Source organism: Lycorma delicatula, chromosome 6 (genome assembly GCF_047948215.1).
Source record: "Lycorma delicatula isolate Av1 chromosome 6, ASM4794821v1, whole genome shotgun sequence".
NCBI classification, from domain to species: Eukaryota; Metazoa; Arthropoda; class Insecta; order Hemiptera; family Fulgoridae; genus Lycorma; species Lycorma delicatula.
In genome coordinates, this window is record NC_134460.1 from 35,873,742 (window position 1) to 36,162,099 (window position 288,358).

A 288,358-nucleotide genomic window follows, 5' to 3' on the forward strand; every position below is an offset into this window, starting at 1 on the left:
TTCAATAGGCATCCTCAAGGAGGGTGAAGTTGTAAATTAAAGATATTCATTGATTAATCCTTTTACTTCACTGTGTAGGTCTTTTGGCCCCGGGAGTCCCCGAGGAACTCTTGAGATGGCTTCGGAGTTCGCCTGGGCCTACCTGGGTCTTGAGGGTCCAGGTTCTAGCTAGACAGGCCGACTAGTATCTCTCTCTCTCTCTCTCTCTCTCTCTCTCTCTCTCTCTCTCTCTCTCTCTCTCTCTCTCTCTCTCTCTCTCTCTCTCTCTCTCTCTCTCTCTCTCTCTCTCTCTGTGTGTGTGTGTGTGTGTGTGTGTGTGTGTGTGTGTGTGTGTGTGTGTGTGTGTGTGTGTGTGTGTGCAAGCGCGCGCATGTAATGTAAAAATGTTAATGTAATGCTACATAAAAATTATGGTTATATTACACGTTCATATGAAATATATATTCATTAATAATATTCGAATAATAGATATACGTTAATAAATATGTTAAGTTTAGTTGTTTTGAGAATAAAGGTTGGTCGATATGCAGTAAAATAAATAATTAATTTTACTTCGTTTTATTTTTCGAAAAAATAAAAATAATAAAATTAAATTTTCAGTTAAAAAAGGTAAAACGTTAAAATGAAAATAAAAATAAATATTTTAAACCATATCACTTGTATTTTTATATTTGTTTAAATTTTATTTTACTTTTATATATTACTGTAATATCTTTAAGAAAAAGATATATATATATATATATATATATGTATGAACAAGATGGTCCCTAGTGTGAGAATAAACATGTCTAAATCATAAATGGAAATGGGGTTGGTTGGAAGAAAAGGTTGATTAGATGTTAAAATGATATGCACTATAAAAAACAATATTATTTGTTATGAAGATTATATCTCAGTGCCCTATGGAGCTAAATTTAGAGGCGTTTATGTAGTATACAACAGAAAATTTTAAAAAGCACTACGTATTTTTACTCTAATGATTCTCTGTAAAATAGCAAAAAAGTCAAAGACCAAAAAAAAAGGTCATTACTTTTATATTTTTTTAATAATTATATATAAATACATATATGCATAAGATTAATTCAATTTTTTTCTAAAAATAATAATAAACTAATTTTCTAGATATATAAATGAATGTTTGATTGTTTGTTTGTTTGTTCCTATACCAGTCATCCAATTGCGATGTAACTTTGGTGAGTGTGCGCACGCCCGCGATGGTTTCTGAATTAGTTTGGACCCGCTAGGTAGCGCTGGGGTCGAGATATTTTGAAAAATTATATTTTTGGTCCGTTATGGCTCATATTAAGAATATATATCAGTTATATGAAAAGAAAAGTTTTTACAAAAACTATACCCGCTAGGTGGCGCCGGTGTCGAGATATTTACGAAACAACAAATATACAAACTTACTTTCTTCTTCCATATATAAAAGGCAACGATCGTATGTGTGTTCACTATAGACTAAAAAAACTTCTTGACCGATTTACACGCGGGTTTTTGCAAAATGGTCCGCGTTGTCCGGAGGAGGTTTAAAGCTACTGAAATCCTTGATCTGAGCAGTAGAAAGAAAGTTAGGGATATTTTGAACCGACTACTGTGTTTAAAGAGTAGTTTGAATTAAACCCGATAGATAGTTCTGTTTCGAAAATTAGATTTATTTACATTCTGACTTTTATAAAGTGAAAGGTTAAAATTTGTGAAGTTCCGTAATGTTCAGTTTTTATCAAACTTTCAGTTGTGCTTGTTTAATGATTATATACTTATATATATATATATATAAGTATATACTCAAATAAATTATATATGTATAAGTTATATACACTCAAATCTAGCAATAGCGAAGCATTGCCAGGGCTGCTAGTTTTCTATATAAATTTATTAAAATTCAAAAAAGAATATTTATTAATAAGAGCATGTTAATTCAAAAAAACATATTTTTAACCGAGTTTAAAAAAAGGGTATGATTTTGGCCGGGGTATAATTTTTTTTATAAATCCTTATTTATTTGTTTGTTAAATATTTCCTACAAATATGACGTATGTTCAATATTTATTTGATCTTTAAGTAACATTAGGATTACGCCCAATTAATTTACAATAGATGAATTTTGTAATGTATGAAAAATACCAACCCTGAACGAGATTCGAACCCAAAACCTTCCGGATGAAAGTGATGACGCTACCATTCCACCACGGAAATCAGGTGGAGTGGCAGACCAAATGGATTGATTTCAATGACTTTTTTTCAATTTAGAAAAAAATATGTACGTTTTTTGACGTAACAAACAAAAAAATTATTTTCTACGTAAACGATTTGGAGTCTTCGTTTTTATTTAACGTTTGGAATATATAAAACAAATTATTAGGGATGTAGGATGAAGGGCGTATACCGAAATGAAACGACTAGCACTACATAGGAAATCTTGGGTAGCTGCATCAAACCAGTGAAATGACTGAAGAAAAAAAATACAATACAATTGCTGACTTGGGATTAGCAACTTTAAAGATAAAATTTTGCGTTTGATTTTTGTATTTGTATCAGACAAGAAGATAGAAACAGACCGACAACTATTCCGACTATTTTGGAGAAAATTTTTAGACCAGAACCTAAATCGATTAACGTTTACTTTAAATCTGACGCTACCTTTGCTTAAAAACAGTTTTTACCAGGGTTAATATTCACAGTTTTTTAAGCTTGTTTAAAAACTCAGTTTTCTAGGACATCAGGAAGTGTCTTTTTCCAATTCATATGATGTCAATAAAAATTAATATTTATAAATATTGAATATTTTAAAAGGTATATTTATTATAAAATATTAATCTGCATTTATAATACTATTTTACAGTATGAATGTTGCAATTACTTAATAAAATGCAATAACATTGTATGTGAATAAATTCATATAAATTATTACATATTATAAAATAAACTTTGGAACATCGGATTTGTTATTACATCATCTTTCTTTAGATTATGACGGGTAATCAATTCTTAGTTTAAAATCCTTAAAAAAAAAGATAATGAAATGTTACTAAGTAAAAGGTGTTTAAAAGAAAAAAGACTAATAATCTTTATATATGATATGACCTACTGAAACTTCCTTATTAGCTTATAGTTTGGTTTTTATTATTAAAAAAAGAAAAATAAACTTCTTAAATCATGTTTAAATTAATTTACATGCAACCGGTTCGATCAATCAAATTATATTTTCTTTTGTTAAAAAATATTTCTTTCATATAAAATATTGGTTGTATTCAAATTAAGTAGCAAAATTTATTAACTAAAATCTCTAGTAAATATATTACTATATTAATCATTCAGTTTTACTCAATGCTTTTGACGTTTTAAAAGAAAATACGCGTAATTATTTATTAAAGTAGCTTATAAATTTTATTGTGCTTGTTTTATGGTAAGCTAATAAATTGTTATTTTTTATTATAGTTTTGTTCATTTAAAAACATCAAGCTTTTTCTGTAACTATGATTTAAAATTAATTTAAGGAATGATTTATAATAAATATTATTTATATTTAAAATTATAATAAATTTTTGTTAAAGTTTAACTTTTTTCTATAATAACAGTCAGGGTGTATTTAGTCCTTGAAAATAAATATCTAGGCTCTATTTTTGCTTTCTTTTTCAAAAAAATATTTAAATTTGATAAAAAAAGTGTTCGGGGAAGCCGAATTATGCAAAGTTATGAAATTCTGGCTAGCGTTGTCGACAAACTACTACTTAGAAGAAAAATTAAGTTGAACATCAAAAAACGAGGATGTAAATATACCAACAAACAATGATGAAAACAAGAAATAAATATTAAAAATTAAAAAACACAACTGCCAAAAATAAAATTGCTCTTTAATATAGAATAATTACTAATACAGGATAATTAAATAGTATACGAGTGACAATTTTGTTCATAATATAATTTTTTTTTTCAAATTTTTTAAATTTATTTAAACATATATATAGGGTGTCCCATATAAAATGCAACCCAACCTTATATTGGTAGGTATTGAAATAATAAAAAGGCATGGGTAAATGTAAATGTAATTTTTATTATTACCATCCATTACCTTATATTTAGAGTAAATGTTGGAAGTGGCCGCCATCTTCTTGAATACAAGCTTCAATTCTTTTTACAGCGTTTCTTACAACTGTTTTCAAAGTTTGTGACTGGATATTTAATACTGCTTGTTCAATATTGACTTTCAATTGTTCAAGTGTTCGTGGTTTATTGCTGTAGGCTTTTTATTTGAGGTAACCGCGTAGAAAAAATTCCGCCGCAGTCAAATCTGGAGATCTTGGTGGCCACAAGCCTCGACCGATAACACGATTACCAAAGAATTCCTCGACGAAATCAGAAGTTGAACCTGCGTAGTGCGATGTCGCACCGTCATGTTGTAGCCAGCAGTGTCTGTCTTCCTTTTCCAAGAGTGCGATGAACTGAAATAAAATATCCTGATATCGTTCTGCATTAATGGTGTAGTCGAAAAAAGTTGGACCGATTATTTTTTCCGCGATATCGCGCACCACACGCTCAACGTCTGCGGGTGTAATTGTTTTTCGTGATAAACGTGAGGATTTTCAGCACTCCAAATTCTACTGTTTTGGCTGTTTACGTAGCCGTCCAAATGAAACCGTGCATCATCTGTGAAAAATAACGAATCCATAACATTAATTCCCTCACGCAGAAATCGACGGAACCGTTGACAATATTGTAGCCGTTTTTCTTTGTCGGGCTCAAGAAGTCGATGAACCGTTTGAATGCGATACGGTCGTAATTGTAATTTTTTGGTCGCTCGATGAACAGTTGATTTAGACAAATTAATTTTAGCAGACAAACGTCTGATCAATTTATTTGGCGAGGCGAGTAATCGGTCTTTGATTTCAGTATCTGTATTTAACACTGACGCAGATCTTTTGTGTTCCTTGTTATTAACAGAACCGGTCTCTCTAAATTTTGCGACTGACCTTAATACTGATGTTTTGTTAGGAGCTGGTTTATCTGGGTACTTATGGTGAAACAAATCTTGCACTGCAACCGCTGATTTCGTACTGAAGTACGACTCAACAATGAAAACACGTTCATCTAGCGAAAACACCATCTTGTCTCTAACAATACACTGAACGTTATGATTGCATTGTTGTTACTATCGGTAGTGTTCTACTGCGTCGCCGCGATGTTCAGATATTGGACAAGTCCATTTCAGTAACGAGTAGGGGAGTAAGCTTGACTTTTGAAATTTCATGGATGAGTGATTGATGGGTTGCGTTTATATGGGACACCCTATATATATAGCCTATGACGCTCCCGGTAATGTAAGGATTCCAACGCGGGGTCATACATCTAAATCGGTTCAGTCGTTGAGCTGCTACAGTAGAACAAACATACATACATACATACACCCTAAATACATTACACATCTTTCTGAGCAGTCGTTTAAAAAAAAAAATTGAAATTATTCTACACATTTAGTAGGTCGCTAAACAGTTTTGAGGCACAGTACCCGTTTGTGGCACGGAGATTCGGTCTTATGCTTTAGGGTGACCGAATAGGGTGGTGGTGGGAGAAATTCTAGACAAACCAATATAATTTTAGTAAAATTTTGGGATACGGAATCCATCTAACCCGTCATTTCCCCCTTCCCTATGATTAATTGTAACAGAAATTAATTGGTATCAAAGAACTATACTTAAAAGAAATCGCACATAGTTTCATAAAACTTGATTAATCCACTCTGAAGATGTCAAAGATATTGTTTTGCGTGATATCTTCCCCACTGTTATTATAACAAATTAATAAATTCGGATGGGTCTAGATAAAGCGCTGTATTATTATTGGTGCTGTACAGTATCATCACTTAACTTACTTAACCTTTATTCTTTTCAAAGAAATACTCTTTTAAATTATTCTATTTATGCTCTAATTTCAATTGGATTATAATACGGACTGAACTGTTACTTTTAAAACACGTTTTATATAATAAATTAATACAGTATAGGAAATAATAAGGCATTTTTATTAAACAATTTGTGTGCAAATTACAACTATTAAATAAAAACAAAACGTATTCACAAAGCCAGTTTTATTACAGTTCAAGATGACTCGATCGTAGAATACTATTTTTATAGTCTAAGGATTGCAAGCTGCAATCCGGTTCGGATAGGGTAAATTTTGTAATATAATAAATGATTATTGCAGCCGATTCTGCTGCAATAAATGTCAAATCTATAGCTATCAAAATAAAGCGAAAATACAAGTTATGGGAGTTGATACTAAGCACATTAACTCCTAGTTTAATGCCAATAGTAAAATTGTGAAATACGGTGGCTGAATCGGCAGAACTTCTTCATCAGGAGCAGCATTTGGATTAGCAGGTAACTTATTAGATGATAAGATTTTAAATTTTAAAAGGTTTAAGTATAAGATAGATTGGGCTCCTATTAGAAACAATGTTCCCAAATGTGAATGTAAGAAGACGTACTAAGGAATAAATTGATCAATGATAAACGACCAACCCAATTTTTACAAAACTTGCGTAAACGAAATTTAAACTAAATTTTTTATTTTAAAATGAAAATTTTAATGTGGAGTACGTCCACTTTATAATTAAAAACTTTAATGTGGACATCACATTACTTACTTGTGCGCCTATTAAATTACATATACACATTTTTAAAAGTGAGAAGTACATAAACTTTTATTTCATTAATAACTTCTGATATTTTTTCATTTTTTTTTTATTGTTACTATTAAATTATTATTTATCGTAATTTTTTTTTACAATCAGGTTAATAATTATTAATAAATCAATACATTTAAATTAAAAAAAAAAAAGTTAAAAAAAGCAGATGAAGTATGATTCAAACCGATGTGCCTTCCCCTAAGATTCAAATATTTCATTAATTAAACTTTTATTTGGCTATAACTTTGTTTTATGTATCATAAGTACCACTTATGATACATTATTGAAAATCTCTCGATGAGAACTTATTAATGCAGTTAAGAAAAAGACTTGGGCATTTTTGGACACTTTTGGTTCAGTCGATTGGAATCAAAAGGGTAGGTGCACAACTACATGTTACAACAGTCCTAAATCCAAAATTTCAACATCCTACGGCTAATCGTTTTTGAGTTATGAGAGATACATACGTACGTACAGACGTCACAACGAAACTAGTTAAAATGGATTCATGGTTGGTCTAAATGGATATTTCCATTTAAATCTGAAAAACGGAATTTTTCGCGATCACAATACTTCCTTTACTTCGTACAAGGAAATAAAAATACATAGCTTTCTACAATGTAAATTCTGGAGTTGTATTTGAATAAACAATTTGTGAAATAAGAATAAAAGAATAAGTATATTATGCAACGAGCCTGTAATAATAGCCATTGATGAGTGAATGCGAAGTAAGTTACTTCCCAAGAGTACATTAATGGCCATTATTGGAAGTCGCATACCGTATTTTTTCTACGAATGAGAAAATATTAGAATTATTAATTTAAATCAACGATAGAATATATTCTTGGAATATGTTTTTTTTTTTAAACATTCATTTAACAATACATTTCTGTGGCAGTAGGGTATTAGTCATAATTTTTTCCTTTCCTTTAATATCAATCGATGTTAAAGACATTTCTTCTTTAGGATACGACATAATTTGCAAAAGGATAAACAGTGTAACATACACTACCTACTGGTGTACTTTCAGGTTAATCTTTGGTTGCTAATTACTAAATCGAATTAAAATCAAAGTAAATAATAATTTTTTTTTTTAATGGAACCGACATCAAAATACGCTAAAAATTAACAAATAATTTAGTCCAAATACTTAATTAATTACTTGAGAATCGGCACCTGCTTCTAAAAAATTAATTTCTAGGTATATTATAAATTTTTTCTGTAATACTATATAGGTATACTTTAAAAAAAATTATTACCGATTTTAAATCAGTCGAATTCATATTTATGTGCTTTGATTGCTTCTCCGTTTGCGATTTTTACCGTTTAAACGGTTTAAACGGTTAATTAGTTTATCGGTTTAAACCGATTCGATACTGTGCCTATCGGAGGTATGATTTTTTTTGTCTTCGAAACCCCATTTTTTCCACCTCGTGGGCTAATAGTTGGTGATATCAAAAACCTTTACTTAGATACATTTTAGGCCCTTATCCAAAGAATAGTAGGAACTTTAAACGAATTCGATATTTTATTTAATAAAAAATGTATAACGATATTTTGTTGTTTTTTTCGAAAAAGCCCCCCATTTCCACCCCCATGGTCCGATTTTTCCCACTAACGATCTTGATCGATATTTTGGGTCATTATATTTTATGTATCAATCGGTTCTCGTTTTTGGTGATATAATGCAGCTGCCACCAGTCAAAGGACATAATGTTTTGTTCAACCTCCTTCGTGTGAAACAGAAATACATTTGTGGCATAAGTTTTCATTTTATGAACTAAAAATAAACATGAAACAAAGAAATGGCATGGAGTTCATTGATTTATTAAATAACTTGCGTTTTGGCGAAGTTACAATTGGCCAATTGGAAACGGTTTGCAAAAGGAGAGTACCTTTAACAGACGAATTTGCAAATGGAAATGCTGTAAGAATATTTCCAACTATTAAATTAGTCGATGAATATAATTGTAGTATGACTGATATGATATCAAAAGATAGTTCGTTTTATTAACGTTATTGATGAATCACAAGAAGCTCGTTCCAACATAAGGGAAAACCCCCCACGGGAATGTTATTCCGTAGATGTCAATAACTGTGATCGCCTGTTGTATAATGTACAATTGGCAAAAGGTTCAAGAGTTATGTTATCGCATAATTTATCGATTTCTGATGGTTTAGTTAAATGCGCTATGGGAATTTAAAAAAAATTCAAATGGCCTGCCCTACGAAGGGACCAACTTGAAAGAGGTGAGTTACCGAAAGCTGTGTAATATAATGCGATTTCGAAACAATAGGTAAAAAATAGAAAGATGAGGGTGGTTGTGTACCTATTACACCAGTAAGTACATTCGTTTCTCCGAATGGCGAAAACGTCAAACGTCCCTTTTTTTGTCAATTTTCATACCGATATTTGTGTTTAACAAATTTTTTCAACATCATGATACCGCTAAAAAAAAAGCAGCTGTGTCGATTATAACAAGATCTATATGAATGAGATTAATTGAAAAAATGTTATGCGCGAACAAACATAAAAATAATTTACAGATCGAATATATAACCTTCTTTTTTGAAGCCAGTTAAAAAACAGCTGATACATTAAACAATACCCGCTTCTGATTGGTCAGTGGTTGAAAATAGTAGGCTTTTGATCGGTTAAACACCTGTAACATCCGGGTTCGCTGGAATAACGCAGCTGCAACTTGCATCATATTGAGGGTCATTATGAAACAAATTTTCATTATGATGCAGGTGCTTTTTTGTTTTGTTTTTTTTTTTAATCTCCGGGACCACCGTTAAGTATTGCTTTAGAGAATGATATGAATGATTTTTAGGATCTGTGAAAATGCCATGACTGACCGGAATTCGAACCCGGGACCTCAACCTTTCATCCGGAGGTCCCGGGTACGAATCCCGGTCAGGAATGGCATTTTCACACACGCTAAAAATCATTCATTTCATCCTCTGAAGCAATACCTAACGTGCTCCCGGAGGTTAAACAAAAAAAAAAACACCTGTATCATAATGAAAATATATTTTATAATGACCCTCAATATGATACAAGTTCCAGCCGCGTAATTCAAACGTTATAATACAACCGCAGAAAAAATAAACTTTGAAACAATTTCCATTTGAAAAACTTTTCGAAATTTAAACCAAGAATTCTATTTGGATTATCAGGTAAGAATCTAAAGAGATACCGGATAATCAAGAAGTTGTTTACGAAATAAAAGAATTGATATTAAAATTTATTAAATAATATAATACCGTAAACAAACTACTGTTGTTTAATATGGAGGATAGTTATTGCTAAATAAATTTGAAATAAAAAATGATTATTTAATGCTAGTGTGTACTCTAGGTCGACGGCCGGAATTTTGTTTGAGACACAGAAACCAGCGTGAATGCGTTTCACGTTCAGCCCAATTAGACTGGAGCAATGCCGAGAAGAAACATGTGTCACAGATTCGGCCCGGATTGCACTATCCCATGTATTAAATCTACCGCGATGGTTGTTTTTACCCTAATCTAACTGCCTGCCATGGATGCCCTCGTCTTTCTAAATTACAATGTAAGATGTGTTTAGCAGTACGTGACTGTAACGTAATACATTGACTCGATGCGTGCTCCAAAAACTTAGAAATGTTGCAACTTATTTGTTAAACTACTTTTTTTTTTCATAGAAAATCACACGATGAAATTTTAAAATTATAAAACCTAGTAATTTTTGTCTACAGTGTACTATTACATAATTTTTCTTTAACTATTAATATTATTTTTCAATGCTGTTGCTTTAAATGCTGTTATTCTATTTAATAGCCAAAATTTTACACAAAAGTTTTCCCATCTTCTGTGAAGTGTAAAAATAATTTTTTTTGGTCGAGTCGGTAGACATTTGATTGGTTTAATATAATGTACAATCTATTTAATAGTAAATAATCTACATTTACTACAATTATATCATCAATTATTTGTTTTATTTAAACCAGTTTTTATCTTTCTATACAGTTTTCACAATGTGCATATCTGTTACCAAATTAGTTAAACCTGTTGTTTTAATGAATGGCTCCGTAATTTTACCACAAATTTCCTCTCTTCTCATATTTCTTCATAGAATATTTTTATTTTCTATTTTGTCAATTCACCTAATTTTCAACATCCTTCTTTCCCTATTCTCCAGGTGCTAAAATCAATCAAAATATTTTTACATATATCTCTTTAATCCAAAGATTTATATTCAGTTAAAATAGAATTCTTTTCTATATATGTGACAGTCTGCTTTGGATGTCTATCGTACTCTTCACCCATTGATTGTAATTTTATCTAAATAAAAATGAATGAAGCGAATAAAACTAAAAGAACTCTTTAAAGTAAATCCTTTACAAAAAGAGGATTAACTTATTTAGAAAATAATTTCTTAGTTTGGAGGGAATCTTTTGATAAATCTTGTAAAACTTCTCGACTAAGAATTGTCTTACATCTATATTAAAGTTTATAAGGATTTCCTTAGTATGATTCACTCAAATATTTCTAAATTGTTTATCGATAAATAGCTTTTATTTTTAAATAATTTGATTTTTATTATTATTCTTGAAGTGTTCCTTTAGCATTTACATCACCATGAGCAGTTCTGAAACAGTAAACACAATTTTTTTTAAAATTCTAAGGAGCTCAACAACAACTGAATACCTTTGTGAAAATATTGAAGTCGCATGCTGTAGTTTTGATTCTTTCTTTAACATTTCAAATCACCGCATTAAAAGAAGCAGCTTAAAGATAATTTTTTTTAAAGATAATACAGTCAACAAACAAGCATAATTATTAACTCAAAAATCTATTAAGTAGTATGAAGATAGAATTGAAGATGTAAAGTGCTCAAAAAGCTACTAACAACAAGATAATTCTGAATTGGGAGGTAGAAGAATTTCTAAATCTTCTTCAAGAATATTAAGGCAACATGTTAAGATAATTTTACATAATGTTGAATGATATACTCAAAAGTCTTTAGTAACACCACTTGGAAAACCAGTGTTGCTAATGTATATATATATATATATTATCTCCATTTTCTTAACCACTAAAAGAACACTACTGTTGGTCCTTGCATCTCTTCCATAAAAGTTTCATTTAAAAACCCCACAGATTCCTTTCCAAATCTACGGAGTGGCGCACGAAATGATCCAACATTTGGTTTTGTTAAGAAAAATATATTTTTGAATCACAATACAGAAATATAAAATACAGCATGCTTACTATATACCTGGAGATTATGTTCTGCATGTCGCATGTTCAATATGACCACCACCATCACGTCTAGCAACTTCTTCAACGCGAACTCCTATGTTGTTAATAACTCGACGACACATATCCTCGGTTATCTCGATGCACGCCTCAATGATCAGCACTCCCAGTTCCATCACTGTTCAAGGATGTTTAGGGAAAATCTTTTCTTTTAGAAATCCCAAAGAAAATAATCACACTGATTCAAATCAGGACTGTTCAGGGGTCAGTTCTGTTCATACAAAAAAGGAAATCGGTTTGAAATGACACTTGCATTAAAAGTTTCATGCAGAAAGTCTAAAATAACATTAGTTGTGTCCGGTCTAGCTCCATCCTGCATGAACCACTCATTTTCTAACTTGAAACATTTTTGCAAGAAGCTGAGGAATAAAATTATTACGCAGCGTGTTTAGATATCGTTCATTGTCTGTACAAAAAGAATGGCCCTATTACCCCGTTACTTGAGATAGCGGTCCGTACTGTAATATTTGGATGTGATGCATCTTTTCATGAAGTGCATGTGGATTTTTGGAAGCCTAAAAACATATATTTTTTTTATTAACGACCCCGTCTAGGTGAAAATGTGCCTCATCTGAAAACCTTTTCTTCCTTTTTGCTGTTTATCCTCCAGGAATTACATACAGGTATTACTTTAGAGGATGATATGTATGAGTGTAAATGAAGTGTAGTCTTGTACAGTCTCAGTACGACTATTTTTGAGATGTGTGGTGAATTGAAACCCAAACACCAAAGAACACCGATATCCACGATCTAGTATTCAAATCCGTATAAAATTAACTGCCTTTACTCGGACTTGAACACTGGAACTCTCGACTTCAAAATCACCTGATTTGGGAAGACACGTTCACTACTAGACCAACCTGGTGGGTTATTATCTGGAAACCTAACATTATTCAACAATACGTCTTGTTTCACAGCCCGTTCATCGAATGCCATTTTTTGATGTTTCTTGTCAATCGTTAATTTAGGCAACACTGTTATTTTGAACGGATACAAATGCACATCAGTTTTTAAAATTCGCTGCACAGAAATCCGAAGTTATGCTGCTGTTTTTTTGTTGATTTACCCGGGTGTCTCAGCAACACTCCTCTGACAACTTCCACATTCTGTGGAGAACAATAATCGGCAGGCCGTTTGCGCTTACTCTCAAATACTGAACCATCACTATTAAATTTTTCATAAAGTCTATGTATTGTTTTAAATGAAGGTAACCACCGTGCTTGAAAATGTGCTCGAAACCGTCTTTGTGTAAGCACAACACTTTTCATTTCATTAAAAGCAACATTCTTTATGCGCTTTTCAACAATCAGTCTTTCTTTATCGCACTCATAAAGAAAATAAACTATTATTCATGAACTGCTGTCATCTCTTCTGCCAACATAAAACACATTAATAATTATTAACCTAAACAATTATTGCCAAATTAAATGTTGTATCATTTTGTGTGCCACCGTGTAGGTAGTTCTTTATAGTGGATATAATTCACAGCTTTCTGTTCTATTTTTTTTTTCATCAATGTTCACAAACTTGAGCATTTATAATCAAAATTACAATTTCAAGTCAGCTACTACAATCCTACCTTGGCATTTAACAAGCCTTACTTTTTTCTAATAAGGAAGGTCTATTTTTTATTCACTAATTACTAGCCGTTGGCAAAGCATTTTAAGTAACATATTCCAGGACAATTACATGATCGATAGATGATCTACCTTAGCGGAAACCTCATTGATTGTGGAGAGGGAGCAATTAGGGCATTTCTCTCAATGTACCACAATAGACAATGGTTCACCATTCATTCTATCAACTTGCACTGGATATTGGTCAAGTAGATAGGACGATGACTTGAGAGGCATGATTTATCTTTACCAGGTTGCAGTACGAGAATCACCAATGCTTCTGACCAAGAATCTGAAAAAATCTAGTCAGAAAATATTTTATTGTAAACAGACAAAAGATGTTGTAATGCAGTATCCAGAGGATGAGATAACATACTGACCCTGATATTATCATTTCCGGGGAAAGTGTCACAGGAATTATTCAAGGCATAACTTAGCTCATCATAAGAAAAAGGAAGGTTTAATTCATTTTGCAAGTCACCAATAAATAATAAATGGTATACTTTCTACTTGCAACTTATACCTCATAAGCTCAGTACAATATATTATTGTAAGAGAAACTGACATAAACGTATTTCGAAACGTGTTTGCGGTATCAATTGGCGTGGTGACGAGGATGCCGTTTTCTTCTAGTCCAATCAGTTGCAGAGATTTCCCTGATCTATATGTAGCCCAAACCTTTCTTCATACAACAGATAATGGAGTTATCCCAGAAATGGTATCAACATAATTCAACCACGACTTTCGTTTAGGACACCAAAATCTCAATGGCATACAGCTCTCGCATTCCATGTGAGATGTTGGTAATTCAATGCATAATCGGTGCAGCAGGAACCTTATTTGATGTTGTCCCGACTGAACTGCTTTTAGGTAAATCACTATCTGCCTTTTTGCAGAAGTTACCTTCTTGCCAGTACTCAATGCTGCAATAGCAGCCATGAGGGACTTTTCTTGGTCTGATAAAGCTTCTACCATTTTGATCAGTACTTTGCATAATGCGTATTAGTTCTCTTTTTGTACATTGTTTGAAAGAACCTGAACAAAACTAATACCAGGTTGTACAGGATTCCTCATACTGAGGGATTTTCTGTGTTCCGGATGAGCCACAGGGAAGGACATTTTCTGCTCAGTACAGATCTTCAATATAGCCTTTTCTTCTTTAAAAAGGGGGAATTTCTGAGACCTTGCAAAGTGTGGACCTTTACAATTAATACATTTTTCTAATTCAGCGCACGTGCTATTATCATGTCCCATATGGTTGGTTGCAAAGCGCACAAACTTGTTCCATTATGCAACTAATTTTGTTGTGACCAAAACCCTGACACTGGAAGCAGCATCTGGGGTTTGGTATACATGATCGCACACACATAGAAAGGTAACCAACTTTTATTTTTTCAGGAAGAATCAAGATTGAAAAGCTAAAACTAGAAAGGTACACCAACACCATTCTCCTTTCTCATAATTCTCTGCAGATATGTCACTGAGTGCAGTGACAACTCTTTTGTAACTTCAGATAACCCAACAGCCAAGTCACAGCAAAAAATCACTCCCTTGTTGATGTTTAGTGACTTATGGGGCTCTATTATCACTCCATCTTCCCCAATGTACTTAAGGGTTAGCAGTTTCCAACATTGTTCACTATTGACTACAACAAGCAGGGCAACACTAACAACTTTTTAACAAATTTCAGAGATCCACAGGTTGCTAAGACAATCTTATTTATCAGAAAGGGAGAATCTTTACCAAAGGATTATCATCACAATAAACTTTATACAAGAAAATTTAGCCTCCTCCATAACATTTCTTGATTCTTCACCACCAGCTAAATCTTCGCCTGGAAGGTCAGTCAAAGACTCTTAAAACTCCCAGGTTTGTTGGTTACTCAAGTGGACTAACAACCACCAAAGGATTATTTGATTGGGACTGACATACTGTTCCTGTGAGTACCAGCAATATAACAAATCATTCCAACAAAACATGTGTATACTGCAGCTAGAGCTTCATACAACTCGGCTCACCCTGGTGCCTAGAGGACATTGTTTAAAACTCACTATGTAGAGGCATCCACCCATCAGCACAAAAGTTTTCACCTTGAGTTACAGTTGTGTTTCATAAGTTGTTGCAATGCCATCGAGTGTAAGTATAAAAAGAGAAAGTGTAAGATGTTGTGTTGCTGTGCAAAGGTAAATGTTGTAATCTGTGTAGTGATTTTGGTACAGTGTGGGTATATAATGTAAAATATTGAGCAGTTCAATGTGTAGTGGGGAAAAAGCTGCAGAAGCTATGGCCAAGGGTCTTGAAGAATAGGAATTTGAAAAAGTGTTGCAGTTATTTAAAATAAATTTAAATTGAATGACTTAGGGCTTACGAGAAAGGTGCTGTTGTTGCCTTTTTTAATAAATTGCCAGACTATTTAAAAAATCTTCCCACCAATTTATTTAAAATACTATTAAAATATTTTCTTTTATAGAAACAGTATTACTCTGTTAATTAATTTTAAAATAATACCTATTAAAACAATTTAAAACCCTGAATTTTCTGCTTCTCATTCAATGAGTCATAAATATATTTTCAATGTAATTTTCATTAATCTATCTGAATTTTAAATAATTTATAGTTATTTTTTATATTCATTATCTTCACATATTAACCTTAATGTTATTTCATATGCTTATATTTGAAATAATTAACATTGATTTTAATCATATCTATTTTTTATTTTATATTTAATTGTGTGTTTTGATGCTGTTTAGATCAAGGTTTTACCATGGTTTCTCTTGATCCAGGCAGGCAGATGCTGAGGCAATTCCATTTTTTACTCATAAAACAGGTTATCTACTCATTTCTCATATAATCTGTATTATGTATTATTATGTACCAATCAAAGTAAAAGATTTATTTATTTACATGTCTCTGTATTAGACTAATACAAATTAATGTACTCTTTTCCAGTATGAAACAATGAGTAATATACACAGTGCTTCAAGTTGGCATGAAATTTGTGTTAATTACTCGTACGTATAATCTACTGAAATATGAATAAAGTAAAATTGTATTTAATTAACGTATTTTAAGCATTTTAATTTAATTTTGAAAAGAAGTATACAAGTAATACATAAACTTTTTTGTTTGTAATAAATAATAACTGTTGTTGAAAAATTTTTTTCTTACTTGTACTCAGAAGATGTAATCGGAGTAAAAATTTTTTCTTGTCTGTCCTTAACATAGTTTTTTCTTTTTTTTTTTGCAGAATGACTAAGTGTCTTTTTTGTTGTCATGTGTTTTAGCTGTTAACAAGTAGCCAACTGGCATGATATCAGATAATTCAACTACTTCAGAACACGTGCTTTATTTTATTTTTTTTCTAGATAATGCTACCTGTTTTTCATAGTAACTTGAAACATAAATATGAAAGTGAATATGAATGAGTAAGTATTATACACACATGTGTTGTGCGCGCTTGCGCGTGTGTGTGTGTGTATGTGTGTGTGTGTAGGGTGTAAGAGAGAGAGAGAGAATTAGCAAGTGCATGCATGCTTGTGTGTGTAAAAAAAATATATATATATATAAATAAAAAGAAACATTTAATTTACAAGTTAAACAAAGATGCAGTAAAACCAGGGTTACTTTCTTCCTTTTTTAGTTCTTTTTGTAATTAATATTACTTAAAACTCATTTGCAGAATAATATATGAAAACTAAACGAATTTTTTTTTAATTTTATCTTAAATAGATTGGTTAGAAAATATTTTAAATGGTTCAGTGATTGATTTAAAATTAAAATAAAAGCTTTCATCTGTACAATTTTTTACACAATTGAAAATTTCTGTTTTAAGCCCAAAAATATGAGGCGTTTTGTAATAATTTCAAATTATTTTCTTTTATGTAAATGTTGCTCTTATTCCTTCTGTATGATCTTAGATGTGTTTACTTTTTCTATAAGTAAAAATTTTACATATTGAACAGTTTAATGTAAAAACCAACTTAACTAATAATAAACTAGTCCTACAAAAAATTTGTCTGCATAAATATTTTTATTTTGTATTTTATGGGCTTGTAATTGCACTTCTCAGGATTTTTAAAAATTCTAAATTAATCAGAAGTACCCACTTCAAATTCCCAAAATGTAATGTGATTTAATAAGATCACGATGAATTGTTGAATTTAATTTGTTTTTCTTCAGTCTAATAATTTTTTTTTTTTATTACAAAAGATTATTTTAGCATGCGTGAATGACTGTACCATATTAATCACTGACTTATTTATTTATCATACAATAAATATTTGTCAACAGAAATTTGAAATATTTGCAGTTAATTATTTTCATCTATAAAGAACTTCATTGATAAAGAAGCTGTTCAATAAATTATTTTGCATATGTTAAAAAAAAATGTTGTACTTTAAATCTATTCCTGATGAGTCATAGACAGCTAACCAGTTATCTACGTTTAAGAAGTTAATTAAATAGTTGTTATCAAATCCTACCTTCATCTCAGCATATTTCTTGGAACTGAATATTATCAGTGAAATATAATCAAGTTTTTAATAATAATCACTTTTTGTAGATAATACTTGTACAACATTGATAGGATCAAAGGTAATATAAATGCATTTAATAAAAATACTTTTATAAATACACATGACGCCTCTGTGTAGTTTTTAGTTATTAATTACTTAAAATAAATCCTAACATGTAAGCATTAAAATTAAATTTAGGAAACAAAAAACACAATTTTATATCATGATATGTAGTAACACTATAGAACAGCCATCAGTTATTGAGTTTGTAGGAGTAATGATTGATTATAAACTCTCTCATAATGACCACAGAGACTACATTCACTAAAGAATAAGCATAAATATTTTTATTCTAAAATTAATATTTTGTTTTGAGAACGTGAAATTAATGAAAACAGTACATCATGAATTGATAACTTCACACACACAGTATTCAGTAATATTTCTGGGATCACCATCTAAATAAAGTTTACTGGCTAAAGAAGCCATTATAAATATATATTGTAAGATAAGGATAGTATGAAACTTACTGGTAATATTTTAAACGTATTCCGCTAATAATTATTTATTTATTTATAAAGCAATAATTAATTGTAGTGACAGATTTAAAAGAAATTTATTCATTCATAATTTCTTTTTTTATTTATCTACATAGCAACAACATGCTGATGTCCAATAACAGTTACTGATGGGATGATAATGAATTTTGTAGTGAGTGAAAAATGGCTTGTGTCACTAGGACTCAAATCCAAACCTCTAGATGAAAAGCAAAGTTACTACCACTCTCCCATGGAGATGAGCAACATAAGGTATGGAATAAGTAGATTTATGGATGTTTATCACATTATTTGAATAAGAACTACTTAATACAAAGATCAAATTTGAAGAAGAAAATTACTTTGTCTTAGTATTATATCTGAATTATTTTTGTTTGTTAGGCACTATACCTGTAACATTTGTAAGTGGTATAACATAGCATTATTGCAGAAAGTATGTGCACTCGAGTTTGAAGCTTTACAAAAATAACACCATCCATCAGGTTTTGGAACAAACTGAATCGCCTTTTAGATTATTTTACGCTGAATTTAATGATTTTTTAAAAATATTTACTAATCTTAAAAAAATTAAGCTACACATTATTTAAAACAAAATATTTAATTACAAAAGTTAAATTTTTTTTAAATGAAATTATTTGAAATGGGTAGAAGAATTTCTTCATTTTTTTATAATATTTTATGCTGTATTTGATGATTTTTTTTTATCTTTTACTAGTTTATTAAGGTAAACTATCTTAGCGAGAACAAAAATGGTAATTTTCTGAGTTTTTATTGCATACTTAAATTTGATTGTTTGTTATTAAAAAACCAAAGGACTGATCACATTCAAATGTTTAAACAAGCTAACATTTGAACGATAATGCTACCTTATCATAAAAAATTTCACATTGGATTCTTTGAACAATTTTTGAGCTGTTGTATGCTTTGTAAAACTATATTATCTATGAATCTAAGGTTATTTTCATTTTCATTTTACATTAATGAATATGATATTCCATAAACATGTAAAAATAGTACAGTCATTTCTAAACAAATTGCTCATTTCAGGTTTTCTAAGGAAATGAGAAATATTTTACATCCCCCACTGATTTTTTAACTGAATATAAAATGATACACCAAGACGTCAAGTCTACCAAAGTGTAGGTGATATTTCATCCAAGTGATATCTTCCCTTTATTCTGTTCACCAAAGAGACTGTATAATGATCATTATTATGTTTACAGAAAGCAAATCCAACTGGTGTTCATTGTACATTAGATGCTTTATATTTATCAAACCAATAACAAAAATGAGACAGATGTATAAAGCTACACATTATTTATAATATTAAAAAATTCTTAAATAAAAGTTACATTTTTCTTTTAATTGAAATTATTAGAAATGGATAAAAGAATTTCTTGATTCTCATAACAGATTGTTTTAGACATTTTTTTTTAGATTAATTTTAATTCCTTATATTTACAAGTGTAGTCTCCAGTGGAGAGAATTTTCAAAAAAGTTATGTATTTTTCTTATTGCTTCTAATGCCTGGTTATGTTAAGAAAGAGGTGTTACAAACAGAATTCTGCTGCCTATAATATGAACAGTTTTATTATCAAAAACTTGTGTTTTAACATTTCATTTATCAATTCCAAATGTAATTAAAGTGGAATATAACCATAATTGTTTAGTGTAAATCAGTCAGTGGTGGCTCGTAGCTAAAATTAGTGAGGGGCTGCTCCAGAACATTCTTTTCTAGGCCTGAGAAAAGAACTTAGAAAAAATGAATCAAATAGAACTGCTGGAAGCAGGATAATAATCTAATTCTACACTTTATTACATTCAAGAATATGGTACACATATTCAGTTTAAACGAATAAATAATAAAATCTCAATACAGATAATATTTTTTATTATTATTAGATAATAACTTAATAAAATGTCTGTTTAAAAACACTATAGTCCAATGTGCTTAATTTAAATTTCTATCCACACAGAAACAAATACATAATTAGTTTTTACTAATTACCTTCTCTTCCGCCCTTCCAGTATGTTTTTGGACAGATTTGACAATCAAAGAGCCCTTTCATATTGAAAGAACAAATATAACACATTATTGCACAACTGAGCTACCATAAAATCTGTTAAATAGGTTCAGTATCCATTGGTGATTCAAAATTTGAATCTATTCTCTATCACCCATTGCTAGCAGACTTGGCATCTTGCAATTTCCACTTTTTCTGCAATTAAAGAGCTATGTTAAAGGTATTCATGATTCTTTGTTGTTGGTTGATGAACTGAAGGACGTAGTGAGGTTGTAAATCAAGGAAAGACTGCCAGCATTCTTCATTAATGAAACAAGAAAACTGGTTCACTGTTGAAAGACATGTATAGGTGTAAATGTGACTGAAAAAATAAACGTAAGTTTATGTGCTGGATAAAATAAACTTTTATCCAATATTTATACCATTGGACTAAATCTTTTCATCTGCAAATTATAAGTGACTGTGCATTACATTATTAAGAATGTGGTCAAAAATTGAACTGAACTTGATTGTGTGTCTATTCACTTTCTTTATCTGGAGTTTATATATTTTATAATTTTCAATTATGTTAAATGTGTTCTCCTTTATAGTATGAATATAAAATATCAGGGTTTATGATTTATGTTTGTGAGGTGTTTGATAAAAGTTAATTCTATGTTGTTATGTAAGGTTTTAAATTAAAATAATATAAATAAAAATAATTTTTTTATTCTGATTTGTATATAATAATATTTTTGTAGATCACATTATGAATGGGTAGGTACTCATAAATATAAAAAGGAAATACTACCTTAGAATTTAACTAGATGGTTCAAGGGAAACCACAATAAAACCTTGATCAGAGCAGTATCATAAAATACACAATTAATTACAATGTAATAGGTGTGTTGAAGTTACGTATAAATAGATGTGTTATATGTTAATTACTTAAAATACTTGCATAAGCATATGAAATGATGTTAGGTAAATACAAGAAGAAATTAATTATAAAAAATAATTACAAAATAATACACAATTCAAAAGTTATTAATGAAAATTATTTTACCACATATTTATGTATTCATTAAAAAGATTCAGAAAATTCAGGGCTTTTTTAAATTTTTTAATTAGTATTACTCAAAAATTTAATTCACTAATATTGTTTCTGTAAAAGAAAACTTTTTAATTGTATTTTAAATAAACTGGTTTATGAAAATGGCAACTGAAGCATGATACTAACAGTAAAAGTATTGTATTGAGTTACATAAAAACAGTTCTATTTCCGTTTTGGCTTTCAGCTGTTTAATACATCTTCATTTAAAACCGCATCTTGTTTGATCAATGTAGAAAATTAAACACTACTTGTTGAACAGTTCACTTTATTTATTTCAGAAGCATTTTTAATAAATTACTGAACCACTTAAAAAATCATTACCAATCTATTTAAGATACAATTAAAAGATTTTTGTTACTAAACAATATTACCCTGATTGAACTTTTAAATAATACTATTAAAATATAACCTGCATCTCATTCAATGTATATATATATAAATATGTTCTAAAGTAATTTTTAATGATGCATTCTGAATTTGAATTATTTTTTACTCATTTTTTGTATTTAGTAACTTAATGAATTTACCTTTAATTTATTTTATGTATTTATATATATATATATATATATATATATATATATATATATTATATATATATATATATATATATATATATATATATATATATATTAAATATTATAAACTTTAGTAAGATCTATTTCTTATCTTAGAGTAATTATTTTAAAATGTAATCCAAAAAAAAGCAACCCATTTTAAGGAAAAATAATGTGCTAAATTTAATGTAATTAGTCATAAATATTATAATTATTTTAAATTGTAATCCAAAAAAAAGCAACCCATTTTAAGGAAAAATAATGTGCTAAATTTAATGTAATTAGTCATAAATATTATAATTATTTGTGTAAAACAATATTGAAATCAAATTTTTTTATAACAAATGTTGAAAGTGTTCACCATTTTCATCAATCCAGGCTTTTACCCTCTTTTTCATATTCCATGTAACATTTCATAGTACATCTCTTCCAATTTCTCATAATTCTTGAGCTATGTTGGCTTTCAGTTTTTTAGTGGTGTCGATTATTTCTGAATCCACTATCTTTTAGGTATCCCCAGAGAAAAAAATCTGCAGGAAAAAGATCAGGTGACCTAGCTGGTAAAAAATCAGTCAATATTACTCTCACCAAAGAAATTTCCCAAAAGGTCCATTCTTGATCTTGCTGAGAGAGATGTGTCCCCATCTTGTTGAAATCACAAACCTCTCCATTTAATTCTAAATTTGCAATAAATTGTGTTAAAATTTCTTAGTGGAGGTCTACATAAAGAATTTCTGAGAATATGGGACCAGTTATTCTTGCCTAGAAATTGCACACCACACACTAATTTTCTGCAGGTGTAGAAGTCATGAATGGATGATGTGAGGATTGTTGAAGCTCCAGTAGCAATCATTCTGACTATTAATATAAACACTCAAATGAAACCAAGTCTCATCTGTAAATAAATATATTATCCATCACATTAATGCTCTCCCAAAAAACTGATTAAGCCATCAACAGTAGTAGAGCCTAGCAGCATAATCAACTGTGTGTAATTCATGTAATACATAAATTCAGTATGGCTTTAAGTTAAGCAGCCAGGTTAGCTTTAAAGGCACTATACAAAGATATTCTTTTTGTTGCTCAATTGTTGGTAATGATTTGTTAGGTGAGTTTAAAAAGCTTAACCTAACATCTTCCAATGTTTCATCATTAAGTACTGAACATTTCTGACGATGTCCCAGATTGCAAACAGAACCAGTCTCTCTATATCTCTTTATCAAACAATGAATAGAAGATGTATTCAGTTCATTCTTGCCTGGGAACTGCAATTGTAAAGCTTCTTGACACAAAACAAAAAAATTTGTTTATTTAACAATTTTCCATGATAAAAATAATTTCTTCCCTGTTCAAAACCATTTCTTCACAATAAAAAACACAGATAACCAAAAATAACTAGCTAACTGTTAAAAAAAAAATAGAAAATTTTATCAGCTGAATAAAAATAGATAGATAGTGCTATCAACCTCTTCATTTGAAATTATTGCATTAACTTTTATAAAAAGTATTTTGCATGGGTTGCACTCTAAAACAAACACCAGTATAAATAATAGTGTGTTTTGTGATGCTGTCTTATCAAGGTTTTTCTACAGTTTCCCATGATCCAGTTAAATAAATGCAGTTCCTTTGTTTTATCAGTTTGTTTTATCATTATTATGTAATAATAATGATAAAATGATAAAATTTTATTCTGATCAGGACATTATTATGTAATAATTATTATGTAATAATAATGTCCTGATCAGAATAAAAGAATTATTTATTTATTTGTTTTATTTATAAGGTAACTGTGTTTTATGTGTAACAATTATTTTTATTTTGTTTATTGTTCTTAAGGCCATATTGTGTCAACATTTTTTTTAGATTTGTTGGTTTTTTTTTCTTAATAATTATCTTTGTTTTTTTATTTATGTGTATTTTGTGTTGGGTTGTGTCAGTGTGTATCATTTGTGTATGCTGGGTATTTTATACTGTTGAGTTCTTCTATGTGGTTTTCAAGTGACATGGATGGATTGAGTAATCTTTGAATCATGCTTCTGAAGCAAATAGTTTGTATAATTTGGAGTATTTGAGGTGTGAAGAATAGTGTGTCATTGTTAGTTATATCTTTATATATGTTTTTGTTGGTTGCTTATTATGATAATGAGGGCAAGAAAATTTATTTTTTTATTGTCTTCACTTCTATTATAAGACAATAAATAAAATAAACAGTAAAATAGAGCTTAAAAATTTATTGAAAATTTAATCTCTGTTATACTTTATTTCTAAATGTCAATGCAAAATGTATGTTAATTCCAGTCAGGTTTGGTATCTTTCATATTACAAGATTCATCTCATCATAAAAATAGGATGACTGTAAGTGAGCATTATATTCTTGATGCTATGAATAAATAAATAATTTTTGCATTATCTTTGTTGCTTTAATGCATCATTAACATCTTTGCAAGTATGTTATTTTGTGAGAATGTTTGTTTTTACAGAGTATATGTGATTGTTCTATCTACTGCAGAAAACAAAACTAAAGTTTTTAGTGATAAAAAAAGGTTTGTTTGAACCACTTGGTGGTTGTCTTTTTGTTATTTCTTGATCAAAGATTTGTTTGGTTAATCTCTTTTCATGCATTCTTATCAGTTGTCTATAGAAGCTAAGTCTGCATTTCATAATCATGTCTGATAGTTTGTCCACCTGGCAGTAAAGATTATCGTTTTTTTGTAGTTTCCAACTATCTTCTCTTTTATTGGTTATTGTATTTTCCTTTCTATGTTTTCAAGGTTTGTTTATTTCTTCCTGGTGTAAGGTGAACATTAAATTGTATATAGTGCCTCAGATCTTACCACTTTTGTGTAATGTTTGAGTTTCCTCATCCTTGAGGTTCTTTTATTGTCATATATATTCTTGATCGTTTCATTAGCTTTTGTGAGTTTTGTGATCCTAGTTTTGTTGCTTTCTTTATCTAGCCCATTGAGCTGTATTATTTCAACATAATACTTGAAGCTCTCTGCTTTCTTGATTTTATTGTATATTGTGCTAAGGTGTTGGGGTGCATATTTAATATTTGTTGAAGTTTATTTTTTTTTAAGATATTCATAACCTCTTTTTCAGCCATTTCTCTCAATGTGTTGATCTGTTCATCTTCTTCAGCTGATCTTTGGCTAGGATTGCAAGAAGATTATCTGAAAATGCCGAGTAATCTATAGAGAGGCCTTTTTCTTCAGTCTATTTTTACTTTTTTAATTCTCTTTTCTTTGTATTTTCACCATTCCCTAATTACATTTTCTAGTCCTGCATTAAAAAAAAAGAGTAGTAACCCATCTCTTTGTCTGGATTATGAATGCTTCGGGCAGTTCCCCTTTGAACTTTATTTTGGATTTTCTCTTTGTTAATGTTTGCTTTGCAAGATTTTTAGTTTGTTGTATACTCCAAATTCTGTAAGCCTGTTGAAAAGAGTATGTTGATTCATACTGAATCATATGCTTTCTTGAAGTCTACAAAAGTTAACACAATAATTTCATTTGATTGTTTGTGACATCAGAGGATTGTTTTCAGATTAAGCATCTGTTTTCCATGTGATCTACCTTTTATAAAGGTAGATCACAAATATTGACTGTTACTCATACATTTTTTGTGTAAGTCCTGATACGGATCAATATCTTTGTGTAAGTTACAGTAAATACTGAACTCTGATTAGGTTGTTCAGATCCTCTGAACAACCTAATGTTGTTATGGTTGCATTTCAATTAACCTCACATCTTAGGAACGGTCAACCTGAGACTGTAAAAGACTTCACTTCATTTACATTCATACATATCATCCTCATTCATCCTCTGAAGTATTATCTTAGGTGGTTCCAAAGGTTAAACAGAGAAGAAAATAAAGAAAGAAGTAAATAAGATTGAATAAAATAAAATTTTACTAATTATACTGATATTTTATTCCTTATTACAAGCAAATACTTCATATTAACGACAAATTTTGAAGTTACTGAATGTTAAGAATTAGGTTACCACCAACACGTCTACACAACAATGGTAGTGTAGTATAATGGTATATAGAATAATATGACTTCAGCTGTTTGAAAAAAAAATAAAAACAATCTTGTTATGATACTGTAGAGGTAAGTTCAAATGTCTATTCAAGTTTTTAACTGTTTATTACAAGAATAAATACATCTTGTGTATTAATTTTTTTTATTTATTTTTTTTTAATCCTTATTACTACTTACACAAGTCAGACAGCTCTGCTCTAGAATTTAAGGATCACTTACTTTCTCATTCATTCATAATTACATACTTTACTGGAAAATGTTTAAAGTTTAGCCACATAAAACTGTGGATGATAATATTAATTTACAAATACTTTGACTCTCTATTGTTTATTAATTAGCTAGGATTATAAAATAATGTTTCCATTTTCCTGACATAATCTAAACACTGTGCCTATGTATACAAAAAAACTAGCTTTTCTAGTCATCAGTAGCTGGCCTTGGCATAATCACTTGGTTCTAGGGTCATCTTGTTTTTTTTCTTTTAATAAATATGTTAGTTTTTTTATTATATTTCATTTGTGTTGAAGAAGTATTATGAATATCCCTTAACTGGCTAGAATACATAGCAAACCAAGACAGTCATGGGTCGTACCCAAAAAGTAGAACCTTTTTGCTGTCCCAAAAGTTTTCTTATTTTCCCTGAAAGTAAAGTAAATTTTTAAAAATGGTTCAAATATTGCATAATTTCTTTATTTCTTAATTGAAGAAACTAGGGGATGAGTGTCTTAATGCAAAGGAGTTAAAGCCATTTTGATACCATTAAATGTTTTACTGCCTCTCAAAATCAAAGTAATGTAGAAAATAATGATTCAAATATTGTAGTTCCTCATTTTTGTTGATGTTAAAATAAATTAGGTTCTTTTTAGTTAGATTAGATATCTTGGGGAGGGACAACAATAGTTGGCCTATTTGGTAAAAAAAAAGAATAGCTTCAATTACTCAATATTTTGGTTTTTTCTACTTTAATTGATGTAGTTTGTGAATGGGATTCTAATAATCAGTAAACAGATTTAATTTTCTTCCTAAGAGTCAGAGATCTTCAAGAGAGATTGGTTGAGTTCGGTATGGAAAATGATATGGTAGTGTAGTAATAGTAACATGTAGTGTGCATATTAGTATTAGTAGCATAGTAGCATGATACGGTAGTAAATGACATGTTCATATTATAAAAATATAAGAACTGTATGAAAAATGCAGAAGCTTGCCCAGGTGCAGATATAAACTCTGGTCACAACTTAGTAGTAGCAGAAAGCAACTTGAAATTCAAGAAAATGAGGGTTGGTCACAAACAAAGTGCCTATGATTAGGAAAACTAAGAAAAAGAGATAGTCAAAGAGATGCAAAATAGCGCACTGGAAAAAATGAAAACAGGAGGCGGAGCCAGATAGTATGAATTGATCATTGGTTAAACATGAAAAACAGTACAAAGGAAGCAGCTGAGGAAATAACAGGAATTACGAACAAAGAAAGAATATGGAAGGAATGGCTCAGTGAAGAAATGATAGAGAAAATGAATGAAAGGAGAAAATCGAAAAATGTTCAGACAGAGGAAGGTAAAAGGAACTATAGAAAGCTTAATAATGAATTAAGAAGAAAGACTGAGATGACAAGACAGAAGTGATTACAGGAAAATTGTGTTGTGATAGAAAAACGAGAAAAAGAAAAGAGGTACGATCTAATTTACAAAAAAGCTGCAGAAATGGTATTAAAAAAAATTGAAAAAGTTGTACAGTATATCAGATCGAGTCAAAGAACAAGAGCATAGTAACTGAGAGGAATGAAGTGAAAAAGATATGGGAAGAGTACATCACGGATTTATATGTAATGAATGATTAGCCAAGGAGAGTAGATCTAGGAATAGAAGAAGAGAACAAAGTTCATGAAGGTCACAAGGGTTATAATATATTAAAATATGAAGTAAGTACAGCATGAAAGCAATGACTAATGGAAAAGCTGGAGGATGTGATGAATTCCTGATTGAGTTGTTTAAAGCTCTTGGAGAGAATGGAGAAATTCTATTGTTGTTGTCCAATAAAATATGTGATGAGGGTAGATGGCCTATAGACTTTCTGGATAAAATAACAGTGCCACACCAAAGAAATTGAATGCTAGAAAGTGTGAAGAATACCGGTCTATTAGCTAATTTCACATGCAGCAAAAGTCTTACTAAGAATTCTGAACAGTAGGTTGTACAATAGATTGGATAAAAATATTGCAGAAGAACAATATGGCTTTAGCAGGGAAGTTGAAACTAGAAATGCCATAGGACTGCTTCAAATTATTCGTGAAAGACATATACAAAAAAGAAAAAGAGTATATGTTGCATTTGTAGACATTGAGAAAGCTTTTGATAGATTAAGTGGGATTTTTTTTTTGTCTTCAGTCATTTGATTGGTTTGATGCAGCTCTCCAAGATTCCCTATCTAGTGCTAGTCGTTTCATTTCAGTATACCCTCTACATCCTACATCCCTAACAATTTGTTTTACATATTCCAAACGTGGCCTGCCTACACAATTTTTTCCTTCTAACTGTCCTTCCAATATTAAAGCGACTATTCCATGATGCCTTAGTATGTGGCCTATAAATCTGTCTCTTCTTTTAACTATATTTATCCAAATGCTTCTTTCTTCATCTATTTGCCGCAATACCTCTTCATTTGTCACTTTATCCACCCATCTGATTTTTAACATTCTCCTATAGCACCACATTTCAAAAGCTTCTAATATTTTCTTCTCGGATACTCCGATTGTCCAAGTTTCACTTCCATATAAAGCAACACTACAAACATATACTTTCAAAAATCTTTTCCTGACATTTAAATTAATTTTTTATGTAAACAAATTATATTTCTTACTGAAGGCTCGTTTCGCTTGTGCTATTCGGCATTTTATATCGCTCCTGCTTCGTCCATCTTTAGTAATTCTACTTCCCAAATAACAAAATTCTTCTACCTCCATAATCTTTTCTCCTTCTATTTTCACATTCAGTGGTCCATCTTTGTTATTTCTTCTGCATTTCATTACTTTTGTTTTGTTCTTGTTTATTTTCATGCGATAGTTCTTGCGTAGGACTTGATCTATGCCGTTCATTTTTCTTCTAAATCCTTTTTACTCTCGGCTAGAATTACTATATCATCAGCAAATCGTAGCATCTTTATCTTTTCACCTTGTACTGTTACTCCGAATCTAAATTGTTCTTTAACATCATTAACTGCTAGTTCCATGTAAAGATTAAATCTTTGTCAGACTCTCTTTCTTATTACGGTTTCTTTCTTATGTTCTTCAATTGTTACTGTTGCTGTTTGGTTCCTGTACATGTTGTTGCAATTGTTCTTCTATCTCTGTATTTGAACCCTAATTTATTTAAAACGCTGAACATTTTATTCCAGTCTACGTTATCGAATGCCTTTTCTAGGTCTATAAATGCCAAGTATGTTGGTTTTGTTTTTCTTTAATCTTCCTTCTACTATTAATCTGAGGGCTAAAATTGCTTCCCTTGTCCCTATACTTTTCCTGAAACCAAATTGGTCTTCTCCTAACACTTCTTCCACTCTCCTCAAAATTCTTCTGTATAGAATTCTAGTTAAGATTTTTGATGGATGACTAGTTAAACTAGTTGTTCTGTATTCTTCACATTTATCTGTCCCTGCTTTCTTTGGTATCATGACTATAACACTTTTTTTGAAGTCTGACGGAAATTCCCCTTTTTCATAAATATTACACACCAGTTTGTATAATCTATCAATTGCTTCCTCACTTACACTGCGCAGTAATTCTACAGGTATTCCGTCTATTCCAGGAGCCTTTCTGCCATTTAAATCTTTTAATGCTCTCTTAAATTCAGATCTCAGTATTGTTTCTCCCATTTCATCCTCCTCAACTTCCTCTTCTTCCTCTATAACACCATTTTCTAATTCATTTCCTCCATATAACTCTTCAATATATTCCACCCATCTATCGACTTTACCTTTCGTATTACATATTGGTGTACCATCCTTGTTTAACACATTATTAGATTTTAATTTATGTACCCCAAAATTTTCCTTAACTTTCCTGTATGTTCCGTCTATTTTACCAATGTTCATTTCTCTTTTCACTTCTGTTTATAGCATTTCTTAATTGCCGATAGTTCCTTTTACTTTCTTCATCACTATCATTCTTATATTTTCTACGTTCATCCATCAGTTGCAATATATCGTCTGAAACTCAAGGTTTTCTGCCAGCTCTCTTTATTCCGCCTAAGTTTGCTTCTGCTGATTTAAGAATTTTCTTTTTAACATTCTCCCATTCTTCTTCTACATTTTCTACCTTATCTTTTTTACTCATACCTCTTGCGATGTCCTCCTCAAGAATCTACTTTACCTCCTCTTCCTCAAGCTTCTCTAAATTCCACCGATTCATCTGACACCTTTTCTTCAGGTTTTTAAACCCCAATCTACATTTCATTATCACCAAATTATGGTCGCTATCAATGTCTGCTCCAGGGTAAGCTTTGCAGTCAACGAGTTGATTTCTAAATCTTTGCTTAACCATGATATAATCTATCTGATATCTTGCAGTATCGCCTGGCTTTTTCCATGTGTATATTCTTCTATTATGATTTTTAAATTGGGTGTTGGCAATTACTAAATTATACTTCATGTAAAACTCTATAAGTCGGTCCCCTCTTTCATTCCTTTTGCCCAGCCCATATTCACCCACTATATTTCCTTCCTTGCCTTTTCCAATGCTTGCATTCCAATCTCCAACTATTATTAAATTTTCATCTCCTTTTACGTGTTTAATTGCTTCATCAATCTCTTCGTATACACACTCTACCTCATCATTATCATGGGCGCTTGTAGGCATATAAACGTTAACAATCGTTGTCGGTTTAGGTTTTGATTTTATCCTTATTACAATGATTCTATCGCTATGCGTTTTGAAATACTCTTTTCTCTTCCCTGTCTTCTTGTTCATTATGAAACCTACTCCTGCCTGCCCATTATTTGAAGCTGAGTTAATTATTCTAAAATCACCTGACCAAAAGTCGCCTTCCTCTTTCCACCGAACCTCACTAATTCCTACTACATCCACATTTATCCTATCCATTTCCCTTTTTAAATTTTCTAGCCTACCAACCTTTTTTAAACTTCTAACATTCCACGCTCCGACTCGTAGAATGTTATTTTTTAATTTTCTGGTGACCCCTTCCTTAGTAGTCCCCACCCGGAGATCCGAACGGGGGACTAGCTTACCTCCGGAATATTTGACTAAGGAAGGCGCCTTCATCATTGCTATATGAAAATGCAGAGAGCCACATTTTCTTGAAAAAAAGCAGGTGTAGTTTTCCATTGCTTTCAGCTGCGCAGTACTCAGAGGACTGAGTGATGTTGATATGACCGTTTAAGTCATTCTGACTCACGCCCTTAACAACTACTGAAAGAGCTGCTGCCCTCTTTTAGGAATCATTCCTTAATCTGGCTCTCAACAGATACCTCTCCAATATGGTTGCACCTTCGGTCCAGCTATTCTGTATCCCTGAGCACTCAAGCCCCCTCACCAACGGCAAGGTCTCATGATTCATAGAGGAGGTAAGTGGGATCAATTAATGATAATTTTGAAAAAGAAAGGAATTGATTGGAAAGGTAGGAGTCTTATGAAGGAGTTGTACATGAACCAGAAAATAAAAGTAAGTATATGAAGTGAGACAACACAACAGGTAGGAATAGAAAGGGGAGTGCGACAAGGATACTGTACCTACATTATTCAATATTTATCTAGAAGGAATCATCAACAATGTTTTGAAGGGTAATACAGGTGTGGCAATAGGTGGTAGAAGAATAGAATGTAAACAATTTGATGATGACATGGTGGTGCTGGCAGAAAGTTAATAATGAATTAAGAAGAAAGACTGAGATGACAAGACAAAAGTGATTACAGGAAAAGCGTGTTGTGATAGAAAAACAAGAAAAAGAAAGGAGGTACGATCTAATTTACAAAAAAGCTGCAGAAATGGTATTAAAAAAAATGGAAAAAGTTGTACAGTATATCAGATAACGAGTACGTTATCTGTATCAGAGTACGTTATAACAAGTATCAGATATCAGATGTACGAGTCAAAGAACAAGGGCATAGTAACTGAAAGGAATGAAGTGAAAAAGACATGGGAAGAGTACATCACGGGCATAAGATGTAAGAAGAATGATGTAAGAACGTGATGTACTCTTCCCATATATTTTTCACTTAAGGATCTAAATAAGGCTTGCGAGAATCTAGAGGTGAAAATTAACAATAAGAAAACAAAATGTATGGTAAGGTGGCAAAGATGAAAATGTAATAATTGGGACTGAGGTACTAGAGCAGGTGGTGAAATTTAAATACTTGGGTAGCCTCATAATGGGAGATCATAACAGTACCACAGAAATCAGGAGGATAGCAATGGGTAAGGAGACATTTAATAGGGAAAGGAGTTTGCTATTTGGGAAATTAAATTTAGATCTGAAGAAGAAATTGGCAAGGTGTTGTATTTGGAGCGTTATGCTTTATAGTACAGAAACATGGACTTTAAGAAAGGAAGACAAATGGCAAATTGAGGTGTTTGAGATGTGGGTGTGGTGTAAAATGGTTAAGTCTGTTGGCAGGATAGTGTAGAATGAGGAGATGTTGAGAAGACCAGGAGAGGAAAGGAATATGTTAAATTCCATTTTAAGCAGGAAAAGGAACTGGCTAGGACACAGTATGAGAAGAACGTGCTTACTAATAGATGCAGTTAAAAGATTGGTGAATGGAAAGAGAGGAAGGGGAAGAAGAAGATTTCAGTTGAATGATGGAGTTGTGGAAAGAGGAAAGTATACAGAAACAGAAACACTTGCACAGACATTAATTACACTTACATACTTACACTTATACATTCTATTAATTTCACTTCTTATTCCCTTACATTCAATGAATATATATACTTATTGTTCTTATTTACTGAAAAAAAATTAGTTTCGGAAAATAAATTTGAGAATTTCATACATCCTTAATGGATTTCAATTGAATGACCTTTTTTTATTTCTGAACATTTTCTTTTACTACCTGTTAGCTTACTTTCTTCCTACTGTACTATATTAGCATCTTTGTGCTTCTTCCTCCTCTTCCTTCCACCTTTTCCCTCTACAATAAGAATTTCTACATAGTCCCAGCAAAGATGTGTTCCTCTTCCTTATCTTCTTCGTCAAACTCTTCTTTCTCCTTTTCTTGTCATTAATTTATAATTTTTTCTGTTTTTTTTTTATTCTTCTCTACAACCATATTTCAAAACTATCTTATAGTTTCTTTCCCATTTTGAGTAGTTGATACAATTTCATATGATAATATTCTCCCACAAAGTATTTAATTAGTTCACCAGGATCCTTCTTGCCATCAATTATCCTTTTACATTTGTGAAAAAACCCTCATATAAATCCATAGGTTTTGTTTTACCTGTCTTACACAGCTTGCATTCCAACTGATCAAACTTTCCAAATGCATAAATGACTTGACATAGCTTTCTTTTTTATACTACTTCCAGTACATAAATTACAATATATTAAACAAATATAACAATAGATATATTTTAAGAATAGATAATACTCATATTTTTAAATAAAATGAAATAATTAAACTCACTTTAATTTTAATATATAAATATTATATATTTTAAATAGTATATATATATATATATATATATATATATATATATATATATATATATATACTCGTTATTAATTTATATACGAGTATATATACTTTAAAATATATATAAAATAAATTTATTGCATACTACTGTTTTAGTTTTTACTTTAATAAATAAATTTTTGTGATTTACATAATATGGATTATTTTAAGTAATTAATTCATTGGTCATACGAGACATGTGAGAAGAGTTGATTGGTAACACTGCAAGTGATTTGGCAACGCCATGTCTACCGGTCTGCTAGACTGGTTTGTTCATCCCTTCCACATGCTCCATACGAGTTTCAACTCTGTTTTAGCTAACACATTATTTTTGACAGCGCCATCAGTGAAGTTGTGTGTTACGATAATGGAACATCGGAATGTAGAGCAAGGTTGTGCAATTAAGTTTTGTGTTCAACTTGAAGAATCCGCGAGTGTGACGTTTGAAAAGTTGAAACAGGCCTATGGGGAACATTGCTTATCAAGAGCACAAGTTTTCCGCTGGCACAAATCATTTTTGGAAGGCCGAGAACACGTTGAATATCAACCTCGCACAGGGAGACCTTCAACTACAAAATCTGACGAAAACGTTGAGCGTGTCAGGGTTCTTGTGAGATCAGACCGTCGTTTAGCAATAAGGATGAGTGACCAGTTAATTTTAAACACTTTCACCGTACATCAAATTTTGACAGACGATTTGGACATGTGAAATTGGTGCCGAAAAACCTCACTACGGAACAGAAGGACAATCGAAAAAACGTGTGCATTGATATTGAGAGGATTGACAATGACCAAGAATTCTTCAATTGTGTGATCACAGGTTCTTCAGGTTCTGTTCCATTACAGAAATATCCTGATGTAATCTTTCTCCATGTTCATCACTGACAACTGCACAATTAGGAGGGAAAAAGTCCAGATGTGAGTGAGAAAATGGATTTTCAGGGACATGTTCCATATGAGTTGATGGTATTTTTGCAGAAGTACTGTCACCAACCGATTGTAATTTTCATCTTTTTTGTTGCCTAAAAATCCATGAATGACTCCCTTTAAGGCTTCCCAAGCTTCCTCTTCTTTTCCCTCCAAAATTCGGTCAAATGCAGGATCCTTTACAAGTTGTCGATCCTGAATATTTGAGTAAGTACTGGATATTTGAGACGGTCCTGAAACAAAGCAGCAAAGGGAACAGTGGCACACTCTGTCATCTCCTCGACCAAAAAAATGTCGAATGAGCAAATCAAAGATCAAATCCATGCTGATTTGCATTTTTGACAGTATGGGTATCGTGCATAAAGAATTTGTTCCTCCAGGACAAACTGTCAACCAAGTTTTTACAAAGGTATCCTTGAAAGGTTCAGGAAAAAAGTGATTCACGTGAGACCAGACATTGCAGACAAGTGGATCCTTCATCATGACAATGCCCCGTGTCACACAACCATTTCCATCAGGGAATTTTTGACTTCAAAATGCATTCCTACAGTTCCTCAACCTCCCTATTCACCTGATTTGAGTCCTTGTGACTGTTTCCTTTTCCCGAAATTGAAACATGTCTTAAAAGGACGTCATTTTGGAACTCTGGAGAACATTTAAAAGACTAACAGACCAGTTAAAAGCCCTACCAGTTGAAGCCTTCCAGCGCTGCTACCAGGAGTGGAAACAACGACTCCGCTGGTGTATAGCTGCCCAAGGGAACTACTTTGAAGGGGATAATATTGTTTGAAAAAAATAAAAACTTTGGTAAGTAAAAAGTCAGTTTCATTACTTCTCTCACACACCTCGTATGTGTACGATTTGAATTTAGTCATATTTTTTACACTATTAGAGTAAGTAATTAGTGTAATTTTATATATAAGTTACGTAAAAAATTTTAATTTATATTTTTAAAATTGTTTATATTATTTCCTGCAATAAATAACACAAAGTTTAATTTTTATTTCAATAAAAAGTGAACGAATGTAAAATTGAGTAAGCATTATTTGGAGATAGCTGTAGTTAAGAAAAAAACATTTTTCAAGTTATAGTTGATGACAAACTTTGATTTATATCAGTTATATGAATAACATTACACTGCAGTCTACTGATAGATAAATTTGACAAATTAGCTAACAGGCGAGATAGTAACTATAACTTAATATGTGAACTCCCATTTGAACTCATTTTCCAATTTAACAATGCGATCAGAATGAACCTTATTTATCCTTTAGCATGGATTATGATTAACCAATCACCTTGTATCAGCACATTTGTTCCTGCACTACTATCATCCAACCACTAACCACCTACCTCCCATTAACCGCTCCCTCCTCCCTTTAACCACCCACCATCCCCTACCATTTGCTTACTATATGTCCACCAGTCATCCATCTGCCCACCATCCACACACACAAATTGAAATAAAATCAGTCATCATAAATATGCAATACCTAAATGTTATAAAATGATTTAAATTTAATTTAACTCAAATGAAATACTTTGATAACCTTTATTTGTATAAAGTGGTCATTCATTTTATGACTCACTAGAGGAGGAGGGAGTGTAATAATACCAGTGCCCAACAAAGAACTTTTTTTTTAATGTTTTCTTCACTTCATGAGTCAAATCTTACTAATTTTGGGTTGATAAAAATGAATATGACAAAGAAAAATTTTTATTAGCTCTGGTTTCTATGATATATAATAGGTGGAAGTATTTTGTTTTAACGGATTAAGAGGAAACAATACATTTTATTTACATATACTATCAACATAGAAAGTCCGTTTGACATTTTTTTAATGACAGTTACATTCTAAGAGTACTTAATTGATGGAAGAATACGTAGCAGTTGGTTGGGTCTGAAGAGAATCATGTGATGGCTTCATGAGATCATTATCTGTTGCTGTTGTGAAGTAATACAGCTTTCAAACTTAACTTGGAGGAGTCTATGAATAGCCTCCAATCAGTTGGATCATGATTCAAATTCCATCAGCCATTAATGTCACAGCAAACAACAAGATTGTTTTTCTTCTCAAAAAAGAAAACAGATTCCTATGACACTGTCTGTATTGTGAGACACTGACATCATGTTGGAGAAAATTCCATTGCTGTAATCTTAACCCTAGAAGTTCTGCCTTTTCCTTCAAGGTCTCACTCAATTTCGTTTGACTCTGTGCGGTTTATCATCTTTTTCGTCAAAATCAAAGTCATGTGATGTGGAAGGCTTGTTGGGTTCTTCTTCTTCCATACTGTCTTCATTTTCTACTTGAAGGCTCATAATTTTGGGGTGGAGTAGAAACTAATAAACTATCTGAAAGTGGAATAGGTGAAATAGCAGATGGAAGATTAGAGTATTGAACTGTTCCTCTTTTCTTCATTGACAATCCTGCCTTTATTGATGTAATCAAGCAGAAATAACAGTTATCTGTATGGTTTGTAGGCTCCTGCCAAACCATAGGCACAGCAGAAGCCATAGATTGTTTTTTTTATTTTTCAGCCATTCTCGTAGTATAACTGAACAAGAGTTGGAACATATATGTGGAGTCCATGACTTATCCTGGTCCCCTACCTTCATACCAAAATAATGCTGATAGGCATTCTTCACAAGAGGTGTCACAATTGTGTTTCTATGACAAAAATGTTATTTCACTACAAATATAACAAAAATTATTCACTGAATTTACACATTTCCACGGCATTTTGATTTAACAAATTTTTCACTTTAAAAGCACTCGAAAACCAGAAATTCTGCATTAATTACAAAACAAACAATATGAAACTCATAGTCGCAGCAACAGTAATAATGTTTATAACCTAAAAACAGCTGGAGAACATTTTGTTTATCATTTAACAGGTGTGTTGACTCCAAAAACAAAATTACCCCCAAACTAAAAATGTAGATCAGGTAAAAAAATGACGGCATTATATCTCTAAACCAAGTGCTAATCGGTCATTTTTATGGTAATTTTTGAATTCAGCAGATATAAATATATAAGAATAAGCTATTTTTGAGCCTAAAACAATTTCATTGTGGGCAGTGTAATTAACCTAATCTCTCACTCCATTTTAAAATAACGGCTATGTAAATTTTTTAATTTTTAATATTTTTGCAGCCGTTGGTATATTTAAGTGTTTCATTATTACAAAACATGAGATGTGGACCCATGGACCTCACAACAGAAGGTTTAGTGTGTGCTTTGGTTAGCAGAGTTTCAATCAGTTACACGTGTACGAACTGAATGGAATATCAATCCTCCTAGATTCAGGTCTATTCATCAGTGGAATATGACTTTGAGAGATTGGAATCTTGGTTTCACAAAATTTTAATCATCCAAGAGTTTCAGTTAGTAACGAAACTGTGGATCGTATACGTAATGCATTCACTGCCAGTCCTGAAATGTCAGTAATTAGGTGGGCAGATTACAAACTGCAAATTCCTTCTTCCACTGTTCATAAGCAGCTCCATTTGAGAGCATACAACTCCTTCATCGAATTAAACCAAATGATCACCATCAATAATATCAGTTTGCTGCAGAGGTAATGCACTGTGTCGAAAACAATCCTAATTATCTTCATAAATTGTTATTTACTGATAAGCCAACCTTTCATATGTGCAGGAAAGTTAAGACACAATTATCAAATTTGGGTACTGAAAATCTCTGTACAGTAATCTAAAATGAAAAGGACACACCAAAAATCAATGTCTGGTTAGGACTGCACAAAAATGTTGTCATCTAATCATTTTTTTTCATGGAACCCTCTACATGACACATGTATCTAGACATGGTTGAGAACTTTACTGTTCCTCAGATTCTAGCAGGGTTCAATTTCCAGCAAGATGGTGCTCCACCACACTTTCAGCAAGATGTTACCATATTCTTGAATTACACTTTCCCTGGATGTTGGGTCAGAAGGTCCAGAGCATGCCAACCTAACTTTAGATATCATTCCTATGGACTTTTTTGCTTGGGGATCTATTAAAAGTTTTGTATCAAAAGAAAGTTCAAGATTTTGATAATTTAAAACTGAGAATTGTTGGTCTAACAATGCCACAGATGCTCCTAAAAACAGTGCACACATTGAATTTGACTAATCTACATAAAACTTGGTGAATTGCTGAGTGTATTAAAAGAAAAATATTAAAAATATAAGCTGTAATTTTTAAATTCCTTTAACCTGTACATTCTGTATATTATCATCTCTTGCAGCTTTCTAAAAATAAATTCAGAACAAGATAAAAAATGGGCTTTCAGGTTCATTTTTTGGTACGTTATGTATGAGTCATTACCAATATTTAGAGATTAAAAATAACTTAACCATGTGTTCATATGTATGAATGTGTAATGTTCGGTTAAAAAAACAATAATCCATTATTCTTAAATTAAAATCCATCTCTACTAAACCAGAGTTGTATTCATGTAACTCAACCTAACCTTTGGCTTACAAAAAAGGCCTTATTTTATTGCCACTTTTAATAAATTACTGAAGCATTTAAAAAATCTTTCAATAATTTATTTAAAATACAAGTTTTCTTTTATAGAAACAATATTAATCTGTTAATAATTATTTTGTATTTTCTATATTGGGTTCATTAGTGCATAAACATGTGATCAAATAATTTTTAATTAATGCCGTCTGAATTGTGAATAATTTTGTAATTATTATTTTATTTAGTATCTTTACTAATTTACCTAACATTATTTCATGTGTTTATATTTTAAATAATTAACATAAACTTTAATCTTAATTATTTATTATTTTATTAATAATTATATATTTTGTAATGCTACTCTGATCAAGGTTTTCACTTGTTTCAGCTTGTAAAATTCTGGGGCAGTTCCATTTTTGATCCACGGAGTAGCATATTTTCCCATTCATGATGTGATATATATAATTTATTATTATGAACCAATCAGAATAAAAAATGCATTTATCTCTAAATTTACTTATATTCTGTCATTAATAATTCTATTTCTTTTTTTAATAATATTATTTACTAGCAGACCCAACAATGCTTCGCTATTGTTATATGTATATATATATATATATATATATAGAGAGAGAGAGAGAGAGAGAGAGAGAGTGAGAGAGAAAGAGATAGTTAAAATGAACACAAATTGAATTGATAAAAAAATTAAACACAAATTTTACCTTTCACTTATTCTCCTTCCCCTTTTCCCTTTCACCCTCGCCATCATCCCTCTCCCAGTTTCCTTTTTACCCTTTCCCATTTTCCCCTTTTCTCTTTCCTCCTTTTCCCCGTTTTCCATTTTTCCCTTTTGCCTCCGCCTAAATCGGTCCATTAGTTTTTTGGTCACACATACGAACATGTCTTTTATTTTATTTCTATGTAAGTAACATGTATTCTGAATATGAGGCAAATTGGACCATAAATACAATTTTTCGAAATATCTCGACGCCAGCGCCAACTAGCGGGTCCAAACTAATTCAGAAACCTTCTCTGGCATGCGTCCAACCATTCCCCAAAGTTTCCTCACTATCGAATGAATGGTTTAGGAAGGCATAAGAGACATACAGACAGACAAACTTTCATTTTTATATATATAGATATAATTTCTTTTAACTCGAACAATTGCCTTTCTTAATTTTTTTTAATCACATTGAATAAATAAATATCTCATCTTGCTAATAAAACTTATATCTTAATTTACTTAAATCCAGATTAATTTTATGAAAGTAACAATATTAAAAAAAAAATAAGTCTAATCATTTATAAATTATGTTTATGAATTTATTTCATCTATTGTTTATACCCTTGACTAAAAAAAGAGGTTTTTTAGTTCACTAAAAAACCTATTTTATTTCACTTAAACCTGTTTTTAAAAATATTACCAGAATTTTTATTTTTCAATATTCACCAATAATTCCACTCACCTGGATTTTTATTAGCTTATTTACTAACTTCCGCTTCAATTTTAGCTACCCTTAATAATCATTGAGGTGTAAATTGAGATTAGACAATTGTCTGTGATTTCAAACATTACAAAGGAAATGAACTGAATAGTTTTTTATCAGCTATTCTAGTTTGGTCCTAATTCAACATAATAGAAATTGAACTGTTAATTAAATCTTTAAATTTAGTGACGTTTAATGTAATTTGTATGATGTTTAACAGAATCATTATTTCTGTCATTAATAATAATAATTAATTTTTTTTTATTGCCAATGATCCTTTTCAACAAACATTTAAGTTAGAAACCTTAAATAGTTATTATGAAGCATAATTGTTTTTATCAGAATAAAACAATAATAAAAGTATTCATATTTCTGTATCTTTTATTATACTAATATTAAGTATCCATTTTATTTAAAAATAATCTATTTCAATTATAATGTATGTAATAACTTTCCCTTTCTTGTGTGTAATTCTACAATAGTGTATTGGTACAATATTATAATTATAAAACATATTGTAAATAAATTATTGAGATTATATTCTGTTTTAGTAGAAGCATTGGATCTTAGTTTGGATATATATATATATATATCTTTGAATGGCTGCATCCTTACTTTATATATATATATATATATATTACATTGTAGTTTAAAAGTCAGGGTATAGACAAGTGCTAGACAGTGCTATAAACAAAATTTCAACTTAGAAAGTTTCATTTCACTGACATTTAAAGGTTACATCAGCAAAATTAAGTAATTTCCAAACCTTAAACTATTTTTTCCTTTTTTAATAATAACCTGTTATTGTCTAATCATATGTTTAATCATTCAATACATTTTATTTGGTCACTAATTGACATACAACTAATTTTTATCTCAGCAGTTCATTTGTGAACCAGAGTATGTGTGATGATTTACTACCATTTTTGTGGCAACATATTTTATTAGTTATTTATACATTTTTAATCATTATCTCTTTGACTAATGAATTCATTGCTTTATTAATCAACACACAATTAATATACCTGATCATAATAATGTGGTAATCTCATCAATAAAATAATATTTGTATGAGTTAACATTGCAGTTTTATCTTAAAAGATCAGTCAGATTATTTAAATTATTTGACATACTGTTGGAGCCACACATTATGTTAACTAAGTCACTGGAATTTTGGTCAGAAGATTCTTTAACTCAACAAAAAACACTTTATAAAAAACTTTGTTTGAAGTGTGACTATATGTAGAAATTTGGACAATGCTGAAAGAGACTGAGTGACTGAAGGCAGAACTGAGCGACTTAAAAATGTACTGTTGGCACCAAGCCCTATGAATACATTTGTAGTAAGGTAACAAATGATGAAGTCCTGAGGAAAATAAATGAAAACCGCATTTGGCAGAGATTGATCGGTTGGGTTGGTCATTTAATTTGTTATTTGTCTTTATGATATTCCTCATCGCTTGAAGAAAAGATAGTTAGAGAACGATCAAGAATAGTATTCTTGCAGCATTATTGGGGAACATCCATATTAAAAACTTAAGTAGCTGGAGATAACAACCCATGTAAGGTTAAAAATATTTAAAATGTTAAATATGTAAAGTATTATGTAATTAGTATGCATTATGTACCCACCGGGTTGGTCTAGTGGTTAACGCGTCTTCCCAAATCAGCTGATTTGGAAGTCGAGAGTTACAGCGTTCAAGTCCTAGTAAAGCCAGTTATTTTTACATGGGTTTGAATACTAGAACGTGGATACCGGTGTTCTTTGGTGGTTGGGTTTCAATTAATCACACATCTCAGGAATGGTCGAACTGAGAATGTAACAAGACTACACTTCATTTACACTCATACATATCATCCTCATTCATCCTCTGAAGAATTATCTAAACGGTAGTTACCGGAGGCTAAACAGGGAAAAAAAGTATGCATTATGTAATTACATAAAAAATTATGTAAAGTATGTAATGCTCTCCGAAAATATTTAAAATATTAAAGTTTCCACTATTGCTCCCCAAGTATCCTTGTACATACCTCTGGGGGTACACACACACACACACACACACACACACACACATATATATATATCCTATGTTGATAACCACCATATGATGAAGGTATTCTGTATCTAATAAAGTACCATACTCTAAACATGAAACAGCGAATTCTACAATGGAACTATTAAACATTCAGTACTGTTTAAACTGAAGATTAATCATATTTTATTCAACTTCATTTTAAACAAATAAGTTATCTGAAAAAGAAACACGACTGTGCAATAAATTCCATTAGTTATTGTTCACACATTTTATTACAATTTTAAAGCAACGCATAATGTAATTATAAGTTTTATTTAATTAAATTGTTGTACCAATCAGTTTTATTTATGTTCCGTAAGTTTGTAATATTTTGAAAAAAATCGTTGTTTCATCATAAAAATTAAATCCAGCCGTGTTTTACTCGTGGATGTTTACTGACGTGTTTTGGTAGGGTTACGTATAATTGTCCTGTAGACTGCTGCCATCTCGTATCAACTTTCATCTTTATCGCGCATGCGGCACAAAAAGAAAGCACATTGTAGAAGCAGATTAACTGAAATTGAGAAGTAATCCGTTAGTCACAGCTGTTCGAGCTTGTCATAGTGTTGTACGTTGTCGTGTTGTTTCCAGTGATTTACCTTTATTTGTTTTTAATTTGTGTTTTGGGATTCTGATTGGTGAGTATTAATAATTGATGGATGTTATGTAATTTAACATATCACCCTATGCTTCTTCAAAACTTGTTTGGTTAGATTGATTGTGTATGAAGATTGTTTAATTTTATTTTCCCAATACAGCATAGTACTTGAATATTGAATTTCAAGTAAGATGTTATTAACTACGAAACTGTAGAAAATAATAATGGTAATTTATAATCGACATAAACTAACTTCAGATATTTTAATTTTGTTTAGTAAAGAGCATATTTTCGTTATCTTCCAAGAAGCAAGGTAAACTTTAGGTAGAAAAAGTTTTTTTACAAATTATTTTTATGATGCAGTGAATCTCATAAAAAAGTATTATTTTCGAATGTTAAAAACTGTTAGATGCTGTATTAACAGTTTTTATGGTTTTATTTGGTGTATGTCTTACAAAATTCATTGTCATAAAACAGTTTAATTACTTTTGTTTACTATTTTAAAAGATTGTTAAATGTTGGTGATAAAGTCTGTACCTTAAATTAAATAATTATTGAAAATAGTTACAAATAGAAATGTCATTTCTGTAAGTACATAAGTTATGAATAAAATGGTTCAATATTTAACGTAATAATTACATTAATTTACAATTAACATTTGTGGTATAAGTATGTCATATACCTAGTATAACTACTTTACTATAATATACTTACAGAAGATCTTTTCAAGACACCAATCTCTTGCTCTATATATTATCAGATAGATTATTAGTTTAATATTATGTTTGTATACTAAATGTACATATTATAAGAACAACAGAGAGTACATGTACTGTTTGACTGCACAATTTGCTTTTGTAACCATTTAAAGATGAATGTCACGTGGATTATTGCTGGAGAAGTGGCTGGGTTAAAAAGAGTTTCTGAATTCATATTTCCAGATATTTAAAAATTGATTTGTATTATTTTTTAAAAGTGTAAACATCATTTATCTTTCATACTATGAGTTGTATATGAAAAAAATGTAATTATTGATCCTTGTTTATATCATAAATATACATTTTTTAAATCTCTGAAAGCTGTTCCAAAAAGGTATTTATTATGTTGAATTAAAAGTGTTATTGAACATGGTTCAGAATATTTGTTCAAACCTTGACTTTTATTGAAAATTGCTGGTAATTTAACTGCTTGTTATTCAATGAGTGTTTGTTTATTTTAGTGAATTTTATTGTTTTTTATTTGACACTGATTTATTATCAGTTGTTTAACTTTTTTGTAGTTGTTTAATTTGATTTATGTTATTGGTTAACTGATTGTTGTGCCTTTAGCAAAGTTTGTGTATGGTTCTATTAAATTTTGATCAGATAAAGTGCATATTAATTTTAAATTGATGTATCCAAAATTTTTCAGCAGACTTGGTTTTATACTGTATTATATTTTGTGAAACAGTTGTCATTTCAGGAAAATATTGTTTTAAAACCTGCATTAAGATTATTTTTTCATTCACATTTGTTTACTGTTATAATTTAAGAAACATTAACTTTTTTTCCCACTGTTGTGCAATAAAATGTAATCATAAAAAAATGTGGATAATATTTTTTTATTTTCATTTCATTAAACTTATAAAACCACTTCAACCAGTTTTGTAAAATATCAGATAATAGTTTTAATATACCCTAATGTTCAAGTTTACATAAAATAATACAATAGTTACAATACAACTTCTTTCTAGCACAAAATATAGATTACATTATGAATATAATTGTTGATATCTGTAAAGAGTAGATGCATCAGTATTTAAGATACAGCAGCATTTCTTTTGTTCATAGTTCAATTTTTGAGCATCTTATTGGATATCTTTTCATGGTCAAATTTATTTGGTTGATTGATTTGCTGAAATTGAGATTAAACCTATATTGTATCACCCTGAAGGTTGTAATCGATCACTAAGCTTGTCATCATTTATCAAATATTTATTATACCTATACATACTATCTGAAATATGACTGCATCTTAAGACTATGTTAAAAAGAAGAAGTTATAAAATTATTAAAACATTGCAATAAAAGTATATAAAAATGGTTGTTAGATCTTTGCTTGGTGCTAGAAAAAATAAAATCATTTAATATTTCAAGGGTTCATATTTATTAATTAATCTTTGTTTAAAAACATATATATATTTGAAGTATATACATGTAGAATCATTTAATATTTCATTATACATTATACATAGCAAACAATTTGTTTGCAAATATACGTTTCAGTAATAATTCACTTGCATTAAATGAACAAAAAGATCGTTTATCATCTTATTTCAGCTTGTGAGAAAACCTTATGTTTTAATTTCTATCTTTAATAAATTATCCAAATATGTAAAACATTTCTGACCAATTTCTAAAGTTAAAGATTACTTTTATAGAAACAATATTATTCTGTTTACAAGATTTTGAATAGAGTTACCTTATAAATTTTAATGATATTTAACATTCTAAGAATAAATTTATGGAGATAAAGAACATTATGACATTAAAATTGTTTATGACCGTGTGTTGCATGTGGATTGGTTAAAAGTACGGCCCTGTCTTATTTCCTGACATGGTCTTCTTGTATACATACAAATTTTGACTTTGAGGGGGAGCTCGCTTTTAAATTCTAATGATATTCAATATTTTGAAGAAAGAAAAAATCTGTTGAAATGTGACATGACAATAAAATTATATACCTAATAATTAATGGGATGTACATTTCAGTACATTAGAAAATCATGAACAGCTATTACAGTTTTATTTTAATCACTTATTGTTCAAATGTGATTAACTGATTTCTTTTATATTTTTTGTATTGTGATTTTTTTACGGAAAAGTCAATTTAGTTTAAAACTTTTTGAAAAAGTGATGAGTGTGCTTTCAGTTTCGTGAATATTTAAAAGTAGAAATTGTAATAGATTTAATTTATCTTAAGAATTTTTTAAAAATACTCTTTATTTTATTGCTCTATTGATGGAGAACAGTGTACAAAATTTACATGCAGTTTATTCACCTCTTCTTGCTGTATTTCTGAAGTAAGTTTGCTGCATATTATACAATTCTTTTTTATATGCTGTCTGTAACTTCTTTAACAAAACTTTAGAACTCTGTGATATAGCTTAAATAAAATTCAATTCTCCGCAATTAATTTCAAAATCAAGTAGCTGCTGATTTGTTTTTAAAGCTATTTAAATGCTGCTACCATCTAATTGCATATGATAATAAAATATGCATAATTACAATAATATTTTTTTTAAAGTTTTTATTTTATTGGGTTGTACTAATTTTTATATAAAGTTGAAAAGACAAGTCGCCCAAGAACACCATTTACGAAAAGTTCATCAGTAAATTATCATTACAAAAATATCATCACTAGATTGATATAATTAGCAGAAATAATTTGAAATACAAAAATAAATTAAAAAATTATATAAATATTTAAAAAAAAATAAATAAATAAAAGAGTATTGTTTTAGATGATCCTAATCAAGAGTAAAAAGTTAGTTCATGTGTAACCTAATTATTATCAACCCCCACATCAGCCATGTGGGATAAATATTATTATGAAGGCCAGTTTTATTTTTAAATGGGTATACCTTGTGAAATATTATGTTAGAATTTAGAATAATTAAATAAGTAGTAATAAAGGGTATTTATAAACAAAACATAGATATTATTAAAGTTAATTATGATAATTATTTGTTTGCAAAATTTAATGTTTATAATAAGTTTTTATTCTATTTTGTTCAATATTTATCTTTTAATTGTTTTTATAATTAATTTACTTGTTAATTTCATTATTTATACTGGTGACAAAACCCATGTCGAGTTGTTAAATTTTATTTTTTAAACAAATTTTCTATTTATATTTTTTTACTGAATTTTATTAGTAATTTTGTTCAACATTACTCATTTTTGTAATTTTTTTCTAACATTCTTGTTGATAAGTTAGTGCTTTTCTAGATTGTATTATTTTTAAATTCGATATCTGTCAAAGAAAAGCAGTTTGTGTGATATTTCTTATCAGATATAATATAATTTTTATTTCAATTTATTGTGTTAATTTTATGTAAACTTATTATGCTCGATAATGCTATTTGAATAGTAAGGAAAACAGCTGTTTATTTTACTTACACCTGAATAAACATTTCATTCATAACATAAAACATTTTCATTTAATTTTTGTCTCGCATATAACTTATATTGCCTTTATTGTAATTGTTGGTAGCGTCATTAGTATATTTAAATTGTCTCTGATATAACAGTTGTTTTATTACATTTCTGTTGATGTTTTTATCTTACTAACCTATTTAAAATACTTAAACGATGGCAGTAAATGCATATTTAAACATTATTCTCTACCAATAGAACTGATTTTGATTATTTTTTTCTTTTAGAAAAGGATCCTATTGTAAGATAATCATGTGGAAGAGTAGTTAATTGAAAAAAATTAAATTGTCTAAAAAATAATTGAGGTTATTTTTAATCTGTTTTTTTCTGTCGTTATTCACGCAATAATAATTACTTGGATTGTAGTATTAGATGTTTTTATTTAATTACGTATGGTTTGACATAACTGTCATACTCAAAATCATACAGAAATCCAGGAAAATTGTTCAGAAAAATAAATACAAAAAATAATTCATGTTTCCAGTACTCAGCCTTATTTTGTTTCTTCAGTAGATTTATATATATTTTTTCCATAATTTTTATTAAAATTGTAATTCTCCTAATTCATTTCTTGCAAACAGCGTTTTTAAAATGTACAACATTTCTTCATTAATATATCCATATTTTTTATTAAGATTAAATAAAATGTAAAGGCAAATAAGCAGTGATTTCGATTGTTGCAGAATCATTATCTGTAGATACTGAGGAAATTAAAAAAAATTAAGTATAAAAAATAAACAATACTTATGAAACTATGAATTAAGTATTTGTAATTGTGTCTAAAGAGTTAATGTAATAATACAAAGAACAGTTTTTGCTTTATTTAATCCTTATTGAAAGTATAAACTTAGCTTAAAAAGTCTAAACTAAACCTTTAACTCTTAAAGCTTACCATTAAACCTTTAACTCTTGCCTATCAAGACCTAATCAAAGTTCTTTATTATATAGAGTTGGATAAGATAAAAATTTATTACAAGAAAGGTTCGACTTCGTACATGGGATTTGTTCTTTCTTTCTTTATTTTTCCTGTTTAGCCTCCGGTAACTACCGTTCAGATAATACTTCAGAGGATGAATGAGGATGATATGCATGAGTGTAAATGAAGTATAGTCTTGTACATTCTCAGTTCGACCATTCCTGAGATGTGTGGTTAATTGAAACCCAACCACCAAAGAACACCGGTATCCACGATCTAGTATTCAAATCCGTGTAAAAATAACTGACTTTACTAGGACTTGAACGCTGAAACTCTCGACTTCCAAATCAGCTGATTTGGGAAGACGCGTTCACCACTAGACCAACCCGGTGGGTTCGTACATGGCATTTACCTTAAATGAATCAAACGCTTATCATCTTTGATGAACAAAATTGAGGAAGTACATTCAGCCTGACTGCTGTAGGGGAAGACCAACCGCCTTGTGACGATTCCGGTCGCCACACCACCCCCTCCGTTGCTGTAGGCACTGTGGAACTGCAGCACCCCATATTTTCACTTGATACTATCAATAATATTTAATATAATAAGTCCTTTTTTGTTTAATTCTTTCTTTATAGTTGTTCAATATATAATCCTTAAGCTTAATGTCAGTAGCGATCCCCCAGAGTATGAAAAGATACAAAAATCATTGTATGGAAAATCAGTGCGTTTTACAGTTATAGTGGCGTGGTGTTTGGTTGTTGTGTGAATGCGCACATAGGAAGCTGCACGAGAGGCCGCGAAGAAGAGGGAGTACTGTCGCTCCCGCAGTGCCGACCCTGGCGTGCTGGTGGAAGGTAGTTTTTTTTTTTTAGCCGCGTGTGTTGTGCTTAAAAATTATGTACCATATTCTTGAATGCGATAAAGTGTAGAATTAGATTATCTTGCTTCCAGCTAATCTCTTTGTTTAATTTTTTTCGGTCCTTTTATTTTACAGAAAATTTTAACCGTGGCCTTGAAAAGGCCCAGAAAAAGATTTTCTAGAGCAGCACCCCCATTAAGTTTAGCTACGAGTCACCACTGCTTACAGCCCTCAATTATCAAATTAACCGATTCGCGGAAGCGCGATCCCTGCATCTTTCTCTATCACCGGTGATTTCTTTACACGAAAACTCTTCCTATATCTAACTTCAATTAGACTATGTATTCAGGTAATTGCTTGATTGAGTCTTTAAACACCAAAAATGCTATCCTCATACCAACAAAACAAGTTTTGACCGCAACAACCACAATTTCACCTTACAATTCAATTTACTAAAGTCCTTTTGATTTACTTAAAAATCAAGAAACTGATTCACAATTTAATAAGCCTCTTAATGAAAACTACCCTATATCTCTCTCTGCTCTTGTGCGCTTTCGTATACCAAATGATACGTTTAGTTGACACTGTTGTTTAAATGGATAATATTGTAATTCACGATCAGCCGTGGGAAAAGGAGATGAAATGATTATATGTGATATCGCATTTTGTTTAACGTTTCCATGTGTATTTATTTTTATCATTAACACTTATTACGTCATTCTTTTTAATTCCTATGTATTAATCGATCAATTTTCGACAATTAATTGTGATATTACTGATTAAAATGTTCTGATTCATACAGAAGTCTTTTCCTTTACATTTAAATCTCCTTATTCAATATTTTTATACTTTGTTATTATATTGTAGCTATCATATAGGCTGTGGCTGATGTTATACAGACTTCATCCTTTTTTTTTAATAACATTTAGTCAGCTATTGAATTTCGTTGAAACCGGACGTGTAATGTTTACGTATTAATTATTAATTTGAAGGCTGTGTGATTTGCATACCGTACAGGAAGTATCGCGTATATTGTTATTTAAAAATTATTTAATCCATTTATGCCGTATATTTAGTTTTATTTTTAATTTATTTTTACCCGAAATTAGTTCAGTCAACAGAAGTGCCCATAAAAAAGAAAAGCCGATTAAGAGTGGGGAAAGGTTAACTGTAATTAATGTTTATGATTATTTCTTAAAAACATAACCTGAGGACTATTAATTATATAGTTGAGAAAACTTGTGAAGCTATTAAATTAGCCGGCCTACTGTGTTTAGAATTCTAAATGAGCGAAAAACGAACGATCACGCCGCGAAAAACAAGGAAACATTTTTAAAAATCTAGTCGTAAACTTAAATACACAATGACTTTGTAATGTGTGCCGTAAGAAGAACATTTCAAAATTATTTCATGGAAAACCAACCCCCAACCATTTCACAGGTTCTAGTGGTAGTAAATAATGACAGTAATATTCCTAACTTCAGTTTAAAAACTTTCTGTCGATTAGTGTAAGATGTCGGGATTTGTTTTCAAAAAAATAAATCGAAAATCTGTGAGGATTGAATGTAATTTGGACATAATTTGCAGGTGGCATTCGTATTTAAGAGTCATTAAAAATTATACGGAAGAGGGAAGAAGAATAGCATATTTGGATGAAACTTGGGTGCATGTAAATCATACTTGCAATAAAATACGGCAAAAGTCACGATTAAAACACCAAAAGATGCTTTATTAGCAGGATTATGGTTTGGACTGAAGACTTTTTCCAAAGGACCTCGATTTGTTGTCGCCAATGACGGAGGAGAGAAATGATTTCTTAAAGTCTCTGATTTAATTTTCCTGGCCAAAATTTCAAATACTGATTATCATGACGAAATGCAAAGCTCACATTTTTAAAAAAGGATGAGAGATAACATTATAGTAGTACTTCCCGAAGGAAGCGTTATCGTTATGGATTACGCCCAATACCACTCAAGGAAGAAAGAAAATATCCCCACTACTGCTTCAAAGAAGGATTACTAGTACATTATGGAGTGGCTTACATCAGAGGAATCGGTTATCCACAAGACACTTTAAAAAAAATAACTTCTTATTAAAGTAAACAAAGTTAAACATAAATTTCAATTTCGTGTCATTGACGAAATAGCCCAGGAGAAGAAAATGATCATTCTGTTTACTACCATATCACTGCGAGCTTAATCCTATTGACTTCGTATGGAGTCAGATTGAAAGGTTTGTGACTAAATTCAACAACGTTTAAAATAAATGATGTATGAGCACTAATAATCAGGGAATTTCCTACAGTAAGTGTTTCACAATGGAATAATTATTGCGATCACAAGAAGAAAGTGGAAAATGAAATGTGGCAAGCAGACGACCCGCAAGATGATGTATAGAACTTATAATAATTCACTTTAATGACGAAGTATCTGAAAGTCACGATGATGGTAATACAAACAGCGAGTGCTTAGGCATTATGCCATTACAATAAAAATTTAATGGGTGGTAAATATTTAGGATAATTAAGGTAACATTTCTACTGTAAGTTTATTCCGTAAATGTATAAAAGTGTTCATAATGTTTGTGTGCTAATGGATTATAAATGCGCGGAAAGTGATAAAAGATTCACTATCTTGTATTAATACGATCAATACCCGGAAGGATTTTTTTTTAAAATTGATTAATTAATCTAGTAGAAAAAAGGATCAGGTAAATCTGCACTCTGTGAAATCTTATATTAATCTAAGCTTGTACAAATTATTTGGCGATATTTCTCTTATTTTATCAGATAACTGAAATTTGTTTACCATTTCAAATTGCCGTTTATTATGTGTTATAAAAAAAAAATGTTGTTGAAATTATATCGATAACTTAGCCGCTGGTATGATGAACTGCCGATAACTAAATAAAATGCTTTTATTGTGAATAATAATTACAAACTCCGGTAAGAAAGTCATGGTGTGCTACTCCGTACTCAACTAAACATGTCACTGAGCTTAATTACTGTTTAATGTTATGACAAATTTTTTACAAAAAAATTGTATTAAATATTTTTTGCCTCTTAGAATATTTTTTGACTATTATTTCTGTATTATTTCCTTAGAATTTACTGGTGATTGTTTAACAATCACAATAACTACCCTAGCATTAGATTTTAAGTAAATGGTTTTTGAGCATTTTTTTATTTCCCAGTTAAAAAAAGAAAAATGAATTTAAAGGAAAAAGAATTTAAATGAACTATTCTTAAAGAGTAACCATTAGTGAGTTTTCACATCTTTTTTTCAAAACAGTTTACTTTAAATTGGTTCATTTTATTTTTTAAATTTGATGTATTTTTTTGAAAAATTTATTTTAAATATTCTTTTAAAAATTTACAGTCCTTTTAATAATTTATTGAAATAATGATTATTGTATAATTACACAGGTCAAAAAAAAAATTTGGAACTGAGGTAAATGTAGGTGAATGTATTTTTTATGCTGAATCTTAAAATGAAATCAGTTTTTCTTCATTAGCCTCAGATTTTTTTATTATGACCCTTTAAAATGTGGAGAAACTATTTAATAAAATACAAAGATAATAATAATACAATTAAAATTAAAATACCTAATTTTATTTTGCAGTCATTTTTGTTTTTTTAAATTTCTTTTTTCTTATTTTCCTTATGTGTTCAGTAAAGTCTTCTCTGTTTATCATCCAGCAATAGTCAGTCACTCATTATACGAGAGTTTATCTCTAAAGTAAAGACCGTTTCATTGTAAAAAATTTATTCTGAAAACTTTATAAATATTTTTTATTTCTTTTAAACTATATACCTTGTACTACTTGTCTATATAATCGCCAAATGAATTAAGACATTTATCGTAGCAATAACCAGCTTCAATATACCCTCGTCGTGTTCTTCTGCCGCCAGTCCATTTAGCCACTGATTAACAGTATTTTTAAGTTCATCGTCACCCACGAATTGTTTACTACTTAAAAGTTCTTTCAATCTCCCAAACAATTAGTAATCAGAAGGAGCTAAGCCGGACTGTGTGGTGGGTGATCGTAAATTTCCCATCCAATTTTTTCCAGTAAATCACGTGTCGGACCAGCAGCACGTCGCCGATTTTGAATGGCGCACCTAACTTACGTAGAGTTTCGCAGTAGGCTTCTGCATTTATACTCGTTCCGCGTGGCATGAAATCAATCAGCAGTATGCCAAACCGATTCCAAAAGACTGGCCATCACTTTGCGTCTAAATGGTTGTTGCTTGACCTTTATCGCTCTGGTTGGTGATTGAGAATGACACCATTCACTTGACTGTCGTTTTCTCTCTAGCCTGTCATACGAAATCTCGCCGGTAACAATTGAATTAAGGAAGTCATCACCTTTTTCTGTTTAGCGCATCAATAATTCCAAAGGAGATGCCATTCGGATTTTTTTGTGATGTTCCGTTAAGACGTGCGGACCCAAGGTGCACAAACGTTTCTGAAGCCTAAATGGTCATGAACAATGTGACCGATAACGGCTCTTGAAACATCAGGAAAAAGAAGGGCCAGATCGGAAATTGTTAAGTGACTATCTTTTCTGATTTGAGCATCGACGCGTTTCAACAAGTCCTCGGTGATTCCCCGAACGTTCTTCTTCATGCACATTAATTCTGTTACTTCTAAACCTTTCACATCATTTTCGGACGTTTCTTTCATTCATTACTTTACCACCGTACACAGTAACCAACTACGTATGAATTGCAGCCGGCTTGATGGTTTAAAAAACGTATGACTCCACGTATTTTACAGTCAGGCGGCAACATCTATTTTCTTGTTCATTTTATAACATAATAATTCTCACGTAATCAAAGATACTACAACACGGCAACTTACATAACATAACACAATGCAGTGTGTACATTACTAGCGTGCCATGAACGACACAGATTTTCCAACCTTAAGGAGAGAAATTTCCCAGCGGTCTTTATTTTAGAGATATCCGTCGTAGATTCATCCCACCTGCTTTGATAACGTTCTTTAATCTGCAGTATATCTTTGTGGAACCTCTCTCCTTGTTCGTCGCGGATTAGCACCCAAGTTTAAAGAGAAAAGTCCAATGAGAATGTAAAAATTGAATTTTCAATGACATTCTGCAGCCTAAATTTTTGTAGTTCACTAAGAGTTCATTTATAAGGTGATCATGGTTTTTAGCTTTTTTGTGTTCAAGAAACCAGTAACGACATCTTTGTATGATTTGCATGCTATTAGTTCTTTAGAATTCAGTTTGCTGTCAGATATATTTTCATGAATTAATTTTCTAATCTGTGGTCCGATGAATATTCCCTCTTTTAATTTGGCTTCACTTAATTGTGAAAAAACCTCAGCTAAGTATTTAAAGCAGTTGCTTTTTCAATATTCTTCATGAGGCCTAGCTTTATGTGTAGAGGTGATAAAATAATACGATTGCTTCTACAAGGGGAATATTGACATTTTCGTTTCCTGGGGTAAACTGATTTCTTCTTGGCCCAAAAAAGAAACTGCTTAGTGTTTATCTGTAGCCCGACTATCCCATAAACACAAGAAATACATTTTGTAAAGCCACTCTGGAGACCGAGAAGAAGCCGTGTTGCTTTCAGGTTGGCAATGATTCGTCATGAGTGTTCATTATACTTAATATCTTTATCTTAGTATTTAATATACTTAATTAAAATTTTTGACATATTTTCATATGTTTCTTTCATTCCTACAGCATGTGCTACCAGTATAGAAGAGAACTTATGTGAGTTATTTAACAACTTTGCCTAAAATAATAAACTTAAAGGGAAAAATATTTTTTTTTTAATTTTTAATCCAGCATGAGTCTATAAATAAATGATGATCATGAATAACATATTCAATACCCAGTTCAGATATTAGCCCCCTAGCGTCATGGCAGGAACAAATTAAATCATCTTTTCTAAAGTATTTCAGTAAATTTTTGTTTAAATTTCTATATACTGAAATTTTAGTATCCTTGTTTAATAAATTCCATTCTTTAAGACATGAATCTAAGAATTCTGCATGTTGCTTTGACAAATACAAGTCACAAATGAGGTCGCCCAGTTCTGCTTGTGTGATGAGATGAGGTTCACTATTTGATTTTTCTGGAATGTAATCTTTCTTAAAGTTTTGAACTCTTTGGCTGAGCCTTCTGGCGAATCAGAAATTTCTTTCCAAGAAGTTGGAGTAATTGGTAAATCAACACCATAAAGTACTGGCTTGATAGCTGAATGAACATTTGAGTATGCAATAATGCTTTTATTGTTTGAACTGAAAATAGTAACATTTGTTCAGCAAAAATAGCAGTCATCATAATGGTTAGTGGGCTCTTGCCGAATCATAGGTACGCCAAATGCTCTTTTTTCCCTTTTAACCACTGCGTTAGTTTAACATAGCAATTTATGCATGCTACGTTTGGAGCCCAGGATCTATCTTGGTCTCCCAAGGGAAGTCAAAATAATGTTTGTAAGCAGTTTTCAGCAGATTCGATACTGGTTTTTGTTGAATTTTTGTGGTGAATTCTCCACAAACATAAAAAAATATTTGGAGAATTTTTACAAGCCTATTTTTTATTGATTGTAAAATTCAAAATGTTTTAATGAATGAAAGTAAACTGAAATATTACAGAAATACTTACCTGATTATAAAAATAATTAAGTTTTAATTTATACAAACTGTTGTGTAATATTTATGAAAAAGGGGAATTTCCGTCAGACTTCAAAAAAAGTGTTATAGTCATGATACCAAAGAAAGCAGTGGCAGATAAATGTGAAGAATACAGAACAATTAGTTTAACTAGTCATGCATCAAAAATCTTAACTAGAATTCTATACAGAAGAATTGAGAGGAGAGTGGAAGAAGTGTTAGGAGAAGACCAATTTGGTTTCAGGAAAAGTATAGGGACAAGAGAAGCAATTTTAGGCCTCAGATTAATAGTAGAAGGAAGATTAAAGAAAAACAAACCAACATATTTTGCGTTTATAGACCTAGAAAAGGCATTCAATAACGTAGACTGGAATAAAATGTTCAGCATTTTAATGCTGAACATTTCAACCCTAAAATTAGGGTTCAAATACAGAGATAGAAGAACAATTGCTAACATGTACAGGAACCAAACAGCAACAGTAACAATTGAAGAACATAAGAAAGAAGCCGTAATAAGAAAGGGAGTCCGACAAGGATGTTCCCTATCTCTGTTACTTTTTGATCTTTACATGGAACTAGCAGTTAATGATGTTAAAGAACAATTTAGATTCGGAGTAACAGTACAAGGTGAAAAGATAAAGATGCTACGATTTGCTGATGATATAGTAATTCTAGCCGAGAGTAAAAAGGATTTACAAGAAACAATGAACGGCATAGATGAAGTCCTACGCAAGAATTATCGCATGAAAATAAACAAGAACAAAACAAAAGTAATGAAATGTAGTAGAAATAACAAAGATGGACCACTGAATGTGAAAATAGGAGGAGAAAAGATTATGGAGGTAGAAGAATTTTGTTATTTGGGAAGTAGAATTACTAAAGATGGACGAAGCAGGAGCGATATAAAATGCCGAATAGCACAAGCGAAACGAGCCTTCAGTAAGAAATATAATTTGTTTACATAAAAAATTAATTTAAATGTCAGGAAAAGATTTTTGAAAGTATATGTTTGTAGTGTTGCTTTATATGGAAGTGAAACTTGGACAATCGGAGTATCCGAGAAGAAAATATTAGAAGCTTTTGAAATGTGGTGCTATAGGAGAATGTTAAAAATCAGATGGGTGGATAAAGTGACAAATGAAGAGGTATTGCGGCAAATAGATGAAGAAAGAAGCATTTGGAAAAATATAGTTAAAAGAAGAGACAGACTTATAGGCCACATACTAAGGCATCCTGGAATAGTCGCTTTAATATTGTAAGGACAGGTAGAAGGAATTAATTGTGTAGGCATGCCACGTTTGGAATATGTAAAACAAATTGTTAGGGATGTAGGATGTAGAGGGTATACTGAAATGAAACGACTAGCACTAGAAAGGGAATCTTGGAGAGCTGCATCAAACCAGTCAAATGACTGAAGACAAAAAAAAAAAAATTTATGAATTCTTAATTACTTAAAATACTTCATAAAATTGTTTCGCCATGTAGTGCAATAAAACACAGCTTGAAACACGCGCAACTTAACAAGTTTTAATGTTCAGTAAAATAATTCTTTATAATATGTATATGATAAACCCACTACTACAACTAAAGAACACTGCAAGTCATAACATGAGCTGAACTCATTCTGAAGAAAATTTTATTGCGTTGAATTACTCATTACTTGACTCACTGGCTTGACATGAAATGACATCATTCGACTGTTAATGTATCAAAAAGGTCTACAGCATGCATCACAATATAAATCAGATGTGAATAAGCAAACATACAGATATACTAACTTATTTGTTATGATGGAACAAATAAATTTAAGAGGTTGTAACTTAAGAATGTTATGTGATGGGTTGATTTTTAATACATATTCAGATTCAGCATATAAATACTACATAGAACATCGACTCACTTTTCAGTTCCAAATTTTATGTTGACCAGTGTTTTCATCTCAAGTTAAAGGTAATTGGCATTACTTATGTCAGTGACCATTTGAGGTGTTCTTGGTGGTAGATAGTACTTATGAAAGTTCTTAGACTAATTTTTATGTGAAATCAGTGTTGTATACAAATTTTATTATATGAAAATTTCCATAAATAGTAATATAAAAATTTTGAGGGTTATTTTAAACTCCATCAACTACTTTTGTTAAAGAAAATTCAACGTTTCATATAAAGCAGAAATATAAAGTAGTTTTTTTGAAAAAGCCGTGGGACCATCTAGCAGTATGATCAAGCTAAAGTAATGACAGTTTTATAATGATAATAATTTGCTAGAAAACATGAATATCATGTATGTGGTATCAATCATCATTTTCATAATATTTGCAGTTCCCAGCTGTTAGTTGCATATACTTGATACATAAGTACTCCATTTTCTTATCCTGTCACCGTCCCTGTTCCACATCTTCCTTCCCTTTTTGTTTTTGTGCGTCTATCTTAAGGCCTTCCATTCTATTAATTTTTCAGTCATCTATCTCTAGGCCTTTCTTTGGCTCACCTTCTCTCTTTTACATTTCAATTTATGTGTCTTGTCATCGTCCATTCTCTTTAAATGTTTTCATTTCATCCTCCATCTCTGTTTATCCATCATTGGCTTTCATTGCTTAAACCGTGGTTCCAACAGGCAAGAAAAGTCAGGAAATGTAAACTTAGTCGGAAAAAGTGTGGAATTTTTAGACATGAGCAATTGCATAAAGTTTCAGAGGTGGCTTTTTCATTAACACATTTCTTATTGTGGAGAATTTACAAGAAGAGAGAATAATTTATCAAAAAAATGGTTTTTATGCAATTTTAAATGCTCAGGGCAAGGAGAATGTTTTCATTACAAAAAAAATGCTCACTGCAGTGAGAAGCTCTAGAAGATGATATGAAGAATGTCTTTTAGAAAAAATAAAAAACTTCTATCAAGAAGAATAGAGTAGAGTCCTGAAAAGGAAAATGCAAGCAGAAATTAAAAAAACTGTTGGAAGAAAGGAAAAAGTTGAGAGAGGATGATTAATATAAAGAGAGAGAAAATTTGAAAACTAGAGAACGTGTACACAAATTAAGAGCACAAGAATTACATCAAACCAAAGAGCGATTAAAAGACTGGCAACAAAACACAAATAAACAAAATGATGATCTACTCCAACTTATTGAGAATATTGTCCGACAATATCAGAGGAGTAATGAACTAAAAAATAAGAATTATCGTAGAAATAATAATTTTTTATAAAATCTGTATTATACTGTTATACTTCTTTCAATAAATTCTTGATTTTCTGGATACATCTTGGTTTATTATCTGGAACCAATGAAAATAAGTACCACTTATATCGTTGAAAAGCTCTTAATGAGGGCTTATTACTGCAGTTAAGAAGTCCAAAATCCAAAAAGAATTGCATTTTTGACTTTTTTTTGGATACTTTTGGTTCAGTCGATTGCAATAAAATGGGGAGGCACACAACTAGATATTACAACAGTCCTAAATACAAAATTTCAACAGTTCATCTCTTTTTTTTTTTTAATTTTACTAGTTATTAATAATTATTAACCCGTGATTGTAGAAAAAAAATTACAATAAATAATTATTCAATAATAATAAAAAAAATCAGACATTGTTAGTGAAATAAAATTGTATATACTTTTAGAAATGTGTGGGCTACATGTAATTTAATAGGCATTATTACGTAAGTGTATATAATAATTGATGTGGTGAAACATCTGATTATTTAATTTTAATTGAAAATTATAATTTAGAATCGTATTATTTTAAGATTTTCTTTTTTTTTAATTTTATTTAATTATTCTGGAATTTTTGTTTAATTTTATGTACATTAAAATTACCTACAGAGTGACTGAAAAGTAGACCCCCACAAGAACAACATGTACACTGAGGCATACTTGCCCGATCTTTAATAAATTGCAAAAAATTCTTATCTTTTTTAGTTCATTACTACTATGATATTGTCGTACAATAGTCTCCCTAAGTTGGAGTTTATCATCATTTTGTTTATTTATGTTTTGTTGCCATTTAATCGCTCTTTGGTTTGATTAATTCTTCTGATCTTAATTTGTGTACACGTTCTCTAGTTTTCAAATTTTCTCTCTTTATATTCATCATCCTCTCTTAATCTTTTTATTGTTTCCTTGGTCTTAACGTTTTCTTCCTCTTAATATTTATCATCTTCTCTTAATCTTTTTATTTTTTTCTTATTTGCAACATTTTCTTCCTGTTTATTTTTTTTTGTATTCCAAAATTTTCTTCCTTTTTTTAATTTAAATATATTAATTTATTATTATTATCTTTGAATTGTAAAAAAAATTACAATAAATATTAATTCAATAATAACAATAAAAAATCAGAAGTTATTAGTGAAATAACATTTTATGTACTTTTAAAAATGTGTATATGTAATTTAATAGGCGCACAAGGAAGTTATGTGGAGTCCACATCAGATTTTTTTAGTTTATAAAATGGTATTACATAAATGTAAGTGTCATGTTATCCAATATTGCCATTTTACTATAAGGTGCACTATTTTCATTTCTTTCAATTCAGATGAAACACGCTCTCTAAGTGTGTTTACTTTTCTCTTTAAGTTAAAGTGACAGATACTTCAAAAATGAGATTCTTTGGATGTATTGTTTGATGTGTGCTTTAAAGTTTCAACGCAGTTAAAGCACATGTGTATTTGAACAAAGGTAGTAGTACTGATGGCAGAATTGCTAAAAATGTTGCAAGAAAGATTTTGTTTAAAATTTAGATTTGTGAACAACTGGATCTTCAGAAAGTGATGGAGAGACCAGTTTAATATTATTAAATACAAAGGGAGATATGTTGAATGAATTTTGAAATAAATTTGTAAATAGAAAAAACTGAAAAACTGTTTACAAAATATTAAATTCTAAAATAAACGTGCATTTCAACTGCTGAACAGTTGTCAATAAATTTAAAAAAAAGAAATCTAAATATAAAAAAATATAATATATAAAACAAAATGGCAAGTAGAACAATTAATTAAATATTATTAATAATGTGGAAACATCCAGTATTTAACGTTATACGTTATCAATTGTTGGTTATAAGATTAAACAATGTCTGTCTAAAGTCGAAAGGAAGAAGTCAGCTTAAAAACAGTTCCGTAAGGGTTCCAAGAACCGTTCTTTAAGTGTTCCAAAAATGGGTTTAGGTTTAGTCAAACTATACGAAATATTTCGGGTAATTTTTTAAGTTGAAACTACTATTCAGTACAATTAAATATGAAACCTAGTATCGTTTAATTGTCTACCACGACTAAGTTGTCAGGTATCAATGCGAACATTGAAATTAAAAAAAATTTGTTTAATTAAAATTTTTTTTTTACAGTTTTCTTTTTTAGTGTTATTTTCGGTCGCTTCGTGGGAGTAGGAGGTGAAAATGAATTTTCTACGTTTTGATATATGAATAGTACGAAAATACCATTCATTAAAATTTGGGTTTAATTTATATATACATATACTGTGTGTCCCACGAAGTGGTATACGCTTTTGATTTAGTATAGCTCGCCTATTCCCCCACTGATCTAGTGAAACTTTACAGACTTTTAACTAAGGTTCAAAATTCTTTTTATTCTTTACAAAATAGCTGGTAAAAATGATTAAAAATTGATGATGTATTGTTGAACAGCTGTTCAAATTGAATAAGCAAGTTAATACTTGGTGATAAACATGAATAATTATCTAACAGTTTTTAATTATTCTAGTTTTAATTATCATCTGTTTTTAATAATTTTTACCAACTATTTTGTAATGAATAAAATGTAGTTTATCTGAAATTGATATTTTTATTTGAAAACCGCCATTTTGTTTCTATAAATCGTAGAAGGTTGACATTTTCACAGAACATTTTTAAAATTTTCTTCAAAAGGTCTGTAAAATTTCAATAGAATCAGTGGGGGGAATGGGTTAATGATACTAAATCAAAAGCTATACCACTTTTTGGGTCGTTGTATATAAAACTTTGTGGCTTGAAAATCTCTAAAACTACTTGATAAGTTTCATTTAAATTTAGATTTGATATAGAAGTGTATTTGAAGTTGTGCATGTGAACATTTGATAAATATTTATCGAGTCGTTCTTAAGTTACGCTCTATGTAAGGTCTAAAAACTTTGAGCAGGGTAAGTTGAAAGCGTGGTTCGTTATGATGCTGTAAATTAGAACGTGGAAAAAATAACGAAATGAGTTAGTCTTTCTGCGCAAGGTTTTTTTTTTACTGTCGTTTTTGAAATCTTATTTTATGATGAATTTGCAATTTAAGCCACAACTGTGTTTTTTTTTTTTTTTTTTTTATGAACGCAGTAGAAATTTTTTCTTTGTAGTTTTCATGAGTATTGGTTATTTATTTATTAATTTTTTTATTTGTCAGTTTTTAATTTACTTTTTTTTAAATCTATTTGTTCTAAACCCTGTATCTATTGATTAATTTTAATCGTAAGTGTGTTAAATGTTAGATTTTATTTGTTTATCAGTTTTATAATGTTTTCTTTTATGAGTTAAAATTAAACATTTACAAAACTAGTATCTTGTAATTTATTTTACTAGTTTTATTTTATGCAGTTGCACAACCCATGATATGATGTTGCAGTCTTTGTTGTTTAATTTCATTGATATTTGAAAACCAGCTTATTAAGTGTCATTTTGAGCATATCTGTGTTTAATTTTTAATTTATATTCTTCTCCTTTCAGTGAACCTATTTTCCAAGATACTCATGTTTAAGGGATGCAGTTCACCCACCATCTTACCCAGGACTCAAAATTTTAGGTTGCCATAATAACGCTAAACCGCATTACTGGTGTTTTTGTTTTCAGAATTTTGTCTAAACCACTAAATATAAAAATTAAGTTCTCACCTTGTATCGTTTATTTTTAGATTCATCCGAGTAAATATTTTGTTGTTGAACAAACAAGACGCTTTTTTGTTTGCTGTTTGTATATACTAACAAATTATTCTTAGTTGTCCCGTGTAGGGTTATTGTTTGTACACGTAATTGTAGTTTTGTGTTTCTCTTGTTAAGTTGTTGACCCACACACCAGGGAGTCTGCATCCACCTACCATCCTTTCTTGTTAACGTAAGTAATCAATATTTTGTAATACTTCTTTGAATTGATCGGTTTGCTTATACTGTTTTATGCCTTCAAACATATTTTACATCTAAAATTCATAAATATATATATTATATTTATGATTTTTGTTTATGATACATGAATTCTTCTCTTTCCTGATATTTTTCAAGGTTTAAAGTATTTCCGTACAAAATAATTCATATTTGTAGATTTATATTTTCTTATATTGAACAATATTTTGATTTAAAGCTGAGAAGAATAGTTTTAAAAAACTCAGCTACTAAATTTAAATGTGTGCATATTTATGCATGGGATTTTTTCTAAGTTTGGGAGTTCAAATAATTAATGCGATACCTTTTGTTTAATTAATTCTGAAATAATTAAAATGATGAAATGACATTGGAATATTTTTTTCTGAGAAAATTGATGTAAATATAATCAATAAAAAACATATGAATCTCAAAAATTTGATTTAATTTAAAACAACGCAACAAAATGTAATAGAAAAAAATTGCACTTTTAAACAGAATAAAAACTATTTAATAAACTTGTTTCGAAATATTTTTTGCCATTATGAACAAGATTTTTGTTTATTTAATGGTAAGTTAACAAAGATAAAATAAAGAAAATAAAAAAGCGTTTTTTCGTTTTCAAGTTTTTCAGCTTTGCGAGACTATTACTATTTCTACCGACGTCAAGTTTTTAGGTTTATTTTTTGATAGCCGTCTTACTTGGGTCAAACATTTAAAAGAATTAAAAACAAAATGTTCCAAACTTCTAGATATGATGCGAGTCCTTACTAACACCAACTGGGGAGCCGATAGGTCATGTATGATCCGTTTCTACTATTCCTTTGTTCGCTCCCGTTTAGATTATGGTTGTATCGCCTACTCTTCAGCTCGTCAAACCGTGCTTAAAATGCTGGATAGTGTACATCATGCTTTCCTTCGGCTTGGCACAGGCCCGTTTAGATCAAGTCCTGTCGCAAGCTTACTTGTTGACTGTGGTGAACCATCACTTTGGGATAGACGAGACCAGCTTTTATTATCTTATTTTGCTCGTCTCAGAGGACAGCCAAATCACCCGGCTCTTGACTCAGTCTTTAGAAATCCTAATCTAGGAAAGTACGAGGACCATCCACGTCGTACTGGACCTGTAGGTGTCCGTACCCGGCGTCTGCTGCAGCATATAAATGTTGACACACCGTCATTCTTTCCTACATATCCTTGCTCATATCCCCCATGGAGAATAAACCTTATAAATTTTAATTTTGACCGTACGACATACAATAAACAATCAACACTACTTATTGTCTTCCAGCAAATGTTTCAGTATGTTCTCTCCAAGATGAAACCACACGCGGTTGTATACACTGATGGATCGAAACAAAACGACAGTTGGCTGTGCATTTGTTGTCAATGAAAGAACTTATATGTTTGGTCTACCCGGTATTACAAGTGTGTTTACCGCTGAACTATACGCTATAAATAAGGCTCTAAACATCATTAACCTAAATATAGAAAAATTCTTATTTGCAGTGACTCGTGTAGTGCTCTCCAATCCTTAAAAAACTTTTATTCCAAACATCCTATCGTCATTGAAATTTACAACGCAATCGCTGAGTTGAATAATCGCAACACAGAAGTAAGTTTTTGCTGGGTCCCTAGCCACGTAGGGATTCTAGGTAATGAACATGCAGATTCCGCTGCCAAAGAAGCATGTAACCAGCCTCCTTTCACCGCCCGAGTTGCTACTTCTGATTTCATTAACTATGTAAAACAATCACTAAGAGCAAGGTGACTGGACGGCTACCGTTGATAATAAACTCCGACAGATTAAAGATTCTGTGTTACCATGGGACTCCTCATACAGAAAAACTCGGCGTGAGGAAGTAGTCCTTTGTCGATTGCGGATAGGACACACGAGGATCACACACGATTACCTGATGACAAGAGGACAAGCACCCCTATGCGCACGATGCAACTGCTCCATGACTGTGCACCATATACTCGTGGATTGCATATGTTATGCGGCGTTGCGTCGTAAATTTAATCTACCCAAAAACATCCGTGGTGTCTTGTCCAATGATAATGAAATTTTAACCCAGTTGTTTTTATTTCTGCGTAGTGCTGGGTTAATGCAAAAAATTTAATATCATTGCGTATATTTTTTAATGCTGGAAGAGTTTTTAATAAGTTTCTTTTTTTCTGAGTTTTTGATTTTTTTATCCGATTAGGAGCCTTTTACACTCCTTATCGGAATTTATTAAATTTTATATAGTTATTTTTTTTATATTTTAAAGACTGTGATATTAGTTGTAAGATTTTAGTAATGTTAGTTTTATGTTTTATTTCACCTTTTTAATTTTTATTTTTAACCTAGTTTTAATTATATAATTTGTGTTAGTTTTAAGTTTTACTTAATTTTGTTATTTTAGTTTTTAACCTAGTTTTAAGTTTTATATTAGACCCTTTATGGTTTTTAGTTATCCAAGAATTTTACACCCATCTTGGACTTTGTAAAATTATATTTACTCTTGATTTTATATTAGTTTTTACCTGTGGTATTAGTTGTAAATTTTATTCATCTTTTAGAATAGTTTTAAATCCTTTTATTTTTTATTTAAAAAAAAAGATTCCGGGCGATGATAACGCGGAAGCGTTTTTCGCCTTCAAAAAAAAAAAAAAAAAAAATCAATTTTCTCAGAAACTACTAAAATTCTGGGATATATTTTATTCATTTTTTCAGGTCAAAAAATAAATAAAAATTACGGAATTTCACTTTTAATTTTGTTTCCAAGAACTTCAGTATGAATTTACTTACTTTTGGAGCAAAATCAGGAGTGTAATGTTTGGTTAGCCATAATCCGAAAACAAAATATTTCTGGACGTATTATTATAGGAATCTTTTTGCTTATATTAATATTTAAAATCTGCTCAACAGAGAAATTTTGAATTTTCCTGTTAATCTTTGAACATTTGTTTATTAAATAAATATTTTTTCTAAAATATTTAAAACAATACGTATTTAAAAACTTTTCATGTAAAACGAAGCTTTTTCCGGTCAGAGATAAGCCGTGTGCTAAAAAAGTCCATTTCGGCACGGCGGAAGGCGGAGGTAGATTTCGCTGGTGCTAAAATAGGGGATAAAAAAGATTTCCACCTTAAAGTAAAGAAAAATTTCAAATTTACCCAATACGACAAAGGTTGCGTGTGAAAAACTTTTCTCGTGTTTAGCATACGTCAAGCCCCATCTTCTTTCTATTCCGGCAAAATTTTGGTCCTCTCTTGCCGTAAACTTTGGTCATGTCAAAAATTGTTTCAGATAAAGGTTTTAGGAAATGTTTAGAGGACTAACGACCATTTTAATTGAATCTTAGTCATTAAAACTACTTTTTAAAGTGCACTTAAGAAATATTATAGAAATTTTAAAGTGTGTGTGTGTTAATTAGAAATTATATATATATGGACACTTGTGTCACGAACGTGGGAAATGTAGGGATTGGCACGATTTAAAAAAGTGAGATATTTCTATTGGCATGCAAAGAAATGTTATCGACAAATCATATTAAAGTCTTGAGTTTGATTTACGGCGGCAATGGTCTGTATTTTAATGGAGAGGAACAACTTTTTTATATCTCATATAATGAAACGTGTACAAAAAAAAAGTATTCTTTATTACAGCGAAACTGTATGAAATACAATTGTGTATCCCTTACATCGCAGATGTCGTGTTCGAAGAAAGTTTTTGAAGCCTTCAAAGTATGAAATTTCCGAAACGTTACGCTTAATATGCACTTTATGTTGCATGCTTTGGACCCAAGGGAGGTCCTGCTTCTTGCCTGGATTGTTTTTGTGTTTGTTACTTATCTGTTAATGATACAATCTCCATCTTAGGCTACCGGTATATAATATGAGTGGTCGCAAAGCGGATCTGGACTATGCTGTACTGTCATGCCTAGCCCAAGTAATATTTTGTACGCCGGTTGATCGCAATGTAGAAATGATCTTGTCTGAAGTACCGGGTGATTCAAAAAGGATTTCACAGATTTAGAAACATATAAAAATTTATTGAGATAACTTAAAGATTCGCTTGTGATCTCATTTAATTTCATAGAAAAACACATCAAGTTTGTCACCAAACATTCACTTTGGTTCGATATAGGTTCCATTTATAATGAATGATACATCCCTCCTGAAGTCGATTTCATTCCAGACTGCAGCCAACAAGTCGGGCGTTACCTATGTAGCTACGGCGTTAATTCGAAGTCTTAGCTTAACAGGATTAGCAGGCAAAGTCGGTGCATAAACCCGGTCTTTAATGAAACCCCAAATCTGGGGAGCGAGGTGGCTATGCAGTTGGACCTTCACGACCAACCCGAAAATTGACCTTTCACAAACTGTGAGTCACTGTGGCGTGACCCGCTTTGTCGGACCGTGTGGGAGTTCCTTGATGCGGTTTCGTTGTTCAACCGGCATCAGTAGTTTATTAAGGGAAAGACTCCTACCGTGCTGCTGTAGGAGTCTCCCTTCGAGGAATGGTTGGCCATCGAACAATAAACCCAAGCGCTATAAACGATGGACAGGTACTTGCTGGCATTCAGCGACCTAGGCGTTGCAGCAAATTGCTGTCCTTAGATTTAAGTTGACGCGATAAATTTTATATTTGTGATAGTCATATACTATAATATAGACGGAGTGCGCCTACCCAATTTAGTTTAATACATGACAAGTGAACGCCTGAACACAAAAAACTAATCGTTTATTTACCAAACATATACCGTTCACGTTATTAGGTTAGCTCTAGGATCTAAATAGGATATTGGTCGCTTAAACTGTTTGAGGCATAGTATTCCGTGGCATGGACATTCGCTCGTATGCTGTAGGGCTACCGAATGGGGTGGCGGCGGGCGAAATGCCAATAAACTAGTTATCGTACCAATGTCGTCCTGACAAGTAACTTCTGACGTGTTCTTTGATACTCGGTAGTGAAAAGCGATTAAAAATGTTAATGTAGTTATGAAAAGACATAAAAACAGTTACAGCGTATCACGATCGCAATTTATCGTTCTGATATCGGGTCTATCTTATTAATTCACTCGTGTAGCAGATGATGTTCTGCTGTGCTTATTTTGTAGTTTATTATTTTATTTAATTTTAAAAGTACGAATCAAAAAGATTACTAGACGCTCTTGAACATCATATCATATTAATTATATTTTTCTGATATAATATATTTTTTATTTATTTAATTTATGTTTTACTGTTAAAGGTTTTTGTGGTCGGTTGAAACTGATCTCGAACACACATTCACAAGCACAAGTGTGTGCAACTGTAGTTATGTACGTTCTGTATATATCAGTTTTCATATTATTTGTATTACGTATTATTGTTTACTGTTCTTTAATCAACAACATTAACCGGTTAAGTTTCATGAAACAATATGTTTATCCTCAAGGCACATAATGATGTATTTACATAAATTTTTATATTTTACGAAAAATTTCATCGATTTCAGTTAAATTAATACGTTTTGTTTATCTATGTTTATGTAAGTACAAATTACTTTTAGTGCATTCATCACAGATTTCATGTTCTGATCCGAATCCTTGGGAATTGAAACTTTTCTCGGGGCTGTGAATTAAGTTCATGCACTTTTTTTAAGAAATTGCTTTTATAAGACTACTTTTCAGTTTGAACCTCTCTCTGTTAAAAAAATTAAACATTGTAGTAGGGTAGTTATTTTCAAGCCGTGGTTTCTGTCTCAAGAAGGATCATTTTGATGAATATTTCATCAAGAAACTTGAAGATTATTAGCAATTTTCTTTGTAAATCTTTCATTCAAAAACAAACAAAAAAATCATCAAAAGTTCGAACTAAATGATGGGCTATCCTTTTCGGAGCCGTAACTATATCTCCGAACTTACTGAAATTTGGTAAAATGTTTACTTGAACCTTCTTTCTAAAAGCTATTAGTGGTAGATAATGAAATTTGGTAATTTCCCTTACTCCTTAGTTCAATTCAATGCGATTTAAGTGTTTAGAGCTTTAAAGTTTTCGACATTTTAAAGTACGAGTAGAAGTACGTATAAACAGTAGTGTAAGAAATAGGAGAAATACAATTATCTGGCGATCTTGAGCTGGGAGAAAGTAATTTAAAAAGAAAATCGTATAATTATTTACTCCTTAAAAAAAAAGGAGTCGAACAACTGTAACCGGGTGTAAGCCTGACATTACTGGTGAGAAAACAAATAAACTAATCGTTCTGAAATTTTTTTCTGTTATTAGTAAGGAAATTAGTGAATAAATGTAGATCGAAAGCAATGTAACTTTAAAATTTATCACTGGAAGAAAGGTTAAATTATGAATATTAGAAAAGTTTAGTTTTATCGTTTTCAACTTTTTTGTTTCTTTATTCATATAATTATAATCTAAAGCTTTTATTAAAACTAGTCAATGAATCTAATCTAAAATTTATGAAAAATGTTTACTTTTTTATGAGATCTTTTGATAGAAACATATTTTTATTTAACAAAACATAGTTTTAATAGTTTTCGACGCTAGTCATATTTTTTTTAAAATATTATAACAAATTAGAATATATTTATGAAAATTTATTTCAGTTAAAAGCTCATCAAGTCAATTTCTCTCATTAAGATGTTATGATTATGATGTTTATTTTATGAGATGATTGATTTTTATACTTTTATCATTAATATAATATATACTCATTCAAATAAAGTATCGTGATGAACATGTACGTATTTAATTTATCTATATATATATATATATAAATGTTAAGTTCGTTTGTGTACGGCTTCAAAAACTTAAAATGTTCTGCACCTATTGAGCTCAAATTTTAGCACGATATATAACCCGCATCAAAGATTGTTTTCATCTATTTTTAATAAATCTATCTATCTATTTTTAATTTGGAAATGTAGAGTTACAACATTGGTGATCTTCAGTCATATGTCCAATCAAACATTCCCAAATTAAAGCGTGAACAGAAGGGCATTTATGATCGCATAATGCAAATGATAAATGACGGAGTTGGGGGGGACCTTCTTCTTGGATGCGCCAGGAAGAACTGGGAAAACATTCCTCATTAGATTGATTCTAGCAACGGTTCAATCAAAAAATGACAATTATCCTGTTGCGGAATATTAATCGGCCAAAACTCTGCAACGGCACGCGACTTGCAGTTAAGAAATTGATGAATAACGTAGTGAAAGCAACGATTTTAACGAGGCCTTTCAAAGGTGAAGATGTCCTCATTTCTCGAATACCCATAATCCCGACCGATACACCATTTTAATTTAAAAGATTGCAATTCCCAATTCGATTGGCATTTACAATCACAATCAATAAAGCTCAAGGTCAATCTTTAGAATTGTGTGGTTTAGATTTAGATGCGGATTGCTTCTCACATCGGCAACTGTATGTTGCGTGTTCCCGAGTCGGCAAACCAGATAGCCTTTATATCTACGCAGACAGTGGAAAAAGAAAAAAAAAATTGTATATCCACATATGCAAAATTAAACTTCTATGAAACGTATGCTTTGTTTTGTTTCTCATTTCTCATCCATGCAACCACAATGTGCCACAGCGAAGCGTGGCGCGTAGAGCTAGTTATTTATGAATGATTTTTTGGTATAAAATATTTTTCCTACTCTACATTTAAAATAATACAGTGTTTCTACTACAGTCACAAATTAAAAATAAAAGTATTTTATTTTTAAAAAAAATATTTTAATGTGTTCAATATTCACAGTTTCTTCACTAAAACGGTTCACAGTAGAAAGGGGTGTATTACTTATTTTTGCACTATCTGCCTAAACTTCCTTGTAATTTTAGCATGTAAAGTCTACGCAGAATGATTTACGTAGTGTTACTTGTGCTTTCCGAGCTCGTTCTACGAGCTAAAATAATGAAAAATGTTCATATAAACGTGGGTCGGAAACGCTCCGTTAGCGAGTTACGACGGCTAACGAAAGATTTCACTCTGATTCCTGGGCAAAGAGTAAAATAAAACCGTACTGATATTCCATGAACCCAAATTAAAGAGTAAACCTGATGGTTTCTTACGGTTTTTGACCTGACTGATTGAATAAAACAGTTCCAGAACCGTATCTCTAGTAGTTTTCATAATATTCGGCTTAAACAGGAAAATTTGTTATCTAAAAACACTTTTTTTTACGTTTATAACAACAACTTTGTTAAATGACTAATAAATTCGTAAGATTTATTGTCAAAACTTGTAGAGAACTTAATTCTGAGAAAATCGATGTAAAATATCCCAATAAAAAACAAATACGAATTCAAGAAATTTGATTTTATTGCCTGCACTTACTGTACGAAAACTTGTAAATGTTATAAACTACAGAAAATGAAGTTAACGTATACAATTGATATAATTTAAGTTTACAGTAAATTTTCAAAAATCTATCCTACTTCAATTTGACTGCACGCTTTCATATTTATAGCGTTGCTCTCCGTAATTCTGCACGACTTTCCTTAATTTGTGGGGCGGAATCTGTAATACGAGCAACTAACTCTTGCGTATGAATTATTCTCTTTACACAATATTTTTCATTCAGTCCCGCACGCAAAAATCAAATCGTGTTAGATCAGATGATTTTGGTGGCCAGAAGTTTGGCCCGCCGCGGCCAATCCATCGCTCTGAATTGTCTTCATTTAAGTATGCTGACCCGACACGTGAGAATTTGGGAGGCGTGCCATCGTGCTGAAAGTACATGTGGTACTTTTATCGTGCGTTACTTTCCACAAGTACATGCGGTGGCTGATGTTCCACTAGCATCAAGATACCGATCTTGATGCTAGTAGACCATCTAATAACAGCGGCAATTGTTCCTCAAGTGATTCCTATTAAATGTCGGAATATATTGTTTAAGATGCACGGCGTACACACACAACTTAATTAAAAATATTTATCATTCTATTTAAATGTAATATTTTTTTATTTTATTTAATTCAATGATTCTAACTAAAGCGCGCACCCATACCGTATTTAATTTACACGAATGTGGCGGTACGATCGCCACTAACTAAACAAATATAATTTCACAACTTACATAGAATAAATTTCGCTTGTACGGTCTGCAGACTGGAGTAGCTGCGAGGCTTAACGCACAGGAACCGAGTCTCGACCGGGCGTAATTAAGCTTGAGATTCGGCCAGACCTAGTTACTTTTTTACACTTTAAATATTATTCATTTATTTAATTCTACCGCTCACCCGTGACGTCACAACATAGCAGATGACTACAACAGCATTTTTGAGTGGGGTTGCGATTTTAAAAAATATTGTTATTTTTTAATTGTTAACAAATACGCCTAAGAAAATATGACCTTAGTTAGGCGAAATCTCGAAATACTGAGGGTGACCTTGCTCTACAGCCTGATCCCCTTGACATTTTAAGTTGAAAATTTAATGGCACCAATGCCCCGTATATAGAAGTAATCTGAAAAAGTTTGGTTAAAAATCGGTCCAGTAGTTCTAGAGATATAAGGTGATTTAGAGGCCAACAGCGAACACACACGTACATACAAACATAAACATCCGTAAAATTTCTATCTGGGTTTTTGGGTTTCTTAGATGTTAAAACGTCAAGATCCGGTGAAAACCGCGTATGCCCAAATTGGGCAGATTACAATATTCTCCTTCTATAGTTATAGCTCTGCTGCAGCGCTATCTAGACGGGAAAATAATAATCTTATTCTCTATCGTGTTTATAAAATTATATATTATTAAAGATCGTGTGTGTTACCCTTAATATAAATGACTGAGATATGTAGTAATAATGATAATAATAATAATAACAATAAAAAATTACAATAATGTAACTGTACTCCTTGATTGAAGTATTTTTCCTTGATGTGCCGGTAACCACAAATTACTGCGACCGTACATTTGTTGTTATTTATCGGCAACCGCACTAAGATTTAACCATTCATTACTTCCAGTGTTGTTTGTATGTACAGTTAAATTAAAGTTATTTATAAAAGCATTTTTCTAGCGTTTCCAGTTTGTATATGTGCTAGTTGAACTGTGCTACCTTCATCCGGTTGTTAGACGTTATATATTTTTCTCATCAAGAGAACTCTAAATTAAAATTCCCAAAGTTTTTTTTTTTTGTTGTTACGGAAATGATTCCAAATTGTTCTTTATTTAATTCGTGTCCGTTTCAATTCTTTCTCTAAAATTCATCCACACGAGTAAATTGAAAAACAACTATCTTTACAATGTAGTAATAAGAAAAAATTGTCGGTATTAAAATAATAATTACTATTACATTTTTTCTTCTAGGATCATTCTGTAGCTTTTCTTAGCTACATTCTTTTATCGCATAACGAGTTCGGAACCACTCAGTTGTCAAAAGTTATTGTACTGGTACTTTTACATTTTTGTTAATCTTAGTGTAGCGTTCAGTCAACGCCCTGCCCCATATTTGACGTTAAGCCTTATCTGGCCCTTCTTTTTGTTTAAAGATAACCATTAATAACAAATAAACAAGAAGAAGAGCGGATAAGGCATGACTTCAAATATAGGTAGGGGCGTTACCCAAACGCTATATAAAGATTAACAGAAATTTAAAATTACCAGAACAATAAGTTTTGACAATGGAGTGGTTCCGAAACGCGTCAACATGTGATAAAAGAATTAAGCTAAGAAAGGTAGCAGTCAACAGTAGTCACAGTAGTAATAAGGAACTTCAATTTGAAATTATTTCTTTTTTATTTGTTCACAAATTCTATTGAGTTTGATTTTGCCTAGAATTGTTTGCTAATTTATATCTTGAATGTGTAAATAAAAAGAAATTCTATTATTTTTTGTTTTTAAATGAGTTGATTTTAAGAGAAACGAATCCCAAAATTCGTTTCGTTGACGAAGGTTTTTCGTCAAGAGGGCTAGTAAATATTTCAAGTGAAGAAAAAATAGAATTGCGCAGATTTCAATCCGATATATTATCTTCAGTTAGATTTAGTTAATTTTTAAAGTTTCGTTAAAATAATTTACTTGGTTCATTGGAATTCCCTACAAATTGAGAGACAGAGGTAATGGACTCAAGTTAAAAAATTTTTTTTTTAAATCCAAAGATAACATGAAAAAATTTAGCAATTTATAGACCTAATTTTAATCATGTATATATTACATAGATACATATACTCGCTGTTAGTAAAATATGGAAATTGTTAAATCATTTTTAATAGTTACGCTGAGAAAAATGAAATTTAATAAATCCTTCAGGTTTGATTCGATAAATTTTTCGTTACGAGACCATCACAACCTCAACTCCTCTCATATACCACAGCTCAAACATTTTAAAAGTAAAAGGTAGGATTGTGAAACGTCATTTTAAAGGGTATTGAAAAACAAAAATTTGATGTAAAAGACTTGTTTCTTTTTCCTGTTTAGCCTCCGGAAACTACTGTTCAGATAATATATCAGAGGATGAATGAGGATGGTATGTATGAGTGTAAATGAAGTGTAGTCTTGTACATTCTCAGTTCGACCATTTCTGAGGTGTGGTTAATTGAAATCCAACCACCAAAGAACACCGGTATCCACGTTCTATTATTCAAATCCGTGTAAAAATAACTGGCTTTACTCGGACTTGAACGCTGGAATTCTCGACTTCCAAATCAGCTGATTTGGGAAGACGCGTTTCACCACTATACTAACCCGGTGGGTTTTGATGTAAAAAACTGGGTTATGACTAACTTAACCAAAATGGCGGCCATTTAATATTTTTCACATAGGTTCAATAGCGGCTAATGGTTCATCCATACGAAGATATAGAAAGAACATTTTTTTTATGTTATAAATTTGGAAACCATGCGTATTATCTCTTGCTGAACGTTGATTAGTTATTGTTTCAGTTATAGAACTAAATAAAATATAAATATTATTCTGTATTTTTCACAAGCTCCAGTAAAAAAAGGTAGGTGGTGTGTAATCGGGAATCCTGAAGGGTCATATACCTTTTGAAAGTAGACTATTAAAAAACAAATTGTTTGTGCTATTGTATATGCTGTGGCACTGTCTCTTGGATAACAGTATCATCTACCTTCAGTTTATAAAACACCAATCAATTTTAGATTTAATGACATTGTAGAACTTTTATGTATTGGTAAAAAAAGACTGTTTAATAATTCGCTTGTACAAGATGGCACGACAAACAGCATTTGTTTTTTTTTTCTATGTAAAGTTGATTCTTGAATCATTTATGAATTTAAAGTAACTTCATTTAAAAATAGACAAAAATGGATAAAATCGTTGCGTTATGCAACGTTACATAAACGTAACATGGCAGATCGCGTGCATAGAATTCCCATTAATGATAGTAACATTTCCGTTGTCGATAAAGCAAAATTTCTGGGTGTTTTATTAGATAAATTTTCTTGGGATGATGACATCGATTTCGTTTACAACAAAAGCATACCGTACTGTTTTGTTTTAAAAGTCCTATAATTAAATGCGTTTATTTATTTTTCTTATTTTTATTCCTGATGAAATATAATATCATTTCTGGCGGATACTGATGCATGTCAATATAATCTGTATATAGGACATTAATACATTTAATTTTGATATCCAATCGATCGGTCAAGGTGGAAGGGAAATAAGATTTTCATGGGTACTGTATCTCAAAATTTTATTCAAAGGATAGGTACTTTTTTTACATAATTTGACAGAGTATTAATTTCACATAACGGAGTATTATTTAATTTCACATAATTTTTTTCATGGAGGCCGGTGCCTCCGTGGTAGTGTCTCAGTCTTTCTGGAGGTCCTGGGTTCGAATCCCGGTCAGGCATGGCATTTTTCATGCGCGCGCGCACACACACACACACACATATATTCACATCTCCTTCGCACAAGCTTTAAGCTTATGTGGCGATATCAAGCAAAAAAATACCTCTTAGGTAGCTAAGATACTTTTTAATTCAAATCCCTCCATAAAGGGGTGGAGGCAAAATATCCTTTTATGTTTTGAGTCGTTTTTGGACTCCAAACTTACATTCTTGTACCGATTGTGATAAGATGGTTTCATTTGATTATTATGTCACTGTGATTTTGTTTCGGCCGATTTCATTCACCTAATTTGTTTCCTTCTTTTTGTCATTATGTTCTGCTTGGTATCATAAGACTAGATAAACCGTTTTTATGAAACTTTGAACTAAGACTTCTGAATACGGGTCAATGATGCCATTTAATTTTGGTTACAACCAATTAAACTTAACTTTATGTTAACTTTTTAGTCGCATTATTTAAATATTACTTTGAATATTAAACTTGACTTTATTTAAATTGTAAAACTTAACACAAATATTTACATAACTTGCCGGTGAGCCAAGGCTTTTTTGAAAATTATTCGAGGAAAAAATTAAATAAAAGTTGAGACAACTTTTGGAAGTAAGTTTTTTTTCTATTAAGAGTAATAGAATTTTTGCACTAAAAACTGCTAAACATCTTTCAGGTAGTTTTTATGTATAGGTTTACAAAAATTGTAAAATTAAAACTTAGCTTTAATATGTGAAAATATATAGATTTTAACAAATTTTGGTGGCCATATTAGATCGTAACAGAATAACAATTTATTTGAGTAATATTAACTGCTTTTGCAATTTAATATTTTTTATCTATGAATTTGAAACGTAATATTTCGGCTTCATAGTAACGGTAACAGAACAAGGCGAAAAGATAAAGATGCTACGATTTGCTGATGATATAGTAATTCTAGCCGAGAATAAAAAGGATTTAGAAGAAACAATGAACGGCATAGATCAAGTCCTACGCAAGAACTATCGCCTGAAAATAAACAAGAACAGAACAAAAGTAATGAAATGTAGTAGAAATAACAAAGATGTACCACTGAATGTGAAAATAGGAGGAGAAAAGATTATGGAGGTAGAAGAATTTTGTTATTTGGGAAGTAGAATTACTAAAGATGGACGAAGCAGGAGCGATATAAAATGCCGAATAGCACAGGCGTAACGAGCCTTCAGCCAGAATTATAATTTGTTTACATCAAAAATTAATTTAAATGTCAGGAAAAGATTTTTGAAAGTATATGTTTGGAGTGTCGCTTTATATGTAAGTGAAACTTGGACGATCGGAGTATCTGAGAAGAAAAGGTTAGAAGCTTTTGAAATGCGGTGCTATAGGAGAAGGTTAAAAATCAGATGGGTGGATAAGGTGACAAATGAAGAGGTGTTGCGGCAAATAGATGAAGAAAGAAGCATTTGGAAAAATATAGCTAAACGAAGAGACAAACTTATAGGCCACATACTAAGGCATCCTGGAATAGTCGCTTTAATATTGGAAGGACAGGTAGAAGGAAAAAATTGTGTAGGCAGGCCACGTTTGGAATATGTAAAACAAATTGTTAGGGATGTAGGATGTAGAGGGTATACTGAAATGAAACGAGTAGCACTAGATAGGGAATCTTGGAGAGCTGCATCAAACCAGTCAAATGACTGAAGACAAAAAAAAAAGTAACGGTAAAAATTGTTTGTTTTCTTATTTTATTTCGCTATCGGTTTTCCATTAACCTATTTAATGTTGCATGCAGTCACTGAAATTTCTTTAAAAAAAAAGTACGAGTAAAAGCTTAAGTAAGATACCCTTTTTTTAACTAATTTCCTTTGTGAACGCATAAAAAATACTAAAAATATATTGTCAAAACGAAATAAAGTTTTTTTTTCTAATTTTTAAAAATAACGATTTCTATATGATGGTGAGGAAGGGTAATAAAGTTAGGCAATAGTTAAAAGGACGTAAGAGTCCCATTAAGTCGAGTTAGGTTTTGAAGTAGTCATAAAAGGAGTAGTTATGTAGGTTTTTGTAGAAAATTTTATAAGTGAAATGGTTTCACATAGGTTAACGGGATAGCCGGCCTCCGTGGCGCGAGTGGTAGCGTCTCGGCCTTTCACCCGGAGGGTCCCGGGTTCGAATCCCGGTCAGGCATGGCATTTTTCACACACGCTACAAATCATTCATCTCTCATCCTCTGTACAGTAATGCTTAACTGCGGCCCCGGAGGTTAAAAAAAAAAAAGAAAAAAGTTAACGTGATAAGATTAGCGTTAAAAAATGACTACTCTTGTTTTTTTTCCTTATTGTGAGGATAGTAAATTATTTAGCTTTAATCTGCGTTGATATAAAACGACTATTGTAAGTGCAATATTTTAAATTAAATACTTTACTCATTTATTTATCTACTTAATTACTTATTTTACTCAATTATTTACCTTTTTACTTATCTACTATTTATTTACTTCTATAAATATTAACAAGATAATAAATATTGTTAAATATTAACGAATAACAATTGTTCCAGCAATTTTAATCGATCGCATTTTTAATTACAGTTGAAATGTTTAATTTACTCTTATTTATTTTTTCGGTCGTTAATTTTTTTTATGCGTAAATTGAGTAGTATTTCCCGTCGCGGTTTCGCTCGCGCTATATGCGTATAGAACTTCAAACATTGAAAATAGTTTTTAGTAATTATGTAACAGCTCTTGCACTCAGATTTATTGCTATTCACAACTTATAATATAATTTTCAATGGTTGAATTCGATTCTAAGCCGAGCGTATACGTTTCTCTTCAAATCATTGAGAACACTCTGTCGAAAATTCATGTTGTTTTCCATCATAAATTCTATTAACTTCATAAACTTCTCTTTATTCTTCCTCCTTATTCTCTTTTATCCTTATTCTCTTTATTGTTTTCACCTGTTTGTTTTTTGTTTGCGTAATTTTCTTGCTATTAGCTGTTTTTTGTTCATCTGTTTTTCTGTTGCATTACTTCCATCCTTTTCTTCTTCCAAACCCTACCTGATAATTTTCTTTCGACCTCTTTCTTATGTATACATTTTTTATGTTTCTTTATTCGGTGCTTTCTTCGTACAAGAAACTTTTGATTAATAATTTATTTGTAAATATTAATACAAGGATACTCGGTAAAAACAAAACCGAATTAAAATGTAAATTAATTACTTATTTTAATAGGCTCATTAAATTAAAGAATAGATGTTTGAGAAGTATACGCATTAACTATGGGAGTTGTTGTATATTTTTCCTATTAGTTAGAAGTTTTAACAACTCGCTTCAAGTAACTGTAAAAATTGAGGACATCTTACTTAATTTTACCTGAAATCTCATTATCATTCAAATCTTAATCGGAGACTTAATTTCACATACTTTTTTCCAATTAAACAATTCGTTGTAGTAGATTTTTTATTTAAAATATTTTATCCGTTTTAGTAATTTATTTAGTAGATTTTTTATAATATTTAACCGTCTCGTGTACAAAAAATAAGGCGGTGATGTGAAAGATATATCAACCATTATTGAACAGTAGTGACCTAATTTAATACGATCGACCGTATCGCTTTTCTAAAGTACATATGGTGACATAACTTAAACGGTTATCGGTGACCTGATCTGAGACACGTAAGTATTTCCTTCCGAAATTCTGGTGTTATTTAACTCTGTAAGCAACGCTCTCAGTCTGACTGTTCTAAATCATTGTACCCGTTTTCTTTTTGTATTTTAGGACGGATTAGAAAGCCCGGCTCAACCGATAGACAACTTAAGATGTTAGTGGTTTATTGTGCGGCCATCCAATAGGAAACAAAACTACTTGGTCTGTTTACAAGAAACACATCAAGGGTACATTAAATTTTCAGATCCGAGTATCCTCAATGGACGGTTTTTAACAGGATCTGACCTAAATACAGAACTGAAAACGGGTTAAAAGTGATTTGGAAAGAAGGGGCTGCGGTGAGAATGGATGATATTCTCTCTAGAAATTATACTTCTAGGCGGACAATTCATTTCCAAAAAATGTTCTCTCCAGATAACAGGCGTCTATTTCGCTGGAAATCTTTCGTTAGATCGGTACATTTTAATCCAAACGGGAGAATAGCATATTACTGTTTAAAGATTTCATGTGCAAGTTAAAAATATATACCGCAACATTATTGTTTTCCCTCCAAAAATTAAGGAGATATCAGAAAACATATAAGGATTCTTAAAATACTCTTTACCTTTCCATTTAACTCCTTGGAGATATATGAAGTATCAAAATAAGTTGTAAGCTTGTTTGCAAGACCGTCTCTGGAAGTCGAATCCAATTTGTATAATGCTTTCCAGTAAACTTTATCGTTTTTTTTTGTATGGCAAATTTATTTTTATATCCGCTCATTAAATTTATTTATTTTTCATCACTTTTATTAAATGTACAATATTGTTTGTTTTATAACTTATTTGTTGATATAGATGTGTTTATTTTATCGGGAACATTATCTTTTATTAGGAAAGGACAAAATGAATGTTGGCATTAAAATGACTGCAGTATTTTACTGCTATTTAGGTGAGGTTGATAATAAATTATTTATTATCAACCTCGTGCATAATAAATTTATCTTTATTGACTCGTAAATTATGTAAAGCAATATAAAATTTACTGCATGTACATGTAAAATTTATGCTCGATTGAATCAGAGTTATTTATGAAGAAAAGTTCTGAAAAATATTATCAATTAATTTATCACTTAATTTATCTCAGAGGTGAAACTTTACCCGTATATTCACACAAGAGTATATTCAATTTTTAAGTCGTTCCTCTGAAATATGATTTATTTATTCGATTTATCCTCATCCACCCCTACAGTACGGTGTATTTTTACCGATGGGGTTCTGTCAGCGGAACTCCTCGGGATCGATTAGGCATTGCTATTGATCGAGATCAAAATTAGGATTATACCTGTGTAATACTCTGTGCGCGCGCGTCTATATATTTGTTAAATGCTGTAATCCAAAAACTGCAGGTGATCTAAGCAACTCTGACACCCGAAACTGGTGTAGCCGTTTGCAGGATAACAAATCTTTCATACCAGGTTTTTAATAAAATGGGTGCAATAGAAGTCCGATAATCCGGCACGTTCGGGACCGGCTCTGTGCCGGACTACCAAAAATTCCGGTCTATCGGGCGGTAATTATAAGAACAATTAGGTTAATAATTAAACTACAAATACAGAATGCAAATACATACAACAAAGTTTATTTTACATTTCATATAATGTATGTACACGTACTGTAAAACATATTTCACTTAGATTTAAAAAAGTCACGAATGTCTTTTTGTTTTCTTGACTTTTGGCGTTTAGTATAACATTTATTTCTAATAATATGGAAATCAATAATTTCTGAAGCACTGTAGCTAGTACTAGCCTCAGCAAAAGAGATAAAATTATTTAGTGATTCTGCAGCTTCTGCCCAGCTGTTTTTTCCTTATCTTCCGTTTCGGCATCTGAGTCACTTTCTAAATCTTGGCCAAATTTCTTTGCCTTTTCAACAATCATTGGCCCTGTTACCGGCTTTCCTTCAGAACGTACTGCACTAAACCATTTGAACAATGCACTATCTAGCTGTTCCAGTTTTGGTTTTTTTAATGTTTGTCTAGAAGCCAATTTTTCAGTTGTTACCGAGTGAGAAGCAAACTTCATTAGTTCATCTTTTTGTTTTTTAATGTCATAAATAGTTGATGAGCCAATATTAAACTCATTCATTAAAAAATGTCTATTCTCGCCTTTTTCAAGCCGTTTGATGATTTCTAGTTTCCGATTGAGAGTCAGTGTTACGTGTTTTTGTTTCTCTCCTTTTGAACTCGAAGGCTTAGGTTTTGAAAACATGGTCACTGTACAGTTAGAACGAAAATACTTTTTTTATAAACAGTTTCAAAAGTTACGTTTACTGCGATGTGAAAGGACACAAAACAACAACGCACAAAAAAATGGCGAAGACGCTTTGTGATTGATTAACGGAGCTGCACTGCACCTGAATTTGTTGTGACAGCTGAGACTAGCCGGCCGCTACTTGTTTCCGAACAATACCGAGCGCTTCCGGATGATCCCGAACTACCCCGAAAACTTCCGAATAGCTCTCGAGCGTTTTTATTTGCTTTAAAGACACACTTTTGGAGAAAACCAAAATTTTTACAATTTTCCGGAGCGATGCCGGACTATCGGGCATTCCGGACTGTTGGATGCCGGACTAATGGACTTCTACTGTACTGACTTGGTTTCCCGTTCCTTTCTTCACCCCGCTAAATATACGGTTGCATATAAGCATTTCAAGCCTTCCTACTCCCCTTCCGACCGGAACTCGTATATATTCAACTTCACAAGCGCACCTTCACCTTTATTCACTACTTGGATTGTCTGTATATTGAACAATATTACTCTCAAAAAAGCAATTCTATGTAGTTCTTATTATACCTCCGGTGATTTAAATGTGCTACAGCCGTAAGAGAGACCGGGACATTGTTAACACCCACAAATAATTGTATCCTTTTTATGGTAAAAAACTCTGCACTTATGGAACAAATCTGATGTAGACATCACATGACTTCCTTGTATGCCTATTAAATTACATATACACATTTTTAAAAGTACATCAAATTTTATTTTACTAATAACTTCTGATATTTTTTCGTAATTTTTTTTAAATTATCATTATTGCATCATTATGTATAGTAAAACTATTTTTACAATCAGAGGTTAATAATTATTTAGAAATCAGTTTATTTAAATTTAAAAAAAAAAGTTTAAAAGGAGATGGTCTGATTCAAACCGAGTGCCTTTCCCTTATAAGATCCAAATATTTCATTAATTAAAATTTCATTTGGCTATAACTCTGGAACCAGTGAAAATAAATACCACTTATGATACATCGTTGAAATGCTCTCAAGGAGGGCTTATTACTACAGTTAAGAAAAAGTCCAAAATCCAAATGTTTTGTGAGTTTTGGGCTTTTTTGGACACTTTTGGTTCAGTCGATTGCATTCAAAAGGGGAGGTGCACAACTAGATATTAGAACAGTCCTAAATCCAAAATTTCAACATCCTACGGCTAATCGTTTTTGAGTTATGGGAGATACGTTCAGACGTCACGCTGAAACTAGTCAAAACGGGTATTTCCGTTGATATCTGAAAACCGAAATAATTCGCGATCACAATACTTCCTTTATTTTGTACAAGGAAGTAAAAATTATACATACGTAATCAGTTTAAGTGATAACCACAGTTAAATTTTATTTAAACAATTTTTTTTTCAATAATATAATTATTTGGTTAATGTATTTCCAAGATATATATACTTGCGATTTATTCATAACTGACATAAAATATGTGTTTCTTGTTCCAGCATTATCGATTAAATCAATATGAATAAAAAAGTTTTATATGAAGGTACTCTGTCTGAATGTGCCAGGAAAGAACTAGGAAAATCACTGAAAAACCTTGAGCAGAGCAGCATTACGAACTACAAAATTGTAAATGAAAGCAAGAAGTAGTTTTATCAATATTAATAATGTTATAATTATATGGAATAATAGTGATTCAAGTATGTCAAGATAACAAATAAATAAATCTGTAATAATAAAATAACAAATTTTTAAGCCGTTAATTAATTAAATTATTTCAATCGTTAATCAGTAAATGACACTATTAATAGCTTCACTTATTTACTTTAATATTATTTCAATTGTTTATATTTTTAATTATTAATATGGATTTTTACCTCAACTATTTTTATATTATGATTGTTTATTTTGTAATGCTGTTCTGATAAACGTTTTCCCACGCTTTATTCTTTATCCATCATGGCAAATGCTGGGAAGATCCTTTTTTTATTTTTGCTGTAGCACAGTATTTAATCCTGACATGAAATATATGTATATTATTTTGTATGTACTGAATAAATGATTTATTTGTATAAGTAGTTAAATACACGTTAAATGAGATAACGAAAATTTCAGGTACATCGAAACAGTATGATTTTAAAGACTCAGAAACAAGTACTATTGTTTGTACACAAACAAATAAATCGATTTAATTTAGATTAAACCGGTCGTTTAGATAGTTAAATAATTTTTTAATAGTAGAAACTGAAGCATAATTAAGTCGTTTGTTGCTGGCCAAAATATTGTTGTGATGTGTATTCATTTTAGGTGTCATAATTTAGTGGGTATAGGTGATTTAATGCGACACACAGGTTGTTCCTGAAAATAAGATGATCGATTTCGCATGTATAATCAGCATCATATGCCAAAATTATTAAGAAAAATACGGATTAAAGTGGTTTCCCCAGTGACTTTCCAACGAGTTGGATATATTAATATACTAAGCGCACCGAAATATATGTGATATTCGATCCCACAAGTAACACTTGATTCTGCTCATTCGAAGGATGTTTAAGAACATCGTTACTTTTATTGATCGCTTTAGGACTATGAATGATTGAAACAAATTGTAAAGTGTTTCTTATTGCGTGAATATATTTATAAAGTTAGGTTAATGATTTTATTTATTGAAATCGACAGAAAAGTCTTTTATTTACATTTTGACGACGATTTCAATTTTTTTTATTTACTTTTTTCTTTTTGACATGATGTAATTGAATTAATTCGGCTTTGTAAAAGAAACTGTGTAAGATAAAGAGTGGTGTAAGAAGTACCCGTAATGAATTAATTTTTTATATTTATTGTTTGTATTGAGAATTTTAAACTTTTCTTTATTTATTACTGGTGATGCTGTAAATTTGTGTTCATATTTAGTACTAACTGCTTGTGACTTATCATTTTAAAATTTTTACTTTCGATGGAAATTGTATGACAAAAATAAATAAATAATTATCATAAAAAAAATAACTTTAATTGATAATTCTTACCTCATGTGCTTTGCATTTATCAGAACTATAAGAAAGACGGATAGAGATAATATTAACAAATTAATATTTTCTGTTCTGTTGTTTTGTGAGCGAAATATTACTTTTTGTAAGTTTGCCCTCTGGTATAAATAGTTTTGTTCCTATTTATTCGTAGAAAATGTATTTTAGGGAAGGTTTTAGAAGACAAAATATTTATTTTTTTCAAACAACAATATTATCCCCTTCAAAGTAGTTCCCTTGAGCAGCTATACACCGGCGGAGTCGTTGTTCCCACTCCTGGTAGCAGCGCTGGAAGGCACAATTTCGCACAAACCTTTCGCATGTCAAAATTTGATGTACGGTAAAAGTATTTAAATTTAACTGTTCACTCATCATCATCCTTATTGTTAAACGACGGTCTGATCTCACAAGAACCCTCACACGCTAAACGTTTTTGTCAGATTTTGAAGTTGAAGGTCTCCCTGAGCGAGGCTGATCTTCAACTTGTTCTCGGCCTTCCAAAAATAATTTGTTCCAGCGGAAAACTTTGTGCTCCAGATAATCAATATTTCCCATAGGCCTGTTTCAACTTTTCAAAACTCACACTCGCGGATTCTCCAAGTTCAACACAAAACTTATTGCACAACGTTGTTCTAAATTCCGATGCTCCAGTTTCGTAACAACAAAAACACAACTTCACTGATGGCGCTGTCAAAAGTAATATGTTGCTGAACGGAGTTGAAACTCGTACTGAGCATGTGGAAGGGATGAACAAACCGATCTAGCACAGACCGATAGACAACATTGCCAGATCGCTCGCAGTGTTACCAATCTCATTACTTTTCTCACACACCTCGTATGTCGCATAACTCAAAAACGACTAGCCGTAGGATGTTGAAATTTTGGATTTAGGACTGTTGTAACATCTAATTTTTCGCCTCCCCTTTTGATTGCAATCGACTGAACCAAAATTGTCGAAAAAAAGCCCAAAATGCAAAAAATTGGATTTTAGACTGCAATAATAAGCCCTCATTGAGAGCTTTTAAACGATATGTCATAAGTGGTACTTATTTTCATTGGTTCCAGAGTTATAAAATTATTAAATTCCTTTCAAATAAAGTTTTAATTAATGAAATATTTAGATCTTATAAGGGGAAGGCACAAGTCCGAATCAGACTTCATTTCCTTTTTTAACTTTTTTTAATCAAGCGTTGTTTGGTCAAACTGGAGCCAAATTTTTTTCTCAATTTTTTTTAAGGAAAAAATGTAATTTGATCAGGGAGTGAAATCGGATACAAATTTTTTTACTGGACATTTTCGTCTTTTTCGTAATTTACATTGTAATTATTGCATTAATATTTAAAAACAAATGGAGATCTTTCAAGTACCAAACAGAGAAAGTTATGAAAGAGTTTCCCGGATTTTTTTTTTAATTGATCGTTTATATTTTGTTTACCTATCCAAATTTTGAATAAAAATTAAAATAAACGTGTAAAATAAATTTAAAAAAACCCCAAAAATAGAAAATTATAGTTTTTTAATATTTAGATTTTTTTTAAATTTAACGCCAAGTAAGTTGCGTTGTTTTGAATTTAACGTCGACTTCAAAAAGTTGAAATTTCAAGATTAATTAAAAAAGTTACTTTACTTTACTGTTTTATTATTTATTTATTTTTTGTTTATTTTATTTATCGGTTTAACAAATAGTTTTAGATTATTTTATGACAAATATTTTTTCTAAATATAAATTCAATAAATTCATTGATAAAAACATTCTCACGATATAAAAATTTTTTATAAAGATAATGATATTAAATTTTATGGAAATTCCGTGAAAGTATTGCAGATTGATCCGTATATTTTATTGATATTTCGTTGCTTTGTCTTTTTCTTGGTTGTAATCCAATTTTATCTTTTTTCGTGGGAATCATGTTTAAGATTGTAGTAATAAGCATGAGCTCTACGTCGGTCTGCACTGCTGGCAACAATCAGGCGTTGCCAGCTGCAACATAGTTATATAGATAATAAAGTATATATTTCAATTAACCGGCTGTTTGCTCTTTTATCAGGTCTGACGGTTATGCACTGAACTAGCCAGATGTAGACGGGAGTGATACTGGTCTGGGTGTTGGAAGGGACAACCTAGCTGCAACAACCCGAGACGGCTGAATTAGGCTACTACAAGAAATTAGGTGAACGAACTCCGTACTGTACAGACGCACTATTACCACCACCTTTGTTGAATTTTTTTTAGGTAAGTTACAATTTATTTTAGTCGAAGTATTAATCTGGTCTAAAATTTAAGAAAATTTGCACCTTTCAACAAATAAATAGTTTTTTTTAAAGTAGCGCCATTATCAAGTTTTAAAATATTTTAAAAAATTAAAGTACGTATGTTTTGTTTTTGTTGTGTTACACTGTCTATGATTTTATTTAAATTTTGTTACTTGTTTCTGTTAATGACGTTCCATAAAAATATTATATGGTATTCTGTTTATATTTAATCAAATCATTATTTTATGATTCAATATTCGCTAAGAATGTATTTTACAAAATTAAAAAAAAAAATTAATAAAACATTTTGAAATTTTAGTTTTTACTTTCTCAGTTATAACTCTGTTGTAGCTGCAACAGCATAGTTAAAGAGAAAATATAGCGATCGACAAAAAGTTTGGATGTCGGGGTTTCCGCATACCTTTTAAAACGCCCTTTTTCAAAAAAAAAAAAAAAAATAGAAATTTCTGGAAGATGTATGTTTTACTTGCATGTTTGTTTGCCTTACTTTGATAACATCTCTGGAGTGGCTCAATATAAATTTTTCGAAAATTGTTCAGAAAGATTTGTATATATAAAACATTAAAAGAATTACATTTTGAATAAGATTAAATAAGGGGGAGGAATAGTTTTCACCATTTTGAATTTCTATAGTGGTTGTAAAAAATTTTATTTTGGTTAAATGAAAGTACTGCTTATGTTATTTGAAATTCCACAGTCGATCTGCTTTAGGAGTTGTGGATATTCAATATTATTTTCAAACAGTTTTCCTCATATCTCGAAGAACCGTTTCTTAAAATACTTGAAAATATGGAACAAAGATTTGGTTGTATACATACAGGATTTAAGTATGGAAACAGGTTTATACTGCATTTCTGAGAGGTATTTGGAGGCAGAAAGAAGTGGAATTCTATATAGTTAAAAGAAATCTGCAGTACGATGGGTTTTTAATTTTTGTTCGCCATATTGAATCAAACTTATTTTTTTTAAATAGGAAGGTGGACATTATTATTATTATACACCTGTTTCAATCTTTTATAAGATGTAGCCTCTTTTAGTCTAGTTCGATAAGTAGGTTTTCAACAGTTCTCTTCATGCCTGTCTGTCCTGCGGCGTCTTCTGCCAGTTGGTTCCAGCCCAGCCACCCTTCTAATGCCTCTGTCCCATCGGTCTGGTGACCTGCCTCTTGGCCTTTGTCGCTCTCTTGGACTCCACTCAAGGACCGCCTTTGTCCACCTTCCATCAAATCTTCTCGCGATCTGCCCTGATCATTGCCATTTCAGAGCTTTCACTGTTTCCATTATGTCATGCACTCTCGTTATGGCTCTTACGTCTTCCGCTCTTTTCCGGTCCCACCTTGTATAGCCTAGTATTGACCTTTCCACGGCTCTATGTGCTGTCCGAAGCTTTCCTTTCACGAACTCATATAAAGTCCAGGTCTCGGATCAGTAGATGGATACTGTAAGAACACAATGTTCAAACACGGTCTTTTTCAAGATTATTGGCATGTTAGATTTGAACACTGTTGAATGTCCTCCAAATGATTTCCAGCCCATCCCCATTCTCCGGAAAATTTTAGGTCTGATGTCCCCTTTGGTGTTTATTAGCTGACCCAGGTAGACGTATTCTTCCAAATTCTCTAGGATTTTGTCGTCAAGTACTCTCTCCTGCAGCAGCCCATCTTTTGTCTTGGTCAAATTCACTCTCAGACCAACTTCTCCACATTTTTCTGCAAGATCCTCGATAAGCGATTGCAGTTTATCAATATCGTTAGCCAAAAGTACAACATCATCTGCAAACCGCAAGTTATTCAGTCTCCGTCCAGAAAAAAAGGGTGCGCGGCTTACTTGAAATATAGCCTTTAACCAAAATAATTTACCTAAAGTAAACGTTTTCTTAGAAGTACCTAAATTCAATTACATAATTATAATTACATTAGACTTTCGTTTGTCAATACTGGATGCCACTTATACAGAATACGTCATTAATTATTAACATCCTGTTCATATTATCGATATGAACGAAGTTACAGTATTTTCTGTAAAACTGATTCATTCTGTATAGGCTGCATCCGGTTCTAATGACACTACAGCTACAATATCAGTTACCCATCGTCGTCTTTTCTATTCGCCATAATCATTCTACTGTTTTTGTAAGTGGACGGTTGTGTATTTTATGTGTTTCGTTGATCTTGTAAACTTTAATACGGTGATTTATTTTAATTACGGCATTAAAATAAGTAAAAAGGGACAGCGTCTACGATCTTTTACAGTAAATGAAAAACTGCGCGTTATAGAAGAGCTTGAAATAATTGGAAATCGGGCGGCAGGATGAAAGTTTGACGTAGATGAAACCTGCATTAGAGACTGGCTTAAAAAGAAACAACTTCTGGTGAAAGACACTGGTAATAAAAGGGCTTTTCGTGGCCTAAAACCAATATACACAGACATAGAAAAAATATTCTATGTTTTTGTTATGGATAAAGAAATGCGGTTGTGCTGTCACGACAGAAATGTGTTATAACAGTTATTAACACAACACAGCAATCAGGTTGGAATGACGAAACCTTAATTTTAGATTGGATCAGGTGTGTATGGCAAAAGCGATCAGGAGATTTACTTAATAAAAAAAATACCGGTATGCTAGTAATAGATAGTTATAGGGTGCATACTACTGATAAAGTGATTGACATTTTAAAACAGGGTATAACGGATTAAGTAATAATTCCAGGCGGATTGACATCTCTATTGCAACCACTAGATATCTGCATTAATAAACCGTTCAAATTTGCATTAAAACAACTGTACCGTAAATGGATGGCTGATGAAAATTTCTTTCTCACGCCTACAGGAAGAATCAAACGCCCAGATATTAACCGGATTTGTGTTTGGATAAAAGATGCTTGGGAAGGTATTTCCACGTAATTAGCAAGTAAAAGTTTTAAAAAATGCGGAATATCTAATGAACTTGATGGTAGTGAAGACTATATCACCTTTGGCAGAGCGACGTGGAGACTACCGGTAACCATTCTACAGACATTGACAGTGACATTGACATTGACAGTGGATTAATTAAAAATAAAATCCCATATTTAAAAGTGTATTGAAATGATTCTTTTCATCATGATACTTTCTTTTCGTTTTACTAGCCTACCGATTCTGAATTAAACTAGTACCTACGGTAATTATTATTAATGTAATATTAATATTGTAATTTTAATGAACGAATTAAATACTTTACTTTCTGAATACATTTTTGTATTTATGTATTTTTTTATCATATCATTTGCACTTTACCATACCTGTATATACTCGATTTTTTTTTTAGATTTTCTATCCGGAAAATCGAGGTGCGGGGCTTATTTGGGCGGGGATACTCGAATAAATACGGTATTTACTTTAAATATTATAATATTTATTTATTTTTTTTAAATAAATGTTTTCGGTCGTAAATTACTAATGAATTATACTTTGAAAACACACCCTTTTACAATAGATATTCAAAATGCTTCCCCTCTACAGCTTGGCAGTCTGCTAACCTCGAGTAACACGTCTTATAGCTTGTACCATATCTGTTGTTACACGAGCAGATTCGTCAATTATTATTCTTTTCAATTCGCCAATGTTTGCAGATTTTGTATTGTAAACATTATGTTTCAGTCACTCCCAAAAAAAGTAATCCTGAAGAGCAGGTCTGGAGACCTGGCAGGCCATACGGCTCCTCTAAGACCCGTAGAGGCTCCTCTACGGGTCTTAGAGGAGCCGTACGTAGAATGAGCGATTTCGAAATCGTTGATTTAAAATTTACTGTTTCCGTAGATAATAATGGGGTGTTCCCCCATCTTGCTGAAAGTATAAGTTATTTAATTCTTATCCAACATTTTTCCAGATATTTGGTAAAATCCTATTTGCTAACAAATTGCAGTAAACATTTCCTGAACGATTGTCATTTAAATAAAAGGCCCTACAATGTATTGACCAACGATTCCCGCCCAAACATTCATTTTCTGAGGATGTTGTGTATCCAACATCCAATATCGACTCTTGCTTATTCACAAGGCCATTTTATATGACAGTCGCTTCTTCATCAGTAAACATTATTGAATTAAAAAATTTTTCACTGCGTCTAATTTTGCATTTTAACATCACGATACTCAACAAGCAGTCAAAATCGTCTTCCGAAAGTTCTTGCACAGGTGTAGCTTTTACGAGTGAATTTTATTTATTTTAAGAAATTTTTGAACTGAAAAATAACTGATGTCGTGTTGGACAACAGTTCGGAATCGATGAATGAGGGTCTTCAAAAACGTTCTGCAATACATCTAATGACTTTGCATCTGTTATGACAGTTTTTGGTCTACCAAGTACGAGGATGATTCTTTATCGTACCGGTTTCATCAAATCATTGTACTCTTGGTCACAGTCGATTTACTTATTAGTTCTATGTTTGGAAATCTATGATTAAGTAAATCACATACCTTTTGTTAAGACCGAACTCTGTCATCATACCCATTCATCATCAATAGGGTTTTTCGGTTTCACTTAAAGAAGGCATGTTATTTGAAGATTTAATAAAACTAAATAAACGAACAAGGAAATTAATAATAAAAATTTTATCAAAAAACAAATTTGAACCGGTCTAAAACTTAAATTATACTATCAGAATCACCGCCTTTTAAAAATCGGTGATACTCTGTACTGGAACAATTAAGAGGGTAAATGGACAACTTGTTAGAATATCCAACAAGTGGGATATCCATTTTTATTGCCGATGTCGGCAATAAAAATGGATGTTTCAACAACTTCTCCATTTACCCTGATTGTCACTTCGTAATGCCGCACGAGACTCCATGATGTGACCGGGTGGTAGTGCGGGGTTTGTCCCCGGCTCCTGCGCGTACCCGATTGAGGTTACGTTCCCCTTGTTAGGTGACCTAATCTGGTCGACTTATTTGGCTGTAGGTCTGAATTTCTATGTCGCGTAAAACATAATTTTGATTGGTATGAGTGTAGCACTGATTTAACTTACAACTCGTTCGCTTTCTGAGGCATTCACAGTCATGAACGGAGTGTCAAATTTGAACTAGACACGAGGTCCTTTAAATGAGTTAAAAATATGAAAAGTTTGTCAATATCCTACGATTCCTTGCTGAGAGCTTGAGTTTTGAAATTGTTTAATGTAATTATTTTCAAAATTTGAAAATAGTAATTTTGTATTGGTTTAATTTGGTTCGTATCCCACTTCTAATAATTCAAATTTGTATCTAAATCAATGATTCCCAAACTTTTTCAATTCTCGGCCGTCCGTGGTGAATCCAGATTTTCTCAAACCACTCTATGTCAAATTCTAACCAGTAATCTTTGTGAAATAGCCAATAATTTTATGTAAGTATTAGATAAAACTAAATATAACAAAAAAAAAAAATAATAATTGAACAAATTCAACTAATTATAATAATTAATGGGATGGATAAGCCTCTTAATCGCCTCACATTTTCTCAAATAGTGGAGTTAAACTGGACACAACCACCCTGATTTCCTTCTCCAAATTGTTTTTCGTAACATATTTAGATTTTATCACAACAATAGCTGAAAACCCAGCTTTGCAAAGATAAGAAGTTGCAAATGGAATTAAAATTCTTTGAGTTTTACTACTTATGAGTGGTTATTCATCTTTTACTGAAATCCAAAATTCAAAATTTAGTTGTTAAATTTTATTTTCGTTTGCTAAATGGATGCAGATTTATTGATATTATAATATAGAAAATATTTTTCAAAGCAGACATCTGTATGATGTTCTTAAAAATGGATTTCATACATCGAGATAAATTAACTTAATTGGAGGTAAAAGATATTTGCGACAAGGGGAAACATTCCTTGCTCAGTCTAGGTTTTCCAGAATTTGTTTTTTTCCCATATCTAACCTTTTTTTTATAAAAGAAGCTAAAATCTGCTCATTCAACTTTTAAAAGGTGCATTTTGCTTCCCTGTAAGGATAGATTCCCAGCATTTAACTTTTCTATAATCTAAATCATATAAATATGCTAGCTTTACCAAAAGAAAATGTTCATTTGCAAAGTTTTTGGTGTACCTGTCACCCTGTTTTAGAAAAATATAAATTTTCTCATCGCAATTCAAATGTACAGATAGTACTTAACTACAGATAGCCATCTCGAAATGCCATAGTACAACAAAGACATGTGTTCGGTTCCCGTATCCTCACATAGTGTTTGAAGGTTGTGTTTTTGTAGTTTATTACATTCTCTACATATTCTAAGATCTGGTTCAATGATTTGTCTACAGGGGGCTTTGCTTCGAATAAAAACCTGCAATCCTCCGTACCGGCCGGACATACGAGGGTGTGAGAAAAGTAATGAGACTGACTTTTTACTTACCAAAATTTTTATTTTTTTTCAATCAACAGTATTATCTCCTTCAAAGTAGTTCCCTTGGGCAGCTATAGACCGGCGGAGTCGTTGTTCCCACTCCTGGTAGCAGCGCTGGAAGGCTTCAACTGGTAGGGCTTTTAACTGGTCTGTCAGTCTTTTGAATGTTCTCCAGAGTTCCAAAATGACGTCCTGTTAAGACATGTTTCAATTTCGGGAAAAGGAAAAAGTCACAAAGACCAAATCAGGTGAATAGTAGGGGGGTGTAGGAACCGTAGGAATGCGTTTTGAGATCAAAAATTCCCTGATGGAAATGGCCGTGTGACACGAGGCATTGTCATGATGAAGCATCCACTTGTCTGCAATGTCTGGTCTCATGCGAATCACTCTTTTCCTGAGCCTTTCAAGGACACCTTTGTAAAATACTTGGTTGACAGTTTGCCCTGGAGGAACAAATTCTTTATGGACGATACACCTACTGTCAAAAAAGCAAATCAGCACGGTTTTGATCTTTGATTTGCTCATTCGACATTTTTTCGGTCGAGGAGATGATGCAGTGTGCCACTTTTTGCTTTGTCGCTTTGTTTCAGGATCGTACTCAAATATCCAGGATTGATCACCTGTGATCACACGATTGAAGAATTCTTGGTCATTGTCAATCCTCTCAAGAAGATTAACGCGCAACTCGACTGTCCTTCAGTTCCGTTGTGAGGTTTTTCGGCACCAATTTTGCACAAACCTTTCGCATGTCAAAATCGTCTGTCAAAATTTGATGTACGGTGAATGTGTTTAAATTTAACTGTTCACTCATCATCCTTATTGTTAAACGACGGTGTGATCTCACAAGAACCCTCACACGCTCAATGTTTTCGTCAGATTTTGAAGTTGAAGGTCTCCCTGAGCGAGGTTGATGTTCAACATGTTCTCGGCCTTCCAAAAATGATTTGTGCCGGCGGAAAACTTGTGCTCTTGATAAGTAATGTTCCCCATAGTCCTGTTTCAACTTTTAAAAGGTCACACTCGCGGATTCTTCAAGTTTAACACAAAACTTGATTGCACAACGTTGCTCTAAATTCCGATGCATGCTTTATTTTCGTAACATACAACAAAAACACAACTTCACTGATGGCGCTGTCAAAAATAATGTGTTGGCTGAACGGAGTACTGAGCATGTGGAAGGGATGAACAAACCGGCAGACACAGCGTTGCCAGATCGCTTGCAGTGTTACCAATCTCATTACTTTTCTCACACACCTCGTAGAACGAGCACTGTCAGTACAGTCATCGATGCACTAAGTCCACTCCACTTAGTTATTTGTTCCTTTAAGAATTGTTTTATTATAACTATTTCTCCCAATAAAAATATTTATTTATATTTTGAACTTGATTTTTTCGTTGTGATGTGCTGTTATGATGCGAGTAGGTTAATAAACTAACGCCTGAATTAAAATACAGTCCTGAAGTCTGAACCATAACGTTTTGGATGGGGACTCGTACGTGGGTTGTTTTCGTCTTTAGTGAAGTACTGAAGTTGCGTTACGGTTTGATTTGGCAGATCGGTATATGTATTGATTGATTATAATCTGATAATATCAATGACGGCAAAAAAATCGAAGAATCACAATTGCTAGTTCTTTATCTTATTATTTAAATCTTTACTTACAAAAATAATTATACTCAAGTACTGATGTTAGTCTGAATGGAGTTGCATATAAGTATATATACAATCTGTCAATTCAGTAGAGGAAGTAATATGTAGAGTTACGTGTAATTTTCAATAAAAATGTCTGCATCGTATTTTTATTATAAAATTGATGTTAATTTTACGTTAATATAAATACAAATAATTTACCTTTGGAATACTCATAAATGGCTTTTAAGGTTACATCTCATTAAGGGAAAAAATTGGTTCAATGTAGAGATTAGTTATTGGATTTATTTATTTTTAAAGAATGTGTATTTTTCAGAACTTATGTCTACAGTCAATCCCATGCGAGTAGAGTTAAGTTGTCTTTTTCAGGGATTATGAGTGTCACCTAGATGCATTTTACCTAATAAATACATTAATAATTATAATAATTTAATTTTTAAACGTGGTTTTAATTACATTGAAGGTGTATGTGTGTGAGCGTACGCGTAAAATTAAGTAGGATAATAACGTAATCCCTATAAAAAAACAGTGTTCGTTGAATATTGTAATTTGTTACTATTTTGTTATTAGATTATTAGATAAATAAAAAGTAAACGTCGAAAAGAATAGTGTTTGCTATATAGTAAGAAATAGGGTGATGTTAATTGACCTTGTCATAAAGTAGAAGGGAAATCCTTGAATCGAGACACTGACGGAAACGTTGATTAGTTCATCTTTAGACAGGCTGTAATATTATGCAATCAGTTTATTGTCGGATAAATAATTGAAATAAAAATGGATTATTTACACTTTTATTAAAAATATAAACCTTTTTCTTATAGTAAATTACAATAAATTTCTACGGTTTTCAGCAGTTTCTTGTTTGTATAAAAAATGGGAAACTTTCATTTTTTTTGACAGGATTTGTTGGTTTTTAATTAAAAATGATGGTAATTATGAAAACATTAATTATTGAATTGTGTTTGTCCGTTCGTTCTTCCGCGCATCCGTGCTGGCTACGAGAAAATCGTTGTTTTCCAAAAGTACAGGATCGAGAAAGCTGCAGTTTATTAGTCAGTTCCCTTCACTCTCAAAAGCATACTTTATTATCCGTGCTTTTGTACTATTTTCAAAATATCCGCCTACCGCAATATAAAGCCTAGTAACATTTGAGAGGAATTCTTGACTGACAGGGTATCCTTTACCTCACTAACAATTTTTTTTTTTAAAGAGGTGGAGGAACCCCATTTACGGGCGCCCTAGGCAGTGTCGGGCTCGCTAACAGGTTCCGCAAGGTGTTATTAAGTGCGTACGTACACCTGCGCACTACCGACTAACCTCCACCCTTGGCTCCACACCCTTCCTAGAACAACTTAAGGAAGCATTTCATCAAGAAGGGGGGCGTGATACGCCCTCACACACGGTCATACACCAATCATACACAAAGCAAGAAAAACAAAAATCACACATATCACGCCACAAGCACATCAAACAGTCGCAACAGATCAACAGTTAAGCGGGTCAGATCAACTCCTCTAACAATTAAGTGGGGTGGGATCCTTTACTCCACTATAGGGTAGTTTCTACGTAAATATATGTTGTTGTTTTTTTCTTCAGATTAAGGCAATGAACTTATGCAATGCTTATTTTAATAAGAAAAAGAAAATAATTTTTATTTTCTTTCATTTAAATCTTAAGAATATATCTTCGTGTATTATTATTAAGTACTTTGTCTTGAAACTATTTCGAGTCGTCTTAGATTATTTTTTATACATTACTATATTCTTTGAACATGGGCATTCGTTATTTTTAAGTACAAATGTTTTGGGGATATCAGAATACATTTATCCAAGTTACCGCTGATGATTTATGTTGATCAGCCCAAATATACGCTGCAAAAACTTTGTTTTTTCGTAGTATTCGATAACAAATTCAGGTTTCCTTAAGAGAAACCTCCAACTTTGAGGCGTGTGAAAGTACCTAATTGAACTATAAACCGTTTCGGTCGTGCGTTTACTTTGTACGCGTAAAAAAAGCCATATTTACAGTTAGGTTTATCAAAGAAGTTTCTCAATACGTTTAGACAATTATCGATAATCAAAAGTAGTTTTTTAATGAGTTTTACAGTTTCAAAATTCTTTCAAAAGCAGACGTAAGCGCAAACCACCTAGTTCTCCTATAGCCTAGCAATTTCTAATGATCTGTGTCAACTTCTTTACGAAACTCTTTCAAAGATTTCACGCGAAAACTATAAATATAAAAATGCGAATATATTTTCACAAAAACGTATTCAAAGTCTACAGGTAGTCAGTTTGCGGCAGTCTTAATCGCGTTGTGATTAATGTGAGCTCTATATCCTATTCCTATCAATGTTCTCTTTAGTTAAATAAAAATAAGTTTAGTTTTGCATAAATATTGTTGACGCCTCGTCTTTTCGATTCGCCAAAATTGCAGTTAGTATTATCTCCATAAAAAGCCACGATTTTTGAAATTAAATTATTTTCTGTCAATGCTTTCATTAGATAATTTACCGTAACGTCTGATGTTTCGCTCGGTCGTTCTTGAAATTTTACAAGTTTGACTTGTTTGCCTTCGTACGGTAAAAAGAAGCGATCTAAAACAGGAAATATTTTCTTGGATCCGTGGTTTGAAGCTTCAGTTAATATAGTAATTCTGTTGCATTCGCCGAAGCGCTCTTTTAATTGTAAGTATTGTTCTCTTGTTCATCATTAGGTTGTTCTCTTTCTCAAAACGGGAGATTTCAGCGTCCCGAAGCTGTGTTTCGGGAACAACAGGAGGACAGGCTGTTGTTCCCGGGGACTGTCCGTTCAAAACGGGACTTATATTCACTTTAATCACGTCAAACCAAACGTTCACCGAAAATCGTTTCTGGAAATTTGATTTGACTACAGCAAGTGGGGTTTCTTCGAACCATCGATCTGAATTCTCTGGCGTATTAGTAATTGGTTTGTTAGTATTATTGGTATTTCTGTTAAAAACAGAATTTTGGAATTAACTTACAAGTACAATCGTTAAGTCCAGGCGCCTTCGGTCGCAGCAACTTCCAGATCTTTTGAAGTTGGTGAATCCCTTTTTTTTTAAAGATTAAGCACGAAAGAACTCGAAACGGCAGCAAGATTGGAATTTTTATAGTTTTCTAATATCAAATTTTGCTCAATATCGCTAGCACCTCCACGGGATACATTAAATTCTGTACGACACTTTTCACATCTGACGTCCGATGGAGTACTTCTTTGTTTTATAAACCGGTATTTAGTTTGTAAGTTAACTTTAAAACAATACCTAAACTTAAGTTTAGGCATTGTTGAAATGAAGTGTTCGCGTTCAAGAAATTTAAATTGATACACGTATAATATTACAATACAAGAAATGCCGTTTACTCTCAATCACTGTTGATTATTATAACTAACCTCAAAATTTGACAAATTGTGCGGTCATCTAGGCGCTACCGTCGGATTTTATTTTAAATTTGTTACTATAGGTCGTTCTCTTTCTGAAAACGGGGTATTTCAGCGTTCCGAAGCTGTGTTTCGGGAACAACAGGAGGACAGGCTACCTAAAAAAAAGGGTCTGTCCCGTTCAAAACGGAATGTGTGGATACTTAAATCACGTCAAACCAAAAATCACCGAAAAATCGTTTCTGGAAATTTGATTCAATTATACATCAAGTGGGTTTTCTTCAAATTATGGATGTGAATTCTCTGTGTTGTTTATGTTATTACGGGTAAAGTACCTTCGTCCGAAAATAGTATGAACGGAATTAAGTGGCAATTATCGTTAACCCATTGACAAAACTGGAGTCGTCTGGCACGGTCACCATTCTGGAGGTGTTGAACTTTCTGAACATGTTAAGGACGCAGTCCATAAGCATGTAGTGTCCTCCATAATAAACTTTGTGAATTGTGTAGAAATTCTCCGCGTGCTCGTTGTAAGAGTCAGCTTTACCACCTGAAGAATGTTTTCCCTTCATCACGACGTACCTGTTAGCGCTCAGATGAAACATTAGCGCTGGGAAGTGTACTGTACCTAATTTTTCAAAGGTATAAAATAGAAAGTTTGTTTTTCTTTAAAGGTTATTTTTTTGGGTTCGTAGTTATTTTCTTCGTCATTTTACTAAAAAAACTGCTATTTTTAATTTTTACAAATTCATAACATTTTTCTGTTGAGTTATATTTTTAATAATAAAAGTTGTTTTCTTTTTTCATAGACTTTATTCCATTAATTTCGTCAGAATTAAATTCTCTGCTAAGCTTTGATAATAAAATTTACGCATTCATTATTCATTTAACAAATTTATTGTACTTCAAACCAAAAAAAAAATGTTTAGAGTCACCGAATTTTCTGTTTGACGTTGGATATCATGAAAACTACAGGGAATACAGTTCTGGGACCTGTTTTATTTAAAGTTTGAGGTCGAAATACATAACAAACAATCAAGCTTCACCTTTGTATAACGCCTTAAAAATTTCAGTGTGACCTCATTTCACCGGAGGAACTGAAATCGGGGCGAAATATTTCGCTACTGTCGTTTGCGGGAATATTTAAAGCTCTAGAATCAGTTCCTAAATTATTTCCCTTTCCTCCTGAATCACTCTGAATGTATGTATCTTTCTTTCTTTTTCCTGTTAAGCCTCCGGGAATTACCGTTCAGGTATTACTTCAGAGGATAAATGAGGATGATATATATGAGTGTAAATAAAGTGTAGTCTTGTACATTCTCAGTTCGACCATTCCTGAGATGTGTGATTAATTGAAACCCGACCACGAAAGAACACCGGTATCCACAATCTAGTATTCAAATCCGTATAAAAGTAACTGCCTTTACTAGGACTTTGTATGCTGTAACTCTCGACTTCAAAATCAATCAGCTGATTTGGGAAGACGCGTTTACCACTAGACCAACCCGGTTGGTTAAGAATGTATTTATCTTTTCTTTTTCCTGTTTAGCCTCCGGTAACTACCGTTTAGATAATTCTTCAGAGGATGAATGAGGATGATATGTATGAGTGTAAATGAACTGTAGTCTTGTACATTCTCAGTTCGACCATTCCTGAGATGTGTGGTTAATTGAAACCCAACCACCAAAGAACACCGGCATCCACGATCTAGTATTCAAATCCGTGTAAAAATAACTGACTTTACTAGGACATGAACGCTGTAACTCTCGACTTCTAAATCAATCAGCTGATTTGGGAAGACGCGTTAACCACTAGACCAACCCGGTAGGTTGAGAATGTATTTATCTAATTACTATTTAATTTTGTTTTACGGTGGATTTTATTTATGTTGCCATTCCATTACGTATGGGTAAACAGTTACGTAACGGGTCCGCCTATGGTAAATGTCTACTTTTTTTGTGCGCGGAAGGTCGGTTTACAATTCAAGGCCAACCCGGTCAAATAGTATTTTAAACGCCATATGCTACTCGACTATTTCCACCAACCGCAATTCCACCCTAGTCTGGCTATATATAAATATGTAACAAACTACTATTTATTAGCTCACTAAAAAATGATGGAGTGCAGTCGCTGTAATGTTAAATCTTGATTCGACAAAGCAAAAATAATAGTAGATATCTCGAAATTTCCATTATATCGAATGAATTATAATCGATCATCAAAGCGTGTTTATTTATTTCCGATCACGAAACAAATTTACAGCATCAAGGTATATATGTTATTAGAAAACGCGTTATGTGTATTTTTACTACAAATATATATAAAGCAGACAATTAAAAAGTTATGACCAAATTAAAAATAAACCATACGTTGTTAGAATTTTTTTATCTGTAAATGACAAAAAAAAAATTATTATTCTTTCAATTACAGATTACGAAAAAAATAAACATTAATTGATTGAATAAGAGATTTTTTCATCAGTTCATCATATAATACATTTAAAAATGTTTTACATCCTGTTTTATATAGGCTTACTTGAAGTCTTTTAAACACATTAAAGTAGGGTGGTAATGAGCATTTAAAATACTGGTGGTAATAAGTTTATTTTGAGGGATACTTCTGAAGAAAAAAGGTGAATCTTAGCTTCAACCGTTCTACAACGGCTACAATAAATAACTAAGTCCTTTATTCAGATGAGAGAGAAAATAATTGTACATTATATTCTGCATACAACACATTAAGAAAGGCAGTATTTACTACATAAGTATCTTCCTGCACCCGATGAACTTTTGTTCATTATCCTTAATATATGTATAGCAAGCATATATTACGAGGGTGCACTCAAAATATTTCTGAGACCGGTATACTAAAAGGATGTTAACATTTTTTAATTACAAGTTAACCTGTTATTAAAAATTATGTCTGATAGAAATAATTTAAAATAAACAACGAAAGAAATTAAATACAATAGAAGTTTAAAGGTTGTTGCATTCTTTTACTCCTATACTAATGAAGTTACATTAACAGATAAACAACATAAGCAAATACTTCCGTATTTGCAGGTCAATGTACAGTTTACACAAGGTGTACTTCCGCCAACCAGGCGTATGCAAAACCTTAACCTTATTGAAATAGTTTTTTTTATTTAACATTCGATTTTAACAAAGCCTTTTTTTACACGGTTGTAATTCAAAAATAAATGTGTTTAAAGTATGAATCAATTTAGATACTTATTTCCTTAATATTTTGCGTAATTCTTGTTATTTTTACTTAGTAGGTGAAAGACTCTTTAGGTGTACTTGTAGAAGCTAGCTAAATGGTAGCTTCCGAGCTAAGATTGATCTAATAGTTTTAAGTCGATCATTAATAACAAGATAATTTTTTAAATAAAGGACGTAACAATTTAAATATTTTTTGATCGAAAAATCAAATCCTAAAATTAATCCAAAGTTATTTTATTTACGTTAACTAGCTGTGAATACGTGAGTTTGTCGGTTTTCATTTACAAATTATAATATGTAGTACTACAATTATAAAATTAAAAGATTAATTAATTTTTTTAATGGAATGATAATTATGGATGCATGGGTGAAAAGTAAGTAAAATTTTCTTATTGAAAAAAAAATTTTTTATTGTTTCCCTGATTGTGAATCTCGTTGGCCGATCTCGATTTCTTCTGACCTAATGTTCGCGAATTTTAAAATGTGATATAATAGTTTCTAATTGTTATAGATTAATTAACGTAGATTAAGTAAAAACAAATTGTTTCAGAAGAAAATGTTAAAATTTTACGATTATTTAAAAAATATAACGTTCATATTGTTTCGCTTAAAGTGGTTCTTGGACGTCGATCACGACTCTTCAGAAATAATATTTGTGCATTTTTAAATGCCATGTAAAAGTCTGTAATTATTATCCATTAATTAACGTAATTTAACTAAAAACAAATAAATATAGAAGAAAATTTTGGAATTTAATGATTATTTAAAAATATATAATATTTTTATGGTTTTCCTTAATGTGGATCACGAGATCCAAGAAATGGAGATAAGAATACGAATTCTTATCTCCATTTCTTCGCGCTAATAAATGTGAATTTTAAAATGTGTTGTAAACATTTTCGATAATAATAAAGATATTAGCGTAATTTACTTAAAAACTTATTTTTATAGAAAACGTGCAAACCTAAAAAAAAAAATTGTTTTTTAATACCGAATTTTCTGTTTTACGTCGGATATCTTAAAAACTACTGGAGTTAACGTTCTGGAACCTATTTTATGGCATTTCCCAGCTCAAATTAATAAGTTACCACCAACTTTACTCCTTAATTTGGGCCCCAAAAATTACAGAAGGGCATCTTTTTATTAGAAGACCTGAAATCCGGCCGAAATCTTTCGCTAGCCGTAACTCGAAAACAAAACGTTCCCAGATCTATTTTTATATGAAAATTTCTCGTTATTTTCACCAATAGTAGAACATGTCCTAAAAGATTTTCCGTTTCTTTGTAGGACACACTCTTTATTATTAAACGATTTTGTTTTGTAGAAACAAAACTATCGATGGATTTTTAAATAATACTAAATAAACGTATTTTAATCTAAATTTTCTGTTACCTGTACATAATAAATCATTAACAACTTATTAATGAGGGTGAATATTAGCGTTTGAAAAAGCTTAAAATTTTAAGCGAAACTTTTTTACTTTGTATTGTGCAAATCGTATTTATTACCTTACGCATAAAATAACAATTTTAATAATAATATTATCTGATGTTTGTATATGTCTATTTGTGTAATTAAATTTTTCTCGTTATTTTTTCTGTTCTGTTCACAATCGCCTTCTGTAAACAATTATTATTATTGTATGTATGTTGTAGTTGGATAGACAAGATTACAATAGCTGTTTAAAAATAGCCCTGAACGGGTAGCGAACATTTGTTAGTATAAGAACAATGAATATAATAGTAGATAAAATCAGATTTTACGAAAGTAATCATTTAACGTCAGTAATGTAAAATGAATAGGCAGGAAGCAATTTTCATCAGACTTAGTTCGTGGTTTTTGTATTATTTAACTTCGCGAATTCTGATAATTAATCAAAAATGACTATCTATTCATCCGGGGAATGTTTGTTACGTTTGTATTTTTAATGTAATACAGAAAAAAATAATAAAACTCTCAAACAGTACAATAGTTTATTATTTTTTTTTATTTACATATATTTAATTCTTCTTAGTTTGCCAACCTTTTATTGGATTGACTGAAGCAAGGCTCTGTTTTAAGTCGATATTTTGGCATTGCGTCTGTTTGTGTGTTGTTGTAAGTCGATTACTGCCAAATAAATTTTTTGATTTTTATTAAAAAATTTTCTGTAAAATTGCTTGCTGTTATTAGGCAAAAAAAAATTGCATATTTAATGATTTTTATTAAAATTTTCCGTTTCAAAGTGGCATTAATTGCAGTTAGTTGCAGCTCTTATAATTTGATAGATACTGCATAACAAGTTGTATGATAACATTTTGTAATCGATCTCCAATTTAGATAATTAAACTTCCTATAAAACATTTTAAAGCAGTCATTCTCTATTTCTGATAGTGATTTCTTATTTTAAGGAAAACGAGCTACCTTTCCTTCCAGTTAAAAACGATGGACATCGTGTAGTACTAAGTTTAATTATAACGACTGGGGTGTAAATCTAAAATACTTTAACGGTCTAGTTGTTTGGTTACTAACTTTTTAGACGAGGGAAGCGGTGGAAGAGAATTGTCGACAAGCCAAAATGATGAACAGAGTGAACGCGAGATTTTTCTTCCAATCCTGACGCGATGTTGGTAGCTACTGTATACCCTTTTTTGGTCAGAATCGCTTTGCTTTGCAACTTTTATGAAACGTTTTTTCTAGCTTTAAACACCGTGCTGTGATCCAGATGGTACTAATATTTGGGTACTGATCTCCTGACGGGTGACAATTCTCTAACGTTTATCTGGATGGTCTTTCGAATTCCGGCCAGGATTTCAGATTAATCACGTGCAATAAAAATTATTTTTGATTTTCGTCAAAAAATAAAAAAATGAGAGATTTAATCCTGTTCATTTATGTAGTAAAATAATATATTTTCGTAAATATTAGGGTATAGGTCATTAGTTAAAAATGGTGCTTCCATTTTGACGATCCCTCAAAGGGAGAAACAGGATAAATTCAGAAAATTCCCTAATTCCTATTAGTTTTTTTAATATTTCCAATAGAAATTCAAAGTTAATCTCCAGTTACGAAATTTTAAATTCTATGAAAATTTAAGAATTCCCTGGATAAAGAGGTTTTATTTTTAGTGTTAATGCTGAAAATCATCATGGAGAAATCAATCACCTCATTGACTAATGAGGTATTAAATCTGTATTTTAAATATATTTGAAAATTCCCGCCGTGTCACTAATTGTCCAACTTTCCAAATAGCTGGAAAGTTGAAATTTGGCATACGTTTCCCTAAAAGTGTTTTTAGGGAAAGTAGACAAGGATTAATTTTGATGAACTAATTATAAGGGGGAAGTAGTAAAAAGAATTTCTAAGATTAAAGATTCAGTATTTACCCACTAGTTAAAAGGGTAATTTCAGTTAAGTATATAAATAAAGAATGTTTGTCTACTTATTCCCTTGTAAGGAAATTTTACGTCATTTATCTGCTGATCTCTTGTCATCTTTATTCTCTGAATGCTTAAAATTAATTACTAGTTTATGAGAATGATGTTCTCAATTCACTACTAACTAAATATAAATATTGTAGTAGCCAAATTGTGGTATTTATTTATTTAATTTTTAGGGTATTTTAAATTATGGAAAGTAGATAGTATTCTACTAAGTACACACATTATTTCTCCCCCTCTTCCAAAGGATCGATGAAAGTAATTTGAAAAAACTAACGGTGTAAATAAATATCTTTGTTAGAATTATAATATTGGAACGTGTTGAAAGTAGTAAGATTAAAGTAACGAAATGAATACTGCGTTTTGGAAAGTCAGTGACTCGTCGTTCGCAGTCGTACGATGCGTTTGAACTCCTCATTTCTTTTCCCACTCCAACCTTTTTTATTGTGATATCACTTTCACTCGTTTATTTTTTTATTTAATAGCTAAATTAACATTTTTCGGTTATCGATTTAAAATTTATATTAAATGTTTGTACTTAAGATTCAGAATGTAATTTTTAAAACCTTTATTAGTGTTATTATTATTATTATTATATTGATATATTTTTACTCCGCCTTACCAGCCTAATTACAGTTAACACTTCAACTACTAAATTAGAAATGGTCAGGTAGACCATTCCTTGAACAATACCGTTAATTGAATCGCCAAGACTTAGTAAAACGGTAATAAAGGAAGGAATTCAAATCCATTTTTGTTAGATCAATCTATATCTTGCAGCATCACAAAATAGCAGATGGTATTAACCGACCGGATATACGTGCGCGTGTAGATAAATATACTTATAAAAGGTGTTGTCCTAGTAGATGTTTGCAGAACTTCAAGGGCATAAAAATTAATTCAAAGCATAAAAAAAAGAGAAAAAAACATTCCCTATCTCGCTTCATTTTTCATCTGCTCGTAGTCATTCCTGTTTTTTTTTTTCAATAAAATTTTATAACTTGGGAAGGTTTGAGATATTTTAATGAAATTTAGTGTACATGTACCCACATTATCGTTTGCAAAATAATTAGATTTGAAAATTTTGTCGTGGAAATTTTAAAATTTTAGTCGTTTAATTTTTTTTAATCGTTATTGTTCCGTAAATAATACTTTCACCGAATTACGTTTTATTACATAAAATATTAAGCGTTTTATTGTGAACAAAAGATACACATTATTTGTTAAAATCGGTCAACAAACAGTCGATACGTGGTAGAAATTGAAACTAATCCATTTTACGCTTACAGAAAGATAATGCAGTCAGAAGACTTCGTGCGTGTTTTCACTTTCTTCACCGATTGAATAATAGATTATTAATAATAAAGTATCTCGATCCGTTCTTAAAACCAAATTGTTAGTGAAAAAACACAAAACCGCATACAGATGGAAATTAAAGCTAGGTACGGTGTTTGCCCGTATAAACGTGTTTTATTTTGATGCAGTGAATCAGTCCTTCAAGTTTTTCAAACTTCCAAAAAACTAATACGCATGTGATTGTTAGAGAGCTGGTTTAATCTTCTGTAGTATTATCTTGATGTAGCATCAAGAGTTGTGCACTGTACGTAGGCAGATTATGTTATCAAATTTTACCCAAGCTAGGTTTGTCTGGCGTAAACGAGAAATTTATTAGACTTAAATGTATAGGTAATGAATTTTTATTTACTTTATGTATGTATATAAACTTTATCCAATCGTAGTAATTGATTATAAGATTTAATGTTTCTGATTTAATTGTTTCTGGTAACAAATTTCTTAATTATTTTTATAATTATGAATTATACACAAATAATAATAAATACATCGCTTTGTTGTCTGGAACATCCATGAACAACCAAATTCATATATATATATATATATATATATATATATACTAGCCGGTCAGGGCTCGCTTCGCTCACCAACCGTCTAGCTAGGGGGCTCCGCCCCCTTGACTCTCGACTCGTTCGTTATTCTCATGGTTGTGAGAATGTTAAATATTTTACAGATATTCATTGTAGACAGTAGTGTCTAATTCAGTCAGTCGTTCAGTGCAATTAAATAATTAGCACGTGTTGTAAACATAACAGATATTGAGTCGTAATAAATATATATTTATATACACGGATTTCTGAAGACGGATATTTTAAACTGTGAATGTTTTTGTTCATATTCATAAAACTATTTATATTGCAGCGTATATTTATTTATTTATTTTTTTTTTGTGAAAATTATGTTTCAAGATTTGAGGTTATATTTATGTAAGTATTATTATGTATGAGTAAAGTTATATTTTTTAATGACACAGCAAATAGCACTTATCAGATAAATTCTTGATTTTACATAAAATAAATTTAAATTTACCAAAAACAAAATTTTTCATGAAATACACTGTTATAAAATAAAACTATTTGTATCATATCTTTTATACCATAAGCCGTTGATAACCCTCGTGCCTATTCAGTCGTCATCCGAAGAATTAATGGAACTGAACTAATCGAAATATACTCGATAAACTTTATTTTATGGATTACGAATACTTCAATACTTTTAAACGGTATAAAATAAATATTATTTATTCAAACTTTTATTCATGGTATTTAATGTCGCCTATCGATCGTTTAACTCAGTTTAAATTTGTTTGAATACGTAAAAAATTATTTTTTTTTCACGCCAAAAAAGTATAACTTCTTATGTGCGTACATAATTACATACGAGCTTTTTTTTTACCTTTCTTCTCCCCTTTTAAGATCGATTTTCAGAAATCTAAAAATATCTTTTAGATGTTTACAAGAAAATTATACGCACCAAAAATCAAGTTGATACCTTCATTTGTTAATAAGAAATAAAAAAAAGAAAAAAAAAGTAAATTTCATTTTTACTCTAATTTTACCCTTTAAACACGGAATTTCAAAAACTATTTTCTTAGTATGCAGTTACACCGTAAGAACATGTATACAAATTTTCATCAATTTATCTTCAGTAGTTTTTGCTGGGCGTTGATGAATAAGTCAGTCAGGACAAGTTGTTTTATAGGTAAAAAAGATATACATATATATATATATATATATATAAAGGACTTTAAAGGTACTTTCTCATCTCCAAGAATTATATTCAACACACGCGCGCGCGCGCACTTTATATATAAAAAGTGCGCGCGCGCATGTGTGTGTTGAATATAATTCTTGAAGATGAGAAAGTACCTTTCAAGTCAGTGTAAAAATTTTTGGTGTTATTATTATTAGCAAAGAGAATGACAATTTCTCGTTGCAGTAATTATCCATCAATTACTATTGAACCTTATTAATTGGATTTAAACTCTTTAGTTTGAATTATTTACTATGATAAGAAATATTTTATTAAGATAAAAAAAGATGTAATTTTGTTAATAAATGGCACTTGGCGTCGGGTTTGATATTGTGGAATAATCCAAAATGATATTCATAGTTTTTCTTTAACATTTATTTTTATTTATAAAGCGGGTAGAAATATTAGTTTTTTGTAAGTAATATTTATTTAATTATTTTATTTTTTTTATTAAGTATTTAACAATTTAAATAATTATTTAGTTTTATATTGTAATCGAGTTATTTTTAAAACGGTTTTTGACGATGTCTTATTTTTCGTACTGTTTCAGTGACCATTCAGAATTACTTTTTTATTTATATTTAATAAACAAACAAATATAATTTATCCAGAAATCAAAATTGGAATAAAAGATACTTCATGAGACTTGTTCAAGGTCTTTAACTGTACACAGCAGCATAACGGAAATAATGTGCACCGAAATAACGCGCTCGCTACCTGTTTGATCGGTCGGTCGATCTGTTCTGAATATAGATTCGTCTGTATAAACCTTTTTTTTTATACTAAGAAATTCTTTCCATAAATAATCAACTATTCTGACCGTATTTGTAAAAATTATTACTTAACGAAGTGAATTTAAAGAAATTCCAATAAAAGTTTATGTTAATCTGAAACGAAGTTCCAGAAATTTAGAAAATTCTGAGTTAATTGACAGAATGAACACGAATAAGTGTTATAACGTGTCATAATTGATTATTACAATAAGTTTACTTTCTTGACCAAATATACTCGTACATTGGAAATGAGTAATTCGTTTTTACCAGAAGTAGAATAAAATTTTAATGGAATATGTTAAAATATATTATATATTTGTTAGTATAAATGCATAATAACTGTATAAAATAGAAATAAAAAGTTTATTTTAGTGTCTTTTTAAAAAAAAAAAACCGGACATGTAAGTTTTATGGCATTATTTTATAATTATTCTTGGTAAAATAGTTTTTTCGTGTTCGGGTTTGATATTGTTAATATTAGTTGCTAATTTATGAAACTCTGATTTAGATTAAGCTAAAGATTTCAGCCTAAGTTTTCGCAGGGTTCAAGATTCATTCATAGTTAAAATAGATTCGTTTACATATCTAAGCTGATATTTTCGAATTACAGTTTGGTTGGGACAGTACCTAAACTTGACCGTTATGTTGTCATTTATCTTCAAGTTATAGAATACATCAAACATTATTATTGAATAGCATTTTCTAATCTATACGATCGTCAGTCTCTTCAATTGTGAGGTGTGCTCGTCAAAAAATTCTCCCGGCTTAAATTTATGTACAGTTCCTTGAAGTGTGCAGAAAAGGTGTGATAAACTAGGTAAATATGGTAAAATGATGACGTCGGTTATTTGACGAAGGAGAAGACTTACTTACTGAAGCAAAATCTGGACACCCCGTCTTTCATCACCTATATTTTTTGGGTCCCGAAAGGCATTCTTTTGATTTAATATATGCGTCTAACAGAAAAAAAGTCGACGTAATTGGTGCTGTAAGACCTTAAAATTGTCAGACCGTTTTGAAAATTGTTGGCAAACCTGCTTACTAAAAACGTTATTTGCCTTACGATAACGCGCATCCTCATTTTGGCATCCTCTAAAAAACTGCAAAACAGTTTCTATGGGAGGCATTGGATCGTCTTCTCTACAGTGCGGAACTGACGCCATCTGATTTTCATCTTTTCTGTAAAAGACATTTTGAGCCGAAAATTTATGTTTGATCACTATCAAACTGTACCGATTGGTTCAAGGAACAGGCAGCAGAATTCTTCAAGGAAGGGAAAGTCAAGCACGTCTCAAGAAAGCTTAATTTATGTTTAATTATGGTTTACAACATATTTTCAGTTTAAAAAGTTTATAATTATTATTACTATGAAAAAATTGCTTTTACGGACCCTTGTTGGTTTTTAAAATATACGAAAAACACATTTTTTTTAATGTAAAAGAAATATATTTGTTACATCTTGTTTCTGGAATAAAAGATAATTAATGTAGAGAGTTCTAAATTACATTAGGTATACTGTATCGGCGGTTATTGTTTCATGTTATTGTGCTAATTAATGACCTTGTTACATAAACGTTTTTCTTTGTGCAGTTTTTGTTTCTGGATAAACTACATTGAATTCTTTTTTTAAAGACGCATGCAGACTACATCAAATAGTTACATACGGAGATAAGCATTAATTCTTTGCTTTGCATTACTTATCTTTCTTTTCTCATTTCTGTGATAGGCGTAAAATATAGAGCTTAAAGAAGCACAGCCAGAGTCGTTTTCTCTGAACGGAGTGATGTTCGTACATTGATTATGCAAATGGTTCCTTTACTCAACATAGTAGTTTGGCTTAATATCACCTGAATTTCGGTAAGATTCATAAGCTGATATAAAAAACGTAGCATATTGTGCACGGTGAAAAACACTGGTGTAATTTCAAAAGGAAAATGCCGGTTAATTTTACTTTTCCTAATAAAATCCTTGTTATTCCTAGAAGGACGCTTGTTATTCACTTGAAGTCTTATTTTAGGTCGCTTACGATCGTTTTATTGCGTTACTAGAATGTATTTAAATTATATTTGTCGCAACGTATGTAAATTTCTTTATTATATCTGTCGCTGTAGCGAATGTTCGGTTGTGCTGTATGAATAAACAACAAATCGATATGAATCGTGTACTTATGCATTTGTGACCTAAAAATATACTTAAGTCGGTAATTATTTATGAATTATCGATTTATTGTACTTCATGGTAATATAGTTAAATTAACGTATTTAATTTAACGGAAAGAATCAGAAATAGAAGTAGGTAACAAAAATATTCGAGTATTGCTTGTTCCTTATTTATTTACCGTAACGGTAACAAACGGTATTATCGTGTAATATTAAAAATTTTCTTTTGTCTTCTCAGTACTAAATAAATGGAAGTTCTTTGATGCGGTTGGACAATTTAAAATTTGAAAGTCAAATTATGTACGATCTTTTGCCGCCTCACTGCCGCCAACGAACATACAGTACGTTGATTCGCTGTGCTTGACGACTATGACCTGATTCGATTCTGTCGACGCTGCACCGATCTTTTATTTCACGTCTCCTCCATTTTATGAGAATATATTTTTGATAATTTTATTATGAAATACAGTTATGTCGTCCTCTTCATTTTAGTGCGCATAATAATATGCGCTAAAACAATCGTGGTACAAGAAGTACCAGTACGTTTTTATTTTTTGACAGTAATGATAATTCATTATAAAGGCACAGCCCCGTAGTGATCGGAATTAAGATAACTTGTCCTGAACACAGCCTGCATTTTGGTTTGTTTTTCATGCCGGTATGTACGAGCAAATACGTTCAGTGATGAAAATAACAGGAAGTGACCTCAATCCGAGTATTATTCTGTAACATGAGATTATTTTCACAAATAATCCCCTACAACTGTTTTTAAAATTAGGTACTTAATAGATAAGTTGTACAATATTTTTGAAAGTAGAAAAAAGTGTCAGTAGTATGAGTAAAAAAAATTAATTATTAAACGGTATGCTGTTCCCGGTAAAGCGTTAAGTGTCATATTGATTATTGATGCCCTTGAAAAATCGGCATTCATGGCAGAGGAGGACTAGCGATGATTTAACAGTTTTTGTCTGAAAAGAGCTCGTTTTTATCTGTGAGCTTGACAACAGTGACAGCTGAGTCGATTCAGAGGTCTTTCAATCTCGGAGTTGTTAAAAGTTTTGAATAATTATTAGCCGGGCTGAATCGGACTGTTCGGATTAAAGGTGTGGTTCTGAAAAATAACCACTTTGCTCTGTAGCAACCGGCCGAAGTCGGGAGCCTCATTCGATTTTTTTTTTTTTTTGTTATTGTTATCGGTGTTGCGGAGAAATACCATTTATATACCCCTCACAACTATGGCAGTGTCGGACTCGCACTGGTTCGGCTAGATGTTTTTATAAGATCCTATGTGTGCCCGAACCCTACCGAATAAAACTCCTATTTCACCATTCCTCCCCGCCCAGGGTCGGATCAGCAGTTAAGCATAGCTCAACCCTGGGGGTGCATTTGAACTCGGGGGGGTCAAGAAACCCCGTTCTTCATCACCATCGCCCATTCAATCATCATCAAAGAAACAATGCAAACTACTTCAGAGCGGGTGAAGTAAAACTGTTTGGAATGCGAGACTGTATGTATATTTTTTTTTACTTCGTCTTTTTTTTCCTTGAAATCTTACTTGAAAATATTTTGAATATTAACATAACTTCATTAAGTAAATCATCACGCTTTCAAAATATAGTATTAAATTTCGATGACGACAGCCTCAAAAAAAATTTCAGTTTGTTTTCAACACCGTGCAATTTTTTGTGTAAAAGTCTTTCTATTTAAGTTATCTGGAAATAATTTACTATAGAGCCACCAGAAAAATGTAGCTTTTAAAATAAAACATAATCATTGAATGTGAAATTTGGTCGTGAATAAAACTTGAACATATTTACTCGTATGTACTTAAAAACACGTTTTGATCAACTTTTTTTTTTGTTTGTTAAAAAATTTAATTTCGGACCTTGATTCTGCCGCTAAAAATATGCTGAGTATTTTTTGCGTTTAATTTCTTTCAAGAATATTAATAAAAATGTAAAAATTATGCTCATAAATTGGTTGGAACATTTATTTTAATGTATTTAACAACAAATTATGAGCCTTCCTTTTTTTTAGTAAAAAATGAATCACGTTTCCTTGCTTACGTTGTATTCTATCAAAATCTTAAAAAATTAATTTATACGATGTTTTTTTTTTATTATTATTATTAAACGGTTCAATTTTTTACTATATTTGTGATCATAGGTGTGTCTCGCATCACTCGTATTTCATTTATACACACATCGTATATTTAATAAGCTCCTGTTTTTTTGTTTTTTTTTATTTTTTAGTAAAAATTGATATTTTTCTGAAACGACACACGAATAAAAAGGTGCAGATTTCTTGATTATCTAACTGTTCATATACATCCTATACTAATTTATTTATTTTTAATTCGGCTCTAATAAAAACAAAAATTATTTAAATCAGCCTTTTTTGCCCAGTTACATTAATTAATATTACATATAATTGAAAGTAAAGAATAAATAACAAAAGTGAATATAAATAATATGGATGAATAGGGATTAAAATTATAACTATAACATTGCAGAAGGAGAAAATGTATTAATGTACATAAGAAGAGAGAAAAACGAAAAGAAGACAGGTATCTGTAGCATAAAACAATTGATCAGTACTTAAGATTTATATTTGACAATGCAACAAAACATACAAGTATTACTTACATCCAAGTATTACTTAAATGCTGAGGAGAACGATGCGACAACATTTTATTTTAGTGGTTACAATCAACATTAATCCTAGATGGTTCTAATTCAGTAATTATTTTATTTAAATTTTTAATGCTAAGTTAAGTGAAAAATTTTACTTGTCTTATTATAATACCGCATGAAAATAAACAAGAACAAAACAAAAGTAATGAAACGTAGTAGAAATAACGAAGATGAACCACTGAAAGTGAAAATAGGAAGAGAAAAGATTATGGAGGTAGAAGATCTTTGTTATTTGGGAAGTAGAATTACTAAAGATGTAGGAAGCAGGAACGATATAAAATGCCGAATAGCACGGGCGAAACGAACTTTCAGTCAGAAATATAATTTGTTTTCATCAAAAATTAATTTAAACGTCAGGAAAAAATTTTTGAAAGTATATGTTTGGAGTGTCGCTTTATATGGAAATGAAACTTGGACGATCGGAGTATCTGAGAAGAAAAGATGCAGAAAGAAGTATTTGGAAAAATATTGCTAAAAGAATAGACAGCTATATATCGAAGTAAAACTTGGACGACCGAAGTACTTGAGAAGAAAAGATTAGAAGCGTTTGAAATATGGTGCTATACGAGAATGTTAAAAATCAGATGGGTGGATAACGTGACAAATGAATAGGTGTTGCGGCAAATAGATGAAGAAAGAAGCTTTTGGAAAAATATAATTAAAAGAAGAGACATACTTATAGGCCACATATTAAGGCATCCTGGAATAGTCCCTTTAATATCAGAGGATCAGGTAGAAGGAAAAAATTGTCCAGGCAGGCAACGTTTGGAATATGTAAAACAAATTGTTAGGGATCTAGGATGTAGGGGTATCCGAAATGGAACAACTAGCACTAGATAGGGAATATTGGAGAGCTGCATTAAACCAGTCAAATGACTAAAGACAAAAAAAAATTATAATACATATTTGTGTGATTTTGTAAACTGGATGTATTTAAAAAAAAAAAATATAGAAATACAAGTGTCATTAATATTACCACAAACAAATCGGTCTAAAAAAATTACTATGGCCAGTTAACGCCTGCTCACAAATGTTTGATTTTGAAAGATATTTGAAATTGTACTGCGATAAGTGTAGATGAAACTTTATGTTATGAAAAAATTCTAAATTGTACTCTTATTATTGATTTGACTTTGAAGTCAAAGTAATACCTGCTCCGTAAAACAGTTTCAAATTCACAGCAGGGATCATTAAGGAAAAATAAAAAGTCTTTGATCATTAGCTTTAAACAAATTTATGCAGATTTTCTTAATGAGACCTGACGTCGCATTAACTTTTTTCTCATTATGCGATTAGTAAAACTCAAAGCGAGATTTTAATAATCTCGGAATTACGCACTATATAAGAACATCTCAACTGTTAATGCATACTCTTATCAAACTCCACAGTGTTGTTTTTCCAAAGAATGAAATTAATGAACTATTGAAAATATTTATAATTCGTTCTTTATCGAATGTAACATAAAATCATTAGTCTATTTTAAATAGTAGAATATCTTCAAAGTTGCATATGAATAAAATAATTTTAATCATCTTCCTACATTAAAATATATATACAGTGTTTATACAGTATGAAAACTTTTCCACGGTTAAATATAAAACAATTAAATTTGGCAGGTTTATCTTGAAACGACTTATTTTTCAGTATAAATAACCACATCTGTAGCCCCTTGGAGGGGAGTTCAATTCAAAAATTTTAAACGGAATGTTTAGGGTTGTTGTATAGTATTTTAAAGCGAGAAACACCAAAAGCCTAAAATTTAGCAGATGTTTCTACCTCAAAACGATCTATTTTCCGATTTGAAACCACTTCAAGTAGTGGTTTCAAAGTATCTATGAAAGTATCTATAAAAAACTATTAAATGACCGCCATTTTGATTAGTGTTGCCTTAGTTCGATGTTTTTATGTCAAACGTTTTTATTTTCAATGCCCTTACGACCTTACTTTTATTTCCATGTAAAAATTTTTATTTACACCCCCTGTTAGGCTTAGAAATGTGGTGGTCTCATATTGAAAAATAAGTGGTATTGAGGTAGAAGAATTTATTAAATTTAATTTTTTTATATAGTATTTCACTGTTCAGCAGTTAAAGATATATTGTTTACCAATTCTCAAACTAACAAACTAACAGTAAAAAATATTAAAACGCCTCCAATTTTGGTTATTGTTATAGCCCGAAATTGTTTACATCAATAGTTTTGTTTCTAAATACCCTTTAAAATGGTGTATCACAGTGCTACTCTTATCGTTTACAATTTTTTAATTACCGACCCTCCCCCTGGATGCTTGTGGTGTGGGTGATCTCATATCGAAAAAATAGATCTCAAGGTATTTACTAAATTTCATTTTTTCTATGTTTAATAGGTTGAAAAGCTATTTAAGGTTTAAAATATTTTTTTAACCCCCTGTATTTAATATGGATTAAGTACAAAATATACAATTTATCAAAAGGGGTTGTTAGATCACAATATTTCAAATGTTATTAGATCAAATATATCAGTATATATTAGATCACAAAGAACGGACAAAATGAGATAGAATCAAAAGCAGACTTGACACTAGCCATTAGTGCTTTCATTCAAATAAATTTGTTAGTATCGAATATAAATATAAGAATTAGTAAAAAATATTTTAAAAGTTTTACTTTTCCGTCTGGATAGCGCTATAGCTCTAGAAGGAAAGTATTAAAATCAGTCCAATTTGATTGGGCATATGCGGTTTTCACGGGATCCTGTCGTTTTGACACCTAATCAACCCACAAACCCGGGTGGAAATTTTACGGATGTTAATATTCGTATGTACGTGTGTGTTCGCTCATCTTATATCTCCAAAACTACTGGACCGAGTTTGATCAGATTACTTCTATATACGGGGCATTGGTACCGTTAAATTTTCAACTTAAAAGGTCAAGGGGATGAGGCTATAGAACAAGGTGACCCTCAGTATCTCGAGATTTCGCCTAATTAAAGTCATATTTTTTAGGTATATTTGTTAACGACTAAAAAATAACAATATTTGCAAAAAACATTTTTTCAGAATTGCATCCCCACCCCAAAAACTGCTGTTGTAGTTGTTTCCTATGTTGTGACGTCACAGGTGAGCGGTAGAATTAAATAAATGAATCGTATTTAAAGTGTAAAAAATTAACTCGGTCTGGTTGGGTCTCGAACTCGATCGCTCGGTCGATTCGGTACCTAATGCGTTAAGCCTCGCGGTTACACCAGTCTGCTGATTGTACAAGCGAAATTTGTTTTATGTAAGTTTTGAAATTACGTTAGTTAGTCCGATCGTAGCCGCTAGTACCGTATTAAATACGGTATGCGCGCGCGCTTTAGTTAGAATTATTGAATTAAATGAACGAAAAAATGTTATATTTAAATAAAATTATAAACATTTTAAATTAAGTTGTATGTATCTGTAAGCTGTGCATCAGAAACAACCAGTTATAGGACTTTCCCGAAATACGGATTTAGCCATGTGACAGGAAAGTCCTGCAACTGTATTATCGCCTTTTTTGTTTGTGTACTTTAGCAAATTAGGAGAAACAGAAATGACATTATGGAGGAGTTTGAAATTTGGTGTTATTGGTAGATGTTGAAAATTGGCTTATCAACCAAACCGTATAGCATCAAACCAGTCAAATGACTGAAGATAAGATACTGAGAGTGACAATGCATTATTATTTTAATTTTAAACTCAACTGGCCAGCTGTATCCTAAAGAATAATCATGAATAGGGATATATAATCTTAGTTAAATTCTGTCATTTGATTATTTTTATAGAAAATCTTTTTTACTATTGAAATTACACCAACCGAAAGTATTAATAAAAGAAAATTTCATGTTGAGATTTGATTTAATACAGAAAATTAGATGAAATAACTTTCCAACCAATATCAACAATATTTTACACAGCTGTTCTGTAAATTTTGTTTGTTTATTATCAAATTATAAAAGTTAATGTTGTTTGTTTATTATCAAATTATAACAGTTTTAATGTCACTTTTCATTGTATTTTTTTATTACAGAACAGTAGTATAATTTTTTAAAAACCTTTTAACATTACATATAATTTATGCAGCATTGTTCGTGATACTGCAAAAATTATGACTTTATAAGTGCTGTGTGTCATTAAATCTTATAATACTCAAATTAATAATACACCGTTTTTTTTTATTTATTAAAATATTAATTGTTATTAATGTATAGTTAAATGTAAGTACATGAAAGTGTAAGTTCATATACTTTGTTAAATTTATTTAATTGATTAAACTATTATTATGTAATGCAAATTTTTAATATGTATATGTGTAATAGATAAGCGCTATTCATAATGTTAATTTGATCTTCAAATTAAATGTGTGTGTTATATTAAGCACATTAGGAAAAGTTGCATACAAATGGGAATAAATTAGAAATATTCTTTCTTTTTCTAACAAACTATATATTCTACTTGATTTTAAAAATATTGATTCTTGAAATTATATCAGTTTGATATTTTATTGCAAGCAGAGAATACTCCCCACCTCTAATATATGAAATAATGTTAAAGCATATTATTGTATGTCAATTGTATGATTGAATATATATATATATATATATATATATATATATATATGTATAGAAGAATAAAATCTGTTTGTATATTTGTTTTGTAAATCTCTCGACACCGGCGCCATCTAGCAGGTCAAAACTAATTCAGAAACCTTTGCAGGCATTTGCACAACTCCTCATCAAAGTTTCATTGCAATCATATGAATGGTTTAGGAATGCATACAGGACTAACAAACAAACAAACATTCATTTATATATATATATATAAATGAATGAATATATATATATACACACATACATACATAGAATTGTACATCTTTTGCCCAATTCCTTCAAATGGGAAATGCATCTTCATCAAATGTTTTTTTTATAAAATTTAGTCAAAATTGTAACCTAGACCACAGCAAAAGTAATCTATTCCCCTATTTGCATACTTTGTTAAAAGACAAATGAACCATTAATTTTGAAGATGAGGATTAGAAAGACAAATCATCAGGCAAATAGTTAAAAATTATTGTTATTATTGTATTAAACCTGTAGATATTAGTTAATGTTCTAAATTGGTGAACTTCCACATCTATATCCAGATTGATTCATAGACATATTTTACTTGATTTTGGAAATAGGGTAAAATGTTAGCATGTAATGATCAGCATATGTTGTATGTATTATGTAGCCTGTGTCTGAGCTGATGCATAGTTGACTTCAACTCATTTATAGTTGTGAAATTATAGTATTTAAGTTTTTTTATATCATTGATCATAATGTGTTTTCTCATTTCAAATTAAAAAAAATGTTGTGCTCACCTCAATTTGTTTGTAAAGTTTTTATACATACTGTGCTGTATAGAAGGACACAAGATAAGACTGACTGCATATGTTGTCTGTTTATGAAATATAATTTTAGAACGGGTTCTCTGTTATACTGAAATTTGTCAGACAAGTATCTGAATTGTATGAATGATATTGAGTAGACTTTTAGGAAGTTGATGAAATTTTTTCTTTAAAAAAAACCAAAACTGTAAACAAACAGATGAAATATTGAATAAAATTTTGTGAAAAAATAATTAAAGAAACATATTCAAGATTTCAGTAACAATTTATGGGCAGATATTAATAAAATTAATATTAAATGATTAATACTCAAAATACTGTAAGCTCTTCTTTCACAGGATATCTGAGAGCTAATTGGTAGCAGTTTCTTCAGTAGGTTACTGGAATGCTTCTGTCAGCTCAGCTTCAGAAGGAATTGGCTCTGAAATATACTATGGAAGAAAATGTTAGAGTACTTTGAAAATGATTCACATAGTATTTAATTATTTTGAAGTATTATTGTGCTTTTAATGAATGAATAATAATTAATATTTAGAGTTTTTGAAATATCTGGGAACAGCTTCATGTTACGAAACGTAGTCTGATAAGACAATAGAAACATATGCAGATGCGTACCATGTATTAAAATTTAACAATTTATATCTGCCATCTTGAATCCAAGTTTTTGTTCTTTTTAAATATCAAGATAATCATGTGTTAACATGATTTTCATGTACAGTATGATGAGAAAAACAATGATGAGACAAATTTTTACCCTCCCAGCTGTATAATTATATTACGTAAAGATATTACGATACGACGTATTATTTATAATACAATATAATACAGTAAGATGTATTATGTATAAGGTTTAGGTTCACAACTGTATATGTAAAGGGTATGCTAATCAGTTGGATTTTGCATGTCAAGTGTTAAAAGATTTTTTTGTTGCATGATCCCCTCTCACAAAAAAGTACAGTTAGCCTTGAAAACTTCTGGAAAGATGTATTATATTTTTATGTGTGAATAGATATATGCTGGCCTGTTTTTTTCTTGATATCCCAGACCGGATGAACTGCTTTGGATAAAATTTGGCTCAGTAATTTCGTACATGAGGCATTGATAGTATTTAATTTTGGTTACAATTGATCAAGGGATCAGGGGATGCAGTATTGTAATTCCTGTATTTCAATTTTTTTTTCAAAGGGTAGGTAAATTTTTTTATATAATGTAATGGCCCCTCAGATAGTGGAAATACTTTTATTAGTTTCAGTCTTATTCAAACTTCCTTAAAAGGGTAGGGAAAAAAAAGGATTATTCAAAATAACATTTTTGTACTAATTAGGTAGTTTTATTACATTAGCATATCACTTTGGTCAATTTCATTCATGGGTGGGGGTAATAAGCCTAATTTTTTTACCAGTTAAAAAACTAGAATGATCCACTCATATTGTCTGCCATGCCTTACCAGGAAAGTTATGCTATTCTTTGTTGGCTTATCTTTATTTACTACACCTGTTTTTGAAATCAACAATAAAAATTGTAATTATAGGGGAAAGTCATGCAAGACATGAATTTAGAGAAAATGTGCTGTAGTAGTTATTGCTACTGTATTTAATCCTTCACGTTTTATTAATAATGTAATTATAAGAATTACTTTTAAAATAATATAAAAATCATACAATATCTAATTTTGTAACATAATAAAAGTGTACACAATTACAAGTACTTTGAAACATAGTTATAAATGTAAATAACATACTGCAGAAGATTAACTGATATTGTTAAACTGGAAACATATTACATATCATTTAAATAGTAAAATCAAGAAGTTCGTTAGAATTTCGCCGGTAAGAGTCTCCAGAACTGGACGGCAAGGTGAAGTCAGTGAACTATGTTTTACAGATCTAAACATGACCTAACTTAAAAGTGAAACAAAAATGGGCAAAAAAAAATAAGCATGAAGACATATTTCAATTATTCAATTATTTGTAATAAAGAATACTTTCATAAAATACCTCAAACTTTGTTAGACAACATTTTTTTTCTTCATCAAATGAACCATGGGACTCGAATATGTCACTTTTTCCTCAAAAAGGTGGGTTTATGAATTGCACCACCAAGTAGCAGTACTTAAGAAAGAAAGGGCCTTTGAATTTAAGAAAGATCTTGTACAAAAACTTGATAATGTACGTGAAATAATAAAATTTTAAAGAATATATATTACAGCTTGTTTTAATAGTAAATGCTCTTAAGTAAATGAAAGTACTGAAGATGAAACAATTTTTTTAATTCTAATCATTTCATCTAAAAAAAATAAAAATATTAGTTTACAAGAGATTATAGCTGCTAATAAAACATAAAAAACATGAACAGTAGGAAAGTGTTGCAAATGTAGCAACAAAGATTTGTTACATAAAACAGAAATAAATTTAATTGGTAAAACTTTTATTCTACAATTAAATCTATTTGAATAAATTGATGGAGAAATAAAAATAAGTTCATTTAATAATAATGTAAAAAGTGTGCCCACGGATTTTCGATTCGTGAAGGTCATTATATAAGTTTTTTATTAAAATGGGAAAAAGATGAAATGAAGTGAATGATATGACTATCAACAATAAAAATTGGCCGAGTAATTCAAAAAATGCATATTTGTTCTAGAAAGGCAATAAATTTTAATAATAAATCCATAAGATAATAATCAGTAATTCATAAAAAAATAAAAGAATAATCTAACAAAACGCTGTGATATTACAGTGAAATAAAAATTACAATGAAATAGTAAATCGAACAGTAAGAGTCTCGCAGATATCATTTCTTCCGCTCAAAAAAAAAAACTCTGTAATATAAATAAAACTGTTTTTAAGAAAATAATACTGATATCAAAAAAAGGTAAAACACTTCATTTCTATTATCAAAATCTGTTATTAATTTAGAATTTTGTTTAAAAAAAAAATACATGTTAAATATATGTAATAGACAATAGGTATACAATAATAGATAATAAACAATGTTTGTGCGTTCCATATAATAAACAATATATAGAAAAATTTGTTATAAAGCTGTTACTGACTTTCATTTATATATGTATTACATATCACATTTACAAAAATAATACAATTCTTATGATTATTCATTGTTTAATCAATTAAATCTTGCCAGTAAGAGTTTTGTAACAAATTTTTCTTTTTTTTTTGCTTATTGTATGGAAGGAACGCTTAAACTTTGTTTATTATCTATTATTATATATCTATTGTATATTGCATACATTTATCATGTATTTTTTTAAACAAAATTTTAAATTAATATCAGGTTTTGATAATAGAAATGTATTGTCTTACCATATTTGATATCAGAATCATTTTGGTAGAAACAGTTTTATTTAAATTACAGAAATTTTTGTTTTTTGAGCAGAAGAAATGATATCCATGAGACTCTTACCGAACGATTTACAGTTTCATTGTAATCTTGGATTACATTTACTTTTCAACAACATTTAGTTATTTCACATTCTGCTTGAGTAGACTGTGGTATCAGCTGATCTACAAAGGTGTGTCGTATAAATTTGTAATGCAACTCTGATATTTCATATCTAAATTACTGAATAAAATGTCACGGTTAATTTATCATAGTTACTGTTACAACTACATTATTCAGTTCATTCTGAAGTTGAATTCAATAAAAATTTTTCTATAGCTCGTTCTCCCTTGTATCACTTCTTGAAAGATTTTTGGTTGCTGATGTCTCAAAAAACATGAATGATTATTGAAAAATAGATTTCAGCATAATTTTTCTTGTCACATTTATGTGAGAATTGTGCATTGTAAATCAGTTAGCTATAAAAAAAAGTAGAATTGCATTCAAGATCTAAGGTGGCTGACAAAACTTTCTGGAAGATATTAGTTTTGTAGGCAAAAATAAAAATACCCGATATTTGCTTCTGTCATTTGGTTTAACTCAGTTTTGTAATACATAAATAAATTAATCTTTTATTCTTATTGGTACCTATGATGCATTGTATAGATCATGTAAGGAATGAGTAAATATAGTTCTTCATACATAAAAAGAAATGGAACTCTATTGATATTAATTATGTCCATATTAATTATCTAAAATATAAACCATCGAAATAACATTTAAGGTAAATTAACAAATGTACAAAATATAAAAAATAACTACTGAGTTCAGAAGACATTAATGAAAAATTACTTGAACATATATTTATGTATGTTGAATACAGAAAATAAGGTAATGTTTTTAATCTAAATATGGTTTACATAATTCATTCATATGGGCACCAAAGGGTTTTTTGATAACTATTGTATTATTTAGTCAGAATTATTAAAATACATTTAAAATAAATTACTAGATTTTTTAAATAATTCAAAATTTCTGCTGAGAAGAAATCAAAAGAAATGAGCAAATACTATAAATAATTCTTAACCTCTGAATAATGGTTATTTAAAATTCAAAATGTTTAAATTATAAAAGTATTATTTCTTTGATATCAAGCTTACTTTTATTTTTATTTATATGAACAAGCAAATATTTTTTAGGACACAAAAATAGAGAAATTATTGATTAATTGAGTAGAACGCTTAAAAAATATATCTTACAATTATCTAAGCACAATTATGATTAATGATATTTTGTGATTTTATTTTATTAATCTCTGTGTGATTATAGGGATCTTATCTCTAATGTCACACTTCATACCTCATTTAAAAAGGTTAATTAATTTAAATGTATACCACATGTTTTTACACTTACTGAATATTATCTTATAAAATTAGAAATCAACTCCTAGAGAAACGCTATATGTAATTGAATTAGAATATATAATCAAAAAGATCTTGAGGAAGTAAAATTCTGTTTCTGTTAAAGTAAGTTATTTTAAAGCCATTAGATTTAATATTTGTAGGAACAAGCATTATAATTGTCAGAACAAAGATATACCGAATTATAACTCACGATACATGTTTGATTATTTTAGAATAAATAATGATTTAAAAATGACAGAATAAAGCCCATATATTTTAAAAATAAATTATAATTTTGATAATAATTTAAACATATCATATTAGGTTAAGTATTATCTTAATAATATATTACTTAATTGTAAATATTACTAGACGTAGTTTTGTAATAGTTTCTAATGTCTTTACACAGTTATAAATAATTTACTGATTATGAATTAAAATAAAAAATGTTATTAATTGTTTATTTTACATATATTTATTTTGTATAGTATTTTTTTTTTTAAATTATTTATTTTAAATTAAATTTTTCAGTATAGGTATTATATATACGAGTCTTCTGTGTAATAATATATATTTTATAAAATGAAATTTTTAATTTGCATCATTGTTATTTCTTCCACATTCAGTAGTTTCCCAGAGATCTCTGCTTACTGCGGAATTAAATTAAGAATATAGTGTAAAGAGTTAAAATAATACCTTAACCATTTTGGTCACTGGTTATGAAATCTATTTTGTAGTTGCCAGTAACCAATTTTTAATCATTTGATCAGCTAAACTGTCAATCAGTTTTACGTTTAATGATTGTAGTACATTACTTGATTTTTATTTTAAAACTGATGATGAATCCATGGATTTAAAAAACTTGGTATCATGTTATATTTATTGATGAATTTTTCTAATAATTTATTAAATATGTAATAGTTAATGTATATTTGTATGTATATATATATATATATACATTAACTGTTTTTTAATGATTTTTAGAAATTATTCTCGAAACTTGTTTATTCAAGATTAATTTCTCTTGTACAAAAAAATTATTGTTTTAATATAAACATCTTTTTTTCTTTTGAAAAAGGTTATGATGTAACTATCATGTTGCATAATCCATACATCTTGTATACATTATGTGTAGTTATGATTTACATGTATATCTTAATCTGTTGTAAACAAATTATTTTTTTAATACCAACATTTTTTCTATTAATATTTTCTAAATTATGTAGTTATAATGAATACATGTTAAGCAAAGTATGCTAATCGGGTCAAATTTTGCATGTCTGTTTTTTTTTTTTGGAAAGATGCATGTCCTTACATACGTATGTTAACCTATCTTTTGCTTGATATAAGTAGATTAAGTGAATCTTTTCCATTTTTAAAAAACATCTTGTCCTTAAGATATTTGTTTGTTTTTAGAATTCTAAAAATTTTTTACAAAAGGTGTAATATGTATAGAATAAGCACACATATCACGAGAATAATTTAGGTAGGAATGATAAATTTGTGTTATATAGACATTTTTATTCATTTGTGTCTCCAAAGTTGAACAATTTGTTATCTAATAATGTAAAGGATATCAAGAAACTTTAGAGAATGCAATGCTTTGTTATTTGTATGGTTGCTAGAAATCTATGAAATTGAAAAGTTATTCTAATTTAATTACTGAAGAAATTACTATTTTAGGATTACAATATTTATAAATTATTACTATTTTAAGTTGCTGGCAGTGTATCTGAGAATCTCTGTTTCACATTATAAAACGTTATTGTGATGATAACTCTCGTCATGATTTGTCTGCAGAGGGTACCTAAATTTTCATACAAGTTACATATTTTATATTATATTGCAGAAATTGTTTTATTGAATTTTCTTTTATTATTATTAAAAATAAAATATTTTATTGTTTTTAATTGTGTGTGAGAATAAAAATAAATATAACGTATAATATATAAATATCTAGGCTGAATAGACTGATTTGGATGAAATTAATGATTTCTTTATTGCCATTTAATCTTGGTTACAGTTGTTCAAGGAGACAGGCAAATACGAGTATGTACCTTATCGCTTGGTCCCATACCTTAAAGTTTTACTCAAAAAGTAGATAAATTTTTTCATATAATTTAATGGTGACCCTTAAGTAGCTAAAGTATTTTCTGATAATGTTTGATCTTATTCAAATCCCAAAAAAGGGACGTGGTGAAAACCCCATTTTCTTCTTTTTTTTGTAGTTTCTAGACTCAAAGTCACATTCTTGTACTAATTAGATTATTTCATTATATTAGTATGTCACTTTAGTTATGTATTCAAGCCCAATTTCATGTGAATAATGAGCCTAATTTTTTAGTGTTTTTTTTTTTTTTTTTTTTTACTTCAGGCTGGATTTACTAATTTTTATTAAATTTTGTTTTGTACAATAACTTCTGAATATGGGTCATTGATGAAATTTAATTTTGGTTACTATTAATGAAGGGAATGGGTAGATGTGGTCATTATGGGTCTTGTAATGTAACTGCAACTCTAGAATTTTTATGAAAAAGAAAATTAATTGTGTCTTTATCTTAAACAATCATATTTTCCAACAATTTAAAAGAAAACTAATTTTAATTATTAAAGAGACTAGTTTGTTTGCTGTTTACTTTTTTTTATTATTACAGATCATATGCTTACTGGTGTGTCTCCAGACTTTTAAATATATTAGAAAAAAGATTATATCTTAGTTTATTTTAAATCTATAGCACAAAAGAAATCTTATCTTGATTTTTTAACGATTTCATCTCAGATTAGAAGTACAGAATCTTAGTAACATAGATCATAGCACATTTTGATCTATAAATGATTTATTAATTTTTTATTTATTTATTTTTCAGTTTCTTTCCAATATGGGGACAAGTACAGAACATGTGATGACAATCGCAAATAGTATTATTGGTGTGAGTGTACTGGCAATGCCATTTTGTTTTAAACAGGTATGTTGTTTTTCTTCATAGTTTTTGTTTATATCTTATGTTATATGAAGGGAAATAAAAAGTAATTAGAATTAAAAATATGTAACAATATAATATAAAATGAAGATTAATCTTTAATAAAATCCGTCGTCACACAATTGATCCAGATTAGAAATAATAACCAAGCTATTTTCTGATTTATTATGCATCTCTATGATGAAACTTTGTTAATTCAAACTCTTGTAATCCAAATTTTGCATCCGCCTAGAGTAGAACCTTCACCTGTAGATATATTGTGATTGATAGATAGATAATATTATGAAGTAGATGTGTTGTTGTATGAGATTTGTTAAAAAAAAAGATATGCTCTTAGAAAATTGTAACATTGTAATATAATTTCTATATAACTTTTGTAGTTAACAGTATCACAAAAGCAACAAAAAAAAAATTTAATGGTAGTATTTATCAGCTGTATGCTACATATTTGTAATTTGTAACTCTGGAAAAAAAAGACCAGTACTACACAGTTTATTAAAGGGTTAAATCCATTTTTCTGTTATTGTTGTACCATTACCATATTATTGCTGCCTATTGTAGTTATTGTGGGTTGTTTAACTCCATATTATCAATATTGAATGCTAGTTTAATTGTTTCACATTGGCATTCAATAAGCATTTAACAAGTTATAATGCGATATTATTATTCCAGATTTTGTCACCACACCTCAAAATGATAATATGGTAAAAGCATTTAACAAATTAGTCTCATTAAACCTTATGTAGATGTAGAATTGTTTTGAGGGACTACAACATTTTTGTTCATGCAAACAATCTTTAAAATTCAGAAAAATGTTTCTTGAGATCCTATTAAATATAAAAAAAATAGATTCATGTAGGCAGATTTTTTGTATCACAAGGGTTACCAACATTACTGAGATGTAGAAAGGAGGAAAGAGAAGTGAGAAAGGAGGAAAAATGTGCACAGGGTCCTGATGTAGATTCAGACCTAAAATTGATGAAGGAATTATTTGGTCCTACAACAAGCCGGTTGACAGGCTAGTCTAAACTTGTCGTACCACCAATGAAAGGCCAGAAAGGTTGAAGTAGTAACAGTGAAAGATCTGGAAGTGCAATTGTCATCATCCGCTGTGACCTCGGGAGACACGGTCCGACAGAGGTGATTGGGATGTTCAGCACTATATAATGAGGTTGAAGCATTCGTCAGTGATTCAAAGAATGTTAGGGAGAAGAGTACGATGTTTTGACACGAATGAGGAAGCTACCTTTTAACAGCCAAGCATGTTGAAAGGGTTTCAGGGCTGGTGTAGGACAGCAACAGATGACTGAAATGATGCTGACAAAGAGGACAGCAGCAGAAGTTGTGAAGGCTAAGAGATCCAAGGTGATATTGGTTGACAAGCTAGAAAATGTCACCTCCTCATCCTTTAAGGGTTAGGTGGGGAAGAGCCTGGATGCTAGGAAAAAATGACTGAGGATAGTTAGTGTTCGGGATAACTCGAAAAGTGTATGAATCGTGGCCGATGATTGTGAAACTGAGGAAGGAATCAGAAATAATGAAGCAATAAATAAATATCCCATCACAACTGTCACCACAAAAGTCTTGAGGCCACAGATGATTGTACACGACATTCCATGAAATATTGGAGAGGAGAGGTTTGTTGACACAGTAATAGTTCAAAATATGGATAAGTCTGTGGAAGAATTTTTGAGTGTTTTTAAGGTGGTATTTTGGGCTGGCCGCAAAGAATCAAATGCGGTGCATTATGTAGTTGAATGCAAGAAACAATTGCAAACAAAATTCCTAGAAACTGGTAAATTGATTGTCAGTCATGTAAAACTAAAGATTATTTAAATGTCAGTCTATGTTTTCGGTCAAGGTCTTGGCCAAGGTTTGCGGAGAAGGAACTTTGTTACTTCTGTGACAAGGATGGGAATCTGGTGAAGGATTGTCAGCTTAGGAAGGACGGTGGTCTTCCTATCTGCATAAACTGCTCTCAACCCCAGAAGCCGGTGAATTGCGATTGCCGTTCTGAGGAATGTCCCACGTACAAACATGCGCAAGAATCTTTGAGCGGCAGAATAAATATATAGGCGATTAGTAAGGTTAAATGTTTTCCTGGCTTCTGGGTATTCATTTCGTTTTGTTGATTTATGCTTTGTGTTTTGTTTGTTAAGTTTTCAGTTTTATTTTCTACGAATTATGTTGTTTTTGAAGCTTTGATAGGCTTGATTATTCAGCGGTATTTATTATTTTTATTTTCTTTCGCTTAGGTTTTAGGATTATTGTCAAATTTTATTATCACTTAGATTTTATTATTGTATTTGATTTTAATGATAGCTGTTAGTGTAGATTTCTTATGTTGTTTACTCTTTTTTTGGTTAGTTTAATTTTGTGTTTACTGTTTTCTTATAAATTTATTGTAAGTTTTTAGTTATTTGTAAATATTTTATTAGTTTCTATGTGATTTGTTTACTTTGTGTTTATTAGTGTTTGTTTATGTTTTATGTTTATGACTGTTCACAGTTCTTGTTTCTCTTTTGTTATTTATTAAGTTTAGATTTTGTTTATTAGAGTTAATAGGTTTGTTTTTCTAAGACAGTTTTATTCTATGTTTTTTTTTTTTTGTATTTTTGAGACATTATCTTAGTTTTGTATTTATTTTATTTTGTATGTAGTTAGTGTTTTGTATTATGGATAGTATAGTTTTTATTTGTATATTCAATTTATTTAGTTTGTTTATTATTTCATGAGTAAGTTGGATGCCTGAGTTGTGTGCTGAACTCATCCCTAACACCAGGTAGGATAGTAGTTGCATCAGCTCAGTCGGGTGGTCCTGTTTAGAACCTAATAAAATTATTTATGATTGTAGGTTCTGAGCTAGGTGTAGATGTGCCACATCGGTGTGGCATCTTGACAGCGGCCAGATGTGATGTGATGTGAATGTTCCTAATTTATAATATAAGGTTTAATATTCCAGTTATATTAACCATAAAATCTTTTTTTTCAGTGCGGCATTGTTCTATCGATTTTACTCTTGCTTCTTAGCGGCATAATGACAAGGTTAGCATGTCATTATCTTTTAAAATCTGCTATCAGTACACGTAGAAGAAATTTTGAATTTCTTGGTAAGTATTATTTATTTATTTTTTCAAGATAACTGCTTACACTTATGAATGTTGATAATGAGTTTTGTTGTGAGTGAAAAATGCCATACCTAAACAGGACTTGAAAATGATGTACCAACACTATGAAGACATTCTTTATTGTTCCGCATTCGGTAACAAATCAACATTTCAATGGAAAAGTAAACAATCATATTCTGCATATCTAGGGATCAGAAAATCCTCAAAAAATATTGCAGTGTGAACAAGATTCCTCAAAACCGAATGTTTTTTATGTTGTATCCCGACAACAAGTTTACAAGCCTTTTTCTTAGTAGCAAGAGTATCTGGAATGAACTATCTGTGTATGCTACAAATATGATTCTTTCCTCAACTGCAATACAAACCACAGAACTTGATGGTGCGCCTCCTCACTGGCATAATACTGTGCGTGGTCAATTGAATGAAATTCTTCCCAACTGCTGAATTGGTCACTGGAGATCAGATGACAGAGTTTGTTTGCCTTGGCCTCCACATTTCCCTGATCTGACCCCCATGCAATTTCTTTCTTTGGGGGTTTATAAAGAATAAAGTGTATGTGCCACTGTTACCAGCTGACCTATCCGATTTGAGGCACAGGATTGAAGCAAGCTGTTGCATCAATTTCTCCAGACTTGCTGATTAAAGTATGGGATAAATAAACTCTCCTATCGGTTGGATGTGTGTCGTCTGATGAATGGTGCTCACGTTGAACACTTATAGGAAAACAGTTTGTGTTGCTCTTCCATTTCATGTATATAATTTATCAATTTAAGTAAAACTTGATAAATATTATATAACTTTAAAACCCCGATATTCATTTTGAGACGCATGTTACATTGTGTTATAGCTGTATGACCGATTTTAATCTTTTTTTTTGTATATATATTATTTTGTATATAACGAATAATGTCATTCGTTATTAGACTTTCTCTTATTAGACTTTTGTCACTTTTTTAAATTTATTTTATTATTATGTATAAAAATTCTACCTTAATAAAATAATTATAACCATTTTCTGAAGTTAAATTTAAAAGGTTTAATTTTTAACCTTTTTCTACGCCAAAAAAAAATCTTATTTTTTTTCTAAATATTATTAAATTTTTTTTTGTATTTTATTAACTCTTTGTTTTCAGTATTTCTTAATGCTCATGTCGAGTAATTAAGATAGTATTCAAACATCTAATTCAATGTTATATGTTATTATCTAAATTGTTTAACTCTCTTACTTAAATCGTTAATAGTCGCATGTTTTCTGTGTTATTGACTCATCTTTTATTTTTAAGTACTGTAACATAATATTACTGATATAAATATTTTAATTTATTTTTAATTAACATAATAAAATTGTCTTTTAATAGTGCATTTTATGAAAATTTTATTACATGAACATAATTTTAATATTTTTTTTAATTTTTTTATAGATTTTACAACTTCCTGATTCACTTGTAATCTAAGAATAGATAAATGCATATATAGAGAACTTACATTAATTTTCTTTTTATCTTCTCTGTTTCAAATTTTAAATAATACATGAATGCAATACTTTTTTTAATAATAATACTTCAGAATGACTATTTTTTTTTTTTTGTAGTATACTATTATCAAGTTTTCTTCAACCTTAGTCGTGGAATTTAACATAGGTAGAATCCTAATATGAATCAACAAATTTTAGTTCATTATAAGAATTATTATTTCCATCCTGTATTTTTCTTGGAATTTTAAAATTTTGTTTTGATTTGGTTAGAGCTTAGGAAAATAAGTAAAATAAAATTTCTTTTTGTGTTTTATACTTCATTCAAATGTTGGTCAAAATGGTATTTAAAAATTTTAAACATCTGACTAGTTTTTTGGATATTTAAAATTCTTGATTTTGAATTCTTTAATATGATCAAAATTAGATTAGAAATAGCTGAGGAACCTACTTTTATCTTGTTGAGAAGTTAATCAAAATTATGGTCAAATTGTATTTGTGTATGTATGTAAGTATACATACAAGAATCAAGATTCAATACAAATGTATTGAATCAGTATGCATATCAGCCAGCTCACTGGCGATAACGGCAGCACTACTGCAGCCATCTATATACTGTGGATTGTATAGATATAATGAATTTTTTGTTCAGTTTTATTGAAATATTCAATATTATAATATTTATCAAAAAAATTTAGTTACTTTTTTCTTTTGATAAATAAATTTTATTTTGATTACAGCATTCCATGCATTTGGTCCAACTGGAAAACTGTTTGTTGAACTTGGCATTATTGGTTTTATGCTGGGTACTTGTATTGCCTTCTTTGTTGTAATGGGTGATTTAGGACCAGTTATCATTGGCCCTGCTCTTAATATAGATTCTTTTTCAACTTTAAGACCGAGTGTTCTTATGGGTAAGAAATACTATTTTTTTTCTCTGTTTCAATTGCAGATACATTTTGGTGAATGTAACTAGAACTGTATCACTAAATAATAAATTAGGATCTACAAAAAAAAACCATAAAAACAGCTTATTTTACTATTAAAACTAGTATTTTATTACTAAAGGTATATACTTTTTATATGATGTATCAAACATACATATAAAACTATATTTTTATTTCTTTACTTTGCATCTTCAAGTTCTAGTTATTTCATCATTAGAAAATTATAGAGTTATGCACACCATTTATCGAAAGCAATAAAATTCATTGTTTATAGAGAGTTTTTTGTTACTAAAATGAAACTAAGGAAAGTTTTATTAATGTCTAATTGTATTCATAGTTTTAAATTTCTATTAAAAGTAAGAAAACACTGGGAGGAAATCTGGATTATCTAGTTTCTGCATTATGATTTGTTATTGTGGCAGCTAAATTTTAAATGATGATTAAAGAGGAAAACATAAGTGACTCTAAAGTCACTGAAGGTGCTGTCTTAAGATCTTAATAATATGGATTCATAAAATTAAGTTCATTATAAAAATTTTAATATGCATATCATGACTTGTCTTGTTTTACGTTTGAAGATCCATTTGCTTGCAGCCATCTGTTATGTTCCAGTAAATATTATGTATTGTCTCGATCTCGTAGTTAATTACACATGTAAATTTATTAATAAGTACACCAATGAAATATACTTTTAACTGTAATTTTGATTTAAAATTGGAGAAATTGTTATAAAAATGTGTAAAGTAGTAATTTCATGTTGAAAAAATAGTAAATCTAAACAATAAAGTTTGTTCAGTAAAAGGTTGAATACATAATTTGTAGTGTTTACGTTAAATATCTTTTAAAATGTTGTAAACAGTACTAATAAGAATTAAATGTTCTATAACAGAAACAGAATAGTTCATTATTTATTTATGTGTATATATTATATTAAACAAAAGTTGCCATTATATATTCTCTTAATTTTTCTTAATATTTATAGTTTTATATATTTCAATAAAAAATAATACTTTTATGCTGCAGTTCTTCCTGCTTTGTAGTTTAAAAAAAAATTGCAAATTAGCTTTATTATTACATAAATTATAAAAATTTGAAATTTATTTATGTAAAAACAAGATAATAATTTTATTTGATCATCTCTACTTTAGAAATTAGCTGTTTTATAAAAAAATTTTGTTTACTTGTACATAAGGTTTAATTGTATGGTAGGACCACGTACTTTTTTATGAGTGATGTTTGATAAAAGTTCTTGCAAAAGTAAAGAAGACATTTTTCAGGAAAAGTTTTTTTTTATTTAACATAATCTCTTTTCAAGTCTACACACTTATTCCAACAACGCTAAAGTTTTTCAATCCTAACCTTGTAGTACAATTCAACCAAGTCTTCTAAGTTAGCAATGACTTCATCATTTCACATGATTCTCTTTCTACCACTTCTTTGTATTTAAAAGAGATAATCTGAAGGTGCTAAGTTTGATGAATAGGAGAATGTTGAAGAATTAGTAGCATAATTCAAACAATGCTAACAGAAGATTGAACTGGTGCATTGTCTTGGTAAAAAACAATCTTACTTATCAATAAATATCTGGTTTTTTTATTTAATTCTTCATTTAGATATCCCAGCAAAGATGCATAATATTTTTTGGTTATTGGTTTACCAGGTAAACAATGGGGATTATGCCATGAGACCCATTATTTTTACTCTTCCTTGGTTTCAGGTTGGTGATGCTGTATCACGTGTTTGATGAAACTTTGATACATTATCACTAAAAAAAATAAATAAAAAAAAGGATTATATTCTTATGAAACAGCAATTATTTTTTTAATTTAGAATAAATTATCATAAACTGTAAAATAAGAAAATTTTAGAATTGGCTTAAGACAATAGTGAGAATGCAACGGATGTTTAGTAAGTTTAACTATATGGCCTCTTTGAGATCCAGTTTCTTAGCTCATTTTCAAGAAAGTTATCCCAAAACAAAAATTAATCAGTATATCGTTATAAATTGTGTATTAAATTTTTTTTATTATTTTTTTTTAAGTAGGAATTTGATATTCCGTTACTGTACTTTAAAAATAATTTGCTATAATATATTATGAATGTTATTTTTAATGTTTTCATATTTTCTTATAATTTTATTTATTTATTTTACAGGTCTTGGCTTACTTGTTGTTCTTCCATTAGGTTTACTAAAAAATGTGGATAGCCTTAGTGCAATTTGTGCTGCCACAATTGCATTTTATTTATGTCTTGTTCTCAAGGTAATATTGATTTATATATATGTATATACTTATTGTTATATAAATTACTTTTAAGATACATTGTGTCTTTCTCATTCATTAGGCACTAGCTTGATTTTGTGGATGATAATATTATTCTCACTGAGATGGTAAATCACCAGTTATTTTTCAATGACACAAAGGTTACAATTTTCTCCAATCCTTTTCGAAATCATTATTGTTTCTGAGATTTTACAGACTATGTTTTATGCAGTTTTACCACATTACTCTATGGAAAAAAAAGGTTGTCTATTTCATTGTTAAAGTTGTATCCATGTAAAGAAAACATTTATTTTTGATGTTTCTATATATGATATATGGTTACTTATATCTAAGTATTAAGGGAAAAAGTATAAGTAAAAATATATATTTATTATATAAAAAAATAAATAAATTACGTAAAAAATTATTTGCCATCCTCTTTAAAGTAGTCAACTTTTGCTTGGATAATGTAATCCCGCTATATCTTCCCGTAATTATAAGTGATTCTGTAAGTTATTTCTCATCAGGATGTTCATTATCTCTTGCAGTTCAACCTGGAGCTCTTCAGTGATCTAAAAATCTGTAAAATTCTGTAAGCTTCTGTTACAGGAAGAAGTCACATGAGGCTAGGAGGTAAATAGGGATGGTGTGGTAGGTCTTATTAGTAGATAACAAAATTTACTCCAAAAATCTAATATTTGGGTGGAAGCAATCAAAGGGTGCAGATATAAGATTTTTTACACCAGTTATCAAGCCATTTACGACATATATCCTTTCTCTGAGCCACCTCAGAATGTTGCAGTAGAATTGTTGTAAGAAACAATTTGTACATAATGCCATCATAGTCTGAAAATTTGATTAACATTAACATGATTTTGCTTTGTACCTACTTGTTTATTTGGTTTTTAATGGAGATGTTGACTCTTCTCCACTAACTGCAGCTTCCTTGCAGAGTCTTAGCTGTAAGTCCTTTATCACCAACAATTATCCAGAACGTGAAATTTGGGTTACTTTTGAAAAGATTCTTTGAAGTCGGTACACACTTTAAACATGGTGCTGCTTTTATTCAATGCTAAGCATCCATAGAAAAAATTTTGCTGAGCTGCATGTTGAATCCTTTGAAGATTTTCCTGACAAAAGTCATATGTCTAAAATCTTACAAATTTTCTGGATTGTTCTCCTTTAGTCTTGCAGGATGGTTTCATTCCCTTTTTAACTACATTTTGTGGTATGATTTTAGTCAAAAGATGGTCATAAAATTGTTTATCAACAACTTTTTGTTGTCCATTTTTAGAATTCTTATACCACTTGTACTTTATATTTTACTAAAACATGCTTGTCTAAGTATTGTTTTCATGGTTGTCTTGGTGTATTTAAAGAAGAATTTGATACAATTTCATTGCTGTTTAACATCATTCATCTTCACTTGATTGTAGATTACCATTTGGCTGGCTGACATAAGAAGTGTAACTTACACTATCTAGCACCACATAACTGTAACTCAACCAGTTCATATGCCATATTCTTATTTTGGGAAGTTTTATGTTATTAATGTTGTAAGAATGGTTAATTTTTAATTACTTGTAGCAAAACTATAACAATTGCATTTGTAAATAAGAAAAAGGTGATAAAATGATCATCTTGTAAACAAAAAATTGCCTATTAATTATAACAAAATATTTCTATAAATATAATTTAATGTTTTAGTAATATTATTTTGATGTGTGGTGAAATTTCAATTTGACTTAATAACAAAAAGAAAATAATAACAATATAAACTAAGTACAAAATTATTAGTACTTGAACAAATATCTCTTAATAAAATAAAAAGTTAGATTTTTAATTTATAATTATGAAAACAATGGAAAATACTATCAATTATTGTTCAAAATTATATCAACATTCTCAGGAAATCAGTCTTCACGTGCTGCTGATTTAAACAAGTCAAATGATGTAATAATTTTACATATAATAATTAAAATGTTAATTTTCTGATTTTGTGTCAGTTTTGGTTTATATTGATTTCAATGTGCAGTTCTCAATTTTTTTTATGAAAAAGTTCACACTGATACTTGATATTACATCAAAAAACCAAAAATGAATTTACCAAAAACATCAGTCAAAAAAATTATTTTTGAAGGAAATTACAAAAAAAATGATAACAGAAAAAATTAATTTATAGCATTAGAAAAAGGAGCTTCAGGAAATTGATCATAGCTTGTTGTTGCTTGTACCATAGAAATTGAAACCAAAATATCAGAAACTTGGAATGATGATGTTAAGCGATTAAAATTCTTGGAACATTTTTCCATTGAATTTTTTGATTTTCTATTCTCTTTCACATATAAAAATTTTTGTCCAAATGTTGGAAAATTGTTTTATTGTAAAAAAGAAAAAGTATTCACATCCTATAAGAAACATTTCCTTTAAAAAAACGTTATTTCATTTAAAATTCTTATTAATAATGTATATTACTTAGAATATAGTAAGTTTTCATTTATTATTAACTATTAATATGTTTCAAGAGTCCCCCATAATATAGAAATTAATGCTTACCAGAAACACATATTCACACTACATGTTGAAACTTCATTATTCAATCACAAGGAATGTATTAATGTTGTAATCCCAAAAAAACTAGAAAGAAGATAAAGCTAGAATGGTTCTTTCAAATTAATGACCATTTTTGATCAGATATTATCATTTATATTTTTTTCTTTCTGTTCAATCAATAAAAATCTTCATTCCTGAAACTGCTGTTTATAACGTTTACAACAACTTTCTGTTAACCTTGTTGAAAGTTATTGATAAACATCTTAGGTAACGTTACAGTTTACTGTATAATTAGCTTTATGCTTAATTTTTCCATCTATTTCTTACACTGTTTTAGCACCAGTTCCTTCTAGTCCTTTCTTATACAGTTTCTAGTTCCTTACTGTTTTTATTTATTTCTACATCATCTTCTTATTCATATTCAATATTTATTTCATGTATAATTTTGCTTTTGTTTCTAATAATAAAAGAGATTATGTTCAATCATCAGTAATCATGTAATAAGTTTATATCACTTTTCTTTTGCTATTATTATCAGTATATCTTTATTTTATTCCATTTGCATACCAATAATTCCAAGTTTTATTCTAAGCAAGTTATTGGCTCTACTGTGGAAACAAACAGATTAGAGGCTACCCCTTCGAGTTTTCCTGGTGAACCTAATTTGGATCTGTAACTTCCTCAGTTCCCAATTTCATCCATATATTGATATAATATATACAGTACATTAAGCTAGTTCTACATGAGATGTTTTTATGAAAAGAGAAACAAATCTAATCTAAGGCTTTCAGATTGTGAAACTAAACTTGAGATAAAATTCCAAATTTTTCCAGTTTCCTGCTACAGTTGTTTACCCAACTCAACTTTCTGCTGGGTAAAACAAAGTGAGATAACAACTCTGCTATTTTATTATGTAGTTAGAGCAGAGAAGCTAAGATTTCTTCTTATTTTACTGACGCTGATATGCATTAATATGACATGAACATATATCATTTTCCAGGGTCCCATCTTCACTCTCTGAGTTTAATATTAACAGATCTTATGGTGATAAGCTGCTAATTAAAGGGTTTAAAAACAAAAAAAAACCGTCATTAAAATGTTACAGTTACCTATTCATGAAATTAATTTTTCACACTCGTATGTCAATAAATTATTTGTGTGAACATTTTTATTTTATTCCAAAGGAATATATTGTGATTTTATAAAAAGTAAAGACTCTTTCTTTACTCAAGTATCTTGTTTTGTTAAGATATAAATTGTAAATAATTTGTGTTTTAGGTAATGGCTGAGGCAACAACTCATCTACTTTCTTGGGATTGGATCGATAAAGTAAATTTATGGAGACCAGCTGGTATACCTCAGTGTATACCAATATTTTCCATGGCATTATCTTGTCAAACGTAAGGAACATTTCTGTTTTTCAGTGATAATTTTTTTTTCTTTATGATTATGATTAATGTACTTTTTTCAGCAAAAAATTGCAGTTAATCTTGTACTGTTAAATATAACATAAAATTTATCCTAGTTTAAGTTGTATTGCAGTGTCATTTTAAGGTTTTCATCCTTTTTGTTGAAACATCCATAGAAACATTTTAATAAATGGTCTGTAATTTTATTATATACCAATACAAAGTACTTTACACTTAACACTTTACCCCTATTTCCTTTAGTAGTTTATTTTTTGAAATATATCATTATTCATAAAGACATGTTTACCATTACATTTTTGATGTTACATTATATCAAGTTAAATACAACTAAAAAACAAAAAAATATATATATAAAAAAAACACAAGGAAGAAGTTGTATTAGTACCTGATAAGAAAATAAGACACAGGTGTACATTTAAACAAAATGTGCCATGATTAACTAACCTGATATAGAATGGATCATACCCTCTACTGAGTGATATATAAAAATAAACCTAAATGTATACACAATAACACCAGTGCTGTTGTTTACTAATTTATTATTGAACTGTACCAAACATAATTTGGGAAAAATTTTAGAAAGATTTTTTGTTGTCACTTGTTTAATGACGAAGCAGTAGTGTACAGTTAATCACAATCATTACAAGTGAATGAATTAATAAATAGTTTTAAAATAGTATTTATTTTATACTGCATTTATGAGATTTATTTATACTTTTAAAGTTCTGTCTTTATTGGGATTTAGTTGATCCGAGGCTTTAAGAATTCAGTTATATAATCATCAGTTTTGATATTAATCATACAACATTTTGATTAGGAGGATTTTTTCTTTTTTTAGTATGCATTATTGGCTCTATATATGGTAGATAACTTTATCAACATTTGTAAGTACTACTGGGTTTGTTTATCTTCATTTTGTGCATTTAACAACATATTTTACTTTTTATAATTAATAGTGTATTTAATAACAGTAATGTTTTACTTAACTTTTTTTTATCAATGACTTAGATTATTTCCAGTCTAATTCTCTTTCTTAAACTATTAAATTATACTTTAATAATTTATTTTAATTTTTTCAAAAGAAAATTGCACATTTACTTACTTTCTGGATTGATGTTTACAAATTTTAATTGATTAAAAAAAGTAACCATATTTAATAAAGATAAATATTGTTATAAACACTAAAAAGAAATGTTAATTCATCTGTTTTGTTTCAGACAACTTTTTGAAATATTTGATTCTGTACCGAATACATCACTAGAAAAAATGAATGCAATAATAAAATCTGCAATAAATATGTGTACTGCTGTTTATATTTCTGTTGGTTTTTTTGGTTATATTGCATTCTGTACTCAAAACTTTTCTGGTAAATAATTTACTGAGATAAACATTCTTTACATTTTTTCATTTTTTTTTTATAAGATATAAAAATTAAGTGATGTTAAATAATAAATCAATTTGACGTTAAATCAGTGTTTACTAATAATAATTATAAGTTGATTTGATAAGAAACATAGTAATTAATGTTTTAACACTTTTAATAGTTTTTCAACTTCGTAGGACAATAATTTATACTTTATCAGCTATTCATGATTTATTTTGAATCAACATTTTCACTTTATTTCAACTTTTCTGTTCAAAGAAATAACAATTTCCTCAATTAACAATAAGAAAATAGTTAATAAAAAAAAAGTTTTTTTTTTATGAATATTTATGCTGATGTTAATGTCGGTAGTTTGTTTTTATGTGGTTCTTGGCAGATTTAACTCTTTTACTTTTTAGATATTGTTAAGGTTGAGAATATACATAGTTTAAATATAAGTATACAAAGTATACATTGAGAATATACAAACATTGAGAATGTTATTTTATTTTCATCATTATGGAAAAAATGTAATATTAATTCATACATTAAAATGTAATGTTGTTTCAAAATAATTAATTGTAAATAGATTGCAGCATAATTTGATTATCTCAAAGTAATATGTGACTCAAAGAACAAAAAACTAGCTGAGTTCTTTTACAATTTTGATAATTTTATAGTATCCTGAGAGTAACTTTCATTATAGTAAAACAATAATTTGGATTTGAAGAGAATATCAATGTCTATCAATTGCCTGAATTAAAACTTTCAAGGCAATCACATGATTGTGGTGACCAGCCAATCGTTTTTTTGTATCTTAAGTAACAGGAAAATTTTTATCAAGAGAGTCTTAAACTTGAAGAAATAGGTAAGGAAGTGTCCTACTTCTCTGCCAAACATAGGAAAGGCAGAAACACAGAGCTTTTTATAGTTTCTCAAGTATGGATTACTTGTTATCTTCCAAATAAATAAGGCCTCAACAATCTCTTATTTTTTCAACAATCTCATAAGCTGCTCCAGCCTACATTAACTTCCTTTTCCAAATTAATACAAGGATTTTCATCATATTAATAAACATAATTATGATGGGATACTATACCATTTGATTGGAGAGTATTCTTCATTAGATTGTGTAAATGAACTAAAGAAATGAAAATTTGCTTCATAATGAATAATAAATTACTCGCAAAATTCCATACTTGCGTCAAAATCATCTTCAAGAAGTGAATGAAATAACCTTGAATGACAGTACTTTAAAGTTAAAATATTTCTGTTGAATACTTTAAAAACTTTTTCCTGTCTAATTGTCGTATATTGAGACCTTTTTTTTGAGCAGCTCTTCTAGACATCATTTTTTCAAAGGATGTTGGTAGTACAATTTAAATTTGAAATTTGTCCTAAGTATAGTTTTGTCATCCTTATAATGTTTATGCATATTTGGTTTAAAATGGTTTCCATCACAGAAATAATAATAATACAAAATAGTTAATTAGATTTCCGATGGTTTTGCACCTTGCCCTACTTTTTTTGTACTAACGGCTTACATAGTTACATATCCAGATTATGATGCCACCTGTGTTGTTAGATTTGCCATTCCTATGAGATTATTTATTAAGCATGTATTATTGCATATATTTATTTATTACTGTATATTTTACAGAATTGATGTTTTATCATTTACTAACTTTGGTTGCATTTGTTGTTATATTAACCTTTTTGTTTATAATCATGGAATAATGCTTCTCATGCCACTGATATTTATAAAGAAAAAATAAAAGCTGTTAGGATTTGTCATAATTGGTTATTAAAGACACTAATTTGTAGTCAAAACCACTTACCCTCCCGTATGTTTATATTAGTATTTGTTATCTGTGTCTGTGATAATTTATTGTGAATTGTTTTATGGTAACGGTTTTTTTTCAATTCATGCATATTTAAAGCTGCAATAATTTATATTTTATGAAATGTTTCATTGCATTTTTTTTTTTTATAATGATTTATATTTAATGTATAAAATTTTTCTAAAATTTACAGTATTAAACTATTAGTCAGATAAGCTTATTATTTAAACATTGTTAAAGAAATATTAATTGCTGCCTCATTTTATTCAAATATTGAACTTTTTGAAATATCTTAGTGACATCTTTGATAATTGTTTTTTTATTATTGCATTTTATTTCATATTATATATAATATTTAGCTCACTTTAATATGACTGCTAATATACTTTATTATGTGGCCACAATAAAATAAAGATGTGTTGCATATTGTTATTGCCCACAAGGAGTCCTTTGTTAGTTTCTAATTTTTTGATTATACTAAATCTTTGAGGGAATAACAATGTTAATTTAACCTCATAACCATTTCAGCCAGAGTTTATTTATTTGTGTAATCCCAGATTATCCTATTGCAAGTTCCATCATATAAATGTCCCAATAACTGATCCCAATAAATGCCCCAGTTACTGGAAGGTTTCAGCATAGAGCATGAGTCTCAGCAGACATAATTTCCAAGCATCCTATCCAAGAAGAAGAGATGTAAGAAAAGGAAGAGAAGACAGATGATGGAAGTGAATGTTTAACTCACAGAAGGGCTCTTTTTGGTTCCTTAATGTACATTCCAATATAAATTTTAAGGAATTAACTGCTGTAAATAAATATCCACTAATAAATGTCAACTGTTGTGTGATATTTTTAATTTGATTGATCTATAGAAATTAATTTAATAAATTCAGTTTCAACTGTCAGCTGTATCCTTACTTCACATCCTTCAATTTTTAGGATGGTCCTCCTGAGATATTTCACATATTGCAAAACTGTCACATTATTTATACATTCTCTCAAATAACTAATTTCTTAGCCTTATTACAGCTCCTGTACTTATTCTTTTATAAGAAATGAATTTTTTAGTATGTGAAAAAGTGCTAAACATTATTCAAAACCAGAACCATCTGAATGAAAGGCAAAATCATTACTTCTCAGCTACAGAGGTAGTATTAGGGGACAAAGTTTACTATCTTATCTAGAACCCCACTACTTTTATACTTCAGGCTGCAGTTTCTAGAGATGTTCCTGGTGCAAAGAAACTATCAGATTGTAATTAATGCAGTTTACACCACTAAATCAGGACTATATGTTTTTTTAAAAATACTATATATAAAATACTGAACAAGATTGTGCTATGTATTAACAGTAACTTTGGTCTTGATTTAACAATAAACTTCCTTACAATCAGATAATTCTACAATATCTAATACAGGTTGTTATTCGTCCCTCCACCGTAGTATATAATAAAATACTATCCTTGAAAAAATTTAATTACATGAATAGAATGTTTTAGGTTCTTGGTAATATTGTGTAATATATATAATAGTTATTTTACTTTTGTTTGAACATAAAGCATATGGAAGTTCAGAAGAAGTTTTGTTCTTCCATTACAAATTTATTATACTGCACTGTATTTTAAACCTACGAGAGTATTTACAGAGGTATACTTATTATATAGGTTCATAGGTAATACAATCATTTAGTATCTATCATGTACCTGCTTCATTTACATAACCAAATTATTTAATTAATGCCTTGCTCATATTTAAATATTTTTTATAGTAGTATTTGAGTTTGAAGCTGTTAAATGTAATTCAGTAGTTTATATAACATTAGATATTTTGTATATATAATATATATATATGTATATAAATGACATTTATTGATATTTTGCTACAATACTTCATGTTTTACATTGTTTTATTTTTTTACAGGTAATTTATTGATGAATTTTTCTCCTACAGTTGCCAGTGAAATTATAAAATTAGGATTTGTCTTATCAGTGGCTGTTAGTTTCCCATTAGTTATATTTCCATGCAGAGCAAGTTTACATTCTCTTCTATTTCGAAGGGTGATTATTTTCATTTTTATAATATTTACATTATATTTGTTTTTTTAAGAGGTTTTCTAATAATTTATTTTTCATTATTAATAAAAAAAAAAAAATGAAGTATTAACTAAAGGTAGACTAGTTACATTTCACTTAATAAAGTTTCACTTTCATGTTATGTTTAAATTTAACATTACATTAAAAAAATTATAAGCTATGTATGTTATTCAGTTCAGAAATATTTTCTTCAACCCACATATTGGCTGTAATTTTTAATCTTTATTGTATTAGAAGCTAATGTATTAGCATAGATCACTGTGCTTTACTAACAGGAAACAGTTTTTTTTTTTTTCATGTAAAATTATTTTTAAACAGATGTCATTTTCTTAGATTTAATTAGCGACATATAACTGTTTTAAAAGAGAAATGCACATAACCTGTGGATTAGTTATTTTACAGCACTATTATTTTTAACATCAGGAACTAAATTTATGTTTCTGAGAAATTATTGTTGATTTTATATGCCGTTTAGTCATCAATAATTGTGGGTATTTTATATCTGTGTATTTTTTAATAAATTTGTATTATATATTTTTTCTTTATATACTCAGTGTTTCACAAATTTATAGGCATATTCTCTCATCAAAATAATGAAAAATGTTCATATAAACATAGGTCATGAAATACTTTGAGTTATGGTCGACAATTTTGCCCAAGATTTTTGCTCCAAAAGTCGAATAATTTTGTACTAAAACTTGAAATATTGAAAATAGGTCCCAGAACAATATCCGATAATTTCTGAGAAACTTCTTGTGAAACCTAAAAAATTAGAGTTGAAAAATACACTTTTTTAAGTTTGCCATAAATTACTTTAACTGTATGTAACAAAATAAAAGTTTTATAAAAAATTTATAGAATTTAACTGTATGAAAATTATTTAATTACTCAACAACTTAATAAAGTTTCAAAAAAATTCTTTCTGCTGAATACTATTTAATCTTTTTATTTCTACTTTAGCGCACTGTTTAGCTGCCAGGAGGGCTAATGTATATAATTTATAGATTTTTAAAAATTTATTCATTTTATGCTGATTTTAATCTCATCAATTTTCTCATAATTAAATTCTTTACAAATTTTGTCCCAAGTTTTACCTGGTTATTGGCCATTTACTAAGATAAATTTATGACAGACTACAAACAGCAGCTTTTCAGCTCCAATATTTTGGGTTTTAATAAAAAAATTCTGAAATTGCTGGATACAGTTCTGTATCCTATTTTTTTTTTCAATTTTTCACAAGACACAGTATATAAAATGACTAATTTTGCCCAATAATTTGTACCCATAAAGTTTTAGTTAACATTACTTAAACTTCAGATAAGAGTTCTTGACAAAATCTTTCACTGGCTGTAATTTGAAAAGAAAGTATTTTTAGATGTATGTTTATAACTTTTTTCATTATTTTGATGAGAAGAATACACCTATAAAGTATGACAGAAACTTCCTGAAATAAGGTATATTTTTTGTTAAAAAATTATTTCCAAAAAATCGGTTTTTATTCATTTTGTCCAAAAATAGATGATCATATAATACAACAATTTCCAAATTATAAATATGTTTTTAAAAAGGTTTGAACAAATTTTTTATTAAATTATTTTTTTGTTTATTTATTGAAGTTTTCTTTGAAATTATATTGACTCTCTGTAGTGCCTGACCAAAGCTATCTCCAGAATAAATCTAAGTAATCATTTGAACTTAATTTATACATATAAATACAATCTCTGCTTGTACATACAATAATCTCTGCTTTTATTTAAACAGGGGCATACACCACATCATGAGCTGCTCTCAGGTGGTGGAGATTATATACCTGAACCACGATTTAAATGTTTAACAATTTTTATTGTTATGTTCTCATTGGGTACTGGATTGCTTATACCTAGTATAGAAGTTGTCCTCGGACTTGTAGGATCAACTATTGGAATTATGATATGCATTATTTTTCCAGCATTAACGTTTATATGTATCAGTAACAAAAACAACAATGAACGTTTACTGGCACAGGTACTTTTTATTTTACTTTATATAATCTTTTTTTTTGTTCTGATAACTTTGTTACAGATTTTCAACACAATCATAATTCTTTAAAATATGTTATTTTTTTTATTTTTATTTTAAATACAATACACAAGCTGAACTGCCTGGTGTTCCTTCAGCTACCAGAAATGATTTATTATCTAGTATAGTACCATCAGTTAAATTTCAAGAATATTTTTCCAAATTTTATTTTTTGAATTCTTCTAAAATATTACTAAAAATCTGCCCTAGACCATAAATCTCAAAAAAATGTTTTTAGAAGATGGGAAAAACCCCCAATTAAGATGCTATTTAAAAAAATTGTAGATTAATTTATCACATAAGAAAGAATCTATGCATAGAAATCCATAATGTAAGTTTTATGTAATAAAAAATAGAAGCCTGATCAGTATCATTCAAACAACTTTTACAAACAACAGTTCTGTTTGCTATAATTTTTATTGGTTCACATATTTTGTAAAAATGCATCCTAAGGATATATTTTTTAAATTTTTAATCAAAAGGGAGGATATTAAAATTTTTTTACTATTGTAATTTTTATTTTTTTTTTGGTGACTGCATCATCAGCAAGTAAATATCAAAAATATTTTTTTCATCAGTCGGAGAAAACTAACAGGTAAATATTTAAAATGAAGTGATAGCAGACTTTGTTAATATTCCAATATTTTAAATTAAAATAAGTTCATTCATCAAGTTCTTTTGAACAAATTGAAATAAACTGTAAAACAAACTTAAACCAGGATAATTGCTGCAAAAATTGAGAACATACCAGTGAAGCAAACTCTGGTTTTCTTTAATTTTATTTTATACTGCTAGATATATCATCTTCTATAAAAATTAAATCAGTTACATGGCTATAAAAATGAAAATACAATAATTTTTTTATTGGAAGCTGATATCTCAAACCAATTTTGGTAATTAAAGTAAAGTCTAATGTTTTCTTTTTCTAAATTTCATTCATAAAAAATAATATTATCTATCTTTTACAGAAAGTTTTAACCAATGACTCACAATATTACTAGAGAAAAACTAATGCTGCAATATTCAATGTGTTCTCCATATACACTTAAAGTGAATACACTTAAGTGAAACTCACCAAAAAAAATATATATATATATAATTTGTTAGGAAATCAGGTATATTTGTTTTTATTTCAATTGGCCTGTATGGTATAGTAATTTGTGCATTAGGAAGGTTGAGCCTGTTAGATGTTTGTGAAATCTGATGAGGAGGACACTACTGAATCTCAAGAAAATTTGAAAGTAATGAAAATGTTTCCTGTTGTATGGGTTTTTTTAGTTAAAATATCAACTGGAATTTGATCCCATAAAAATAAATTTTATAGATTTTTTTAACTTGTGATGTTTCAACCTGTAAACTTCAATTCTTCAAATTATTTTTCTCTAGATTTAGTGTTATCAGGAGAGACAGTTATCAGTCCTTATCACAGAAATAGAAGTACATTCCCATCCAACAAAATTTGAGTTCTATACACATTCTGACTTGTGAACTCTTCAATCTTGAAGCTGTTTAAAGTTTTTTTATAATTTAGGTCAGATTTTCCTTACACAGAATTAATTTGTGGTGTATATATATATATATATAATTTACTGGTTAATCAAATTAATTAGTAAAGAATGTACAAAAAAATAACAAAAATTCTAGTTCTCTCAGCCAAATATTGGTGAAGGAATATTACTTCTCCTGCATTACATAATACTAAACCAGCTGGTCTCAGACAAATTTTCAGTCAAGTGTAACAATACATTAAAATAATGCCCCTTGTTAGTTTAAATCCAAATAGAAGTATATACCTCGTAATTCATTTTTTACCTGCTAAAGGAGTAAATAAACCCTTGTTAAATTATAAAAATAAATGCAAACATGTGGATTGAATATTATTGACTTCAGAGATGTGCATTATTGGTGAGAAATGTTCAATAATGATGATCCATATATATAATGAGTCACTTATCGTAAAACAGTCTCATCTGGAATGAGATATTACGTTTCAGACAGATGATATTCTTGTATCTTTTTAGTAAAGAATGATTATCATTGTTGCTTTAAGAAAGTTCACTGAAATTTTTATTGGGCTTTCAAAATCAAACATCAGGTAGACTTTTCTCTATGAGTCATTCTCTAGCATGATTGTTGATATTGTTATGTTGTAGAAACATTTTCTTCTACCTTTCTTTTGAAAACATATCAGTTCATTCACTATGCAATTATAAATTTTTCACATATTTACCAAGTTAAAGGAACGTGATGTTCCATTTTGCTGACACTGAAGAAGTCGAAGAAATATTTAAAACACCCTTATGAGAATTAGACAAAAACTTCTGAAGGGCATTTTAAAATGAGTTTCCTCTGTCAGAAATGCTTTTCCAATTTTAGTAATTATGTAGAAAAGTGAAAATAAGTATTTTAATTTTTTTTTCATTGTTACTTGTATTTGATCTCAAATAAATGTTTTAAATCAAAGATAGATATTATTTTTTGAAGATTCCTTACAGAATATTTAATACTTTTTTCTTTTTTTTTTGATGAGAAAATAAGGCCATGAAGTTAAAAGTAATTTTTATCATTGAGGAAGGGGTTAAATGTTTAGCTTTATGTGAAATATGAATAAAGTTAATGTTCTTTTTTTATCAGTCATTTGACATCAGCTTTGATGCACTTCTCCATTAAAGCAGTTTGTTAATGTAATAATAATAAACAGATTGGTATATAATAAAAGTTTATTTGCTATTTCCTACATCTCTTAGCCATCTTCATGGAGTCGAATAGTTGTCCTTTGTTGTAAATTTGGCCTCTATAGCATCTGTACTTCTTTAATTACAAAATGGCTAATCCTTTATATCTTAATATATGTAAAACTAAAATAACTTTTCCTTTTTTATTTTATTTTTTTTTTTTTTTAGAACATTTGTACATTTTTATAACTTTTTCATAACTAGTATTATTTCTTTATTTTTTCATTAGTAATAAGCTGATATTCCAATTAGTCAGCTTTCATCAAAGGTATGGGATGAAATTATAAAAGAATATTAGACCTCCTAATGAGAATCAAACACCACTGGAATAGCTGTAGTAAGAAGGCAGCATGATGACAATTGCACAAACTAACTTGCCAGTTTTGAATATTGAAATTAAATGTTTAATATTAATTAATTAGGATTTTTTACCTAACTTTACATAATTCATATTTCTTAAAATGTAATTTTTTTCCATAATTTATTATTCAAATATAATTGCAGTTTAAATCTATAAACTTGCTAAATTAGGCTTTTAGGCAGGTTGAATTTTCTTTCTTAAAATTCCAAAATATTCATTGTATCATAACCTGTGAGAAGTAAGTATTGTCTTGCTACAAGAACCTCTTGCTGGATCAGCATCTAAAGCATTTTATATAGAACAAAGAAAGGGTATTCAAATGCATTATGCTGTAGTTACTAGATTGGTTATAGCATTAATTGCTGTATTATGAAGTCTAAAATCCAACATATATAATGGCCCAAAACATAATTGAAGTGACTTTCCCAAGATTGACATCCTGAATTTTTTGATACTAAAGTATGGATGTTTATTTTCTATTCTGCAAATCAATCTTGTATCTCATGACAGTAATAGCCATTATTAAAGTGGAAAAGTTATTTCTTTTTTTTTTCATCATTGCCGTTGTAATGACTTGCCATTTGTGAGTCTTGCCATTGCCAAGACTCTTGCCCACTTTTCAGAATCCTACTAAATAAATATTCATGAACAATTTTCCAGATATTGCCATGTGAAAGATTTTATTTTTTATCAACATCTTCTAGTGTCATACAGTGATTACTGAACAAATCCTCATCAGCTGTTATTCATCATACTAACTCAGTTTTTATTAGTTTAACAATATTTATAGATGCTATTTAGACTCCATGTTTAAACCATAAACAGTCTAAAGTTCAAAATGAATTAATGCTGTTCCTTTTTGTTCAGTATGTAGTATAATAGCCGTTGTTAAACTATCTAGTCCAGAGAATTATAGAGGTTGAGCTTGACAATTGGTTGTTAATGTCTGTACTGAACACTCTGTCTCAACTACGTATCAGATTACAGATTATTTTGGTATTGATTTCATGATATAAATAAACAGTCACATTCAGTTAATTATGATGCTCTATGTTATATAACTTAAGTAAATATGTATCATAATACTTGAATTAAAACACTTTAGATCGCTCAATTTTACTAAATTCTTTTATAACTGAACTAGCTTTATTACTTGTAATGATGAATGTATAAATTTTGTTTCTTATTTCATTATTTATTTATATATATTTCAGGGTCTTTTTGCAATCGGATTCATTATTATGATTTTGGGAACTTATACTAATTTGTATGCTATTGAAGAAACAATTTCAAAATCAGATGGAGAAATACAAAAAATTATACCACCAGCTCTGAAATCACCATCAAATATAGTTCAACTACCCCCTGTAGAACCTGAAGTTAACAAAGGTGATTTTTTTTATAATACTAATAAATGTATTTAAAATAAAAATATACTTGAGTAAATATTAGATATAGAAAAATTACTAAAAATAAATATAGAAGCGAAAGAAAACATTAAAAAATGAGTACATAAAAACTACTACCGGTACCTATGAAGTACTAGAAAAGATTATTCTTACTTGTATATAAAAAAATTAGAAGAAAATTCTACAGAAACAGGTCACTTTAAAGAGTCAATATTGAATCTAAATGCGTAGTTTACTACTACCTGGACTATACAACATAAACTCTTACTTAAGTGGGCAACAACACCCTATTTCAATTCTCTTTAATAGGATAAGATAAATGTTTATTTCAACTTAATTTTTCATAGAAGTATTAAAACTATTAGTTTTAAATTAGATATTGATCCCTTAACAACATTTTTTTTTCTGTACCATCACTAGTAAAGTATATTTATTGTGAAGCTTTTTATTTAAAAGTTTAATTTCTTATTTATTTATTCGATGACCACTTTTTACTCAATGTTGGATAACAGATCTACTGGATTTTTTTAGTCTTGCATACTTATAATAAGATGTCTTGTCTTTTATTCTACTTTTAGAATTTTTTTGGTAAAAAAAAAATTGTAATTATTTTTCTTTGTAGATTAATTTATAGATGCTTGCTCTTTCTCTATAGATTTACAGTTCCAAAGAGCAGTTGCAGATTTTCTGGAAGTTACCTTACCACAGTGATGCTGAAGTTATGTTACGTTTCTGTGCTGTATCATGCTTCTGTAAACTTTTTTTGTTTTTTTAGTTCAGATTTCCTCTGAAAGGAGAAATATTACGTACAACAGCAGAGATAAAGGAAGAAAAAATGGAAACTCATTTTCAGAAATGAAAACTTCACTGTAAATTTAACGGAGATGTCAAACAACAAAAAGTTTAAGGACTAAAATTTGAAACAACTTTTGTAGGAAAGATTTTTTTTTTTAATTTTAACCTTATACATTTTTCCTGTATATTAAAGGTTATCCAGTTTTTTACTGTGTTTATAACTTAATTTTTTTAATATATTTTATGGGAAAATATTTACTGTTTATTTTTGAGTTGGCGATATGGTATGTGAACAACCCAACTATAGATAGAGTGTGGTTGCTTGTTAAATTTAGTTTATGAAGAAAATATTACTTTATAATTATTAATAGGCAGTAATTTAATTTTCCCTCTTTACCAGTAATATTTATATTATAATTTTAGCTATTAATTTTTTTAATAGTTTTTTCTCTTTATTTCAGTTGAACAAAATTTAATCAATGAAAAACTAATTGAAAGTCTACCAAATATTATAAAAGAAGTAAAAACTCAAATGCCACAAGAAGTTATTAAAGAAACTATTGTAGAAAGAATTGCAGATGAAGTAGACTCAAATAAAAGAAAAGAACCGCCTATACCTGTTGCACCAGGAGACAATATTGTTAAAGAGAGTAATGTACCGCAGCCTTCAGTTATAACAGAAATTAAAGAAAGTAAAATCGAAAAACCAGAAGAAAAAGAAATCCCAAAACCTGTTGAACTGAAAAAAGATGAAACAATTAGTAACGATGCTATTAAAAAAGAAGAAGATGAAATTAAGGAAGCGGGTGTTAGAAATATTGATGTTCAAAAGAAAAATGAAGAAATTCTAGAAAAATTATCAAAACATGAGGAAGAACAAAAGAAAATTATACAAGAGCAAAAAGCAGTTTTAGAAGAGCTTAAAAAACAGAAACTAGAACAGAGTAATTTGAATTTTATTAAGAATATAAATACTGGAAATGACATTAAAAAGGTAGATGATAAAAAATCAGTGAATGAGGAAAGTAATAATAAAATAAATTTGGATAATGAATTAACTAACAAAAAGATAACTGCTGAAAAATCAGCTGAACCTATTGAAAATAATAATGTAAAAAAAGTTATTGTAGAAAAGAATATGAATTCAGATAAAAATGATGCAGTTAAAAATGTAAAAGTTGAAAATTCTTTACCTGTACCAAAAGATAAGAATTTGACTCCTGTTATGGCAAAAAAGATGGCGAATGGTGTACCGCTTCCACTTGTTATTAAAGATGATGGTCCTGCTGAAAAGATAAAACCAATCGCTGAACTAAAAGATAATGAATCTAAAAACACTAACGATTTAAAAGATAATAAGCCTATGGTCAGGGATATACTAGGTAAGAATGAAAAATTCATTAAAGAAGAACGAGAGAAAAGAGATTTAGATTTTGTTGAAAAAATGGATGAAACAATAAAGTCACGTGATGAACAGCCGGTTGATAATGTTATTGATAAAACAAATATTCCTGCTGCTGATAAACATAATGAACATGTAATGGATGAAGGATTGTCATTGAATATAGCAGTAAAAGATACAGATGAAGAAAATGGGAAAAGTTTAGTAAAACTATTAATGGAAGAAAATAAAAATGATAAAGAAAATTGTCCAAAACCTGAAAAAGTTGAAGATGCAGTTGTTGATTTAAAAATTAATACTAATACAAGTATGGTAGATGAATTTGATAAGAAAATGCTGGTAGAGTCTAAATTAACAGACATCAACAGTAAAGATTTAGAAATTAATGAAGAAAAACAAAAACCTGTTACGGAACAGTCGCTTATTAAAACTCTATCATATTTGTCACAACCTGAAGTACCATTTAATACAGGTGATGTTAAAGTAGGAGATAATATTAGAAATTCATTGCAAGAAATAAAACCGATGTCAAGAGACCTTAAGTCAATTAAGAATACAGAAGATAATAGGAGACAACAAGAACGTATAACTGAAATTACATAAAAAATTAATCTTCTACAATTTTTTTTATTTATTTTAGAAGAAAAACCTTTTTTAAAACGTTAAAAAATTAAAAAATTACAGCTGTACAGTGGATCTCAAATTTAAATTTATCTTATAAATTTTATATTGATATCAAGTAAGTATCAGTTTTTAAAAATTTTATCTAATTTCAGCTGTTTATTCCTACTTGTTACCAAAGACTAATTACTAAACAAACTTGATTAAATTTTCATTTTCCATTAATTTTTGTAAATAAGGAAATATTGTTTGTAAATTAGTCAGGTGCTTTTTTTAATCATTATTTTATTTTTATTTTTTTTATTTATCCTCATTATATCTTATTAGTTATAAATATTGGTGTTATATTTTATTATAATTTTACATTTGTTTACTTTGGATTATATTTTCAGTGATAATTGATTAAGCGTCTGTATTTTTTTATGGCACAACTGTTTTGACAACGCTGTTGCAATTTGAACATTTTTTTATAATATCTGTAGGCATATTTGATATTTAATTTTTCTAATGATAAATTGATTATCTATGTTGTATATTGTATGCTATGTTCTATAATTTGGATTACATCAAGCTGATACATGTTAGTTTTTGTAAGTGGTAATAGTGTAAAATGTGCGTTGTTTCATAATTTACTCAAAAGAATGGTAAAATTATAATTTTATGTTTAAAGTTAAACATGAATAAGATTTGGACTGAATGAATTTAAAACTAAAAAAGACATTTACATATTTATAAAAATAAATGTTTCAATAAAAAAACTGAAATTAAATTATGATATATTAGATACAAATATCATTATATCTTTTCACTGCTTCTCATTCAATAATCTTTTCCCCCATTTTAAGATTGGTTCATGCATTAGCACCAGTATAAAAATCAGAGTTTATTCTAATCTATGATCTAAAAACACACTTAACATAATTAATTTTAAATGTTTGGCTGATGACAAGAACTCATTTCCAATATACTGCATAAGATGTTGGTGACTATTTTCATGACACATCAAAATTTGTTAAATTCCTTATTTAACATCACATATAAGGCAATTCTTTTAATTTCAATTTATGATGATAAATGCATACTATTCTCAACTCTCATAAATTTCATTGTATAATATTTTGTTTGCCCAAGGAAACAGTCAAAATGACCTTGCCGGAAAGATGTCACTGTTCTAAATCTCTTAAATATAGAACAGAAGTATTTTCAAGTTTTATCATTTTTCTTCTGGTTCAAAGTTAAATTCTATTATTTATTTATTGTTATCACATTGGCTGCCACGTGTTATTTTGCAAAAATCACCACCAGGACAATTTTTTTTGCCTATTTTATCTGTCTAATAAACATTTTCCTTTATAGATTTATAGCATAATTGATTTTATAACATAAATTTTCCAAAAAACCTTATATTTAAGATGACACAAATTTGGGTCATGTGGCCTGATAAAAATCTGGCAGCAAGATTCATTCCACAGAGCCTTCTGAGACTAATATGGGTCATTGTAGTACTGGTGATCCTATAATTTGGATCTGCACTTGAAAAACTGAACAAGATAATAAAAATATTATGGTAGTTATTGAAATAATAAATTTCACAAATAAATAAGAGTATGTATATTTATATTAGACAAATGCAAAAGACAAAACATAACACAATATTAGAGATAAAACATAATACTGTATCAGCAAATATAAAGAAACAACACATAATGCACTATCAGAAAATGTAATGCAAGAAAACGTTAATAAACTATCAGTAAAAATTTCTTAACTTTGACATTTCTTAAAAACAATTTAAAATCTACCATGTTTTGTAGTGTTTAGTGGCTAACTTATATCTACTTAACCTAACATTGATTTATTTACTTTAAAATGTGTAATATTTGAACAAATTTTAATGTATACAACTCACTATTTTTTTTTTTATTTGTGTTTGAAAAAAGCAACCCAAGCACATCTTGTCTTGACAAACATTGTGCTTGGTTTCACCATTTTGCTTTAAGAGAAGCCTGCTTTGGTCAATGAATTTGACAGGTTCTTGTAGCAATTATTTCATCACCCTTGTATTGCTTTTTCTAAGAATGTGATAATGTAGACGAAGGCTGTGGTTATTCTCTCAAAAATCTGTTATACTTAACTGTGTATTTCTAATACTTTTAAACACAGACGATGCAATCACCACTGTTGCATTAGCATCAATTCAAGAGCCACCATTCAGTACCATTTGATACTATATCTCAGGCAACGAGTGATATGCCCCATTTGATCTGGGAGATCAATAAATGATTTCCCATTATTATAGTCCTGAAGTTTGACTTTTTCTGTGGTTTGCATTTTACCATGTATTTTTTTTATTTTTTACAATATTTACCATGTTATCAACATGCTTTGTTGTCAGCATTAGCACATCCCTGTGCTAAATCCCTGTGACAACAATATTATTTTCATTTTTTTGTGCACTTATTCCACCTTTTTCTAATTTAGTCTCTGACATTGCTGGGGGATTTTACTTTATTTTTTTTATTTAAAGTACCAATAAGGTGGGTATCATTTTGCAGCAGTGTTTCTGCAAGCAATACAGTTGTGTACCAATTGTCAACAAATAAAGATCACCCTTTATTTACGTATGGCTCCACCAACTCCATAACAACTTTAGCAGAGACTTTTTTTTATGATTGCTATCCTTTCCAACATATACCTTATAGGCATCTGTATAGCAGCCTCAAATACAAAGTTTGAAAACTTTGATGCGATAATGATGAAATTTATTTTTGATATATATCAATTCTTGAAGTGATACAACCATTCTAAAATTGTCTGAATATCATATCAATTATTTTTTTTAATTTTAAGTAATCTATCCCCAACATATACCTCATTGTTATTGGCCCAATGAAAATTTGCCAACAACTCAAATCCCATCACATAAATTTTGGCAAACTGACATCAATTTCCCCAGAGCTCGCCAATAGTGTGAGATGGCAAAACATATATCCCTATTTACGTTGTCATCCCTAAAAAAGTTTCATTTCACTTATATTTGTATCAAACCACTTGCAGATTCTTGCACACGGTGATAACTGTAGAACATTTTTTTGGGCATTTGCATATCTGTTGGCCTCAACAACTAAGTGGTGAACAACATCACTGGTTACAAATAGCTCTAAAAAGTCATTAGGTACCCATTCTGCCATTTTGTCTAGTAGCTGTGGGTTTATACCAAAATCTTAACCATCTGGATTATAATGAATTTTTTTTAAATCTTCCAGTTTACCAACTGTTCCCCCATCTGTTGCTCGGGGTGTCACAACTGGTTTCGTTACTCGTTTTCTTTTCCTTTTCCTTTTTCCTTTATTCAAACTGTCAACAACTGCAGTTTCTTCTGTTACTTCAACAGTTTCAACTGTTACAGTGACTTCTGTAACATTATCAATTTCTTCCACCTGCATTATTACAAAAATTTCTGCTTCACTGACAGAAGCACGATTCTCAACATTCAATTTTTTTGCAGTAACGTTAATTACACCAGATTTATCACCTAAACTTGATTCACAATTATCAGTCTTACAGACTGTATCTCGGGGCATCACTATTGTAGTAACCAAACACTTCCTTGTCACCTGTAACGTTCATTCAGAATTTCTGTAAGTTCCTTCAAAGTTAGTTATTTAGTTGTTACTTTCATGTGTAACAAATAAATAAAAAAAAAAAAAAAACACCTAGTTTTATAAATAGATAACTAATATAAATAAATAATCATAGTAAACATATAACACAGTACTTGTCTCACCAAGAACACAGACCAATGAGGTTTTGAGAGAAATAAACAAATAGGTTATTCAGAGCCACTACCTCACTGATTTTCTGGTTTGTAGTTTATATTAAGTAATTTTGTAATAAAATCAAGACTGTTCTAATATAAACTATAAAAAATTCATAATTTCAACACTAAAATAAAGAAAATTCTTAAAAATGTTGTTTATATTTAAAATCGTATAATTAAAAAAAAAAACAAAAAAACGCTATCTAACTGCTAAGCATTCTTATTTCTCTGAGGCCACGGCTATCGATACTTGCCTTAAAAAGTATTATAAAACGATACAATATTGTACCATGTAGCCTAGAATAAGACTGTTTTCAAACTGCAATGACCCAGAGCTGGGTCCTTGGCCAGATGGACACTGCTGGAATGATCCATTATCGACTCATGTGGCAGCCATGTTAAACAGTCACATTTCATAACTTCATAAAATATCCTCTTCTCAATAATATTTTGAAATTTTTTTGCAACACTCAAGATATTGTTTGATTTCTGTTGTCAACATGCGTGTAGATTTATCATTCTAATTAGTATCTGTGAAAATGTTTTTAGATCTACAGCATGTTGATGATATGTTATTATTAGCTATTAGTGATTCAGTGTTGTGAAATTTCATAATTGTTGGTTGTTTCAGCTAATTGGTGATGCTTCAAAGTACTGAAATTCCTTTTTTTTTTATTTTCAGTATTATCTCTAAGATTTTACATTCAGCGTATTGTATATAATGAAGAATAGTGTAATTTTATTTTTCAGAGATTGTTTTTAAAATAATGCAAAATCTACATTTAATTGTTGAATATTTAAAGTCCTGTTGTTATCAGAGTCAGTATGTGACTAGGTTCTAATTCTAATATCCCTTTCTAGGTATTTCAATTTAGTATGATGTTCTTATTCATAAAAAGTATTATTTTCAATGTTTTTCTACCCCTGTATTTTCTATATATTTTCTTACTGACTCTTTTTTAGCCAAGTCATTATTCCTCATCCTCTTACATTTCAAAACTGTGACTTCCCTTTCGTTTTGTTAAACCAAGATATAACAGATGTATTTTAATAACTCTAAATATATTTATCATTCATTACCAGCAAGTAACTTACAGCTTATTGTTGCCTGTTGAGAGTATGTAAATACTGCAGTTTCTAGACTGAATCTAGCCAGTGGTACACTGTTATTGGAATCGGATAAGTATTATGTTTGCAGTTTTTCTGGATGAAAGACGTAAACAGTCTCATTGTTTGATCATAAATATCTGATTTGAGTTCTTGCATCTGTCTAAAAAAGTTAGAGTGGTATCTTACTATATGCTGAATATGACTTACACATATTACACAGCCCCGAGACCTGATTTCAGTCATTGTATATAACAGCCTAACTTAACAGCCTAACATTTGAAGGAGTCATTTTCCTGATTCTTTAAAGACCAGAATAGCAAAATGTTACATAATATTCAGAATATTTCTTTTAAACTTACGTAAACGTATTCATCCATTCTTAAGTCCGTAATTGTACAGATTGTCATATCTTTTATGTAATTTAAATAAATATCCGGTACTGTAATTTACACTTAAAAATTGTAATTTAACATAATTCATCTTCAACTTTTACTGAATATCTTATAATAAGAAACTACTTATGAAAATACAAATAATTTAGAAATCTTTCACCTGTATAAAAAGATGCCTTAGAATTTTCTATCTTTAATCATACAGTTATAGGTAAATGGGAATATATTAAAAAATCTTAAACTACCTCAAACATATCATTTAACCTAAATTTAACTGTGCACAGAGATTCTTATACATTTTGAGAAGATTATTATAAAATTGCAGAGCATCTGCAGTGATAAACTGTAATTTAAAACATTGATTGTACCAGAATTATTCATTTAAAATTCTAATTTTTCATATGTAGATTACCATTGTTATGTATTCTTTCCTCGTCTTTTTAGTATAGTTAAGAGAGTGAAGAGTGCCACATGAAAAAGTATCTGGTTCATAGAATCACATAAATACAGAATAATAAGCATTTTAAAATATAAAAAAATATGATGCAATATTACAGTATATGTTAAATTCAGTCCCTAGTTGCAACAATTTCTTAACTATGTATGTTTAATAATATTAATAATACTTTAATATACCTGGTGTAAAATAATGATTTCAGTGGTAATAACTTTATGTTGTCCTTCAGTTTCTTTATTGTACATGATTTATTTTATACTCTTTGCCTTTAAAATATTTGTAGAAAGTAAAAATTGATATTGAAAGATCAGAAGAATTTGTCAGTCTCAAATTTATGCTATATTGAAGAGTTTGTATGCTATTGAAAAAGTTCTACCTTCATTGAGTCAAGCAAAAGATTCTCAAAATAAAAAGCACTTATTCATTTAGACCTGTGTGTGTTAATGGTATTGTCTAAAAATATTAACACATATAGTACACATATCTCAAAGTATAATATTTCATACCAACCATAGCAAATAGGAGAAATGCTACCTTTAAGTGTATCCCTATGTAATCTTTATTAGTGTAGGTTATATAAATTTCCCTATGTACTTATATAGGGATATTCCTTATTGTACTTCACGTATAAAATCTGAATAGTATCTGATTAATGCCCATTAAATGGTTGCACAAGTTTGTGTAATTATATTATATTTTTTAATTGCTTTTATGTTTTACTTTAATTTTTATCTTTGTTTCTCCTATTTTTAGGCCAATTTTGTTGTTTCTATGTTACATTGAAACAATAAATATTATATGCACATACTTCCAAGCTTATCAAAAATTGTATTTCTTCTTTATTTTCAGTGAAATTTGATATTGTATAACAATTACTTTTTCATAGAAATCAAATCTCATTGTAGTTTCACCTTATAATCTCATTAAAATGTAACAATATGACTTTTTTTTGGCAAATATTTATTTTCTTATATTTACAAATTATAGGTAGATTTTAACCAGTTATTTACATCACAAAATAACAGCCACAGCCCACTATAAATTCACATTGATTTATATATTTTTTATGATATTTTTGTATAATATATCTAAAAATGCTTAATGGATGCACAATTTTTATTTATTTTTATTTTTTTTAAGTGTCTAGTATTTAAATCTATGCTAGTCTATGCAATTGATGCCTATCATTTATATAATACTGTAATACTAAAACCATTTGTCAATAGTGCTACTTAAATTGGGTGGTATATTATCAAACTATGTGAGAATTGCAGAAAATTATAAAACTTATAAGATTTCATTAATTTTTTTATTTTAAACCTAGCTTTGCATAATTTTTTTGCAGTTATTTTATTGTCATACTAATTAAATATTAATAAAAATGTATCCACAACTTAATGCGCATTTTATTCATATTTCTTTTAATTGTTAAATTTTTTATAAATATTATTTTAGAATGTAGATTTATTACAGCTTGTAAATTTATCATAGTTGAATTGAAATAATGTGTTTTATGTTTATTTATGTTAATTTTATGCTTATTGATTTTATTAATTTTTATTTATTATATATGGTATTTTTTGTTACTTCCATAATTATTTAGGTACCCCGCCTGTAAGCTCTCGAATCATATTTTATGAAGAGTACAAATAAGAAACATTTATCATAAGTACATTAATAAAAAAAAGGTATTTTCAATAACAAAAATTATATGAATTTAAATTCATCATTTACTGTTACTATACAAGGAAATGTGTGTATATATATATATCTTTCAATCCCTTGATGACTCTTCTTTTTGGTTAATGCTGTTTTTGGATGTAATTACTAACTTTTCAAAGAGCTTTCCTGTTTTCGAGTCTTGAATATATCACTTATATTGAACTTTACTAGCTGCAGTTTCCAGTTTCATTAGCTATTTTAATTATACTTAAAAAATTTTATCACTCTGAGTGAATAGAAATGGAAACCTGAAATTGTATTAAATATAAAAATAAAGAAATTAGCACATTCACTGCTTGCTTGAACTTCATTAGCGTATTAACCCTCTGTGCTGAATTATTTTTTTGTTTTTAACTTCCTTAATTATACTAGTTATCATCTTTTATATCTCTTGGAATATAGATATTTGAAAAACATGCCTTAGCATGTTTATGCTGGCAATTTATATTAACTAATTTTTTAATTAGATAAAAACAATTTATTTCTTTGTTTTATGAAAAAAGAAAGCTCTTAGTTTATAATTTTATCTATAAAAAGTCTGTGTTTAATTTACGTGCAATAAATCCTCAATTTATTCCATATATCAATAATTGGTTTATTAAATTGATTTATTTAATAAGTAAATTAATCATGAAACATAATTGTCTAATAAATATTAACTAAATTACAAATAATTTTTAAAATAAATCTATTTATTAATAATCTAGCCTCTTTCAGAATTTAAAATTCTATCAAAAAAAACCGGTTCAATGTAACTGTTTGAGAGAAATTGAGAGTCTGGCCTGGGGTAATGATTTGAAAAGAAATTAAAAAACACTTGAACTCAGTTATTAGTTAACGTAACAAGAGTACAAATGTAAACACGAAGAAAAATAATTTAATATATATGTTAGATAACATTATGAATTCAATAATAGCAATTACAAAAAAATATATATATACTTGAAAACAACTAAAGTCATTTTGAAACACCCAAAAAAAAATAAATCTTGAATTAAGTATGTTCTTTTTACTTATAATGAAAAAAAACTGAGTATGTGTCCATGGTTACATTACATTTCTTTTTTGTACATGAAAACAGACGAAAATGAATGTCTTCAAACGGTAACTAAATATCGTTGTTTAATATAAGTGAACATTTCATATTTTGTAACATTTATACTTGTAAAATATTCTTTTATAAGCAAAAATGGATAATTTAGTTGCTAACTTATGTACAAACTACCGAGAGGGTTGTGTAAAATCAGCTGCTTGGAATTCTTGTTTGTTTGGTTTCGTGGTAAATTTGTGAAAATGGCATCATCTTAGACAACATTGTGTATACGACCTTGACCAAAAACTGAACAGTAACTATAAAGGAAGTACACAGTAACAAAGTATAAAAGTTTCTGATGCGCTAACGAATGATATATACTGACCCCCATCAGTAGAGATAGAGTAGCCACTGCAGGTTGAATGTGTACGTAGACTGCACACCTGCAAGTGTTCAGCACTGAATATGTTAAAGTATTATTTGATTGTTATTTTTGCCACAGATTAAAGGTACATTTTAAAGTTTATCTAAACTGCCAATGGCTTTAATTGACTGTCTGAAAGATACCATTAGCTCTCATTAGTTTGTGATGGTGGGATGAGCAAATGGATGAAGGTTATGTGCATAAAACATAGTTCGACAGGTAGAACCTATTCTTTATACTCATATAAGCTAATATACCTAACTTTTTACAATATTAATTTTTTTTAGAAAAATTGTACAATGAATATATTAATAATTAAGGAATTTATTTTTGATGGTTTAATGTAATATTTTATTCATTTTTTTTTTTTTTAATATTTCCATGTTTAAAATTCTAGTTTATAAAGTTAAAAAATTTTTTTCAGATCTTTTTAGTGTATTTTATAACATATTTAATGTATATGAAGTATATAAAAATATGATGAGTAAAAAAATTAATTTAATTTCTAAAAATTACATAGTTTTATTTAAAATGATACTGTTTTTATTTATATTTAGTATGTTTTTCTAGTATTTTTTTTTTTATTTCCTCTAGAAATAATTAGATTAACATTTTCTTTTTTATTTAAAGACTATTTTTACTACATGAAAAAAAATATACATAATATTAAAAAAAATTCATTTTTTTAATAAAATTTATTAATATGATACATATCAGGGTGGTAATTTAAATCATAATTATCATTTTTTGTACTTTCCATCTAAATTATATTTTTGACATTAATAAAACTACAAAAAATATAAATCTGTCATTCTTGTGATATGTGATAAGATAATATGTAATTTGTAATGTTTGTATTTAAAAAGTGAATTATATTTTAACTGTAGTATGATAGTAGTTCATTGCGGATAGTTTAATTAGTATTTCAGGGTTATGCTAATTTTATGGGAAAAAATTTGACTGTTTTATTTTTATTATAATTTATATATTAATTCTAATAAAAATAAAACAGGAGAGTTTACTCATTTTTTAATGAACGTTACACAAATAATTGTACACCAAACTTTATTACTTAAGTTACTTTATTGCTTAATAGCTGTGGGAAAGAATGCCATTTGTGTTACTGAAAAAGATCACATCTGGAAGATGAAGTTCATCTTCCATAATGCAGTTTTCAAGTTGAGAGGTAAAGCTACCCCACACATGTTCCAATATATCCTGAGTGATTAGTTGCGCCTCTACAAATAGCTGTCTTCAGCTTGTCTAATGAATGGGGTTTGTCAACATAAACTCGTTCCTTTAAGTACCTCCAAAGAAAGAAGTCGCACTTACTGAGATCAAGGAGGCCAAGGCACATCTCCAAACCTGGAAATCAAATGACCCGGTAACAGTTTTCAAAGGATGTTTATGGAATGTCTGGCAGTGTGGGCTGTAGCCCCATCTTGTTGGAACCACATACCTTGTCCCAAGTTCAACATCTGCAGTCCTGGCAGAAAAAAGATGTTTGTTATGTGTGTGTGTATAACAATTATAATTCAGTGTTATCTATCACTAACCCTCTTTAAAAAAAAAAAATAGGGACTAATAATGTTACACTTGGATATCACACATCACAAAGTCACATGGGGTAAATGCATGGACTGAAATAAATGTAAAATAAATGGCATTTACAACAAAAATAATAAATTCTGGTGTTAAATTAACTGTATAATGTTAATTAAAAAATGAGTACACTTCCCCTACGTCATCTTTTAGTATTACTTCAGTTGTTTGGTGGTTATGAAGTAAAAATAAGATTATTCATTAGAAACTAGGCATAAGGAAAAAAAAGCAAATTTGTTTTTATTAATTTTTCATTCATGTTTGATTACTTCATACAAACATTTGCTTGAATACAAACACTTGCATAATAATTCATCATTTTTTTTTTATTAATTTTTCATTCATGTTAAAGTTTTAGTTTGATTACTTCATACAAACATTTGCTTGAATACAAACACTTGCATAATAATTCATCATTCAGTTGTTAGCTGATTTTTATAAAAATAAGTAGTAATTTGTTCATTTGTCACTTTTTTAAATAATGTTTATATTATGTTAGTTTGAATTTTTATTGATTTATTATATTATTTAATCCAGATAAGGGTGAGTTATTCTTTCCTTAAATTTTAATTTCTTTTTTCATTAAATGCTTAAACATGATTAATATAACGTATGCATTTAGGTTTTACACTTTTCAGTCTTATTGTGTTTGAAAAATAGCTCTTCCTTCTGAAAAGGTATCTGCCTTTTCATGTGTGCACAATTACTTCGCTGATTTATATCAGTAATTTCTTCTTTATCATTAAGCCGTTATTATCATGATGAAATGAATAAAATCACAGCATTTATTTTATGACCGGTATATATATATATATATATATATATATATATATACACAAAATTTAATTTTACAAAAAAAAATTAAAAATATACTTTATTATAGAGTATGTTCATTCAAAATGTTAAGATAAAGCTGATTAACAATTCATACATAAATAGAATACAGATATTACCAGGAAAAAGATTAAACATTGTATAATTAAAAATTTCTACAAAAACCATACACCAGTAAAGTTTGACATAAACAGAAAAGGCAGCTTTAGTTATTTAACTGAAATAAAATGAGTCATTAAAGAGCTAATTACTCAAATATTCTATATACTTTTGTTCAGTTGTTAGGACAGTCATTAGCTGTCAATGTATTTTAATCTATAAAGATGAATACACTATCAGTTAATAAATTTAAACATAATACACTTCACCAGTGCCGCTAGGCTTTTTATTACAATCTGTGATAACTGTGGTAAAGATCAAACCAGCTTCTGGGTCAATAATTTATTCATATACTCTTCAAATATTCAGAAAATATCAACTTTTGGAAGCATTCATGTATGTGTAGGTTTTTATTTTCATCGCTTGATCTACAAAGTTTTCACTTTATTCATAATCTAAATCTGTCTTCTTTCTTCTTAGTTTAATGTAATGTCTGCCTCCATTAACTACATAATATCTCTGAATATATAATTAGTTATTAACTAATAACTTGTTTTAATAGCTACTTTCTTTTCCTTTGAGAATTATTATTAGTTAAAGAGTTCTGAAAGGATTGATGTCGTCTGATTTACAATTTTTACTTGTATAATTTAACTTACAAAAATGTTTTCTTGTATAATTTATTTGTAGTCAATTGATATTCAATCGAATAATGTCACAAATTTTTTTTATTCTACTAATATTAATAGTATATATTTAATTGTTTTATTTTATTTTTGCCTATGGTTTGTTTTATTAATAATTTTTTTTTTTTTTTTGTATGATAAAATTTGTGTTATTAGTCATTTTTAATGAATTTTGTAAAGATAATTAGATAATAAGTAATCTAGTTGTATAAGTACAATTTCAATTAATTCAGGTATTTTTAATGTCCATTTTATATGTATAATTATTTTTTCATAAATTGAAATCTAAGAATGTCTTAATTTATTTATATATATATATATATAGTTTTTTTTTATTGTTTATTATTTTAACTAACTTCAAAATAGGATGTTCTACTTTAGACTAGTATATCTAGTCTAGTATTTAGATTAGTACATCAGTTCATTTATATATATATTAATTTATTTATATTTAATAGATCAACCCTAAGCACAGAACAATTGAAATTGTTCTGTGCTTGATCTATTAAATATAAATTAATTTGTATTGGTACAGAGGAGCATGGTTATTAAAAAAAATTGCTTTTTAAAAAAGAAGTGTGTATATATATATATATATATATATATATATATATATATATATATTTTATTTCTTTTTTCATTATTACTTGGGATTTATTGGGTCAATAATGAAATTTTAAAAAATGTTTGCATACTAATTTGAATATTTTCATCTTGCTGGATTTGAAGTTAGTTTTACTTTTATTAAATAATTGTTTATTTATATTAATGTTTAACAGTATTCATAGTAAATGAGTGATAAATATAAATAATGAAAAATAAAATATTTAATTTTAATTATCTGTTTTTATGTTTGTTATTGTGTCTGTCATAATTTTAATTGACTAGTTGAATTGATTTTGTTGTATTTTTCGTTAGTTAACTAAACTGATTTTTAGGAATTTTCTTAGGTTGATATCATCACATTCCTCTGAATAACCGGAGTAATGATTAACAATCGTACAAGCTTTGTGCACATTAAATGTTGCAATTCAAGATTAAATTTGAAATTTAAGACAAGTTTCTTTATATATATTGTTTTTTTAAAGATATTTTTTATAAAGTATTCTTAAGCTTCTGCTTTAGTTGGTGATAAGTAACAATTAATTTAAATTTGTAATGTATTGTTTATTTAACTAACAACTTGAAAATTGTAAAAAAAAAACATTCATGTAGAAGATTTTTTAAAAAATTGTACCATTGGTGGAAATCATTTTTTTTTAACAGCTTTGTTAAAAATTTGGACAATAAGGATTAATTCATTCATTAGTTTTAAGAATCAGTATATCTATTAGCAACAAGCAAAACATTTTCTGTTCGAATATCACCTACTTTAGCAGAATACGTTACGTAGTCGTATGTACCATAAGTTTTCATCAAGAACCACAATTTACAATTGCCAGTCATTAAAATTAAATTATCAAACTCAAAACACCCATCCTCTTGGCAATTCAATAAAAATCAATACTGATTGTTGACATTAGTCCTTTTTTTACAACAAACATGTTTTATGGAATGAAATATAAATATTAGTTTATTTTTATTAAGGGTTATTCTGTGCTATTCAGTTTTGCTTTATATTTTTAATATTTTCTGTCTAAATTTTGATTATACACTAAAATAATCGTATTTTTAAGTAGTATTTTATTTTATTACTAATAAAATTTTAAACTGGGGAAATAAAATTTATTTAAATTTTCATTTCATATTAACTAACTATATGAATTTATTTTGTACTGTATTGTTAGACCTCAAAAAAAATTTTTGTATTGTTATATTTTGGTCACAAGATGTTTTAAAACAAAATATTTTATATTTAAATAATATATTTTATTGGACCAATATGTGTATGTATAATTTTTATGAATTTAATATTGTGGTGTAATTTATTATGCATTAAGACTGAAATTAAATATTATTTTGACTAAAAACTAGTAATTTAAATTTAAATACCTTTTTCTGTTTATAAATGATTAAAAGCTATGCATTAATATGTTGAGGGGGAGTATACATATTGCACTTTCTTATAACAGAAAAGTTACATTAATGTATTGTTTTATTTCTGCAGGTAACACTAGTCTTTTAATTGTTCTGACACTGTTTAAGAGTAGCACTGATTGTTAGTGTTTGCCTTTCCATGTGAAAAGTAGATAGTGAGGCTCGCTATCAGATCAGTTATATTTTAACATTAACAGCATCTTGCTGTCTCTCCATTCTATTTTTGGGTTATTAATCACACATTTTGATCGAACAGTCCAGAGGTTTGAAGAGTTACAAACATTACACAAACAAGAGATTGAAATCAGGGACTGGAATTAAAATATCATTTCAGTTTCTGATTAAAATTTACTTGAAATTTAAAATGCTGTTCTGTATTGAGTAAACGAACATTTAATCTTGAGGTATTTTCCTGGTTTTTTTTTTTATTGAATGGAGGATGTATTAAATCATTCCCCATTCAATAAAAAAGCTTTTTAAAAATGCTTTTTTTATAAATCATAATTTTTTCATCTATAATTAATTATCTTCCTCAGGATGTATTTTAACAAAATCTTTCCTTGAATTCTACAAAATCTGCTTTAACATTTAAAAAAAATTCTTTATTATGGCCAGAAAGTTCTTTTTAGCCATTTTTTTCCTTTATTTAATTAAGTATTGGTATTCATTTACAGCAGAAATAGTTGAAAATGAAACATGTAGGTTTGGTGTAGTCTTAAACAATCATTAGGAGATGTGACATTTATGTTATTGGAAAATTTAGCTGCTAGAGATCATATTACAGGGTTGTTTTCTCTCATTCACATAATCAAGCCTGGTTACAAATTCTATCCTTTCCCATTATCCCATGAAATAATACCATTTTTTTACTATTCTTTCCAAGTAGCATCCACTTTCCTTTCTAATGAATCTGCACCCTGACCTGCCTGGTTTCAGGTTCTAATTTTCTTCTTTACTTCTGTCTATGATACCTAGCCAGGAAAGTTGAATGGAAGCTTTTAATATGTTGACCCTTTGAACACCCTTAAGAATCTCATAATTATTGATTTAACCCAAACTTCCTGCTTGAAGGGGTTGGTTAACCTTATACATTAATCCTCTTTCATTTAATGGACTGTTCATTCTGTACTAATTTTTTTTATACTGCATTTTATTACTTAGCTGCATTTCCATCTTCCATACTCTGAATACACTGTTCTCATATTCTGAATATCATAATAATTGACCTTACAATCTGATGCTTCCAAATCTTGCACATTAATGTCCTGTATGTTAAAGTTTAAATGTAAAGATAAGTACTAAAGGCTAAAATCATGTTTATCAGTTCCCATTGATCACTAAAGTTAAAGAAGCAGTTTCTGTGTATGCTTCACCAAACACAGTTCCTCAATATGTAATCTTTTTTTTCTACCCAGTTCTTTTCATCTATTTCTTCTTCCTGCTCTTTTAACTATGTAGTTTAAGCATTAATTTTCTTGTTTATTTATTACATGATTCTATGATGAATTATATTTAAGTGGCTTTGCTGAAGAAGCAATAAAAGTTGAGGACAGATATCCTTTAAATACTTTCGTGAGACATCAGTTTCAATTACAGTTCTACATATTTTGTGTGAAGAACATAAAATATAATAGTAATATATGTTTATAAATAACAAAAAAAACCATTTAAAAAACTGTTTCTTTCAAAGTTGTTTTATGTACAGTAGTATATAAATATATCCCTTTGTTGTAAGACTTTGGTATGAGATTGTAATTTTAATGTTAGATTTTATTTTTTGAAAATTTTATGTTTTGCAATTGAAAGAAAAAAAATGAGCATTAGTAATATAAATTATATTTGAAAATACTAAGACCTTAATTAAATGTATTATAACTTCTTTCTAAATTGATAAACTTTAAATAATAATTTTGTTGCGTATCCTGTAAGTTAAATAACATGTTTTTCTTTTTAATTTAGAAGTTAGTAATACTTTCTGTATTTGTAATGTAAATTTTTAATGCCACAGTGACCTTCTTGGTGGAACTTTGCCATATTTAATGCTAGCCAAGTGACTGGCAGTAGATTTCATGTTCTTTTTCTAGCTCACTGTTTTATTTCTTTTTTGGGGAAATTAGTTAACATATTAATTACCATTATATGATGATTATTATAGTTATCTTCTTGTATACACCATTTTCCTAGAGTTGTATTTTTTTATTCTCATTTGAAGAAATTGGGAGGGAGTCTGTAAATAAGAGATTTTTTCTCGTATCACTTAATTTTATAGTTACCTACTAATGTGCTATTCTTATCATTAAAAGTAGTAGTAATTTAACTATTTTTTACTGTTTCTAATTAGTTTTACTTTTGCCAGAATTTTTTTTTGTTTTATTAAAAATTATCGCCAACATTTAGAGATCATTTTGATGCTGGTGAGAAGAATTTCAGAAATTTATTCTTGGCATCTGTTATTCTTTTTGTTAAGTGTTTACCAAAAACTTACTGTAAATTGTCATACATATTTAAACACAAAGATTCGTAACAGACTCAAATCTCAGTCATAGATATATATGTAATTTCATGACCTTTTAAAGAGTTTTTGTATTTTCTTTTCTATAAAATGTTTTTCGAATTACACACATGAATGATTTATCATTAAAAGATGTGTACTTTTACACATTTTCTTTCTAATAAAATATTCAACTCCATATCCAAATTTTTACTGAATAATTGCAATTTTAATAACACTGAAGATATAATAAAACCTCAGAATAGCATCAGTATTTCAGCCAGAAAATATATTTGCTGTTTAAAAGTTTCAGCAGTTTAGAAGGGACCTTAGAAAAGCTTCTTAATAAATTTCTATTTAATAACAGTCTTTTATCTATACCATTCTCATTATTGCGTTGCACTTTTCAAACAAATAATTATATGATGAATTAGCTCACAGGAAAACAGGTCTGCAACATATGGTTGACGTTACTGATTTGCAGGAATTTATTTCTGACTGAGAATAAAAGTATGTGTATACCATATTTTTTATTTAAACAGTAGATTTATTTTAACGTAGAGTAAATTTATATGATAAACCCACCTCAACAGCTTATAGCAATTAAACACCGCAAAGTAACCAATATTCCAAGAAGAGTGAACCCTAGATGGCTGTTGCAGCACACTGACTGGAGTAGATTTAAGGAACTGATTTCTGTAGATGTCGGAGGTCTACATAGGACAGCCAAGAGGACACAGATAAATGAAAATGTTAGGGATGTTGCGGATCTTGTAATGCGTGCTGCTCAGCTCATTATACCTAAAACATCTGGGTTCATCAGTAAAAAACGTATTCCTTGGTGGAATAACGAATGCAAATTAGCGATGCAAGCATTAAAGAATGCGTTCAACAGATACAAATGGCTTCAGAATGAGGTGACCTTTGTTTCCTCATCCAATTTCTTCAACTTTTCTAAGTTTCATTTCTTAACTATCTTCACTTTCAGTGCTTTCTTTAAATCTCTTATCATCCATCATAAGTAGCATATTTTCACTATTGATATCTGCACCTGGTAATCCACTGGCTTTCTTAACAGCATTCGTATAACTTTCATATACTAAGATATTGTCTTATCTGATAGCATGTCTTGACCCTAGGGACTACCCATGTGTATCTCCTTTTTTCATGGTTTTTGAATACCTCCAATCTTAGTATTGCATTCTTCCATTAGTAGCTTACAGCAGCTCTTTTCTGATTTTATTACATCTTCAATTCTCTCATACATCTCTTCAATACCTTCTTCTCCATAATTCGATGTTGGCAATATGCTTGTACTGTAACTAAATCTTTTAATAATCCCAATCCTTAAAAATATTAATTTATCATTAATATGATATACACTCCATGCCCAATTAGCTACTTCATTCCTCATAATTATTATTACTCCATTTTTCCTTTCTTTCTTATTGAATAGAATATCGTAACTTTCTCCTCTCCTCATTTCATCCTGTCCTTCCCATCTTACTTCACTCAGTCTTAATATATCCATTTTATTTATCTTCATTTCCTTCTTGAGATTCTCTAACTTTTCACTCGGTAAAAAGTCTTGACATTCCATGTTCCTGTACACAATTGGCCCTTTAACTTCTTTCGTTGCTTCTTCCAGATGTCTAAATGAGAAGCTTTTTTAACTCTAGAACATTTAACAGTAGAAGCTTTTTTAACTCTAGAACATTTAACAGATAATATAATGCATGAAATTATCACTGGGAGCTTTAATACAGTGAATTTCTGTTGTCGTTTATATTCTAATACCGTTGACTTCCTAAAGAAATTCCTCTGCTTTTGTAGGCAGCTTCCCCACCATCAGAACAATAGTTCCCTGTATCCACCACTGCTCATCCTCTCTCTAAGGAGACCATTGACACTTGTAATGGAGAGAACTCCGTATACTGAGAGTAAGTCAGTCCCTTCATTTATTAGTTGCTTGTATATATTAGCAGTTGTTAATATATACAAATGTTACCCCCCACCTGAAGATCAGGATTTTCCTTCCAAATCTTAGAACTAAAACGTATTTCCCAAATTCTCTAGTTCTTTTAGAGAGGTGAACTTATGAGAAGAATTTTATTGTGTTTTGTTGCCAATTTCAGTAAAACAGAGAATTCTTTTAAAAATTTCCTCACCAATTTATTTCAAATATAATTAACACATATTTTTTATGTTATCGGTTAATGAATTTTCAAATAATATTAATTTTTTTAAAAAACTGATATTTTTCATCCCATTCAATGTGTAATAAATATGTGCTCAAATAATTTTCATTAACATTTTATGAACCGTATTATTGAATATTGTCGCATGTTAACAGTTCAGCAGGGAGATTGAGAGATAACACATGTAAAAATTCTTACAAATACAATTTATTATTGTAAAATAGCTTGTAATGTAAAAAACAGGTAAATTATAAATATCAAACTACAGTTTCGATTTACTGTTCATCTTAAAAGTGCTAATAAAATCATTAACAAGAGATTATAACTGTCGCAAAATAATTCACTTAACGTAAAAATTATTCACCTTCAATGTTTACAAAAGGAACTAGGTTACAGTTTATAAATGAATAATGTCACTTTGATCCCTTTTCACAAAGAGCTTCTCGTACTTAATCACTGTCCAAAAATGGAATACTCGTGACATACTTTTTGCTCATTTATTACTGAATTATCCTGCACGTTGAATGGAAATTTGTAAACTGAAATTCCTTATATCTCTGGATCTAGGGCTTAACTTGTAGTACCAGTAACAGACCTACCCATTTGTTTGTTCAATTATAATGATTTCTATTTCTGCACCTTCTCAATGCTTTTCTATAAATTATTTATAGAAATTTTTGTTTCTTCTAAATTTTTCTTTCTTCACTTTCTCTCTCTTTTTCTGAAAGCTTCTTCTCTACCTGTCAGAATATTTTCCCATATTTATTTTAATACCATTTCACGTGTTTATATATATATAATTAATATGACTTTATTTACAGCTATTGTAATATAATCTATAATTCTGTATTTTGTGATGCTGCTCTAATGAAGCTTTTACCATGTTGGGATGCTGCTTCTAATGAAGCTAGTAAATGTTGGTATAGAGTCTTTTTTTTATTTGTAGATTTACATGCCTATAAATTCCTGACGCCATCTATATAATTAGTTTATTATTATGTACTGATGAGAATAAGAGATCTATTTACATACAAACGGTTGTGTCACAAAAATTTACATCTAATCTAACAAGTAAACATTTTTTGTATTTATTCTCTTGTAAAAACTATTTCTTAAAGCTGTTTTTGAGTTGGCAAAATGTTATTGTTTTGATTTGTAACTAAAATAAATAAAAAATAATAAAAACGGTTAACTACTTGGAGGGAGCAGTGCTTTTTGGTATTTTTTGAAACTATTAATAACATAAAGATTATGAAATAATGATGTAAAATTTATGATGAGATAAAGATAATGAAATAAATATTTGCTATAAGGTTAAAAAAATGTTAGTTTTTTTTTCTTTTTTTGTTATGAAAGAGCGGGCATAACAGCTACGGCCGGTCATTAGCCTGGTAGAAATTGTATCGTATGAAAAGATGTCATGCCTGACCGGGATTCGAAAACACGGGGCACCTCCACTCGGAAATTTCGAGACGCTACCAACTCGGCCATGGAGGTAGGCTATTTGTGAATTTAAAAAATACGATTTGTTTACAAGTAAATGCTCGAACAGATTTACATACTGTACAGACAAGACATTACATTAAAAAATTAATTTCCCATCCGTATCGTATGTAGTTTCGTCACGAATAGACAGGTTGTTTTATCCATAGTTTCTGCGTGTCAATATTTTATCGCAAATCTTATTGCTCTTAAAATTCTTCTTTTGATAACTTTTAGGTTTACAGTATTAATTAATTTATTTTTCTAAGCTATTCAGGAACAACTTATATAAATTGTTCTCTTGTCTAGTTTAATGCTGTAAATTGGCATCAAGACAAACACGACGAAATAACTTCAAGCGAAAGTTTTGCGTAGTTTATTTCCATTTTATTTGTTGATAACTATTTAAAATATCTGTTTATTGTCACGTTTCATTGTTTTATGGCAATTAGTGAAATAACATTATGTGTGTGTGTATATATATATAGTTTCTACTAAATGCTACTAAGCAGCATTTTTTTAACCATATGTTAGAACATTAAATGATGTTATATAAAGTGTAGACATTAATTGATTTACATTTTCATTTAATGTCTTTTTTAACTGTATAATTTCATTTTCTACACTTTGTGGCGACTTGGATGTTAACCTACCCTTTAGTCGCGAATGAACTTGACTTATTTCTATCCATTAGGTATACATATTTTGTCCTGCACCGCGTATTATATTACTTTCTAAATTCATCAGCTACAATTTAACAGAGATACTTTTTCTTTAATTTTCTCCTACCTTAAAAATTTCTTCTACATAAGTCATATTTCTTAAAAATAAATCGTTTTATTTGTGTTTGTTTATTAATATTAATATCGTATAAGTTTTGAATTACTTAGGCGCGTATACTAACGGGTGTCCCAAAAGTCGCTTGATCGAGTAATAACAATATTTCAGAAACTGAAAACAATACTTGTGCTATTAAATAAACAATAAATTTTTTGTACATAAATTTATTATACTTTTTTATATCTTACAAAGTTGCTCAAATTGCTGCACATTTACTTGCATTACATTTTCCACAGTTTTTTTTTACACTTGTAACCAATTTTTGTACAGAAATCTTTGTTTGCGTTTAACTTTTTAAATTCATCTTCGATTATTTGTTTCTACTGTTGTAAATCTCTAGGCTTATGAGAGAAAACATTTTTCAAAATTCCCCAAACTGAAAAGTCTTACGGTGTAAGATCATATGATCTTGGTAATCAGTCAGTTGTATCACGTTTTTCGGATCCACTCGCTAAAGTTGCCGCCGATACATTCTCTCTTACTGATAAACTGTAATGCAGTGGAGCACCATCATTTTGACAAATTAAGTTGAATATTTTCTAACAAAGGATTATTTTGTATCTCAGGTAAAACTACCTCTTGTAACATTTCAAGGTAAGAATCACCATTACAAAGCTATTACAGTGCCATTAAAAACGTACGGACCGACATTACCACCACTCCATACACTAGTCCACCAATGATGGCTGGAACATTTAGTTTTTGCTCAAACATTTCGTGCGGATTTATGTCATTCCAGTACACACAGTTATGACGATCGATAAAACCGTTTACTTTAAAGGAAGCTTCATCCGTCCACAAAATGCGATTTTTAAAGTTATGCTCTAACTCACAGCGTATTACAAACCGTTCACAGAACTCAAGACGCCTGTTGAAGTCATCTTCTATTAAACTTTGATACGGTTTGGACAATAAGCTTTTAGTTTCAATGCTTTCTAAATAAAATGCACACTACTGTGAGCAATATTCAACTCGGCAGAGAATAGATTTTACGAATAGATTTCTCGATCACCTTTTGGGACACCTGGTGTCCATCCATTTAATGGATCAGTATCACACAAAAGCCATTTCAAATAATAAATGTTACTTGTTTACTCTTTAAAAAAACAACATCATATATGTAACAGGAGAAATAAGGTAGAAAGTTATTTTTATTCAGTAAGATAAGTATTAGAACAAAGAAGTAAATACTAGTAGTTACTAGTAAGTAAGTACTGGAACAATTATTTACGAGGTCTGTGTATCTAAATTTTTAGAAAGTTCTACGGTTATTGGAAATCCAGGTGAAGTCATCGAAATAGATGAATCGCAGTTTACCAAAAAATATGTCATATCGATTCGATGGAATAAGTAAAAAAGGAAAAGATTTGGCGGTTCCAAATCGCAACTGCGATAATAATACAGTCCCGGAAATTACAATAGTGTGCGATAAATGGTGCGTGCCCTTAAAATGTCATAATTAATTATAACTGATATCGACATTTATCAGATAAACTGAAAATGTTGTTGATCGAATATCCGGTCAACATACACTTCCAATAAAAAGTTTTTGGAGGTTGGCCAATTTTAACAAGCCCGTAATAATAGCACAGGAAATGTCATGTTGGACAGCTACTTACGTGAATTTCAATGATGCCGTCATCTTCATCCCTAAATCGATTCATTTGAACAAATTTTACATTTTATTAGCAATTGTTGGCCTCCTCGGTTAATTTTACAAAATTAATAAGCGTTACAACTTGAATAAGGAAGGATTTCACAATGTGGGAAAATTAAGAACCGAATACAAATAATTATTTAATGACAAAAAACTCTAGCACGAAAATTTATATTGTTTGTGCATGCGTTTCACGCATTTATTGTTTGTGTACGTCTTTTCGATTGTAACTTATGAACAGCTTAATAGATTTCTATATATTATAGTAATTAATAGGTAGTTTAACAAATTTCATCCTCGTAACTGCAGTAAACTCTCGATTATCCGCGGTAATGGCTGGAACGAAATTCGCGGATAATCTGCTAATACGGAAGGAAATTTGTAATGAAAACGTTTATTCGTAATTCGAACTTCCTGATATATTTATTATTAAAATGTATTAATCTTTAACTATTATAAACAAGCAATAAACAAAACTGAATGAACATTAAACTGTGAAAATTTTACTAGTGAATACAGTTAATATGGTACCTTATTTTAAAACGAAAATTAAATTTATAAACAAAGAAATCTTTTTTAAATTTTTTGAAATAATCTGTTAATTGCTTCTGTTTTTTTTTTCACTTCAAATGATGTTTTTGTTTTTTTTTCTTTATTATAAAGAGTGATTTTTTAGTCCTTTTACCCAATTGTTAATATCTGGTAATTTTTTTCTAAGAAAGGGAAATTTTGTTTTGTGACACGAAGTTGGTAGCGCAACTCAACCGGTATAGATACGGCAGTGTGAGTTGATTCTCCTTGAGCTGTGTAAACTTTTGTGCCGTTTCCGGTCGTGTTACGAACCGAATGTCTGTTACTATAGAACAACGAGTTTTCATTCTTGAACAATATTTTGTTACGAAATCGTACGCGAGTGTAAAAGAATCATTTCAAATTAAATTTGTTGGTGTTCCTTCGCCAGAAAAAATGTCAATTTCTAGGCTAGCAAACCGATTTCGAGAGAAAGGTAGTGTTTGCGACAGAAAACGTAATGGTCGACCAACTCGCTTGACAGATGACGTTTTAGAGAATGTGAAAACAAGATTGCTCAATGCTCCACGGAAAAGTTTACGAAAACTTTCCAAGTAAGTCGGTTTGTCATATTCGAGTGTTCAAAAAGCTATTAAAAAATTGAATTTGTATCCGTATCGCGTACGATTAGTCCAAGAGCTTCAGCCTCCAGATTTAAACAAGCGATTGCAATATTGCCGTTGGTTTAGGTCTCTCGTAAACGATAACGGAATCGAATTTTTAAATACAGTGTTCTTTAGTGATGAAGCTTGGATCCATCTCGATGGTTATGTGAACAGTCTAAAGTGTCGAATTTGGGCGGTTGAAAATCCTAACGCTTTACAAGACAAATGTTTACATCCTGAAAAAATTGGTGTGTGATGTGCGATATCTCGTCATCGTATAGTCTGACCCGTATTCTTCGAATAGATAGTAAATGGTGAAGTATACAGGAATATTGTGCGCCAATTTGTGTCCCTCCTGGAGCCTCAAGAACGGTATTGCTGGTTTCAGCAAGACGGCGCTACATGCCACACGTCTCGAGAAACCGTGGATTTTCTGCAAGAGTTCTTTGATGATCGAATAATAAGCAAGGGCTTATGGCCTCCAAGGTACCCAGACCTCACATCTCCCGACTGCTTTTTGTGGGACTATAGTAAGTCAGAGGCCTTCAAAAACAATCCTCACACTAATGATGAACTTAAAGTCAATATTACAGACTTAATCACGAATATTTCCAATGCAACTCTTAAAAAGGTTTCTGCTAATATGCTGAAAAGAGTCTGTGCGTGTATAACTGCAAGGGGTGGGTATTTTGAGCATATTCTTTAACAATTATGTAAGTAATAGCTTTTTATTAAATCTCTTTTGTGAGTAACAAATACAGTTTTTTATTCCACCTAAATTTCCCTTTCTTAAATTACATATAACATTCGGTAACAGGACTAAATAATCTCTCTAGTTTACGTAGCATTAGTTTGTCGGCTAGCGATGAGTCATTTTGCTGTTTCAAATATTCCAGTAGTCCGCTAGCGTATAAGAGTGCTATTTTGTGTGTAATCTTAGGGTGCGTAGTTGTCTCTTCTTCTCCATCGCTGTCTTATCCATCTTCAGCCACCTCTGTTAATGCTAACGATTTCTACATCGGTTAAATGGTCATATGTTAATTCATTTACGTCACATTTCAACTACTCAGAAATGTAATTTTCTTCCACATTCCTCTCCGACTAGTGATCTTGCTTTATTTGTCAAATCAGATACAGAAGTCGCAGATCGAATATCTGATTCTATAAGTTTTCTATAAATTCCATATGATTTCGCGAGAATAGAAGGTGTAAAGAAATCCCAGGCATTATTTCAAATTGAAGAGAAACTTAGTTTTCTCGTAGCCACTTTTCTCAACTTTTTCTCTCGTTTCTAATTTTTGCTGAATAGTTAAGACTCTTTTCTCGTTTTATAGCCATCATAAAAAAAAATCAAGTAAAAATTCACTGTACAGTAAAACCACACACTACAGACACAAGAAGTGGACGAACAGAAGACGACATGTGTACAGTATCAAAAAAACCCAGACTAAAGATAATATGCGCTGTAATCACTCACGAAAATTAATGGCAGACACAGGAAGTTGACAAACGAAAAACAACACGTATATTTTCTAAAGCAAACGATACACTGAACAACGCGATGATTTACTGATGAGTAACACAATACGTGCCGGCCTCCGTGAGTGGTAGCATCCCGGCCTTTCATCCGGAGGTCCCGGGTTCTAATACGGGTCAGGCATGGCATTTTCATACACGCTACAAATCGTTCATCTCATTCTCTGAAGCAATACCTAAAGGTGGTCCCGTAGGTTAAACAAAAAAAAAAATACATACAGTACTATCAAATAATATGCGCTAACGATTAAATTCAGAACACGCCAGTACGTGTTGACAGTACAAATACTATTACTATATTATTTTACTGCACATTTTTCGTGAAATTTTTTTGTATTCATGTTACTTTTTTCATACAGTACTAAATTTTCAGTTTTTGAAACCTCTAGCGGATAGTCTGCACTTAACCGATGAATAAATAATAATCGAGAGTTTACTGTGTATTATTTAACATTTATTTTGCTTATTGCTTTTTTCTTTTTTTTGTTTCCGTTGAATAACGATTTTATTCTAAGATTGAAATAGTACTAAATATCACCTATCCCTACAGTTTTAAAATGTAATTACATTTTGTTTAATTTATTATAATGAAAGAAATCCGTTCAGAAAAATCAGGAGAGATATCTGTAAAAGTATTCAACGATGATATAGAAGGGGAAAAAGTAGTACTGAAAATTATTTTAAAATTTAATTAATTTCATTAAATAATAAGTTTGATTATTTGTAATCAAATGAAATAAAGGCAGAAAAATATTGATATGAGATATTAGAAAAACTAAAAAAAAAACATGATATTTATTAACACGGAAATTTTTCAGGAATAGTTAAATGGAGTTTTCTTTACTTTTCTACTTTATCTGTTTATCACGTGTTTTTAACTCTATTCCGTTCTCTGCTAATCTTTAATTTTAATGTTTACACTACATAATATTTTAATCGAACTTCTTTGGGACTGTGATTTTGTGAATAAGAAAACTGTTGATCCCTTCTTTGGGCTTCTTAAAACCCTAATGATACATAAAATTTGATCATATCCGAACACTTTCTATAAATTTTGAGGAAAAAATATTTCGTTTTCTTAAAACGGTAGGGTAGACAGTTGACAGGTAGGAATTTTGTATATTGTGCTGTATTTATATTTTCAGGTATTTTCTTACACCTGTTTTCATTTTATTTATATTTAAGTGTTAAAAATTGTTCTTCCTATAAAACTAAACTTTTTCTCACAGATATATTTGAATAAAAAAAAAAAGGATAAAAAATCGATAGAGAACTCCGAACGCATTATTAGTCACGTATAAGAATGATAATTTATTCCTAAAATTCTATCGGGTCGGAATGAATTTTATCAGTATACAATTTTCTGTTTATTTATTAAGAAAGAAAAAAATCTGCAACTGAGATAAGTTGTTTTATCTTTGACCTTCAGTAAACATGAATTTCCGTTTTCGATGTATAACGATTAAACGCTCTCCCTTAGAGATAAAGGAATTTTCCTGAGCAGTCTCCCCAGGATTTGCCAGAAACATAAGGACGTAAGTTTCATCCGTGTGAACAATGTTACAGCCGGATTCTCTGTAATATTTTATGGCCTGTAAATACTTTATCCTTTTGTCCCGTACTCCTTTTCATCAATACAGAACGATTACCTTGGGTCTTTCGCCACTTAAAACTGAGATCTTGTAATATAATTCGAATTCTCTTTTCACTACCGTTAAAATCAATCCTTTCTTTTAGTGCTGCACGTAATAGCTCGGCTGTGTGGAAGATGATTTTCTGTTATGTGAAAGTTATACACCAAACACATATATAAAAATCGTCCAGTCCAGTTATGCGCTTGTTAGTCCCTAACAATCGCCGTGATTTTTCCCGGCGCTTGTTAGGGATTACGAATGGCTGAGAAAAAGAATTATGAAACACTTGATTGTCCGAATTCGTAGAAGCGGAATTGGAAAGAATAGTTTCTTCATATTCATTTTTAATTTTCGTAATCAGTCGGGGTGAATCGCCAATGGCTTCAGCAGCCCGATCTCGAGCTTTTGTTAGTGGGATCGTTTGGGCATTCGTTGACGCCTCTTTTTTCATAAAGTTATATACTCTCCAAACGATTTCCCTAATTTGACTATGAAGCACTTTACCTCCAAGTTTTGATACAAAATAAACGTCCTCCATGATTATTGGATGATTACAAATGCCGTAATTTCATTTTAAAGAATATACTGGTTTAAATTAATCAATCGCGACAGATACCAAATTTAACACATTCACTCTATGGTTTAAACAAAACAGGAACATGAAATTATTGCGCAAGTGTTCTGAAAACTCTCTCAAGACTGAACTGTATAAAGTGTAATGCTATTACACTTCAAATTCATGACATCATCATGCCAAGAATATTCAGCATTTCGCATATAAAATTAGTCACGACTAATAGCTTTTTTTTCCTTTTTTCCCTGTTTACCCTCCGGGAATCACCGTCAGGTATTACTTCAGAGGATGACATGTATGAGTGTAGTAAGTGAAGTGTAGTCTTGTACAGTCTACCCACCGGGTTGGTCTAGTAGTTAACGCGTCTTCCCAAATCAGTCGATTTGGAAGTCGAGAGTTACAGCGTTCAAAGTCCTAGTAAAGCCAGATGTTTTTACATGGATTTGAATACTAGATCGTGGATACCGGTGTTCTTTGGTGGTTAGGTTTTTTCAATTAACCACACATCTCAGGAACGGTCGAACTGAGAATGTACAAGACTACACTTCATTTACACTCATACATATCATCCTCATTCATCCTCTGAAGAATTATCTAAACGGTAGTTACCGGAGGCTAAACAGGAAAAAGAAAGTCTTGTACAGTCTGAGGTCGGCCATTTCTGAGATGCGTGGTTAATTGAAACCCAACCATCAAAGAACACCGGTATCCACGATCTAGTATGGTACAGTATAGTCTTAGTCTTCAAATCCGTATAAAAGTAACCGCTTTTTTTAGGATTTGAACGTTGAAACTCTTGACTTCAAAATCAGCTGACTTGCGAAGACGGGTTCACCGCTAGACCAACCGGATGGGGAACTAATAGACGTATAAATAAAATTAATAACTGTATCATATTGTTATGAAATAATACGTAAACGTTTTCATACGTAAGATGATTTAATTTGATTGTTTTGAAATGTATAAAGTAATTAGGATATGTTTAGACTACGTACAGTAGTCGTTCGTAAAAATAAAGTATTTATTATTAGTATTTTTAAATAAATTAAAAAATATAAATTGAATAACTCTGTCAATGTACTTCATATTATGTAAGTATACGGAGCTATAAGAGATGTTTTCGTAAAGTGCAAACTGTTCCACCAGTCCTATCATTCTATATATCTCGCACGCAATGTGGACAGCTATACGCCGCCCGCTATACAGTGACAATCTTAGTACGCTGTGATCGTATCTTCCAATATTTTTTTGAAGATTACCCTTCGTAGCGGGATTGATTTAATCGCTCTATTTAGGTTAGAATCCAATCTTTAATAATCTCTAAGCATAGAATACTTCTACTATATATTAACCCGACACTAAACTTGTTTTCTATACAATTTATGAATTCGGAGTCTTGCGTAATTTTTCGTTATGTTAACGAGCGTTGTCGATTATTAAAACACCCTGAGGTGAATGGTTTGATATTGACTTTTTCATTTTTTGTAGTTATCAGCATTCATGCTCTTCAGATATTGTCCTTGCTTTTGACCCTATTTAAAAATTAAAAGTGATATCAGCTTCGATCATTTTTGATACTTGGTTTTTATAATCATTAATACAGTTATTAGTCCAACCAGAATTAGAAAGGCTTATATCTTAATTCTTTCGGTCCGGATAAGAAAAATAACGAAAACCTGTGTGTGTTTTGCACGCGCGCGCGAATATATATATACATATTCGCGCGTATATATATATTCTCTCTCTCTATATATATATATATATATATATAGAAAGAGAGAGAGAGAGATACGTTCCAGTATTTTAACGAGAGTAGTGAGACCTCAGTTTTATAGAAGAGTGGGATTGCTTTCCTTTATAATACCGTAAGGTATAATTTTAATTTTAATATTATTATTTCTGAGTTGAGAGCAAAATAATAAACTGTATCTTTAGTAATCTTATGGTTCTGCAACACCTGGAACGTCTCAGGAAGTAGCAGTCCAGAAATTTAAGAATTAGATAAAGAAGGGATAACTTCCAATGACCGAAGCCACTTTAAAATAAATCGGTTCTTACAGTTCATCAAAATTAAATAAATTTTGGTAAATTTGAATTGGATGTTGTTACTATTTATTAGTTGTTAACAAATAAGATTTAGAAAAAATTAAACTTTCTTTTAAGTTTAATTAGTACGTTATTCATTGAAAAAAATTTAATCGAACTATATACAAAAAAAATTGAATTTTTCTAAAAAACTTTTAACTCTCAAACGTAATTACATTTCGGTGGATGATCTTTTTCAAATTTAGGTTGACCATTAATCATACATATAGGTCCATTCATTTAGGACCATTATCATTATCATTTTCATTATCATTCATTTAGGTCCATTAATCGAACCCCAATTATCAAATTTATACCGACCACAGAAATTAAAGTATAGTTAAAAGTAGTTAAATCGTTAAGTGTAATTAAAACAGATCTTTCAGCACTGCTATCTTAGTTATTATTTTAAAAATCGATTTTGATGCTAACGGCTCCCCCGAACGATGATTTGAATGGATAAAAGGACAATAAAAATGACTTATTATCCTCAATAAAAAATGGCCGTTGGCATTTTTATAAAGAAATAAACGACATACAGTATTTTTTGCGAACAGAAGCCAAAATTATTTTTACACCGTAATTTATTCTGCGAGACATTTTGCGAACGTTTTATATGTTATTAGTTATATTTTTCTAAGTTATTCAGTTATATGAAATAATAAAAATATGGCGTTTATTTTGATTACGTAACAACCATAATTTTTTTAATAATATATACTTTTAAATTTTATATTAACTGTCATATTTACTATGAATTAGTTACTTCAACTTTAATGTACATATTATACAATTTAATATATGTTTTAGGTACTAAAATATACTGAGTTTAGTAAAAACGAATTGTTAATAAACAAAATTTTATTGCGTTTTATAGATTTACAACAGATATATTAAAGTTTTTTTCGTAAAGACAAGAACAGACTGAATTAGCTCACACGGCTGTGATTTATTTAAAGGTGCTGAACGGGAGCTAATTCCGGCATCCCGTTTCTTGCTGCCTTGTTCAACTGAACCAAAAAAATCCAAGAACAATAAACTACGTCTTCTTAACATTTTTGTTTGTCTAGCTAAGAGATTACAAAAAATTATACATTATTTAATAAGAAATAGATTAATTAAAAATAAATAATAATAAATAAATTTATGGATTTTTTTTTTTACTTCCTTGTACGAAGTAAAGGAAATATTGTGATCCGAAAAATTTCGGTTTTCAACGGAATCTACATTTTGACCATTCCTGAATCCATTTTGACTAGTTTCGACGTGTCGTCTGTACGTACCTCGCATAACTCAAAAACGATTAGCCGTAGAATGTTGAAATTTTGGATATAGGACTGTTGTAACATCTAGTTGCGCACCTCCCCTTTTGATTGCAATCGACTGGACCAAAATTGTCTAAAAAAGCCCAAAATTCAAAACATTTGGATTTTGGACTTTTTCTTAACTGCAGTAATAAACCCTCATTGGGAGCTTTTCAACTATATATCATAAGTGGTACTTACTTTCATTGGTTCCAGAGTTATAGCCAAATGAAATTTTAATTAATGAAATAATTGGATCTTACAAAGGAAAGGCACCTCGATTTGAATCAGACTTCATATACGTATTTTTTTTTTTAAACTTTAATATTGATTTATTAATAATTATTAACCTCTGATTGTAAAAAAATATTATAATAAATAATAAATCAATAACAACAATAAAAAAAAAAAATGAAAAAAATTAGAAGTTAGCGAATTAAAATTTTACGTACTTTTCATTTTAATTAAAAAATTTTTACAGAGGTTAATAAGTATTAATAAATAAATATATTTAAATTTTAAAAAAAGTTAAAAAAAGGATATGTATATGAAGTCGGATTCGAACCGATGTGTCCATGTTTACTGATCCGACACGTTCTCACTTAACATTACATAACTACTTGAGCGACGTGAAACAAAATTGATATGTAAACTAATATAAAATGCTGATAGGGACACCACAAAAAAATGTGATGCAATGTGGTGCTGTCTACCACATTACATCACATTTTTGCGTTAGCTCTAAGAAGAGCTGTTGGGTCCGGAAGCTGGTCTCCAACGAAGTCGGGGAGTTGCGGCTCGTCAATTGAAGTCAGACCGGGCTTCTCCTCAGCGGCAGTTGGGTTTCCATTACAGCGTGGCAATGGTGACCCCCAGAGCCCCGCAGTGTCAGGTCGGCGTCGGTCGTCCTTCGCCGGTGCGGCCGAGGCGGTTCTCCCCGAACGATACCACGCTGGGTCGGCTATTGCTGCTAGCAATAGCAGCAAGAGCAATAGCAATAGCAATCACCCTGGCCGGCATCCGCCGGCCAGGGTGATTGAAGCCCGGCGAGCTGGAACAGGAAGGTAGCGTCCGCGTACGCGTCCAGCGGTTCCCTTGGCGGGCCGGCCAAGCCTGCTGCTCCGGCGGGGATGTTGGCATCCGCCGGGAGGTCCCACGTTGAGGCGGCCAGGGAAGTTCTTCTGTCTTCTCCAGGTGGTGGTCGACGATGAACTGAAAATTCACTCTCGTGCACGCTCTTTTATTGGAGCCTGAGAGTGGGCTCTTTTATTGGGCTGTAGTGCTCCTATGGTGGGAGAACAGCGCAGTCATCTGCACGGTGGGAGTGTTCTTGTATCAGCGGGTATGTATACTGTGCGCCAGCTCACATCGTTGCTACTGTGTTCCCCCGCCGATATTAAATTAGGCATATATGTGATAACAATATGTATATATATTTATTTATAAAGCACTATTTTATATATATTTACTGCTTTACCCATTTAACAAAGTAATTGAACGTCAAACATAAAAAACAGGGTGTTTTACCCCAATTTATTAATTTTACACCTAAGATTTCTCAAAAACTACTGTAGTTACAGTTCTGAGATCTACGTTATTCGATTTTTTAGGTCAAAAACCATTAAGAAATCACAAAGTTTGCGCCTTAATTAACCTCCTAAAAATTTCAGACCACCTCATTTCACCGGGGTAACTGAAATCCGAGCAAACATTTTCACTTACCGTAACTCGCAAACGAAGCATTTTAGAATATACGTTTTTATGAAATTTTTCCATTATTTTCACGAGAAGAATAGGAAGAACTTCGTGATACATCTCTGTTTGTGTGTGTGTGTGTATATATATATATATATATATAAAGCAGTTTTTCCTTCAAATCTATTGGTGTCTTTGTGCAATCTTTTTATGGCAACAATTAAATTCAATAGAAAGCCACTTATCTCTATTCCATCCTGCAGCTTAGATCGATTTGCATTGTCAAATGCCTTTACAATGTTGAGAGAAGCTTTATTCTAAAATTAAATTCCCCTCTTTTTTAAATTATTATGTTCTTCTTTATCTGAAACCTATTAATTCTTACATTAATAGATTAGCAGCTGCAGCTTTTACCCGTTTAGTAGATGTAATGTGATTTAATAAATCTAAACAATTAATTAATGTTTTAGGTTGGCATCAACTTACCGCTTACATTTCAACTTTTAAATATTTTTATTAATTTTTTTGTACATTATTTAAATTATAAATTGTTTTGCAAACAAAAGTCTATATAGCAGCTATAGCTATGTAAAAGGGAAAGTATGGTGATCGGTAAAAATTGAGCATATCCGGTTTTTCACCGAATCTTCACGAATTGACCCCTAAGAACCCTCAGAAAACCGAAAAATGGCATCGAAATTTCCTCGACAAAATGTGCGTGTGTATGGTGTGGTTTAAATCGCCTTATATGTCCAGAACTAGTTGACCGATTTTGACCAAACCTGGTCAGATTACTTCTATATGAGGCATTGATGCTATTAAATTTTCAATTCAAAAGGTCAGGGGGGACAAAGGAAGAAAACCGAAATCGTCTCCAGATTTTGTATATATATATATATATATATATATATATATATAATTATAAATATTTATATATATAATATATTTATAATTATTATATATATTTATATATATATAAATTTTCTTTGATAATTTTGTGAATATTAATAAACCAGTTCTGTAAAAAACGTTTTGCCTAATTTCACCCCTATCCCTAAAAATGGTTTTAATGTTGATGAGTTATAGAAGGCAGTTCAAGGGGTGATTTTTGTTCCATTTTTAAAAAAATATATTTGTGTACAATTATTAAAAAAAAAAAAATATAAAAATAAAAAAAATAATAAAAAAAGAATCAGTTTTTTTTACACGGATTTGAATACTAGATCGCGGATTCTTTGGTGGTTGGGTTTCAATTAACCACAAATCTCAGGAATGGTCGAATTGAGACTGTACAAGACTATACTTTATTTACACTAATATATTTCATCCTCTGAAGTATTATCTGAAAGGTAATTACTGGAGACTAAACAGGAAAAAAAGGTGGGTGGTAAAATTAAATAAATGAAAAATATTTAAAGTATAAAAATTTATTAGTACCGCCACATCCGTGCGAATGAAATACGGTATGCGCGCGCCCTTTAGTTAGAATCATTTAGTTAAATAAACAAAAAATATTGTATTTAAATAAAATTATTAATATTTTTAATTAAGTTGTGTGTGTAAGCCGTGCATCAGAAAAAAGCCGAGTGACGGGAAAATCCTACAACTGTGTTGTCAGCTTTTTTTATTTAAATTGAAATCCATCTGTTGACGCAGAAATACAGCACCAATCTGTTTTTATGAAATTTTATCAGTAAATTCAAATTATAACCAATATCTTTTTCAAAAATTGTGAATTAACATTTAAAAAAAAATAACAGAAAAATAAAAATTGAAAACAAAGTTATTTCTCTTAAAAATTGTATTATGTTATTACAGTGAAAGTAATCTAGAAATATATTAAATGTATATTTATATTAAATCTTAGGACTAAAATGCAACGCCGGTAGTTTTGCGTTCAAAGCGGATGATTATCTGCAACGTCGAGTTTATCTACAATTTAAAATTCATACTAAAAATAGCGAGATCAAAATTTATTCTCAGTAGGAGCGGATGCCAAATTAGAGTAATCACATAGAAACATGAACTTATTGACGGCCCGAGTTATAACACTGGAAACGGTTCCCTGAAAGCTATTCTTAAGTCCTTGATATTCAAATAGTCTGGCGAACTATTTTTAAAAAAGACATTTATGTATCTATTTTTGTTAATTGTATATAAAGTCATAGATTATTGTTAAACGACAACGATAAGTTGTACGAAGTTATTTTAAATGATGCATCAAGAAAAAGAAACTGATATTAACGAAGAAGTAAAAGATATTAACGAATGAATGAATGACGCCATTTAATCGATTTATTTACCTTGAAAATTGTAATAATTTTTTAAAGAATGGTAATATTTACAACATTAGTTGTAATTTACTTATTCTGTTGGCAACTACAAGCCTTATTCTTAATTAGTTAAATTTTATAAGATGATAAGCGATTAATTTTGAGGCTAGTGACGAAAGCTAAATCTAAACGATATCGAATTCAGAACCTTCCATATAAAGGTCTGAATCCATCTGCCTCTCGACCGAGACCGATAAAATTTATTGAATTTGTAAATTTGAATCTTACTCAAATCACCTGCCACGAAAAGCGTGCATTCCTTCCTTTATTAAACGAAAATTCTTCAATATCTTTACCACCATGAAATCTTCTGTACAATATTATTTCATCTCGAGCTAGAAAATGAATTGAAACTTAGTCTAAGATCACCGGCTTCACGTTCACACTTGAGAAAACAAAACGTGTGTAGTCTTTTCTCGTCTACAAGACCCTTTCGTCAGACCCTGACGTTAAATTTTTAGGTTTACTTTTCGACAGTCGTCTTACATGGGTGAAACACATAAAACAGTTAAAGACAAGATGTTTAAAAATACTAGATATGCTACGAGTCCTTAGTAACAACATATGGGGGGGGGGGGGAGCTGATCGATTACGTATATTGCGTTTTTATTATTCTTTATATCGATCCCGTTTGGATTATGATTGTATCGCCTACTTTTCAGGGCGTTATACTGTGCTTAACATGATGGTTGCTGTACGCCACTCTTTTCTTCGTCTTACCGCTGGTTTGTTTAGATCAAGCCCTGTCGCAAGCATACTAGTTGATTGCGGTGAGCCATCGATTTAGTATAGATGGAACCGATTGCCAGTATCTTACTCTGTCTTAAAGGACAACCAGATTACTCGATTCTTAAAGCCGTCTTCGCAAACCCTCATTTCCAACGATATGAGAACCATCCACGTAATACAGTACCGATGGGTGTTCGTACCCAGCGTTTAATGTACCTTTTACATTTTGACACACCTATTTTCCCAACCTATCCCTACTCACATCCTCCATGTGACTCGATCCCGTAAATTTTAATTATGACCACACCATACATAGTAAAAAATTACTCTCGTCTTTCAGCAAACATTTTACCATTTTCCATCTTACAAAAACCCAGATGCAGTAGTATACATTGATAGGTTGAAACAAAATGATACCATTGGATGCGCTTTTTTTGTAAATGACACCTGTCATGGTGTTTGTTCTATCTGGTATTACAAGTGTCTATAATGCTGAAGCCATCAATATGGCTTTGAATATCATTAAGATTTGTATTCTAGACATTGTATCGTCAACAAAATTCATAATACAGTCGCAGAGTTGAATCGTCACAACACAAAAGTGAATTTCTGCGGGATCCCTAACCCTATGTGGGAATCCTGGATAACGAACGAATAGTATACCCAGATGGATCGAAACAGAATGATTTCGTTGTATGCACATTTATTCTTAATAGCAGAATCTATCTGTTTGGTCTGCCTAATATTACAGATATATTTACTGCTAAACTGTACGCTGTCAATAAGGCATTGAATATCGTTAACCCAAAATACCGTCATATCCTTATTTGTAGCGACTCGTGTAGTACACTCCAAGCTTTACAAGATTTTTACTTTAGACATCCTTTTGTTATCTATACTGCATCGTTAAGTTGAACCGTCACAACACACAAGTGAGTTTCTGTTGGATTCCTACCACGAGGGAATTCCAGGTAATGAACGTGCAGATTTCGCTGCTAAAGACGCATATAATAAAGACGAATCATAAGACGCAAATGTGTGTTGCTACTACAGATTTTATTAATTCCATTAAACATACCTTTCGAAAAAGGTGGCAAGGTGATTGGACTACTATAGTGGATAATAAACTCCGACCCCCCCCCCCCCCCCCGCCGGGATCTTTGACTCCGACACGTCAAAGATACGGTGTTACCATGGGACTCTTCGTGCAGAAAAATTTTCCGAGAGGAAGTGGTCCTGTGCCAGTTGTGATTAGGGCATACCCGAGCTAGCCACACTGATGTCAGTAGAAAACCCACTACTGTACATACGATGTAACTGCCGCTTAACTGTGCGCCACATCCTTGTGGATAGCATATGTTATGCAGCCTTACATCGCAAATTTAAATTACCGAGGACATCGTTGCATCCTAGAAATGACAAGACTGTACTAGATCCGGTATTGTTACTTATAAGAAGAATCAAAGTACTTCATAAGGTTTGATGGTTTTACCAACCTTAAATCTTGATTTTATTTTTATTCGCGTTACATATTTTTTCCTAATGGTTACGTTTCTTTTATTATTTTAGTTATATTATTATTATTATCTTAGTTTTAACCTTATTTTATTAATATTTTAACATCTGAGAAGGGATTTTCTTGTGAATTTTTTGATCCGGATAATGATAAAGCGAAAGAGTTTTTTGAAAAAAAAATGCTTTGAACGGTACCAAAAATTAATTTCTTACTACTTTTTATTGATTTGGGGATGCTAGAGTGTTGTAAGACAAAGGATTTCAAAGTAAAAGGTTCTGTTTTTTCCCTTTTAAAACGTTTTTTGAAAATGAACGGTTTAAGTATAGTAATATTAATTTTGTATATTAAGGCGGTGAGAGAAGAGGCGGCAAGGATATCTGAACTACTTGGACACCATAAAATAAGGCATTTTTAATAGCTATAAAATTGCCATTTCATCTTATTCCTGAGGCGATACCTAATGATTGTGCCGGAGGCTTAAAAAAAGAAAAAAAAAGAACTATAAAACATTGACATCATCTGTGAAAAAGTTTAGCTGTTAGTTTCGTGGCTGATAAAAACAAAAAACAAATTAAATTGTATTCTACTGATTGCAAATCCAGATGCTTTTGTTTAGGAACACAATTACTTTTGGGACACCTATCCTAATGTAACAACTACAATGTTGTATTTTTTTTTAAATGTATATGAATTGATAAAAACCCTTTTTTTTTATTTCAGTCATATCTCAGCTACTTATCAATTGATTTGAATAAATGAGTGTAATTTTTTTTACAATAAATAGCTTTATATTTTATCTAAAAATATAATCGATAAAAGTTACATTTACGGAGCGATTAATAGTTAAAAAGTTTTAATAACCGCCTTTTTTTAAATTAGATTTTCAAACTTATTTTACGTGTACTGTAAATTTTACTAAAATATTTCATTTCATTCTTAAGATACAAATTTTTACTGAAAAAATACAAAATGCCGGACAGAGAGGAAATAAAGGGAAATACTGCATATTTTTCACATGAATCTTTTTTCATTATTTTGATGTTCTCCCGGTTCACTGTCAACAATTAAAGGTAAACTACCCCTTGTTCCTCCAGGTACCAAATTTTATTTAATATCCGGAAGGGAACCTTCAGTCCAAAATTCCTAATGTATTTGGTATGAAAATTTTACCCCTACCCGTTTACGGGGGTTTGAATAAGATCATACGCCATCAGAAAGTATATTAGCTACAGAATATTTATTAATTATTTGAAAAAAAATTTACCACCCTTTCGAGTAAAATTTTAAGATTCGGAACCCATGAGGTCGTTGTGTGACCAAAATTAAATGACATCTGTGTCCTAGACACAGAAATCATCGTGTCAAATTTCATTCAAATAGATTAGATCCATACCGTCTGGAAACATCAAGAAAAAATTATTCAGACATAATTCCTCCCGGAATTTTCCATGTTAAAATTTTTTTTGAGGGTTTCTAGAAGCGTCAAGATCAGTTAAAAAATCCGAAATGTAAAATATGACACGATTAGCACACTTTCCCTTTTATACGTTTTTAAAATGTGTATCTATTTATATATCGTATAGAAATCACTTCTGCCATTGCAAGCTAATATATGTACATAATCACTGGTTTTAAATAAATAAAAAAATACTAGTTTAATTGAATTAAATCATATGCAACATTGAATAGATACAAGAAAAAAACTGGTTATATTGAATTTGAGGTTGAACTTAATACGTATTTGAATTTAATAAGAATTAACTTTTTTAAATATTCACAAAAACATATTTGAATCTAACTGAATTTTAACGTTTGAATCGTTTGCACAAACATATTTTCATTTTGAATGAATGTTAATATTAATTTATTTATTGCTTTACTACTGGAAAGAATGCTTTTGTTTTTGAACAATAATAATTAAATAATGTATAGAATAAGAGGAAGTTGCTGGGCTACAGCACTTTATCAAAGAAAGAGGTCAATGTGATGTTTTGACTAAACGATCGTATATATTGGATTTTTGATAAGAAGAGTTATTAAAAAAAGATCGACAGCGATTTGTATTTTAACTTTGAGGTGACGAAGGCTTTGATTGTAATATGTTAACACAGTTATTTATGTTAGGTGATTTTAGAACAGCGAACTAAGTGCGGTACGGGTACAAAAATAACTAGAAACAAAGTGCATAGAAGGCCGCCAGCCTAGTCTTGCTTTACGACTAGCTTAATTCGTACGTGGCGTACAGTGTGAAATCTCTTGTTTTGCGACCGACAGTTAATTAATAGATAACGATATGGATTGAGTAAGAGTTATTAGGAATGTGCTAAATATTTTTTTCGCGGTATTCGTATATCTATATTTGATGCTGTAGGATTACCTAACCTTAGCGCTTGTGATAAAAAAAATAATAAATGTAGTAGTCGTTTCATTTATACTTTCGTGTGAAATGAGACAGGTTTTGTTTAATTAGTGGTGATATTTCATATTTTATATGCGAACAGATTTTTCTGGTGATTTTAAAAACGTGTGATAACAAATTACAATTAGGCTATGTAAGTCTTGTGATACTATTTATTAACAACGCTTAATGATGTCCAGCAGCGGTAGTAATAGCGTGAAAAAAGCAATAGGAGGCAGTATCCACAGGATTAGAGAATTCGAATTAGAAAAAGTAAGCTTATATTTAATTACCTTACCGGTAAAATTAATTTACAGAGAGTACAAGAAAGGAATGTGAATTTTTATTATTATTTTAGAATGTTTGCGTAAAGAACATGAAAATGTTGACTGTATAGTCTAGATGAAAAACTGATGTATCATGTTAATATATTAAACAAAAGAACATGCTCTTAGCCAGTCTTTACTGTTTTACTTATGTAATAATCAGAAATCACAAAAAATAATCAAATCAGTAGTGTTGTAGTAGGTTTATAAATAAAAATGTAAATAAATTGGTAATAATTAAGTTTTGAAATATAATAGAGTAGAATAAAATTTTTTTAGAATGATAAATTTATATATTAAAAATATCTTTAAAATGTCTTAGTTATTTTTTATTAATTATTCATTTGTTAATCAGAAAAATACAAAAATAACTTACAAATTTTAAAAATAATAACAATATAAATTTAAAAAAATCATAATTTAAATTAAGCTCTAAACTGTGGGAGAGGAGGAGAGGATAATCTTAAAAAATCTGTTATGCAAGGACAGTAATTAGTAAACCAAACTCAGAAACTTAAGAAAAATGAACTACACATTAAGTAGTAAATTTTTTTTTAGATATTAACGGCATTTTTTGTTGACAAAGAAAAAATTTGTAAGTAGCCAATTTTTTTGGTTGACTTTTCCTCAAAGTATTCAGTCAAGTACTATAAGTACAGTTCAAATTTATAAGTACTATAGGTTTGTTCTGTTTTAAATTTGTAATAATTAATTGAATATATATTTATAGTAATGACACTGATGAATTAAACTTACTCTGAAAATATTTCAACAAGAAACATAAACAATTTGTCAGCTTTATGAAGCCACACTTTTAATTCTTTCATAATATTCTCTTTAAAAACATGTTAATAGAATATAGTCAATCAAAAATCGTGCTTATAATTAATCAGTTGATCAGAGATAAACCTACCAGGTTGGAATAGTGGTTAAACTCATGATCGCAAATCAGCTGATTTTGAAGTCAAGAGTTCTAAGGTTCAAATCCTGGTAAAGACAGTTACTTTTATATGGATTTGAAACTAGGTCATTGATATTGATGTTCTTTGGTGATTGGGTTTAGATTAACCACACATCTCAGGAATAGTCGACTTGAGACTGTACAAGGCTACACTTCATTTACATTCATACACATCATCCGCACTCATTCTCTGAAGTAATACCTTACGGTGGTTCCAGAAGCTAAACAGAAAAAGAGAGGAGTTAATCAGAGTTAGATGATATTCATTAAAATTCAAATTACAACTGAACCAAAAATATTTTTAATAGAACTGTTTTATTACCCAGTTAAACTGAAGGTAATCATAAAAAAAATTGTTTTGTCATTCATTATGGTGCAGTTAATGACTTTCTGATTGTGTAACATAATTAATTTACATGAGCATGCCAGTTAATTCTTCATTTTGAAATCAACAGGTTTTTTCAAATTTAATACAACTTGTTTTGTAATTTATTAAATGATCTATTTAAATTATCATGTTATGAATCATTATAGGAAAATAAATTTTATAACACAAGATGTGGAGAGTTTTTACTGACTAGACATTATTTAGTGATATGTGTTTTTTGTTATTCATTTTAAATTTAATTGTGCTGATTACCTTGTTATTTTGCTATAAAACAGAAAAGATTAATTATGAGATACTGAGTGGGATGAATCTATTACTAGGAGAGAAATTCACAAAAAAATAAATAAGAATAAAACAGGTGTAATGAAATTTTACATAAAGGAGTATAATGAAGAATTAAATATTAAATTAGGGGAATGAAAATAAATGAAAAGGGAGAATTTTGTTATTTAGATAGTAAAATTACAAATGATGGATGAAATAAATCAGATATCAAAACTAGATTGGCACCAGAAAAGAGAAGTTTCATTCCAAAGAGAAATCTGCTTGCATCAAATGTAGATTCAAGAATTAGAAGAGTTCCTGAAAGTATTTGTGTAGAATATAAAAATAATGTGTAGAAAGAATAGAAAGAAAATATAGAGACCAATGAAATTTAGATTTATGGGAAAATGTTGAAAATTAAATGGGTTGGTAAAATTTTAAATGAAAAGGTCTTGAAAAGTGACCTTGAAGGAGTGGATAGAAATTTGTGGCAGAATGAACAAAGTTGAGCCATGTATTAAGACATCCAGGTTTAATTAATTTGGTCTTGGCGGAGTTTGTTGAACATAGTAAAAACTGCAGAAGACAAAGACCAGATTGAATGAAATAGGTAATAAATAGATGATGCAGAATGTAGTAAATATGTTTCAGTTAAAAGATTAGTACGGTACAGAAAGGATTGGAGAACAGCATAAAAGCTGTCAACTGACTAATGACTCAAAAATGGAACAGAAAAAAAATATCTGTATTGAGCACTGGATGAGAAGGATTTAAAAGGTGTAGTGGAAGGAAGAAGTGTTCAAATATTAGATGATATCAAGATGGAATGGAAGTACATTTATATATAATAAGGTTGGAACAGCATCAATTGGCTTAGAGGCTGACTGTATATATATATTTTTTTTTTTTAACCTCTGGGGCCATCATTAGGTTTTGCTTCAGAGGATGAGATGAATTATTTGTAGCGTGTGTGAAAATGCCATGCCTGACTGGATGAAAGGTCAAGACGCTACCACTTGCGCTATGGAGGCCGGCGTATTGAAATCTGCCAGACAAGCAGAACAATCATCATTATTTTTATAAGTTTAATTCTTTACTACTAATAATTACTTCATTAAATTAAATACTAAGAATACATATACCACTTAATTAGACTATGTACTTTTTTTTAACTGGAAAAAACTATTAAAACATTTTAAGTCACTCTCAGTCTTATTTCAATTAAAACTGACTCTGATGACTTTATTATTGCAGTCTGTCACATTAAGAATTAGTAATAACAATAAGTTATCAATTTAAATTTATTATTTTTATGTAAAATATTGTCTAAATTTACATAACTTTTTACCTAACAAATAAAAATCTCCTTTATTATTCAATCAAATTTTTGGTAAAAAGGGGAGATGTTTACAACAGGGTATATTTTTCTCTTTTTAATACATTTAATAGTCGATTAAATATTTTTTAAACAATATCGATCTCCATGATAGAGAGGTAGCATTTCATCCATTTTTCAGGAAAGTCCCACATCAGATTTGAACCCAGACCAGGTTGAACATTCTTTATATGTTACAGAAAAAAATTGTCTTAATATTCCCATGTAAAAGCTTTGAGCTTACATGTTGAATTAGTCTTAAAAAAGAAAATAAGAAACATCTGAGTTAATTAAATCAAATATGTATCAGACTTTTCCATCAGTGTATTTAGACAACCTACCTACAAGTGTATTTACACATCTTCATATGGCCTCTTCTGACCACAACCACCTAGTATAACTTACAACCCTCAACTATCAAATTAACCAATTCGTGGAAGCGCAATCCCCGCACGTTCCTCTAACAGCAAAGTTTTCACTCAAAAACTCTTCCTGTACCTAACTTCAGTTAGATTATGTACTTAGCTCGTTACTTGACTGAGTCTTTAAACACCAAAAATACTATCCTCATACCAACAAAACAAGTATTGATCGCAACAACAACAGTTTGTCCTACATTTCAATTTACTAAAGTCCTTTCCTTGACAGCTTGTTCTTCTAACATAAATTAATGGTAATAAATGGGGTTTCTATTATTTTTTTGTTCATGTAAACAATTAAAAATTATAAGCACCTCATCTTTAAAGAATAGTTTCTTTCAAAGGGCTTTTTGAACTTATTATCTTAATTTTCTTTAGGGACGTCTTAGTAGATTTTTGTAATACCCAATTAGAGATTATCTACCCAAGTAAAGTAGTTAGAATGCTCTAGGTATGCAATCAAATAATGTATTTGATCTTATATTTGCTCATTAAATAATTATGTTGTTTTAGTAAATGTATGTATGTATGTGTGTGTGTGTGTGTGTGTGTGTATGTAGGTGTGTAGTATATTGTTCAAATCTTTGGTTTTTGTCTACTACATTTAAACTTTTAATTCATGTATATCCTGTTTCTATATGATGATTTGAAAAATTTGGTACTGTTTTTGTGTTTTCTGGCTAAATACATTCCTTGTATGTGCAACTATTCTGTCTGATGTATTTAGTGCAATCATTGTAGTTTTTATAGTTCTAAGATTTTCTCTATCAATATATATTTTGTTAACATTTTTATGCTTGTGTATTTTAAAATATTAAGGGTGACCTATTAAATTAAGTTGACCTATTCAAAATTATAATCAACTATTATAGAATAAACAATCTAAATAAAGATGAGAAAAAAATAATCATAAAAAATAAATAAACAGAAATAAAAAAATTAAAAAACACAATACCAGGTAAACCAAGCTTACATCTGATAAATTTGTTTTTTACAAGCTTTCGTCTGATGTAAAAGATATCTTGTTAGATTAAAATGATTGATTTTAGATGTAAATTGTTTTGAAAATTTCACAGTAATCTTCTCTCTTGAAAATGTTTTTTAAGAGAAACAAAATGTATTCCTCACAACCAACTTAGAAAACATATGCTGACAAATATAGCACATCCAGAATATACAAATTAAATTAAAGTGATTGTATCAAACAGCATGGACATACATACACATACTGGTACAGAGAACTCACACTGTCAGGACACACAACTGAATCAAATTTTTAGATCGCCTCATAGAAACAGACCACATAAACAATAGGATACACACTAAACAAAAACTGCACATCCAAACTAAAAAGTCTGACCAATTTTTTCAGAATCTTTACTCTAAAAAGACCATCAAATAGCAAAAAGAAATATTTAAAGAACCAAATTATTATTGTTAATAATACCGGAAATTATAGTACGTATGCTAAAAAGTACTCAAAAATTAATTGATTTTCATTATGGCAATGCAAGTTTGGGCTTTCTCAACTTCTTATTAGTATTATTATACATAATAAAGAGGTTTCCTTATTTTTTTATATGAATGCCATGATCAACAGTGTGACCGACCAGTAACTCACTGAAAAAAAACTGTGTAATTAGTTCAAAGCGTACCTTCTAGAAGAAAATCTTTGAGCAATTTGAAAGTAAAGTATTGATCATTTTTAATAAATTAAAAAATTTATCACATTTTATTATGCTATTCTCTGAATCAAATATTATTTTATTCATTAATCAGCATAAGAAAGTATGGTTACATTCTTTTTTCCCCTCTTTTAAATAATTCATCTCTAAATAATATTACTCTGCGGAAAATGTTTTAAATAATGCTAAAAAAAATAGCCCGAATTTTCTGTGTTAATGTGTACATAAATATTAATTAAATAATTTTCATTATTCCTTTTGTACTCTGACTTATTTTGTAGATATTTTTTATATTTATTTAGTATTTTCATACTTATTTTAATATTATTTCTTGTGTTTATTATATTTTAAATAATTAATATGGATTTTAACCACATCTAGTTTTTATTTTGTTATAAAATTGTGTATTTGTGATAATGCTTTAGTCAAGGTTTTACTATGGTTTTCCTCGATCCATCCACAATACTGGAGCAGTTCCTTTTTATATTTATCCATTCCTGATGTGATCTATATTATAATGTGTTATTATGTACTTCTTAAAAGATCTATCTATTGGTATCAACGAGATAATAACATCATTTTCTCTTTTCTCACCATGGTTTAGTTTCTGTTTTTAATAAATTACCTACTTAAACAATTTTCTTATCAGTTAATTTTAAAATTAAATTAAAAGGTTTTCCTTTACTAAAATAACATTACACTGTTTGTGAATTTAAAAATAATACTAATCACATAAACATGAATTTCTACATATTAGTTATACAATTTTGTGGAGATAAATACTTATTATATTATCATTTAAAAATTGATATTATATTCTGTATCAGTTGTATTTATTATTTATTATCATCATAGAGTTGCATCACTATCATTTAATATAATTACAGTGTAACCCCGCTATAACGCGGTTATGGACTTGCGTGATATCCGCATCATAGGCTAACCGCGTTATTTCGAGAAGTAAATTGTAAATCATCAGTTAAAAAAATTTGCAAAAAATCAAGCAATAATGATTTAATATAAAAAGCCAATACACTTTAATGTGTACTTACATAGAAACAAGCTAAGTGCGGAAGATGCGATATTTTTTTCTTTGAATGTAAATTATTTTTTTAAATAAGAAGTTATTGTTTTTTGTTTCGCGGTAATATGTTTCTTCTTTATAATGTATGACTTTACATTTTGTAAATCCATTAAATAACGATTATCACTATCACTTTATGCTCCATCCATGTTATTACACTATTTATATTTTCCTGAACGTCTTTTATTGAGGGTGTAGACCAGAGTTTCCCAAACTTATTTTTCTCATAGACCACTTTCAAAATTTTTCTGATTCCGGTGGACCCCCTGCAGCTACATTTCTACCATATTTCCAGTCGACGGAAAATGTGAAGATTAGATCTAACTATGAAAATTTGCGTTACGGCAGAGTTCCACGAACTAACAGCCTCCGAAAAAAAAGTGAGAATTGATTGGTTAATTTTTGATTGACTGTGCTGTGAGTGGATGTTAAAAAAGTAAAGTTGGCCGATCAAAAAAATGCTTCCATCCAACTTTACATTTTTGACATCTACTCACAGCACAAGAAAGCAATCAATTCTCACTTATTTTATTTAGAAGACTTCCCATTCAGAGTGGTAAAAAGCAAAAGAAAAATAGTATATTTTTTGTGTTGCATTTATTCAAATATGTAATCATTACACTATTAACTATTATTGTTATAATATTGCAATGTAATATAATGAAATTGTTGTAATATAATTAAAATTAAACATTAATAGCGTAATGTAACTTCTACAATGACAATCACAAAATAGTTACAATTTTAAAGGGAGGGATGTACTTGATGGATTGACAGCAAATTATCAATATTTGGCTTCAGTTTTGTTAGGAATAAGCGCAAATCTCCCCGTTCTGTGATATTGAATCTGCTCCTTTTTTTTTGATAAAAGGTTTGTAACGACACTAAAACTTTTTTCGACAAGATATGACGAGGGAAACGCTATCAAAAGCTATCTCGCAATTCCCCACAGTCCAGGATATTTTTCTGGTATTTCTGCCTGCAGCCAAAATGTTTGATACCCTCTTTTAAATTTCACCTTCAGTTCCGCATTAGTGCTAAGCTCTAGTAGCTCCTCTTGTAATATCACATTCTCCACTTCCGTTTCATCAAATGGATTTATGATCCGTGGTGGTATTTCCATCGTCAAAATATCTTCAAATCTGATTTTGAAGTCATCATGCAGGGCAATTAAATGTTGAACGTATGTCTGAATATCCTCATCAAGGCATTCTACCTGTGACAAGTTTGAAAACTGGGAAAATACGCGCCGACTAATATTTTGCTTCATAAATTTCAATTTTCCAAGAAAAGCTGAAATTACACCCTTTGTTTTTATTAAATTGAGACTGTCACCTTGTAATTGTAATTTAATATCATTAAATTTTTTGAACAAATCTGTCAAATACGCGATGTCAGCTTTCACAACAGTGATCAGGTTTTCTTTTAAATCTAATCTTTACCTTCCAGAAACTCTAAAACTGGTTCAAAAAGTGAGTAAAATCTTGCTAAACTTGCACCTTTCGACAACCAGCGTATGTAAGAGCAATCGTTGGAAGTCTTCATCATTTTCATCGCACAATTGGGCAAATAAACGCGTATTCAATGCATTGCTTCTTATATTGTTAACAGTATCAATTACAAGTTGAAGCGATTGGTGCAATCTATCATTCAGATTTTTCGCTACTAGGTGTTGTCGGTGGATGACACAGTGACTTTGGGAATCAATGGTGTAGACCTCTGCAACACCTTCCCCTTCTTCCTCCGACAAATTATCGTTCGATTGTAGAACAGAGTTTACAGTTTCTTCGTCGGTCATGTATTGGGCAACGGGCGTTTTCTTATTGAGACCACTTACAGACAATTCTTGCCCGGTTCATTTGGCAATGCCAAATGAACCGGGCAACCAAATGCACCAAATGCACTGACGGACGAAACGCACCGTCAGTGCGTGTTCGTCAGTAAAAATATGAACTGTTTCAATGTTTTCTGTATTACTCTGTAATAATACCGACCAACAATTTTTAATTGTAGTATAATTTACGTTACTCCATGGTGTTACATCGCTGTATAAAATACTTTTAATGTCAGTTTTAAGAAATTCTGTTACTTGTAATTCTGAGTTAACGATAGCGGTTAGTAGCTCTCTTCGGAAATAAGCTTTAGATACCCGAGTAACTACTTGGTCTAATGGTTGCATTAAAGATGTGATTTTCTTGGGTAAAAACATTGATTATTTTCCCATCTTTAGAATTCAGCAAATCAGTAGGCGGATGAGCAGGGCAATTGTAAAGAAGTAATAAAGCTTTTTCTTCCAGTTTTCGAACTTGTAAATAATTTTTAACACAAAGCACAAATTCTTCGTTAAACCATGTTAAAAAAATATTACACGTCATCCAAGCACTTTTACTGTTTTTAAAAATAACCGGTAATAAATTCATATTAACGTGTTTGATGTAACGTGGGCTGGCATACTTACCGATTAGCAACGGCTTCAATTTATGATTTCCTGACTTATTGGGACACCAAAGAAAAGTTACCCTTTCTTTGTTCATTTTCATACCATTCTTATTTGGTGGCATCTAATGTTTTTGTTGGCAATAATTTATAATATAAAGCACTTTTTTATCACAATTATACAACTGTTTCGTTACTGAAGTTATTCTCTTTTATAACTCATTTTAATATTGTTTGTGATAAATGTTCGGCTGCCGTCGCATCTAATGAACGAGATTCTCCTTCGATATTTACTAGACCATGACGGATTTTCAGTCACGATAACCAACCGCTTGAAGCACTGAATTTTTCTCCATTGTTAATTTGTAAATGACAATTTAGTGCCTGAGCTTCAAGTATTGGCCCTGATAGCTCTATTTCTTCACTCCGTTTTTTGCAAAAACCAAAGTTACATACACTCATCTACAGCATTAAAATCACCGAGTCTAACCTTTTTGCGACTAAGTCCGACTGTTTCATCTACTGAATCAATAAAAAAAATGTAATTATCTTCTTTCAACTTACCACGTATAGTACCTTCAGGCACGCCGAATTCCTGGGATAAACTGGCTTTCGAACGACCTGCCTTAATCTTTTCAATAATTTCTAATTTTTCCTTTGGAGAATATGTTTTTCGTTTAGACGATGTATTAGGCAAATACGAACGAAAACAAACACTACAAAATCGAATAAATTAACCGACGTAATAAAACTTAACGATACTGATAAACACAGTAAAAACAGCTTGGAATAAATCGCAATACGTGATAACATTCAGTTACCATATACTGTGCCTTGTACAGGCAGCACATTGATGGTCTTATCGCTGGTGCAGGAAATGAGTCATGTGCAGTATATCATAAGAATTTCTCCTATTACTTTATTAGAATCATAGTTTAGTTTTATTGAATTATCTTTTTGGGAATTCCAAGGATTTAAAATTGGTCGTGGCTAATTGACAGATGTTATATTAGAAGCGTAATGTTGACAATTTCAAAGGATTTATTGTGGGTTTTACACAGAAATCCGATAGGATGACTAGCATTTTTTCTTCATCCTATTTTATTTTTTCAGATGCTCAGATATTTTTTGGGTATCCGCGGTACATCGAGCCGCATTTTAGCGGGGCTGTACTGTATTATTTTTCCTATAATTAGACTCTTATCATTTCTCTTTTTCATTAGTTAATTTTATTCTTTGTGATGATGCTGTTCCACAGTTTCCCTTGATCCAACCCACCGGGTTGGTCTAGTGGTGAACGCGTCTTCCCAAATCAGATGATTTGGAAGTTGAGAGTTCCAGCGTTCAAATCCTAGTAAAGCCAGTTATTTTTACACGGATTTGAATACTATATCGTGGATACCGGTGTTCTTTGGTGGTGGTTAGGTTTCAATTAACCACACATCTCAGGAATGGTCGAACTGAGAATGTACAAGATTACACTTCATTCACACTCATACATATCATCCTCATTCATCCTCTGAAGAATTATCTAAACGGTAGTTACCGGAGGCTAAACAGGAAAGAAAGAAGTTTCCCTTGATCCACCCTGACAAAAGGTGAAACAGTTCCTTTTCCGTTATACAGAAATTACCAACTCCACTTTTACTTTCCTTTGAAATGATGTAATTTAATAATCATTGATCTATGTAATATATATTCTGATTTTAATAAATATTTATTTCTTTTTATTAAATTTGTTGTAAAATGTTTAATAACAAAGAGTTATTGTATGTATGAATGGCACTTTCTAAATTTCTAGAATTTTTCTACCAAAAGAGAAGTTTGTTATTCTTTTTTTTTTTGACTGATATTCTGTTCTTTCGTTATCAGTTTAGAAATAAGTACTTTATTGCTTATACAAAATCATCCTTCCTTATTCAATTCACAATCAACAAAGTTCATTACAGTTAAGGTTAAATTACTGTAATTATATTTACTGAAACAACATTATTTATTCTGTAAAGAGAAATTTTGCTTAAATAATAACTACAAACGAATTATTATGGGTGTCCCATAAATTAACGCACTTTATTAAATTTAATATTTTTATTATGTAATCTTCAAATAACATATATATATATATATGTAGTGTCAGCAGCACTACTCTACAATGTCAGCATTCTGTTCTTTAGTTTATTATTCAAACTATTTTGTTTTCATTATTCATCATGGAGAATTTTAATTCCAGAATTTGATTTTTTAATTGTCTCACCAAATTAAAATTTTATTCAGTTAACTTCATATTAGAATCTAAAATAACTGCATCATCCACATCTTCGTTCTCCTACATTTTATAATTTTAAAAAAGGTAATGATATTTAGGAGTACATAATTGCTGGCTTGCATATTGCAATAATGTAAAGTGGACTGAGAGAAAAGGGACTGTTTGTAAGAGCAAATAAGTTAACGTATCTAGAGGTTTTTACAGGATTTTATTCTAAATTACACATCTTTGTACTTATTGCGCAAAATTTTTGTATAGTACACTAACAATTAGTATTGTTAAGAGTATTTATTCTGTTTGTGTTTTTTGTACAGTTCTGTGAACTCTGCTGAGTGAGATATGTGAACCATGTTTTTAAAACATGTTAAGTACAATTAAACTCATTTATTTGCTTTTTGCATTATTTAATTCTCTATCATTCTTTGAGATTTCTCTGATATAAAAGTTGCTCGGTTTTGGTTTCAGAGAGTTGAATTTTTAACATTTGTTCTACATTATTGTTTCCATTATCCTTGAATCAACTGTTTGTTTCATTATTCGATCACTGTGTAGAGCATGCTACCATATTTTTTTCTTACAAGTATTCATAGTGGATGATTTTATTGGTAATCAATAAAGTTTTGTAAATATTTATGCCATTTAATGAATTTCTAAAATTTTGATATAGATATAGTGTGTTTTGAAAAAAAAAACACTGCAGCAGGTGATTGTTAACAGTTGAGTTTACTGGAAAAAATAAAGGTTTATTAGTAAAAAATATCTTTTATTAGTTATAATTTTTTATTGTTTTAGTAATGACAAAAACAGTAAAATTCTGTATAATGATACAGAATTTCTCAAAAGCAAAACTGATGACAAAAAGTTTATGAGTAATAAGCATTATAGTACAAAGAAACAGCACCACATAGCTATGTGGTATAAAAAACATTTTTAATTCTTTCTGATAAGGCAGAGAACTGAAAATGCTTTTTCAATTTTTCCGGATTCAACATTATTTATGTACCTCCTTTTATCTTTGAAGAGTACACTTTTTTTTTATAAGAAATGATACCCTGAAAGTTGCCATACTCCAAAATCATACTGACTCCTCTTGAAGTTAGGTTTAGAAATTAGAATTAATTATTTTATGAAACAATATTTTTTTAAATGTTATATTATTTAAGTTCTAATCTAGACATATTATTCCATAGTTTAGTTACTACAATAAAATAGAAATTTTATGTTTTATGTTAAGTATAAATTACCTCAATAATAAAAAATCTTCAGGGATACCTAATGATTATCTGGCTGTGTTACTGATATCATATTTCCATTGATTTTATCTCTCATTGATTTTATCTCATTGTTATTTAGTCTCTGATAAGTTAGTTAAAACGTGTAAGTATTGTCAAATAAATTAAAATAGAATCCAGTTTGTAGCAAAAATAGTTACATCATCAATTATTTAATGAATGGTAATAAACAGATGGTTAAGAAAAATAAACAAACTGAATATTTACTGTAATAACCAGTTTTATGTTGACGTATTTGATTTTGAATGCTTGTGCAATTGATGGTGTTATAAATTTTACATGTGGAAGTTAACAGAGAAATAGAGAAAATTATTTACATTTGCCATGTCTGCTGTAAGAATGAGGTTCAACTTCTGTAGCAGTACACCTAAGGGAATTCCAGTTGGCATGTGGCCAGTTGTGCAACCAATATTTTCTAATACACAATTTACACAGAATAGTTTTATAAAAAGCAATGTCATTTCTTTTAAAACTGATTAATTAAATTTGTGATTTTGAGCATTAACCTTATATTATTTGTTCCTTTATCATTACAATTAATACTCAAATTATGAATAATATTTCTTATTAGGAAGATCTTGCGTTTGTTGTTAATAAACTGGATGTGATATACAATTGACTTGTTTAAATATTTTTATGATTCATATATATTTTAATGAATCACAAAATTCCCTGATTATAATAAATGACACTAATTTCAAAGAAAAATGAATTTTTTTTTTTTTTGTTTATTTAAAGAATATTTGCAAATCATAGTTTCTGATTTAAATGAGAACATTTAAATTTACTTATTTAACAATTAAGCTAATTCCTTAAATTGCTTTATTATAGAGTAATTGGTATTATCCAGGCAAATATTGTTGTCAAAGAAGCAGTTAATGCATGCAATGCCAGTAAAACACATTCTGTATTTAATCTATATGTTTTCCTTCATTTATTTGTAGAAAAATAATACCAAATATTAATATTTAAAGATTTTTAATTACTGAAAGGAACTACTGTTAAATTTTTATTTTTGCACTCTCTGCTATTATTATTTATAATTAAAGATATCAACTGCATGAAGTGAACTGGATGCACTGGTTTTGACTCTGGTGATCTACAGAAACCAGTTCATTGAATGTGTCTTTTTATTTTTGTCACATTACCACACTTTGCATTCTTTAATTTCCAGGTTGCTAACCCTTACCCACCGCATTGGTCTAATGGTTAACTCATCATCACAATTCAGCTGATTTTGAAGTTGAGAGTTCTAGGGTTCAAATCCTAGTATAGGCAGTTACTTTTATATAGATTTGAATATTAGATTGTGGATACCGATGTTCTTTGGTGGTTGGGTTTCGATTAACCGCACATCTCAGGAATGGTCAACCTGAGACTGTACAAGACTACACTTCATTTGCATTCATACATATCATCCTCATTTATCCTCTGACGTAATACCTACGGTATTTCTGGAGGTTAAACAGAAAAAAGTAGTAGAAGATAGCTAACCTTCAAGAAATTCTAGATGTAGTAAATAAATTATTAATTAATTTTCAAGTTTTTTTTTTTTTTTAATTAAATATTTATTATAAAAACCTTTTCTTCTTCTGATAGAGCGTTATTATATTCCAATGTTGACCATGCTATCCTCATTTTGTTGACCACATCTCTGAAAAGTTCAGTTGTGAATTTTGAGAACTTTATTCTTAAATCCTTTAACCATTGAAGTAATGATAATAATAAATAAAATAATTAATAAAACAGGTTTTTTTTATCAATTTATAACAATTTAGTATTATATTAATTATTTTTATACTATTAACACATTTTTTAAATAATTATTTTTTTTTATTCTGTTTAATTTTTGTTACTGCTGATAATACATGTAAAGTGTGTGTTAAAACATTGTTTTGCTTAACCTTAAGGAATTAAACAGACTTTAGAAAAACTTGAGGAAATATATATTTTTTCATTTATTCTATAAATTTAAGGTAGAAGTCAATGCCAAATTAAGGGTTGGTAACTTGCTGTTAATTGTTTTTAATTTGGCACTGACTTCTTAAAGGATAAATGGTAGATAATAATTTCTTAAAGGAGTACTATCTAATTTTTTGTGCGTTTTTTAAAGTGATTTTGTTCATTTCCTTTTAAGTAAAAAATTGTATTTTATTCTATAATAAGAGATTCATTTCTGATGAATTCACTTTCTCTATTCACTTCTTTCCTGAACTTTTATTATTGAATCCAGCACTAAATTAGTAGTTGTTTGTGGGGTTGTTATACTAATATTGCTTTCACTTTTTAGTATATTTTTTAAATTTGATTTCAGTAAACATTTTTTTAAAGCAAAAGGTTTTCATCATAATCTTGCTGGTGCTGTAATATTTATTACCATTCTAGAGATGTTTAATAAAACCATCTAGTAATTTTTATTCAACATAATCAAAATTCATGTTTTATTTTTAAAACCAAAACAGAAATTAATTAAATTCTAGGCTTCAATGAATTAAAAAATTCACTATTATTGTGTCAGTAAACAAAATTCTTAATTGCTGCTATATTTGAAATATTTATTCATTTACATCAAATTCCATTTTTATTACATTTGCAGATAATCCATTGTAAATGTTTCAAAATTTAAAATAATTCATAGTACTTTATGTAACATGAAACTTACATTATAGTGATGTATAGTGTAGATTATTTTTAGGTTTGGTGACTACTCTCCCTTTTATATATTTATGTGTAACACACAAGTATCTGTTTGTTTATATTTATGTATGTATGTGTATAACCACATCTGTGCATTTTATGTGTACATAATTAGCATAGATACAAATTAATAATTAGCATTGTTAATATTATTGATGCATGTATAAGAAATGAATCTAGTGTAGCAATTATTTTGAAACATTTTGTAATAGTGGATCTTTTGCCAATCAGGCCAGACAGGAAATAACTTTGGGAGCCTTAACTACTAACCAAACAAAAGTATTACTGTTCTAATGTGTTGCCAGTTCTGTTCTTTAACATTTATAATGTCCATAGTTTTATTTTTATTGCTAAATATTGTTTTTATGTTATTTATGATTGAATGAATTTTCAAACTCCATTGTATTTAAAGATTTTAAAAGTAATTTATATACTTTAAATTAAAACTTAAAAAAATATAGGAAATTATCTATTTTCTTAAATCATTTTGATTAATTTAATTAAAATTTATCCATTCAGTTTGTTTTTTTTTTTTTAATCTTTGTTTAGTCATAGTTTAGGTTCTAGAATATTTTGTTTTTAGTCATTGGTATAAATAAAAGTGAAACAGATTTAAAGTGTTTCTTACAACATATTTAAAAATTATTCAACTGTGTTGTTTTCATCGATAAGTACTGATCTATTATTGAGTATTAGTATTAGCAAGAATGGTTTTTGTTTGTTTTTTAAATCAGACAGACTTGTATTAATAGTGTGACTAAAAATGAGAAACTATATTACATTTACATTGTGTCTATTTTAGTATATCCTCTCTTTCTATCTGTTTTGCAGTTTTCCCCCTTCTTCCCTATGATTTACCATAATAATTTTATAGCTGCACTTGCTCTTCTGTGGTGCCATATTAACGCTTGATGATAGTTGATGAAGCAGTTACTTTCTCAGTGAGTTTGTTTTTATTAGTTTATTATTACGAAACTTGACTCCATGAAATAAATCCTTGAAGGACCCACCAATCATAAGCCTGTTGAAACAAGATTGATAAAGCACAATTTCCAAAGATTAATTTTTTACTGGTTTCAAGTGTTGATTGAAAATGCAACACTTGAAAGTGTTGTCTTGTTTTAAGTGCTGTCCACTGAAAACCACATCTTTTTTTGAGTATCTCAGGATTCAACTCATATCTCTCTAGTACTGGTTGTTAATTATACATTTTCCATCCAGAAATCACAGAAAATTGGACCTTTACCATCCCAATAAATTGATTGATTACATCATTTGATGATTAGGTCTTGGATTTTTTTTAATGGAGATTTGGTATACCCATGCTTTGTTGCTTGGATTCTGGTGCATAATAATGGATCCAGATCTCATCAAAAGTTATTATTCCTTCTAAAAATCCATCTTTGATCAAATATCACTGTTTAAATTTCTGAAATACCAGAAATCTAGTTTCTTTATCATTGTTTGTAAGCCGTCCTGGAACCCATTTTGCCTATGATTTTAAATAGTTCAGATTGTAATGAGTACTTGAATAAATTGTAATGATACATACATTGCAAATTTAACCATTTCTTTTTTTCTGAAAACTCTGCTTGCCTCCATAAATAAGTTTGTTGAGCTGCAGTTAAAATTAACTTCATGTTGGTTGTCATTAACACTTATGTGCCTCCTTCACTTTTGAATTGGTCAAACCACTTGTAAATATTTTCATTATACGTACAAATTTTATTAAATTTCTTGAACATCAAGCAGTAAGTTTCATTGGCATTACGCCATTTTAAACCAGAAATTTTACTGAATGTTGTTTTGTGCCCTGTTTGCAACATTATTTTAATGCAATTATAATGGTTTAGTTAATATTATTTGAGAACATCGCGTTTGTTATGTGTATATTTCTATTATCTTCATTGGTTTGAAAGATTTTTTCATCCTATAAATTTTGTCTGCTATTTTTTAATCTTTAATTATGTTTGCCTGTATTTATTAGTATCAATTCAAAAGAAACATCAATAGCTTTATTAAATAAGCCCCAGTTGGGCTTTTTATACAACCACTAAAAAGAAGCAGAATTTGCATATAAATCCATACATTGATCTGTGGCTATAAAATCACACAAGTACCAAGATTTAAATAACATAAGTAAACTTAACAAACTTACCATTGATTCACAGGTTTTTAAGTCAAAACCAACTGAATATACTTCAGGAATAGAGATCAAGTTAAAGAAAAGGAATGGATATTGATAAAGAGGTAATCTATCTATGAGGGATTGCAAAATAAGTAAAGTAACCTTACCCAAGTTCCCTTTCTGGCAGTGTACATTCTCCTGCCTGCAATCCCTCAAGTAATTAGGATATCTTTAAATATGATTGGAGCAGGATATTTCTGATTAACTAAAACAAAAACTTTTTTTTCATTTTCAAAAATTCTTTTGAGATCAGGCTCAGCTTCTTAAAGATAATTTAAAACATGAGGAAGTATCAAGCCAAATTATAAATAATTCAGTTTTTCTCATAACAGAGGATAAATTACGTATGTTAGTATAATCTGTTTCACTGTTACACCTGTTTGTGTAAATTAAATCAAATTTAGGTAAAAGTAGTTATATATTTTCAAATGCTGAGTTATTCTACATGATCTTTTGATAAGATCATGTAGAAAGTATATTCTTAAGTGTGTTGAGTAGTCCATTAATCAAAATTTCTCAAGCTGACAATTTACGTGAGATTGGGTGATTAGAGAGAGAAATTGTGAATTTAAATGCCTATTTAAAAAGTTTTTTTTTATTGTTTTTGTGTTTATAAAATGAAGAAACCTTTTAACTTTATTTTATTCATAATGAGCTATGAAGAGTTTTTTAGTTTATTATGTATTCTGTTTATTGTTAAATAATTGCTTACATTATTTTCTGTTGGCTTATAGTATGATGTCATCAACATACAGCTGTGCCAATATATTATTTTGTAGACATGTCCATTGTTTATGAGTTCATCAGATTATTATGGTTCTATATTATAAAATATCGTATAAGAGTCCTAGAATTATTTTGAGATATATTTTTTACCTCAGAACTCAATAAACAGTCAATAGAAATAACTTTATTTTTTAAGATCAAAATTAATACTATAATAGATTGCACAACATAACATTAATAATGATGAATGGAATTATCTGACCATAGGTTAGTTCAGCATTACTATTTTGTTGTAAGTTCTTTAATATTAAGTTAAATTTATTTTTAATGTATGTAGAAATGTATGTGATCTTGATTTTTGAACTTTCATTTTCATTATAAAAAAGATAAAATATAGTATTATCACTTCTTGTCATGTATCATAAGACACTTAAAATAATAAATAATTAACTAAAGTGTAAACAATAAATATTAAGATGTAAGATTTAATTACGTTGAAAAGGACAAACAATTGTATGAAATATTCATTAATCTATTAGGTATGCATATTTTTTGGCTTGATTCCAGATAAATAAATCTTTTTCTGAGAAACTGTCTAATTATTTTGGTAGAGCAGTCTTTTTTAAAGTTAATTATAAAAATTAAATATTTGTTTTCTTTATATTCATAATGATTTAAATAATCTTTTAAAAACAGTTTTTATTATTTTTAAATTTTAATTGATTTTTATTATTTTAATAGTAAGAGCACTCTTTTATTAAAGTTAATCTGAAAAATTAAATATTTGTTTTCTTTATAATAAATAATGCTTTAAATAATTTTTTTAAAACTCTTTTCCTTATTATTTTAAAATTCTAATAATTTTTTTTTATTTCATTAGTAATACAATAACGTAATATTTATTTTTTCCCCATTTTTATTAAAAAAATTAAAAAAGTTGGTGTAAATCTGTCTTGAAATGACTGTGGATTTGCCTTTTATATAGGAAGTTCTGGACTTGAGTTTCAATCTGGCTTACCTTTTTTTTTATGTTTATAAAATTTTTTTTCTTCATTACAAAAAACGCTACCATTGATTGATATTATTATTAAACTTACCCCCATTTGTGTAAAGGTAAAAATTTAAGCCATCCTTTTCCTTAAGATAAATTTGAAAATTATTGACTTAAGATTTTATTTATTTTCTTATTAATTTATTTATTACAAGTTTCTTTAAATAATATAAAATAATCTAAGAAAATAAATTGTAGAATGAATCGTTAAATAATTACAAAAAATGTTAAAATTACTCCTTCCTATCCCTAGACCCAAGAGAAGGCTGTGTTCCCTCCAGCTCCTTCATCACTTTATGTGTATTTTTGCTTTAAAAAATCTAAAAATTTAAAACCTTTGACATTTTTTTTTTAAGAACGATGTTTCAATTTATGGAAGCTTGAGGGAATTTTTGCACTAATACAAACAGTCTTTAAAGAGTCCCAATGAACTTTTCATCAGGTTGCATATGGATTGATGCAATTATGGATTCCAAAGCGCATTTTGACTCTAAATTAATTTTTTATTTATTTTGGATGATAAGAGATTTAATTTTTTTAATAAAATGTTTAATGGTCTTCAGAGATTTCCTGGTGAAGATATCACCAGAAAATATATTCTTAAAATAGTATTCATGAGTGAAACGAGAAAGAAGTATTCACATAGCTAACTAAATTACAGCTGGAACTAATTACTATGTAACTTTGATGATCTGCAGGAATCAATTATTAAACAAAACTTAAGCCACTGACATGTATATTTAACATTGTTTTATTTTAGAATTGTTTCTGTGAGAAATTTTTCAACTACAGTAGTACTATTAAAAACGTATGGAGTTATAGTTTATTGACTGCCTTTTCTATAGATTAATGTTATTATTATTATTTCTATTACTAAAACATCTATTAATTTTAGTATATCGCTCAATTAAAAGTTGTCAAATGCTATTAACATATTTTTAGCTTGGCTAATAATTTATGCTTATTAACTATGATGAATTGATCTAATAAAATCACAAAAAATTAGTTCACTTTTTATATCTATTGAGTAAATTTTTACTTTTGTACTCAGTTATATAGAATATTCAATTTTTTTAGTTAATGATCTCATATTTTTAAAATTAAAGACTGTAACAATTAAAAGAATTATACTGAAACAAGATTAGATTAAAAAATAATAATAAAACCCTACTATTCAGAATATTATATACAAATGCCCCAAAATGAGCTGAAATTTTAATTTTTTAATAAAATACATTTTTTATTTAATAATTGGTAATATTTTTACTTTATTAGAAAGTGGAGATTATGTGTGATACAAAACATTTGACAAATGAGCACCCTCATCTTAGCTGCACATGTTCACTCTTTTGACAAAATTATCTTACTTATTTCTGTTTAGTCTCCAGGAATCACCGTTCAGGTGTTATTTCAGAGGATGAATGAGGATTAAAAAACGTATGAGTGTAAATGAAGTGTATTCTTGTACAGTCTCAGTTCAACCATTCCTGATATGTGTGGTTAATTGAAATCCAACCATCAAGGATCTAAAATTCAAATCCGTATAAAAATAACTGACTTTACTAGGACTTGAATGCTGGAACTCTCGACTTCCAAATCAGCTGATTTTGGAAAGATGCATTCACCACTAGACCAACCCGGTGGGTATTGACAAAATTGTCTAAAACATGTTGATATACTTGCTGGGAAATGTCGGCAATGTTGTGTCAAATTTCTTTTATGAGGTCCTTAATTGTTTGTTGTTTATTGATGACTTAAGATGACACTTTATCCTTAAGATGACAACAAAGAAAAAAGTTCAACGGTTCAAGTCACATGATCTTGACAATCAATTCACATCACCTCACTGCGAGATAATACCACCATTAAATTTTTCTTGCAATAACTACATGGTTTCATTGGCAGTGCGGCATGATGCACTGTCTTGTTGAAACCATATCTCTTCCACATCCATATCATTAATTTTAGACCATAAAAAATTTGAAATCATTTCACAATATTGATGTTGTTAGTCGCAACTGTTTCATGTGTTATAGGTTTAAACATAAAGCCATTGACAGTAACAGCAGCTCCATTTTCATTTTCAAAGAAATAAGATTAATCAATCCCCCCAGCCCAAATCCACACCAAACCATGACTTATCAAGGATGGAAGAAAACTTTTCAATCTTTTTTTGATTTTCTGATCTCCAGATTCAACAATTTTGTTTATTAACAAAGCTGGCAAGAAGAAATTGCGCCTCATCGTTAAAGATGATTTTTTTCAAAAACTCATTATATTGTTACTTTTACAATTTCTATGTGTTCAAATGTGTACTTTTCCATAATTTAACCTCAATATTTACTAACAACAGCGTATAAAATTCTCTACTCTGGTTTTACTGAGAAAAAAATGGCTGCAAATTTAAAATATCAGTTCATTCTGGGACACTTTGTAAAGATATATTTTAATATTGAAGTAATGATTAAAATTACTCCTGATTGTTGTATTTAGTCAAGCAACGATATTTTCAAACATTATCTTTATTTACTTTTAAGGTGACTTACAAATACATCAAAATATCACACATAGTGTAAAATTAATTTTCATTGGCACTGCATTAATAAAAATTTATATAAGCTTGGTTTAGTATACATCTTATATATAAATGGGAAAATTTGTCTGTTTGTTTGATTTGCAACAGCATCACACCAGAAACAGCCGACTGATTGCTTTCAAATTTTCAGGATACATTCATGTTATCCTAGGAAGGATTTTAAACCATAGATACCTATGGTTTAAGGAAAGGCCTTAGCTGCTATGGGGGTTAAGATATTAAAGAAAAAATATTTATCCTTTTATTTCATTATTATAATTCTGTCACCATGACAACATTAATATATTGAATTAAAAGGATTAATTATTTTTTTCTTTAATGAATATCTGTAAAATATTAAATATTCTCACAACCATGAGAATAACAAACACATTGGAGGTTTAGGGGTGGAGCCTCCTGGCTAGATGGTTGGGCGAGCAAAGTGTGTCCTGACCTGCAGGTACATATATATATATATATATGTGTGTGTTTTTTTTTTTTTAATATTTAAATAATTCATATTGACCACTGTGTTAATAAAATTTAATATTATTTGAAATATGAACCACCAAACACAAAATTAGATAAGTTAAATTTACAATATTAATTTCTAGTTTTTGCAGTATCCCACATCTTCAGTTGTTATTAAATTCTATATCTGTTACATTAAAATATATTCTTTTAATTTTTTATCAAGGATTATGTCATTTCTTTACAGGACAGCAAAATTTACAAATACCAGAAAAAAGCAGTCCTATGGCTCGCTGTAAATATTTTATGTGGTTTATGTTTCATTACATATGATTTAATTTTTTTGGTAATTGTAACTAAATAATGTTCATGAATTTACCGTACTAACAACAAAAGCTTTTATAACGAAAAGCAAAATCCTGAATATCTATAGCTGTCTCTTGAGTTGTGATTTTTTAATACAACTCTGACCCCAGTGTTTTCTTTTTTATCCCCAAAAGACAAATGTAATTTTAGATAAATCATTTTTATTAAGAAGTATTAATTGTTCAAACAAATGAATCGTTCATGCGCTTCATTCAAAATAAAAATGTTGCACATACAGCAAACAAACCATGCACCACGCTTTTTTTATTGGAGAGATGATCATTATATTATTAAAAATTTTCAAAATATAAACAATTTCAAATAAAATAACAAAAGTTTAAAAGAATATATTTTAATGTAATAAATATAGAATTTAATACCAACTGAAGATGCGGGATACCGTCAAAACTAGTCATTGGAAATTAATATGGTAGTTTAATTTATCCATTTACTGTGTTTTAGTGGTATTTATTTCATGCAATATTAAATATATATATTATTATAAATATCAAATGGCTGAATGACTTACCTAACTTACAGTATAAGATAACCCATAATTAAATTTTAATGAATTAAAATGTTTAGTAATTTTTTATTTTATTTCAGAAAACAAATCTAATTTAAGAGGACATGATATATTTATTACACAAAATAAAAATTAATAAAATATTAAACATGTTAAATAATTTAAAAGACCCTTAACAATAAAAAATCTATGCCTAACAAATGAACATAAAAAATTAGTAAATATGAAAGACCTCAAGATACAAATTCATAAGCAACTAAAAGAAATAACCCAACTAATCCTAAATTTCTTCCACAACTCCTTTATTACCTTTATTATTTATCAGATAAACCAATTAAGTAAAATTTTATTGTCCAGTATTGTATGAAATGGCAGAAATTTATATTGAATTGATAATTTGTATACTTACATTCAAATTGTTTGTAATTTCTTGTATATTATTTGCTTTTCTGAAATAAGATTACAAAAAAGATATTAAGATTAAATTATTTGTAGACTTCAGGTGGAATATTTTGTTATTTGTTTTTCCCACAAAATTCTTCTGTTGGATTTTTAGGCTCTGTCAGCAGGTAGAAATTTTTGCGTATAGATTGAAATAATTATTTTTACTGAACAGTTTTAAATATCTTTTTTGCTTTACATATTAACATGAAAGTTAATATGTGTATGATACAATGTTAAAAAATACTAAGACCACTTTTTTTTCTAGGTTAATTTAGCTGAAGAGTTTGATATTCTTCAGATAGTTGGTGAAGGATGGTTTGGAAAGATATTGCTAGTAGAACACAGGATAACAGATACAGAAATGGTATTAAAAGCATTACCAAAACCGTATGTTTCATTAAAAGACTTTTATAGGGAATATCATTACGGATTACATCTTTCAGCGCATAGAAATATTGTTACAACACATGATGTTGCTTTTGAGACTGCAGGATTTTATGTTTTTAGCCAGGAATATGCACCTCTAGGAGATCTAACATCAAATGTATCTGATGTCGGTATTGGGGAACTTCACACAAAAAGAGTTGCAAAACAGGTATGGTGTGGTAATTCATTTTTATGAACTTTGTGAATTGTATAGTGTGCATTATACAGTTAATTTTTAAGATTTTTTTATTTATATTGTACATATGCATGTACCATTGCATTTTTAATCCTCATTTTTGATTTTTAAAAAGTTGAATATTTGAAACTGCTTTTTCGAAGTAATGTCAGTTTCTACTCAATTGTATTTTAATTACTAAAACTAGAACAGGTATATTTGAAGGCTTTAATTAAACTAACTGAGGATATAATTTTTTTTTTTTTAGTTGCAGATGTAATATAAACATTTAAGAACTAGAATTACACAATTGACCTAAGTCTTGGTTCATCAAACTGGCATTGTTATTTCAACTACAGCAGTGGTTTCTACACATTAACTTAAAATACTCAAAATCTAACTTAGTAAACCAGAGTAAAACCATACTAATAATGATAATATTTGAAGGTGAACATATATATAATATATATATTTGAAGGTTTTAACATATTTAAAGGTGTTTGAAAAAACACTGTTGAAAACTTTGAATTATGCAAAATGCAACCAGTATGAGTTTACGGTTGTATAGTTAAAAATAACATTTTGTAGAAGTTATAAAAAAAGTAGTACAAGCTTAGAATTGAGAATTATATATACATAACAGTTTGATAAGGTATACTTTGTTACATATCATTTTTTTTTCTTTTTTTTGACTTATGAATTATTAATTCGCCACAGAAGTTACAAAGAAGCTTGTACATGGGAATGTGAAGATTGAAATTTATAGCATATGAAAAAAGCCATGTCTAACCGAGATTTGAACCAAGGACCTTCAGATGAAATGCCGAGATGCTACCACTCCACAACAGAGTTTAACTCTTACTAAATAATTTTTTGATAACATAATTTGTATTTATTCTTATAGTAACAATACACTAATACCTAATAAAACAACCATACATTTTTAAATTTCATGACTTATGTAAATTCTTTTTTCATTTATTTTTTTTTTTTTTTATGAAAAATGTCAAGCCTACCAGAGTACAAATCAGAACCTTTTAAGTTCGTATTCCCATCTTTAAGATAAGAATTGTAACGTAAAAAATAATTTTTATCAAGACACATCCCATATATATGCTACCATTCTATTATAATGTAGAGGTTGCAGCATCTTGAAGAGAATTCATAAAAGACTGAAAGAATATAGAAAGATTAAAACTAACATAGAATTATTATACTTTATTACCCAAATGTAATAATTCCGTAGTTGTATTAGGAAAGTAATAATGCCTCAGTTGAATAGAAAGCATATTAAGCAAAATTATCTCAACCATACTTCAAAAATATATATGTATGGAGTATCATTAAAGTAACATTGATATTAATCATTATTACAGAATTTCTGGCTTTGACAAGAAATTTTGACATTTGGCTTTGACATGTGTAAATTGAATTCTACAGAATTGGTTTTACACATGTAGATCTATAACAATTGAAAATAACAAACTGTAGTATACTTTACAATACACAATTATAAAAAACAAATTACAAAATGATAAATCATTAAAAATTATGTAATGATTATATTATTACTGATTATATTATGATTATATTATATTATGATTATATTATGATTATATTATTATTTCCCATATTCGGGAACTACTTTGAAGGGGATAATATTGTTGTTTGAAAAAAATTGAAAAAACTTGTTTGAAAAAACTTTGGTAAGTAAAAAGTCAGACTCATTAGTTTTCTCATACACCTCGTATAACTTGCAGATTTGTAATTTGCAGATGTTGGAAATATATTATTCTTTAGTTAAAGTAAATTGTGTTTTTTTTGTTTTTTTTTACTATATTTCTATATTTTTGGAACCTTAAAACAATAATAAGGAATAGAATAACAGGGCATAAAAACTATGTAATCGTCTTTGTAGATTTCCAAAAGGCATATGATTTTTAAGGCATATGCCTTATTGGTATAAGCTTCCTTATTTAACATCCTAGAAAAATTGGCCCAGAAAGAGCCAATTCTTCTAGGGGTTTGTAAGTCCAAAAAACAATAACTTAATTTCATTAATTAACATAAGTTCATGGGAGAACTCACAAAAGAATTTGAAATTAAATCAGGAGAGTAAGACAAAGAGATGGTTTATCAACTCTTTTAACTATGCCCTACAGAAAGTAAAAAGAGAATGGGAAGAGTAGCTGGAAGAAATTAGAACTCACCATCAAATAAAATTGAAAGGAATTATAATTAAATGCCCAACCTTTTTTGATCACATTGCAATTTTCTAAGAGAATTTCAAAACAACAGCAGAACAAGTAAACAACCCAGAAAAAATTGGATCAAAAATTTTCCTTCATAAAGAGACAGTTCATGCCCAACATCAAAGATTCCCTGAAGTCCCTAAATATGAAATTTTGAAAAATCAACAAGTCAATAAATTTAAATACCTGGGAGAAATAATTAAAAGTAATGGTTTAATCATAGAAGCCGATCAAAAAATCAGCTTCTGTAGTGTATAATTTATAGGTAGGCTAATTAATTTTTTCTCACAGAGAAAAATGTAATTAGCTTACCATCTAACAAAAGACATTCTTATCAAAAAGAATATCTCAATAAAGTCTAAAATCAGGCATAATGATATGGTAATAAAACCAAACATAAAAAGAAGAGTCAAAATATTTCAGCCACCTTATGAGAATGAATGATAACAAGCTCATAAAATAAATTTTCAATCACATTAACAACAAAAAGAACAGAGCTCAATGAATCTTAGTGGTTCAAAAAGATCTAAAAGAAACGAAAATATCTGAATAAATAGTACAAGATAGAACAATGTTCAGAAAACTGGTACAAGATTTCAAGAGTTTCTTAGAGGAGAAGAAAGTAACCAACAATATCTGGTCAGAAGAAAGAAGGCAGAAACAAAGCAAAAGAATGAACTATTATTAATAAGAATGGCAGCAGGGAATAAAATGCCCAAAAGAAATAGAAATGAATACAGAATGTTGCTTATGTGATCCTCAGATGGTCAAACTTAAAAAAAAGTCTATTTTATTCATAATAGTGTGTAATAATTATTTGTATCCAATTTCCTGCAGTACAAAATTTTATTATTATTATTTTTTACCTGAATATTAATCAAAATACTAGGAATGAAATACCTTCATTAAATCAAATTGTATAAATGTAAAAAATTATTGATTCTACTATTCTTTTAGGAAGTGTATATGAAACAGTGCCTGTTAACTAATTTGTTTTAAACATAGTTAAAATGAATGATTATCAACGTCTTTTAAAAATATTAGTTATTTGATAAATTGATTAATATCCGTTTAGAAGTTAGATTTACATAAATGTTTTTAAAAAATATGTAACATTGTTTTCCATAACATTAATGGATTTAAGAAAACTTAAAAAAGTGAAGAATATTTATTCATATGGTAATGAAGGACTGATTTATTCTTCTCCACCAGTTTTATTTTAATTTTTTATTATGCTGCCTAAAACATTTTTTAAGAAAAATCCTTACTTCATTAAAAAAAAAAATAATGCACGTTTAGTTCTCTATAAAAATGTTCAAAACAGAAATTTGGTACTGTTGTCTATTCTTCATAATTATATTTGTTCAAGTATGAGTAGAACACAATGTATAGTTTTTCTTGAAGATTACAGTTTATTTTTTAGTTGTGAAAAATAGTTTCACTTTAAGGAATTATTTTAATGTAGAAATGTTGAATTGTATAGCATGTGATGACTAGATATTCTTGTGATGACTAGATAAATGTAAGTAGTAATGTTATTAGAGTAGTAAGAGTGACAAATTGAGAGATTAAGCTGTACTAGAAAGATGGATTCATCAAATATGTAACATTAAAAAAACTTTAACATTTACAGTAAACATTATATATCACAACATAAATTCAACAATTTAAATTAGAAAAAAAATAAAAGTTTCAGCAGTTTATTTCTACGAAGTTAAATAATTCTAGTCACTAAATTCCTTCATGCTAAATAAAACTTTTCCCTTCAATGCTTTTTATTTTCTTGCAAAAAATATTGATTTCAAATGGATTTCACTCGATTTCTCATACAATGTAAAGTTCATTTATTAATTTACATTTTTGGTTTGGTAGTATATTTGTGATAAAAACAGTATTAAAATTAAGCAAAAGGAATCTATTTTTAAGTGTTTTTAATGTTTCAGGAATAAACAAACAGGGAATTGGAAATATATTTTAAATTTTAAAAATTCTTAATTGGTTTTTACATACTTAATGCCTGACATATTCCTTCTTAATAGAAAAATTCTGATTGCTTGACTATTACCAGAACCAAGGACTCTTCCAGAAATCAAGGAATGAGATTTTTCATTAAAGGTAACTTTTATTCTACACGTGTGTCCCAAATTTATCTAAGGCAACAGAGTAAACACTATCAAACTGAATTTGTTGCTCCTCATTAATGTATGGTTCCCATGGTGGTTTGTCATCATCTATAATCTTGCCTACAAAGTTTACCAGGATTATATCAATCGGTCCACTACTGATCTCCTTGGTGGAGTGGTAGCATCTCTATCTTTCATCCAGAAGTTCTGGGATTCAAGTCCCAGTCAGGCATTGAATATTTTACATGCTTCAAAAATTTATCATCCTTCACCAGCTGTCATAGGGCATTAGCATATTGTTATTGTAAAAATAAATAAATAGACAAATTCTGAAGTTTTCAGGACGTTGTACATTTTTTAGCTCTGATGAAACTATTTGTTTTAGGTATATATAAATGAAAATTATTACTTTTGAACAATTTTTATTATTTTATATTAATTTCTCATTGAGATTCAGACTATCCAAAACTGCAGTTATAGTTTTTAACAAAATTACAAACATATCAAGCATAAAAATAAAAAATGTTGAATAATTTATTTTTTAATAAAATTTACTATATAATTTTGTTTAGTTGGCAGCTGCTCTCGATCACATACATACTCGTGACTTGGTGCATCGAGATGTTAAGTTAGATAACATTCTTGTATTTCGTTCTGATTTTTCAAGAGTAAAGCTTTGTGATTTTGGTGAAACTAGAAGAGTTGGTACATTAGTTAGAAGACGTAATGAATGGTTACCTTATGCCCCTCCAGAAGTACTTCAAATTAATAATGATGATACATATAAGTAAGTTTGGAAGTAATCAAAAAGTAACTTAATTTTTAATATTAAAGCATACAAGTAGAGTTTAGTTACTTTTAATTTGTGTTTTATTTATTTTTTTTTTTAATATCTTATTTGTTTAGTTGTGTGCCTTAATTCTTTACTTTTAAAAATTATACAGCTGTGTGAACTAAACAGCTAAGCAGTTAAACTGTAATTTATATTTTTTTTTAAATTAAAAAATCTAATCTAATTATTATTTTCCAACTATATAATTATAGTTATACAGTATACTACATGAAGAAAAGTACACTAATGACGTTTCATGATTTTCCACCAACCAAGTAATACAATTTTAGTACTGAAAAATTCTGGAAGAATGTATGCATATTCATATGTATATTGGCTTCTAGTCTGCTTGATATCTTCTGACTGGATGAAATTTGACATGATGATTTCTAATATTTTAGTCAAAGATTAAATAAAATTTTCATATAATTTAATGCTCCTTATGTAGATAGATACTTTAGATACTTTTTGATCATATTCAGTCTTATTCAAACCCCCAATAAAGGGTTGGGAATATAAAACATTTTTTACATTTTTTGTTGATTCTGAACTAAAAGTTATATAATTGAGTTCATTAGATACTCCTTACATTAGTATGTCACTTTATCTTATATATTTGGTAATTTCATTTTAGGGTGGGAGATAAAACTAATTATTTGGGAATTTTCATCAGTTATTGTTTGCTTGATATCTTCAGAGTGGATAAATCATTTTTTATCAAATTTTTTGTAATGACTTCTGACTACAGGTCATTTGATGCTGAATTATTTTGATTACAATTTGTCTATGGGATGAGCAGGTACAATCATCAGAGTCCTGAATTTTTTAAATTTTACTCGAAGAGTAGAATAAATTTTTTAAAATAATTCTTTAAATATTTACTTATTTTTGGATACTTACATACATTAATGCTCCTCTTAATTTCCATCCTAAGTAGCAGACTTCAAATGCAAAGTCCTCAGTAGCCAGAGTTGCACATCTTTCTGGCTTAGCCAGAAGAATGTATATTAATTTTTTTTTCAACAAATTTTTGCTTAAAAATCTTTAAATATAATACATGATATTAGATCATAAATTACTATATAATATAATACTAAGCAATGGTAATGACAAAAAAAAATATTTTTAAATTTGCTATGTAAACAATATCGTGTTTAAAAAATTCTTTTGTGCACTTACGTGGAAAAAATGTGCAGTAGGATATCAAACTGTACAAAATTAAAAAAAATTTTTGAGATTAGATTATTTGTTAAAATGTGTAAAGCTTGAACACTAAAAAAATTGTAATAAAGTATTAAAGTTAAAAATGGAAGAATCTATCTCACTACAGTCAAACTGTAGACCTTTTCTATTTTTGAATTCTGTTAAAAATTTAAATGCAATTTAATGTTTGATTAAAACTGTAAGCTGTAGTTGGTATTTTATATCATTACAATTTATAATTTATAACTGATAATTACAATATACTATAATTATTGGTTACAACAATCCAACTTGTGAATGATTCTTTAAAAACACTTTGTAAGTGAATCCAAAAGTAAAGTTTGGTGGGATGTCCTGTCTGAAAATTTTAAAAAACCTGTTTTTTCTACAAAAGATGTAAGTTTTATGAGCTATTTATTTTATTTTAGTTTTTCTTTATTTATTTTAGTGAAATATATCTTAAGTAAATAATTTTTTTTTTTTTTAAACACTACTTTATCCTAATTAAACAACAGTGGAGTGTTTTTTATTGGCTAATCTTGCAGAATTCATCACTGAGTGTAGTCTGGCCATGGCTACAGCACAGCTTTACACACACCTTTGTGAAACACCTTTACTATAAATTTCTATTTCAGATAGTTTTGTTGTTAACATTATGAATCAATTTTTTTGATCTCACCAGCCACCATCATATTAAATCCACATACAGTTCATCATTTGGTATTGTACAATTTCAGATACCAAAGTACGAGTGTCTGAGGACTCTGTCTCAAAAGACATTGCCCTTAATCGAACCCATGTAACCAAACTAACAGATTAAGTGAGAATTCAAATCTAAGTTAAATATGAGGATCTGGACTAAACAAGGGTTGAGTCACATAGCTTCACTAAGCAGTTCATTGTATATGATGCTAGCTGAGACATGTTGCCCATGATATTATGTGATTTGGTAGATTTTAATATAAAAATTAATTTTTTTCCATATTTTAACCGATCTGTTATTTATTGATTGATTTTTCTTTTAGGGCTGAAACTTGTCATGATGTCTGGCAGTTTGCAATAGTTATATTTGTATGCCTGACTGGGTGTCTTCCATGGCAGAAAGCTGCCTTAGATGATCCCCGTTATGCTCGATACCTGTACTGGTATAACAGTAATGGAGTGCTTATGCATGTACGAGTACCAAAGTTATTTAAATTATTATCATCTAGATGTCAAAGGTGGATGCGGAAGTTCCTTGAACCTAGAGGGGATAAACGGATTAATGGTTTAAGTGATTTATCTAGATACCTAGATGATAGATGGCTTGCAAAATCATCTCTGGATAGGCAAAGTGGTAAGTGATTTTTATGGATTTTCTTTTTTATTCTGTTAGTATAATAATTTTGTAAGTTCATTAAACAGCAAAAATAACTAAATTAAATGATTGTGAAAGCTTGTGATTGTGACAGATTTTATTATTGGTCCTTCTGGATGTCCGCAATGCGTTTAACAGTCTCCCATGGGCTATGGTGACGGACGAATCGGAGAAGATAAATATCAGCACCTACTTACGGGCGATTATTTGTGCGCAGAGAATTGATGGTTGAGGTTGAAAACGGAGAATGTTAGTTCCAGATGCGGGGGCGTACCCCGTGACTCTGTATTAAGCCTCCTTTTCTGGAACATTTCGTTTGACGGCATTTTGAATTTACGATATCCACTGGAGTGGCTCCAATTGCGTACGCGGACGACCTGGCACTTTTGATGTCAGGTTGGTCCGAAAAAGAAGGTGGTGCAGAAAGCTAACAGGGCGATCGAGCTGGCGAACGCATGGCTTCTAAATCAAGGACTCAAACTTCAGTCAAAGAAAACTAAGATCCTAGCAATACTGGGCAGAAGGAGAACCAGAACCACCCGTGTACGTGTAGACGAACATATTGTTGAGATGACCTCGCATGTAAAATACCTTGGGATGTGGTTGCAGCAGTCGGGGAAATATAGCACACATCGAAGAGATTATGACGAAGGCTGAAAAAACAATAAATACTCTTAGCAGGCTGATGGGGCCCGAAAGCGTCCAAACGAAAATTGATTATGGGCTGCTGCGACTTCCATAATGTTATATGCTACACCAGCGTAGCATGCGTCTTTCGATATTCAGCGGAACAAGAAAAAGCTAAATGCGCTGCAACGGAGGGTGAATCTTAAAATTACATCCGCGTATAGAACGGTGTCCACTACAGAACGGAAGTCCTCGCGGGGGTCCCGCCGATTCAACATCAGGTGAGGAAACCCTTACGCATCTAGGAAGGAATGAGTCGGCAAGATGCGACAGACATACTAAAGTAGGAATGGCAGGCTATGTGGGATACTGCCCAAACGAGCAGCTGGACAAAAAGGTTGATTTGATTCTCAGACTGCGCCCATGGTTGGAGAGGTGTCACGGGGAGGTGGGGTATTACATCTCCCAGTTCCTCTCTGGCCATGGAGGTTTTGGAGAATATCTACAAAGGTTTAAAAGAAGAGAATTTAACAATTGTATATATTGCGGATATATCGACTCACCGGAACATACTTTCTTCACCTGGAGAGATGGTCAGACATCAAAGAAAAGGAGTAATGGACGAACATTACTCCGGATACAGTAGTAAATGTTATGTTAAAAGAAACACAAGAATGGAGACAGATCGAAAATACGATAACAGAAATTTTGGAAACGAAGGAGCTCCATGGTAATAACTGGTTCCGGGAATTAATATAAGAAGACCGGTTTGAGACCCGGCGGCTGGGAAGGGGCCTGGGAACGACGTAGTAGGATTCGGATTATCCCTCCTAGTTTGCCGGTGACGGTTGATGATGAACCCATGATGATGATAAGACATCAGAGATAATGAAAGACATCTGTAAGTAGATAGAGCAAAACAGAGCCGTATAGCCCCGTATAAAAAGAGTCTTGTAGGAGTAGTATCTTATAGAGTCGTATAAATAGAGTCGTATAGGAGAGTAAAACAGAAAAGGTATTTGTATAGAAGAATTAAATAGTAGAGCTAAAGAGAGCAAAACACAGGAGTTAAAATATAAGAGTAAGTTGTATTAAATAGAAGACGTAATAATATAATATAGTTACGGGAATTACAATATGGATTACGATTAAAAAAAAAGTATATATCAAATCGAAAAGACCGAGTCCCGGCCGCTGGAGAGGGACTCGAGAACGATATTGTCGGGCCCGGACTATTCCTCTTTGGTTTGTTAGAGGCAAGGCACAAGACGAATTCCTCAAAAGATCCGAAACGGCGAGCCGATGTGCTGTACCGGACATGCAGCTGGCGGGCGAGGAGGCTCGTTAGTGTCTAGAGACATTCTGCTTGGGCCGAGCTAAGCTTAAGTGCAGAACAGAGGAAAAAAACAGTTTTTTATCCCAATTTATTGGTTTTCACCCCACATTTCTCAAAAACTTCTGTAGATATGGATTTAGGACCTATTTTATTCGATATTTCAGGTCAAAAACCAAAAGAAATCACAATTCTGTTGCTTAATTAAAGCCTACAAATTTCAGTACAACTTCATTTCACCAGGAAAGCTGAAATCTGAGCAAAATCTTTCACTAGCCATTACTAGCAAACGTATCATTTTAGGACATATGTTTATATGGATTTTTCCCATTATTTTCAGAAGAATAGGTTATGAAAGTCCTGGTAGAACTTCTTGAAACTCTGTATATATATACAGGTGTGATATACATATATATCACTGTCGAAACCACCAAATAGTAGTAAGCTTAATATAAACTTAACAAAGTTTATATTACTTTTTTTTATATAAAAAGATTTCTGAATCTTTGGATTTATCATCAGTTGATCATGACAACTATCAGTTTTTACATCTAATGATGGTAATAAATAACAAATAAAGCTTTTATTCTTATTGTTAGTTAAAGGCACATATATAAGTTACAACAGAAAAATATATAGATTGTAAATTTATAAATATAAACACAAGGATAAATTGAAATTTTTAATTTTCTAAATATTGCTTTAGGTGATTCATATTTATGGATGCCAAGCAATGATTGACAGCTAATTTTTGAATCTTGTAAACTCATAATTTTATGAGGGAGCCCTAAGAGGTGGCATACTTCAAATGGGAATATACATAAGCATAATAAATATTTAATAATGATGACAGACATGATATATTTTACTATTAAGGCTCTTAAAAGCAAAAGAGTACAGATTGATTTTATGGTAAAATAAATCAAATTGTTCATTCCAAGGGTATTTGTATCCAATAAAATACACAGAAATTTTGCTTTACAGCAGAAATATTAACATTATTATAATTTTTTTTTAATGTCATAAAGCATCACCTACTACATATAATATTTTATAACTGATAATGAACTCATGGATTTAAGAAAGGTTTTTGTTTAAATTGGTAAGTACATATAACCTTGCTATTTAGTTATGTTCATTGATGAATTTTTTTAATAATTATATACACATGTACATTTATTTTTATAAATTTTTACCTTTTTTGTGATGTCTTTAGAAAACACGTATTTTCAAATTTTCAAATTATTTTAAGATTATATTAAAAAGTAATCGTGGTTATGACCATTAGGGGTAAGTCAATAAATCATTGTCAGTTCAAAAAAAATAAGCAAAAGACTAAAATAAATGTACTTTAATCATTTGGTAAAAGCACTAATAAAATGATTAAAATGTATTTATATCACGATTTCTAAAACTAAAGCTGGATATTATAATTATTTCAGAAACATTTTTTCATAAAAAACATTTCAGAAAGTAGTATTTTTTCCTAAATCTAACACAAAAGAAGATAAATTCAAAAAAAAAAGTAGGATATTTTATTACTTTTAACAATAGCTATTTTAAATATCTTAAGATTTGCAGTAGAATGTACACACACACACACACACACACACACACACACAATAATTGTAGTTTCAGGAATCACAGATAAAAGATTTGCACTTGAAGAATGTAATAGATTTTATTGAGCGTCAGGTTATGTTTCATCACAAACCATGGTTTTATTATACTTTTTTTCCATTTTACAGAATCAGGAATTGAGGACGATGAACTATGCCCTTCAATGTACAGTTTCCATAGTAGTGTTGAAGAAAAAAACAAATTACTAGCAACACTTGTAGAATACGGTATAGAAACTACAGTTGATCGTGTTGCAAAAAAAGATAGAATACGAGAATGGATACAATCAAGCGTTATTGAAGAACAAGAGGAAGATGAGCAAAATGATTCAGGGCTTGAAGAAAGAAGTACATCTCCATTAATTTCAAGAAAATCATCATCATCAACTAGGAGATCAATCAAAGCAGGGAATCATTCTTCTATCGGTACATTAACTGAAGTAAATTCAGGTGGCTCACCAAGTAGATCTGTGAGCTATTAATTTTTTCTGTTTTACTTATGACACTGACTGATTTACAAGTGATTGTAAGTTTATGTTATTTAATTTCTACTTATAGTGTCTTTTTTTTTTTTTAGTTAGTTATTACACAATCAAAACATTTTTGAATATTTTAGAATAAAACTTATTAAAATCTGGTGTTTAGCTTAAAGAATTTTTAATTATAGTGAGGTAATTAAAAATTCTTTATGTTAAATACCAGATTTTGTAGTTTTTCAAACCTGGATGTGAGGCTTTAAATAAACAGTATGACTGAAACCTTTTGAAAACTACTTAAATTGATTGAAGATTTATTATACTGTGTACTTTTAGTAATTCAGCTTCAATTAATGGTGCCGGCCTCCGTGGCACGAGTAGTAGCGTCCGGCCTTTCATCCGGAGGTCCCGGGTTCGAATCCTGGTTAGGCATGGCATTTTCACACACGCTACAAATCATTCATCACATCCTCTGAAGCAATACTTAACGGTGGTCTCGGAGGTTAAAAAAAGTTCAATTAATGGTACTGTCTCCATAATTATTGCTGTGATACACTAAAGTCTAAGCAATAATTAGTGTTATTCTAAGGTAGTATAACCTTAAAATATAAAATTAATTTAGTCAGTTTAATCAGTATTTAAACCTCTTTTTTTAATTCAATTTATATATTTTTTTTATTATTATTATGAAGTGTTTGAATGTTCAATATTCCGGTTTTATTTTTTTAAGCTTCAAAGACTGAATTGTATAGTGCAGGAAATTTTGAAATGTTTTCCATATTTATAACACTTATGAAATAAAATGGAAAACAAGATTATAAGATTAAACCTGTAGATTTAAATAATTTTTTTTAAATGTTATTTGAATTGTAATCTTGTTAATTATTTAATTAAAAATCATTATTTAATTGTTATTAAATCCCTGCTAATTATTTAATTGATTATTGTATAAGTAAATTGTATTGAATTTTATTAATTTACAAAGACTTGTCAGTAGTAGGTCTTGGTAATTATTTAGTTATGGTTGATTATTTAAGCTGTTTTCTGTGAACAACCTCAATTTATTTTTATTTTAATTATTGCTTTATTATTATAATTATTCTTCTATGTTCTGCAAACAACATAATATTTATTAGAAAATATTTCACCTTTTATTTTGATTAGTTCGGAAAAATATTGTATAGATCATGTCAGGATTGGGTATATATGCAACTCTACGGATATTAAGTTACCTAGCATATGCCTGGATTGTAGGCAATGCCTACAATCCAGGGAAAACTGTAGTTTGAGGGAAAACTGAAGTAAACCTTGATCAGAACAGCAACATAAAGACACAATTGATTATAGTATAACAAATAGGTATGATTAAGCCCATAACAATAATAATTTAAAATTTAAGGACATAAATGTAAAAGTAAATAAGTGAAGATATTACATTTATAATAAAATAACTATAAAATAATCACAATTGTAAAGATGTAAATTTGAGCATATATTTATATACATTTGAATGAGATGGAGAAAATTTAAATTGTTTTTTTTTGTTATTTAATACCATTAAAAAAATTCATTGACCAAGTAATGCTGTTTCTGTAAAAGAAAATTTTTAATTTTTAAATAAATTGGTGGGAAGATCTTTTAGGAGGTTTAACACTTTATTAAAAATGACTGTGGAAGTAGAACAGGTATTCAGATAATAATTAGTAGGTTCTGCTACAGACAAGTTTTATATTTATAAAATAATTATATTTATCATACATACATTATGTTCAAAAGTAACCATTTCAACTGGCTTGTGGTTGGCAGGAAGAAGAGGAGTATTCTCAATTATATTTTTTCAATTCCTTAAAAGAAGAACAACAGATATTCCCATGTTTGTAAATGAATGCTCTTACATTCTAGATTATAATAATATACTAATATTAAAAGTAAATAAATTTTCTGAAAATTAATTCTGCTGGCCGTATCAAATTAATTTTTTTTCAAAAATTCAACCCTGATTTATGAAAAGCACATTCTTTGAGGCATCAAACTAGATCTGTGAGGATTTTTTTAACTTATGAACCTTTAAGTACATAATGGTGCCAGCAAAAATGTTTATACATTTATGCCTCATTTCAAATTCAATCTCTGAAATGCTTATGTTTTTGGAATCAGAAAACTATGAAACTTAAATTTAAAAGACTACTTAGAAAACCATCTGTAAGTATTGTGTGTATATGTAAATTGGGTGCACCCACACACACATACACATGGGGTTTTGTTCTTTATATCTGGAATAGGTTAGGTTTTCTATTAGTTACTGTAATCTACATTAACATTATGCTTTCTCATTTTTAATTTTATTATTTACTCATTTTATTATGTTTATTAATAAATTCTCCATAATTTCCTTGCTTTTGTTGGCTGTTTTCAAATAGGATATAAAAATGATAATATATTTTCATTTTTGAGTTTATTCTAAAGGTTTTCTAATTAAACATTTTTTTATGGATAATCTCTGAAGTTTTATTAAGAAAAAAAAAATTCCTAAAAAATTGTTTGATTCCTTAAAATGTTTGCTATTTACAACTTATATGGTTGACTATTTCGTAAATAATTTATCACCTTGTAGTGTACATTTAATCAGATCTTCATAAAATAGATTGTGGATAACGTGTTCTTTGTGTCAATTAACCACACACCTGAGACTGTACAAGACTACACTTCATTTATATTCATACATAACATCCTCATTCATCCTCTGAAATACCTTACGGTGGTTCCGGAGGCAAAACAGAAAAAATAAATCTTCATATAACAGCTCTCCATGTTCCCTGATATTTATTATCTTTATTCATCTTTCTCTTGTTATTAATCAACTGCCATATCTAACATCCTCTCCCTCTTTTACAGATTCCCTTAGACTATCTACCAGAATGCATTCCAGTCTTAATCAGTGCCTTATCATGTTCTTTTGTTTTTTTCTTTTTTTTTTTATATTTATTTATTGCTTATGTATGCAAATATTTATTATTTACTATGTTTACTTTGATTTATACATTTATATAGAAGATATAGAAGATGGCATCTCAAATAATTGAAATAGCTTGTTTAATTCAGTCCTTTATTATTTTTGTAACAGTTTTTGTTTAGATAGATTTTTTAAAAATATTAAAAAAAACATATTTTGTTTTTCTAGAAAATTTATCATACTTTTAAATACAGTGTTTCAAGTTTCGAATGAAATTTAAAATTGCCTAAAGTAGATTGTGTTATATTATATGATACTTAGCTATAGCATTGATTCAAGCAACTATTATTGCCAAAATAGAATTAGTAAATAATAATTTTATGTTAGTAAAAAAAAAGAAGTATTTTCAGAGATTTAATTAATTTCATATCACAGAACATTTCTAATAAATGTGAAAAAGATTACAAAATAAAAAATTAATTAAATTATAATTTTTTGTTTTGTTTTTTTAAAAATAAAGTTTATAGAAATGAGCAGCCTATTTATTCTTAACTGAAATTAGTTACTTGCTTACTTAAAACTAATTAAAGTAACTAAATTTTAAATGCTGTGTATTTTGCTTTCAGTAGAAGTTCAAAAACAAATAGATATAATTTTATTACATGTATAACTCACTTTCCATTGCTCACATGCCAGATGAAATGCCCACTTATGTAAATATTTACATATATATTTTTGTTAATCAGAATGATAAAAACTGTTTAAAATTAACACTCCGAGCTCATGACAACACTGATAAAGATTACACTTTTCTTTGAACTGAGAATCTTTGAAAGAACTGAGGATCTTTGGAAGATCCAGAGAGATCTTCTGGAAGCATAACTCCAATTTTTTGAAGTGATCTACTTAAAAAAATTTATGAATATTTTATTTATTTTTAATTTATTCAAGGGTTATATGAAAATACTTCTTGATTATTTACAAAAAAAAAAACCAGTCCAGTTACAGCATCTATAGCTTAAAACTATTTTTGTTCATAGTTTCATCCAAATTGAAGCATGTATCAGCAATCACAAGCTTTTGAATTCCAATATCTTAAAATTTATCCATCTGTAATTAGGAACCCAAAACTTAAATATCTTAGCATTATTGCAATCAGTTGTATTGTCAATGTTCCTTAACCAATTGATTAATCATTCAAAACAGTTAGCTGTTTACTTCTGGATAACCCTTGTACTTCTATTATTATAGTAATGGAAACAACACTTTTTTTTGTTAATAAGATAATTCGCTGTTTACTTTTCCATATTTAAAATTACTATTAAATTTGTTTAAGACATTCATGTATGTTATTTTAAAAATAGCATTCATTTATATTAACATGTATTAACGCCATCATTTATATTAACCTAGCACACCAGGCTGGTCTAGTGGTTAATTTGTCATCACAAATAAGTGGTTTAAAGCTGATTCTCAAAGTTGAAGGTTCTTAGATTTAAATCCTAGAAAAAGTTAGTAGCGTTTTTACAGATTTGAATACTAGACAGTAGATGCTGGTATATTTTGGTGGTTGGGTCCAGTTATCCACATGTCTCAAGAATAGTTGGCATGAGTCTGTACAAGACTAAACCTCATTTACATGTCATAATATTATCCTCATCTCACTGGACCATAAGGAGTTGTTTATTGTTCACTAGTTGAACAGATTGCAATGCCTACATTACGAAAATAAATTTATATTAACTTATTGTTTTAGTAGTTAAATCGTACCTTTAAATTTTCATTACAGAGTAACATTCAGTCTATGAATTATTATGTAAAGTATGGTGATTAATGGTAAAGTGTGAGTTAGTTGTGGAAATATTTTTATAAAAAAGACAGTCTTCCATTCCACCATCATTAATTTGCTATGTTTGTAGTTCGTTTTTATTTTATTCCTGATTGTTATGTTTGATTTATTTATGCAATTTTATTTCTATTTGTGAGTTACTATTTATTTAATAAAGTGTTACGTGATTTGTCTTCAGTGTTATGTCAATCAGTATGTTATTTATAAATTAATTTTATTTGTCAATCTAATTCAGTTAGTATTTCTATTTTTTTTAAATCACACCTTTAATTTATTCGTGATGACATTGTTGCTCACAAAACACAGAAGGGTTAAAAAAATACAAGTCTGTAATTATGTAAAGTCTTGACTTGTAAATACAAGTCAAGGGACTAAATGAGTACTTAAACAGGAAGATTTTCTTTCTAGTAAAAAAAAAAAAAAAAAAAAAAAAAGAAAAATGGTGATGGATGAGGTAGAGAGTTATTATAAGTAGTTTATTAAAGTTTTTATTAAAATTGTTAAAATATAAACAAAGATATATGTCATAACTGATGCAAGGTAGGTATTCTAGTCCTTTGTATTAAAATATATTTTTTGAAATACTTGACTTGTATTAATTGATTTTTTTTATCATAGTTGAAACTAACATGATGGATTAGCTAGTCAAAGTAAATAAAACATTAAATATTTTGTGTAAATATTACATATATAATTCAAGAATAAATATAAATAAAGAATAAATTAATATTTTTTCTGTCATTTTATTTTGTTTTTATGTTTATCTTCGCAATATTTGTACTGAGTATGTTGTAAAGACCTCATACTATGCTGCAGAAGGTTTTGTAATATTTGAGAAGACTATAAATAAGATGATATAATTTTTTACCAATTTATTATAATAATATAGTGATGTTCATTGAATTATTCAGGAACTGTAATGGGCAACAAAAAAAAAATCAGAAATAAAAGGATTGTTATAAGCTAATTATACAAAAAGAACTATTCTTATTATGAGGACTTTTTTCTTTTTTTGTAAAAAAAATAAATAATAATGTGATTGTGATACGATAAAAACCAAGTAGTTACTATAAATGTTTCATTTATTACTTTTAATATTATTTAGGAAATAAATAAATGTTTTACATGAGTAAATAGGATGTATTATTATGCATAGCTTTATCCATAAATCTATGAAATAATAATCAAGTTGGTTTTAAAGAACTTCACAAATTTTCATTATGTTTACCTTACAGCACTGATGATCATCTAGATAATAATTCATTTTATAACTCTTCAATTCAAGTGTAACATTGGTCAGTCAGTTTTGGTAGCCATATTGATGTAATTGTGAAGAGTAGTGACATTCATTAAGTGAAGATATCTATTATGAATCCCTACAAGAAAAAAATTGCATTTATATAATTCTCATAATCTGGGACCTATTCCATTAAAACAGTATGGATTTAATATAAAGATTGGATTATGGAGTATGGAGTATGGATTATGGAATGGAATGGAGTATGGATTTAATATAATTTTCAGTATGGATTATTTTCTTTTTTTTTATTAGTTTCACTAATATAAAATATAATGCTCCACAAAAGATTTACTTGTAACTAGTAATCATTACTTAATATGTTACAAGATCATAATTAAATGCGTCTTGTTCCACAAAAATATTAGTATTAATATTTTTCTTGTAATTTTACATCCAATTTAAACAAATGAGTAGAATTTTGTATAAAGTGCTAAATGTTAAGTTTTGTTGAAAATTTTGTTTTTATAGGTTTTAATATGTGGTCAAGTGAAGTCAATGAATTAAAAATAAGAGTAAAAATAAAGTGTTAAAAATTGAAAAAAATTGTATCTCAATTCAGACTTTGAATTTAATGAAAAGTTTTAGGTTAAGTTGATAATTAATTATCAAGAGATTGGATTGAGGCTTTAAAACTCCAAGTATTTGATCCTTGTCTTGAAACTACAGCAGCAAATGCTAATAATATTGCATTGGCTTGGAACTGAAGGCCATTATCACAGTCTAGCAAGTATGTATGGTGCTGATAAATCAATGATTTCCATACTGCTTTATGCTATAGTGGAAGCAGTCAATGTAGTAATGTTTTAAAAAATTGTCACTTGGCCTCAAAATATTGTGCAAATTGCTCAGAGATTTTATAAATTACCACAAGTTTATTGGCTTCCTAGATGGAACTTTACTAAATGCCCCTCATGAACATGAGGAGCAGTATGTGGATCCTTATGATAATCATCCATTAAACTGCATGATTGTGTGTGGGTCAGATCAAAACAATAGGGCGGTAGTTGGGTGAACTGTGTGGGTTTTTATGCATGGGTGGAAAAGTTTAAAATTGGCTGCAAAAGCGTGACCAATCAGACTGCTCTGGGCATCTGGTAATAGTGTCGAGAATTAAATTCTCGTATTGATTCACTTATCCAAGAAGACTGATGACTTACTGTTGATTAAATTGCTGAAAAATGTAGAGTAAGTGTTGGCACTTCCTGACCCCGTAGAGGAAGACACCCTCCATCATCCCCTTCGTACCTAAGTCTTATGGACTTTACCAGGGGTCTTAAAAATCTCAGCATATGACATATTTCAGTCTGTCTTGGTCAGGATGCCACCGATATGAATCCCACAAACCATATTCCTATCAATGTACAACTACGGAAAACTTAAACAAAACACATCAACCAAGTCTTAAAAAAGACTTAATGGACTAAACTATAATGACAACGAAGGAACTGAACTACCTACCCGAATAGGTATAAGTGAGTTCAACACATAACGCAACAAAAACACGAATACTGCAACAACTCTAAAACAAAATTAAAACAAAACATAACTGAAGACAGAACAATAACAAAAGTAAGAGCAAAATCAAAATCCAAGTTAGGCTCTATATCCCCTCAACAATTCTTTGTTTTGCTAAATATACTATGAAATTCTTCACAATTGCCCATTTGGCCAGGGTTCTCCAGTTTAAACGGAGATCTAATGTTGACTCGAGAAGATAAAGCCAACTGATGATCTCTGTGCACATCAACTCATACTTTGAGCATTCATAAAGGACATGGTAAGTATCATCCAGTTGTCCACAACTCATTCCATCATTCAAAACAAACAACTACTGTAAGACTTGTGCAAGGTAGGTTCTCAGAGAGCTATTGTTCATTGCAAAGCCAAAAGATTTTGAATTTCTTTTTTTTGCCAAAATTTTTTTTTTTCTAAATCGTTTCAATATCAAAGGTGATGTATTTTTGGACAGAATTTTAACATGTGATGAAACTTGGATACGTCATTTTGAGGTGGAGTCCAAGTGTCAAAGCATGCTGTGGAAATACCCTGAATCACCTGTCCATAAGAAATTCAAAATGCAACCATCAGTTGGTAAGTCCATGTTAATCATCTTTTGGAATGCCCATGGTCCAATTTTCTGTGATTATTTAGAGGAACAACACACTATCAACAGCCTATACTTTTCAGCCATGATTGAGAACAAAGTCAAACCCGTGTTGAACAAGAAATGTCTGGGATGGCAGAGGAAAGGCATGCTTCTTGAAGATAACGCTCGACCTCATATGGCACAACTGATGTTGGAGACTATTGGCAAAGTGAGATGGGAACTCCTACCTCATCCTCCTTACAGCCCTGACCTTGCTTCTTCAGATTTTTATTTGTTTGGTGCAATGAAAGAAGCTTTGCATGGTATCATGTTCAATAACAATGAAGAGGTTAGGAAAAAATTACAAAATTGGCTTTGAGATCAAGATAAAGAATTCTTCACTGAGGGAATAAGAAGACTCGTAAACGTACAAGACAAGTCCATAGAAGTTGGTGGGGATTACATGGAAGAGTTGACAAAAAAACTGTATTTACGTAACAAACCATTTTTGCTATTCAGCTTTATTTATTTTTCTGTGTAATTACTAAATGACCCTTATATAAGTGTCTAAATTACTATTTATAATTGTTAAGCTTTCCATTTTCAGATCCAGAATCCAAGTCTTCCTCTTCTTTGTTTTCCCAGAGGATATAATCTTCCATCCCATCCATACTATTTGAAATCGAACACTTTTTAAATCTTTTAATCACTAGCTCTGAAGGTATATTTTCCCCATGCTGTCAATATCCATTCACAGACCAAGAAGAAGAATAAAATTCTATCAGTCTGTCTTTAAAAGGCTTACCTAAAGGTTGAAGAAAAGAAGTTAATACTTCTAGAGTAATTACAAATTAAAAATTATTTTTCAATAAAGAATTTTACACATTTTCAGTTAAATGTCCCCAAAAGCTATCAAGAACGAGATAGATTTTATCTTTCGTAAGCTTTTGGGTCTATGAAACCACACCAATTTAAAACATTTATCCATTAAACAAGTATTCATCCATCCATTTTCATTACATCAAACAATTATCTCCTTTGGGAAAAGTCTTTTACTTGAGAATAACAAAAGGTGGAAGTTTTATTCCATTTGCTAAAATGGCAGGCATATGTTTTCAAATATATTTTTCATAACACCTTCATTTTTCATAATCATCAGTTTGAATAGGAGCACTTTTTTCACCAATCAAACTTGAGTTTTGTGGCATTTCAAAGTATACAGGTATTTGATATTATATCATTTACCTGTTTGTGATATTGAAATTGAATTTTTTGTAAAAGCCAATAAACTTATCACTAAAATTCTGTAAGTTTTTCTGTACATGTATTTGGCAATCTTTGACAAACAATGGTCAAACCAGATCTAACATATAATTTTTGAAGTGAACCTCTGCTAGCTGTAAAGTTCTCAATATTATCTGTTAAAGCTATTTGTTTCACCTTTATAATGCATATCTGGTTCATTCCACATGAAATCAACAAAAATGAATTCACTTCTCAGATTCATGTCCAGTAATTCAAATAAAATACAGGTTTGGCTCTAGTCATGAAATGATGCAAAAAAATATTTTTTTCAGTCACTCAGTTTTTTGTATAGGACCCCACAAAAAAATTGCAAAAGCAAGGTTTGGATAATTACAAAAGAATAAATATTCTGTCTCCTATAAGAGACAGAAAGCTCATTTTTCTGTCATTTAAAGCTCTTTGTGCTTTCATATGATATGTCACTTAGCAAGATTTTGAGATATTAATACTTCAAGGTCACCATAAACATTATTTGACCTTGAATATATCTAAGTGTTTTATTTTATTTAAATTTGTAAAAATATATTTTGTCCTTCCTAATGTGTTGTACTGTGGTAAACATTTCATAATTAGATCATGTTAAAAAATAATTTTTTAATAATTATGTACAGCAGAATATGCCAATTGTTCCCCCTATGTGGTAATTTCTAATTGAGATTCAGTCTATTAAAACCCTCCCCTTTATGTCTTCCAGACTGGGTCTCTTGACGAGGCAGAAGAGTAACATGTCATGACATGTACTCCTAATGCCAGCAAAAGAACATATATCTTTCATCCTGTTGAGACAAATAAAGTAATATTCAGTCTGGATCATCTCTTGGAACAGAAGGTTCAGTGATGACCTCCCCAAGAAGATTGATCATATCTATAAAGTGATGCAAAAAATTTTTTTTTCAAATTTTTCGGTCACTCTTGTTAACTGAGCTGCCATTTCTTTACAGGTTTGGAGTTTTATGACTAATTCATCATACCCTTGACCAGAATACAGTGACCAGCATGGAACCATCAACTTCTACAGCTTCAAGTAAAATGTACTGTTGCAATCCATCTCAAAAGTCAAGCCCTAATTCCTATAAGAAAAACATGAGAAGTGTAAGCAAGAACTTGGTGCAAACATTTACTTTTTTTAAACACGGTTACAAAATTTGTGATACTTGCCGCAAACAGTTAGAAGCACCTACTAAAAATAATGCCGAAGAATCTACTTCTGATGAAGAATTTCAACAGTTAGATCCTTTGTGTTCCCCAGAAAAATATGAAGCTGTAAATGCTCTGAACAAAAGTTTGATGTGAGAGAAAATACCCTCAGGAAAAGCTTAAGAAAACAGCAGTAGTGTTGAGAAGCAAAACAACGAGCATGGATTCAGATTCTGAAGATGCTACTCCTGTCTCCTCTGGTCAGAGGTTGGTTAATAATTTCACGGTCGTGAAATTATTAACCAGTTGAAGGAAAAATGTAATTCTACAGATAAAAGCATCAGGATGCAAATATTGACAACACTTCCTAAAAGCTGGACTTTAAAAGACACTCAAGATGAATTTGGAGTATCAGACTAATCTGCAAGAAAAGCAGCCTGGTTAAAGAAAAAATTGTCATGTCATGTCTTAATTCTAAACATGGTAGAAATTTAGATTTTGAAACAGGAGAAAAAGTAACTATGTAACTATGTGAGAGTGAGGAAATAAGTCGAACAATGGCTGGAAAAAAGATTTAATTTCTCTTAAGATAAATGGAAGATATGAACATGTTCAGCAAAAATCAATTCTGTGTAATCTCCGTCAAGCTTTTACGCTGTTTAAACAGAGATATCCATTCCCAAAAATAGGATTTTCAAAGTTCAGTGAACTCAGGCCTAAGTACTGTGTTCTTGCAGACACAAATGGATCCCACAGTGTTTGTGTATGTACAACGCACCAAAATGCAAATCTTATGATTATGCATTGTACAATGAAAGAACTGGTAGAAGGTGAGAGACAAATTAAGTCTTACAAAGATATTATGATATATGTAGTGTGTGCTAACCCACATGACACTTGCTATTTTGGAAATTGCAAAAATTGTCTCGGGTTTGAAGAAGTCAAGGGAAGGATTGAGGAAGCTTTCGAGCTCAACTGAAAACATCACCTACAAACAGTGAATACAAGTTGAAAAAGTACACCTCTTGAGAAATTAGTCAAACCTACTGAAGAATTTATCAGTATACTTTTTGAAAAACTTCCAAAACTTCTTCAACACTTGTTTCTTGCTAGTAAACAGTTCAGCTACCTCACCCATCTGAAGCAGTCTCTGAAAGAAGGTGAATATCTTGTAATCTGTGACTTCACTGAGAAATATTCATTCATTCTCCAGGATGCAGCCTAAGGTTTCCACTGGAACAATGCACAGGCAACAGTTCACCCCTTCACAATCTATTTCCAAGATCCAACAACAAAAACATTGATGCATACATCTCTTGTCATAATTTCTGACTTATCTCACATGACACAATAGTATATTTTTTTAGAAATATTTAATTGGTTTCATGCAGTCTCATTTACCACAAAATCAAGCCTGATTTATTACTACAGTGATGGTGCTGCCTGTCAGTATAAAAACAGACTCAATTTTCTCAACCTCTGTTTCCATGAATTATTAGACTGGGATCAAAGCAGAATGGCATTCTTTTCCCACATCTGATGGCATAAGTGTGTGTGATGGTGTGGGAGGACTGTTAAAAGACTTACAGATAGAGCAAGTTTTAAAATGACCTACAATGACCAGATCATGACTCCATGACAGTTGTATGATTGGGCAAATGGACTCATTGAGTTCATTACAGTACAACTGAACGGCATAAAGGAAAAGAAGAGGCTTTGATGAGTAGGACAGTGACAGCAAGAACTATACCAGGTACTCAGAAACTCCACTCTTTTATTCCACTGAACAAGAATCAGGTGCAAGTGAGGGTGTTTTCATTTTCTAACAACTCAACAGTAGCAAGCACAACAAATATTGAGGATGATCTTGAATTCACAGAAATGGTTGGGTTCTTGATCTGCAGGTATGATGGACACTGGTAGTGTGTTCTAGACTCAAATGAGAAAAATCGAACAGTGAACATGAAGTTCTTACATCCACACATACCTTCCTTAAACTACCCAGACTTTGAGGATGTTCTTAATGTGCATAGGATGATGTTATTTAGGAAGTAGATCCCAGGGTAAATCCAACAGGAAGAGTTTATAACCTTCCAAAGCAAGAAGTGGACAATACTAATCAAAAGTTGTAAAAAGAAGTGTACACTGCAATTCTTCTGTAAATGTCTTTGGAAGCTATACAAATTGCAGCAAAGTGGTGATATGTACAAGTTCATTATTTTATTTCACCAAGATCACATTGCAATCCAATTATGCAATGTTTACCACATGTACTACACATTAGGAAGCAAAAAATATTTTTTTTTTCAAATTTAAAAAATGCACTTTGATATATTCAAGGTCAAATTTTGGTTACCTTAAACTATTAATGTCACAAAATCTTGCCAAGTGTTATATCACATGAAAACCCATTCAAAGAGCTTTAAAATGACAGCAAATTTAGTTCTCCAGCTCAGACAGAAGCTGAGAAAATTAATTTTTTGTAATTACTTGAATCTTGCTGTTTGCAATTTTTTCACTTTTTACAGTCCTACACAAAAAATGAGTGACTGAAAAAATACTTCTTTGCATCACTTTATAGATATGATCAATCCTGTAAATTTTGTTGAAATTGGTGATGGTTAAGTTGTGAGACTTGTTGATTTGACACAGAAAAACTGAAAGACATTTTTCCCTGTTTTCTTTAATAAAAGAAGATACTTTTTTTCTAATTCGGGAAATTTCCCTAATTTCGGTCCACAAAACGATCATCTTCTGAAGAAGCACCAAGCAGTAATTCCTTTTTCTTTTGCCAATCTTGAATACATGATTTATCGATATTTATTACTTATTGATTGCTCAGTTACCGATAATTTTGGCTTCTGGCATAAATGTTTATTTTTCGATAACAGTAAATGAATGAAGTTTTTTTGTTTGAAAACATAACTTTTAAACAGAGTATTTTTTGAAAAAAAGAAGAGGAATGTAACTGAGATGCGACACGTTTACAAGTTTCAACTGAGTGCTGAAAGTGCGAAGAAAGTTACTTGAAATGAATAAAACTAAAAACTGGAATGTAATGTATTTCGAGAGACTCCTTTCATTGTACATATTTTGTTACAAAATAAAGAATTAATAATAGATATAACAGTACTGACCCTTTGGGAGAGACGGGTATTATAATAAAAATTTTCTTTGTTTACGTGTTTACCTGTTTTTGTATAATCTTTCATTCACTGTCATATGTGACAATAGCTTATAAAATAATAATCAAAGATAATTACATTTTTTATGCAGTAATAATCATTCAATCATAATCATTTGACTCACTCCTGCAATCCAAACTTTTAAGTAGATTAATCACACATTACTAGCAGTTGTTATGCAGTTTCTGAACGACTACATCTAAGGTTGCTTGAAAGAAAATTTTTGATAAATAAAGAATTTGAACAAATTTAATATTTCTAACTTTTTTATTATTTCTTATTATAATAAATGTAATACATAATTTTGTAGTACAAAATTTCATTTTTTAATTCACAGACAGATTTTATTGACTGTTCAAAATTAAAATTTAGAAGAATAATGAGCGCTGCAATATTACACAATAATTATTATTAAACGAGATAATGTACTTGTTTATTTAAATTAAGAAAAATTTAAATTTTTTAAACCGTTCATCAAGACAAATTGGAAATGAACCAACAGTGAAATTAATTGCAGATATAGCTGTGATTTAGTCCTGATAATCTGTTTTGAAGCAGCTAATAAATTCTATGATGTTTCAGTAGCTTTTTTATCACTTATATTAAGAGGTTTGGATGGAAGAAGTAATATTAGCACAATAGCACCTGAAACAAAAAATGTATATTTTATTAATTAAAAAATATTATAAATAAGAAAGACTTTTATCTATACAGCAATTGGTAGTGGATATGTGAAAATGTAACTTATTTATTAAAAAACACATAAAATATTTTTTCTGTAATTTATTTAATATTTTTATAATTTTTACTGTTAAGATGAATGCAAGTAAGAGCATAACTGGTATTATAAGATAGCTGGTTATTATAAGATCTAAATGTTTGAAGAAATGGTCTAATATTCTATAATTCTGCAAGACCAAATCTATAACTTTAGTTCACAATCGAGTGCATGGCAAAACAATAAACTAATCAGAAACAACAAAAAGAAATCAGTTTCCGATTATGGATAAATGCTAATCCAAACAGTCCTTCTGCAGGATGATCATTCTCTCACCCTCCCCATTACTTTTCTTATCCTTTATTTCTTCTTCCTTGTATGTGTGAATCAGATCAGCTGCCACTGTGATTCCCTTTGAGGGCCATGTTGGCACCTTTAACTAGCTAGCAGGGCAGCTGTTTTTAAATTATGGCTTCCAAGAGAGGTAACACTATCTTTTGCATTGAACAATCAGTCTTGTTAGTGAACAAGGCTCAACAAGAGAGGGCAAGAAGAGTAAAACAAGTATACAAGAACAATTTTTAAATATCAGCTTATAGGATGTTAACAGAAGTGTCATAGATTTGGTCTTGAAGAATTATGGATTTAGACCATTTTTACAGACATTTTAGATCTTATAATTGATTTAAGACATTTGAAAGTACAAGAGAGTGCAGAACAAATCAAACTATGACTTGATAGATGACTGTCTGATAAAGCTGCTCCTCTAGTTCCACATAAAATATAATCTAGAAGAAATTTGATAGAAGAAGCCTTGAAATCAGATGGTCTCTTTCATTGTACTAACTTTGAATCTCAGGGATAAAAATTATTTTTATTTAAAGTCCATGATTTATAGATGTGGCTAAATTCTACATACAGTATACATATAATAATATACATATACAGCCAATATAATAAATTGTGTAAACTATAAAGCTCAGAAAATCTTCTTATCATTAAAAAAGAAAGGAATCTCTAAAAGTCATCAGATCTTTCCTTTTTATTTTTTCTCCACAACAGCCAGGAAGTATATGACATGAAGCTTTTGCAGCATCTCAGCTGAATGATTTCAACTGAATAATTTTCCAGCTAAATGGCTTACTGTCTTACATTGAGTTTTAATAGTTCTAGGAATTCTATATATCATTTTTTGAACAGATAAATTGGGTATAACAATACTCTGATCATAGCGATTGCTGGACTTAGTCTGTTAAGGCTTTTTTGTATGAAGCAATGTCAAAAATAGGATCAGTTTAACAATGTAGATACATTATATTAGATAAAATTAATAAAACTCTGGGTAATTATGACAGATGTAGCTATTTTCAGTGAAGAAATGTTAAACTATGCTCGGTGAGAAGTTGAATTTTAAATGATAATAAAAGTAAAGATTTTATGATCACTCACTATAACCCCCTTTTTGTTGATTAAAAAATTATGAGTGACACAAAAAGATGATGGATCACACAAAGAATAGACTTGTTTATTTACAACATAATTTTATTACCAGAAGCTCTTTATTCAAAAGTTCCCCTTCATTCAAACTGTATTTATTGCATTCCAATACTGTTTTAATCATTTTATTTTTAATCTTGTTAAATATCAAATTTCTTAAAATAAAAATAATGATAAATTATTTAGAAAACAATAAATATATTTTCTAATGCTGCCTGACCAGTTCTATAAATCTTTTTGTACTACTTACCCCAACATTTTTAATTGAAGATTTCTGTGCTTCTACATTGTATTGTGTCATACAGTTTTTAGTTCACCGTACACAGTTGTTACAAATTTTTAATAAAATTAATTATCAAATATAATCATCTTTTATTTTTATTCATCTGGAAGCTACATTTTCAAAGATAGTGTTAAATGTTTCTCCCATAAAGCAATAGTGATGTGAAACCGAGAAAAATGTTTTTTTCAGCAGTTTGATCTGTTTAAAAGATGAGTTAAATGCTTAATGTTAAAATACTAGATGAAGGTGCAAGTATGAGAATTTTATCTGCTGAAAATTATTTTAAGACATTAACTAAATGGAGAAGAAAGTTGAATAGTAGCTATTTTGATTTTCATTGTTAAAGAAACAGGTCTTTACTAGAAATATACGCTGTTGCAGACTGAAGTGAAAAAAGTGTGCCTTATTTTAAGGCTGTAATATATAACAAAACCTTACTTTACAGTAAACTTGGGCAATACAGACAAAAATGTTCCATTAAAAACTGTAATTTCATTTCACCTAAAAAGTACATTAAAGAGAAGTAGGCAAATGAGTCTGCTACAGCAGCGTTTCCCAACCTTTCTGATGTCTCTGTAGCAACACTTAAATTCTCCACAACCTCCATGAAATGAAAAATGAATTTTTTTAAATATATTTTATATATCATAAGAATGACATTACAAATTACTATTTTACAATATAATACAATTAGTTAGTTATAAATGAGATATTTGGAAAAATATAATCATATTGGATAGACATATTATGAATTCAGACATCAACTTCCGTATGTCCAGACATACGAATCCAAATCAAAACTGAATAATTTCAGATGTAGATCTGGGTCTATGTTAAGTCAGTTTCTGTATTCTTTTTCATATGTATGAGATGAGAAAGTGTTGTTTTGCAGAAATATCAAGTGGCAAAGGAACAGATGTCTTGCACCCATTTTGGTAATTTCAGGAAATAAGCAACCTTTGATTGAAAACTCCAGAAATGGTAACAAAGGAAACAGCATTTTGAACGTCAAATCACATGACAGCTCAATAAGTTTTCTTCGAAAGGAAGTTTAGAATGATAAGTTTTCTGAAGGAAGTTCATAAACAGAGTCTAGAATATGAGTTTTCATACTAACATTCTTTTTTCAGAACATATTGGGAAATATAAAAGTAACTGAAATGCCAGTGACCTTATACGTTCAATCATATTTTCAGCAACATCACCAGAAAGGGGTGGTCACTGAAATCAATGAAATCATTCAATGTGTGAAAGGAATCACATTTTCCTTTCTCCAAACAGTTGAAACACTGATTTATCTTTTTGATTACTTCCTCTATCTTGTCTTACACAGAAAACACAATCACAGATGTATATTGAAGCTCGACGTAAACATATTCAAGATGTTAAAAATGCTCGAAAGCAAGAGACAGAAGCCATGTGAAAAATCATTTATAACTAAAATTTTGAATTTATGAGGAACAACCTTACTTTGTCATGAAACTCAAACAACCATGTCAGAACTTCAAGACAGCCAGCGAATTTCTGAGTGCAATAGTAAATGTTTGTGATCATTTCTAATTTCATTACAAAGAGCAGAAAATAATGAGCTGTTAAGAGGATGTGCTTTAATAAAATTGATAATTCTGACTGCCTTGTTTAGAACAATTTCCATTTTGGAGGGCGTATGGTGTGTAGCTAGTACTTTGCGATGAGAATAAAAATGTGTCTATTTCACAAGAGATGTGACTTTTTGGATACATGTGACCAAACACCTTCATGTATTCCCAACATTGCCTTAGCACCAACCATGTTTATACCTACACATTTTTCTCATGAAACTTTATTCATAGTTATCAAATCATTAGCAACATTGAAAAGGGCTTATCAGTTGTATGAAGAGAACTGATTCACAGGACAAAAAGTGTTCATAAATCTTAATTTTGTATTATCATACAAAAGCAATAATATGCTACTTTATTCTGTATACCGCACAAAAGCTACCGGATTAGCATTATTTGAAATATCGTGACTTTCACCCTACTGTAATGCAAAATATTCACTACTATGTAACCGATCTAGAAAAATATTTTTCATATTTTGAACAATCTTATCCGATTTTTCTTTTCATAGAAATGTCAAATTATGGTATCATACACCTCAAGTCATGAGGCATGTTTTTCACAAAACAAGTTCTTTGCTATTACTTTTATTGCAATAAATTAAAGTTATTGCAGGTAAAATTAAATCTTTCCCAGTGTATTAGGTTGCTCATTTTTAGAGATAAGAAGAGGGACTTGAATTCAGCATTTTTATTTATTGTTCCACACACAATGTCCTAACTAAATTCTGATCCATATGTAAATAAGATAGTGAAAAGATTGAAAATCACAAGTTTCATTGCGAACTCAATTATTTGATCAAAAGCAGAAAAACAAACTAATTGTATAGTATTATAAAAATTCACTACAAGAAATAATACTGCTTGTTCACTTTGCCACTGAAGTGAATAAGAGAAATGGTCAGAATGAGTTTGAAATAGAATTGACCTTCCAGAAGGAAATGTACTTGAAAAAATCTACACAAAGGGTTGGTTATTCACCTCTTCCCCACAAGGGTAGTACTAACAGTATCAACATTCATGTTAAATTTCACTGAAACCAAGAGCCTTGAGAAATGTACATTACTAATATACCAGGTGTGAGACACATGATAAAATAAAGTTCAATGAAAATGGAATGTCTCGTGGACCCCTTTCAATTTCTCACAGCCCCCTGCGGATCTGCAGCTAGTGGTAGGGAAACACTGTGCTACAGTATGGCTATAGGCTAAGAATTCAATTTACAACTGTGTTAACTTAAGATCACACTTTCTAGGAACTAATTAGGTTAATATAGGAGTCAACTCTAAATCATGTTATATCAGGCATACCATTTAATAGTGTTGTAACTTTTTATTATTATTGACATTTATGAGAAAAGGCTTTATGAACATTCTGTTGACTGTTCAAAACTTAATCAAAACAGTATTCCTAATTTGCATCACTGTCTTAAGAAACATTTCAATTGATATTTTCTATAAATCTCTCCCTTCTGTTTATTATTGTTTTGTATAATTTGATTAAGAGAATGCAAAGAGAAGGATATCGTTCTAAAGGAAATATACTATATATAGTTAATACATTCTTCTGAATCCAAATTATTTTTAATCCTCATCAGCAGTGGTAATCAAAGGATTCCAGTATAGTACTAACAATGCTATACCTGTGGTTTGGCCAGTGATAGATAATGTAAAGAATTTATTCTTTAACTGTTAGAAGATAATCATAATAAATAATTTTGTAATGTTCTCACCTAGAAGTGATATAACTGTAAATGAGAGTAAAACCAAACAGTGGTTATCAATAACCCTTCCAGATATCATGTTTGCTGTTACAGTTCCTACTCTTGAACTCATCAATGATAAACATCCTGCCATTGCTCTGTAAAAATATTTATTTTATTTTTTATATGCATTTAATTGAAAACATTCAATTATGTTAATTAATACAAATATATAATGAAAAGAAATTTATAATTGCAAAACTACAAATAAAGAAAGTAATTTATTATTAAAAAAAATTTAAAACCAGTAAGAAAATTCATATGCTGGCTCAACATAATAGTAAACTGTGAAATATAATAGATAAAAACAATAAGAAACATCATGACAGCTATAAATGAAATAATAAATTCAGTAAAAAAGTTGACAACACAGTTATAGGACTTTCCTGGAATGTAGCTTTAGCTGTCAAGCTAAGTTAATTAAAAATATTTACAATTTTATTTAAATATAATTTTTTTTAGAGTATTTAATTCAATGATTCTAACGAAAGCGCGGGCACATACTGTATTTAATTCACATGTCTGAGACGGTACTATCAGCGACAGTCGGCACTAACTAAACTAATGTAATTTCATAACTTACATACAACATTTTGTTTGTATGGTCAGCAGACTTGTGTAGCCGCGAGGCTTAACGTACCAGATACCGAGTCAACCAGACAATCGAGTTCGAGACCCAGTTACTTTTTTAAATTTTAAATATTATTATTATATTTAATTCTGCTGCTCACCTATGATGTCACAACATAACAGATGACTACAACAGCATTTTTTGGAGGAGGGGTGCAATTTTGCAAATTTTTTTCTAATATCATTATATTTTAATTCTTAACAAATGTACCTAAAAAAAACATGACCTTAATTAGGTGAAATCTCGACATACTGAGGTTGACCTTGCTCTACAGCCTCATCCCCTTGACCTTTTAAGTTGAAAATTTAATGGCATCAATGTCTGATATATAGACGTAATCTAACAAAGTCTGGTCAAAATCAGTCAGGTAGATTTGAGGATATCAAGTAATTTAGAGGCTAACACAGAATATACGTACATATGACCATTAATATCTGGTTTTTCGGTTCCTTAGGTGTTAAAATGTCAAGATCCAGTGGAAACTGCATACACTCAAATTGGACCGATTATAATACTTTCCCTTTTAGAGCTATAGCGCTATCTTGATGGGAAAGTAAAAAACAACTTAAAACTTTTAATGGCAATAAATGAAGAAATTAAAAATCTAACTAGAAAACAATAAAACAACACATAAAAAGAAATTGAAACTAATGCATACGTAATCATACGTATGTGTATGTTTATGTATATATATATATATATATATATATATAAATTTATTTATGTATGGAGACACTGAAGTAATTTTTCGTCCATTTAAAATAGATCATTTGTTGTCAGTAGCGTTTAGTATTAACAGTTTTGCCAGGTTTTAGCAGCTCATAATCGATCACACCCTTCCGATCCCACCAAACTCAGAACATTGTCTTCTTTCTATTGTGACTTAGCCTTGAAATCAATGTTAATGGTTTGCCTGGAATTTATGCCTAAGGATTCTTAAAATAAAACCACTTTTCATCACCTGTCACAATTCGATGAAGAAATGACTTTCTTTTGTACCTGACAAGCAGCATTTTGCAAGTGGTTTTTCAGTTTTTTTTGCTGTCTTTCATTCAGTTCATATGGAACCCATTTTCCCATCTTCTGGATCTTTAACATGGCTTTCAAATGTATGAAGACGGCTTCTCATGTTACATTTAATTGATCTGCAAGTTGTTACATTTGAGCGTCATCCTCATCCAACAATGCTTGCAATTCGCTATCTTCAAACTTTTTCGGTGGTTTTCCACGTTCTTCGTTTCTCACATCAAAATCGCCACTTTTGAATTTTTAAGCCACTCAAAGCACTGTGATTTACCAAGCGCATTCTCACTGTAAGTTTCAACAAGCATTCGATGCAATTCTGCAGCAGTTTTCTTTAAATGGTAACAGAAAATCAATGCTGTTCGCAAATTGTAGTTTATAGGTACAAAACTCGAATTGTTCAACGCCAATTAAAACTATGTTGTTGTTTGAAACTTGTATTGTTGTGAGTTGAAAATCTTTGTCAACTGTCAAAGAAAGAAAATAATGCCAATGATGCGGTTTGACAGTAACTATACTGACAGGTAGGGCCATCTACGGGCAAATTTCAGTTTCATATTTACACATCTGGTATAAATAATTAAATAAAATTAAATTTAAAAATGTAGTAAAAAAATTTAATTTAAAAAATTTTAATTAAATTTAAAAAATTTTAATTAAATTTAAAAATGTATCTTAATATTAACATCACAATACATTTTACAAAGGCCCAGGCCCATTTGATGTTAGGTAATGAAGCCAAACGTTATGCTAAAAGAGTGGAAGAATGATCCCAAGTGCAGCTGTCGCTACCATGGCACCAAACATCAAGATTGGTTGTGCCACCTGCAATTTCATAACTTTCTGAGTAAAGCCAGGAAAATTAAACATTTTTTTATTTATTTAATTTTAAACATTAAAAGGTTCAATTTGTCCATTTTCTCTACCAGTTTATTTATGTTTTAATTTTTTAATCAATAATTTTTATTGTATGGGCATAAGCTCTACTAATGTTGTAACATATATTTAATTTGAATACCTTAGAAATTGAATTCTGATGAATGGTAGTATTGATAATGAATGACCATCTATATATTTCAGTTTCAGTAGTAATATTTACTTTTTCTTGTTATATCTAGAAAATGTATTGTGTTATTTTGATCTATTAAAAAAAAATTATATAATATTAATCTAATTTGATATATGTGATCAAAATTACATTTAATTTATTATTGTATTATCAGAGGACTCAGATAATACAATAAAATAATATACATCAATGAAATTGATATATAAAATTTTAAAAACACAATAGTTCATGATATTACTTACAAATTATTTTGGAGGTACTAGTTGTTGATGACATTCTTGTTATGTATACTGCAACACTAAATGTGAATAATCCTTATGAGATTAAATTCGCATAATAAAAACGTAGAGTTCATCATTAAAATATGATGGTTGAGAGAACAACTGAAAAAAATCAAGGCCAAAGCAAATATACCAAAAACACAATCTGGAATTTTTGTAATTCATTGTTGAAGGAGAGAAGAAGAATCAAACTGATTGGCTAACACAACTTGGAGATTGAGGGTTATTTAGTCATTTTAGAATTACAATATTGATTTTAATTTAATAAATGCTAATTACCGCATATTAGTTGGAAAGAGGTCCACCATTACAGTATTGACAGTAGCTATAGCTGCACCTGATAATACTATCAAAGTTATAAGAAATGCTGTCATAAACTCTTGTATAGGGACTACAAATAATAACATTATTGATACTGAAGAAAGAAATGTACATAATCCTGTAAAAGAAAAAGAAAAACAGATAACATATTTTTAATAACTCATACTTAAAAAAAAAATTTTAACAAAAATTAAATGATCTTCCATGAAATATAAATATTTGTAAGTTTAAAAATAACTGATATTAAAATTTGCTTTTGCTGTACAACTGATAAAAATCTAATAACAAATTAGTATTTCAAGTTCATATTAATATGCCATACTGTTAGGTATGCAGTAACACCTGTTACACATTAAATTACTGTAACCAGCATGTTAAATTATTATACTTAGGAAAGGCAACTATGATAAGGCACTTCAGGTGCATTAATGACATCATAACTAGTACAAGACAGACTGCATTGATGGTTAAATTTATGTAACATAACTGACTTATATACACTGCCTCCATCAGAAAGGGAAATAATATGAAGTTATTTTAAGCACTTGATTGTTTCATTACAAACGTTTTCAATATAACATTTTAAAATTAAAATAAAAATACATTGCTTAACTTACTCCAATACATACTCATAATAAATACTGATGTATTTGTATAGCAGCAATCTGTATGTTTCAAAGTATCACCAACCAACTTCTTTTCAATTAATCAGTCATTAACTCACTTCTTGACAGCACCTTTCAGTTTATTTTAACTTGTGAATTTGTTATCATTAAAAATTCTTTTAACATTTGAACAGATGGAGACTGAAAATTTTCTAGCAAATGACATATCACAGTTGCCCCCTATTGTTGATTTTGAATAACTTAGTGTACATCTTCTACATCACTTCTCAGTAGTGTTGTGCAATAACTATTATTCTTTTTGGCATGAAGTCATTCAATGAAACACCATACCAATCCCAAACATCATAGCAATCAATTTGCACATGAACAGATTCTATGTATGCTTTCATTGTTTTTCCCTCTGAGTGAAGGTAACAGTTTTCATTGCTTTAACAATTTTCAGGCAGTCATGTTTCAGAACTTTAAAAGTGTATCAAAATTTCAGTAAAAGGACACATTTATTGCCTTATTAATTTTAAAACATTATAACATAAGTAAATGACTATAGAGAAGCGCAGAAAGTGGTTAATTGCAGCAAATAATGATATAACATTTGAATCTTACAGGTATACTGACCTCTAGCGATTATTGAAATAGGAATTATTGAATTGTCATTGCTTTCAAGATAGCATGTTTCTTGTAATTGAAATACAATGCTCTTTGAATAGATTCAGTGACATGAATTTAATGGGCTTAAAATTGATTTTTACCTAGAAATTTCTGCTTTTATTTTGATAAATTCAAGACGTTCTCTGATTTTGGCTATAATTATCAGTTTTTTTTTGTAGATGCTGTATTTAATGAAAACTGATCTGTTTATTTAAATCAATAATGCAGATGGAAATTCTTAATCTAACAAGTAAACCCCTAGAAAGAATTCTGATATTTACATTAATAAAAATAATTTACAGAAAACAGACTTGAAACCATTTATAAGAAGAGCCCTTTGTACAGCAAGTTTTCTGTCACTTAATAAAGGACTTAATGGTTTATCTCTTAGAAAATCTCTTAAGCTCTATTTAATTAAAAATGACTAACTTTTTTAGTAATTGTAATTTTTTCAGGAAAAATTACAAATAGAATTAAAATTACAACATAAAATTAAAATATATATAATTTCTACAGGATTTTCTGTAAAAATTAGTCATATTTACAGAATTATATTTACAAATTTTTACAGAATTATCTTGTAAAAATTATGTATATTTTAATTCTATGCTGTTGACAGTAATTTATTTCTTAATATTAATTTTAACATTTTTATATTAATATTTATTGAAGTTACCTTTTACATTTTTGGTGACTTTTTTTATAAAAGCTTTAGTTGTTATGAATATGTATTATACATTTTTAAGCTATTTTATTGTATTACTCTATTTATTTGTCTGTTAGGTAACTGAATTTCTAAAGTAATTTCAACTTAATCTAAAGAAATTTAATGTTAATTTACAGTAATTTATAAACAAAGTAAAGAAACAACTTTTAAATTTTATACAATGTACAGACAAAGAATTTTTTTTAAACTTACCAATTATATGTTTCTTCTTAAAATATATGATTAAAAGAACTACTAAACTTAAAGCAACAACTTGAACTAATCCTAGTATTTCTAAATGAAGATATACAGATACATCAACATCATCATTACACTGTTCTTGTTGAATAAAATCGTTTATATTTTTAGTATTATTTATTAAATTGTTTAAGGATAAAATATTCTCATTAACTGAATAATTATTTTTACCACTCAACCTATCAACAAGTGATGATTTTTGTTGTTTGTATTGAATAATCTCACAAAATTTTGCTGATTTATCTCCAAACAAATTCTTAAATACTGCCATTCTGTTCATTGATTCTGGCAACCAAAGATATATACCACCATTACTGCAAAAAAAATTATATATTTTATATGTGTACATTATTATTATTTTTGTTTGTTTGGGGTTATGAGCATCACATCTGTAATGTGGTCATTAGCATTTTTTCCAAACAAAAAAAAAAGATAAGAATTAAAAAAGATAAAAATCTCTTACTGATAAAAATAACTAAAAATTATTTAAAACATCCTTAAAAATAAATATATTAAAAAATAACAGAACACACAAAAACAAAAAAAAATTACTCTCTGGCACCCAAAGCACCGCAAAGGAGTCGGGATAAATGGAGGTGTATCAAATCCGTGGATACCAGCCTTTAATTTCTCATGACACATTGGCTTATTGAAAGTCAAAAGATGCGACATGTTAAAACTTCTCCATTGTAATATTCTACACAATATAAATACTGAACCTTTTTCTTACCCATACTTTTTACACATCGATTGTTAAAATAACCTGTAAGATTTTATACAACCGACCATAAATCTTAACTCTTCATCCTAATTATGAACCTCATAACATATCAACACTTCATGTGATGGAACAAGATAACCAAAGATAGAAAAAAATATATACAGGTGTTTCCATTTTAAACACCCCAGCGATTTTCTTGTAAACTACACAGAATACAAAAAAATGACTAAAACAAAAATTACTCAGATTGGAGGAGGTACCTCATGGTGACCTTGCCATCAGAGATAGTGTGATGCAGGTGATGGTATTAAATGGAAATAGTCACAGTTTTAGTTACAGCTTTTAGTGTTACATGAGTTACACGTTTTTGAATGTTATAATATCAATTGGCTGGAATATTTATATTCCAGATCATTTATTTCGTAAACTGTGAAAAAGAGCATAAAAGTGTCTTTACAGAAGTTATGTGGATAGGAGGGAGATATCCGATGGTGATCTTGAGATCCTCTTTGCAGGTCATCCCTAGATCATGAGGTGTTTCAAATGGAATACCTTTTTCGAAAGCATCAATGGAAAGAGAAAAAAAGTCATGTCAACATACTTGAATTTTGTCATGACATTTTATGATTATGTTTCATTTTTTTCAGCTTCTTGAAGTTTGTGGTTTAGGAGTTAATTGCATACGGTATTCGATTAACACACACAATTTGCTGATTCAAGGCAGTACAAGATAGCAATAATCTTCTCACAACTTAGAAACCAGTGACTGTAAATAACTGCAAAAATAATTCCGCACCTGTATAACATTACCTCTAATGGTTAGCCTTATGATCTTCAAAAAATGTCCAAGGTCATATGTGTGACCACATTTTCCAATGTAAAATGTTCTTTCTTTTCACTGGTGGGTCAATAGTGGTTCATTTCATTAAAAAAGATTAACCTTGAAATAAGGTCAAGGTCAAATCAAAGGTCACCAGAGGTGTCCCCCTCCATAGGTCATTTTAGCTTTTTTTTAGGTCCATAGGTAATTTTTTTTTTATGTTATTTTTGTTATTGTTCGTAGCTTAAGAGAAAATCACCTGGGGCGATTAAAATGAAACACCTATATAATTGTAGTTTAGTTAATCAATTTTGTATAGGGTAACATGTGTAGCTATTGGCCCACCTAAACAAACCTTACTTGTTTTTTACTTGATTTCTGAGGGCCTCACTAGACAATTTACTTCAAGATTTGTTATAAGCATTTTAAAACTATAGTAATTCTAAACCAACAATAAAAAAGCAAACTTGTAGAACCATTTTCAAAAAACTGGCGAAGTTTAGAAAAAATTTTCAGAACATAGCTATTGGCTCGTTGGTGATTAGTTATTGGCAGTCTTCCCACAGTCATTGGTCCACTTGGTCGAGGACACATTCTTATTAAAGAGAACCCCAAAACAGCTGTTTAAGCACTTTCTATGCGGATGAACATCATTAATAATACTTTGAAATTAAGAAACAAAAGTTTAATGAATATTTATTTAATATTTAGTATCATATTTAAACATAGCCTATAAATAAATAAATTCCTACGATTGCAAATATTACACTGTAGACATAACAAACATGAATAGGCTACATACAAATGATAGGAAAATGAATATAAAAGAGAAACAGGTGAAATGAAAGGAAAACTTAAAATAAATGAGTAAATAATTCTACAAAATTTGAATTGACTAGAAACATTAACTCAGTGCCAGATTCCAATTCTGGAACTGAATACACGTTCCTGGTTTGGCTAACTTTTTTTGGTTCATTAATATTTGACACAACTGAATTCCCCTTGTAGTTTAAAATATCAGGCCTCTCTGGGCACTTCCACAATCTCCCACATTTCACCATGGATGAGACTAGCCTCAGTTTCACTAACACTAACAATTTTTCCTCGGAAAAATTTATTGTCGTATTTTGTCACCACGTACTCATCAACATTCCTTTGTGGTGGTATCCAACCATGGTCCTCAGAGTCCTCATTTTCCGATTGTTCTTCCCACTCACTTTCCCCCAAAGACACCTGAACACTTGATTCAGAGCTGTCTGAAGATATCACTCGCGACTCTTAATTTTTTGTCCCTTAAGTCTTTGAGCTTCAGCTTTTTTTACTTTATTCTCTTCCCTCCTTTTTTTCTTTTCTTCTTTCTCTTTAAGATTTTTTTCTCTAGCCTTTATTTTTTCATCTTGTTCCTTCTGCCACTGCTTTGAGGAAACAACATAGGAGTCTCTGGTAATATTTCTTTTCCCCTTTCTCTTTGGTGACAACAACCAATTTAAAATATCTTCCATCTTGGGTAGTCGGGTAGGCGTTGACGACGTTGTTGGCATTTGCGGGTCATGAAAATCTGTTGAGACTGGTAACATTGCTGGTGGCGTTTGAGTAGCATGGGTGCTTGCAGAAGCTGACAATGCTGTTGTTGACATTTGTATGGCATGGAAGCCTGCAAAATCTGAAGAAGTTGTAGATAGTGTTTGTGAGGCATAGGCGTCAGCAAAGGTTGACAACAATCTTGGTGGCGTTTGCATGGCATGGCTCAAAATATCTATGACATCGTCTTCTTCCAGGCTTGCACGCACCTGATCAAACCACTTTCTGACATCAGGCTTGGAAACGCGGGCACTAGCTCTGGTTACTTCCTCTGGGGTTCACAAAGATATTCATGGGTGATGACGTAGAAAGGCTCAGTACCAGCCATCACCAGGTTTATTATTGGTAAAAGGGTTGCGGCGGTTTGTTTTGTCCAACATCTCTTTTACACTTAACTTCAATCTTCTGGGGTTGGCCCTTTCTAGCAGAAACATATCCATTCAGCAAGAAGATATTCTTCGTTAGCTAATAATACAGGTGGAGGCTCCAGCAACACCTTCTTAAATTTCTTAGAAAGCCGAAATTGCAAAGTAGCCTTTGGGACTCTGAATTGCTGCGCAGCTTGTTTCTTCGTCATTCCTTCTTTCACAGCTGCTACTGCTTGGTTGCTTAACCAAGCAACCCATATTCATTATATGGATATTCATTATATTCATTTTCTATACGCTTCTTGCGTATATGGGACTTTGGGAAATTTCGGCATTTTTACAGTAGCCTACTGCAGGTTGATCTGAAAACAATAATTATTTTATTGTTGTATTTTCTCCATGATGAACTGTGTTTTATTATTTAAATAAAATTAATGAAATACCGACTCACATACATGGATTTCATTACGAAAACATTCTAGCAGGTATTTACTGCCAATTTAATGACTGCGAGTCTGTATTTTATTAATTTTATATAAATTATTTTTTATAATTTTTTTTTTAAATAGCCACCACTGAATAACACAAATTGATTGGCCGCACAGTTATTGACCCCCCCCCAGGCCCAATGATTTTGGGACTAATGATTTGTACCACAATTATTGATCCCCCCCCCAGGCCAATAACTGGAAAGAGTCTTGCTATTTAATACAGATTTTAAACCTTTGATCTTTCACTTATAAATGTACATTTATTAACTGAAACTTAGAAAAATATTAAAACATAGTAACTGACCCATGGCTCAATCACTGAAACACTGTGCTATCCAATTCATAGCTATTGGCCCCACTCTCTTTCCTAGGAAACACATAAACTTCATTAAAGTACCCGAAAATCGTTAAATTAACTCATTAATATGTTCTAAATGTATAAACCCTGAAAAATATTAAAAATTTGTCTTAAAAAATCAGATAATTGCCTTATTTGACTTACCCTAATCTTTTATTTTCTAATTGAATAAATCACCACTCATAACCAATAAATCGTTCCATCTTGAGACTTTTGTCAACAGTGAGCACAGTGTTGCCAACAGATAAAATATAAATGGCAGAATTTTTAAACTTATTTTCTTTATATTTACTGCTAAGTGCCAATAACTATCTGAGGGCCAATTACTACACACTTTACCCTAGCTAGTTTCATTTGATCTCACTTTTATACATTATATATAAGTGTTATATTTTTATATACATCATGTTGTGCATGCAGTCTTACATAACTATTCAGTAAAAAGTTTAAAAAGTTAATTAAACTTCTCTTGAAATAACTGTTAAACTTTGTACAAATGGTGTACGCTAAAATTAATTAAAAAGTTTTAAGAGATACCATTATTCTGATGTTATGAAAATTTACTGCAAACATAAATGTATGTTTCTCAATACCAAATGGTAGAAGAGGTACTGAGTAAGTAAATAGAAAATATGCATCATCAGATAATAACAAGAAAGGAAAATATAATTACATGTTTAACAATTAATTTCAACAGAATTTATAAACAAATATTTTAAATTGTAGTTTTCTCAAGTTACCCAAAATAAAGTAAGTACTGAATAAAACATATCAAGAATGTATTGAATCTATGAGGAATCTTGAATAGTGGAACTGTCTGATCAACCATAAGTGTAAAAAATGCAGAAATTTTATTTGAATTGTCTCCCATTTTTACTAATCTCTCTCCTTCATTGATTTTTATATTTTTTATCTAAACAAAAATTTAAAAAAAAAAATGATTGGTTATTGCATTATTTGTACTATGACAAAGAATAATTATTAAATTGTAAGATTTTTACTACATCGATATATTACATATATGAAAAATGGTCAACTAATGATGGCCATTATCCACATTCACACCTAGATCAGAATAAAAATCTTTTATTGGTGTCCATTTTCTTAATAATAATCCATATAACCTTAAGTTTGTTAATATTAATATTTTATTAAAATTTTTAATTTCATTTCTTACCTTATGATACACAAATAGCTAACCTTTGCTATTTTGAACTTCACCATATTTGGTGAAGAACAATCGAGTTATTTGAAGAATCATAATTGGGTAAATAGAACACTATATTTAGAAAAATGTTTTTCTTTTGAATGGTTTGTTCCAATTTTTAATATATTTATTTCTCTATTGCCTAAGCCATATATTCAAACAAAATTATCTAACTTCTTCATACATGTTTGTTTTATTCTGCCTTCTACAATTCAAGTGTTGACTTAGCCTTTGTTTTCTTACTCTAGTTGCACTCTTTTTAACTTAAAATTTATATTTTCTTTTCATATTCTTTTAGTTCTTCATTATCAAATCTAATCACTACTGACTTCATTGTAGCCTTCTCTTACCATTAATCTAAATTTATTTGTTTATCAAGTTAACAGTATTTTCTCAAAGCTCTTACTGAATATTAATTCTAAATTTTATAAATTATAGATATAACCTTCAATATAAGTTATAAACTTTACAATCTTAATTCTATAATTAAATTAAAGAGTTAATTTTTACAAAAAAAAAAAAATGACGCAAAATAAACAATTATATAAGGTAGAATTAACTTTACTAAATGTGTGAACTATACACACATACACTGAAGCTTTAAGAAATATATAAATTTGTTAAAAGACCATCAAAGGCTGTCGGAGATCTTATCTAATGTAGAATTCAATGAGAAATCCACTTTTAAAATTTACATCTCCATGAAAACTAAATGCTGGGAGCAAAGACTGGAGAAGTAAATGATTTGCACACTGATGATTAATTAACAGGAAAAATATTATAGTACATGTAAATGTTACAAAGGTTAATAATTAACAATTTAAGTAACTTACATCCTTCTAAATATCAGATTTTGTAAGAAAGATGTTATTGTCAGAAATTCGTTTTAACTTTCAAATTGATTTAGGTTTATAATTTAGAACATAAAAACAATTTCTTGACGTTGACTGTTAAAAAGTTTACTTTTAATTTTATTAGATAGTGGTTCCATTTCACAAGGTATTATTTCAAGTATTAGCACAACACTGTAGTAATTAATTTAATTTGTTATTACTGAATTTGTTTAGAAAAACTTAATTTCTCCATATTTAATGAAACAGGACTTCTTCATGCCCTGCAGTACACTAGAATAAATGAAGTAAGTTAATACATAAGTAAAATTATTAATCATAAGGTTTGTGAAGAAGATTATTTAATAATAAATAAAACCAATGATCTTATGGTATAATAATGTTAACCTAATGGCAGTTTACTGTTGTATTTAATTGGTAGTAGGTATTTTGGAATAATGTTACAAAAGTTAAATTTTTTTAATATCATATAAAAATGATCCACCCCCAAATAGTTCTAACAATATAAGCAGCAACCATCAAGAAATAGTACAAATACTGTATCTTAAAACACCCATATATGAGTATGATTTTGATTTTTTTTTTAATCAATAGTATTTTATTCTTACTGAATTTGAAAAAAATAAAATAAAATTAGAATTACCAAAAAGTTTTCATTTTGATTCTTTTTTAAGTTCTCTTTATGTATTCTTTGTAAAACTTCAAGCGCTTTAGTTTTGTCTCCTTTTGAAAGTAAAAATTTAGGACTTTCTGGTAAAAAATATATTAATATTGCACTTGTTAAGCTTGGTATTCCAAAAAGTGCATAATATAACCTCCACGATTTAAATATTAAACCAGAATAAATCATGAATGAAAATTTTTGTGGTAATATAACCCAAGCAAGACCTGAAAATTAATATATATGAAAATGTTTGATTATAATATATTTTTAAAAAGGCTTTTCTTAAAATAGCTTTGAAAATGTTTAAGATTACTGATGGCAATAAATTATACATTATAAAAAAATCAAAAATACTTTTACTGGAGAAAGATAGAAAGGATAATAATGAGCAAATAGAATAACTAATTATAAAGGTACTTTATTAACTTTTCTGCCCATCAATTAATCAAGTTTTAGCTCCAATTATAAACACATCAACTGAAATTGTTCTCTTCTCTGTGTGGCAGCTACTTAACAAAATTAAATGCAGTTTCAAAATAATTTTTGTTAATTAATTAATAATTTATTAGAAAAACATCTTTTAAAATATTGAATATTAATTCGATAAAGCTTTTTACTTCATTTATCATGTATAATTTATTGCTTTCAAAAGGTCTAAACAGAAACGATTAATTGAGAAATGGAAAATTAATAGCATGGTTAATCACAGGAAGCTTAATCATAATCCTGTTTTAAATTTGATTATAAACCACTTTAATGTCACACATTAAATGTAAGTACTCCAACTATTTTTTATTTATTTTTTCATTTTTTAGATTGATTTATTTATTAAACTGCATTGATAAATTTTCCACAGTATGAGGGGTATTTTATAAGTTCCTGGAAAAACAAAGAAAACACAATTTTTTGGAAAAATGGTTTTCTTTAATTCCTCGCATTATTTCCTTTTAAGTCTGTACCCTTATATCCAACAATGCTTAATCCCATTCTTGTAGTATGATGTTTCTAAGTCTTTAAAGTAGGTGGATATTTAGGAGATAACTTAATCATTTCTCATTAATCTCTTTCCAGCAATCCATTTCTTTATTCATGGAAACAGATAAATACCATGGTGTTAAGTCTAGCTAGCAGGGGGTAACACAGAAGAAATTCTAAGCATAATTCAAACATTTTTACTGTAGCAACCATTGAACAGTAAGCTGGCGCAATGTCTTTATAGAAAAGAACCTTTTTTCTCACTAAATATGTCTTTTTTTTTAATTTCTCATTTAAATGACCAGAAAAAAGCATAATAATACCAATTATTATTCTCCTAAATGGTAATAAAGATTACACCACAAGCATTCCAAAAAGGTAGTGGCCATCACCTTTGATACTGATGGAATTGTTTCTCTCTTGTTTGGAGCAAGTATTCCAACTGCAACTCACTGTTTTAACTGTTAACGACCAAGGGGTTTCAAGTTTCATACATTAATGTATCCAAGTTTCATCTTATGAAATCAGTGTTTCGTAAAACAGTCCCAAATCATGCTATGAAAAGTTTACTTGTTCATACTTCTGATATGTTTTATTAAACATCTCAATAAGTGGTTATTTTATAAGCCATTTTCTAAACTGATTCAGGCTGTATGATGTGTCTTTCTGGATATGAATATTAAGTAGCTGGTGGAAGGTTGGAATAAATAAGTTGAATAACAGGACTGTAAAAAATTTATTGAATTTAATAACAGAAGGAGAGCATGTGATAGGCCAATGAAGGGATTGATTGTATAACATAAATTTCATAACATAAATTGAACCTATGCTTAAGTTATAGCTACTTTGAAAATGTGCTAATCAATGGATTGGTAATAGAAACTGATGTCTATTTTCTGCTATGAATTTTAGTTCTAAATTTAACTTTTAATTGTATTTAAAAAATAATAATTAAATTAACTAGAATACACTTTACCTGGTAGTATTATATATGCTGTAGTGGCAAGTGTTGACAAAATTATTAATGCTTTTGATCTATTCTTATCAGAATTAAATTCACCTATGTAGGCATATATTGACACAACACCACCACAAGACCTGCAATTATTAATTATATTCTTACCCATTTGTATAAACATTTTTTTTTGTTTTAAATCAATAGATTGATGAGTACATGCTGGTTAATGTAAAGATTTTCCATTAATGATGCAAAGTGGCTTGTCAAAATGTTAGTATTAATATCAGTAGTTTAAATAAATTATTTTATTCAGTTTTTAATTTTTTTTTTTTAATTAACTAAAAAAAAAAAGTTAAAAGAAAAACTTGTGCTGTTTTAAATAAAAATATCAGCAACCTATATTACTGTCAAAATTGTTGTTGAGATAATAATTACTATTATCTTTTCTGCTAAGATCAGTAGAGTTTCTATGTTTAGCACTGCCTGCCTTTCTTAGCTTCTCTTTTTTATCACTTGATGCGTTTTGGAACCACTCCATTGTCAAAATTTACTGTACTGGTATTTTTAAATATCTGTTAATCTTATTAGTGTTTAGTCAGCACCCCTTCCTATGCTTGATGTGATGCCTTATCTTGCCTTCTTCTTGTTCATATACTTATCTTTTAATTTTATTTATCTATTTCCTGTTTTCAACAGATTGAGCTTCTTGAAAGGTACGGTCAATGTTGTCCATGTAAAGTGTAATGTTGTCAAAGGCACTACACCAAAAACTGTAGAACAGGATCAGATGCTGCATGAGTTCCCTCTGGTGGTAGATCCTGCTGATATGATAGAAGAGTCACCCTGGAACCCGATATATCTACCGATCAATCAAAAAAAAATAGGTGAAACAGTCATACAACTGGTTGATCAGGACGATAAATTGCTGAATCTTCATGGTGAAAACATCAGCCTTCATTGTACAATAAAGAGTGGATGAGTCTTAATACTGCATTTAATTTTTTTATTTACATCTACATAAATACAGCAAGATGTTGATTTTCAACAGTAACAACGTGAAGAGAAAAGGTATCGTTAATGCTAAGTGGTGGCAATTGAGTAAGAGAAACATCCAGTTCTTGCAATTGTTTGGTGTTAAAGTGAAGAAGGTGGATGGGTGAAAAAACAATGACCACAGCCAATGACATGAATAGACTATTGCAGTAAACAGGTTTTTGTTATATAGTTGGAACGATTTTTCCACTTTTGGTTGACGATAAATTAATGTAAAACGAATCGATAGTGCACAAGCAGTATCATACAGATTCCCTGTACATTTGTGCCACTTTCAATCTTGGAGATGAGATCAGAATCCCTACGAATCAACCGATGTATGTACATTACCTGTTGAAAGTTTTCTGCATGTTGAAGAATGTTATGAACAATAGAAAAGCCACTAAAGTGAAGTTGGTGAACAACACAGTCACTTTCCTCTTCAGAGAGATCCGTTTGGAACTGAATGTGATAGAAATAATGAGGGTTAAAAATTTTCAGGGTCAATGAGAAACAGTCATAGAAAAGAGATTGAAAATGCTGGCTGGGTATTCGATAATGACAACATATATCTAGACAAAAATGGAAAGGTAAGTCTCTATGTGCCGCTATAGATGTTCATGGGTTTCGCTGAAGATTTCAAGCGATTCATAACTAGAGTAAAACAGCAGTTGGTAATGATAAGAATCAATAATGATGGGAATGTTGTAGTTAATACCAAAACGAACCATGGAGCTGAATTATCCAAGGGAAAATTCCTTACTTGAGACTAGATCTAAGAAAGGCCGTCGTCTTGGACAAGCTAATGGAGTCAAACAAGAAACCAATGGTCACTTTCAACACTTGGGATACACATGAGTGGTTGTTTATTACTCAAAGTGATACCAATATGTGGACAGTGCAGTCCATGTCACAAGAGAAGAAACCAAGATATGTGATACTGGCTTTCGAAAAGGTAGGAGAAACCTAGTGACCAAAGACATGTTGAAATTCAACTCTTGCAAGTTAAAGAATTTGAAAGTCTCTCATACTCTATCCAAGCCAATATATCCTGACAGCCAGTACCAAGCACAACTCGACCGACTCTAAAGAGTCACAATTTAATAGCATCTCAGGAGTAAGGCAGTTCAAGGTCATGTGACATCACAACAGTGGCTATCTGTTTCGATAGTTTGTATAGCCTACACTAGATAAAAGCTACTAACTGTCCAGATATCCACCTCTGACACAGTGACAGATTCAACACTAAAACCTCTTGTCACTTATTTTATTCACAGATAAAATTCACATGACCTTGTAATGCGCATGAATTGCAGCAGTAGGTATAACTAACTACTGATGTTATCTGTAAAGGTTTCTTTTCTGTGTATTTCAAAATTTAATTATTCTTTAATTTTATTGTTAGATCTAAAAAATTAATAATCTCATCTTTCTCTTTCATCATATATTTAATTTTAAGGTGCAATTTATTCATTTCTATTACCATAACATTAAATACGGAGAAGGGCAATGACTACGTAAATGGTAAATAAAGATTAGCAGATATTTAGAAATGCCAGTACAATAAGTTTTGACAATGGTTCTGAAATACATCAACAAGGGATCAAAAATGAAGCTAAGAAAGCTAGGCAATACTAAACAAAGAAACTACATTACTGTCATTTAATTTTATTAAAGTGTTGGATACTGTTTTTCTCATTATTGGCTTTGTAGTATTTTTAGGTGTACTTTAGCCCCTTAGGTAATACTGCACTGCACATAAAATACTGTTGCTGACTGTTTCCTACTGCTTATTTAGATTCATAATTAATCATCATACTAATTGTCTTTCCTTCATATCCAATCTGGAGATATGTTCTGCTGTCTGCAAATAGACTTGTAATCCAGAGAATGGGTATGTATATTGTTGAATGCCAACAAAAGGTAAAACATAATAAAAGGTTCACATATCATATTTTCTCTTATTTAACTCTTGTTTAATTTTGATTACTGAAAAAAATAGGAATAGTTTTGAAAAACAGGCTTTTATTTTTCATTACATTTTACATGAAAATCCTCCATCACAATTCAAAAAAATTAAAACTAACTTCCAAGGAAGTCGGACAGAAATTAAAAACTTTCTGTAAAATAGTATTTATGTTTCGTTGCACATAACAACTGTACCAGCTTCTATAGTTTACTCACACTCAATTTTGTAATTTGAATCCGTTTCCAATTTTTTTTTTTTAAACCATGTATATAAATATATATACATATGTTTATTTAGTATATATTTATACTCTTTCAATTTATAATAATTTTTCATGTGTAAATATAATATGGCTGGATAATCATTTTGTAGTAGATTTTATTTGACTATAGATGACCTGAGTTTTTATTGATAGTTATATTGACCACTACATAATTTACTAAATTTTAGTTTAAATACCAGTTTTAGTATATTGTATTAGATGTTATTTTTATAGCCAAAATGTTTATTGTTCAATTTCCTTTCGTTTCAAAAGTGAATTGTAATTTTTATTTGCTAGTCAATAAAAATTACCAGTCCTATTTTTTATGAAATTTTACAGAAAGGTTCCTTGATATTAGGCAGAAAAATGAATGTCTAGAAATTTTTCATTAAATTCTTTTAGTATGACAATTGTTATCTTATTTGTCATGAAGATGAAGTGCAATAGAGGTGAAGTTTCTGTTGTCAATCCCCTCTACCATATAATGAATACAATTCCCCTCCAGTTTTAAATAAAAGAAGGAGTTGCCCCCCTGTTTGCCTGGACGGATCAAGGGAAATCAAGTTAAAACCTTGATCAGAAATGCATCTCAAAATATATAATTGATTCTAAAATAAAAAACGTAGATGTGGTTGAAGTTGATATTATTATTTAAACATGAGAAGTAATGTGAAGATACTAAATATAATTCTAATTCTAAAAATAACTACAAAGTAATTCAAAATTCAGAAGGCATTATGAAATTATTTCAGCACATATTTATGTACATATTAAGTGAGATGTAGAAAATTTACTGGTTTTTTTTCAGTTTTTTAATTAATATTATTAAAAGATTCTACTTTAAAAAAGAGTCTGTAATTATTAAAAATGGCGACATAAACAATCAGGCCCTTCTCATAATGTGTACCTTCATATAGAATGACACAAATGATTTAATTTCACTGGTAAACAAATGTTCTTATGTGATACCATGGAGTATTACAATTTGCAAATATCAGTATCTAAAACGATGGCATCGCTGACCTCCATGGCACAAGTGGTAGAGTCTTGGCCTTTCATCCGGTGGTCCCAGATTCTAACCCCGGTCAGGCATGGCATTTTCACATGCTACAAAAATTTTCATTCATTTCATCCTCTGAAGTAATACCTGTTCCCAAAGGTTAAAAAAAAAAATGATAGCATCACAATATATTTTGTTGCCATGTATTGACATATTTTCTTCCTCTGTTTTCATTTTTATTTACTTTCATCTTGGAAGAGGTTCACTATAAAGATAAAAAGATCTTGTTATTATATGAATTGAGGTAGAAATAAAATTAATTTATGTAAAATTTTAAAAATTCTGACCAAAAGCTGATTTGAATACTATTTACATTTGGTTTTGAATAAGTTGTATTATCAATAATACTTACGCAAATCCATTAAAGAACCGCAGTACAACCATTATATAATAATATGGTGTTAAACTTGTAGCCACATATAATATCCCATCAAGAAATAAACATCTTACGAGAACGTAACGTCTTCCAAGTCTATCTGAAAGAAATCCCCATAAATGACAACCACCAGCTAAACCTGAAATTTTAATATAGAACAATGTTAGTGTTACATTAGGATTTTAATCTTTTAAAAGACTTTAAAGACATTAATGTTAATGACTCCTCTACAAATTACTAAATATTTCAGTTAAAAATATTTACATTTAACATTAAATGGTAAATAGTTTTCAATGTACATGATATAATTAAACTAATTTCCCTTCAAGTTTTTCCTATTTTTTTTACCAATTTTTTAGTAGTTAAATGGAATAAATAGGAATAAATTTTTACAGATGAATGGCAACCTTCTTCAGGGATTGAAGTATGTATATTCAAAGCATGCATGATTGGGATTTGAATATAGAATCTTCCAGATGAAAGACAAAACAACTACCACTCTAGAGTGATGATTTTCCCAAGATTTCTTTTTACCTACAATTATTTTTTGCACAAAATCCTTAACTGTGTACCAACGTGTACAAGAACATTTCATGAGTTTCTAGTGAACAAAACACATAATTTGAAATTAATAAAAACTTATTGTACAAAATTCTTAATTTTGAATAAAAAAATTACCAAATTTATTTTAAAATTACATTTTTTTTAACTTACATCATTAGGCAAATATTCAATACATTGGCAGTGCTGTTTTTCACTTTGATGTCAGTTGACATAATGGCTGTTGGATTTTTTGAATTAGAAAGATGTATTTTGAATGTATTGAAAGACTGAATTAAATTTTATCTATAGTTATTTATTTAATTTTATTTTTTCTTAAGTCTATTTACAAATGGTGTGTAAACCTATTTATATTGACTAGTTTCACGTATAAAATATTAAATGAAACATCCAATGTAAATGAATGATTAAACTCTGATCACTTAGTGTATATTACATGTTTTTATTGCTCTAGATTCTTACATCTGTTGCGAATTAGTCATTTGTACACTTTCATGTGTATTGAGTACCTAGTTAATATTGGTGTAATTTTCACTTATTTTTATGAAATGGTTAGCAAATTCTGATTATATTGTTAACAAAGAAATTTTTATGGATTGTTCTTATGTGTTCATTGTGTCTATTTAGGCGTCATCCTGTCTATCCTAGACAGAACAATGTGCAGTCAGAATGGTTTATTTTACACATTCTTATGGCACTGCATTTGATTCGTAATTGTGTTACCAATCATGTACCCAAATCATGGGTTTGAGTTTCTTTTTTGTTCCTGGTTTGTTTTATTTATGCATTCAAATAACCCTATAATACATTTTGATACAATTTGACCACTACTTTTTTTGTTTACTGTTTGCTAAAATTACTTATGTACAAGGTCTGTTCAGAAAATAACCAAACTTTATTTTTTTAATCTTTACTATTAAATTTACAGATTATTTGTACTTGTCCACGTCAAAGTACTCCCCTCCACTATTCACACACTTTTCCCAGCGGTGTTTCCATTTTGCGAAGCAGTCCTGGACAGCTTCATTTGAAATGCCTTTGAAGTCCATGACGAATTTGCTTTAATGTCATCAATAGTTTAAAAATGGCATCCTTTCATCATCGATTTTAATTTCAGAAAACTGCAAGGAGCCCGGTCTGGTAAGTAGGGAGGCTGAGGTAGAACAGTCATCTGATTTTTGGCACAAAATTAATGAACTGACAAAGCTGAGTGTATGGGTGCATTATCATGGTGATGGAACCATGAGTTTTCTCACCACACTCTGGTCCCTTTTTGAAGATTTTTTCACATAACCATTGTAAAACACCTTGATAGTATGCATGGTTCACTGTTTCACCTTGAAGCAAGAATTCAAAATGCACAATTCCATTAAAATCAAATAAAACAGACAGCATCACTTTGACAATGGATCAAAACTGACATGACTTCTTGGGGAGTGGAGATCCTTTGCCAATCCATTGTGATGATTGAACTTTTGCCTCAATGTCGTACCATAAACCCAGCCGTCTTCTGTTATGATCCTTTGCACGAATGTTTCATCGTCATTTGCTTGTTCAAGAAGTTACCAACATATGTCCACTCAATGTTCTTTCTGCTGTTCAGTCATCAGATGAAGAAAACAAACTTTGCTGCAACTCGATGTATGTTCAATTTTTAAGTTAATTTTAAGTCAAAGTGTCATGGCATGATCCAATCAAGATGCTAACCTCTTCTGCTAGTTCTCTGATATTCTCTGACAGTCAAATGGCGATTTGCATGCCCAGATCATTGATTTTCTGAATGTGGGTGTCATCAGTTGAAGTTGAAGACCATCTTGGTTGAGGGTCATCTTCAATTATGGACTGACAACCACTTTTAAATCATGAAAACCATTGAAGACACAGCATATGACCCAGAGCATTATCTCCGTATGCTTATTTCAAAAGTTGAAACATTTCTATGAATGTTTACCCCAGTTTCATGCAAAATTTTGTGTTGTATTGTTGCTTCCAAAATCACATATTATAAAAAATTGCTACTAACACTTTAAATAAACTGCATTCAAATAACAATAACATGAAAACTAAATGAGATATCAACAATCCAAGAACATGTCGCTACAGAGAAGGTTATGCAAAACACAATGCTGCCAACTGCATGTCACTAAATATCTCTGTTTGTACATAATTAAAAATGTTCAATTATTTTCTGAACAGACCTCGTATGTTAATAAGTTAATAATTATTTAAAAAAACATATAGAAAAATATTATTAAATTCATAAATGGATGAATAAAACTCAAAAAAAAAATGATGATAAAATATCATCATGTAATGAAAATTATCATAAAGATATTTAACAGCATATTTGCGCATCTTGCAAGTTATCAGATTGAATTTAATAACTGTAATAAAATGATGGAACCGTAGTAATTATTTATCAAGAAGGTATATGGAAATATAGAATAACTTTATTGCTATCAAGCAGAAAAAATGTTTGAATGTTTAGCAGTGTCATGTTGACAGAAAAAAATATTTTCAAAAAATTAAAAATTACTATGCATATATACATGCACACAATTGTGTGCTTGTATTGTTTTAATTTATTACAATTAACAGATAAAATTTTGTCAAGTAATATTAATTATATGAACATACATACCTAAAAATCCTGCCGATATTAAATTCGCTTTATCATGTGAATCCATTTTTAAATCACATTGTGATACTGGAAGTATATACGATATACCACCTACTGCTATGTAGGAACTCAGTAAAGCAAGAGATCCTATTAAAACCACTTTTATTTGAAATTTTCCTCCAGAACCTAAAAAAAAAAAAAAAGATAACACAAATTGTCTATTTACCAAAAATATTGCCTCGCAACATGTCAAGTCCAACTTTAGTAAGGAAGTTACCACCTGGTTAAATTTTGTGTGGTTGAGTTTAAGGAATAAATATCTGAGAATTGGGCTAATAAATTTTCAAAATAGATTCAGATTTTAACCTTTTAAAACTCTACCAAAAAACTGCTCCACACAGAGAACAAAAAATTCAAACTATGTGAAAAATGACCAGTATTTGAACCCGATATACTTTATGTTAGTTGATTGCCTTTAAATATGTTTAGACACTTTATTTAAAGAGTAAATTCTCAAAAAATACATTTTTTTCAGTTCTGGTTTGTAAAACTTCAATCTTGCCCACAAATTTCATATGAAGATTATTTAAAATGTTAAAGCATTATTTAATAAGGAATTTTAAACAGATCAACCACATTTTAAATTTCCTGTGCATGCTATTTTGTGACATACTCATATTATCTTTCATAGAGATATTCTTTTCTGTATGTAGGAGTAAACAGATTTTTCACAGTTATTTATAAAATGGCCAACCGGTAGGAATCTGGCCACATCCCTGCCATGTAATAACATTTTTAAATTCTAATAAAAAATAATTTGATTATCATAGATTCATTGTAATAACACAAAATTCTGTGTTAATACCATTAAGCTAATACCATTAGCTTTGTTAAGATGCTCATATTAGCAACTAACACAAAAGTACAAATTAATTTTAATAGAATCCATTCAAAAAATCGAATTCAGTAAATCCATTGTAAAAGTAATAACAAGTATGTCAAAATCTGTAACTACCTGATTATGAATTTTATGAGTTATAATCAACCAACACCTTCTGAATCACATCTTTAAAAGCAATTTTATTTTTTTTCATTTTACTAAAATAAAATCTGCCAAAATTTCTGAAAATTGTTTAAAGGCAGTTTATAGTATAATATTTTTAAAAACAATGAAATCATTATGAACTAATTGAACTATGATAACAAACCTTTATGAATTGTGAACCTTTATCGGACATCACATGGTACATTTGTACATTAAAGTGGTATCTTCTCCAACACTCTACAGATTAATCAATCACCTCATGGAGAAGGAGAAGGCCTCTGGTTTTCTATTAAATACAAAATATTTCTTTGATGTCACTTTTTCTTTGTATATAATGCACTTCCTATCCTGCTCAACACATAATGCATAAGATTCAATAGTTGTTAGTGTAACACTTCCCTCCCCTTCTTCCACGTTCTTTCTTTCTTTACTCTCTCTCACATGAACATAACTATTCTTAAGTTACAAAAGTTATGTATAAGTAAAAAGAACTTAATTTTCTCATTCTAAGATAGTACAGCATTATTAAATACAATGAATTGATTTTACTATATAGCAAATTACTTTAAGTAATCTATTACTTGTATATAGGTTGGATGGATAAAACTTCTGTACTGATAGTGATTGATAATAAACTTTGTCCCATCATTATGTTTTATTGTTCAGAAGTAAAACATGAAAAAAATTAAATTTTTCCTTTAAAAGAACAATAAGGTAAAAAATTCTTTTTTTTAAATTCACCACTTTAATATTACATAACTATTTATGGGAAATATGTCTAAATTATTAATCTAGGAAGCATTAAAAATTAAATTTAATTTGTCAAAAAATTGGCATTTATAAATTGATTTGTTAAAACAATAATCACAATTTAAAATATATAGGAGAAACTAAAAAGTAAAACTGAAACAAGAATAAAGAAGTATTTGGTATATCATAGAGTTGAGATAAATTGGCTGCAGCTAAGAATTTCCTAGAAACTGATCATAAAATTAATTAATTGGAAATATCTGTTTTAAAAATGTTCATATTACAGAGGAATTAGATACTTGGGGGAATTTACTTTATCAATAGCAGAGTAAAAACTTCACTGTTGAACAACAGCACAGGGGTAATATCTAACACGATTTTTAATTTATTAAAAATTCTTCTATGAAAGTTTTCAATTGTAGTAACATTAAATGGTTATTTCCTCCATTAAAATTATTTATCTCCTTGATTGGTTGAAGGTTCATTGTGTCTGTCTTTCTTAAGATAAATTTATCTATTCAACCTATACGACCTAGTGGTAGGCAGTCTGAATTGGAACTTTACTGTGTATTGATGTGTTTGAGCTAAATTTACTCTATTAAAATTGCCTGACGTGATAACAGTTGTTTTATAGTCTTTCCTGAAATTGTTCAATGAAACACTTTTTTATAAAGCCCTATATAATAGTAATTTTTCCTGTAATTTCCGAACTGGTAAAATCACATTATACAAAAGACTTCTAGTAATTGTAAAATGACAAAAATCATTAGTGATAAAATATTGTATAAAAAGCCTCAATGAGAGATCTGTTAGCTGTATTCATCAGAGCAAGCACATCATGAAATAGCCTGTACAAAATTAAGTAAATATGTTTGTAAATGTAAGAATGTTTACAAATCCACTTTCTTTTTCTATTATGCTTCCTTGTTTCTATCTATTTTTTGTAACTTTAACTGAATAAGAATCATCTGCAGTTCTATTTTTATCTTATATTATCTGATTTCCCCTTTCTTCCCTCAATTGGTTACCTGCTATTTAACCAATAAAAAAATTGTATAGTTGTAATTTTAATAAACTCTAGGATTTATTGTTAATATTGAAAAGTAATCAAAACAGTAAATAAGAAAAAAATAATCCAAAATGCATTGTTTTTAATAGTTTGCCGTAGTACTGTTTTAGAATTTAATGTTCATTTATTAATACTTACATAATTTTAATTGACAGGTATATCAGAAAATAAATTTTAGAAAATAAGATTTAAAACAATACTGCAGTGTGGAAATTATTGAAAACAGAATATAGTTTTCAATCTTTTACCCAAATTTGGAGGTAGGGATAGTAAGTGCTTCCTTAACATATTCTCTTATAACATGAAGGAACATAGATGATTAGTATCTTTTATCTAACCTAAGAATCTGGCAATTATTTTATCTTAAGAAAATATGAATCTCTTAATGGCTTCAATAATAAAAAAAAAATTTATCTCAATCAGTTAAACAGTTCTCAATTTATAAAAGGAAAAATGACTTTTCAGCTGATGAAAAACTAGTTTCATAAAGGTTAAAAAATAAGATAATAAACTTGGAGAAGTTAAAGGTTTTAAAATGTGTTATAGCTTACCTGCAGCATCTAGGGCTTCTTCAAATTCAACAGCATTTTCATTCAGCTCTGAAAAATAAAATTAAATAGTTTAAAACAGTAAAATAACGTAAATAATTGATAACAATATCTAAGAAATTGCTTGTTAACTTAAGAATGTTTACAAATCCACTTTCTTTCTTTATTCTATATTCCTTGTTTCTATTTATGTAACTCAGTGAGAATCATCTCAGTTCTATTCTTATCGGTATGGTCTTTCCCTCATGTTTTTGTTTTCCATTCATGGAAAACAGGAAATTTTCTCTTCAATACAGGCACATGCGTACATTTCGCAACAATAACAAGAATCATGCGCCATACAACACAAGTTTATGCAGTAAGCTATCACCCCTAACCAATATGCTGATTATTGAACCACTGAAAATGATCAACAGTTAGGTCATGATTGAAAATATTTTATCTACTGCTTTGTGACATTTTTGTAGTTTTTTTTTTATCAATAATTAATTTGTTTTTTATTTATTGAATGATAGAAAGATATGTTGTAGATAGATAAATTTGAAATTTTATAGAAAATTGATAACTGAGGCTTTTTCTCAACAGAAAATGTACAACTAACCTACATTCCATAATTTTATTTTTTTATTATTAATTCCATAAATTTTAATACATATAAATTAATACATAAAATATTAAATTTTAATATTAAATTATAATATTAAATTTTATATTAAATTTTAATACATATAAATTTTAATACATATAACCATTACAGAGAAATACTAATGATGGTTATCCAGGTTAATAATATTAAGATTATGATTTAAGTTAAATTATTGATAATCAATAAATAGGATAATTAGACTGCAGTGCAGTAAATAGAAATTTTGAAGCTAAGTTATTAATTTAAAAAAAAAAAAAACTTAGATTATCCATTTCCTTTAATCTACCTTAAGATAAAATTGTTTAATGCTTCTCTGATGAAAAAGGTGGCAAGAATTCATATTAATAAGCTTGGTGCTGATATATCTTATCTGATATACCTCAAAACTGTTCCTATATCTACAAATTTACCTCTTAATAAATCTTTAATGCAAATCTGTCTGGCAGTCATCACATTGTGGTCTCCAAAACCAGTTTATTTAAAATTGTTTTTTATGATTCTTTTTAGACAGTAAATAATTTATCGATATGTCAATCATAAGCTCCACCCCATACAGTAATTCTGTACAGCAATATTGAATTTACAAATGCATAATATAGTTTTTATTTCACTGATATGGAGGATACTTTTAACCTTATAGAATAAGTATGAGAAAAATTAAAAATTTTTTAAAATAAAACTGATATGAGGTTCCCATTTAAGATTTGAATCGATCGATGTAAGGGCATGTACATGTATTAAATAATAGTTAACTACAGTTCGAGAGGAGTTTTAAATTTAGATCAATAGGAGGTTGATCAAATGTGCCAAGAGAGAACACTATATATTTAGTCTCGGAGACATTCAAACTCAATGAATTAGTACTAGCCACTTCTTAATGATTGATAGAAACTTCTCTGCTCAAGAGTAAACTGCAGACCAAGAAACATCACTGCAATTAATGCCTTACTATCGGCAAAAAAACAATTTTGCAATTTTTTAATTTTAGTTTAGCATATCGTTAAAATATAGTACAAATAAAATGGGGGATAGAATTGTTTCTTGTGGCAATCCATATTCACTTAACTTAATACTATTACACTGATGATTTGTTTGATCGCGTTGATCAATTATTGTTTGATATGTCGGCCACTTAAATAGGTTTCAAACAAATGCTGTGTTGAACCCCTGATTCCATACTTTTCTAATTTAGTTAGCAAATTATGGTGGCGAACAGTGTCAAATGCCTTGGCTAATTCTAAAAAAATAAACAGGCACTTTTTCTTTCCACTGAAACTGTGAGAGATTTCATTCGAGAAATAAATTAGGACATCTTCAGTGGTTTTATTGTTCTGGAGCTCAAACTGACTATGGCAATAATATTATTTTAAGGAAAAACTAATAAGCCTAGTTTTAATTAACTTTTCCACTATCTTTGTAACGCTAATTAAACAGCTTAATCTATAATTCATAGGAAGTTTAGGGTCCTGCCATCTAGGCCAGGACAACTGTTGTTTCTCAATTTTTTATGATAGCTTCTATTTCAAGAGCCAAAACTGGATTAAGGGACATGGACTGATCCACAGTAAAATCCGGAACAATCTCCCTCAACTACTTTCTTTTTCCTGTTTACCCTCCAGGAATTACCGTCAGGTTTTACTTCAGAGGATGAATGAGTATGATATGTATGAGGGTAAGTAAATGAAGTGTCTTGTACAGTCTCAGTTAAACAATTCCTGAGATTTGTTAATTTGGTTAATTGAAACCCAACCACCAAAGAACACCGGTATCCACGATCTAGTATTCAAATCCGTATAAAAGTAACTGCTTTTACTAGGGCTTGAACGCTAGAACTCTTGACTTCCAAATCAGCTGATTTGGAAAGATGCGTTCACCACTAGAGCAACCTGGTGGGTAATCTCCCTCAACTGAATCTTGTCATCCAAACTCGGTGAAGGTATGACATAAGTATAGTTTTTACCTGTATCAGCAAAAAACTGATTAGTGTATTTATATTTATACTAACACTACCGTTAATATTACTGTTTTTATTAATAGTTTCTTTCATTATTTTTCACATTTTATAGCTATTGTTTTTGCAGTCATTAAGTTTAGTATGACAATAATTTCATTTAGAAACAGAAATTAATTTTTTTTAGAAGCTTATTATAATTGTTATATTTATTTCTTAGTTGTATAAAATATGGTTGTTTTTTTTTCTAAATGGTCGCTTATTTTGTTTCTCATGTTAATGGGGCATATAAGACAATTAGTGATCCAAGGTTTTATGCAACCTTTTCTTTTTTCTTTTTTTTATTCAGCATGTGTAAATGTCGCAGTACGAATACGATACAATAACCTATTCAAAAAGGATGACTCCTTTTTGAATAGATAAATTAATTATGAAATATAGATAAATTAACTGACGTTAATTTATCTATATGACAGCTTCATTGTTACATATAAAATTCCAGTTCTCTTGAAAAAGAGATTTTAATAACATGTCATAGTTAATTTTGGATACATTGGCATTATTTTTTCCAATCAAACCAGTATTATACTTAGCATTTAAAGGTATATAAAAGGAAACAGTATAACAATCAGTAATATAGTTCTTAACACATTGCTAAAACAGTTTTTAAATTTATTGTTAGTATTCTTAAAGAATACATGATCTAGACATGAATGGGAAGTTGTAGTCTCTCTTGTAATTGCATTTAAATAAAACAAAGCCTATGCGATTTAAGAATAAAATTGTAATCATGAGACATATCATTAAAGACGTCTGTGTTAATATTGATATCGCCTACGATCAAAGTGTATTTTTCATTTTGCATTATTTTCAAATTGATATCAAGACTTCTAAGAAAATTTCAAAATTACTATTAGGAGAACGATAAAAACCGATAATTTTAATTTTGACCTTTTTTAGCTTTAGATTCAAACATAATACATTACACCAATTTATTTATATAGAGATAGCATACACATCAACATAATCCTACATAAACACGCACACACCTCACTTTTTTTTGATAAAAACTTTTGCTGAAAGATTTATAACTGTTGATAGTGTAATTCAGTAGATAGTAATCACTAGAACAAGTTTCGGAATACTAATACATCATAATTTATTTTAAAGTTATACCATTATTTTGACACCATGACTGACCCATTCAGCTGATTATAGTAAGCCCTTAGTCGTGCAGAAAAACAGATCATTTTTAATGCTTACAAAGGCGAATTATAGAGTAATCGAACGGCGTTGATTCGGATGTCTTAATAAACTTATTAACATAAGTGGAAATTGCGTTTTTTCAATGTGCAATGCGATTCGCAGGTATAAATTTAATAATGAATAAAGGTTCCTAAGAAAACAAAACTCCGCAGATTAATTTAAGAAAAAGTTAACAATTTAAATAAAAAACGTGATTCGTAAAAAAGTACACGAATTTTATTTTCGAAACGAACTGCCTACAATAGACAAAAGTGTTACGAGTTGTAAATGACGATAACGATCTACAGATTTTCAAATTTCCGAAGAACAACTTTTAATAAATTATTAAAAGTACGAAAATTATTATAAATATAAAAAAGGGGCCAGGAAAGTGTTTTGACAGGGATGATACCATTATATGGCGAAGACATTACTTAACTAAAATAAAGAAAATGAGGCAAGAAGGCCGTAGAATATATTATATGTATGAAACTTGGGTCAACGAAGGCTACACAAAAAGTTTTGTTAGGAAAGATAAAGCTGTGAATTCGTCAAAAGAAGGCTTTCTATGGGGCTTATCAACCGATATTTAGGCTCCACCTGGTAAAGGTAGGCGTCTAAAAAATTACCCATATCGGCAGTGATACCGTGTTTATCAAAATGATGGTCTCTCGATTTTTGAATCTAAATCTACAGGAGACTATCATATCGAGATGAACGGCATTTCTTTTGAGAAATGAAGCGATGTGTTACCTCTTCTGGAAGGTAATTCAGTTATTTCAGATAACAACCCTTATCATTCATGTAAAAAGGAAAAAACTCCACCCGTGTCTTGGAAAAAATATCAAAATGTGGCTTAGTTCAAAAGGAGTGATTTTTGAAGTGGAGGAACTTAAGATCCGATTATTGCAAAGGGTTTCGCGTACGGGAGAAGTTTTGGTTGATGTATGTGTGTGCTGGAATATCTGACAAGTAATTCTGTTTAATTTAAACCATGTTCAAAACCGCACCATTCTTTTATGATAACTCTGTATTAACTGATTTAGTGATATCTTCCATTACGTAGCACACTACCTCATTTGGGGTACAGGATCCCATGAATTTCCAAATCGTTAAGTCTGCTGTACCAAAGCAGTTCTACTATCTGAAGTTCTATTTCATTAATTTTACTTTTTTAAATCCATTTTCTTTCTTTATATCCTTATAATCTGAAAATTATTAACGATCGCGGTAAAATCATCAATTTTTGAGGAGAACATCAATATTCTACAGAATGACATAGTTCTCTAATGTAGAGTATGTCGTCTAGAACGTTAATTTATAAGTCGTCGATGGTTTCAACGCATCTTTAAAATACACTATTCAATTTGAGATCAATGATTTGATTTCTTGGAGTATTTCTATTTTGAAATGCTACAGGTTTAGAATAGGAGCGACATTCGGAGGAGGATTTTTAACTTTACAGTTTACAATTCCATGTTGAATGTAATTTTTGGAAGCCTTTTTTTAAAGAAGTTTCCGATATTTCCGCCCATTCAATATAACAGTTTAGTCGTGACAAAGAGCATTTGATCAGTTTATCGATATTATAGGGTTTCTTGCAGCAGCAATAACACTTCGACCTGATTAATAAAAGAAGATAAGAATTGGCGATAGTTATAAAATGAAATAAATGTTTGTAAGAAGTTTGTATAATCACAATGACTGTTTATTAATCTTATCGCCGAACGCTACAAGCAGACCACACTGCACGAGAGTCACTAAATAATAGTTAATTAAATTAATTAATTAAACCGATAAATATTACTATTTGTAAAAAGAAACATAAATTAAACTTATAAAATTTAAGTAAATTATCAGTCATGTAACTTACTAACGTTCTCAAATAACACACTACTTAATAAACTTAATTTAAAAAAAATTATATACTTTAAAGAAAAATGCCTATTATATTATGTAAATGGTTTGAGTAAGTAATATTGTTATAAGAGTAGTAGAATTTTAATATTCTACACTGTTCAAATTTATAATATGAAGTTGAAAATCCGTTTAATTTATAAATTTATTTTGCAGTAGATTTGAAATTTGACTAAAAATTATTTAGACTGATGCGAAGGTCGTGAACGGTTTGATCGAGAAGTTAGGAAATGATGGTGGAGAAAAAATTTGGGTTATTGGGGATGATATTGTCAGCAAGGCCTCTGCGAATAGTGTAGCTTTGTCCACAGAGGATGGAGAAAAAATTCAGGTTATCGAGGATAATACTGTCAGCAAGGCCGGTGTGAACAGTGTAGCTTTTGCCTACAGAGGATGGAGGAAATAGGGCCATAAACGGATGGTAAAGGGTCGAGTATTATTTACCAGAATGTCAGGGAACTTTGCACTAAAGCTGACAAATTTTATGTGTATTCAGTCGATTACTCTTTTGACATCATCTCTGTAACCAAGTTGATGCTGAACAATATGTCTCTGGTAGTGGAATATTTTCCTAATAGATATAATATTAACAGAACCGACAGGCATTTTGGAACTTCTAAGACTAGAGCTTAGTTGGCAGTTGATGCTCAACTTCAGAGTTATAGACAGTCAGATTTTGAGTTCTTTGATGAATCTCTTCAGGTAGAATTAAGGATGAAAGGTAGGGTGAAGTTCTTAATTGGCAACCGTTACATTTATAAGGCCCTTAATGCCAAGATAGATGTTAATATTTTGAATGTCGGCATAGAGTGCCAACATTAAGTGTAAGAAATCATTGCCACCTACCCCTGAGTCAGAAAACATATAGTTTGTTAGAAGGATTGATATTATTCATGGACTAAGCAGGGACACTGATTTTTTTTTTTTATGTAAACTTTCTTACAAAGGTCAAAGCTCAGCTATATGTAATGAAATTTATTTAAAAACCATTATTATTATAGTTGAAATTAATATAATTTATATTACTTATATTATTGTATGATATACCAGGGATTTGCTGTTCTATTGTATAAAATAAAAATAAATTATTATTACTCTTTGACATAAATAAAACGAATTAAATGTAATCAGAAGAAAGTCAATAAGAAATTAAATACTTAGACAGGAAAAAATAATGTAGCAAAATTGTAGAATTTTATTTTAAGTGATAAAAATTATTTTCTAATTAATAAATGTGTAACATAATGGAGACAGATTTATTGACGAAAAAAGCCTATCAGTATTAATGTATTTAATATATGTTGCATTTAATAATTTAATATTTTGAAAAATAATTGTATCAAATCTTATAGCAATGGAACAAGTATAATTTATAGTCTACAACATTTTCAAGCTAAAAAGGAAACAATATATTTTTGAAATATATTGTTTCCTTTTTAGCTGAAAATATGAGAGTAGAATTTCAAAGCCATTACTTTAGCAAATATTTTGAAGTGCAATATTTGGAATTTTTAAAACTACATAAGAATGATAATTGAAACAACGATAACTGAAAAGATACAAATCAAAATAACAGAAAAGTTTGATAAATTCTATTAAGATGAAGTAGGTCCACGGGTATGTATTACAAGAGGGTTTCATCAACTCAATTGTAGATCAAACCTTCTGGTGATAAAACAATCTCTTTAAAGAGAGAAAAAATTAGATTATTCTGGATTACGAGGAAAGCTGGCTATTTCTAACAGACACCACCGCCACTAGTTTGGCTATTTGTGCAACTCAACAGTAGGGAAGAATCACCACAAACTGCCAGTGCAACATCACAGATGGATCAGTCCAGCAGCAGAAAGGTTGTTTGTTGAAAGGTGTTGTTAAAATTGTTGTTCAGAAGAGACAATATATTAATATAAACTGTAATCTTAACTTGTGGTTAATTATTAAACCGATACAATCACTTCAAAATGTATTACCTACCAGAGTAAAAACTAATTATTTACCAGTTTTTTTTGCCATAATGATGGTGATATGTCAATATACACTGCTACGATCTGTTATAATATTTTAGTTCCGTTCCTATTGAACACTCGATCAGCACAAGTTCATTTGAGCAATATCATCATATTAATTCTTATATAACACACATGTGTACGTACCGTAGATTAAAAGTTACAAATATTCTTTTATAACTTACTTTATTACAGTAATTAAAACATCATGACTGATAAAAAAATGTTAACTGTATTTATAAACAATTTATAAAACTTAAGAATGGATTAAAACTGATAACATTCCATGACTTTCTATATTTCCTATCACTAAGTATTTATATACAAAAAAAAAGTTATTTACATGTACGAAATTTAATCATATTTATAAATTTTGTAAAATTCTCTTTATCATATTTGCTTACATACTTAATGTAATTATTTATATGATTTGTTTTTAACTAATTTTTAAAAATTTATGCAAACATATTTTACATTTATGCATAATGTAAAAATTGTCTCACATTACTCATTTTTTCAAAGGCTAGTTCACTAATAAAATTAAATCTTTTATAAAAGTATGATTAAAGCACCAGGGAAAATGTCATGCCTGGTCAGGATTTGCATCTGGAACCTTCTAAATGGACAGAGATGTACTACTCTCCTGCAGAAGTCAACATTTAGAAGTTTTGTTTTATAACATGTTAATCACAAAAGTTTCACACCAAACTATAGTTTGATATTTCTCCAACACTATTACCTGATTAGGATTATTACACTATTACATATATATATTACACTATTAGACTTGATTAGGATTTATCATATGCCACCGGGTTGGTCTAGTGGTTAACGCGTGTTCCCAAATCAGCTGATTTGGAAGTCGAGAGTTACAGCGTTCAAGTCCTAGTAAAGCCAGTTATTTTTACACGGATTTGAATACTAGATCGTGGATACCGGTGTTCTTTGGTGGTTGGGTTTCAATTAACCACAAATCTCAGGAATTGTTTAACTGAGACTGTACAAGACTACACTTCATTTACACTCATACATATCATCCTCATTCATCCTCTGAAGAATTATCTAAACGGTAGTTACCAGAGGCTAAACAGGAAAGAAAGAAAGGATTTATCATACCTTTGTATAATAAAGATTTAAAAATATCAAGTTTTATTGTTCTAAAATAAACTATTATTTAATAGTTTTTACACAGACAGAAATATTAAAACAATAATAATATAAACATTTTTTCTTACTATTTATGTTATTTGCCTTTAATAAAGTATAGAAACTCACTGTTCATTCATTATTCCTTAAATATCTGTTATTAACTTTTGACAGCTTTGAATATAACATCTCAGTCCTAAATATAGTGCTGATTTTGTAGAAAATTAGTATACCATATGATTTAAACAGTTTAAAATAATTACATATTATTTTACAGATCACCAAGAAAGGATAACATATTGGTAAAACGCATGTATTAGTGACTATATAACTCCAAATAATTTCTACTCACACACAAGCATGAAAACACACACATGTACACACACACACACACTTTCTTTCTCTTTCTCTCTCTCTCTCTCTCTCTCTCTATATATATATATATATATATATATAGAGAGAGAGAGAGAGAGAGAGAGAGAGAGAGAGAGAGAGATATGCTTATCTCCAATGCAGAATGTTAGTGAAGGTTCAGACTTTGAAATCCAATCATACTTGGTGTTTTTCACATGCTAAAAAAATTTGTCTAACATCAAGAAACTGTAATTGAGTATTAGCTGTTTTTTTCTGGTGTAAATAAATATAAATATATGTATAAAGATAAATAAAATACATACAAAATAATAAATTAAATTTTTATTCGTTCATTATTATGAAACTTGACTCCATGACTCCACTTGGTCCATCTTCTTGAGGGACCCACCAAATATATATCTATTGAAACAAGATAATAGGTGAATTATAATTTCCCAAATTAATTTTTCAAGTGTCCCAGATTGGTTTCAAATGTATATTGAAAACATTTTTTTCAGTACCTCAGGGGTTCACTTTATTTTCAATTATATCTCTTCAGTACTGGTTTTTGATTGTACTCTCCATCCAGAAATCACAGAAAATCAGGCCATTACCATCCCAATAAATCATTTGGTAGTCAGGTCTTGATTTTTTTTTTAAACTGGAAAATGGGTATGCTTTGATGCTTGGATTCTGGTGCATACTAATGGATTCAGATCTCATCAAAATTCATTATTCTTTCTAAAATTCATCTTATTTGATCAAATATGATTGTTTGAGTTTCTTAAATGCCAGCAATCTGTTTTCTTCATCGTTGTTTGTAAGCTGTCCTGGAACCCATTTTGCCTAAGAGTTAAGATAGGTCAGACTGTAATGAATACTTAAACTGTAATGATAACTGAAAACTTATTGCAGTTTTCAGTAATTTTTTTTTTCTGAAGACTTTTTTTACTGAAGATTTGTTAATGTGAAATCCCAGAATTGTAGTTGAAATTAACTGCATGTTGGTTGTCATTAACACCTATTTGCCCCTTCACTTTTGAACTGGTCAAGCCACTTGTAAATATTTATATCATCTATACAATTTTATTGCATCTCTTGAACATGAAGGAGTAAGTCTCTGTTGGCATTAGGACCTTTTAAACCAAAAACTTTACTGAATGTTGTTCTTGCCTTCTTTTCAATAATTCTTACTATTAATTGATTGACTGATAAATAATTTTTCATCAATGGTTTTAAGTTAATGGTAGGGAAGCAAGTTTAAGATTTAGAAAGTTTATATTTCTTATATAGATTTGGTGAATTCTAATTGACCATTTTTTATGTAACTGGTGAGTTACTGTGGTGTATCTATGTTAGTGTAGACTAATTCCACCTTTATGTGTCCTGTTTGCCATGCTACATTAATGCACTTATAATGGTTTAGTTAATAAAATCTGGGGACATTTTGTTTTTTGTAGAGCATGTTATGTATATAATGATTTAAATTATCTTAATTTTTAAAGAATTTTTTCATCTTGTATTTTTTTGTTTGCTATTTTTTAGTCTTTAAACTAGTAGCAATTCAGGAGAAGCATCAATAACTTTACTAAATAAACCCCAAGTTGGGCTTTTTATACAACCACTAAAGAAAAAACAGAATTAGTGGATAAATCCATATACTGATCTATGGCTAACAAATCACACAAGTACAGAGACTTAAATAACAAAAGTAGGCTTAACAAACTTACCATTTATTCACAGGGTTTAAAGTTAAAACCAACAGAATACATCAGGAATAGAGATCAAGTTAAGGAAAAAATGGGTATTGATAAAGAAATCATCTATCTATGAGGGATTGCAAAATAAGTAAAGCGACCTTACCAAGTTCCCTTTCTGGCAGTGTACACATTTACTTGCCTACAATCCCTCAGGTAATTAGGGTATCTATAAACAGGATTTCAAAATTATAATATAACTTAACAACAGTTGAGACCACCAAATTGACAGGACATTTACGTTGACATAATTTTAAAACATATGACAACCAACTGTTATGTTTTATGTAAAGTTTTAATTAATGTTATAAATAAAACGAATAAAAGGTTCCTGAAGATGGAATTTAATTCTGAAAGCGCTTGAACGCGTTTTTTGAAGCGGGTTTTTGTATATTAACTATGATGTTACATTAGCAGATATAACAGAATAAGCTATATAAACAGATATAGCTATAATACAATTTTTTCATTTCCAAAACTTTTTTTGAGAGCAACTTCAACTTCTTTAAGGATAATTTTAAAGCTTGAGGATGTATCAAGCCAAATTAAAAATAATTCAGTCATTTTCATAACAGAGGATAGATCATGCACGTAAGATATATTTTATAATGTTGGGTTATTCTACATGATCATTTGATAAAGGTATGTTGAACAGTCCATTAATCATGATTTCTCATCCTGACAGTTTATCCTGAAATTAGGCGATTAGAGTGTTTTTAAATACTTTTTGTATGGCTTTTTGTGATGGTAAGGTGAAGAAAACAACTTTTAACTTTGTTCAGTTCATGTTCAGCTGTGAAGTTTAGTTTTTTATATATTTTGTTTATATATTAAATAATTGCTTACATTATTTTCTGTTGGCTTGTTGTATGATGTCATCAACATACAGCTGTACCAATATATTATTTTGAAGACGTGTCCATATGGCATTTTATCAAATGTCATATGCCATAATGCCATATGTAATTATATCAAATAACATAAGAGTCCAAGAATTATTTTGAGATAATTTTTTTTTACCTCAGAACTCTAAAAACAGTTACACTGGCAATAGAAATAACTTTTTCTTTCTCTACAAAATTTATAAAATAATAGATTGCATAACATAACATTAATAATGATAAATTAATTAATCTGTACCATAGGTTATTTCAACATTATCATTTTATCAAAAGTAGTTTAATATTATTTTTTTTATATATCTAGAAATTTGTGTTCTTGATTTTTAAATGGTCATTTATGTTATAAATGATTTATATTTATAATTTATATTATAGAAAAGATTAAAAAAAAGTGTATTACTTTAAAGAATTATCACTTCTTCACTTCTTGTCATGTATTATAAGACATTTTAGAAAATAAGTAATTAAAAAAATGTAAACAATAATATTAAGATGTAAGATTTAATTAAATTAAAAGTACATGAAATACTCATTAATCTATTAGGTATGCATATTTTTTTGGCTTTATTTCAGATAAATAAATTTTTCTCAGAGAAACTGTCTAATTATTTTGGTAAAGCATTCTTTTTTAAAGTTAATTATAGAAATTAAATATGTGTTTCTTTATATTAATCATGATGCTTTAAATAACATTTTAATTGATTTTATTATTCAAAATTGTTTTGTTAGTGTAAATGACATTACACAGTGTACAAGACAATTAAGAAATACTATAAACAGGAAGTGCATGCAGATTAGCGAAAGAAGAATGGATTAAAGAAAAATGTTCAGAAGAGGAAAGAGAAATGATCACTGGTAAAATAAATGAGGCATACAATAAAGTTAAGGAGAATTTTGTGGTACATAAGTTAAAATCTAATGTGTTAAATAAAGATGGCACACCATTTATAACTGAAAGAAAAGAACTTGATAGATGAATAAAATATATTGAAGAGTTATATGGAGGAAATGAAAATAAAAAAGATTAGTATTACTAAGGAAAAGTGAACCAAATACAATAATTTTTTTTACAATACAATATTTTTTTTTATCCTCTCAAAAAATCTTTTCAGCCACAAACATATTATTTACACATTGTTAAACAATAGTTTGATTTTTAAAAACAGAAGTTAATAATTAGAACATTAGTAGATTTTTAAAATATGGAAACTCAGGTATTTGATTACTATTATAACTAGTATTTGTTACATATGATTGATAATAAGCTAAATTGATTTAAAAATAGAAAAAGAAAGTTTGAAGATTATGATCAGCATATTCACTTTTTATGATTATGATGTAGCAATTGAA

General features: G+C 29.7%; 4 protein-coding genes across 6 annotated transcripts in view; 3 read left to right on the forward strand and 1 right to left on the reverse strand.

Moving 5' to 3' along the window:
- LOC142326605 (uncharacterized) overlaps positions 1-6,323 on the forward strand; it is an 18,737-nt gene extending 12,414 nt beyond the window's left edge. The window contains exon 2 of the mRNA XM_075369193.1: positions 6,205-6,323. Coding sequence (XP_075225308.1) covers positions 6,205-6,323 — 119 coding nt within the window. The remainder of the gene's footprint in view (positions 1-6,204) is intronic.
- A 37,180-nt stretch (positions 6,324-43,503) lies between these two features.
- On the forward strand, positions 43,504-163,068 carry LOC142326840 (putative sodium-coupled neutral amino acid transporter 10). The gene is made up of 12 exons (XM_075369571.1): positions 43,504-43,676; positions 87,150-87,334; positions 127,154-127,252; positions 130,260-130,377; positions 132,607-132,780; positions 134,968-135,074; positions 138,906-139,027; positions 140,275-140,423; positions 144,181-144,317; positions 146,115-146,357; positions 150,722-150,896; positions 152,173-163,068. The coding sequence occupies exons 3-12, from the start codon at positions 127,166-127,168 to the stop codon at positions 153,714-153,716; spliced, it is 2,856 nt and encodes a 951-aa protein (XP_075225686.1). The 5' UTR covers positions 43,504-43,676; positions 87,150-87,334; positions 127,154-127,165; the 3' UTR covers positions 153,717-163,068.
- Positions 163,069-163,428: 360 nt separating this feature from the next.
- Positions 163,429-235,496, forward strand: LOC142326841 (serine/threonine-protein kinase meng-po). Of its 3 annotated transcripts, none has more exons than XM_075369575.1 (5): positions 163,429-164,837; positions 217,403-217,732; positions 222,686-222,900; positions 225,174-225,484; positions 229,214-235,496. In XM_075369575.1, the coding sequence occupies exons 2-5, from the start codon at positions 217,499-217,501 to the stop codon at positions 229,564-229,566; spliced, it is 1,113 nt and encodes a 370-aa protein (XP_075225690.1). In that variant the 5' UTR covers positions 163,429-164,837; positions 217,403-217,498; the 3' UTR covers positions 229,567-235,496. The 3 variants fall into 3 exon arrangements, with proteins under 3 accessions (XP_075225690.1, XP_075225688.1, XP_075225689.1); XM_075369573.1 differs by lacking the exon at positions 163,429-164,837 and adding an exon at positions 193,396-193,870; XM_075369574.1 differs by lacking the exon at positions 163,429-164,837 and adding an exon at positions 209,684-209,731.
- Positions 235,497-243,623: 8,127 nt separating this feature from the next.
- LOC142326496 (synaptic vesicle glycoprotein 2C-like) lies at positions 243,624-282,969 on the reverse strand. Its single transcript, XM_075369078.1, has 11 exons — positions 282,841-282,969; positions 275,088-275,135; positions 271,694-271,858; positions 268,468-268,630; positions 263,811-263,932; positions 261,839-262,083; positions 259,878-260,050; positions 254,754-255,112; positions 252,519-252,678; positions 249,206-249,333; positions 243,624-244,020 (listed from the first exon to the last, which is right to left on the reverse strand). The coding sequence occupies exons 1-11, from the start codon at positions 282,854-282,856 to the stop codon at positions 243,944-243,946; spliced, it is 1,656 nt and encodes a 551-aa protein (XP_075225193.1). The 5' UTR covers positions 282,857-282,969; the 3' UTR covers positions 243,624-243,943.
- Positions 282,970-288,358: the final 5,389 nt, after the last annotated feature.

What these genes read in the sequence shown, in the direction of transcription:
- LOC142326840 (XM_075369571.1), top strand. Translation starts at nt 127,166, where the DNA reads ATGGGGACAAGTACAGAACATGTGATGACAATCGCAAATAGTATTATT. An exon ending in ATTCTCTTCTATTTCGAAGG is followed by an intron (nt 144,318 to 146,114) that starts GTGATTATTTTC and finishes TTATTTAAACAG; the next exon opens with GGGCATACACCACATCATGA. An exon ending in AGAACCTGAAGTTAACAAAG is followed by an intron (nt 150,897 to 152,172) that starts GTGATTTTTTTT and finishes TCTTTATTTCAG; the next exon opens with TTGAACAAAATTTAATCAAT.
- LOC142326496 (XM_075369078.1), bottom strand. An exon ending in ATCAAAATGAAAACTTTTTG is followed by an intron (nt 260,051 to 261,838) that starts GTAATTCTAATT and finishes ATTTTTGTTTAG; the next exon opens with ATAAAAAATATAAAAATCAA. An exon ending in TACAGTTATATCACTTCTAG is followed by an intron (nt 244,021 to 249,205) that starts GTGAGAACATTA and finishes TTTTTGTTTCAG; the next exon opens with GTGCTATTGTGCTAATATTA.
- LOC142326841 (XM_075369573.1), top strand. Translation starts at nt 193,787, where the DNA reads ATGATGTCCAGCAGCGGTAGTAATAGCGTGAAAAAAGCAATAGGAGGC. An exon ending in AATAATGATGATACATATAA is followed by an intron (nt 222,901 to 225,173) that starts GTAAGTTTGGAA and finishes TTTTTCTTTTAG; the next exon opens with GGCTGAAACTTGTCATGATG. An exon ending in ATCTCTGGATAGGCAAAGTG is followed by an intron (nt 225,485 to 229,213) that starts GTAAGTGATTTT and finishes TCCATTTTACAG; the next exon opens with AATCAGGAATTGAGGACGAT.